The sequence below is a fragment of the Phodopus roborovskii genome, unplaced genomic scaffold, assembly GCF_943737965.1.
Source record: "Phodopus roborovskii unplaced genomic scaffold, PHOROB, whole genome shotgun sequence".
NCBI classification, from domain to species: domain Eukaryota; kingdom Metazoa; phylum Chordata; class Mammalia; order Rodentia; family Cricetidae; genus Phodopus; species Phodopus roborovskii.
The window spans coordinates 49,335,156-49,577,982 of NW_026126407.1; the positions used below are offsets into that span (position 1 = coordinate 49,335,156).

General features: G+C 44.7%; 7 protein-coding genes across 15 annotated transcripts; 5 read left to right on the plus strand and 2 right to left on the minus strand.

The window, feature by feature from the left end:
* Positions 1 to 392: 392 nt before the first annotated feature.
* On the minus strand, positions 393 to 10,006 carry Rnps1 (RNA binding protein with serine rich domain 1). 4 transcript variants are annotated; one of them, XM_051181235.1, is made up of 8 exons: positions 9,848 to 10,006; positions 6,398 to 6,585; positions 6,017 to 6,172; positions 4,601 to 4,792; positions 3,466 to 3,568; positions 3,093 to 3,246; positions 1,117 to 1,258; positions 393 to 605 (listed from the first exon to the last, which is right to left on the minus strand). In XM_051181235.1, the coding sequence occupies exons 2-8, from the start codon at positions 6,466 to 6,468 to the stop codon at positions 506 to 508; spliced, it is 918 nt and encodes a 305-aa protein (XP_051037192.1). In that variant the 5' UTR covers positions 6,469 to 6,585; positions 9,848 to 10,006; the 3' UTR covers positions 393 to 505. The 4 variants fall into 4 exon arrangements, with proteins under 4 accessions (XP_051037192.1, XP_051037193.1, XP_051037194.1 ...); XM_051181236.1 differs by lacking the exon at positions 9,848 to 10,006 and adding an exon at positions 9,595 to 9,744; XM_051181237.1 differs by lacking the exon at positions 9,848 to 10,006 and adding an exon at positions 9,495 to 9,644.
* Positions 10,007 to 17,330: 7,324 nt separating this feature from the next.
* Positions 17,331 to 67,728, minus strand: Abca3 (ATP binding cassette subfamily A member 3). 2 transcript variants are annotated; one of them, XM_051181241.1, is made up of 33 exons: positions 67,577 to 67,728; positions 59,473 to 59,678; positions 56,933 to 57,080; positions 55,527 to 55,637; positions 55,154 to 55,418; positions 53,853 to 53,980; positions 52,477 to 52,642; positions 49,236 to 49,495; positions 47,413 to 47,529; positions 47,025 to 47,145; positions 45,780 to 45,953; positions 42,009 to 42,190; positions 39,849 to 39,992; positions 39,292 to 39,421; positions 38,350 to 38,504; positions 37,961 to 38,116; positions 37,563 to 37,773; positions 36,365 to 36,515; positions 32,581 to 32,679; positions 30,254 to 30,440; positions 28,956 to 29,259; positions 27,764 to 28,037; positions 26,232 to 26,436; positions 25,658 to 25,877; positions 25,247 to 25,405; positions 23,533 to 23,705; positions 21,526 to 21,654; positions 21,221 to 21,415; positions 19,894 to 20,081; positions 19,372 to 19,542; positions 18,926 to 19,116; positions 18,713 to 18,786; positions 17,331 to 18,279 (listed from the first exon to the last, which is right to left on the minus strand). In XM_051181241.1, exons 4-33 carry the CDS (start codon positions 55,578 to 55,580, stop codon positions 18,148 to 18,150), a joined length of 5,115 nt encoding a protein of 1,704 aa, XP_051037198.1. In that variant the 5' UTR covers positions 55,581 to 55,637; positions 56,933 to 57,080; positions 59,473 to 59,678; positions 67,577 to 67,728; the 3' UTR covers positions 17,331 to 18,147. The 2 variants fall into 2 exon arrangements, with proteins under 2 accessions (XP_051037198.1, XP_051037197.1); XM_051181240.1 differs by lacking the exon at positions 67,577 to 67,728 and adding an exon at positions 67,415 to 67,570.
* Positions 67,729 to 67,953: 225 nt separating this feature from the next.
* LOC127219568 (ATP-binding cassette sub-family A member 17) lies at positions 67,954 to 155,184 on the plus strand. Its single transcript, XM_051181242.1, has 31 exons — positions 67,954 to 68,747; positions 71,898 to 71,977; positions 72,902 to 73,163; positions 79,499 to 79,626; positions 80,919 to 81,084; positions 87,241 to 87,500; positions 89,325 to 89,441; positions 90,406 to 90,523; positions 95,296 to 95,469; positions 99,492 to 99,664; positions 100,559 to 100,702; positions 102,681 to 102,810; positions 109,700 to 109,854; positions 115,910 to 116,065; positions 116,252 to 116,462; positions 117,145 to 117,295; positions 118,985 to 119,083; positions 122,737 to 122,899; positions 125,604 to 125,910; positions 128,494 to 128,767; positions 128,937 to 129,141; positions 129,845 to 130,064; positions 132,019 to 132,177; positions 136,270 to 136,448; positions 137,290 to 137,406; positions 138,851 to 139,045; positions 148,670 to 148,857; positions 150,735 to 150,905; positions 154,056 to 154,246; positions 154,382 to 154,455; positions 154,880 to 155,184. Exons 2-31 carry the CDS (start codon positions 71,924 to 71,926, stop codon positions 155,141 to 155,143), a joined length of 5,205 nt encoding a protein of 1,734 aa, XP_051037199.1. The 5' UTR covers positions 67,954 to 68,747; positions 71,898 to 71,923; the 3' UTR covers positions 155,144 to 155,184.
* Positions 155,185 to 162,101: 6,917 nt separating this feature from the next.
* On the plus strand, positions 162,102 to 191,193 carry Ccnf (cyclin F). Its single transcript, XM_051181243.1, has 17 exons — positions 162,102 to 162,252; positions 163,952 to 164,106; positions 167,502 to 167,608; positions 168,963 to 169,030; positions 170,193 to 170,386; positions 170,802 to 170,855; positions 171,813 to 171,917; positions 172,204 to 172,281; positions 175,741 to 175,892; positions 178,078 to 178,242; positions 181,148 to 181,271; positions 181,501 to 181,681; positions 182,234 to 182,321; positions 188,352 to 188,451; positions 188,532 to 188,659; positions 189,969 to 190,138; positions 190,621 to 191,193. Exons 1-17 carry the CDS (start codon positions 162,237 to 162,239, stop codon positions 191,076 to 191,078), a joined length of 2,343 nt encoding a protein of 780 aa, XP_051037200.1. The 5' UTR covers positions 162,102 to 162,236; the 3' UTR covers positions 191,079 to 191,193.
* A 3,081-nt stretch (positions 191,194 to 194,274) lies between these two features.
* Tedc2 (tubulin epsilon and delta complex 2) lies at positions 194,275 to 198,758 on the plus strand. Its single transcript, XM_051181244.1, has 10 exons — positions 194,275 to 194,471; positions 194,547 to 194,645; positions 194,846 to 194,904; positions 195,022 to 195,418; positions 195,768 to 195,821; positions 196,423 to 196,516; positions 196,674 to 196,785; positions 196,888 to 196,989; positions 197,603 to 197,793; positions 198,103 to 198,758. Exons 1-10 carry the CDS (start codon positions 194,422 to 194,424, stop codon positions 198,247 to 198,249), a joined length of 1,305 nt encoding a protein of 434 aa, XP_051037201.1. The 5' UTR covers positions 194,275 to 194,421; the 3' UTR covers positions 198,250 to 198,758.
* A 6,815-nt stretch (positions 198,759 to 205,573) lies between these two features.
* Positions 205,574 to 208,414, plus strand: Ntn3 (netrin 3). Of its 2 annotated transcripts, none has more exons than XM_051181245.1 (6): positions 205,574 to 206,906; positions 206,978 to 207,166; positions 207,254 to 207,403; positions 207,529 to 207,606; positions 207,697 to 207,771; positions 208,038 to 208,414. In XM_051181245.1, exons 1-6 carry the CDS (start codon positions 205,979 to 205,981, stop codon positions 208,385 to 208,387), a joined length of 1,770 nt encoding a protein of 589 aa, XP_051037202.1. In that variant the 5' UTR covers positions 205,574 to 205,978; the 3' UTR covers positions 208,388 to 208,414. The 2 variants fall into 2 exon arrangements, with proteins under 2 accessions (XP_051037202.1, XP_051037203.1); XM_051181246.1 differs by having other exon boundaries at positions 207,529 to 207,579.
* A 19,078-nt stretch (positions 208,415 to 227,492) lies between these two features.
* Tbc1d24 (TBC1 domain family member 24) lies at positions 227,493 to 238,546 on the plus strand. Of its 4 annotated transcripts, XM_051181248.1 has the most exons (8): positions 227,493 to 228,572; positions 229,243 to 229,260; positions 229,770 to 229,928; positions 230,934 to 230,997; positions 231,284 to 231,379; positions 231,781 to 232,012; positions 232,373 to 232,530; positions 238,297 to 238,546. In XM_051181248.1, exons 1-7 carry the CDS (start codon positions 227,608 to 227,610, stop codon positions 232,525 to 232,527), a joined length of 1,689 nt encoding a protein of 562 aa, XP_051037205.1. In that variant the 5' UTR covers positions 227,493 to 227,607; the 3' UTR covers positions 232,528 to 232,530; positions 238,297 to 238,546. The 4 variants fall into 4 exon arrangements, with proteins under 4 accessions (XP_051037205.1, XP_051037204.1, XP_051037207.1 ...); XM_051181247.1 differs by lacking the exon at positions 238,297 to 238,546 and having other exon boundaries at positions 232,373 to 233,018; XM_051181250.1 differs by lacking the exons at positions 231,284 to 231,379; positions 238,297 to 238,546 and having other exon boundaries at positions 232,373 to 233,019.
* Positions 238,547 to 242,827: the final 4,281 nt, after the last annotated feature.

Sequence of the window (242,827 nt, forward strand, 5' to 3'; positions counted from 1 at the left end):
ATGAATGGCAGGTGATAATGGGGGTGGTGGCAGATTCCATGAGGACCCTGTAGTAGAACTGGCTCACCAACTTCTGAGAATAACAGAGACATGGGGACAGGGAAAGGGAACATGGTCAGACCTACAGCCCAGCCGCTTGGTCCCCTGTCTGCAGACATGGCACAGCAACAGTAAGGACATGACCAGGTGGTGTGACAGGTTCTCGGTCACCCGTGGAAAATGGTGTAATGCATTATGGAGGTTTGCTTGTGCCAGCTATCTCTGCTACCAGCTGGATGGGGTGAACTTTCTAGCCAGCAAACGACAGGGTACCTCTATGGGGACAGTCCTGAATCAACAGTACTACCTCTGCAGCCAGAATCCTCCTGAAGAGGAGATATCTCAATGGCTGTCTTCAAAGACCACCCTGTACGGGATCCTTCCCTACAGATCCGAATTTGGCTAACGAAAGGACAAACTGAGTTGGGGGAACATAAGTTACAGAGGTACGAATCAATGTCCCTGCTTATCGGGAGGAGTTGGAGCTGGAGCGGCTCCTATGGCGGCGGCGGCCAGGAGATCGAGACCTCCTACGCACAGGAGACCTGCGCCTTGGGGATCGAGACCTGCAAGAAGAGAAATCAGGTCAGCCAAAAGCAAAAGTTCTAAACAGCATAGCTATGGAGGCACACTGGCCTTTTCTAAGACAGTCATAACTTTGTTTACAACCATATGAACTGTGGCTTCTGCTATGTCAGACCCTGAAGCTTCTCTCCCCCCCCCCCAACAGGGTTTCTTCTCTGTGTAACCCTGGCTGTCCTTGACCTCAGAGATCCAACTGCCTCTACCTCCTGTGTGCTGGGATTAAGGCATGTGCCACCATGCCAAAAAGGCCACCCAGGAAAGGCTTGCACCTCGTTTGGTGGGGCCTGTGCTAGCTCAGACATTACAGAGACAGTTCTTTGGAAGGGCCTCATTTGCCTGCCAATAACATATTTTGACTGTCCTTTCTCTGACCAGTTCCCAAGCACTATATGTTGGATCTGCTTTCTGCATTCAACCTTAAAAGAATGAACAGCCATGAAGAACCTCAAAATCATCACAGCCATTTAGGTGTACAATTCCAAATTAACTCACCTCCTCCTCATCCGTGGGGGTGACCTACGCCACATGGGAGGTGGTGGAAGCATTCTCCTAGGTGGACTGAATCGCCGTGGGGGTGGCCGAGGCCAGGGTGCCAACACAGCAGTAGCAGTGATCTCTTGGCCATCAATTTGTCCTGTAGAGAAAAGGGACACTTAACATATTCATACCTGTGACGGTGTGGTGACACACGCCCAAAATCTCAGCACTCAGGAGGTGGAGTACCCTTAATTAGCTTTGTCAAATGAAACAGGGAGGTAGATGGCCACACCTTTAATTCCAGCATTTGGAAGCAGAGACAGAACAGGTGGATCTCTTGAGAATTTGTAGCCAGCCTGGTCTACACTGTAAGGTCCAGATAAGGCCAGATAGGGGTACATAGGGAGACCCTGTCTCAAATACAAAACAAAACCCCACCTACCCCGATAAGCACCAAGCCAGGTGCTCAGCAAACCAAGGTAAATAATCATTAAAGAACCCCAGATATCTGGGCAGCGGTGGTGCACACCTTTAATCCAGCACTTGAAAGGAAGAGGCAGGTGAGGTGGATCTTTGTTGTGAGTTTAGAGATCAGCCTGGTCTACAGAGGGAGTTCCAGGATAGCCAGGGTTGTTAAAAACACAAACCAGGAACAGGACATGAGAGCTCAGAGATACTAACTGAAACAGGAACAACTTCCCAGAAGACAGGCAACCAACCACACAAAACTCTGAAGAATGTGAACCCTCTGAACCCTGCTCTGTAGAAGACACTTTTGTCTTCTACAGAAGAAGGACCAACAGTGGAACAAATGACAAGCTAGCACAAAGCTTGAGGGCAGGACGGAAGGTGACACCAGTAGCCGAGCTTCCTTTTTTGAGACAGGGTCCTCCTACATACCCTGGCTGTCCTGGATTTCACTAGGTAGACCAGACCAAACTTGAACTCACAAACCCACCCACCTCTGCCTCCCAAGTGCTGGATTAAAGGTGTGAGCCACCATATCTTGCTCTGAATTTCCCCCGTTTTTAAAGGACAACAGGAAGCTCAGTTGCAGACTGTCTCCACATCTAGGGTCCCCAGAACTCCAACCTAGATCCTCAGTGTCAACAATGGGCACAACTCTTCTGACCTTGCAGTACCCAGAGACTAATTCGGGCATATCCATTTAACTCCAGAGGTTAAATATAACTAAACCCAGCCTAAGCTAGATGCTGGCTCACAGCCAAACAACTCCAGTAAATGAATTAAAAGAAGTAGCTAAGTATCAAAGTAAATCCACACACAAAGGCAGTCATTGAAAAATAACAACAAAACTCCAACTAAAATGTTTAAGATATTTGTAAAGCTTAACAGGCATCGAGCTGCCAGTTCTTTCCCAGCTACCTACATTCTAGAGCTAGACATAAACTGTATTCTCTAAAACGATGATTTGAAGACAAATGGAAACTGACCACCAAAAACCATTACCTAGCCAGACAATGGTGGCACACACCTCTAATCCCATCACTAAGAAGGCAGAGGCAGGAAGGAGGATCTCTGTGAGTTCAAGACCAGCCTGCTCTATACAGCTAGTTTCAGGACAGCTGGAGTGGTTACAGAGATACCCTGTTTCAAATCCTCCTGCACCAAACAAAATTAAACAAACACAAAACAACTCACTCCACCAATATAGTTACATTAAAAAAACATAGTCTTAAGAGACTTGTATGGTGCAGCAGAGCAATCCCAAAAATGCTGAGATGTTGGCAAAATAGAAAAGCTCAAAATGATAAAAGAAAATATCCCCATGCAAAAGCCAAAAGAAAGGCTTCATTTGATCCACAAGTTTTATATTCATATTTGCTGACTTTCTTTTCAGGAATAGCAAGTACTTCAGAAAAACATGTTCTTAGTAAATACACCCCACTGAATAAGAACCAGAATTTACAAAGGGCTGTGCTGAGACCCAGAAGCACCTGGGTTGGAATCTACTCCCAAGGGCCACTCACCTCCATCCATGTGTCTCAGCGCCTTCTCTGCCTCATCTGGGTTCTCAAACTCCACATATGCATAGCCTTTGGATAGATGAGGATGCATCCTTTCTACAGGCATGTCAATCATTTTAATTTTCCCATAAGTAGAAAATATTTCCATGATATGATCCTAGAGAAAGAAGATCACATTTATTACTTAATTGTCAAAGGGAATTCACTAAATGCTGAGTAAATCCCCAGTAGTCCATTAAAAAGGTTTAAGCATTGTTCCAATCAAGCCATGGACTGCTTCTTTGAAGGACTATACTCTAGGTGCAGCAGTTGCCAGATACCAGCTTGTCCAGCCACACACCCCATCCAACCCTCATGGATCTGTGATTCTTCTTACCTTGGTCACATTCCTGGTAAGCCTCCCAATGTGCACTTTGGTGGGTTTAGGTGAAGGGCTCCGCCTTTTCCTCTCCTTTTCATCTCTTTTAGGTGGTTTGGACCTGAAAATAAAACACCCAGAAAATTTCAATTCCCATCAACTATATATAGTGGGTGTAGGGTGGGGTTCAGAAAAAGGTCCCAGATTTGGCCCCCAGCACTGAAAAAAGAAAAATATCAGCTGGGCATGATGAATATGCCTAAAATCCCAGCACCCAGGAGGCCACATGGGAATGAGGGCTAAACCTCTCAAACTGTAAGCCAGCTCCAACTAAATGCTTTCCTTTAGTGGTGTAGGCTTTTAATTCCAGTACTTGGGAGGTAGAGACAGGTGGATCTCTGTGAATTGGAGGCCAGTCTGATCTACAGAACTAGTTTCAGAATAGCTAAAGCCATATACAAAGAAACCCTGCCCTGAAAACCCAAATAAATAAATAAATAAATAAATGGGGGGGGGGGGAGGCTTTCCTTTATAAGAACTGCCTTGGTCATACCTTTTAACAACAGAATACTAACACATTATTCCTGATTTAGAAACCCTTCAAATTAAAACACACCCACCCATCTGCTTTTATTCTGTATGGGCATGTACCAGGGTAACATGTGTAGAGGTTAGAGGATAACTTTTATGAGCTGGTCTCTCAGCTTCTTCCATGTGAGTTCCAGGGACAGGCACTGTGGTGGTCAGGCTTGGCAGGAAGTACATTTACTGAGACAACCTACTAACACTCTTAACTCCTTTGATGACTTTTTTTTTTCTTTTGAGATAGGCTCACATGCAACCCACGATGGCCTCAAACTTCTGACCATCCTACTAGAAATACGGAGTACTGGGATTATAAGAATGCACACTTCCTTTTGATATACTTTAAAAAAAAATCACATTTACTATATTTATGTGCTACAGTGTATATGTGGAGGTCAGAGGATAACTTGTGGAAGTCATCACACATCACCATGTGGACCCTAGAAACTGAACTCAGGTTGTCATAAGCTTGGCAGCAAAAACCTTTACCCACTGAGTCATCTTGTCAGCCCCTTATCTACTGTTCTAATAACTATGGTAACAAGCAGGTTAACCATCCTGGACTCACTTGGAGCGGGAACGCCGCCTGTTGTCATGCCTGCGCCGAGAAGGGCTTGGGGAGCCAGAAGAGCTGCTAGAACTGGAGCTTCGGGATGTGCTGGAGCTTCCTGAGCGGCTAGATGCAGAGGAGGAGCTGGAGCCACTGCTTGAGCCTGTGCTAGTGCTGGAGCCCGAGCTGGAGGTTGAGCTGGATCGAGACCTAAGGAAAAGGTGCCGGCATTACAGAGTCAATGAGCAAGAGTCACATTTCTATTCAGAAGACTGCCCAGTAGAGGAAATAGCCTCATTGTTTTCGTCAGCAATGACATCTGACAGGCCCCAGCACCATGTAGTAACAGAAAAGTAAAGACAGGTTGTTGTTTCACCTATACAGAACCCTTAACTTTACCAATGGAGAAAAGGCAGGAGTCTATCTAGCAAAAGTCAGATCAATACCTCAGCTTGCAACAGGGCTGTAGATAGACCTAGGCAGGATTTCAATTTCCAAAAAATAAGCTCTAGGGGCTGAAAATACCACTCAGCAGGTAAGAACACCCAGGTTTGGTTCCCAACACACACCCACACGGCAGCTCACAATTGCCTGTGACTAGTTTCAGGGGACCAAATGCCCTCTTCTGGCTTCTGTGAAAACTAGGCACACACATGGTATGCATACATACACACAGGCAAAACTCATATACTTTAAAAAATTCAGAATGAATACCTACTTGCAAGAAAAACAATTCATGTCATCTAAACATCACATTTCTCAAGTAGTATCACAGAAGAGTTCACATCCATAAACATACATATCAAGACTATATATCATATATAACAAGATGAAACTCAAAACCACATGCCATAACTTAGGGTATTGGCAACAATCCAAGGGTCTGGTTGCTTTCAAGCACCAATGAAACCCTGTCTCAAAAAACAAGATGGACAGCTCCTGGGGAATAACACTGTTCTACAGGACTATTATCCTCCCAGCCAAACTGTTGTCACTCAGTTCAATTGGACCAAAGATCATCATCACTACAGCTGGGCTAGTCTCTCTTGGAAGGAAGAGACAGGGAGTAGTATCCAGGCATCCCTCTCAACCAGCTCTACCATGTAATTCTTCCCTAATTGTACATGGCCTCAGGCAGATGCTTTAAGTAGGGGATTATGAGGGATGAGAACTTCATCTACACAACCACAGGAGAGTTATCAACAATGCTCCTATCAATAACCGGGCACCCACTGCAGTGTAAGTAATCCCAATAAACACAACAGTGAAGTGCACGTTGGTTTGTTCGTGGGGACATAGGAAGAACAAATGTTCTTTACATTGATCTCTGGTCTCCACAACACACAAATGTATCACCCTTCTAAAAAAGAGGTAGTCCCTGGTGGGCTTCACCGCGAAGGAAGACAGGGCTGCAGCAGTGCCCCTCTGCCCCACCTGGTGCTGCTGCTTCCACTTGAAGCACTGCGTCTCTTCCGAGTCTTATCCCTGCCACGATCCTTCTCACTTGACTCTTTAGTGGCCCCTTTATCTTTAGAGCGATCCTTGGACTTCTCGTCAGAGCGGTCCTTGCGCTTGGTAGGAGAAGGAGCCCTGCATGGTGAGGAAGAATGTAAGGTTGCAAGCTCCCTTGACCAAACCCTGAAATACAACCCAATAGTGGGGTCTAAAGGGAATCCTAAGACCCCAGGTGATCACAGAGCAAAACAATAATTGGAATAGGACACTCACTATAGAACACAAAATCTCCCCTCTCTGAGGGTCCCTAAACAGCAAGCACCCCAAAATAGCACTAGAAAAATCTTACAGAAGGATTACCTAGTGCTGGACTTTTTATTATTTTCTTTGACTCCTAGCAAGCTCTTCTTTTTCACTCCTGATAAATCCATTCTCCCCTTCTGAGGTGTTCAAAGCAGCAATGTCGGCCTCACTTATCTGAACTCTCACTTCTAACTTGAGTCTGAGAAACGATCCCTAATCGATTGCAATTTACGCCAAAGAGCAGCCTAGTAACAAGATAAAAGGATTGAAATAGAGTAAACGAATTGACAACGCAACAAATCCACTTTGCAAGTTGAGTACACAAGAAGAAGGCAAGGGAACATAGCCAACAGAGATTGTGCACAGCTTGTATACTCAGAGGATAGCCCTTATTTCCTCATGGATGCTTTTCCTACCCCCATAAGAGGCACAAATGGAATGGCCACCTTAGTTTTTTTTTTTTTTTAATAGGAAAAATTTTTTTACACGTCTTGTCTTAAGGTATAGACTTATTAAGATTCTTCATTGTTTTAATTAATGGGATGGGGATGGTAACTGTACCTGTCATAGTTATTTTAGAGCCTGCACAACAATAGAGTTCACTGGTTAAGTTTGATGATAAACCACCTGTAGATGGCTTCAGAACTGACAGGTTCAAATTTGTCTTATTGCCACAATTCCCTTTGTGGATACACTGAATGATGACTAGGTCATTTTGAGTCACAAGCACCAAAACATTAAATATTCACACAAATGGACAAAACATCACAGAAGAACATAAAAAAGGGTCCTAAGCTGTGCAGTGGTGGCACAGACCTTTAATCCCAGCACTCTGGAGACAGAGAAGGCAAAGAGATTGAGGACAGCCTCTCTACAGAGCTAGTTCCAGGACAGCCAAGAAACCCTGTTGGAGTAGGGCCAAAAGCAAGAAAAAGTAAGACCGTCAAGTGGGTAAACTATAAAGCAAATATGGGGAAAATTACTTGTTAGATCTAGGCAGCAGTCAGGTAGGCACAAACCTTGAAACTTGGAATGGGGTGGGGTAAGGTCTTACAGGCTGTGTGAAGGTTTATTAGCAATACACTAGTAACAGTAACAATAACTGAAATACAAAGTGCTTCCTGTGCTCTCTTCTTAGGGAGAAAAGTATAAGCCAAGGCCTCAGGATGTATCTTAAGTCTCTCACCTCCTCAACTGTAACCACGAGAGAAAGAATACACCATTAAAGTTTGATTTCAGAGACAGGGCATTTCTAGATGCTGCTGAATAAACATTCTAGCCCCAAAGAGAAGAGCCCTTGGCTTTGGGCAAATAAATGGAAGATGGTAAATGGTTACTTATACAGCTCCTTTCCAGGGTCATAACATCTTTTCAAGCTGTTTACCCTACAACATATTATACACACCCACCGGGGAAAAAAACTGATTCATGATCTGGAGTAAGCAAGCATGCCTGTGTTTGATTTCGTGCTTCACTATCATCTTGGTCACGCCTTCATTCTTATTTTATTTTATTTACTGAGATAGGACCTCTCTATTACATAGATCTGGCTTGTCTGGGAACTCACTCTGTAGACCAGGCTTGTCTTGATCTCAGAGATCCTCTTGTTCTACTTCCAAAGTTCTGGGATTAAAGGCATGTGCCACTAAGTCTTGCTGGCACTCATTGTTATTCTAACATTTATTTATTTTTTTGGCAATAGAATCTCTTTATTATGTAGCACTGACTGTTTTGGAACTCTCTATGTAGCTCAGGCTAACCCCTGCCTCCTGAGTACAAGGATTAAAAGGCTTATATTTTGTTAAAGATAAGGTCTCCTACCCAGGCTGGCTTCAAATGTTCTCTCTATGCAGGAAAGTTTGACTGTTGCTTCTCTTGCCTCCACTGGGCTTGTAGGCTACCAACTGATCTACTGAACTACTGAAAGGCTTCACCTTTCCTGACAATTGTCCAAAGGCTTTAGCTAAATTATTCTGTGAATCTGATATGGCACCCAGCTTGAAGCTGTTTGTGCTCGTCTGGAATCTACATCCACACTCTTACCTCATTACACATGATTTCTGAATGCTTAATAAAGCTTGTAACAGCTCACCTTAAGATCACATAGAACACTGTCCAATAACCGTGTGAGCCATGAACACAACCTAAAATTTCCTTACAGCCACATCAAGACTGGTGGAAAGAAGTTTTTTTTTTCCCCCTTGTACTGCTGGAGAGTAAAACCCAAGGGCTGGTTGGGCAATGGTAGCACACGCCTTTAATCCCAACACCTGGAAAGCCAAAGGAGGGGATCTCTGAGTTTGAGGCCAACCTGGTCTACAGAGCTTGCTAAACTCCCTCACTTAACAAGGACTCTACTGATACAGACTGACAGTACAAAATTAATACTTTTTCTTTCTTGAGAGTGCTGGGATCAAAGGTGGTGTGTGGGTTCCAAAACTAGTTTTTAATAAGATATTACTTTTATAACATATACCCAATATAAAAATGCTAGATATTTGTAGTTTTTCCATACTAAATTATTTAAATTTTGCTCTTTAACATTTCAGTTTGGGTTGCTACCCAAGCGCTCCATAGCTATCAGTGTCAAAGAATAGCAATTTCGCTTGTGCATCCCACCCCAACAGGTTATGAAACAATCAGAATCCGTTATTTTTAAGCAGTCCACAAATATGAACTATAGAGTAAGTGAACACTTTGCTGGGTTGGTCGAGTGCTAGAAGCAAAGGTGAGGTTCTCTGTTAACACAAGTTCAGGTAACGTTGCTCAGGACTTTGGTCACCTCCCCATCCTCCGGAAAGGTGTACGTACAACAGCCAGAGAGGAGAAAACAATTAGTTAAATCTAGAACAGAGACCGTTTCGGCAACCTTCAAATCACTCTCTACATATAAAAGCACATTTGAGGCGCCGTGCCTACGCAATAACACAAGGTAGAGAAAGAAAGCCTACTTCACGTCTCTCAGCCATCAACCATAACCTTCCAATAGTCTCTTTGAGCTCGGGAACCGTGCTCAGTCCACCCTGAGCCGGATCCTCAAGGCCCAGAGCAACACTCATGGAAAGAGATCTGAAAGAAAGCCAACCTTTTAGGCCGGTTCACAATCGGCACCGTCCGCATATATCGACCTCGCCTCCCACCCTTTCCCACTCACAACTCAGGTAGGGCCTGGCGTGGTGAGCCTAGGTCTCCAGCTACACAAGAAAACAAGAGAAGAGGCGGCCTCGCGGCAGCTGGGAATCCTGCAAGCTAACCTGGGCGCCGCCAAGCTAACGATGCGGGATCGCCCTTCCGTCTGCGACCGCCTCGACCACTTCCGGGCCGCGGCCTCGACGCCTCCCACTCCGCCCGACCTGAACCACTCTTTCTCTTCGGATTCTGCGCGTCGCCGGCAGGCCTCTACCACACTGTGGGGCTGCGGGACGCAACCGGCTCCACGATGCGCCCCACCGAGCCTGGCAGAAGGTCCCTGAAGTTCGGATGCGGCCGGATTCCTTCCCAACTTACATCTTCCCGAGGCCGCCACCTCCTCCCGCTCTTCTCAGACCCGGAGGCCGGCGCAACTCTGTCGTCAGAGTTGAGAAGCGGGAAGACACTGCGTCGTCGCGCAGCGATGACGTCAAGTTTCTCAGCCAATGTACGCGAGCGGTGGAGAATTAAAGGCGCGACTGTTTATAGGAGGAGCGTCGCAGCGCTTAGTTTTTTTTTTCCTGAGGGGAGGCAATTCTGGGATTGCCGGGACTCGTTTTGCGCAGCTTGGAGCGCGCGGGTGATTGGCTGCACCCTTTGGTGTCTATTGGATCTGTGCGGAAGGAGATACTCTGGTTGCCTCTATTATTGCCTCTTATTATTATTGACTCACTTATTGTGTACGTGGCCCACGGTATCCGTAGGACCTAAGGTTATGCGCCCTGCAGGGAGTGATGCTCCTTACAGCCGATAAGGCCGAGGGTCAAAGCAAAGCCGCGCTATTCTAAAGGGTCAGGCTGGTACAGATGGTGGGTTCATGCCGTCAAAACTCTAGTTTTGTAGTGGGTGATCGCGTAGATGCTGTCTCTGTGCTGGTGAGATTCGGCCTGCTGGGTGCGGCAGGAGACCAGTGAGGCCAGAAAGAAAGGAGTTTGAGGAAATGTCTAAGACAGGCAGTAGGGGAGGCGTCTCAGAGGTGACATTTCTGAAAAGGATATGTGGGGCAGAGGGAACAACAGGTGCAAAGAAAGGCTTTCAGGTTCGCTGGGAGAAGAAAAGGAACGCCAGTCTGTGTGAGGGTCAATGTTAGGACACAGAGGTCCAGGCACTAGGCTATAGAGTACCGCCCGCTGTGGTGCCCCGCCTCCCAACTCTGCTTGGCATATTCCTTGCTCTGTGATTATTTGCTGAAGGAATGGATATGCACAATCCCTGCGGTTATCTAAACAGGTTTGAGGCAGCAAGGAAGAGAGAGGGACGGATCTAAGGTGAGCTTTAGGAGGAACAAAGGTGACTTGGATTTGGATTACATATCGCACTGAAAAATAGGAAAGAGGCTAACGTGCAGGTTGGTGACCTATGGAGAATGGAGGGAGGAGAGAGAATGCAAGGAGCTGGGGCACAGGCCAGGAAAAGGAGCTTGCCTCTGGAGTCTCTCCCTTGAGGCACCAGTTCATTTTTGGGAGGGGGTTACCAGATCCAGTCAGTCTAGCCTGGCACCCCGTTGGACTTAGAGTTGATGTGTGGGATATTTAACATAAGCTGATTTTCCTGAATTATTGTCATATCTGCTGTGGTCAGGCATGAGTGGAAAGTGGATGTTTTAGCTCTTCTCTAGAGGAACAGAACTGATAGAATAAAAATAAATAAGAAAATAAAAATATATCGTTGACTTACACAATTCAGTCTTGGTCATCCAACTGTGGCTGTCTGCACCCTGAAAAAAAAAGGTGGAGAACCAGTAGCTTCAAAATCTAAGAAACTGGATACCTTTGTAGTCTTAATCTAGTGCTGGAAGCATGGAGGATTCCTGTCCTTCGTCACAAGTTGGAAGGCTGAAGAACTTTGAGTTCTGATGTAAGAGAAAAATAGCAGCAAAAAGGTAGACAAACTTGCCAGAGAGAAGCAGCAAAACCATGTCTTGGACCTCCTTATATCTAAGCAGCCACTGGAAAGTGCTGCACACATTTAGGGTGGGTCTTCTCACTTAACAATCACAATTCCTCACAGGTGTGCCAGGAGGTGTGCCCCTTAGTTAATTCTAAATTCAATCAAGTTGACAACCAGGATTATAAGTTTTAGAAGAGCAGTATCCCAGGGGCTTTCAGCCTGTTCCTGTCTAGAAAGGGCTCTTAAGGCTCTGAGGTCGGGTGGTGATGGTCAAGCAGGCAGCATGTGCAGTTCTCTGAAGGTTTAGTGGAGTCTGTGATTAGAGAGGCTTCTGGAGAGTGAAAACTCAGAGCTGTGGGTCTGAAGCAGCACTTAAACCCTAGAAGCAGGAGGCAGCTAAGGGACCCTAGCATGGCTGGTAGGGTGAGGCCAGAACAAGTTGGACTAACACCCTCTCCCATGCTTTTCCCCCTGATGTTCGAAGTAGTTTAATTTGGTGTTCATGTAGGCTTTAACACATTTTATATTAAATCTAAAAGCATGATTAACTCAGATGCTTTGATAAAATTTGTTGCTAAATATTATGGATCTTTATGATCAAGTATACCACCAGCTGTTGAGCTCTAAAGGCTAAGAATCCGGCTCTTACCATTTTGAGGTATGCAGAAACATTCAGAAGGGTCTTAAGAACAGAATTTCTAGCCAGGTGGTAGTGGCAGCTTGGCATCAACAGCACATGCCATTAACCCCAGCATTCAAGAGGCAGATGCAGGCAGATTTCTGTGAGTTCAAGGCCAGTGTGGTCTACAGAGCTAGTTCCAGGACAGCCAGGAAAACCCTGTCTTAAAAAACAAACAGGCCAGGCAGTGGTGGTGCATGCCTTTGATCCCAGCACTCAGGAGGCAGAGGTGACTCTGAGTTTAAGGCCAGCCTGGTCTACAGAGCAAGTGCCAGGACAGGCTCCAAAGCTATCTCAAAAAAATCAGAAAAAGAAAAACAAAAAAGAACCACACTAAAAACAAACAAAAGAATTGAATCTTTGAACTTTTTTCTTTCTTTTTCCTTCCTTCCTCCCTCCCTCCTTCTCCTCCCTTCCTTTCTCCCTGTCTCTTTCTTTCTTGAGTCCTAGAATCCCATATTCTAGTCTGTTGCTAACCTTCTGAGGCCAAGGTGGTGAAAGGCCATGAGCTGGGGTTTCCAGGGACCCAGGGCTTCCTTGGTCCTCCCTGCTTTGCTGGAGGAAACATGAGTAGCTGGCCACAGTCAGGAGTGATGTAAGCCCTGATCAGTATTCTGAGCTCTCTTTCTTCCCTTCTCAAGGTTTAAAGTCACCCCCTGGTGATATCAAGGCCATTTTAACTTTGAGAGTGTTCTCATATTAAGACAGAGCACTTTCCCAGTCCTGATGACCTCTGAGATGACCAACCTTTGAAGGCAGCTTCAGACTGCTAAGGTCAGGGCCAACCAGGGCCCTGATGGTAATCTTGATCATGTCTGCCACTAAGATGTGGATGGATGGAGCCTTGCCCAAGATCCTGAAGGTGACACTGCCTTCTTCATATTTCATGAATGGCTAAAAATAAACTTCTGTTTTAAATCAGTGGTCTGTAATTTCTGATACTTGTAACCATGATGTTTAGGATGGAGACAGTTCCTCCTGTTCATGATCTATTATTTTAGACAGGGTCTCCCTATGTAGCCCTGGCTGTCATGAAATTCAGAATGTAGCCAAGGATGGATTCAAATGAATGGGGATCATCCTGCCTCTGCTTTCCAAGTGGTGTAATTACAGACATGTGTTACTATACATGACAGCCTTTTCCCTTCAAACCCTGGAAAGCACTGAGGGGCTTGGTTACAGTCTTGCACACATTAGAGCTTCATCTACTCATTTCCTAACCAACAACACATGCAGTGACACAGTGTTGCAGTTGAGCCACTTTGTTGGGCATAGGATGAAATGAGGAAACAGTGGCTGTCCCACAGGACTTGCTTTTGGACCAGGGACACTGGGTCATGCCATGGGGAGCAGAGGAAATAGCCTTGTCTCCAGGGTTCCTAGGAAGAGCTAGGCAGACAGGTACAGCAGCCACCTGAGAACCTTACTGGTCTGGAAGGGAATGAAGATGAAAGAGACAGTCAGTTTATACTACTGTCTCAGAAGTCCACAGCTCCTTCCTTTACTAGTCCTAAAGGAAAAAAAAAGCCAGTGGGAGATGGGTTTCTGAGTCCTGCTCTTGGCTTTGCTGTTGATATTTCAGTATTGAGTACCCAGCCTTGTACCCAGTGGGATCATGCAAACCTTTCCTGCTGTTTTTAGGGTCTTTGTTTTGTTTTGTTTTGTTTTTGCAAGACAGGGTTTCTCTGTGTAGCCCTGCCTGTCCTGAAAGTCACTGTGTAGACCAGGCTGGCCCTGAACTCACAGAGATTTATTTGCATTTGCCTTCAGAATTCTGGAATTAAAGATGTGTGATGCTACATGGCTCACCTATGTTTTTATTTTGCTTGTTTTTTGTTTTGTTTTTTTTTTTTTAAGTTTTTTGAGACAGGGTTTCTCTGTGAAACAGCTCTAGCTGTCCTGGAACTAGCTCTGTAGATCAGGCTGGCCTCGAACTCTCAGAGATCCACCTGCCTCTGCCTCCCAAGTGCTGGGATCAAAGGACTGCACCACCACCAGGCTACTGGCTGTTTCACTTTTGTTGTTGTTGTTTTTGTATTTTGTTTTGTACTATGTAGCTTTGGCTGTCCTGGAACTCAATAGAGTTTCACCTGCCTCTGCCTCCTGACTGCTGGAGATTAAAGTGTGCACCACTGTGATGGCTATTCTTGGTTGTCAACTTGACCACATCTGGGAATGAATACAGAAATAAGAGTGCACACCTGTTAGATTTTCTGCTTGGTTTGAAGTGGGTGAATCCACTTCTAGCCTGGACCTTTGAGGTGGGAAGACACACCTCTGATATGGATCTTGAGGCAGGAAGACACAGGCTTTTAAAAATATTTATGTATTCATTTTCTTTTATTTTCAGAAACAGGGTTTTGTTGTGTAATGGCCCTGGTTGTCCTGGAACTTTCTTTGTAGACCAGGCTGGCCTCCAACTCACATAGATCTGAATGCCTCCAACTGGGATTAAGAATCAAGGGCATGAGCTCACAGGCTTCTGATCTGGATCTTGAAGTGGAAAGACACACACCTCTTATCTTGGCTATACCTTCTTTTGGAAACATATCTAACCACACGGAGGAAGAACACACACACACACACACAGAGTGGGGGGGGGAAGAGAGTCAGAGAGAGAGGAGATTCATTCCATAAATTCAGAGAACCCTGACTAATACAACCAACATGCCCGGCTGCCCTGCTTTGAAGACTTTTTAAAGGGATGAGTGCTATGGAAACTATTTGAAGTTTCTAAATGTTCAGAGACTGGTTAAAATCATTGTTGCTTAGTTTGGTAGCTTGAACCTTTAATCCCAATATTTGGGAGACAGAAGCAGGGGGATCTCTGAGTTTGAAGGCAGCCTAGTTTTTAGAGAGTACCGGGCTAGTCAGGGCTACATAGTGAAATCTTGTTTCAAAACAATAGAGGGTGCCAGGTATTGGTGGCACATGCCTTTTATCCCACACTTGGGAGGCAGAGGCAGGCAGATCTCTGCGAGTTTGAGTCCAGCCTGGTCTACAGAGCTAGTTCCAGGACAGTCTCCAAAGCTACACAGAGAAACCCTGTCTCGAAAAACCAAACCAAACCAACCAACCAATCAAACAAAAACACAACAATAGGGGGACTGGAGAGGTGGCTGAGAGGCTAAGAGCACTTATTCTTTTGGAGAATCTTGTTTGGTTTTCAGTACCCACAAGGTGGTTAACAGTAATCCATAACTCCAGTTCTAGGGGATGCAATGCCTCTTCTGACCTCTGAGTGAATCATGCACACAAGGAGGGGCATAGTCATTCATGTGGGCAAACCCATGCACATAAATTAAAACAACAACCAACCAACCAAATTGTCTCAAATTAATGAGATGGCATGGTTAATCTCTGAGGTGGCTTGAATAGGAACAGCCCCACAGACTCATGTGTTTGAATGCTTGGCCCATAGGGAGTGGCACTATTAGGAGATGTGGCCTTGTGGGAGTAAATGTGTTACTGTGGAGGTGGGTTTCAAAGTCTTTTATGCTCAAGCTACACCCAGTGTGGTACACAGCCTCCTTGGGCTGCTCATGGATGACGATGTAAAACTCTCAGCTCCTTCTCCAGCATCATGTCTGCCTGCATGCTGCCACGTTTCCTGCCACAATGATAATGGACTAAAGCTCTGAAACTATAAGCCAGTACCAATTAAATGTTTTTCTTTGTAAGACTTGCCTTAGGCCGAGCTCTGTGAGGTAGAGTCCAGCCTGGTCTACATAGCTAGTTCCAGGACAGTCTCCAAAGCTACACAGAGAAGCCCTGTCTTGAAAAACAAAAACAAAACAAAACAGAAAAGGATTTGCCTTGGTCTAGCTGGGAGGTGATGGTGGTACTTTTAATTCCAGCACCTGAGAGGCAGAAGCAGGCAGATCTCTGTGAGCTGCAGGCCAGCCTGGTATACAAAGCAAGTTCTAGGACAGTTAAGGATACACAAAGAAACCCTGTCTTGAAAACCAAAAAGAAAAAAAAAAAAAGATTCGTCATGGTGTCTCTTTATAGCAATAGAAACCCTAATTATGACAATCTCAGTTGTCAACTTGATGAACCTAGAATCACCAGGAGATGAACTTCTGGGCATGACTATGAAGGGTTATCTTAATTAGGTTAACTGAGGTGGGTAGGCCTACCCAGGTGGGTGGCACCATTACCTGGATTAATTTTTAAAACTAATACAGAGTTGAGCCGAGCACAAGCAGCTGTTGCCCTCTGAGTTTACTTCCTGGCTGCAGATGCAACATGACTAGCTCCTTCTAGCTCTTGGGCTGTGACCTCCACTTGATGGATTGGAATCTGGAACAGTCAGCTGATATGAACTCCTTTCAGTAACTTTTGTCAGAGTAGTTTATCACAGCAATAAGGAAGGTAACTAAGACAGAGAGTGATCAAGCCCTATTTCCCTATGGTTCTGAGTCTGTGACACTCAGACTACTCATGTCCCCTCAGTCTTTTTCTGGATAGTCATGATCTTTATTGTATACTCAATGTTTTAGAAAACCTTAAGAAGCAATAGCAAATAAATGAAAAGGGACTCTTGTTGAAGACGACTCTGGAATTTTTCTTTTTGATGTTGAACCAGATGTGCCTTGCATCAGCCCATATGATGTAGACAGGACCCATTTTTCATTTGCCTTTGGGCCTTGTTTGGCTGATGATTATCAACTTGATGGGATTTAAAAGGAGCACAGTAGCAAGTGTTTGCGCACGTGTGGGAGTTTCTAGATGTGTTAACTGACATGGAAGGCTGACCTCACCTGCTGTTTACCTTTCTCATCTAGGCCTGTTGCCTACCACCTTCTTGGTAGACTGAACTACAAGAAACATGGGTGGTGGCATCCCATGTGCCAGGGTCCTGGACTGGAAAGAAGGAAGCAAAGGGACAAGCACCAGCATTCCTGCCTGGAGATACGGCATGACTGATCATCGCTCGAAGCTCCCAACACTATGACTTCTTCTCCCTGATACTGTATCTTGAACCAGGAGACGCAACACACCCTCCCCCTTTAAGTTGCTTTTCTCAGGTATTTTATCCCATAGAAAGTAACTAATACAAAGCTATTCCTTCTCACAGCAGTGAGTCTTGTAAGCTTCCTCTCTGTTAGGAAAAGCCAATTCCTGCTTTATTGGAAACCTGATATGAGAGCCATATTTGAAAATGGGTTGTGGTGTAGTCAGCTAGTCCTCTGACCCCTCTTTATATCATATTTATGACTCAAAGACTAATCATGTCCCCTTAGCCTTTATTTTCTATAGAATCACAATTGTGTAAGTGTATCCTCAGGAGATGATACCACTCAGTCCTGTAGTTTCCCTGACTGTCCTGTGACCAGTAACTTCTTGAAGGCACAGAGCTGGGAATAGAGGACTCTGCTTTGAGTCTAACCACATTTCTTATGCTGTCGATACTCTGTGGGGTGACACCTGGCTCAGGATCAGTTCAGTTTGGTGCAGTGCCCATACCTGAAAGAGCACTGACACCCAAGGATGCCTTCACAACTGCACTGGAAGCCAAGGTCTCAGCACCTACTTACAGCCAATATCTTCCCTTCATGGAGTTATTGTCAATTTTCCTGCTCATTCATGGTAGCTGGGAAGTCCTTGTTGATGCTCAAGCCTGTTGGCTTTATTTTTCCTCCCTAGGGAGCTTATTATCATATGTAAACATGGAGGGTCCCTGGGGGGGCTCTCTGGACAAGCACTGGGAAGAAGTTCAGCCCCCCCCCCCAGGTTAGCTGCAGCAACACCTGGGATGGTTCTCCATGCAAAGACCACGGCCTATCTGTGTGCACTGTGGAATGGGCTCTGGGTCTGGGATGTGGTTTCAGAGTCTGTCTTCAAGAGTGGAAATCTGCAGCTGATTCCTGCCTGCAGCTCCTGATAGACACACTTGGTCCATTTTGTGCATATCACCTTGATTTCTTTTTTATGTCCATCATAGAAAAGAGTGATTAAAAATTAAAGGAAAGAGAAACTAGAAGGGAGAGCTGAGCACTGCCTAGCCCCTCCCATGCCTGGTGCTCTGAAGGCTGCCGCAAGCTCCTCATCGCCCATCCTCAGTGGTGGGGGGCTGCAGGTGGGCAAAGCTCAGAAACACTTGCTCCAGTGAGATCTGGCTCACAGAGTAATCATCCACTCCATACTTCTCCTTGGCTTTCTCCAGGATTCCAAATACCTGTTGAAACAGAAAAGCTACTAGTAAGAGAGCCCAGAACCCAGATAGCGAGTCTTCTGATAAGGGGAAGTTGTATCTCATCCTACCATTCCCCAGTGTGTCCTAGAGCCCCTGGATAAGTTAGTCCCATGAGGTCAGCAATGCTTGGGAAGAGGACACTGGTGAGCAGGGGCAGCAAGGTGGAAGCCAAAGCTTTGCTTTCACCTCAAAGCATGACCTTGAGCAACTGTGTCCCATCTCTGGGACCAGTTTCCCTTCATGCAAACATTCCTTTCTTCCACCTCAAATATTTTACATATAAGAACTCAAACCCATCAGCTATGAAGGTGATTCTACCTGGAAGAGAGTCCGGGATTACCATAGAGTGAAGAGTTCTAAAAGGCCCTTCTTTGTCATTACTAGCACCCTGTGGGATTCTGGGGCCTGCACTCACCTTGGCCCAGCTGAGGTCACAGCCAGGCAGATGATAATGGACCATGCCTTGGTGTTCATCTTCCAGGATGCTGCCTGTACAGAAGAGAGCATATTCTCATGTGGGTCAGGCTGGAGAGTTTGGCTTCTGTGTTGAGGGGTTAGGCATGAGGAATAAAATCTGTGCAGCAGATAACATGCCCAGACAGGGGCCCAGGCCCCATCCAGCACACACCTGGGAAGGTCAGGTCTACAAATGCCTTGAACTCCTCTAGTACTTCTTGCTTCCCTTCGCTCCGAACCTTGGCCTGCAGGGAGTAGCCGCTGCCAAATTTGCTCTTGAGGTGTTGTGGACTGCCCAGGCACTTGAACTGGCCCTGAACCATGATGGCTAGCCGGGTACATAAGGCTTCACACTCCTCCATACTGGGGGAAAGGAGAAAGTCTGAAAGAGTGCTGGAGGAGGCTGATGCCCACCCTGACTGTCAAAGGCTTGTGCAGATAGGAGGGTATCTATGCCCAGATCAGACCATTTCTGATTCCCCATTCTGAATGTATCCATATGCTGAGCCTTGGGAATATCCTTGCAGACCATGCTAGCTGCTGCCATATCTTCTGTTCACCTGTTTCCACCCCCACCATTCTGACTCTGCCCCTGACCCACAGATGCCCAAGCACTACCTGTGGGAGGTGATGACAATGGCCTTGCCAGATTCACGGGCCCTGGCCACAGTGTCCCAGAGCAGGCGCCGGGCCACAGGGTCCATGCCAGTGGACGGCTCATCCAGGAAGATGACTGCGGGCTCTCCAATGAGGGCAATGGCGGTGCTCAGTTTGCGTTTGTTACCGCCACTGGAGGTGGATCAGGATTAGTAATTAACATGAATACCCTGGATTCCAGCCGAGGCCCACCCACACCCAGTGACTCTAGAACATCCCAGGTCAGAGGATTTAGAAAGCCCACTGCACAGGGCTGGAGGCCATGGTGGGAGCTGTGCCCAGGGGTCCGTGAGATGACCAGTCAGCTTGCCTTGGCAGGAAATGACAGGAAAGTCCTCTCATATGGTAGGGTCTAAGTCATGCTATCAAGTCCAGTCTGATTCTGGAACCACTGACCTTGAGCTCTATAATAAGGAGACCCTAAACTACTTTGAGAGAACTAGGGCTTATCTCATAGGAACAGAGGCTAAGTGTAGGTCGCACCTGTAAGTTTTGACTAGTTTGTTGGCGTGTGGCTCCAGTAGCAGACCCCGAAGAGTATTCTCCACACAGACACTGATGAGGCGCTCTGGGATGCCTCGGAGTCGTGCATACATGACCAGCATCTCCCTGCCAGTCATGTGATCTAGCAGTGCATCAAACTGAGGGCAATAACCCATCCGCTGCCGAACCTAGATTGGAACATGGTATGGGAGGGAATGGGTTATAGAGGTCATTTCCTCTCAGAGGATCACAGTGATCCCCTTGTCCTGGTGCCTGTTTCTACGCCTGTCCTTAATTCACATCCCAATGAGTCTGTCCCTGGAGTCTGACTATCTCTCTATGTAGCTCTGACTGTCTTGAAACTCATTATGTAGACCATGCTGGTCTCCAACTCATAGAGGTCTTCCTGCCTCTGCCTCCCAAGTGCTGGGATTAAAGGAGTGCACTACCATGCCCAGCCATTTTTAATCCTTAGACATATTAAGTTATTTTTATAATTTTGGTCAGATAACTGAAGATCTTAAATTTGAGTTTGGGGACTGGAGAGATAGCATTTGTTGCCTGCCCTTCTAGAGGAGTTGGTTTGGTTCCCAGCACCCACACGATAGTTCTTATCATCTGTTACTTCAGTTCCTGGGGTCCAATGCCCTCTTCTGACTTCCATGGGACCAGGCATGCACATAGTATACACACATACAGGCAAACCACTCACACACATAAAATAAATAAATCTAGAAAAAATATCTGAATCTCTTGAGTGCTGTGCCTGTACACTCTGGTCATGCCTGGTTGCTTGCTCTGCTCATACTTGTGGACATAATATTGGCTTTCAGAAGTCTGGGATGAGCCCTTCTTTCAGTCCAGCACTCCCTGCTCTCAGCTCAGGATAGAAGTTCACTGACGGGCTTATATTCATGCCCTTTCCCTTTTTTTCAGCTCTGGCACATAGGGGCCTTCTATACTGTCCCCAGGTATTAGGGAACATATGGGATGTACCTGGTCCCTCCTCACTTTGGTTTCACCTTAATGAGTGAGAATCTGGATGGGCCCTGGACCTTCCTGTCTTCCTCTTATCTTTCTAGGCCTTTAAACCATATTTGTGTGTCCTAGACACAGAACAGTGTTGGGTGGACACAGACAGCTGAGTTGTTTCTTTGACCATTATTTCCTTCCCTCTACCTGTTTAAGCCTGGTCCTGTCATGGCCTTGCCCAGATGTCCACAAATATTACTATACCTATTGTGAGCCAAAGACAAGTCTATTTGGTCTCTCAGGTAGCCCTTGTCTTGCCTGGTCCAGATCAGTATGGTATTTCTGCTGCACCCACCTTTCCGATATCAGAACTGATGCTGTAACCCCCAACAAAGGCATCCCCTGAGGTGATGGTCTCCTCCCCAGTCAGCATTTTGAATGTTGTGGTTTTTCCAGCTCCATTGAAACCCAAAAGGCCAAAGCACTCCCCTTTCTGGACTGCAAGAGAGATCCTGTCCACAGCAAGGAGTGGTGCTCGATGATCATACACCTGTAAGATGCCAGTGAGAAAGCCCCAGGTGAGGAGGTCTGAAGATAATTCAGGCCCTCTGGCTGTTAGCCCCTGCTAACCTCTGGGGTACTAGGGCCAGCTGGTGTTACCTTGGAGAGCTCATTGATGATGAGAGGTGTGTCAAGCATGGAGTCCAAGCTGGGGACCAGGACTCGGCTCCTCTCGTCAGCTACATCTTGGTCCTCAGGAAGCACTGATGTCCGGTTCTGCAATTCTGCCTGATGATTTAAGATGGAGACTACACATGTGAATTCCAGCCCCATGGAAGGAAGGATAAGAACCAATGTCCACATGGGAAATGATGCCTATCACATATACACTCTTTCACAAGAGGTAGGATGTCTTAGAGACTGAACTCAGCATCTAGGAAAGGCCTAGCACAATAATTGAGTGTGGAACTCAAGGAGAAAACAATAGCCAGAGTGATGTGAATGAAGAGGTTTTTTTGTTTATTTTTATTATGTTTATAGTTGGATGTTTTCATGTGTGTCTATGCACCATGTATTTGTTTGTTTGCACGTGTCTTTGCAAGCCAGAAGAGGGTACCAAAATCCAATGGAACTGGAGTCAAAGGTATCTTTTAAACAATTTTAAAAATGTATTTTATATGTATGAGTTTTGTTTTGACTGCATGTATATCCATGCACCACCTGAGCCACATGAGAGCAGTGCCTGCAAAGGCCAAAAGAGAGCAATAGATCCCTTGTAAGTTGTGAGCCGCCATAAGGGTGCTGGTAATTGAAGCTGGGTCCTCTGGAAGAGCAGCAAGTGCTCATCATCCTGAACCATCTCCCCAGCCATTTTTTTTCATTTTTAAAGTTAAAAATTTAATTGTGTGTGTGTGTGTGTGTGTGTGTGTGTGTGTGTGTGGTGTGTGTGTGTGTACGAGTGAACAGCCCACAGAGGTGTGAAGTGTCAGGTAGTCCTGGAGCTAGAGTTGTGGGTAGTTGGTTGTTAGACATCTAATGTGAGTATCAGAAATGAACTGGGGTTAGTTGCAAGAGCAGTATGTGTTCTTAACTGCCAAGTCATTTTTTCCAGACCAAAGAACTTGGTTCTCTCTTCCAGCATCAGTTCCAGGGATCAAATTCAAGCTGTCAGGCTTATGTGACAAGCACTTTTACCCTCTGAAACTCTTGCCAGCTCACTCATTCATTTTCTTTAAAGAGATGTGTATTGCTATTTTGTTCAGGCTGGCTTCAACTAATGAGCTCAAGTGATCCCTGCTCTGTCTTCCTGAGTAGCCGAGACTATAGGTATGTACCATCGTGTCTGTCTGGGAAGACTTAATGTGGGAAGAACTCATTTGGGAGAAGTTGTAATGTTTTTTGAGAAGTCAGTTCAACTCAGGTGAATCTGGATACCCAGTGTGATTCTAACAGAGCTTGCTGTTTGTGTATATGAAGGAAGTAATGAAAAACTGAATGTGTGGGGTCAGTGAGATGGCTCAGTGGGTAAAGACACCTGCTGACAAAGCAGACAGCCAAGTTCCATGCCTGCGAGCCACATGGCAGGACAGAATCAATTCCCACAAGTTGTCTTCTGACCTCCACACTCACACATCTACACACCGATTAATTAATTAAAAACAAATATATGGCCAGATGGGTGGTGTACACCTTTAATCCCAGCACTCAGGAGGCAGAGGCAGGTGGATCTCTGAGTCAGGCCAGCTTAGTCTATATAGTGAGTTTCAGGACAGCCAAGGCTACATAGAGAAACCCTGTCTTAAAATAGTAAAAAGGAATATATGTGTTTATGTGATAACAAGTGGAGCAGACTTCTGTCTAGCTGGGCACCTCAAGTGGCTCAGGTGCTGCCTCTGCTAGGCTGCCACAGCTCAGGATCTCAGGCTTTATGGCAGATCTTGAAAATAACAAGTGCCAAGACCCCTTCCTGTGCTGTGACAGTGTACTTAGATCTGGCCATGCTGGCAGCTAACAGTATGTTCTGGCCATGAGGCAGTGTGACAAATGGGAGAGATGCTCAAAGTATACGAGCTTCAAGGTTGGGCTCATAGGGAGGCAGTCCTTCCCTGTCCCTGGTGGGTGTAGGGAGCATCTGTTAGCATTCCTGAATTTCCAGGAGACACTCACCAGAGTCCACCTCCTCTGGAAGGCACAGATGAAGGTCCTCAGTCTCCACAGCAGGTTGGTCTCGATGAGGAAGAGCAGGGCGAGGTAGATGCACCCTGAGGCAGCCATGGAGGTCACAAACTTGCCAACCCCTGGGCTGCTCCAAGCATAAAAGTTCTCTTGGTACTGGATGTCTGTGTAGGGCAAGGAGCAAGGCTGGGCCACATGCCGGTTACCCTTTCCCTTCCTGGACCACAGTGCTGTCCTTAGCTCCCCAGGTCACATTAATGTCCAGAACTTCCACCAAGGCTATATGCTCCAGTTCTTGAGGGCATGCCTTATGTTTGTCAATGTCAAACAAGAGCCTAGGTTCTTTCCAGCTCTGTAAGAATTCTACCATGTGAGGTGTACCTTGCACACCTGTGACAAAGGACTGATCACAAATTACAACCTCCTCTGCTATTCACACTACCTTGACTTGAGACTGGACAGCAATATGAAGATGCCCTAATCACAGCCCTCTCCAGCCATTCAAGTTTAGAGACTGGACAGGCATTCATAAGCTCTGTCTTAGGGAAGAAACTGCACTTTTGCCTTAGGGTATGCAGGGCTCTGTAGATGTGACTGCTGATCTCCCTGCTGATGTAAAAAGGAGACCATTCCAGGTATAAAAAGCCCCCATCCCCAAATAGGTCTAACTCTTAATCTGTGAACGTGACTTTGTTAAGAAATGAGACAGTTGGAGATGTCACTAAAGACCTAAGGGGGAGATCCTGGATTTAGGGTTAGCCCCACATCCAGTAACATGTCCTTGTAAGAGAAAGGCAGGAAATATGAGACTCAGAGACACAGGGGAGGAGGCTGTGCATAGACAGAGATGAAAGCCATAGCCAAGGAACCTGTGGATCACAGAATGCTGACAGAGGCATGATGGATCATCCCCTGAGCCTCTGGAGGGTGATGGCATTGCTCACACCTTAACTATGGACTATGTATCTGTTGATTATACCACAGGCTGTGGTATTCTGTTCTAGAAGTTGCAGGGCACCAGGACATGTGGAAAAATCAGATGCCCAGAAGCAGGCCTAGAACATGTAAGCAGTAGTAAGGGGCCGGTGATGAGGATAAAGTGTCTGATGACTCAGACTATGGAGCAATCCCTATTGTGAGGTGTTAAAAAGGAGGAAATCTGGGGCTGGGTGTAGCAGAGGAGGATTCGATTCCAAGCTCAATTCTTAGTAACACCATGGTGGCTCACAACCAACTTTTCTGGTCTCTGGGTACCAAGCATGAAAGTGGTACACAGGCAATATAGGCAAAACACCCATACGTATAATATTTTTAAAGGTGGAAATTTAATTTAATTATGACATTTAAAGGGAGGGGGCCTCTGAGAGGTGACAGCATTAAATACATTCTATGAGGCAAAGCTTCATAAGTGAACTCTGGTGGCTTTCTAAGAGGCCAGAGGATACAAGTCAACTCATCTCAGGTCACATGAAGCCTTGTGTATCCTTGGGATTCTGTGAGCAAGATAGTCATTGCCAGAAGTGGGACTTCGTCCTTGGAGGGCTACAGGACAGTAAGAACTTTTGATCTATAACTTACTCAGCCTCTGATACTGTGTTACAGGGAGCAGAAAAAGGATTACTATAAGCCCCTTAGGTGGGCAAGTCCTGGGGGAGCTCTGGCTGCAAAGGGAGAGAGTGGTAAGAGGGCCCATCTGGACACTCACTGTACTTCTTGCAGTAGCGGGTAGCAACCGGTGAGGAGGTGCAGTACCGTCGAGTCTCATAGTTCTCATAGAAGCTACTGACTGCCATGCCCAGGCAGTGGTTTGGCAGCACCAAGAACACATGATCCAAGGTTCTGGAAAGTTCTTCTAATTTCACAGCTGTGAAGAGGTACAGACATATACACTGGGGACAGATCCAGGAAAGGAAGGTCAAGTCTTAGGTATGCCTGCACCAGGCACTGGCAGACAGGATCTAGCTTAGGCTGGGCCAAGGAAAGTGGTCCCTCCTTGTGTGGCCCCTGGGAGAATGCTGCAGACACCCTCCCACCATTGTGACTGGCTAAGCAGGGTCTCCTTGTACAAAATGGTTAAGTGGGTGGCCCGTGGCTCAGGGTGTTATTCAGTTCCCACCTGGGATGCGCATGATAGTGACTATGATGAAGGTGGCAATGCCCGACAGGATGTTGAATATGGTCAGCCTGGTATAAGCTGTGGATGCAGCCGAGAAGAGGAAGCTCATGAGGTACATGAGGGGGATGATGGCCCAGCCGTACAGCATGAGCAGCAGCAGCAAGTCGGCCAGGTGGCCATCCCTCGTGAAGGCTTGCACATCAAAGGCTTGGAACACCACCTGCAGCAGCACACATGAGGCTGGTCAGTGCACAGGAAGCTCCCCAGGGTCAGGGGAAGGGAATGTTGGGAGCATTCAATGTTTTTTAGGCGCTGATTGGCTGTCAGACCTAATGGCTCCATGGTGGCTGTTACCCTGGGACCTCTCTAAGATAGTTTCGAGGTTACTAAACCAGGACAGCTAGCCCTAGTCTTGCCTATCAAAGGGCAAGGAAGAAAACACCCATTGTTTTCAACAGTCCCCTGGATCAGAACTCAGCTGCTAGATGGACTTCCCTGCTGGTTCTGGTTTTGTAAGGGACCCCATATGTGTTCCTGGATGTGGAGGGCAGGGTCCAGCACACCCAGCACTCACCAGAAGTAGTAGACTAGGAATGAGGAAGGAGATGAGGTCCCACAGCAGAGCAGAAAGCCAGAAGGTAGCCACATGGACACCGCTCACAAATTGAATATGCTTGGCCTGGACAGCTCTCTCAGTGACTGCCAGGATAGAAAACGTGCTGGCCAGAAATGCCATGGCGATGAGCAAATTGAGGGCGATGTCAAATCCCTTCCGGCCCCTGGGGAGGGCAGAGCACAGTGCGTCTGGGTAGTGGGAAAGATTGAGCCCTTGGTCATTACCATCCAAATCCATGGACAGTAGCCAAACTGCTCAAGGGGGGTAAGGAAGGACCTTAAAGATGGTAAAATCCCACTCCCTAAGGATGGCTCCTCTCAGTGTCATGAATGAGCAAGGGCAGCATTCTCCCCTAGGCTGCTTCTATAGGTTTCTAAACCATTGTCCCTGTGCACTCAGGGACACTTGTACTTCTGTATGTCACTATGTTTGCTGGGAATTCCTGCCCTGCTCTCTGATCACCTCCTCTAGACCTCACTGTTAACTTTCCTAGGCCTCTGTGGTAGATAGATTCCCCTTCCTATAACATCATGTGTTCTACAGCTAGTTGACAACAATACCTTCTAGAAATGGGCTCAGAAAGCTTTACTTCAGAGCTTAAAAACTTTAGATATTTTTAACAAATGATATTGGGATAAAGAGTTGCATTAAGCTGGGTGTGGTGGCACACCAGCATTTGGGAGGCAGAGGCAGGTGGATCTCTGTGACTTCAAGGCCAGCCTGGTCTACAGAGGGAGTTCCAGGACAGCCAGGGCCAATACATAGAGAAATCCTGTCTTGACAAAACAAAACAAAACACCCTCTCCAAAAAAACACCCCAAACCAAAAAGTGTTTGACAAGAAAAAGAAAGGGATAGCAGGGGAAGGAGGCCAGAACATGGACAAACCCTAGACACACCATGCTGACAGGTCATGTGCTATACAATTCGATTTCTATGAAATAACCACATCAGGAAGCCCTACAGAAACAACAGATAAGCAGTTTTGAGGGCTGAGAGTTGGGAGGATGAGTGATTGTTAGAAAGTTCAGGACTGTTGGGAGACAATTAGAGTTAACAGAAAGACACTGAGGTGAAGCGGCCACCTCTGCTACATGAAAAAGCACCTGACTGTATGCTGTGGGTAACATTTTCATGAACAACTGGTATCCTCATAATAGTCTGCCCCTTAGCCTGCTTGTTGGATCTCCCAGTCTACAGCCGAATAGGTGAGACTACTTTTCTTCATCTCTAAGCACAGCCCCTACCCTACTGCCAAGGACTCTGCCAGAAAGAGAAGGCAAAGATATCCTCAGACCACAGCCCCTGTGGAATGGGTGTTTAGGTTCTGATTTGCTGAGATAGGAAAGTCTGAGGGGCTGAAGTGACCTTGGCCAAGGAGCAGCAGCATCTAAGGGTAAATACACCATCATTCTTCCATCTACAAAGACTTGTTTCTGGCACAGTCACAATGGCAATCCACCTGAATGGGTGTGTGGGCTGTACACGTACTCATTGAACTGGTCCTTGGCAACTTGCAGGGTGCTCCGGGGCTGGGGATAGTTGGAAATCTCAATGGAGGCCTGAGGGCCACACAGCAGCTTGAATAGAAGATTGTCCACAATGGCCAGGGCAGTAGCTGGGGAGTGGTATGCCTGGTTGTTGAACAAGGCAGTGACCTCTGTCTGTTCTCCTGTATCTCTGAAGGATGTTGCTACCAGGCACCGTTCATTAAAGCCGCCCCCTTCCACTGAGGCCCTGAAAACCAGGAACTCCTCTAGGTCACCTGTGGAGTAATACAGTGTCAGGGTACCAGGTGGGACAAATAGGAGCACCATCATTGATCCAATGACTCTCAGGGATTCAACACAGGCACAGGTGAGTTGGGACCCTGGGCTCCTGGGACTGCCACTGGGCCAGCAGGGCCCACATGGTGCTGACAATTTCTCAACTGCTGATATAATCACCCATTTACCAAGAAGGAACTCTTGTCATTTTGTCATCAATCTGTCCAGAGAACCTCAGGGTTGCTGGTAACAATGTGGGAGGGAGTGGTGAAAGAAGAAAACCTTCCAGGACACTCCAGAACATGGCAGTTTAAGCCTGGGACAATACGATCAATGACTACCAGAAAGTCAAGGCAGCTGTAAATTTCAAGGTGTTGGAGGAAAGCTCTATGTCACATGGCAGCATACTATCAGCAGCCTAGTCTATAAACAAAGGCAAGTTATACAGTAATCACTGAACTTCTTGCCTTTTCTTCTGCCTGCATATATGTCTGTGTGAGGGTGTCAGATCCCCTGGGATTAGAGTTACAGACAGGTGTGAGCTCTCATTGTGAGTGCTGGGAATTAAATCCAGGTCCTCTGGAAGTATAGTCAGTGCTCTTAACTGCTGAGCCATCTCTCCAACCTCTGCATTTTGTTCATAAAGGGTCCCAAAGAATGATTATGTCCATGTCATAGGAGTGTGCCTGTGCCTCTGGTATCCCAAGAATATTTCCTGACTTAGTATCATGAGCTTTAGCCTAAGGGACATGTGATAATGTATAAAGGCAAATTTGATTGCCATGATATGAGGTAGGCCATACCAGGGATGCTGCTAAATGTGCTATAAAGGCAAAGGTCAGTAAAGGATGATCCAACCCAGACACAACAACAACACTGTCAGTACCCCTGGGCCCCACGCCCCAGCTACTCCTCACCCAACACTTCACGGGGCTCCTGCCTCTCAGCCTGCAGCATGTCTTTCAGATGCTCAGACAACTGCTGATCCAGTTGAGAGGCGCCTGAGACCGTGAAGGGCACAACTGTTCTACCATACTCGTCCAGGCTTAGCTTCAGAGGAGGGTCATCAAGGATCTCTGAGGTGTAGTTGATAGCCAGGAGGGCTAGGGTGATGCAGGTCAGGGGCACCAGGACCTGAGCCGCTACCATCTTCCATTCCCGCCAGCTGTATGTAGCCTTCTTCAGGAACATGGCCCAGAACTGCTGGCAGTGGAGGGCAAGCTGCAGCAGAGGTGAAGCAGAGGACATGCTGTACACGGGGACTGGCAGCAGACCAAGTGCTGACCCAAGTGACACACACTATGGGACTTTGGTTGACATTCTCCTGGGCAGCTACACCAAGAACAATTGGTGGTGATGTGGAGCCATGTGTGGAACTCAAAAACTTGGAAAGTACATGTGCCAGCAGATCCCTACATGGGTTTGTGAGGTCTCACTATTAGCCACAAAGGCTTGGCAGATGCTTTTATCAGAGTACTGAAGGTCTGGCTGGGGCTCCCTGCCTTTATTTTGCCCTTCAATGGAGGTGAAGTGAAGGCTCTAGCCTGGCTTATACATAGCAGACAGACAACTCCCCTCACCTGCCTCCTGGGACTCCCTGCACTACATCTCTCCTTCTTGATCTTACCTCAGGAACTAAGAGCCAAGCTTCTAGGCTGAGGCTCTGCACATGTTGGGTATGTGAATTTTGGTTAGATCTTGGTATTCTGGCTCTAAAATGGGAGAGTGTCCTCCCTGCTGCCCTCTTACCTCATTAGGTGGCTGTCAAGGCATGTTAGCACAGAGCTTGGCATAAGGCAGGCCCCTCCAACAAGGAAATTTCATTGTTAAAAGAAAATGTACAGTTTTCTGTGCATGCCCAAGTTAGACAAGAATATATTTCAGGCGGGTGTGGCAGAGCACACCTGTAATCCCAGCATTTGGAAGCAGAGCCAGGATGATCACCACAAGTTTGAGGCCATCCTGGATTACATAGTGAGTTTTAGGCCAACTTGGACAACAGAGTGAGCTCTTTTCCCAAAAAGTATCAAATAAAAAAGCCATCTGAATGTTTTCTCTCCCTGCTGAACCACGCAGCACAAGCTGTAATCTGCCCTCCATTCTCTACTGAAGCTGCTGTTATGTGGACTGCCCCCTGCCTCCATTTATATGAAGAGTTGGGAGGATGGCAACCTTCCCATGCCAGCCTTGTGTGGTCCCAGGTTGAGATGCTCACCCCGGTGTTGAGCTTGAGCATGGCTTCTTCTTCCTCTACTATGGCTCCAATGCCGTTCGTTGGGTCCATTACCCCACACAAGTTACTATCTAAAGCCCAGTCACTTGCCCGCCTCTCATGCTGGTACTGAAGAGCAGGAAGCTGGATGGCTTGAATGTCCATGCTGGTGTCCACCAGCTTACCAACCCTGCACCAGAACACAGCCATCAGTCATAATGAAGAGATTGTTCCACCAAGTCATCAACACAGAAAGAGGACTTTTTAAAGAGGCTCTGAAGCAGCAGAACGAGGCAGCAGCTTGTTCTCTCTCTCACTCACTCATCCACCCATTCATCCATCAGTGCATATCTCCAGAACATCACCTCTGCGTAGCCAGATGCAGGGAAAGAGACAACCAGTTGGGGTTCTAGTGCATAGGGCCCTGTTCCCAAAGGTAACTACCCAGTGTCAGTATTTATAGTCAGGGTGTTCAAGGGGGGTTAAGAAGAGATGTCTAGCACTGTGGCTTCACCATGTGTCAAGAGGGCTCATCACACAACCTGTGCTGGGTCCCAAGAAGACAAAGGTTAGGGGGTCTGCCTGCCTAAGCTAAGCCTGGGAGGCAGACAACTATGCTGCAGAAGAGCACGACAGGGATAGACACAGTAGAGGGAGGGCAGGTGGTGGGGTCCTGCAGCAGGTGCTTGGGGTCAGGATGTGCCACGGTTGCATTTTAACCTGCTCAAGGCTGTCACAATTGTCGGAGTTAATATGTTCTCAGGCACCACTCTCTTCAGGTTATGGTTAGGAATATGAACTTCAGTCAGTCTCCCTGCACACATGCAAAGTTCTCAGAGGCAGTGCCCCCTCTGGTTTTCTCTTCTGGCATTTGCTTGGCTGTGCCCATGGTGTTCCTAGCTAGTCACTGAGTAGAGAGATGAGCGAATGTGAACAAATGGACAAACATACTAGCAATGAAGCCGATGGCATTTTCTATTTTAGTGCTTCTGACAGAAGCTTCTGAATGACAGAACTGCATCACTAATGGAGTGACAGAAATTATTGTATAATCCACTCCCAGGCATTTATCCAAGAGAAATGTGTGCATGCAACCACACAAAACCACACAAAATGTTTACAACAACATGATCCATGAAAGTAAAAAAAAAAAAAAAAAGATCTGGGTGGTAGTGGCACATGCCTTTAATTCCAGCACACGGGAGGCAGAGGCAGAGGCAGAGGCAGGAGGATCTCTGTGAGTTCAAGACCAGCCTGGTCTACAGAGTGAATTCCAGGACAGGCTCCAAAGCTACACAGAGAAACTCTGTCTTGAAAAAAAAATATGCCACCCGCCATCTGAGTTTCTGCTGTGCTGCCTGCCCTTATTGCTAGCAGGATCCTTGGCAGGCTGGCAGAGACTCGGGATATTTTTCTACTGAGGTAAGTTACTCAGATAAACCACTGACCTGGAGCTGAGGTAAAATGACAGTCAGATGTTGGCTGGGGCCATGTGCTGAATGTAAATGGGATGACCAAGTGGACTTGGGACTAACAGGCATTGAATTCCAGGAAACACAAAGATACAGAGGCCTATAGCTTTGGAGAGAAACCTAGACCTGAGTCCTCAGATACAGCTGACAGCAGGTTGGCATGTAGCTTTTTTATTCAACTAAGATGCACCAAAAGTTGCTGATTTTCCTTCCCTCCCTCCCTTGTCTGTTGTGTTTCAAGGTGCACGAACTCTTTCTGTGCCAGACTGTATGTACCCACTGGTCTCCCTACTGTAATGCTGGCCTTCCTGTTGGTCTCCACAGCCCCTGAGGTAGATGTCTTTGAGAACATAGCATAAAATCTTATAACTTATAGTCAGTTATTATGCTGCTTCTTCTGACCATGGCTTCCTCAAGAAGAAAAAAATATTTCACAAATATATATTTTACTTCCAGCTATTAGCACTGTATCAGCCAGACCAGCATTCAAGAAACTCACCAGAAATACAGCATTGGTCTGGCACTCTAAAGACCTGAGAGCTAACCTTCAGCCTTTCAGTACAGAAGTATAAATCCTGTGTGGTGACCCAAGCCTCAGAGGACCTTTTAACTTCACGCTGACCTGTGTTGGGTGGTTGTCTCAGGAGGGATCCTGGGTAGCACAGGCACATTCCTGGCACAGAGGCCATGGCTTTGTAAGTATTCAGGTGTCTGGGAAACTTACATCTGAACTCTGGCTCTGAGTCCCTGCGCTGCTGTGTTCACATCTCCATCTCTGACAGTACCCCAAGGCATAACACTTTAACAAAATCATCCCCAATGAAGGTCTGGGGCAGATAGAAGCCCACACCTACTGACCGAAGGAAGACTTCCTCCATGGTGGTGACAGAGGCTCCAAAGCTGGCAATTCCTAATTCCTTCTGCTTCTTTTCCAGTTTAGCAAACAGACTTTCAAACCTGAAAAGAGTGATAAGGCTTTTTCAGACACTTTCTAAATACTTTGTTTTTAAGTAAATGCCTTTGTATACAATGTGGAAAACTGAGGGTAGAATTGTGTCCTGCAATGCCATTTTTTCTTCCTTAAAAATGAATTAAAAACTTTTTACAGGTGGTAGTGTTGCATACCTTTAATCCCAGCACCCAGGAGGCAGAGGCAAGTGTATCTCTGTAAGTTTGAGGTCAGACTTGTCTACAAGAGCTAGTTCCAGGACAGCTAGGGCTACATAGAAAAATCCTGTCTCAAAAACATAAAAGGAAAAAAAAAAGATATGCCTTCTTTTTTTGATAAAAACTGAAAATTTATCTTTATTTATTTATTTTTTATTTTAAAAGATATGCCTTCTTACAGGGCTGGAGAGCTGGCTCAGCAGTTGAGAGCACTGACTGTTCTTCTAGAGGTCCCGAGTTCAATTCCCAGTACCCACATGATGGCTCACAATCATCTATAGTGGAATCTGAAGCCTTCTTCTGGCATAGTCATACATGCAGATAGAGGATTCACATACATTAAATAAATAAATCTTAAAAAACCTTTTTGGTGGTCAAACCTGAGTCCTTGCTTGTGCTTTTACTACTGAGATATAGCTACACTTCCCAGTCCAAGTTCTTATTTTTCTTAGAGAGGTTTTAGGTTCATGGAAAAATTTAGAGGAGGGGGTAGAGATTTATTATGTCATCCTACTCATATTTTTCACTCTAAGCACTTGGACTTGGGCTCTAAGACCACAAAGGGTAAAATATTCTGGGAAGTGTTTCCTCAAAGTCAGCACATAGAACCTGTGGTCCAGAGGTGGCAGCCAAACTTGGTCACATGTAAAAGTTCCTAGGTGGCACCAGTACTAAAGGCATAAGGAGTTTGGAGAGCAGCTGAAGCTCGACACTGTGTGGCAGGGCTGGAGGAGACTCGAGCATCTTGGAGATGCCAGGACCATCGGCAGCCACCAAGGACAGTGGCAGCAGTGGTGTGGAGCCATCCTGTCTCTAGGAGACAATCTGTGTGGGCTGCAGGGGGTGGAGCGAGGGAAGTGGCCCAAGTCCTTTTGAGGAGGCCAGAAGATTATGAGTGAATCCCAGACTGGATATTGCCTTATTTTGGTTTTGGTATGATTGTGACTCTGAAATAAGAAAGCCCAAAGTTGAGAGACTTAAAGTTTTACAAGAGATTTTAGAGTTTTATAGAGACTTGTATTTTTTGCTTGCTTGTTCTTGTTTGTTTATTCTGAGACAGGTTTTTCTGTGTAACAGCTCTGGATGTCCTGGAACTCACTTCATAGACCAGGCTGGCCTTGAACTTATAGATCCACCTGTCTCTTCTTCTCAAGTGCTGGGATTAAAGGCATGTGCCACCACCACTGGCACTGTATATACAGTGTTCTGACTGAATATACTCCTGTATACCAGAAGAAGGCACCAGATCTCATTATACATGGTTGTGAGCCATCATGTGGTTGCTGGGAATTGAACTCAGGACTTCTGGAAGATCTGCTGGTGCTCTTAACTGCAGAGCCATCTCTTCAGCCAGAGACTGGATTTTTAAAGCATTAGAATTTTAAGACTCTGGGATCTAAGTTTGTAAAATGTTTTGTATTTTTGAATAAAAAAAAAAAAGAAAAAGAAAAAAGAAGGAATATGACTGGTCTCAGTCCAAATATGATGGGGAATGTTCTTCTGTATATATGCTTTTCTTATTGGTTAATGAATAAAATACTGATTGGGCAGAATCAGGATATAAGCAGGGACAAATAGGAAATCACTTTCTGTGGAGATGCTTAGCAGACACCATGTGAGACCGCAAAGGGGTAAGAGGTCCAGACCCTTCTCCAGTAAAATAAGACCACATGGAAATAGTTAGATTAATAGAAATGGGTTAACAAGACAGAGCTAGGTAATAAGAAGCCCTAGTCATTGGCCAATAGTCTCATAATTATTACAGTGTCTGTGTGTTTATTTGGTGCTAAGAAAGGCAGCAGGACCAGCTGGGACAAAGAACTTCATGTTACACAAATGAATGGAAAAAGAAATAAAAGGAAAAGAACATGACTGCTCCTAGGTATGGTGGAGGAGAAAGTTTATTGTAGATATGTGGGAGAGCATCGGTAGAGGCAGACACATCTGGGAGAGTTCAGAGTAGATATGACTAAACTGAGTGAGGAGTGGGGAGGGATGATCAGGTGTAGTGCCCAGGAGAGGTCCAAAGGTACAAAGAGAGCAGGTAATCAAAATGGCTGGATTATATAGGGAAGAACAGCCCAGCTCCCTGAGCTGGAGAGTTCAGGGTAGTGGGCAGGGTATGCCAGCCAGGAGGGCCCTGTAACAGATAGGATTGCTACCCCTGGACTAGTGGTCCTGGGTTCAATAAGAATGGCAGTTGAGAAAGCCAGTAAGCAGCACCCTTCCATGGCCTCTGCATCAGCTCCTGCCTCCAGGTTCCTGCCCTGTTTGAGTTCCTGTTCTGACTTCCTTCAATGGTAGACTATGATGTGGAAGTGTAAGCCAAATAAACCCCTTCCTCCCTAACTTGTTTGGTCATGGTGTTTCATCACAGCAATGATAACCCTAAGACATGTGAGTGACTAAATGTATTATAATTGTTTATTTCATTTATCTGTTCATGTATATGCATGTATGGATCATTTGTGACATTCAGAGAACAACTGTGGGAGATGGTTCTCTATCACATAGGTCTTAGGGATCAAACTCAGGTGATCAAGAAGGGCAGCTAATGTTCTTAACCATCTTTCCATCCCATCAATAGCCTATACTTTGGTATAAACTGCAGGCAGGATAGATGGCTCAGTAGCTGAGAGCATGTAGTACTCTTGTAGAGGGCCAAACTTCAGTTCTTAGTACCCACGTCAGGTGGCTCACAACCTGCCTGTAACTCCATCTGTAGGGTGATCTGACATCCTGAGCCTCCACCTGCACTCAGTGCATACACCCAGACAGACAGACAGACAGACACACACACACACACACACACACACACACACACACACACGCATACACATGCTACAGTTTCCAAACAATCAGGATCTGAGCTTCTTGTGCTGTCTAGTATAGGTAGCTCAGTGATGTGAATAACTGAATTGACATTACTCTAGTTCTCACAAGTTATGAACACTCATAATTTGTCTGCAAATGCATGGTAGCTCCACAAATAACTATGTGTGAACCTATGTGTGTTTATTTACTTATTTTTGGAGGGAGGTTGAGATAGGGCCTCATATAGCCTACACTGGCTTTGAACTCACTATATAGTTGAGGATAATCGTGAAATGATCCTCTTACCTCTATCTCCAAAGTATTTGGGTTACAGGTATGCACCACCACACTTGGCAATGGCTTTTATATGTTTAAGCTAGTGTTAGAAGTGTCCTGTGTGGGTGTGCATGCAGACAAGAAGTGAACCACTTTTTAACCTGTCTGGTGTGTGTCTGTCCTACTCAGGTAAAAGCATTATTTCTTTCTGTAGTAATGAGTAATAAGCAGTAAGTAGTAAGTAAGAAATATGAGTTCAGCAGATGCTTTAGGACCCCCATCCCTGGCACAAAGGATGAGAAATGCCCAAATAGTCATAACAGAGAAGGCCCTCACAGCCATGGGACTTTCCTGGATCTGCACCTGTGTACAGAGGGACACGTACCTGTGTGTGCTTTCCTTGGGAAGAATAAAGGACAGCTCAGCCCCAGCATGGCTCTCCAGCATGGCATTGGGGACATGGTGATATACTAGCTGAGAGACGCCTTCAGGACTGCAGTGTGGCTCTTTCACAAGTGTCATGTGGTAGCCAGCTCCTGGAACACATGGACCAAGTGTTAGGCCCTTTGGTGGTCCCACTTCTGCCATGCCACATCACTGTGGCTCAAATCAGGCAGGATCATGGGGCAGCATCTGCACACTGGGTACAACTGAGCCACAAGAGGTGCATCTCAGGCTCTGCCATGCAGTGTAGAGTGTCACCTATTTGGGGGAAAGTGCTGGGGAAGCTGGGTCCCTGGACGTAGCCAAGTGCACCTACTGGAAACCAGAGGCTTCCTGAGGATAAAAACCACCAGCAATAATCTAAGCATGTGAGTGTGTCTGTATAGTAGGATTCATGCTAATGATTGTTGCAAGGAAGAGACACGGCAGGAGCTATGGGGCTATACTACACACACTGAGCTCTGTCTGGCTTCCTGACCAATACTATGCAGGAAATGTCCCTTTCTCGTACCGTTCAGAGACAAGGGTGTTGGACCAGGACAATCAATGGCTTGGCTAACTGGGCAGACAGGTAAGAACAAGCAAAACTCTGGAGGCCCTAGTGTAGGTGGAGAGAAGACATTCCTTCTTGGTAAAGGAACCCCATTATCTTCACTAGGAGAAGGCCACTTACGATGACAGGGCCCTTCTCTAGCCTACTCTGGCTATACCGAGGAATCTCTAGAGGTATGTGCTTGGCACATGAGAGGTAAGATGAGAATCATGGGGCATTTTGTGGGGAGGAGTACTCTTGTATGAGGGAGGAGTCAGGCATCTGTTAAGCCAGGAGGTGAAAGGCATGCGGTCCACATAGCAAGGTGGCTGAATCCTGGCTTATGACTCCACCTGCTGGATTGGGTTGTACAGTAAGATCAACATGTAGGAAAGCCCTGGTGACCACTCAGGGACCCCTGTCTATTCACAGACCTCTGCTCTGGGCACTTCTGTTGTGGTTTAACGAGAGCCCCACTTCTGTGTGGACAAGAGAAGAGAAAGTTTAAAGATGGCTTTGCCCAGCTACTATCTGGATCCTTCATGGGGTAGAGGCACTGGCCCTATCATGAGATGGAGGCTGACTTGGACTCCTTCACACTTCTTACCATATTTCTGCTTGAGGAACAGTGATGACCCACAGCACTGTAGCTCCCCCTTGGCCAAGATGGCGATGCGGTCTCCTAGCAGGTCAGCTTCATCCATGAAGTGAGTAGTCAGCAGGATGGTGCGGTCATTCTTCTGCTGCTGAAGAAGGTCCCAAATGGCCCTCCTGGACACTGCATCCATGCCTGAGGTGGGCTCATCTAACATCAATACCTGGAGGGTAGAGGTGAAGCCTTGTTACAATGGCAGAGTCATGTCTCAGGCTCAGAATGGCTGTGCTGTGTGGCTTTCTTTGCAGTTGATTTGGGGTTTTATAAGATGTCTTCACCACCCCTGGGTTTGTCCTTGTGTAGAAGCCTGTCTTGGCTGCATCAAGAGGCCAAGACCCCCTGCCCTATACCTTGGAACCAGCTATGAGGGCGATGCCAATGGAGAGTTTGCGCTTCATCCCCCCACTCAGGAATTTGGACTGCAAGTCCCGCTTGTCCTCCAGACTAAGGATGTGCAGCATCTGCTTGACTTCTTCAGGACACTTCTGGAGAGACATGCCTTTCAGCTGAAAGGTAGGGGATAAGACAAGAGGCAAGCAGTGTTGATAGGAGCTAAACCATCCAGCAAGTTCTCTGGCCCAAGACTCTGCTCACCCTTTCATGATTACCCTTGCTTTTATGGAATAGCTCCTCAGAACAGACTACTGTGAGGCTAATGGAATGCTGGGACAGTTGCAGAATCCTTGGTATATTAGCAAGGAGCAGTTACCATCCACATGTCCCTGTCACCCAAACTCACCTGTGCATAGAAGTACAGATGTTCTGCAACTGTCAGGTTGTCAAATAGGACATCATGCTGGGGACACAGGCCCAAACTTTTTCGGATTTGAATCATGTCTTGGGAAATTTCATACCCATGAATGTATGCATGTCCACTGGTAGGGGGAAACAGACCTGCAACCAAATAAAGGACCCCCAAATTCATCACGAAAATCCTGTTCACTTGTGCAAGAGACAATGACCTTCACTCACTTAACCCATTGTTCTCACTTTACTGAGGATTCTATCCGTAAGAGAGTACCTGAACCCCTGCATTCTTACACATTAGATTCTGTCCAGCAGAGCAGAAGGATGGAACCTCAGCTCTGTTACAAGGCACACCACTTTGTCAACAAAAAACTCATTCTCTCTGTCTCTCTTTTACACAAGTGTGTGTAGATATCGAACCCATCACCATCACAAGCCCTGCTCTCAACATCAAGGTGTGTGCCACTGACAAGGAATACTTTCAAATGGGTGAAGCACAGTAAGGACAGAGTCCCCTCCTCTCCTCCTTTTATCCCTTAACTCTTTCCCATGGGCACTGGGACTGAATATAGGGCTCAATGAATCCCAATCACTCCACCAATCACTGACTCACATTCCTAGGCCAGCACAACTCTCTACAGTGGGACCGGGGTGGGGCTGTTCCTCTGTGGCTGGAGAATTAGCCTTATTTGTCTTTATTGGTCCCATCAGCTTTGGGCATTCATAGACAGCGGCTGAGAGTAGGGTGGGAACCATGCAAAGGCTCCCCATATGTTGCCCTGGGCCATGGAGCTAAAATTCTACTGGGTATAAACATCTCACTTCTCACAGGGAAGGACTGAAAGCCATATGAGAAAACAAATCTATGGTGGATGTAAGGCAGCAAGAGGGGAAGGACCTGTCAATCATAGATGGGCACGGAGCTACCTCTTACCTGTCAGCATGGACATAGTAGTGGTCTTGCCAGCACCGTTGTGGCCCAGTAGGACTGTTATCTGTCCTTCATACAGGTTCAGGTTCAGGTCTCTGATGCCCACCTTGTCCTTGTTACCCACTTGGAACACCTGTGGGTAAGTCAGAGGTTGCCTTGACTTCTTGTGGCCCTCAGGGCCCTCCTTTCCTTTTGGAACATGACCCTAACATCCCAAGACACTAAAGCAGGCCCCATGAATCAACACCTAGAATAGAATTGTGGGGCAGAGGCTACATCCCTCTGTTAGCCCCTACATGACCTTCTTGTTGTTACTGTGCATCCAGTGTAGCATGTACTGAGAAGCTAGTGAGAGGCACACCCAGGACCATATGGTCACAATGCTATAACACCACAATTCTAGCCAAGGGCAGATGTGCAGGGATGGTCTGTGCCCTGGAGAGTGGGTCCAGAGCAGCTCTGGGGATCCTATCCTCCTCCCTCAGGTGCTTAGGATAGCTGGAGGGAGCCAGGCCTGGAGAGAGCACCTGTAGTTGACTGGCCTGTCTTCAAGGCCTCACCTTGGACAGATGCTTGATTTTGATCCCAGCTACCAGGTCCTCTGGTTCAGCTTCAAAGTACTCTGTTCTGAGAGCTTTTTCTGGGTCACTGTCTTCTTCCTCTTTCCCTATGACAGTTCTTGGGTTCCCACACCAGTAGGAGGGCTGGGATGGAGGCACATGGGTATCAGAGTCATTAATGTCAGTCCATTTTATTTGTGATCAGCAAAGTAACTACCACTGGCACATTAAACATACATAACAATATGACCTGCACCTTAACCACAGGGTGTATGACTGAGAAGACAATACCATCTTAGACTGAGTTCCAGCATGTTTCCTGATTGATTATACCTGAGAAAGCTCTATTTCTTGCCTTCCTAATCTGGTAAATGGGCACCCAGAGTGGACTGTTGTGAAATTCAGAGAGAAAAGTGTTATGTCAGTGTTATGAAGAGACATCACTGAGCACCCCTCATCAAGACCACTATCACAGCCTAAGAGGAAAGGGTGTATCTCTGCCCTCTCTCTCAAGTCACTACAGTGACAGGCTTCCTGTGGAAGGGCCAGGGGACACTAGAGAGTGAGCTGCCTGCTGAGGACCTGTTAGTTCTGTCCTCAGTACTGAGGGGCACACTGCACTGGTATCATTGGACACATCTCACATTTAAGTGACTGTGAAGTCAGAGCGGATTTCATATAACAAAAGGCTATAGTTAAATGGTGGCATTTCCTTCTATAGCTGTAGACAAGAGTAATGTCTGTCTTCTCTAACAATAGGTGTCACCTTGCATTTGATGAAACATAATAGCTGACACTTGACAAATACTTGATGAATTAAAAAATAAAAAAAGAACTGGACCTAATTATCAATTGGAAATTGCAAGTGTATGATGGGGATAATGATGACATGGGAATACTATGTCATCATTACAAATGAAGTTCACTTATAAAAAAAGCTATATATTTAAGTAGAAATACATTTCTAAATTAACAATCCATTTATAAATATGGCTAGATAAAACTCTAAAAAACTATAAATAGATGCACAGGTATATGTACTTAAAATAACAGAAACACTGTTAGAACAATAAAGTTTCAGGTCTGTTTTATAATTTGGTCCACTTTTATCAAGCAAATTGTCTGCAGGGGCCTGGCAGGAAGTGCACAGGACAAATGTGAAAAGGCTAGAAAAATTAGTATTGTCAACCGGACAGCATCTATGAGAAACTTCTGGGTGTGCCTGTGAGTGAGTTTCTAGACTGGGTACTGGGGTGGGAAGACCCACATTAAATATAGGTTGTGTCATTCATTTCAGGACTGAAGAAACAGGAGAAAATGAGCTGAGCACCAGCATTCAGGACATCTGCATCCTGAACAGAGCTGCTATGTGACATTATATTCCTGTTGCCATGCCTTCCCTGCCCTAATAGAACTGTAAGTCAGAATAAAACCATCTCTTCTCTAGGCGGTGGAGCACATGGCTTTAATATCAGCACTCAGGAGACAGAGGCAGGCAGATCTCTGTGAGTTCAAGGCCATCCTAGTCTACAGAGTGAGTTCCAGGACAGGCTCCAAAGCAACAGAAAAACCCTGTCTGGAAAAACAAAACAAAACAAAACAAAAACATCTTAACTTAAGATGCTTTTGATAGGTGTCAATGAGAAAAGTACTACAAAGGCACAACCACGGTCGTCAACAGTGCTCCTTTCTAGCAGTGGGAAATGCTATCTATTTCAAAAGTGTGTTTCCCACCCACACAAAAAAGCTTTATTGTTTTGTAGGCAGAAAACCCAGTAAGAAATTTGTTTTTATACTGGGTATACAGATCAGTGTTAGAGTGCTTGCCTACTATATGAAAGGCCCTCGGCTTAAATCTTGCTATTATGGTTAAAAATTAAAAGATTTTTCATGAACAAAGAAATGAGTTCAGGAGCAGCAGAGGCTACATGCATCGTTCTCTATGTCCCTTCCTCTCAAATTCTGAGGGTGAGGCAGGTCTTTATCCTATAAACAAATCTTAAGGGCCTTCAGGACTCACATGCACAGGTTAGTGTTTCCTAAGCCAGGCCTACACAGGTGTCATTCACTGGGATTTGAAGGGGTCCCACGTGAGTGCTGGGGACACCTCTGTCACCCAAAGAAGTGGCCTGCTTGAAGAACAGGGGCATTAGCACTCACCATAAGGAAGAAGTACCAGGGCTGGGGCACGCCAAACTGGCCTGGGAAGACAGCCTCCACATACCAGGTCACAAGGCCATAGAGAACTGAGTCCAGCAGCATCATCCCCAGCACTTGTCCAAAGCAGAAATCATCATCCACATTGACAGGGTTCAGGAGGTCACGCCATTGGATGCCAGTGCCTGGAGGATGTATCAGGAAAATGGTTCGGAACTGTCTGGGGTAGACGAGAGGGACAAAACCCTGAAGCCCTAGATGGCACATGTAGTCATGCTTGTATTTACCCCTGTGCTGTCACCATAAAGTTAGCATGACTGTTTCTGGGCTTTGTAGCAAATCTGATAACTTCTAAGTCTTTTTTTTTTTTTTTTTTTGAAATAGGATTGCATATATTCTATGCTGATCTCAAACTTCCTGTGTTGCTTAGAAGGATCTTGAATTTCTAACCTTTTGGAACCACCTCCCATGTGCTGGTATTACAAGTGTGTACCATCACACTTGGCTTATGATGAGTTAGGGATTGAACCCTAGGTAAACACTACAAGTTGAGTGACATCCCACCTCCTAGAAAACTTTCTTCCATTCATTTTTTAAAAATTTATTTACTCATTTTTATTACATATACAGTGAGTGCTCTGTCTGCATATTTGTCTGCAGCCAGAAGAGAGCACAAGATCTCATTATAGATGGTTGTGAGCCACCATGTGGTTGCTAGGAATTGAACTCAGGACCTCTGGAAGAGCAGTCAATGCTCTTAACCTCTAAGCTATCTCTCCATCCCAACTTTCTTCAATTCTTGAAGACAAAAGTAAGTTAAAAAAAAAAAAAAAGAAAAGGAAACTGCAGTATTATCAAAAGCTTATGAACTGGAGCTGAGGAAATGGCTCAGAGGTTAAGTTAAGCAATGACACTTCTTCCATAGGACCTGGGTTTGATGCCTGGCTGGTACCATCTTGGTGACTATCAACCCTCTGTAACTCTAGTTCTAGGGAATCCAACTCCCTCTTCTGGCCTCTGCAGGTAATGCATGCATGTGGTGCATAGAAACAAATGCAGGCAACCTCCCTGCACCCACTCTCTCTCTCAATACATCTTTAATTTTTAAAATTTATTTTTACTTTATTATTTTAGATTTTCAAGACAGGGTTTCTCTGTGTAGTCCTGGCTGTCCTGAAATTCCCTCTGTAGACCAGGCTGGCCTTGAATTCAGAGATTTGCCTATTTCTGCCTCCTGAATGCTGGGATTAAAGGCCTGCATTGCCATTGCCCAGCTATCTTCAATTTTTTTTTAAAGCTCATAAAATGACTAGATGGGTTTGCATTTCATTGGTTATATGTATACATACTCATACATATATGCACATGTATATACATATGTACACAAATGCACATACACATGAGATTTGGTGTTAGGTCAATGTGAATCAATAAAACTGAGAGAACTCAAAACTAATATGAAGTTCTACAAAGGTCATCGATGATGAGCTACAAAAGCACATCAATGTTACAGCCCATGAAAGCCTGGATCAAAGTGTCCAAATGTCTTCTGTTGGTAGGAGGACCCTGGATGAAATGTCTGCTCTAAAGCCTTGATGAGTACTTACTTAACTTTAAACAACCAGAGATTTGTCTATTGTAAGAAAAGTCACCTGCATATATGTGACAGTGTGTAGCTTGGTCTTCTTGTGGGACTCTTAATAGAAGGAACAGGGGCTGTCTTTGACTCTTTTACTGGCTTTTGAGACCCTTTTCCTTATACTGGGATGCCTTGCTCAGCCTTAATAGAAGGGAGGTGCTTAGTCTTATTGCAACTTAATAGACCATGCTTTGTTGACACCCATGAGAGGCCTGCCCTTTTCTGAAAAGAAACAGAGGAGGAAAGGATGGTGGGGGCAGCAGGAAGGAGGTTGGGGGAAGGAACTGGGAAGAGAGGAGGGAGAGGAAATTGCAGTCAGCATGTAATATAAATAAAATGAATTTGAAAAAGAAAAGTCATTATACAACTTTGGGGAAAAAAAGGTGTCATATATTAAGGTTCCTCTTTGGAAATAGCCTTTTAGTTTTTAAAAAGATATTTAAAAATTATTTTTAAATTACATGTAGGTAGATATGTGGGTATGTATATGTGAATTCTGGTGCCTGAGGAGGCCAGAGGTTTCAAATCTCCTGTAGCTGGAGTTACAGACAATTGTAAGCTCCCTGGAACAGCTGTGGGTGATGGGAACAGGTCCTCTGAAAGAGCAGCAGTAGGTGCTCTTAAATAATGAGCCATCTCTCCAACCCTGCAAAACGCCTTTTAAAAAGTACTAGAGGCCTTGGAAGTTTCTGCTAGTTTACAGAGTCTACACTCTATTGAAGGGCTACTAATGCTATAAACACACAAATGTCCTATCTTGACCTCTTGATCTTCCTGCCCCCACCTCCTTGGTGCTGGGATCACTGACATAATTGCACCACCATGTCTGGTTTTATGCAGTGCTAGGCAACAAACCCAGGCCTTCATAAATGTCAGCTGTTTTGTTGATGCTTGTTTGCTTGGTGTTGTTTTGTTTTATAAGAGAGTTTCACTCTAGCCCAGGTATAGAACTCACTATGTGTCTCAAACTCACAATAATCCTGCTGTGACTTCCTTAGTGCTAGGATTACCTTGTCAGTGGTATGCTTGACTGCATGGCTTTAAATTCATTTGTTCCCAGTTAATAGTGTGGGAGATATCCCTTACAAATGTACCAAAGCTGCTGGGCTGTAGGGCACATGTTTTTAATCCCAGCACTCAGGAGGCAGAGGCAGACAGATTTCTATGAGTTCAAGGCCTGCCTGGTCTACAGAGTGAGTTCCAGGACAACCAGGACTATACAGAGAAACTCAGTCTTGAAAAGCGAAGCCAAACAAAGGACTAAAGGTGCCATAAAAAAGTCCTTCCTACAGGAATGGTTTTTCTCTTTCAGTCTCCAGCTCTGTGATGCCATCTTGGAAGCAGCCACTGGGCTCTTACCAGGTATCACATCTTAGTACTTTCTAACTTCCAGAACTGAGAGAAATAATTCGTTTTCTTACCCAGTCTCAGGTACTCTGTGACAGCAATACAGACAGATAAAGACATCTGACTGGAAGAAGAAAGTGACATAGTGAAAGGAGAGAATGACCACGACAGTTGTCTGCTGACCACCACACATGCTGTGGCACATGTATGCTCTTGTGTGCATACGCATGTTCACAATAAAAAAATGTAATAAAAAAGTTTTTAAAGGACAAGGTGAGATGGCTTGAGAGCATTTGCTGCTCTCCCCAGAGGACTGAATTCTCAGTGCCCACATCAAGTGATTCACGATCCCTTGTAACTCTAGCTCCAGGGATCTTCTTCTTCTTGACTCTGTGGCACCTTCACTCACAAGTACACCCCCTACAAACCCCCACACACAGTTGAAAATAAAAATACACTTAGAAAACTTTAAAACATAAGTAGCAATAGATTCAAGCCAATTGGTAAAATCTAGTCATTGGACAGAGCAGGTGGGGTGACCAACTTCTCTGGGCATTTTAGCCCTTAGTTGTGTTTGGCTCCTAGTGGCCTTATCTGAGCTACTTCCCCATCAGTCTGGAGCAAAGACTCAGTACCTATCTGCTAAGGAAGTCCTCGCTCAGGTGTTCCAATCAGCTTGTGTTCACCTGTGGTGAGTCTAACTGCTGGAAACACTTTTGGCAAGATGTTTCCTAAACTGTAAGAATCAGCAAGTCATGATTTGAGGACTTACTGAGGACAAGACTCACCTTTGGCTTCAAATTTTCCTATGAGTTGGGCTCCCATTGCCATGGCAACATTAGATAGGAGACAGGATAAGAGCTTTTGGCTTAGGGTCATCCAGTTGTACCGAGGAGCCACAAAAAAGTAGGGACTGAAGGTGAAGTAGTACAGGAAACCACCCACGGCTGCTGCTATGTTGGCTGTGGGGACAAAGAGTGTAATGAACTTGTCAGGAGACTTGCAGCAGTGACAGTGGTCAGACAGAGCCCCACCTCACCCAAATCCCAGCACTGGGGGACTACAGCTTCTTCTGGTATTATTAGGCCCCTCATGCAGATCTTCTGCCCACCTGAAGCAGCACACACATAAAAATGTATATACATAAACAGGCTGCAACTGCTTGAATGTAAAATAGCAACTAAGCTACTATTTTCCATACTTTTTTGTTTCTGTTTTCAAGACAAGGTTTCTTTGTGTAGCTTTGGAGCCTGTCCTTCAACTCACTTGCCTGCCTCTGCCTCCCAAGTGCTGGATTAAAGGTGTGGGCTACCACCACCACCATCGCCACCACCACCCCTTGCTCATACTTTTTTAAAAACAATAAAATTACTTAGTAGGGAGCTTGAGAATTCACAGTGTGGTATGGATTGACTTGAGACACTCATTTTTAGGAAAAATTTAAAAGCATTTAAGTTTAAAACTAAAGATAGTTACTAAAAGAAATATTGTTTGTACATTCCAAGCCATCAGAGGTTTAAAAACTATTGTAAATTTTCTCTGTCCAACAGAAGGCAGCAAGGAAGAAATCATAAGCACAAAATGACAATAAGCTGAATACAACATTCAGGGAGCAGAAACATCCTTGAATGTATCAGCAATCACAGCAGGGCAGGCAGTTAAAGCTTTTATTTCTAGTATTTTTAGCAATACACATAGTTATACTTGCCTTCTGCCAATTCCCTTTTCTCCTAAAACACCCTGCCTCTCCTCCTTGGCCTACAGCATGTGCTCTCTGCCCCGTACTCATTATCTAGCTCCTTCCTGGGAAATTCTTAGAGGCTCTGCTGTGGGCTTTACTGTATCCTTTTCTGTCTTCCCCCTCGAACAGTTACGTTAAGCCTCAGCATTGCAGAACTCCTCCCTTCTAACAACTCAGCCTCTGGGTCATCAAAATGCACACACTTTGACCCTGTAACCATGTGCAAATCCCTTTTGTTTCCATAGACTTGTGTCACCCCAGCCCTCTAGCCTAGGGGAACAACAGGACTCACCTTTACTGAAGAAGGTGCTGACCATGAAGCTGAAGGAGATGGAGGAGATTGCAAAACACAGCAGGAAGGCCAGCACCAGGGAGGGGTCACTGTTCGACAGCACTGCTATGTCCTTCTTCACCTGCAGGACAGGCCGTCCCAAGCCAGAGTGGCAGGGTGAGGCAGGGAAGGCAGAAATGCACTAGGAGGGGCCTAAAGGTCCAGGTCACAGGGACACTGCTGGATGGAAAGGGAGCCTTCCCATCTCAGCCAGTGGGAAGCCCTGCTCATGTTCTCCAGCAGGGGGAAAGACTTGCCCTGAGGTCAGTGGCCATAAATGTTCTTTGGCCTAAGTGCTGGGATCTCTGTAGCCTCTTTGTGCTAGAGCCTTCACAGAAGCCACACTTACTTTGACACAGAACAGCAGGGTCATGAAGGAGACCATGGTGAGGAAGAACAGGAAGAACATGAGGAACCAAGCACTCCAGTGCAGCCAGCTACTGAGCCCCATCATGCGCATGTACTCCTGTGAATGGGAGAAAGCGTCAGTCGGGCTGCTGACCTTCTGCATGCTAGTAGCTTTCCCCCATAGCCTCATGTGTGCCAGCCTGCTTACAAAAATACAGTGCCACCTACAGAGCAGGAGGGTACACCAGAATACCTGTGCTGTAGAGCACATGTATACCCAGCATACATGAGGGGAAAGACAAGGCTGGTCTGTCATGCTAGTTCTTGTCCAACAGCTCTTATCCCCATGATGCAAGAATCTAGCCCTTTTCTACCTTTCATTAGTGTCACATGCTACCTTATCTGGGAGATTACTCCTGATAGTCAAATCAACATTAATTGCCCTTTTTTCCTAAGTCATGATGGTCTGACTCACTCCCCAGCCCACTACTCTGCCTGGCCTAGTCTGCTCTGCATCATTGGAGCTAAGTCCATTGGGTCCAGGAAACCCCCTTCTCTGCTTGTGGCTCATTCAGGCCTGACACAGGTACCCAGATGAAGGACTCTCTGAGTCCTTCAGGGAGGCCTTGTATGCTGTGGAGCAACCCCAAACTCCCAAGCTATGCTCCCAAGTCTCCAGATTACTTGAGCTGATTCTGAGAAGCCAGGGGTGTCAGCTGGCATTAAGGTCCAGAGTCACCCAACCTGGCCCCCTCCTAAGGTTGGCAAAAGACTCTGCAGGCCACTGACCACATTGACAGCAACCTCCTGGGCAGTGAGCCTTGACCAGTTGGTGGCTGAGGACACGTATTAAGAGACCTGGGCATCCTTTCGTTCACCTTCTCATTTTGAAGGAGAAGCCCAAAACCCTTTTAGAGTAAGGTGCATCCTGTCTCTGTAGGATAGGGTAAGGTAATCTGGAGCAGCTCTGACCACACCTTCCTGTCTTGCCTGTTTATCAAGTGGTTGGGACCAGCTCCTCTACTGACCAATGCTGCCAGTGTGTTCTGGGAATATAAGACTTCACAGCCAATGGCAGAGGGAAGTGAAAATTTAGCTCTTTGTTGGTAGTGAGGCTCAGTGGTAGAGTGCTTACATTCTTAAGACCCTGAGTTCCATTTCCAACAATGAAAACAAAAACAAAAACAAACAAAACAAAAACACCAGGAGGATCTTGGAGAAGTCATGGGAGGGGGAAAACATGATCAATATATATTATTTGAAAAGAATTTTTTGAAAGAAACAACAAAAAGTTACAAAGACAACATAAAACAAAACAAAACCAAAAACAAAACAAAAACCCAAAGCTAGTGGTAGCACATGCCTTTAGTCCCAACCCTTAGGAGGCAGAGGCAGGTGGATCTCTGAGTTCAAGGCCAGCCTGGTCTATAGAATGAACTCCAGGACAGCTAGGGATGCACAGAGAAATCCTATCTCAAAAAACAAAAACCAAAAAACCCAACCAAACAAAAAACCCCAAATAAATAAAAACAAAACACAATTCAGCTTCTCGAGTGCTGCATGGAGACTGCAGGTAGAGTGCATGCCCACTGTCAGATCTAGGCACAGCAGTCTGATTTCAAAGAACTTGTGCCACAGTGGGTGTCTGTCTATACTGCACCCTAGCCCCAGTGGTTCCATCATACAAGAAGGAGCCTTGGCTGTTCGCAGCAACCTCAAGACAGGCCAATCCTTTTGAGGGAGTCCTAGGACCCCCCCCACTGCGATTGTGCCATTCTCAAACTCTCTTGCCAATATATTGCCAAGCCACACACAGAAGTTTACCTTAAGTTTCTTCTCCTTCTCCTGCACCACAGCCCGGATGATGCTGAGGGAGGTGTAGGTGAAGCTTAGCATGAGCAGCAGAGGAAGCTGGTACTGGATGGCAATGAGGAATGGATCTGAGATGTATGGTGGGAACGGGAACCTCTTGGTGATCACTGTGAGATTCTGGAACAGCTGGTGTGCAGAGGCGTTGGCATGGTAATGCATGATGGCTTTGTCTACAGCATGTTGCACTGCCAGGAAGCCTTCATGGATGTACCCTGAGTCCAAAAACAGAGGACAGCTATGTCATGGTGCTGCTCACTAGAGAGGGATGAGCTTTGAACAGACAGGACTTTCCTGGGTCCACAGAGGTAGGGTCAGAGGAGGCAGAGGGTAACTTCATCTGATACCCCACTCTGTGAACCACTAATAGCATCTGACACCATTCATTGATCCCACAGAAAAAGAGAATGCTTGCCACATATTTCCAGGTGACACTTCTACTTCATGATTAAGACAACCCACACAAAATCATTAACATGATCATAATTTAAAATAGCTTGATATAGGACTGGAGAGACAGTTTAGTGGGTGAAAGCACATAAGCATGAGAACCTTCATAAAAGCCTACTATGTACATGCCTGTGTATCCCAGCATTTCAGGGTTGAATGAGGTAGATCCTGGGAGCTTACTGGCTAGCCAGCTTGGCCAAAATGGTGAGCTACAGGTTCAATGAGAGATGTTGTATCAAAGTGACATTCAACACTGGCCTACCTTTGAGCATGGCTGTATATACACCCACATACGCGCGTGCGCACGCGCACACACACACACACACACACACACACACACAAACACACACACAGGTGCACAACACACCCCATATACTATATACATGTACACACTGAAGACATCAATACAATAGACACATACACATGCATGCACTAAACACAACACATACACTATACACACACACCCCACACTATATACATACATACACTAAACACATCACATATACTACATACACATATACCCAATACACTGAACACATACAACTTGATATAAGCTTAATGGGAGAGAGACCCTGTATGCCTCAAATGGGTCAACTGAAAAGATAAAACTTAGGCTAAATAGACACCAGGAAAGAAAACACTAAGAGTGAAGACAGAGAAACAACGATAACTATAAAGGTGTGAAGAACAGGAAAGCACTTTCTGTATTTGTTGAGAGGGCCAGGCCTTGAGTGTTCTCCCAGTAGCCTAAGAGCCAAAAGAAAGAAGCTAATAGCCCTGGTACATAATTGTGACTCTAGGTAGAAAGTGGCTGAATTCAGACAGAAGCTGAGACCTTTGCCCAAGTGGAATGGAGAGGATTTGGTGAGAGGCAGCTTGGAACAGCAGCAGTTATTTTTGTTTGTTTGTGTTTTTAGTAGCTCTGATGGTTGGGAATCCTACACAGGCCTAACTAACTGAGAACTAGTGTCTACTGGGCTGTGTTCCCTCTGAGGAGGGTCACAGAAAATCTGCTCCTTCTCTTTTCCAGTTTGTAGTGATCAGTGACCACCTACATTCCTTGGCTCATGGTTCCTTCCTCCACCTTCAAGACCAGCAAGTTGATTCCTCAAGTTAATCTTTGGTTGACACTTTCTTCTGCAGCCTTTGTCTACTTTTAAGGACCCTGCAATTACACTGCAAAAATAATTTTGCTATTTTTTTCTTTGAGACAGGGTTTCTCTGTGTAAAAGCCCTGGCTGTCCTGTAACTCACTTTGTAGACCTGGCTGGCCTCAAATTCACAGAGATCTGCCTGCCTCTGCCTCCCAAGTGCTGGGATTGAAGGCAAGTACCACTACACCTGGCTTAATTTTGCTACCTTGAATCAGCTGATTAGTAGTATGTTTGTGCACCACATGGCTGCTCAGTATCTGCAGAGGCCAGAGGACATTGGATCCCCTGGAACTGGAGCTACCGATAGTTATCAGACACCATGTAGGTGCTGGGTATTCACCCCAGTCCCCTGGAAGAGTAGCCAGTGTTCTTCACCTCTCCCCAGCCCCAGGCTTTTTGTTGTTTGTTTGTTTGTTTTTTGAGACAGGATCTCTTAGCTGTCCTGAAACTTATTAGGCTGACCCCTGACTCATAGAGATCTGCCTGTCTCTGCCTCCTGAGTACTGGGATTCAAGGCATTCACCACCATTCCTGGCTTAAGAGATATTTTTCTAAAGCTTTCAAGAAACAAGACAGGTTCGAAGAACTACATCTCAGCATCTGTCAGCCAGAATGTGCAGCTGGTTGACGTGGGCAACTGGTGCTGGCTGCAGCTTCTCCTGAGCTCCAGGTCTACTGACTAGTGTAGAGCCTCTCCCATCCCATACCTCTCCTTGTTCATTTTAGCTCATTTTCCAGATTTAAAACCCCAACTTAGTTCTAGAACCAGTAACAAGCATCTCTAAATGCTGCTAGTCAGATGCCTCCTGCCTGCCAGGCATACATTCTGAGTATTGCTCCACAGATGGACTTGTAGAAGACAGTGTTCTCCAGAACTTCGGCCAGACATGGTTGGACTGGGCAATATCTCACTCCGGATCATCAGTCCTAGCCATCCCTCCTGTCTCTAGCTTGGGTCCAAGATGTGTCCATGCTTCAGAACAGACAAACTTTTGGACTGCAGATGAAAGCTTCACCGCACAGACCACAGTATGCAGAGGCAGGGAAATGCACTAGCTAACTCAAACTTCTGTGTAAGTTACTGAGTTAAATCAATAATCTGCAGACTTTCAAAATGCTATAAAGCCAAACACAGAGAAGGCCAGGAAAGGGAAGCATGGAAACAAGCCTGAAAGGGCTGATCAAAATGAGGCTTTTAAAAACCTGAGTGATGAATGTTCCTTTCAAGGGCACATGTCTTCTAAGTGGGGGGTAGGATTCTAATCTTCCTCAGCTTACACTTACCCTTTAGGAGCCAGCTTTATTGGGTGTTTGTTTTTTTTTTTTTTCTTTCACAATTGAGAAGTTTATAAAAAGAATTTCTTGGCTTAGCAGTGATGTCACACACCTTTAATCCCAGCACTCAGGAGGCAGAGTAAAGCAGATCTCTGTGAGTTGAGACCAGCCTGGTCTACAGAGTGAGCTTCAGGACAGAGAAACTCTGTCTGAACACCCCTCCCCCATTTTTTTTTCAATAGAGAAAGCAGAGTGGTTTTAACTCCTTACAGTTATCAGAAGTTAGCAATCTTTGGTTAGCTAAAAGTGTTTCTCACCTGGTTCACCACCATCAGGTGATGAAGGTTCCCTTGGCCCTGGGCTTGGGAAAAGTGGAAAAAGAGAGTTGGTGTGCCAGCCTTCAGTCTCTCTTAGAAAAATACTTTCTGTTTGGGTCCACATATAGTTTCTTCGTGTGTAACTGAAGCGTAGGTGGTATTTCACCTGTGGAAACGGAAGAGAAAACCAACCACTCTGAAAGATTCAGAATGAAGAGTATAGCCTGAGTGCTATAAGGGTGTTTCCTCACTAGGATGTGTCACTAGGAGCTCACCATGCCCTGCCCTGAAATTACCCCAGTTGCCTCAAAGCTTCAGAGGGACACAATTTTTTAAAATGATTCATTTATTTTTATTTTATATGCATTGGTGTTTTGCCTGCATGTATGTCTGTGTGAGGGTGTTGGGTCCCCTGGAACTGTAATTACAGACAGCTGTGAGCAGCCATGTGGGTGCTGGGAATTAAACCTGTGTCCTTCAGAAGAGCAGCCAGTGCTCTTAATTGCTAAACCAACTTTTCAGCCCCTGAAGGAGTTATTCCTCCCAGAGGGACAGAGGGACACACAAGGGTACTTTTGGGATGTTGAAGCTACTTTTCTTTTGTTACCTAGCAACACGAGTACTTAGAGAGGGTCTCACTGTGTATCTATGGCTAGCCTAGAACTTGTTATGTAGACTCACAGAGATCTATCTGCTTTTGTCTCTCATGTGCTGGGATTAAAGGCCTGTACCACCATGCCCAGCAATATCATATTTTCAGTGCAGATATGCAGGATCACTGGAGAGGCCACCACCATTGTGTGAGACAGTTGCACAATTCCTGGCCCCACCCCCAGAGGCAGGGTTTCCTATATAACACTGGCTGTCCTAGAACCTGGTTTGTAGACCAGGCTGGCATGGAATTCACAGAGATCCATCTGCCTCTGCCTTCCAAGTGCTGGGATTAAAGGCATGCACCACCACTGCCCCACCAGTTGCTCAGTTTTAAAAGGAAGCAAAGAGCTTCCTTTATTTATTTTTTAGACATATTTAAATCCCAAATACTTGCTATTTTCTTCCCTATCCTAGATGGTCTTATCTAAAGAGGCTCAGAGGTCTAGTGGTTGTCCATGGATTGATAGATTTTCAAAAAAGGTCTTCTGCACTGAAAGGTTAACATCACAAAGCTCCTTCAGTAGGGTCTGAATATCATACTGGTCCCAAGGGACAATTTAATATCTACTTTTAGACAGGTGGAAGCTAAGGGAAAAAATCCATATTTACATGAATAGCAAGTTGTGAGGGGACACAAGGCTCAGCACAGTGTGTGTGTGTGTGTGTGTGTGTGTGTGTGTGTGTGTGTGTGTGTGTTGGGGGTGGTAGTGTCAAACTCTCACCGCCAGTGGCAAGGGGTCCTTGCTGTGGTTGAAGGTGTGCTCAAACACCACCGCTGCCAGCACATTGGACGAGCGGTTGTCATAACGAATGTAGTCCTCGAAGTCCTTCTCTGAGGAAAAGCCATGCACTGTGGAAAAAGCAGCAAATCACACATTGCCCAATCATCCCTGCTCTTTGAAAAGCCTGGGAATGTCAGGATACTTTAGATAAGAGACAGCATACTGACAAGCTCTGGAAACCCTCAAGACTGGAGTGGGCTTTCGCCTTGGCAGAGATCTCAGCTGCTGTGGACAGCAGAACTGCTCAGTCAGAGCTAAACCTTGGATGGCACTTAGTCCTGCTGCTGCATTGTGAATCAGGCCAGACGCCATGCCAAGCAGCAGGGCCAAATCACAGAAAACTGTAGCAGAGCAGGGCCAGGGGCTGCAGTCTACAGGAGCACCCTTATGTCCTCCCCAACCCCACTCTCTCCACTGATCATGACAAGTCTTATTTTTCTTCCGTTTAATTATTTAATTTAGTTATCTTTTAGACAGGGTTTCTTTGTGTAACCCTGTCTGTGCTGGAACTCACTGTAGACCAGGCTGGTCTGGAACTCACTGAGATCCACCCACCTCTGCTTTTCAAGTTCTGGTATTAAAGGTGTGCATCACCATGTCCAGCATGGCAAGCTGGAGTTTAAACATTGGAGTTTCTCAAATGACCTCGGTCCCCTAGCCTCCTTTTATGTACAGGGTTTTGCTGAAATCATTTGGTGGGTTAAAACAAGCTACAGGAAGTCTGTGCCAACAGGAAGAGGGAAAGGGACGATAGTTTTATCTTGAAAGCAAAGATGTAAAAAAGAAGGCTAGCACACATTACCTGGGTGGCTCTCTCCACAGGCCTCCTGTGTCTTTATTCAGAGCTTTATTCAGTGAAAACCCCTCCCAGGAAGCTTGTTTGTATTACATACTCAAACTGTGCTCTGCTCTCAGAATTAAATGGCTTTCCTGGACTGAACCCCCAGCTGCCACTTTTATCAATAGGTGTTGACTCTGGAGCCTGATATGACCAACACTGTCACACATTTCTTCACTGGTCCCCTCAGCATTGGATAGATAGGAGGTCAGAATCTTGAGCCTCATTTGTAATGAGATAAAGTAGCCCAGGGACTAATAAAGGTGTACCGCCAACATGATGAGTTGCTGAGTGTGGACTCAGCTGCTCCTGCGTCCTGGAGTCTGAATTCTGTACACAACTAGAGGCAATACTGTCACAAAGAACCAAACCACAATAACCCTGCTAAGCTCCCTGGTCTCACCTCTCATGCTGATCACTAGTTCCCTTCTCACTGTCTCTGTGATGGTCCTGGCAGCATCACTGTGGGAAGGGATGAAGGCGAGCTCCCAGCTGTCCCCAGGTGGAGGGAATGAAAAGAACAGGGGCAGCTGCTGGATGGGCTGGCTGGGGTAAACTGTGGCATTGGGCACGTTCTCTGACTGGATCTTCAAGCGAAGCCAAATCAGGATCCCAGAAAACAGCAGGGGCAGGAAGAGTTCCAAGACTGTCACTAGAACTTTCCGCTTCTACAAAAGAAATGATCGCCCTGTTGACAGTGACAAGTGTGCCATCCTTGAGGGCTTCCCCTGGGCATCAGCTGGGTGATGGCCACCCTTCCTTGGGCTTGGACTCACCTTCAGAGTATAGTTCTTCCAGAGTAGGAGTGCCAGCTGCCGCAGCACTGCCATCTTCCTGCAGGCACAGTGCCAACACCAAGCAGAGACCAAAGGCTTAAAGATGGAAAACTAAAGCGCCATGAAAACACAGACCATGGTTACCTAGGAATTGCTACAAGCTCTCTCCCTCTGTATTTTCTTACCTTCATTTCTGCCACCTTAATCCTAAATACTTTCCTAGAGGAAAGCATGCCATCCTGACGCTCCAAACACACTGTGTCCAGAGAGAATGCACATGCTTTGGGGCAACTGCCATGTTTTTCAGCAACACAATCTATTAATTCTATTTATTTATTTTTATGTGTATGCATGCATGCATATACAAGTACCATGGAGTACACGTGGAGGTCAGAGGACAACTTGTCAAAGTTTGTTCTCTCCTTTTCTATCATTCGGGTTTGGAGGATCAAACTCAGGTCACCAGGCTTGGAGGCCAACACCTTTACCCACTGAGCTCTCTCACCCACCCCTCAAATTTTCTTTTATATGCTCTACAAATGCTGTTGTGATATTTATTATTATTATTCAGATTCTTTAGTTACTATGCATGCCCCATTTAATCACAAAAGTATTATTTTTTACTTAACCTATATAGAACCAGTAAGAGAAAATTCAAGGCTAATTTAGCCTTGAGGTGGTTTAGCAGGTGAAAGTGCTTGCAGCCAAGCTTGACACCGGAATTTGGTTCCTGAGACACAGGTAAAGTCAAAGGAGAGAACTGACACCTAAAATTATTCTCTGACTCCCACATATGTACCATGACATGTGTGTACACATACACTAAATTCACCAACTAAAGAGAAAACTCAATGTCCTGGCTAAAGATAGTTTTTAAGACTTGAGAGGACCGTGAGGAGGAAGAGAAAAGCAGAGGTATAAGACTGGGGCTCATAGTGGCCTTGCTGACCTAGGAGCCCAATGGGTCAGTAGTTGTGTAAGTGATCAATCACTCTCTCTTGAATCTAAAGGCCACTTTTTTCCTATTGCTATTACAAACACTGAAAACCAAGTTTTCACTACACATGGCCAGTCCTTCTCTCTCTCACACCACCCCCTTATTGAGGTAGGGTCTTGCTATGTAGCTCAGGCTGGTCTCAAACTCACTAGTTAGCCCGAGGCTGCTCTTGACTCATAGCGATCCTCTGCCTCAGCCTCCTGACAGAATTATAGGTGCATGCCATCATACTGGGCATAAGAAAATGAATCCTGAAAGTATATTACACATAAATGTAACATTTCATTCTGGCATCTACAACCAGAGGGAAAATCTGGAAGAGTTTATCAAACATAAGCAATAGCAAAAACAATTTAGATAAATTTTACTGAATTTCAACTATCAGAAGCAGAGACATTTAATTGCAAACCTGGAGAAGTAGATGGTCTAAATAAGCTCAGGTAAAGCCAGCAACACCCACAGTCAGGAGGATTCCATTCAGCAAACTGAAGGCATAGAGGTCCAGATGTGAAGACCAGAGAAGGTGGGCAGGAAGGGAGCAGCAAGGCTCCTGAGAGCTACAAGAAGAGAGAAGCACTTCCCAGCTCAGAGTCTCCAAGTGGGGAAAAGCCTTGGCGACTCACAGTGGGGAGTTTAGTTCAGTTAATCAGCTCTAAGATCACAGCCAATATTAACAAAACACCAACTCTTAGTCAGACAAAGGCAAAACAGGGCATATAGATAATTCATGAACCACTCATTAATGAATAAAAGCTAACATTATTCTACATGAATAGCTGGAGATTATAGAGTATATGGGTTAAAGATGTTTTTTGTTTGTTGTTTGTTTTAAAGAAACCCTAGCTGGGCAAGCAGTTTCATATGCTTTTAATCCCAGCACCCAGGAGGCAGAGGCAGGTGGGATTTCCATGAGTTCCAGGCCGGCTTGCTCTACAAAGTGAGTTCCAGAACAGCCAAGGCTACACAGAGAAACCTTGTCTTGAAACAAATAAACAACCCTCCAAACAAACAAACAAAAAACCTAACCCTGTTTTTACAGTTAAAAATAATTTCCATAAAGAATATTTTTAGGGCTGGAGAGATGGCTTGGAGGTTAAGACTGCATACTGCTCTTGGAGAAGACCAAGTTCAATCCCCAGCATGTATAACAGGCAGCTTACAACTGCCTAGACTTCAGGTACAGGGGATCCAATACCTGGGGCCACCATGAAAACTTGCACTCAAGCATGCAGACCCTCACACAGATACATACACAGAATTTAGAAGAGAGAGTTCTAAAAGAAACTTTATTTTAAAAACTAAATACCTTGCCATTTTTTGAGACTGACGTGCTGACGCGCTACCTACTAACTACACTAACCAGGCACCTTTACCTTGCCATTTTAAAACAGTTATTAAACAGCACTAAATATCTTGCCTTCTTACAACATAAACTCAAAATTTATGCATTGAAGGTGGTAGAGAAATTTCACAAATGAATTTAAAATATGGATTGTTTTTGAAGGGGAGTCTTGCATTAGCTCAGGTTGGCCTCAAAATTATGGGATCAGCCTCCTGAGTGAGGATGAGCCACCACACCCATTTTTAAAATATAACTTTTAATGACAAGGAAGGACTATCAAGTGAAAAAAGCTATGACAATATAAGTGTCATTAATTGGCAACTTAATAAATTAATAAATCTGAATAAATCTCAAAGCTTTTATAATTTTAATTTACAAAGGTTGCAGATAACAGTTGTGTGGCATGTATGGGTTGGGGGCTCTATCCACAACAATAAATGGATGAATATATATTTTTACAATAAATTTATTTAGAATATTTAGTATATTCTTAAAACACCAAAGCCAGGCATGGTGACACATACCTTTAATCCCAGCACTTGGGAGGCAGAGGCAGATGGATCTCTGAGTCTGAGACTACCCTGGTTTACAGAGTGAGTTCTGGGTCAGCCAGGGCTACATAGAGAAACCCTGTCTCAAAAAAAAAAAAAAAAAAAAAAAAAAAAAAAAAAAAAACCCAGCAGGTCATGATTAGTGATGCATGTCTTGTCTTTAATTTCAGCACTTAAGAGGTAGAGACAGACGCATGTAGATCTCTGAATTTCAAATCATGTCTAAAAAAATAAAAACAACCTACAACCACCAATTACCAAAATCAAACAACAGCAAATAAAAACTCCTTCCAATAATGTCTTAAATACATTTATAGATGATTGATAAAGGTGCAGTGATTTAGTGATATATATTAAGGCCTGTGACTATTTTTTAATGTTAATATATTTTTAGTTATTTATTCTATGTGTGTGTTGTTTGTGGGTGTCAATTCTTTCCTTCTATTTGAGCTCTAGAGATCAAATCCAGGTTATCAGTTTAATAGCAGTGCCTCCACCCACTGAGTGATTTCACCCTCCCAGATTTGAGTTTACCAAAGGGTTCCATAAACAGTGCAGCTGAAAGGGGGACCAGGTGGCTCTGCTCAAAACCAATCTAGACTGGCAGCTAGTAGACTATATGAACTTTCTTCCTCCACCAGAAAAGGATATAAAAACGTTAGGGTTCAGAAAGGCTCTGCGGCTCAAGATGTAGCTTGGCTACTTGCCTACCAAGCATACAGAGCACTTTAGGTTTAATCCCAAGTACTATATAAACTGAGCATGATGGCAAATGCCTGGAATCTTAACACCTAGTAGGCAGGACGATCAAATCCTCAAGTTCAACTTCCTTCACCACACAGTAAGTTCAAGGACAGTCTGAGCTACAGGAGACCACCATCTCAAAAAGGAAATAAAATAACTTTCTGGTTAAAGAAGTATATGGTTTCATCTTTTTGGCTATTATTCAAGACTATAAACACTCTGTTGCTTATTCTCTTTCCTTTCAGGCCCAGAGCAGCAAAGGACACAATTTATACACCTAGACAGACTGCAGAGGCAGCACCAGAAACTGACCTTCGTCTCAGGCAAGGTTGGCTGAAGGTGTTCCTCCAAGGTTACAGGTGGAGAGGCCTGTTGGCAGTAGCGCTTGCTACACAGACAGCTCTAGGGAAGAGCCAGCAGGCCCCTGAAGAGAAGCAGTGGCCCTGGGGAGCAGGAATGTTGAGATCTTGAGGGACATCTGGAGGGACCTGGGGCTCACAGGCATGGCTTTCTGGCACCTTTGGGTAGATGAAGGATGCTTAAGCATAACTTGAAGAATAACCATAAACACCTTTTACCAAATAAGAACGTAAGAGAGCAAAACGTGTTCCAAGGATGTTTCTTAGGGACCAGGGAATGTAGATCAGTGGTAGAGCATTTGTCTAACACCCAAGAGAGCTTGGTTTAATTGCCCCAGTAACACACAAAAAAGGATGCTACATATCACTTCTAGAGTGCAGCATTACAGTCAGCCCCACCACCTTTTTGGTGCTTTAATTTGTTCCCATCCTCTTCCTCCCGATACCCTGCTTACTGCTTTGTCCTTGCTAAGCCTTATCTGAAGTCTCAGTGAAGGCTACATTCGCACTTGTGCCTGTTCTGTTTGAGCAAAGGCATTTAAAGGAGGAGATCCTGGAATTACAAAATCTGGAACACTTTCTGGTTACGAAAGCCAATGTACGCAAGGGAAGGAAGTTAAAGTTCCTTAACACAACACTTCAGTGGCACTGAAGAGTACTCAGAAATGGTGATGGCTGAGATCTGAGACTAACCTCAGGGGAGGTATCAACTGCCACCTACTCTAAGGCAAACACCAAGACTTGGTCACTTTAGCCTCCCTACCCCCTGCAAGAATCCTCTGAGCATGTCCCACTGAAGAGGGCTTACTTGCTCCTGAGGAAACAATCAGAAAGAGGAGGCAGCCCCCACACTCCCAAAGGCGTATTTGCTTCCAGTTAAATTATCAAACATTGCACAAGGCAATGAGTATTTCAGTGTTTGTATTTGAAGTGAACAAGCAAATGGCTATGTGTAAAGCAAGTGCTGATTTCTGAGAACTCTGTTGGCAGGTTGTAGAATCCTGTCAAATGGTCTTTCTCACAATTGCTCTTAGCTTAGGGACTATGGGTTGTACCAGTCCACAAGCACTATGGTGCCTCTGCTTAGCAGCAAGCTAGATGAGTCTCAGCCAGTGCCAGGATTGAAATTAGTGCCTCATTCACCCCAGGCAAGAACTCCACAAAGCCACCATGGTAGCTACACTGAGCTCAGCTATCTGATTTCTTTGTGCAATATAAATATCGGCAAGCATGGAGCAGAACAGTGTGAGTGCTTCGGGGCCTTCAAAACCAGCAGAACTGGACAGGCACCTGGTGTCAAGCAGAAAACTCTTTGTGCCATATATTTGTCATGTCCCCAGCACCGGTATATCTCCCTCCATGGAGTCACAGGCCTTGAGAAGAAAGGAATCTAAATAAAGTCATAAATAAGCCTGTTGGAGTTGCTCAAAGGGAGCAGATGACCATGGTGTTTCACATCTTATATCAGTGTGTGACACAAAGGTATCCTGGTGGGCAGACCTGGCCACACTTAGTGCTCCTCCTTCAGAGAAGAACTGCTTTGCCTTACCTGAGATGCTTTTAGGAAAGCTTTTTATTACCAATCTGGAGACTTCCCAAAGCTCTCTGTGTGTGCATACTGCATATACTTAATACTTGCTTACAGAATCTGTGGCTTTTTAGGGTACACAAAACAGAAAGCATTTATTCATTCAACAAACGTTTGTCAAATGCTTACTGTGATGGGTATTTGTACAACACGCTAAGGATTTACTAATGAACACAATAATGCTCTTACAGCTAACAGTCTGTAAATGCTTGTCTCTCTTGTAACTGTTGGAAATTAAGGTAAGACTGTTAGTTAGAGTTTCCAGTACTGTGAAGAGACACCATGACCATGGCAATTCTTATAAAGGAAAACATTTAACGGGGGCTGGTTTATAGTTTCAGAGGATTGGTCCATTATCATTATGGAGGAGAACATGGTGGCACGCAGACATACATAGTGCTGGAAAAGGAGCCAAGAAGAGTTCTACATCTGGATCAGCCGGCAGTAGAAGGGAGAGTGACTCACTGAAACCTCAAAGCCATCCACTTCCTCCAACAAGGCCATACCTGTTCCATTAAGGTCACATGTCCTAATCCTTTCAAATAATGCCACTCTCTATGAGCCTATGGGGGCCATTTTCATTCAAACGACGACAGATAGTATCACAAAATTTGGAGTAGACAGGAATTAACTGTAGACAGCAACTAAGACAGACAGAGGGCTGGGAGACCATGGTGCTCTAGTTGCTTCATCCCTGAGGCGTTACTGGAGGATCACAGAGAAATAAAAGGATATTTGTGGAAAACAGTTACCCTGAAATCTGAACATGGGCATGAGTCTGACAGAAGCAAACAATGAGATGGGAATGAAAGCAGACCCCAAGGCTTCCCCCCCCACAAAGACAGGGTCTGTCTAGTATGTAGCCCTGGCTGTTAGAACTTTCTGTATAGACTAGGCTAGCCTCAGAGATCCACCTGCCTCTGCCTCCTGAATGCCAGCATTAAATGCCACCATGCCCAGCAAACACAAAGTTTTGGATTCTGTCCCAAGAAAGAGTTAAAGGGTACATTCTAGCTGCTAACACATGTGTGGCTTACTTCCACTCTGACTTGGTTCATGATCTTTTTCTGAGACTATTTAAACATTGGAAAATGTCAATGCAATGGATTCTACAGATGGAATACACATTACAAAATAAAATGGAGAATAACAGGCATATTTTTAGGGTATGGCCCTCATCTGTGAACTTCACAAGTTGTTTTCAAGTGGGGTGAACAAGACATGACAGTGGAAAAATAGTGACCAATTTTCTTGTATTCAGAAAATAAGAAAAAGGCAGCTGGGTGGTAGTAGCACACGCCTTTAGTCCCAGCATTCGGGAGGCAGAGGCAGGCAATCTCTGTGAGTTCGAGGCCAGGCTGGTTTACAGAGCAATTCCAGGTCAGCTTCCAAAGTTACACAAAGAAACCCTGATTTGAAACAAAATAAACAAAACAAAAACAAAAGACCAAAAATTTACCATCTATACCAAGTTCTACCTGCATATATGCTTACAGGCTAGAAAAGGGTACCATTTCTCATTATCAATGGTTATAAGCCAACATGTGGTTGCTGGGAATTGAACTCAGGTCCTCTGGAAGAGCAGTCAGTGCTCTTAAACTCTGAGCCATCTCTCCAGCCCTCAAGATATCATTTTTTGGGGTTTTTTTCTTTTGTTTTTGTTTTTTAAATATTTATTTATTTTTAAAAAAACGGTATCATAGATGTGATTTTAAAAAAGAGACAGGGCCAGTGAGATGGCACAGTATATAATGGCACTTGCTGCCACCCTCCCTCCTCTCCCCAGTGACCTTCTCAATCCCTAGAAACCACAAGATAGACAGAGAGAACGGACTCTCATTAAGTTGTCCTTTGATCTCCCCATACATTCGCTGGAGTGCATGCCTGTGTGCTGGCACACAAGCTCGTGCACACACACACTAAACAAACAAATGTAATAAAAAGCTTAATAGAGACTATCCAGAGCTTTACAAAGCTTTGCATTTATCTGGGAAGTGACGACAAGCACCTTCAGAGTTCACTAGTTAGTGCAGGACTTACTGGGTGATTTAAAGAAGGGGGTATGGATTTCTTTCATGAAATTTCTAATCCTTGATACCTTTAAAAATTTAAATAACACATAACTGCAACAGTGTGTAAAGCAGCCTAAAAGTGTGGGGAGGAGCTGAGAGGTGGTTCAGCAGTTAAGGGTACTGACTGCTCTTGCAGAGGACCAGGTTTGGTTCCTAGCACCCATGTGGCAGCTCACAATGTTCTGTAACTCTAGTTCTAGGGAGTCTGATGCCTGTTGCTGGCTTACATGGGCACCAGGTCTACGCATTGTGCACATACATACATATGTATAGATAAACATTCATACTTATTAAATATTAAATATTAATATTAAATATTAAAAACTAGTTTTTTAAAAAAAGAAATGAACACATTCAGGCTGAGATGTTATTGGGTAAATTGCCTGTTATGTAAACAGAAGGACCTGAGTTCAGATCCCAAGCAACTATGTAAAAAGCAGGGCATGAGAATGTGTGTCTGCAACCCTAGTGCGGAGTGGGAGCCAGTGCAGGAGAGGGGGTGCAGAGACAGGAAACTGCTGGAGCTTGCTGGACAGCCAATCCATCCAAATTAATGCACTCCAGGTTCAGTCAAAGAGCCTGCCTCAAAAAATAAGGTGGAGAGCAACAGAGGACAGCAATGTTGACCTCTAGCCTACACCACACACACACACACACACACACACACACACACACACACACACACACACCTATAGATATAATCCCCTTTAAAAAAAAAACCTTCTCCCATAAGAAAACCACACATGCAAACCTGTCCCTTCAAGGAAAAGGTAACAAGCTATGAGAATAACAACTTTCAAACAACCCATGCCAAGAATAGAATCATAGTGAACGTAAATGTCTGAACACAGATGTGTTGTGGTTTGGATCTTGTGTGTCACCTGAAGGCCCATATGTCAAAAGCAGAGTCCCTAGTTTGATACTATTGGTAGAAACTTTAATAGGTGGGGCCTGGTAGGAGGTCAGGCCTCACACCATTAGCACCTTTGAGAACTCTTTTTGGACCAAACCATGAAGTCTGCAGCATTCAAGTTCCCCACCACAGTGTACTACCTTACTATAGGCCTCAAAGCCATGGGCCAAGTGACCATGGGCTGAAATAAGCCTTTTTGTAGAGTTACCTCAAGTATTTGTCAGAGCAATAAAAAGCTGATAAACATAACACAGTTAATAATTACATTACACTGCCACAGGTATATGCCAAAAAACACTCAAAAAACACTCAAGACCAGAATTTGCATCTTTTCTTTTTACCTGTAAACACACACCAGCCCAAATACATCCAGAGCATTTGCATGGCAGATAAATGAGCTCAGACCTAGGAGCACAGCACCTGTGCCTACACAAGGTATGTCATATTTATCTGTAAGTTCAACAAGAGCTGGTTCCTGAAATAAACAGACTGAGAACCAGCATAGGAGCCTGATCTAATGGCTTTTGTTTTTCAAGGCATGTTTATACTGTAATTTTTGTTCTATTAATATATCAGAAATTTTTCATGTTAATTTTACCTCTTATCTCTTTTTGTTTGTTTGTCTGTTTGTTTGTTTGAGAACAGAGTTTCTCAGCATAGTCGTGGCTGTCCTGAAACTCACTCTGTAGATCAGGCCGGCCTCAAACTCAGAGATCAACCTGCCTCTGCCTCCCAAGTGCTGAGATTAAAGATGTGCACCACCACTGCCCAGCCTCAACTTGTATCTCTTTAAAAGGTCCATATTCATCTATATCTCTGGTGTCATTTGTTGGGATTTATTATTTGACTATATATGGACACTCTCAAATTCTTTTCTATATAGCATATACTAGGAAAGTGTATGGGGATGACTTGCTTACACAGTGGCCCTGATATGGATGAGGGGTCATGGCCTGCAAGCCAGAGCCTGTTTCAGAGTTCTAGGAAGCCAGGTCTGGGATGGAGTGATTTGTAGACAAAGAACTGCAACTTCTTGAAACATACACTCATCATTACCTGCTCTGTCCAGAGCTGGTGGCAATGGTCTCCCTAGAATAGGATGCTCTTGGTGAGAATCAGCAGGGTATATTTTAGGCCAAATATGTGGCACAAAGAAGGTTCTATGAAGAGAATTCCAAAAAATTTCTGCTGCTGCTATTTGCTTTCCTGCCTAATCCCCAGGCTGCAGTCTTTGTCTCATTCCCAGGATAGCTGGTTTCCCTGCCTTCTTAGGCATGGGAAATGAGGTAATGAAGCAACAGGAGTCTCCAGGGAGGTAACCATGGATCTTCTGTAACAAGCAAAGCATCAAGAAACACATTATGGATTCTGTAAAGGTGACCACTGACCTGTTAACTCCTGGCCTTGTGCCATTCAACGGGAATGGGCATCAATGCAGGGATAGGCCCACAGGCCATTCTCTCCACACATGGTATGGACCTTCAGCACTTCAGTCTGCTTAGAATATCACACAACGTACTGCTCTACCTGGTGAAACCCTACCGTTTCTTGGCCTACTTTGATGCCAGGCCCCCTGTAAGGCTGTCTCTGGTAAATAGGCGTTCTTTATTTTAGCTGCAAAGCAGACTCTTCTAGGGGTGTTTCTGACAGAAACTGATGTTGTGGCCTACCCATGAAGATTGTGGGCTCTGGTCTGACAGGGACATTTCTCTGTGCAATTCTAAAATGCACCCTTAGTTCAGATCTCCTGCCCCTAATTGAAACTACTCCTTTGGACACCCGTGGCACCTATTCTGGATGTGTCATGTGCTACTTACCTCATTCTTTAGTAAAAAAAATACAGCGTTTGTTTATTTATTTTGCTGTGGTGGGGAGCATGCTTACACCATGATGTCTATATGAAGGTCAAGGACACCCTGAAGGAGGTGGTTCTCTCCTAACACATGGGTTACCACATGGGTCAGGTGTGATTGCCAAACATCTTTACCACTGACCCATTCTGCCAGTCCTTATTCTGTTCCCCCCCCCCCAGTTTATTGTGAGTAAATTAGTGCCATTCTAAGACCTCTAAGATCAGGGACAATGTCCAGTGACTCAGAATCCTGCCTGGAGCCTTGCTCATTAGAAGAGTGATAGGCATACCTACGAGTTCTAGAATGTAGCTCCAGATAAACTCAATAGCAAAGAAGCCGCCTGCCAACTGCCAGAAACAGGGCTGGAGGAGAAACCATAAACTCCATAAAAGCCAAACTAAGCCTTCTCAGTTAAGACTATGTTTCCATGAGACTTGTACAGCACCTTAGAGGAAGGTGTTATCTGTTTGCAAGGGCTCAGTTCAAACCAATGTGGGTGAAGGAGATTCCCATGGCATCCATTTTTATCAACTTTTCCTCTTCCCACCCCCCCCCTCCCCGACTTCCCATGAGGCAAGCTTTCTAAAATGGTTTCAGTCTTTTCAATCTTAACAACGGCACCACAAAAACTTTCTGAACGAAATAAGGCTGCTTAAGAGACAAGGGTGGAACTCCTTAAACTTCGATTGGGCTTCCACACTGTTACTACAGAGCCTCCGTCGATCATTCTGGGAGCATTTCCCGAGTGCTCCCGACATCGAGTCCTATCCCTTCCCGGCCCGAAGGCACAGGGCAAACAGAAATACCCTCTAAGACAAGGCCCGGATGGGACACACACAGGGAAAGCAGGTTCTCTCAAGCATGCAGCACCAGGAACACCTGGTCTGGACCCAGGCTCAGAAGGCGACCAGGGGCTGGTTTAAGTTCGGAGCACCAACACCGTGACACCTGACCTGCAGGACCCACACTGGCAGTTCACCCCTTGCGTCTAGTCCTTCACACTGGGGTCTTCACCAACTTCAACCCCGACCAAAGCAGCCCCTTGAACCCTGAGCCCGAAGTTCGTGAAAATGAGAGGGTGGAGCTTGAAGGACTCTGATGCTGGCCGGGCGCGCCGGGTGCGCCAGGAGCACTCAGCCGGCCTGCTACCCGGCAGCCAGGAACGCGCCAGAGGGCGGCGGCTGTCTGTCCATCTCCTGGGCCCGCACAATGGACCCCATAACGACCCTGGCTGTCTGAACTGGTTCCTGAGCGCCCAGCAGTCCCGCTATAGCGGGACACACCCAGTCTCGAGGACGCCACCAAAGCAACACCTGCGGCAACACGCGCCAACAGTGCCGGCGCGAGGCAGGGACCCGGAGGCCCCAGGCTGGGGCGCTGCCCGCTGGCAGAGTGGAGACACGGGCAAGGACCGGGCAACCTCAGAACCCGGAGCTAACGCGCGAGTGGCGGGTCCTAGTGGCACTCACCGACCCTCAGCGCCAGGGTGGCGGCGGTCGGCGTAGCTCTCTCGCCAGGTTCCCTCCCTTAGATTCCCGGTTCCGCTCCAGCCTCGCAGGGGCGGCTGCAGCCGGCGCTGACAGCCCTGCGGGGAGGAAGCACCAGAGGCAGACGCCGGTGGAAGAACGCACCAGGAAGCTCCGGATCCTACAGGGGGCGCGTCGGATCGCGCGTGCGCAGTGGGCCAACCCTGCAGGTGCCGGGTCTTTGCTCCCGGCCCCTTAGCCTCGCCTAAGCTTTGGGTTCAGCGTCTGCGCAGTGCCTCGCACATGTTGCCCACCTCCGACAGAGGGCGCTCCACGTCGCGCGTACACTCCCTCCTAGTTCAACATTCCAGATCCTGCGTCTGCGCAGTACTCCACGCAGGTCGCACCTCCAGTAGGGACGCGCGTGCGGGTGGGGTGGGGTGGGGCTGTATTGCGCGTGCGTGATGGGTTGCCCCTGCGGGTTTTCACACGTCCACGACTGAGCATGCAGCGCGCCCTGGTCTGTGTCCAGCAGGGGGCGTTAGTCTAGGGGTTGTGCTCCCGAGACTGAGCGTGCGTCACGGGGGTATGGAGCCCCGGGGCGGTGGGCCTAAGGCTAATCTCTGGAGTTTCAAAGCAGTTAAAGCTGGAACATTAAGTATTTCACTTTCGCGGCGGTTTTAATATTTCAAGTTCCTCTTTCTCCTCAGGGCCCTCGCCCCACCTTACTCCTGTCACCAAGGGCAGGTGCTATTTTCTGCTCCTGCCTGAGCAGAGGAACCCAAGCCTAGTGAGGCTAGGTTGAAGACTATTCCAGAAGCAAGTAAAGCAGCAAGTAAAGCCAGTGTCATGACCCAGCCCAGCAGAACCTCTGGGAGAACAGAGTCTGAGTAGCGGGAGGTGGGGTGGTGCTGGGAGGAGGGTTTTAGTGTTCTGGGTCCCCTCAGACAGGAGACGATTGGGCCGTTGGGATCTCTTCAGGCAGTAGACTGAGGCGCGGAGGCACTCTCAGGGGACAGGGTTGGAGGTCGTGGTTCTTCAGACAGGGTGCGAGCGTCCGCGTGCCCTCAAGCAGTTCTGGTTGCCTCAGGCCAGAAAGAATGGCGGTGAAATCACGGGTTCCTGGACTCAGGTCTATGCAGCCGCGCGGCCGGCCCGTGAAAAAGTGGGTCACCGGGTGGAGCGTGGGCGATTGCATCGCGGGGCCAACAGTCGTCGCGGGCGGTCCAGCGGGTCCCTGAGTGCCCGCGGCCACTGGTTAGGTGCGGGCGGTGAGTGAGGCACAGCTTTCCCTGGCTTCCGGGCTGCGAGTGCGGACCACGGCAGGTGCCCTAAGGTAACTCTAAGGTAATCGTGACTTCCAAGACAAAAGATGACAGTTTTACTGTGGTCATAACCTCTTGCTGTCTGGGGTCCAATATGGTTAATCCAGAAGGTGGGCTCCTCGAGGAAAGAGCCCTTGCCTGGCACATGGTCCGTTTCCCTGGCCAAGTTTGCTGAATAAAGAAGCACAAAGATCTGGCTTCAGGTCTGGAATCCTTCACTAGAGTATTCAAACCATTTTACTTTTCCTATTCCTAAAACTGAAATGGTAACAATAGCAAATTCAAAGGTTGTTGTTCCCTCCCACTCACTGCTTTTTTAAAAGTGAAGTGAGAGAAACGCATGTTTAAGTGATAATTAAATGGTAGTAAGATGCATGCTGATGATGAGGGGGAGGGGCGCAATTAAAGCACGGTGGGGATTTGATTATTAATATACTGCAGACATCTCCAAAACACTTTCTCTCTATCATTCCTCCAAATAAAATGTCTTTCCCATTTTTTCCTTCATGCCAGAATATTGTGTGAGCCTGGCTAACTAAAACTTTAGCCTGCGTCTTCAAATGCTTTTCTTTCAAACCAGTGCTTGCCATTTCCAGCTTTAAATTGATTAAAGCTTGCAACCCTTTATTACTTTCCAAACCCAATCCTAGTTCTGCAGAACTAAATTTAGGAACAAAGCTGGATGACTTGGTACATTCCCAAATTTAAAATTCAACAGCTAGTATATAGCTATATATTCTTGTTAAAAAATTAAAACACCCTATTGATGTGGGTGTAGATAAACCAGTGAGAGGATGAGAGCTTGGGAGATGTATGTTGTCTCCCAAAGGGTAAGTAGTGATGTAGAGGTAATAGGACCTTCGAAAGGTAGGACCTATTGATAAGTCCTTAGGTTATTGGGAGACCCTTGGAAAAGAGTAACCTCAGTTAGTTCAGTCACGCTTTGACATCTGCCTCATGATGCAATTTTTCATATATGTGTGTTTCTTACCAATGTGGTACAATCTGCCCTGAGTTGGTGAAGCCACAAAAACCACTGTCAGAGCTTGGTACTATGTTGGACTTTCAACCTCTAAAGCTGTAAATCTCTTATTTCATAAGTACTTATTCTCATGTATTTCATTATAGTAAGAGAAAAACAATATAATGATTTGATGTGTGTGTGTGTTTTAATGTGGGGGGTAGCTGGTTATGGTGGCACAGTCTAGGTAATGCATCATATTTTTTAGTATTTTATTATTTATTTGTATTTGTGTGTCTGTTTCTCTCCTGCCTCCCCACCACTGTGTGTGTGTGTGTGTGTGTGTGTGTGTGTGCCCCTATAGAAGCCAGAAGAACCCATCAGAACACATTCTGAAGCTGGAATTACAGGCAGTTGTCAGTGGCCCCATATGGATGCTAGGAACTGAACTTGTGTCCTCTGGAAAGCAGGATGGACTCTTAAATGCTAAGCCAGATCTCTAGCCTGTGCGTCTTATTTTTTTTTTTTAAGGCTGAATTTAAAGTTCAATGTTTCAGCTAAACTACCTGGTCAGTGAGCCCCCAAGATCTGCCTGCCCCTGCTCAGCTATGCCTGCCATGCCTAACTTTTACATGGATGTTGGGGACTGAATTCAGGTCCTGCAAGCATTTTGTACAACAAATATTTTACCTACTGAGCCATTTTTTTTTTAGCCATCTCCCCAGTCCTGAAATAAAGAGTGTTTCTTTGTTTTAATAATGCTAAGAAGAAAAATAAGCATGAAAAGTAGATATAGATGTTTTAAGAGATTGAAATTTTATTTATATTGGTCAATGAAAACCTTATTGAGAAATTAACTTCTGAATAAATATCCAAAAGAAATTGTAGATTTCTCCATATAAAGACATGAAGGAATTGTGTACTTGGCAAAATAAATCCAAATGTTGGTGCAGTAATGTGTTTATTGTGTTTTGGACAATATCTAGGGCTGTGGTGTAGTAGCAAGAACAGAAAATTAGATGGGTGAAGGGTAAAATAACAGAAACTATATACTGTAGAACTTTGTAGGTCATTGTAAGGCAAGGCCTTTGCATGGAGAGAGATGAGAGCCATTAGAGTTTGTGGTGGAAGAGTAGAGGTGACCTGACTTGAACTTGGTTGCTTTTGTCATTGCACAGAAAATTAGTTACAAGATGACAAGACCAGATGCAGTGACTGCACTGCAGTAGCTGGGACCACTGCAAACTTCAGGCAAGGCGAGGGATGATAAGAATTAGGGTGGTGAAAGGTGCCAAATTCTGGGAATATATTTCAAAGGCTAGACCAAGGGGTTAGTGATAATCTGCATTTAGGCTTCAGAAGAGAAGGCAGTAACAACTCTCAACTTGAAGAATGGGACTGATATGAAGAAGAATGGGTGAAGAAGACCATAAGATGACTTGTTTTTGGTGGACCATGAATAGATCAAGTCAGTTTTGAGATAAAACAAAGTGGAGCAGGGATAGATATCATACAGTTGAATATCTGTGAAAAGAGCTTGAGGCAAAGTCCAGGCTAGAGAAATCAAAGTAGACATTGTCTGGAGGTATGTGGATCCTACATGGCTATCTGAGGTCACATGTTGGTATGAAAAGGAGTTCAGAGACTGAGCCCTGTAGCTCCTTAATGTTTATAGGCTGCTGAGAGGAGGAAGAATCAGCTAAAAAAGATGGAAAAGGATTAATAATAGAAAAGAAGAAAAGTAAACTTTTTTTTTTTTCGAGATAAGGTTTCTCTGTATTGCTTTGGAGCCTGTCCTGGAACTAGCTCTGTAAACCAGGCTGGTCTCAAACTCACAGATCCGCCTGCCTCTGCCTCCGGGTACTGGAACTAAAAGCATGTGCCACCAATGCCTGGCTTGAAGAAAAGTAATTTGACAGTGTTCTGAGAATCCTCAAGAACAAAGTTATTCAAGGATGAAAAGAATACTTCTATTTTTGTCCCCCTGCCCCAGGACAGGGTCTCACTATGTAGCCCTGGTTGTCCTGGAACTTACTTTGTAGGTCAGGCTGGCCTTGAACTCAGAGATCGGTTTGCCTCTGTCCCCCCCCCCCCCCCGAGTGCTGGAATCAAAGATGTGGACCACTACATGTGGCTAAAAGAATACTTCTTAACATTTTTGTGTTATACATAATATTTTCTCAATTTTTTTCCTGACTAGTGGTGAACATCTTCAACTGGGGGAAAATGACAGTGTTCAAGAAGTTAAAACTTCTTCTCTGGAAGAATTTCATCTTAAAGGTATGGGCATGCTTCTCTGTGGGGAGGACAGGTCCTGGGGAGCAGCTTCATGCTTAAGTTAAATAAGTTACAGTCATAGTGTCTCTCCCTGTGACTGTGATAAAACACCCTAACAATGGCAACCTAAGGGAGAGGGTTTGTTCTGACTTACAGCTTAAAGCCATAATTATCACAGTGGCGAAGTTGTGTCAGCTTGAGGCATGTGGTCAAATCACATCCACAGCCAGGGAGCAGAGGACAGTGAATGCATATTGTTGCTCTGTTCCCTTTTTCCACAGTCTGAGATCCTAACTACAGAATGGCTAAGCAACGCCTCACCTCAGTTAATAAAAGTTAATCCCCACAGACATGCCCATAGGCTTGTCTCCCAAGTGATTTTAGATTCTGTCACTAATAAAGAGTTGAAGAACAATTAAGAACTTCATTTCTAAAGATTCACAGTCCCACTGTAGTTCTGTTAACTTTCATTGTTAAAAAACAACCCATGTCATTTATTTCTAGCCATTGGTGGTTTTGAAGTGGAGATGCCTAGCTAATTCTCATCCTGTCTGTTCCCTTTTTGTGTGTTTTTTGTGTATGGAGACTAGAAGAAATGAAAGAAGCTTTCCTTTTCTTTTTTTTATTTTTGTTTGTTTTGTGTCAAGGTCTCAAAGTTATTTCAAAGGATGGGCTCAAACTTCCTAAGTAGCCAAGGATGACCTTGAATTTTTGATTTTTGTGCCTTTAAACCTCTTGAGTGCTAGGATTACAGAAGTAATTACATTTGGTTTATTCAATACTGGGGATCTTGCTTCATGTATGTTAAGAAAGTACTTAGAAGGTATCTCCAGTCTCAGGGTTTTAAATAGAAGAATACTTGGCCATGTAGAAATTTACACTTGAGTTTTTTCTGGGAGTAACACACAGCTGTTGTTTCTGTTTTAGAAGCGGAAGACTCTGATAACACTTCTGGAAATCTTGATGCCGTTAATATTTTCTGCAATTGTATTGTATCTTCGTTTCAATCATATGCCAAAATATGTATTGTCTACTAACTACAAAGCAATTGATATCAGTTTACTGCCAGTGTATTTCCATAATTATCCTCTGAAAAGTAAATTTCAGTTGGTTTATATCCCTTCCAAAAGCGAGACTTTGAAAGCTGTTACTGAAATGGTGGAACAGACCTTTGCTGTTGACTTTGAAGGTCAGATATAAGATGGGATAGGGAGGGCATTTCACTTTTTCATTGTACTAACATGTTTTATTACAGTTATTGTGGGTGTGGGTATAGGTGTGTGTATGTGTACATGCCATGCCACAAAAGTGGAAGTCAGAGGATAACTTACCAGAGTCATTTTTCTCCTTCTATCTGTGGGTCCCAGGGACTGAACTCAGACTGTCAGGTTTGCTGGAGTTATCTTGCCATCCTGGGAGGGCATTTTTATAGTGTAGCTTGAAGCTTTTTTTTTTTTTCCTGAGAGTTCTTACAAAAGTGATCCAAAATCTGGAATCTCCAAATTGTAGAGTTTGAGGTGGTAGTTTAAGGAAAGCTGTCCTTGATGCATTTTTATTATTTTACAGACCACACTGGAGGCCTGTATACTTGTATCTCAAGGTTTAAATGTTTTTTTTGTTTTGTTTTTAGGCAGGGTTTATGTATATAGATCAGGTTGGTCTTGAATTCACAGAGATCTGCCTGCCTCTATCTCCCAAGTACTGGGTTTTAAAGATGTGCACCACTACCACCTATCCTAACTACCTTTAAAAAAAAACTCACTATCATGACACTTATTTCCTATTAGTCAGTAGCTTCTATTTGCTAATTCTTATTCATCTCTGACTAATCAAGAATTGAAAGCACACCTGGAGGTAGACTTTTTGCTTGACAAGCCAGCTCACAAAAAATGACACAGAGACTTATGAATGCTCAGCTTTAGCTTAGGCTCTTATAACTTTTAAATTAACCTACATTTTAAAATCTACATTTCCCCCACATGCTTGTTACATCATTTCTGTTATGCCCATCCTGGTTATTCCATGGAGACTCTGCATTTCCTCTTCTCAGTATCCTCTCTTCCCCCAAATCCTACCTAGCTATTGGCCATTCAGATTTTTATTAAACCAATCAGAATGACACATCTTCATAGTGTACAAAAATATTATTTCAGCTGGGTGGTGGTGGTGCACACTTTTAATCCCAGCACTCAGGAGGCAGAGGCAGGTGGATCTTTGTAACTTCAAGGCCAACTTGGTCTATCAAGTGATTTCCAGAACAGCCAGGGCTACACAGAGAAACCCTGTCTTAAAAAAAAAAAAAAAAAAAAAAAAAAAAGAAAAGAAAAGCAAAATATTATCCCACAACACATTTATTAGTCCACAACATATTTACAGAGTCTAACAGGTTTTTCTGCTTCACTTTTCTTATTGTTACTTGATATCCAAGCAGAGGCAGAAAGATACTCAGCCACTAGGATTTTGTCCATTCCCTGCTTACACCCTCCTATGGCTTCCAGATAGACAGAGACTCTTTAGGTTTTGCCCCTGCTCTTCTATCTAGCTTCCTCTGCTACTACATTTCTCTGTGCTTTCTTCAGTATCTTCTTTATGTAGGTCACTTTTCACCAGCCATTCCTATGCCAGTCTCCCTTAGTTTTAGGAAGGCAACTAAATAAATATGTAGCATGAATTCTCTTTGGTCTTAATAATAAAAACTCAGAGTCAGCTATGAAGTGGGTGAAAGCTGAAAGATCAGAGAAGCATGGCGGCCAGATATTAGAGAGTTGTTACCTCTACCAAGGCTCAAACCAAAGGGGCCATCCTGTCCTCAGACTACTTCCTCAGACTGCCTGCTTCAGACTGCTGCCTCAGACTGCCCTGAGCTCCTGTTTCCTCCTGCCTTATTTATTTATATTCCTCTCTCTCTACCCAGCCACATCCCTTCCTGTCTCCACCTCCTTAGTGCTGGGATTAAAGGCATGAACCTCCAAGTGCTAGGATCACCTTTGGGTGAGCTCTGTTTCTCTTTTAGACTGGATCAATTTCATGTAGCTCAGGGTGGCCTTGAACTCACAGAGATCTGTCTGCTTCTGTCTCCTGAGTGCTAGGATTAAAGATGTGTACCACAATTGCCTGACCTCTACAGCTAACTAGTGTGGCTAGCTTTGCACTCTGATCTCTAGGCAAGCTTTATTTGTTAGATCATAAACAAAATATCACCACATAAATAGGTTATATTTTTCTCAACCCTTTATTCTCCTTTACAAAGTCTTGTTTGACATTTTATTAGTATTTTCATAAAGGTCTTAATTACATATATACTAGTTTTCTGTGTATTGTCCATCTTTTCCCACTGTACTCTTATCTTCACAAGGGCAGAGGACCATGTCTAGTTCGGTCATCACTGTGTCCTGGAATATAGTAGATGACCCACTAAATAGTTATTGAACATGACAGTTTGACTAAATGAATAAAAAATTTCTAAATGTAAGTGTTGTAATTTCAAAAAATGCCATGAAGAGAAGTCATCCCATATAACAGGACTCCCTTAGGAGGTTTATTGGAAGAGGAGAGAGAAGGGGCAGAAAGGGAGGCAGAGACCAGTCACTGGGGACAAGATTGGTGAAAGAGAAAGAGGGAGAGAGAGAGAAAGAAAGAGTGAAAGTTGGGAGGTGGACAGGGCCTTTTTAAAAGGGAATGAAGTGAATGTACACAGGACTCGTAGTGGCTGCAGCTGAGGGTGTGTCCTTGCAGAACCCCAAGAGCAGGCCAATAGAGATGCCTGAATACTAATATTGAGTTCATACAAGAAGGTTCTTCAACATTATGTGATTATTATACATGCTATTATATGATTTTGGAGAGGAGAGCATGTGGGACTAGGAAGATTGAGTCAGGGGAGGAATAGAGAGAGAGAGAGAGAGAGAGAGAGAGAGAGAGAGAGAGAGAGAGAGAGAGAGAGAGAGAGAGAAAGAGAGAGAGAGATACCATAAAAGAGGGAGCCATTATAGGTTTGAAGAGAAAATTGACTATAGAGAAATGTCCAGAGACCTACAAGGATGACTCCAACTAACAATCTGAGCAACATTGGAGAGGCTACCTTAAATGCCCTTCCCTGATAATGAGATTGATAACTAACTTATACACCATCATAGAACCCTCATCTAGTAGCTGATGGAAACAGAAGCAGCCACCCACAGCTAAATACTGAGCCGAACTGGAATCCAGATGCAGAGAGGGAGGAGTGATAAGAAAATGGGGACAAGACCAGGCTAAAGAAGCCCACAGAGACAGCTGACCTGAACAAGGGGGAGCTAATGGACGCCCCCAGACTGATAGCTGGGAAACCAGCATTGAACCAACTCAGACCCCCTGAACATGGTCTCAGTTAGAAGGCCTGGGCAGTCTAAAGGACCTCTGACAGTGGAACCAGGATGTATCCCTGGTGCATGAAAGGACTTTGGGAGCACATTCCCCATGGAGGGATACTCTCCTAACCTAGAGGCAGAATGGAGGGCCTAATTCCTACTCCAAATGACATGACAGATTTTGTTGATCCTTCCTGGAAGGCATCACCCTCCCTGTGGAGTGGGGGGGGGGTGGTGAGTGGGATGGAAGGATGGGAGAGTATGGGAGGGAGGGAGAGGGAACTGGGATCGATATGTAAAATAAGAAAAAAAATAATAATAAAAGAATTTTTTGGGGGGTGGTCCAGACAGGGTTTCTCTCTGTGTGAGTTCCAGGACAGTCCTGGCTATCCTGGAACTCACTCTAAAGATAAGGCTAGTCTTGAACTCAGAGATCTGACTGCTTCTGCCTCCTGAGTGCTGGGATCAAAGGTGTGTACCACCATACCTAGCTTTAAGAATTTTCCAATAAGACAGACAAAACAAATTTATGGGAAAGGTTGCTTTATCCCCAGCTTCATTGCCATTCATTGTGGACAGTTCTTTTTTCCCCTTCATTGAAAGTAGATTTTCACATAATATATGCTGATTATGGTTTCTCCTTTTTCTACTCCTTCCAGTTCCTCCCCACCTCCTCTTACATCTAGACCCACCCTCCTCCTTTCTGTCTTTCATTGGAACAATCAGGCAGTGGTGGTGCACGCCTTTAGTCCCAGCACTTGAGAGACAGAGGCAAGTGGATCTATGTAAGTTTGAGACTTCGAGACCATCCTAGTCTACAGAGTGAGCAGAGTGAGTCTAGGACAGCCAAGGATACAAAGAAAAACCCTATCTAAAATAACAATAATAATAATAATAATAACAAACTATAATATAATACAATAAAACAAAAACAAATACATTGAAATAGGACAAAACAAACAGAAAGAAAAGAATCCAATAAACAGATATAGATAGATGCAGAGACCCACTCTTTCACACAATCTGGAATACCACAAAAACATTAAACTGGAATCCATAAATATATATATGTATATGTGTATATGCAAAGACCTAAAAGATAAAAAGAAAAAATAAACTATATGTAAATAAAATAAAAGTAAGATACATTTTTCCTAAAAGATTTATTATACAAATATTGTGAAATGAATCAACAGTATAGCAGGCAAATGATACAGGTGATACATTTTTTTTTAAAGCCACAGTACAACATTACAAGATAAGTAACCTACAAAGGTGTCACTGGTTTTCTGTTGTCCACTGAGTGCTGAGCATACATCCTACCATTAAGAGTAGTTTGTTTCAGTCCAGGCAGTGGTGGCACACACTTTTAATTCCAGCACTTGGGAGGCAGAGTCACGTGGATCTCTATGAGTTCAAAGCCAACCTGGTCTACAGAGTGAGTCCCAGGACAGCCAAAACACAGAGAAGCCCTGACTTGAGAAACAAAACAAAACAAAAACCAAACAACAACAAAAAAGAGTGGCTTGTTTCCCCAGTGAGACTCCCTTAAAGAAAACTAAATTTGTATTTGCAAGTGTTTATCAATTAGAAATAGCTTCTGGGTTAGGGTTAGGGATGGGGGCATGTGTCTACTCCTTACAGCTCTAGAACCCCATCTGGTGCAGATTGGTGCAGGTCTTGTACATGCTGTCTCAGTCTGTGAATTCATACTGTTGATTTATAGGACTTTATTTCTGTAGTATCCTCTATTGCCTCTGACTCTTACACTCTTTATGCCTCCTCTTCCTCAGAGCTTTCTGAACCTTGAGAGAAGGGATTCTCTCTATATTTTATCTGGCTGTGGGTGATAGTTGAGCAAGGCACTGATCTATAAGTATAGCAGAATGACTTTAGGAATAATTTTATTGCTACACTCCTTTAGTAGAACAGTATTTGGTTTTACCCTAGGTTTCTGGGCCATCTAGTCTCAGGTTCTTGATCACCCAAGAAGTGTTGGGTATATGTTCCATCTCGTGGAGTGTACCTTAAGTCAAATCAGATATTAGTTAGTGTATTAGGGTGCTCTAGAGTCACAGAACTTATGGAATTAATATATATGGAATATATATATATATATATGAGTTTATTGGAATGATTTATAGGTTTCAGTCCAACAATTGTGAATGGAAAATCCAAGAATCTAATAGTTGCTCAGTCCCACAAAGCTTGGTGTCTCAGCTGGTCTTCCATACATGCTGGAATTCTGAAGGAGTAGGCTCCAGTGCCAGTGAAGGAGTGGATGTACCGACAAGATGAGGGCAAGCAGGCAAGGAATGAGCACACACCCCAACACACCCCAGTCATTCTTCCCTTGTCCTTATATAGGCTTCCAGCAGAAGGTGGGACCCAGATTAAAGGCTGCCTTCCAGCCTCAAGATCCAGATCAAAGGCATGCTTGATCTTGCCTCAAGATCAGGATCACAGTGTGCCCTCCATTTCTGTATTGTAGTTCATCCCAGATAGCATCAGGTTGACAAGCAAGAATAGTCATCACAGTTGATCACTCCCACAAAGTTTTGTGGCACAATTGCACTAGCATATCTTGCAGTCAGGACTCTATTGTAAAGGAAAGGGTTTGTGACTGGGTTGGTGTTTACATTTCTCCTTTGGTAGCATGCAAAGTACTATCCTGTACCTAAGATGCTAACATGTAGGGGTAAAGTCTCTGTGTAGGCACCAGCTCAACTTCTGCATGTTCAATGAGTTGTATAGGTATTGTCTTCAGCAATAGGGTCTTGATGTAAGTCTGTAGGAAGCAACCTATAGTCTTGGCAACAGCCTAGGTTTGGGGATTCCCATGGGATTCCTTTGGCCAATAACTCCATGAGATGTAGCCCGTTCCCAGTAGTGGGATCAGTCTGGCTTCAAATTCGGAGATCCCACCTGCCTCTGCCTCCTAAGTGCTGGAATTAAAGGTGAGCACCACTACTGCCTGGCTAAAAATCATGCCTTTTAACTAATCTTATTGTTTGTGTTTCTCTCTTTCTCTCTCTGTTAGTTCATATGTTTGCAGAATGAATGAGTGAGTGAAAGGAGAAGTAAGCTGGAATCTTAAATCTCCTTAGGTAGATGGTTGGTAGCATCACTTGTTTTCTTGCCCAGCTATTCACTGACTTAATTTTTCTCTTTGTAGTTCTAGGCTTTCCTTCAGTGCCTTTATTTGAAAACTATATAATAAAGGATCCCAAGTCTTTCTACATATTGGTGGGAATTGTTTTTGACCATAGCTTCAATAGCAGCAATGAACCTTTGCCACTTGTGGTAAGAAAATCTTTGTTTAACAATCTATGACTGCACCCTGAGTGTAAGTCAATCAGGATCTCTACCACTCAGCTTTCTTCTGTGGCAGCTTTGTCGTCTTATCTCCAAAGGAAATGAGTGGATATTCCAAATTCATATCTTACAGCCCACTCCATACTTTCAACTTGTTTAAAAGAGATCTGTTCTGAGCAAGTCTCTATCCTTAGTACAGAGTGGAGTGTGTTCAGCTGTTTAGGTACAGAGTCTGACTTGACCACTTGACCGAAGAAACTTGAATCCCAGCTCTAAAATTTAGCAGTTGTATATCCTTGGGAATGTTATTAACATTTCTAAATCAAATCTCTGTTTTGTTACCTGTGTAGTTGAGTTTAAATTAGTGCCTGGATTATGAGTTGGTTTTCAAGTTTATACAAGTAAAGTGCTTAGAGCAGTTGGTTAGGTGGGGAGCAATAATTTTCTGGTTGGATTAGTTAATTGTCATTACTACTAATCACATAGATTTAGATATGATAGCTCTACATGTGTATTTAAAGAAAAAACAGTATGTTGAACAAGAATATTTATGTTTAGCAAGGGTAAAACGTTTACAAGTAGCTTTTTGCTATATAGGCTGTCTAATGACTTTTAGAACTTGCTCTGTGAGGCCAGGCAGTGGTGGCACACACCTTTAATCCCAGCACTCAGTAGGTAGAGGCAGGTGGATCTCTGTGAGTTTGAGGCCAGCCTAGTCCACAAATAGAGTTCCAGGACAGCCTCCAAAGCTACAGAGAAACCCTGTTTCAAAACCAAAATAAATAAATAAAACAAAACAAACAAACAAACAAACAAACAAAAAACAAAAAGAAGAACCTGCATTGTGATTAATAAAAACCAACAATATTTTACAAGCATATGTTAATGTTACCTACATGTCAGATACCACATTGTATAATCTTCCAGGCAGTTAATCAGTCAGAGGATGTTATCATCCCCCTTTCACTGTGAGGGAGCCGAGGCATAATGATTAAGTGAGACTAAGTAATTTGCCAAGGGTGGCAGCATTTCAATAAGAAATTTGGGGCTAAGGTCTAGGTGATGTCATTCCAGAGTATTCTACAGTCCATTGCTCTTTTCCCAAGTTGGCCACAGGGATAACTTGCAGAGAAATACAGGGAAGATCATTGTGTGGTTCCAGGAGGGACCCCTGCCTGTGTGGGCCTTAAAGAATTAAAGTCAAATAGTTTTGCTCTGTCCTGTACCATTGCTGAGTTCCAGGATCTCATGGCCACATGTTTTCTCCTTGTTTTTCATAGGTTAAGTATGACTTGCGCTTCAGTTATGTTCAGAGGAACTTTGCACCATCATTGAAGCATTTATTTTTTCCAGAGGAGATAGAAGGCTGGTGCACAGCCTTTCTTTATCCTCCTAACCTAAGCCAAGAACCCCGGGAATTTGCATATGCTGATGGGGGAAACCCTGGTGAGGAAACTCTAAAGCCTGTAACATTACCATGAGCACAGCCACATTTGCCCTCTACCACATATTTGTGTTATTATTTGTGATACTGTTTTGCTAACTAAATGCTTGCCTAAGAACAGCATTTCAGTAGAGGTCCAAGGAGCTGCTTTTGGAAAATGTGGCACTTAATAAAATGATTATATTCCAGTGTAAGTTAAAACAGCAGGTATGTATTTTGATTGTTTATAATGACTTTGAATTGCTTGAAAGAATGAAAGCATTTTACAAGAACAAGGGTGATGGGAGATGTCATTCTGTATATGTTTCTCATACTGGTTAATAATAAAGCACTGTTGGCCAATAGGAAAGGAAGATAGGAGGGACTAGGAGACAAGGAGGAAATAGGAAGTAGGAAGGAGGAGCCAAGATGGAGAGTCTGGAGAAAGCTGTATGCCGCTGGCTCCCTGGTAAGAGAAATACATAGATCAGCAAAAATGGGTTAATAATTAAGGCAGAGCTAGCCGATAAGAAACAAGTAACGGGCCAACAGCATTGTATCAAATACAGAGTCTCTGTGTGTTATTTGGGGCTGGTGCGGCAGTGGGACAAGACCAGCTGTGGCAGGCAGAAAAACCGTACTCGTTACAAATGGCACCCACGTGGTATAGATATGGATACTTTGTATTGGAATGGATTTTCATTTATTGATACAATTTAAGGTCAATTTTGTGATGTGTATATTCTCCTTTTGTTTAGGTATTGTGTTTATATAACTCATTTAGAAATGTAATGTATAATGTAGTACAGATAATAGATAATTATCTATGATAGTCAAAGTTTAGAGTTAAGTTAGTTAGGTTTTTCAAGATACACAGAGATGTAGTTGAGATAGATAGGCATTCTTCAAACCTTTCAAAGACTTACAGAATATGGCATTTAAAATGATTTAGGGTTTTACTTGACAATGAGACATAAATGCTCCTGGTAACACCACCTGCGTCAAAAAGGAAGATGGACATTAAAGAAACACGTTATGGAGTTTACTTCCAATATGGCAAGACTAGCCATTTGGACAAGATACTGTCTTGTTTGGACTGTTTGACTTTATGCTGTATAAACTGGACATGCAGGACCCACAGAAAAGTGACTGCTGATTCAAGATGGACATTGCTACAGAGTTCCTGCTTCATGGAAGAGTCTGCGAGACAGTATGCAGGACACAGAGAAAAGTGACGGTCAAACTGCCAATACAAAAAGACAGTTTAAAGTTTCCTGCTTTGCTGAAGAGTCAGCTAGACACACTATGGCCTATGGGCTGAAGATGGAAGATTACAAAAGAACTTTGGGTGACCAGGCAGTGAGTTGTCTCTGTCATTTCTAGAGTTTATACTATCCTTCTGTGGTCTTTGAGGGACTTGAAGACAGAGAGTTATGGTTACAGTTTTCCTTAGTATTAAAGATAAGTTACTTAGACAAAGATATGATAGATGATGGAATATTTTCTTCAAATCTTGCTAAATGTTAATGGACTAAATAGTGTTAACTGTGATTCTTATTTGATAACTGTTATGTGATATATTTTGCTATGTTAAGGTTAAAACCCTTCTTTTTATTTAGACAGAAAAGAGGAGATGATGGGAGATGTCATTCTGTATATGTTTCTCATACTGGTTAATAATAAAGCACTGTTGGCCAATAGGAAAGGAAGGTAGGAGGGACTAGGAGACAAGGAGGAAATAGGAAGTAGGAAGGAGGAGTCAAGATGGAGAGTCTGAAGAAAGCAGTATGCCGCCGGCTCCCCGGTAAGAGAAATACATAGATCAGCAGAAATGGGTTAATAATTAAGGCAGAGCTAGCCGATAAGAAAGTAGTACCTGGCCAATAGCATAATATCAAATACAGAGTCTCTGTGTGTTATTTGGGGCTGGCGCAGCGGCAGGACAAGACCAAGCGGCAGGCAGAAAAATCATACTCGTTACACAAGGGTTGTGAGCTTCTATATTTGTAACATTTGCTTTTTAAATTATGTTTGATACTATTCTCTACAAACTATAACTTAAGTGGCTTTCTTTAATTTGTTGAAATCCTATAAAATAATGACCCCTCTACCTTTCCCTTTTCATTTTAGGAAAGCTACTACCAGGCTGGGGGTGTACCTCAGTGACACTTGCCTAGCATGCAGAAAACCTCATGCTCAGTCTCTAGTAATACCAAAACAAGCATGAACTGCTGACTGTTAGGAATGCTGTGTGGGAATTCATCTGTGTAATGGTAGCCTCCAAGGATACCGACAGGAAAGGCCTCCCAGAGGCTAGAGAACACAGCATTCATGGACTCTGGGCTTTCTGCCATACTAGCCTATGCCTGATGGTGTGGGTGGGGACCAGAACTCAGCCAGAGAACTGGGGAGACACCAGTGTATTTACCTTGAGCACAGCCACCTGGTCCTTGTTGTTCTCAAGTAGCCTGTTGAGAACCCATGGGCATTATCTATGTTTCTTGGGCAGCACACATACAGGACCAGAGTGGAACCATAATAACGCAAATGGCCAGTTACTTAGTAAAGGCATATCCTTCATCATGAAAGAAACATGACTGACATTTTGTGACTACGTAATATTTATGTGACCTCCCTTTTCTATCTGTAAGTAACACTCTCGTTTTCTTCACCTTCCCCAAATCCTATAATTTGGGGGATCAAACCCAGGACTTTCCACATAATAGGCCACCACTCTACTACTGAGCTATACCTCTAGCTCTGTTCTGTTGTTTCTTTACTTTTACAGCACTGGGGACAGAACTTAGCATTTCACATATACTAGTTAAGTATATTTCTTATTTTACATATTGATCCCAATTCCCTCTCCCTCCCATCCTCCATCCACTCCCTAGAGAGGGTGAGGCCTTCCAGGAGGGATTATCAAAATCTGTCAAGTCATCTGGGGTAGGGCCTAGGCCCTCCCTCTTATCTCCAGGCTAAGGGAGTATCCCTCAATGGGGAATGGGCTTCCGAAGTCTGTTCATGCACTAGCCAACTATTCTGTCAATAAGCTGTCTCCCAAGACTTGTACTGTTTTAGCTACCCTCCTTCCCTCCTTCCATCCCTCCCTCCTTTCTCTCTCTCGCTCTTTCTTCCCTCTTCCTGTCTATCTGTCTCTTTCTTTCTTTCTTTCTTTCTTTCTTCCTTTCTTCCTTTCTTCCTTCCTTTCTTTTCTTTCTAGCCAGGGTCTCATGGAACCTAAGCTGACCTCAAACTCACTTCAGAGTCAAGGATGTTCCTGCCACCACCTTTCAAGTACTGAGATTACAAGATTGTGTCATCACACTCAGTCTTGTTATGTTGTTTTGAACACCCATCCTGTTCAACATGTATGTTCCTTTTATTCATGTTTAGTATGTCTCATTCACTCTTCACTAAAACTACTTCTTGTATCATCTATTTTCCTTTTAATTTGATGAAGAAGGGACAGACACCTGTCTACACTGCTGTAGGGCTCCCTGCCTGACTGCCTGTGTTGTTGTAAAGATTCTGCTCCTGAATTGAAGGACATCTCTAGGCTCTGCCTCCAGAATTCCTGGAATTTGAGACTAGGGAAATAGTTTAGTTTGTAGAGTGTTACTACACAAGCTGAGAACCTGAGTCCAATCTCCAAGATTTATGTAAAGAACTGGGTGTGATATCACATGTTTATAATTTCAGTGCTGGATGGCAAAGATAGTCTGATTCCTAGGACTCACTGGGCAGCCTACCCTAATTAGCAAACCCCAGGTCCCAGTGAGAGACCCTGTCTCAAAAAATAAGGTTGATAGTGTTGTGAGTTGTTTTTTCCCCCCACCAGTCAGGTTCCACAGCCACACCAGCCCCAAATAACACAAAGAGATGCTGTATTAGATATAATTTTGTTGGCCTGTTACTAGCATCTCTTATTAGCTAGCTCTGTCTTAAATATTAACCTATTTCTATTAATCTAAGTATTTCCACGTGGTCTCATCTTACCAGAAAGAAGGCCTGGACCTCTGTTCTCTCCAGTGTCTACATCTTGACTGCTCCCTACTACTTCCTCAAATCCTCCTTGTCTCCTAGTCCCGCCTACTTGCTTTCCTATTGGTCACCAGTGCTTTATTCATTAACCAATACAAGAAACATATTTACAGAATGACATCTCCCATCATGATGGCTCTTCAGGAACAACACCCAAGGTTGTCCTTTATCCTCTACACACAGCTCATGTGTACACATGGGGGTGTTGGGGACAGTGGTGGGGCAGAAATGGGGCAGGTTCTGAACACATGACCTCTGCATTGGCTATTATTTCATTTGAATTTACTTGCTCTTTCTGAACATTAAAATCAGAAGACAAGGCATTCCTAGGAGCTCCTATGCCCTAAGGCATAACATGTGGCTGTGAAGCTGGATTGTAGCTTCCAGACACCGTAATCTTTCTCTGCAGGAAGCACTGCTGACTTTCTTCTTTGGAACTTTCCAGTAAGAACACAGGAGAGTTTTTCTTAGTGATTGCTTTCTGACATCTTGTTCTCTGCTATGGAAAGGGACATAATTGTATCTAACAGTGCAAACATCCCTACTTAGTACCCAGTTTCCCTGGACCTGCCCATTCCATGACAGTTCCCAGTTTCCACTCTAGCAATTCCAGACTTAAGGAGAAGTGTTGGCACATAACTGCGATGCTCTTTCCTTCACATGAAGCAATGTATTCCTGAGTGAGGCCCAGAGCCACTTTTCATGTGAGGGATACATATTCTCTAGTTCATTTTAGGTTTCTTACTTTCCTTGTTTGAAAGAAGTTGGACATGAACACCAATTATGCAACTGTTCCTCCAAAATTGATCATCAACTGGGTAGTGGTAACAAATGCCTTTAATCCCAGCACTTGGGAGGCAGAGGCAGGCAGATCTCTGTGACTTCAAGGCCAGCCTGGTCTACAAAGTGAGTTCCAGCACAGGGCTACACAGAGAAACCCTGTCTTGAAAAAAAAAAAAAGATCAAAAATTGATCATCAACCACTCATAGGATGACCACATAATTGTCTTTCAGTCTTGGGCCTATATGCCTACCAACTCGAATTTAGTCTGAGTCTAGAAAATATCCTATAATTGTTTAGTGAAAACACTCCTACAAAACAAACAAGAATGCATAACAATATCCAGGACATGTCTAGACAGTGGGACACAGTGGTCACCTCTACTGCAGGGCTCTATAGTACACCTCTACTACCCCTCCATCGAGGCTGGTTACCCTTGCTTAGAACTAGATACCATTCAGGGGATCCTTACCTTGCAACCTATTTTTATTGAAAGTTAATCCTGACACACCAGCTAAACTGCTGGAATGAAGGTTGCTTATGATAAGGACAGTGTTTGTGCCTTACCAGCAAAATACAGAAAGTTAACCCTTGGGCTATGCAGCAGTCACAGCACAATCAGGAAGTCTGTGTATTTGAGTTTAACTATCCTGTATTTATTGTGTAATCAAAACTACAGAACAAGTGCTCTGTCAAAAAACGCAGAGAATGAAGACCCTTATATAGAACATGCCATATTTTTCTACCAGAACTCATTTTCTTTCTTTCTTTCTATCTTTCTTTCTTTCTTTCTTTCTTTCTTTCTTTCTTTCTTTCTTTCTTTCTTTCTTTCCCTCTCTCTTTCTTTCTTTTTTAGATTTATTTATAATGTATACAGTATTCTTTTTTTACATTTATTAAAAATTTATTAAACAATTCATAATGTGCCTTCAGGAAGAATATATTTACTGCATATAAAGAATATGTTCTTTAACCTTTGCCAAATCATATAAATAAAAAACAACCATAACAAAAAAATGTATACAGTATCCTATCTGCATGTATCCTGCAGGCTGAAAGAGGGCAGCAAATCTCATTACAGATGGTTGTGAGCTACCATGTGGTTGCTGGGAATTGAACTCAGGTCCTCAGGAAGAGAAGCCAGTGCTCTTAACCTCTGAGCCATCACTCCAGCCCCCAGAACTCATTTTCTGATCAATACTTCCATGGCTCTCCAAAGTGACTCCCCTCTGTCCTCTAAGAATCCATTCTGGCTGTTGTCTGTTTTAATGACTAGCCAGGATCCACCTGAATTTTCAGTCCTTTTGATCTTCAGGCTTTACTTTCTTATGCTTGATATTCTGGTTTCTTGTAGGCTACAACAAAGAAGGCTTCCTGTCAATACAGCATGCAGTAGACAAAGCCATTATGTGGCACCATGCTCCCAATGCAACATCCAACATGTTCAAGAATCTCAATGTACTGCTGCAAAGATTCCCATTTGGGCCCCATGTCCGGGACCCATTCTTAGTGATCCTCCAGAACGAATTCCCTCTATTCCTCATGCTCAGCTTCATTTGTGTTGAGCTCATAGTCATCAATTCCATTTTGCTGGAGAAGGAGAAGAAACTGAAGGTAACTCTATCTACTCAGATGGGAAGTGCAGGGCTATGGGGTGGCTGCTAATAAATGTCTAAAGTGGGACTGAGGCCCAAGCAGGTGGGAGGATTCATCAGCCTCTTAGGTGAATTGGAAATCAGACGTACTTTCATATTTTTATCCTGTTTGCAGTTTAGGGAGCCGCATCTCTTGTTAGCACACATATTCCAACCTAGTAGGTCCACTAGGTTATCACACTGCCACTAACAGGGCAGGTGTTCAGACAATGTCCACACTGAGGGGATTTTTATCCACAATAAACTCATTCCCATTTTGTGGAAAGATGATTGAGAAGTATCTTCTAGAAAAATACAACCTAAGACAGGGCCTTTTCCCTCTGATTTGGTTCCAAAACTGGTTTCACTATTCACTTTTTGTGCTCTTCTACTTACATAACCTCTATTACTTCTTTTCTCACTTTCTCCCTTTAAAAAATACATTGTTTTGCTTAGGATTTTATTTCTCAGACATGGTCACATTCTGTAGCCAATAGTGACCTAGAACCCACTGTGTTATCCATATCCAGGCTGACCATGAATTTATGATCCATTTGCATCAGCCTCCCCACTGAGAGGTACATCTGGCTAAAATCTTTTCACTTTAATTTTTTTCCTCTTTTTAAAATTTATGAATTTATGTTTTCATCTGCATGTACATCAGCATACCAGGAGAGGGCACTGGATCCCATGGGTTAGTTAGAGATGGTTGTGAGTCACAATATAGGTGCTGGGAATTGACAGAGATGATGTGACCCACCATGTGGTGCTGGGAATTGAACTCAGGAAGTCTGGAAGAGCAGCCAGTGCTTTTACCACTGAGCCATCTCTCCAGCCCCAATTTTCTTCTCTTTTTTTCTTGATTCTTATGATTGTATTAAAATCTTTTGAGGTTTTTCTTGGCCTCATTGATGACATCTGTGGCTAGAGAGCTGTTTTCCCTGAACTGCTTTGTCTTGTGCAGTCAGTTGGAAAAGGCAGACTGACTGGGGTACTTCTTGAGGCTGCCTATGTGATGGATGACAGTGGGACAATGGCTGACAGGTAGATGCTCTATCCAACTTTATACTCACTGGAAAAACCCCAGGAAACTAGGAGCTTCTGGAATGTGGCTAGGATACCCATTTAGTTTCCACTTGTGTGATGAAATTGGACCTTCCCTATTTTTTACTTCAACAACCAATGTATAGACACTGGTAGGCATAAAAAATGTCTACACTTTGGTCTTGTTTTATTCTTTATACTCGAATCTTCTTTTCAGATGAACTTAACACTGTAGAAGTTAGGCTTGAAGACACATGATAAATATGCTGTTGGTTTATTCATTTACTGAATGTCTCCTGTAAGTAAATGGCTCTGAGAATAAAGTCCAAACTTTTCTTTTTTGAGACAAGGTCTCAATATATAACCCCCTAACTGGCCTGGCACATGCTCTGTAAACAAGACTGGCATTGTGTTTCTGACAGATTTTGTTGCCTCTGTCTCCCAAATGCTGGAATTATAGTCATAGACTACTATACTCTGCTTTAAAGTCTAAACTCCTTATGTGTCCTACTTTTAAACTCACCTAGCAGTTGTTTTTAATGTCAGTTTATACAGTGCCTACTCCACCATAGTTAAACCACATACCACTCCCTGTTTAATTCTCTTGCCTTCTAGCTGCATCAGTCTCCATCAGCCCTAGTAGCTGCCTCTCCACGGTCCACATAACCTGTCATCCTAACCTGCTGAGTTTCAGTAACAGCCTCTCAGATTCTACCTAAGACAAATAGACTCTAACACTTGGTTCTTTCCCTTTTTCTAGGAATATATGTGTATGATGGGATTGGAGAGCTGGCTGCATTGGGTTGCTTGGTTCATTACGTTCTTCATTTCTGTGTTAATTGCTGTTTCTGTTATGACCATTCTTTTTTGTACCAAGGTATGCTCTGTTCTTTAAAATATGGTGAGCTATGAATAGATAGGAAAGAACCTGGTATAGGTGATACAGTTATTGATAACCATTTGGGAAAACTCTGATGAATATCCAGTGGTATTTGTTGAAATTCTGGGGAATTGAGCATTCTTCCTCCTCCCTCCTCATTTTTTTCTGTTTCTTTTTGAGGCAGAGGCTCGTTATGGAGCCCTGGCTGGCCTAGAATTCCCTATGTAGACCAGTCTGACCTTGAATTTGTGTTAATTCTCAACCTTACCCCTAAAGTAATGGGATTCCACTCTTGTACTATTATACATAATGTAGTATTTAGGAACTTAAGGATCACAAAATGCATTTTTATAAACTTTAAAAGATAAATTTCATACTGTAAAATAGTTGAAAATAGTTACTATAATACATTATTTTATTTCCTTGTTATCATGTATTTCTTTTATGCTGCCAATGGAGTTTGATACTAACATTTGCCTCCTTTCATTTAATAACCCACTATTTGGATAAATAATAACTTACCTTCTAAATTGTTAATGTTATGTCAGTGTGGTGAAAGGAAGGAAGAAAATCCAGACTAAATAGGAAAATATTTCAAACAAAGGAAATAACCAGAAAGCATTAAAACAGAAGATACAAGGTAACAAAAGGAATACCAAATACATGTCATAGTGACCAATGTATTGAACTTATGCTGGGGATGTAGCTCAATGGTAGAACACGTACTATTCTCCCAGAGGACCTGGGTTCAATTCCCAGCACCCACATGGTAGCTCATAACTCCAGTTCCAAGGGATCTGACACCCTCACACTAATACAAATGTAGGCAAAACCTGACTGCACATGAAATAAAAATAAAAAGAAATTATAAAAAATATATGTGTAATTCTAAATTAAGAATATTTTCTATAGTGTTTTATGGGTACTTAATACTTTCTTCACATCTGTGGTTGTTTTCTAGGTAAACAATGTGGCTGTGTTCAGGAACAGTAACCCTAGCTTGATATTTATTTTTCTAATGTGTTTTGCCACTGCCACAATTTTCTTTGCATTCATGATGAGCACATTCTTTCAAAGAGGTGAGTACTGATGTCATTTTCTGTTGGGGATGTTAATGATTATTTTCTGAAAGCATTGTCATTCCTGTTACTTGGAGCATTTACTATTATTCCTCCACAGCTAAGTTTTCAGTTTCGTAGTTACTTCAGCAATGGGAGAATTCTACTCTCTAGTAAAGCCTTGTTAAAATACATGAAATACATACATTTTTGTTACATTTAATTTCTTAAAATAATTCCAAGTCAAGGTAGATAATAAGTGTCAGTTTATTTATTTTTACTTTTACCTGTGTGTCTCTCAGTTGGTATGTCATGCATGTGCTAGTGCTCCAGCCAGAAGAGACCCTTGGATCTTCTGAAGCTGAAGTTACAGGCAATTGTGAGCCATGTGACTTGGGTGCTGGGAACCAAACTCAGGTCTTCTGGAAGAACAGCATGCACTCTTGACTCCTGGGCCCTCTCTCCAGCCCCAATAAGTCTCAGTTTAGAAGAAAACAGAAGGGTAAGGCATTTCAGGCAGAAAATCCTCCAGATCATGAGTGTGAAGTTGGGGCACAATAATAAAATGGCTTCTATGATACCACAAAGGACTTCCTGAGAATTTGGTCCTGTTGGAGGTCTTACATCTAAAATATTTATACATTAATTGATGAATCATAGAGGATAGAAATGATAGGAGCTAGAGTCAAATCTAAGTGCAGGAGAATTGGAGTTACCCTATAAAAGTAAAAACATTAAGAGAAAACAAGCTCAGCAGTTGCCCCAAAAAGACAGTATTTACAAGAACCAGGAGAGAGAAATGTATTATATCAAATAACATGCTCTAATATGTGATTCCTGGAAAACTGCTGACTTTGCCAAGACAGAGAAGGACTCAAATTTAGAATTCCGCCTCCCCTCCATAGTTTTATAGAAAACACAGAGTGGTACTAGTCAAATCAGGGAGCTTAGAAAGAATATGAGCATGGAAGGGTGCCTGCAATTAAGGTTTAAGAGCGCTCAAGGTTGCCAGGTGGTGATTGTTCACACCTTTAACCCAGCACTCAGGATGCAGAGGCAGGTGAATCTCTGTGATTTCGAGGCCAGCCTGATCTATAGAGCTAATTCCAGGACAGCCAGGGCTAACACAGAAACCTCTCAAAAAATAAAAAATAAAAAAGAGTGCTCAAGGGTAAGACCTCAAAAGTTAAACTTTGGTCAAGTACAATAAATAAGCAGACATTTAGAAATAAAAGATGAACAATGAATTTGGAAATACAAATCGTAACCAGAAGGAAGCAATACCAGGGGCAAGGGACAAATGAAAGCAAAAATAAATCATGTACTGAATCAAGTGCTTTTGATAAGTGCTTTTTAACAAACGATGCTGGAACAACTGGAAATCTATCTTCAAAAGAATTCACATGGAGATCTTCATCACATCATATCCAAAAATCGACTCAAATTGGACTATAAATCTGGATGTAAGTGATATGCCATATTAGAAGAAAATACAGGGGGCTGGGGAAATAGTTCAGTGAAGTGCTTGCCATGCAAGCATAAGGATTGAGTTCAACTCCTCAGGACCTACATGACAGATGTTGGGTACAATACAATCCTATCCTGACTCTGAGGAAGTGGAGACAGAGGGGTCACTGTACTTTAGGTTCACTGAGAGACCCTTAGCAAAGAAAACCAAAAAAGAATGATTACCTTAGATACCCAGTGTCAACTCTGATCTCCACGTGCATATGCATATAAATCCACATGCACACATACATGCACGAAAAAATAAAAAAGAGGACATGAAGCCAGCCAAGAGGGGCATGTGCTGATGGTTTCCCAGTGGGAACTGAGTGGATGAAGTCAGTGGTGGATATAATCAAAATACATTAAATATAAGTATGGAATTTTCAAAGATTAAATAGAATTTTTTTGGGGGGGTTGGTTTTTCGAGACAGGGTCTCTCTGTGTATGTAGCTTTGGAATCTGTCCTGGAACTTGCTCTGTAGACCAGGCTGGCCTCAAACTCACAGAGCTCTGCCTGCCTCTGCCTCTCGAGTGCTGGGTGCACCATCACCACTCGGCTTTTTTTAAAAAAAATATTTATTTATGTTATGTGTATTGATTTGCCTATATGTATGCATGTGCACTATCTGCATGCCTATTTCCTGTGGAGGTCAAACGAGAATGTTAGATCTCCTGGAACTGGAGTTACAGATGGTTGTGAGCCACCATATGAGTGACTGGAATTGAACCCAGGTCCTTTGGAAGAGCAGTCAATGTTCCTAACCACTGAGCCATCTCTCCAGCCCAAATAAAAATATTTCTTTAAAAAATAAGAGAAAATCTATATGGTTTTACATTACATGATAACTTCTTAGGATACCAAAAGTATAACTGGTAAAACAGACAATTCATAGTTGAATTTCAGAAAAATTTAAAACTTTTGTACATTAAAGTTTCCATCAAGAAATTGGTAGTGGCTGGGCAGTCATGGCACATGCCTTTAATCCCATCACTTGGGAGGCAGAGGCAGGACGATCTTTGTGAGTTCAAGGCCATCCTGGTCTACACCATAGCAAGATCCAGAACAGCCAGAGCTACATAATAGATAAACCATGCATCATCAACAATGATAAAAAGAAGTGGTGGCACATGCCTATAATTCCAGTACTTGTGTTGCCGAGACTGTGAGAGCAAGGTAAATTGGAGAGGATGAGTTATCCATCCTCAGAAAAAGCCACCTTGAGAAATTCCCCTAGTCCCCATGTCAATGAATCCAAAGGTCACTTATGCTTAGTCAATCCTGAACAGCCAAGGCATGTACCACCCTGCTTGCGGTTTTTCCTTTATAACCCCCTTGCAATTGAGGCCAGCCACCCTTTTCCTGCAGCTGCTGTGCCAGTTTGCTGGACAGGGTCCCTGCTGAGGCTTGTAACTTAACAATAAACCTTGTGCGTTTGCATCAGTGAGTTGGCTCCTTGGTGATCTTTTGGGGTTTCACGAACTTGGCATTACAGAGACAAGACCATTGCTCTGAATTCAAGGTCAATCTTTGTTACAGAGAACCAGACTAGTGAGTGCAGCATAGCAAACATGTACAGAAAAATAAAGTAAAAATATAATCTGTGTCTTTGGGGAAACATTCTTAAAATTATGAATACTACAAGAAACTTGTATCCAGAATAAATAAAATAACTCATGCAACTCAAAAATAAAAAAAATAATCCTATCTCACACCAAACTCAAAAAAAGGCATCACAATTAAGACTATAGACCAGGAGGCTGGAGAGATGGCTCAGTGAGTTAAGAGCACTCAGTGTTCTTTCAAAAGACCCAGGTTTAATTCTAGTTCCCAGGAATCTGATGCCCTCTTCCATGTTCTGTAGACAGCTATATGTATGTGGTACATACAAGCACACAGAGATACACATACATTTTAAAAATCTTTTTTTTTAAAAGGGGGAGTGCCTGAAGAGATGGTTCAGCAGTTAAGAGCACTTCCTCTTTTTTCTGAAATTATAATCATAACATCATTTTTCCTTTCCTCTCTCTTTATGTATGGCCCCCCTTTTAATTATTGTTACATATATACATATTTCTAAATATATAAAGAAAACCTGATCAATCTGTACAATGTTACTTGTATGTGTATGATTTCAGGGCTAATAATTTGGTATTGAATAAATAACTGGAGAGCTCTTCCCTGGGGAAGAATATTTCTCCCACTCTCAGTATTCCTTACTTGCATGTAATTTATTTTTTCGGGTTGGGATCCCATAAGATTTCCTGCTTCCACGCTAATATGTTTATTGGGTCATCTATGTTTGGATTTTGTTTAGGCAGAGATGTTGGTGAGACTTCCTGGGTACAGCTTTTCTGATATTTTCAGAAGATGCAATATCACAGAAAACTTCCTTATCTTTTTGATCTTAAAGTTTTTCCACCCCCTCCTCCACTGATTCTTGAGTTTTGGTGTTGTAGATGTATCATTTGGGGCCGGCATTACAAGATCACTTGTTCTCTTCTGTAATGGTCTCCATTTTGTTGTTTCCTTTGATGGAGGATGAGACATGTACACATGGATTTAAATATGGGTAGGATGAGACATATACACATGGATTTAAATATGGGTAGGATGAGACATATACACATGGATATATAAATATGGGTAAAAACTTACAATGAAATTAGGGATTATGCTAGTTTAGCAAAATGACAGTTCTTTTCCAAGATCTGTGACTTCACTTGCCCTGGGTTGTTTGTTGCTTTCTGGTACCAGGCATAGTTTCCCTCTTGTTGAATGGGTCTTAAATCCAATGAGAGAGATGTTGGTTATTGCCAAGGTATGTGTGCCATCATTGCACCCTTAGGACTATTGTGTTGTGGTAGGCATTGTTGTAGCTCATAGGCATCATAGCTGTGTAGCTGTGTAGCTGTGTAGCTGTGTAGCAATATGGGTTGCTTTCCTAATTTGGTGTCATCATGTGGCCCTGGCTGATCTGGAACTCACTTTGTAGACCAGAATGGCCTCAACTTTAGAGATCCATTTGCCTCTACCACTGCCTCCCAAGTACTGGAATTAAAGGAGTGTGCCACCACATACAGCTACTTTCATTTTTATTAAAGTGCTGCAAATGTTTTCATCTTTTACTAGTAAGAGTGCAAATATGAAAGGAGGTTGTTTCCCTTCAGAAATGCTGGAACAGTCACAAAGACACTTCCTTTCATGGCAGGGAAACAAGGTTTATATCATAGTAACTTGCATGTTACTGATGAAATGCTTCATCTTTTCCTCTCTGAATCTGCAGCGCATGTAGGAACTGTAATAGGTGGCATCGTCTTCTTCTTGACTTACCTCCCCTACCTGTACATCACTTTCAGCTACCACCAGAGGACCTATATCCAAAAGATAGCCTTTTGCCTCTTCTCAAACGTTGCCATGGCAATAGGAGTCCGATTCATCTCTCTGTTTGAAGCAAAAGGTAAGATTTATCTTTCTCTATTAGGCTACCTACATGCTTTGAACTGAGTAAGGCTGTCCTCCATTTCCAAATACACATAAGTGACATATTTGTTTCATTTAGTGTTTGAGCATTTACATTATAATAGGTACTCTGCGGGATGCTAAAGAGATATATATAATATGCTTCACAAACCTTACAGCATAAGCTGGGTGATGGTGTCATATGTCTTTAATCCCAACACTTGGGAGACAGATCTCTTTGAGGCCGAGTTCCAGGGCAGTCAGGTTTACACAGAAAGCCTGCCTCAAAACCAAAACCAAAACCAAACAAACAAAAAGCCTCCCAGCATAGATATGGATATGGGAAGGGAAACTAAAGCATAGTAAAGAAAGGAAATTGGAGCCAAACAGTTTGGCATGGGCCTGTAGTCCTAGCTACTTGAAAGGCTGAGGCAAGATTACTGGAGCCCAGGAATCCCATCCAGACATCTGGGCAACAGAGTAACTCTGTTTGAAAAAAATGACTAGAAATTATATGTTTACATAGTTCTATAGATATGAAATATATATAACTTTATGATTAGAAGCTCAGAAAACAGTGAATATTACTGTAATGTGTTTTCACATATTTTAGTCTCATTGATTTTAGTGTCTACTCTTTTACAGGTTTGTCTAGAAATAATTAACATTTTGATTTACATATCTGTAAATTCTAGTTGAAGATTAGGTAGCCTCCTTATGTTGGACCCCTGGGTGTCCAGCCCTTCATGAGAGATGTAGACAGCAAAGCAAACTACCAGGGAATGAACAAGAAAACAAAGGGATCCAAGTCTCATATTCTCTTAAAATACTCCCCCAATAACATAAAGACCTTCTGCTAAGCCCACCTCCCCCTAAGCCCCACCTCCCCCTAAGCCCCACCTCCCCTAAGCCCACCTCCCCCTAAGCCCCACCTCCCCTAAGCCCCACCTCCCCCTAAGCCCCACCTCCCTTTAAGCCCCACCTCCCCTAAGCCCCACCTCCCCCTAAGCCCCACCTCCCCCTAAGCCCCACCTCCCCCTAAGCCCCACCTCCCCCTAAGCCCACCTCCCCCTAAGCCCCACCTCCCCCTAAGCCCACCTCCCCCTAAGTCCCACCTCCCCATAAGCCCACCTCCCCCTAAGCCCACCTCCCCCTAAGCCCACCTCCCCCTAAGCCCACCTCCCCCTAAGCCCACCTCCCCCTAAGCCCCACCTCCCCCTAAGCCCACCTCCCCCTAAGCCCCACCTCCCCCTAAGCCCCACCTCCCCCTAAGCCCACCTCCCCATAAGCCCACCTCCCCCTAAGCCCCACCTCCCCCTAAGCCCCACCTCCCCCAAGCCCCACCTCCCCGTAAGCCCCACCTCCCGTAAGCCCCACCTCCCCTAAGCCCCACCTCCCCTAAGCCCCACCTCCCCCTAAGCCCCACCTCCCCCTAAGCCCCACCTCCCCGTAAGCCCCACCTCCCCGTAAGCCCCACCTCCCCGTAAGCCCCACCTCCCCCTAAGCCCCACCTCCCCCTAAGCCCCACCTCCCCCTAAGCCCCACCTCCCCCTAAGCCACATCTTTTGGTTTCTTCCAACTCCTACTAGCATCACCCTTGTGATCAAAACTTTTTAAAATGTTTTTAAAATTTTTTTTTTAATTTAAATATATTTTTAATATTCTTACATATTGATTCCAGTTTCCTCTCCCTCCCACCCTCCCATGCCCCACAACACCCCCTAGTCCCATTTCCCCACCCACTCCACAGGGAGGTGATGCCTTCCAGGCGGGATCAACAAAATCTGTCAAATCATTTGGAGCAGGGACTAATCTGTCAAATCATTTGGAGCAGGGACAGGGCCCTCCCTTCTGTCTCTAGGTTAAGGGGGTATCCCTCCATGGGGAATGTGCTCCCAAAGTCCATTCATGCCCCAGGGATACATCCTGGTGCCATTGTCAGAGGTCACTTAGACTGCCCAGGCCTCCTAAATGAGACCCATGTTCAGGAGATCTGAGTCGGTTCAATGCTGGTTTCCCAGCTATCAGTCTGGGGATTCATGAGCTCCTCCTTGTTCAGGTCAGCTGTCTCTGTGGGTTTCTGTAGCCTTTTCTTTTTTTTTTTTTTCTTTTTTAAAATTTATTTATTTATTTATTTGATATAACCAAGTCCATTTAAATGAAAACAAACATTTATAGACAATATTTGGGAATTTGGGCGTCATTCTTTCCAAACTACTTCCTGCTGGTAAGTAGCGCTGTCATGGGGGATTCTAAGAAGATGCAGAAATCCTGGCTGTAGTCTGTAAGGCTGCTTTGTCCGGCTGTTTGAATGTAGGATCACCTGGTACTCTGTTTCAGGTGGTCTGGCTTGATCAAACCACATTAGTCTGGAAGGAAAACACAGCTTTTCATTTTCTGGAAACAAAAATAGAAATCCTTTTCCCTGACCCCTTTTCTTATCACTCCTCTCTCTCTGCAACTGGATACCAGGAGTTCAGCTCATTGTTTAGCTGTGGGTGTCTGTTTCTGTTTCCAACAGCTACTAGATGAGGGCTCTAGGATGGTGGATAAGTTAGTTATCAATCTCATTATCAGGGAAGGGCATTTAAGGTAGCCTCTCCACTGTTATTCAAATTGTTAGTTGGGGTAATCCTTGCAGGTCTCTGGACATTTCTTTAGAGTCAGTTTTCTCTTCAAACCTACAATGGCTCCGTCTATTATTGTATCTCTTTTAACATATTCTGTTAGTCAGCTTCCCATCACTGTAGCAGATACCTGAGAAGATCAGCATTGAAAGATCCCAGCTGTAATTTGTTTTAAAAGTTTTTAAGGTTTCAGTCTATGGTGTGTTAATCCAGTGTGTGTGTGGGGGGGGCAGATAACAAAATATCAACATTAAATTAAGATATATGAGAAAAGGAAAAGACATGTTGAATAAGAGAAGACACACATGATACTAGCAAGTGGTTTATGTTCAGAATATTTAAAGGACTCACATCATTAGAAATTTGCTCTTGTAATTTAAAACAATGAAACAAAAACACTTGTCACTTTATGGGGAAAGTGATATTCAGAAGGCTAACAAACATGTAAGTGGTGGGAATCAAACCTGGGGCCTCTGGAAAAGCAACCAGTGTTCTTAACTGCTGAGCCATCTCTCCAGCCCCACTACATTTCTTTTTAAATAATACATCAAAAGTGGAGATAAAATGAAACCATAAAAGGGCTGTGAGATGGCTTAGTGGTTAAAGCTGCATACCTTCATGCCTGATGACCAGAGTCTAGTCCTCAGAAACTGTGTTAGAAGAAGAGAGCTGACCTCTTCCACATTGTCTTCTGACCTACACACATGTTCTATGGTACACATGCACATACACACCACATACATACAAATGAATAAATGAATTAAAAACAGAAATAAAAAATTCTCCACTAACTGAGTATTGTGGCATATTCCAATAATTCTAGCCACTAGAGAGGCTAAGGCAGGAGGAATGAGAGCTCATGGTCAGCCTGGAAAACTTAGAGACCTTGTCTATTAAACAGAAAAATTAAAGGACTGGGAATACAGTTTGGTGGCACAGTACCTGCTAATAGTATCAGGTCCAGTCCCTAGTACTATTACAATACATACTTTAAAAATCTGTGATGGTTAGTATTGGTTACAAACTTAATTGGAGCTGGCATCAACTAAGCAATATGTCTTTGGCTATATTTGTGAGGGTGTTTTCTCTGAGGATTAGCTGCAGGAGGTAGGACCTCTAATCCAGGGTGGGAAGCACACTCTAGCAGTGGCCCAAGTTTAAAGATATTTGAGGGACAATTGGTGCCTTCCCACCTGTTAGTAAGTGAATTGTTGCTGCTGCTGCCATCCTTTACTAACACAAGAACCCAACTTCATTGCTTTTCCATTGTGGTAATGAAGACCAGCACTCCAGGAATCCCCCAGGTCCTTATCTCTAGATAGGACTGCTGAGTGTTGTGGAACGAGCAGACTTCCCAACATGCAGACAGCACTGTCCTCCTCCCTTGTCACAGGCACAGGCATCCAATGGAGGAACATAGGCAGTGTCCGAGGAGACTTTAGCTTTGTTCAGGTGCTGGTGCTGCTCCTGTTGGACTCACTCATGTACTGTCTGATAGGCTTTTCGGTGGACTCTATCTTCTCAGGAAAGTTTGGAATACCTAAGTTTTGGTACTTCCTTGCCAAGGTAAGTTCTGATTCTGTTTTAGAGACAGATATTAAAATTTTTATATTTGTCATCTGTGTTCCTCTGTCTCCCAATGATGTACTAATTGAGATCCCAAACACCAGTAAGTCTTAACCGTGGATTCACCTGCTAACTATCAGCCTGACGCTGCCTGTGGAGTCTTAGCTTCTCTGTACTTGCCGCACAGCTGATGCAGTGGACTTGAACATGAGACAGGGAGGATAGCTTCATGCAGTGTACCTGGCAGTGTCTTCAGATTTGAATATATGCCTGTTGAATACCAGGCTCTGCATTATCCCACAGAACTCCCTCCCCAACATGCTAGAGTTCTCAACACCCTTTCTCAGTTGAGCTGCATTGGTAGAGGGTCCTTTGAGATCTCTATGACCACAGGAGGATGCCAATAGTTGTGTCACAATTCCAGAAATTCACAGATGAAATTTTCCTTACAAATATGAGCCTTTTTGTGCTTAACTAAACTCTCACAGTGGTCTGTGGTGGTCTGCCCAGGGGCTGGGACATCTGCCTTCCTTCTTGGGTTATGAAGAAACAAATACATTGTAACACCAGCATCCCCATCCAGGTCTCACCACCTCTGTCCCTCCACCCCACCCCCAGGGATCATGGCTGATGGTAAGGCAGCTTTCCAAGGACAGTCAGAACCTGGTCATAAGGCCACTTCCTTAGATCCTCTTTTAGTGCTGGGGATTATAGGCTGAAATGCCACTGACCTGTAATGCATCCATCAGTGAGCTGATAACTTCTCCAGGTGCCATTAAATAATTGATTCAACAACTAACTCTCTGTGGGGCAGATGTCTAATTTGCCAAAATTTATCTTCCATAAGAGAAAAACCACATAAGTGGTTAGTGTATAAGTTGACTTTTCCTGCAGTGCCTGCCTTGTCTCAAGAAGCCTGTTCCAGTAGTACTGCCACTTCTAGACATTGGGGATCCTGAGAAACCTTCAAGAAGAGAGTTCATGCAGGATGGGCCAACTGATCAAATGAAAGCAATCGAAATCCAACATTTGTATAAGGTATTAGCTTCAAACCTCCTTAGAGGGACTTGAGAAGCAACTCTTTTAAGTTTGTGTTTTATTCTAACAGTGCTTACAGGAATCTTTGGCATCAAGAGTTGTAATTCCCTATGTGATCCTACTCTCAAACATTAGAAACATGGTTTAAAATGCCCTGTTTGCCATCATGAAGTTAAATGGGAAGAGTGTTGATCTGTTTGTTTGTTTGTTTGTTTTTGAAACAGTGTCCTCTCAACCTCCGTTGGAGATAAGCCAGAATGCAGCCATTTGATGGATAACATATCCACCAAATCAAAATGTAAACCAGATCTCACTGTTTGCTTCTAGAAATAGAAACAGGCAGTGGTTCTTCTATAGGTGCTTGCAGAGACTTGCTCCAAACAGGGCCCTGTTTACTAAGGGTTTCTGCAACATGGAATAATCTCAGTGTGTACAATACCTACAAAATGTGGTTGTCTGTTTGAACTCTCTGGTCTTCAACTATAAAAGAAAGCAGTGGGACCTTCTCTACTTCCTTGGTATTGTCACCTTAAAACTCTAACTCAGCTGAGTGTGGTGGTACAAGATTTTAATCCAAGCACATAGTAGGCAGAGACACGTAGATCTCTCTACTTTTGGGGTCAGCCTGGTCTACAGAGAGAGTTCTAGGCCAGTCAGAGTTATTTAGTTAAAACTGTCTCAAAATGAAAACAAACAAACCACTCAGCCTTGTGTTGCCTTCTACTGGGGTGGGGGAGCATGTGGATTATATCCCAGACCAGGACACTTGTGACTCCTGTCCAGGTTCTCTGTGATAGTAATTAGGTGTCTCCCTAACTTTCTATGGGAATTCGATCTTGTTCTCTCACTCTCTTCAACTAGCGCTCTAGCTCTCTCTTCTAGTAAGGGCTGGAGAGATGGCCCATCAGTTAAGAGCACTGGCTGCACTTCCAGAGGTCCTGAGTTCAATTCCCTGTATCCACATGGCAGCTCACAACTGTCTGTAGCTCCAGTTTCAGGGGATCTGACACCTTCACACAGACAGGCATGCCCAGCAAAACAGCAATGCATGTAAAATAAAGGTAAATAAATCATTAAAAAAGAAAAGTGATCTCTTTATAATATGCAGTCTTGGGGCAGATGGTTCTGTGTGGTTTCAGCTGGTCTACAGAGCCAGCTTACAGCCCTTTCTGACTGAGTATCATATAATAATTGCTTTTCCATATCACGAGATTTTCTGACTGCAAGATGGCTGGAGTAAGTAGCTCATTTGTGGTGAAAGAGCAGGTTAGAATGCTTCCTTTGCCGTTTCTTCTCCTTCTTTTCTCCCTTACTTCCCTTGACTTCCTCTTAGCAGACTACTTGTTATCCTTGTCCAGAACTTGGTCACATGGGCACCTCTACAGAAAAGGAGACAGAAGTTAAAGAACAATATTGTCACACTTGCTTCAAAACATAGAGATCAAACAGGACCGGGGAGTAGGGGGTGTGTGCCAATCTTTCTATAATTCCTCTTCCAGGCACCATTAGGTGACTTGTGAAAACTGACATCTAAGTCGCAGCCAGCCAATAGGGTCTGCATTTCATACCCAAAGTACAACCCAAATACCATTAGATGGGATAGAAATATTCTAAATATGACACTAAAATGTGATTGCTGTCTCTGGTGTGGCATTATAGGGTATTTTTGCTTTCTTCCTTATTCTTTTTGAGGGGGGTGGGGAGGTTTATTTATTTATTTATTTAATGTTTATGAGTTCTTGCTGCAGTCCAGAAGGCAGCATTATAGATGGCTGTAAGCCACCATGCCACCAAAAGGTTGTTGGGAGTAGAACTTGGGACAGCTAAAAAAAAACAGCCAGTGCTCTTTCTTTCCAGTCCTCTCCCTGCTTGATGAGCTTTCAAAGGAAGTTGATATGGATATGAAGCTTGCCATACTCCTTAGAAACTCCTCTGTGTGTGGTGTCACCCTGCCAGTCACACCCTAACTTTCCCACAGGTTTTTTATAGGGGAAGGAGTAAACGCATAGCAGTCAAAGATCTGAGCATGAACCTGTATAAGGGACAGATCACTGTTCTCCTGGGACACAATGGAGCAGGGAAAACCACGATCTGCTCCATTCTTACAGGTACCTGTGTGGGTCATTTGTACAGAGGAAGCCCTTAATAAATCGTTTCACAGATCTAGATTTTGGACTTTCTGTTAAATTTCATTGACATTTCACTATTAAACATGGTTTGTTATTAATTGTACCATCTTGATAGTATCTGGTTGTATATAGTTAGAGTTCAATAACTGTACTAAGAAAAGGAAATCTTTGCCTCTTTCAGTCAGTCTGCAGAACTCAATTTCATTCACCATGACAAGACATGAACACTCCTTTCTAGATAGAACTTTCCTGTTCAATGTGAGACACTGTTAATTTCTGAACATCTCAAATCTCTCAACAAAAGTATCTTTGGATTTTGATTGCCACTCGTACTTTTAGAATGATACCCATGAGTTATTCTAAAATAACCATCCAGAATAATTTTCATGTTTAAATAATTATTTTACATCCTGTCAATTAAATGATATTCTATGAAATTGGAAGCCTCCCCCAAGAAACATTTATTGGAGTTTTAACACGTATAAAGCTCTGGACAAAATCAAAGGCTTCACACCCAGCTTTGGAGGAGCTCCAAAACCAACACATTCTTACATACAGAATACCACAGAGCTGGGAGCCATGAGCATCTTGGTCAGCCCGCTCTAAGTCTGTCTTCACATGTGAGCATCTTTCGCTTGCTGTTAAAGACACTTGAAGAACAGCACAATTTAGTGACATTTGGTGGAAGGTGCTCTTGGCCATACCAAAAGCTGCTATCAGGATTTTGAAAGCCAAATACATACACATATATAGAGATAGAGATAGAGATAGAGAGATACAGTGTTGTTCCAGACTGGGGACTGAACCCCACAATTTCCTGTACAGAGGTACAGTAGTATTACTAGGGTAGTTAGGGGGTAGTAGACCTCAACATGTTAGGTTGAGGAAGCCATCTCCCCCAGTCGTAGTGTGTGAAATTCTCACTGCTGGAAAAGAAGCTCTCTGTACCCCTGGGCTAAGTGTCAAGGAGGCAAGTCAGATACTGGATTGTCAAGGAAGGCCATGAGTCTTTTACTTTACTCATTGTTCCCTGTTATAATCCCTTGTTTGTGACCAGGATTCCTCCACGTCCATATTTTGTTTGCCTATATGTTTATGTATATGATATTTCTCATTCCCTAAGAAACTGCCCTGTTTACATCTGGACACACAATGCCACAACAATGTATTTGCATAGAATACACACTCAGTTTCATTAACTAAAAGGCTGAATTGCAAATACTGTCAAAATGGCAGCTATGCATGTAGTATCACTGAAGCTCTCTCACAGAAATCGAACAAAATGACACAACACACAAAAAATTTAACTCTGGCCTGGTGAAAGGGATACCACTAGGTGACATATAATAGTATTCACGAGCTCTGGAGATATTCAGTGTAGAAGCAAAGTCTGGCTGCTTCCCCAAGACATTGGCTAGCAAAGGATTTCCACCATAATTTTTATTTTCAGATGTGATCTATTGTGTAGCTCAGTCTGGCCTCAAGTGCCAAGTGCTAGGATTATAGGTATGTGCCAACTCCATACTATATTTTTTGGCAGAAAAAGACCCCAAACTTTATGTATTATAGACTTTGTTTTCCTACTTTGTGAAGTTTTGTGTTTCATCTGAAATTATTTAATTCTTCAATTATTATAAATCGACATAAACACTTTCTTCCTTTTTTTTTTTTTTTTTTTTTTTTTTTTTGGTGTTTTTGGAGACAGGATTTCTGTGTATGGCCTTGGCTGTCACTCTGTAGACCAGGTTGGCCTCAAACTCAGATATCCTCCTGCCTCTGCCTCCTGAGTGCTTGGATTAAAGGCATGTGCCAACCACTGCCCAGCATAAAGACTTTTTATAATTATTCTAGAGTAATGACACCTTTTACCCTTGGGATGTGAATGTGAGTGCCTGTGGCTGTGGGTGTGTGGATGTGTGTATATGGAAACCAGAGGTCAACTTCAAGTGTCATTCCTCAGAGCTGTGCACCTTGTTTTGTGGACAGGTTCATTCACAGGGGCCTGAGGCTCACTGACTAGCCTGACTCTGCCTCCCCAGCAGTGGAATTATGTGGGCGCTGAGGATTGGACTCAGTCCTCATGCTTGTGTGCAAGCACTTTATCAGCTATCTCCCCAGATTCTCTACCTTCTACCTTTAAAAATGATTGATTTTTAGTTATATGTATGCATGGATGCCTGTGCATAGGTATTTGCATGTGAGTTCAGTTGCCTGCAGAGGCTAGATCTAGATTGTCTAGAGCTAGAGTTATAGTTGGTTGTGAGCTCAAAACTGAATTTGGGTGCTCTATAAAAACAGTATGCAGCCAGGCAGTGGTGGTGCACACCTTTAATCCCAGCACTCAGAAGGGTGAGACAGGTCTGGTCTACAAAGTGAGTTCCAGGACTGACCCCAAAGATATACAGGGAAATCCTGTCTCGAAAAACCAAAAAATAAAAATAAAAATAAAAGAAGAATAATATGCGTTCTTAATATCTGAGCCATCTCTCTGGTCCCTGGGTTCTGTCTCAATATTTCTATTCTACCGTATAGTTTTCCTTTGATGAGGAAGCCTATGGGAAGGCAGCAGCGGTTGCTCTCCTAATATACCTGCCTCATCCTGGTCTTCCACACTGAGCCTGTTTTTGCGGAATTTGCTGTAATGAGGAGAAGTTTGTTCCAGTTTGTTCTTTCTGGGGAGCAAAGGGCTCAATGCCTGGGATGCAGCTTTCCCACATGTAGAGGACCATAGAAGGATCTCTGAGCCATCGGTGCACACGTGTGTGCTGCACCTGTTGCAGCAACTAGGGCTCCATGGTGCCAGGCTCCTGAGGACACACTAACGTTTAAAGGCAGCTTGACATTTTGAGTTTGGGATCTTTTCTCTTGTTAGCTCAAGTGTTGAGCTGCACAGCTGTAGAAGGCACTTATTTTAGTCTCAATTCCATGGGTTGGGGAGCTCAGTGTACTCTGATTTGGTCTTCACAGTTGGAGCTGGGTCACCTGATACAGTAGGTGTTTGAAGCAGTTTTACTTGTAAATTAATTAATAGTATCTTTTGGCCTTGAGATGAGTTCTTAGGAGTGGAGGAGATAGCTCCATTGTAAAGTAAGCAAGTACCGTGCAAGTATGACTTAATTCAATCCCTAGCATCCATTGCAATCCCAGTGCTGGGGAGGGAGAGACAGGAGAATCCCTGGGGCTCACTGGCCAGCAGCTTAACCTAATCAGCAAGACTCAAGTCCCTGTTAAATGAGCTTGTCTCACAAAACAAAGTAGACAGTTCCTGAGGAATGACACTTGAGGTTGACCTCTGGTTTCAGCATACATGTACTCACATACACATTAACAATCGCCACAGAGGCCAAGGAAGGTGTTGGATCTCTTGGTGCTGAAGTTATAGCGAGTTGTGAACTACCTTATGTGGGTACATAAGTGTAACAGCTCTGAAGGGAAAATGCAAGTGTTAAAGGTCTGAGGGAAAAGGCATTCTGGTAGTCAGGAACTAAGAAATACCACAAAGTCACACCACACAACAAACCTTACACAAGAGATTTATTGGGAAAGACAAGAAGGTGGCTGCCTCTTCTCTATTGAGAATCAACAAGGAACTGAGGAAGAGACAGGCTTTATAGGGTTTGGGGGGAGGGCAGAGCTTTCCAGGGTGGGAATTGGTGGGATTTCAAGCCCTGAAATTTATGTTGTAGAACAGAGCTTGGTCGCCTGCATCTTGAGGGACTGAGTCAGGTCATTGTGGCCTTTAGAGTGTTTTGTGGGCAGAGCCTGGTGGTTGAAGGTTCCCAAGAGTGGGGCTTGGCCACTGTCCTGATTCAAGGGGCTTATAGGTAATAGGAACTGAATTTAGGTCCTCTGCAAAAGCAGTATGTGATCTTAAATGCTGAACTATTGCTTCAGTCGTCCTTTACCTTTCATTCCCCAGATAATTTTGTATACTTTATTAGTAACAGCCAAAGTGGAAGATCTAGTTTGGAAGAGAGTATCAAAACCTTTTAAAATGTTGTCCCCCAGGAGTGGAGGTTGGAAAAATGGCCTAGTGCTTAGGAGCACTTGTTGCTCCTCCAGAGGACACAGATTCAATACCCACCACCAAGGAGGCTGGCTGTCTGTAACTACAATTCCAAAGAATCTGTGCCCTCTTCTGGTTTCCATGTGTATTGCATGCATGTGATGCACAGACACTCAGGCAAGACAGCAGTATCAAACAAAACAAAACAAAACAAAAACCACCTTTTTAAAAAATAAAATAGCCAGACTTGATGGCACACCCCTTTAATTCCAGATCAGGGACAGAAGCAGGTCAATCTCTGTGAGTTCAAGGTCAGCCTGGTCTACAGAGTGAGTTCCAGGACAGCTAGGGCTATTACACAGAGAAACTGTCTCAAAAATCCAAGACAAACAAACAAATAAAAATCTTACCTTTCTTATAGGACCTAACCAAATCCAGCTATATTGTCTTAGAATAAAAAATATGGCATGAGTTTAATCTTTGCTACGTTTTATGTTTATACTTACAGAAAATCACAAATACTTTGTGACAATGAAATATTTTTAGCTCTTAAAAATGCTGCAGATCTGGTCTGGTAAAAGCAATTGCCATCAAGACTGAAGAGCTAGGTTCAATCCCCAGAACTTTTGTGGTAGAGGGAAAGAACTGACCCAAGTCTTTCTCTGCCTTTACATGTAGTAGGCACCCCCTACAGCAGATACACACACACACACACACACACACACACACACACACACACACACACACACACATATGAATGAATGTGTTTCTACAAACAATGCATTTCTAGCTATGAGTAATGCTACATGCCTATAAAGCTGGCAGTCAAGAGTTTGGCCAACATAATCAAACTTTGTCTCAAAAGAAAAGGTTACATTTTTTGTAGAAAAATTGCCTGAATAAATTGTTATACTAAAAACAGACAACAAAAACAACAAACACAAAACAGTTAAGCAGAGCTTCTTAATACATGCCTTGAGGGCCAGACTGGTCTGTAAGAGATAGTTTAAGCCAGTTTGTGTTGTACAGCAAAGCAAAGGTCTACCTAGCATGCATAGAGACTCTGTCTCAAACAACTAGAAACCCACAAAACAGAAAAGGTTATTTAAAAAAACAAAATAAAACAAAATAAAAAATGGAATGGGGCTGGAAAGATGGCTCAGATGTTAAGAGCACTGGCTTTTCTTCTAGAGGTCATCTATAATGAGACCTGCAGGCATACACGTAGGTAGAACACTGTATACATAATAAATAAATCTTTAAAAGAATTTTAAAAAACAGAATAGGACAACCAGTGTGGAAAGCAGAAGGCAGGCAGATCCCTGTGAGTTCCATGTCAGACTGGTCTATAGATTGAGATCCAAGACAGCCAGAGCTACACAAAGAAACTCTGTCTTCAAAAACCAAAATCCAAAACCAAAAAACCCCATAATTTATATTTTCCTAATTTATTATAAAAATAATGCATGTGGTTGGGAATTTAGCTCATTGGTAAAACTCTTACCTAATACCACAACAAATATAAATAAACAAAATGTGTATAAAATTATGTAAGGCAATATATCAAAATGGTAACTGTAGTTATCTTTTCATGGTGGAACTTATTAAGCAACATTTGTTTCTTTTCTTTTTCTTTTTGTTTTCTTTTTTATTGTTATTGTTTTTCAAGATAGGGTTTCTCTGTGTAACAGCCTTAACTGTCCTGGAACTAGCTCTGTAGACCAGGCTGGCCTTGAACTCACAGAGATCCACTGCTTCTGCTCCCCGAGGGCTGGGATCAAAGGTGTGCGCCACCACTGTCTAGCCTGTTTGTTCCTTCCTTCCTTCCTTCCTTCCTTCCTTCCTTCCTTCCTTCCTTCCTTTCTTTTTTAAAGTAAATTTTGTTGTTGCTAATTGCTTGTTTGTTTGTTTGTTTGAGATAGGATTCCTTGCGTAGCCCTGGCTGTCCTGTAACTAGATCTGTAGACCTGGCTGGCCTAGAGAGATCTGCCTGCTTCTGCTTCCCAGTGCTGGAATTAAAAGGATACACCACTAACAACAGCACCACCACTTAGTTTAAGATATTTTTTCTATGTATGTAGTGTTTCGCCTGCATGCATGTACGTATGTATGTGCCTGGTGTCTGCAAAGGCCAGAAGAGGGTGCTAAATCTCTTGGAACTGGAGTTATTGACAGTGTAACCCACCATGTGAGTTCTAGAGACTGAACCCCAGTTCTCCAGTGACAAGTGATCTTAACCACTGAACCAGTCCTCCAGCCTCTTTCTTTGGTGATAATTTTTACTCCTTTTTCTGAAACTTTTGTGATTATCATTCCTGTCATTCTAACAAGAATAAAGATAAAGATAGTATGTAGGAAGTCAGGCTGCCAAGTTGCATACTGGCTTACATTTGTCAGTAACTTCACTCACTCATTCATTCATTCATTCATTCATTCATTCATGGAACAAATATTTATGGGCAATAAGTCATACCTTGTCTTTGTGAGGATCATATTTCAAAACTATTAGATTCCCAAAGTTCTTTTTTTTCCACAATATTTACTAAGCATACAAATTTACTATGATCCCTGCAGTAATGTGATTTACTTTGCAAATGCCTATATTATTAAATTCATTTAGCCAGATTGGAATTGCTCAAAAGCAGGAAGGGTTTTTCCTGTCTCTGATCTTTCCTGCATGTCCTCAAGTGCTATCACACATAGAACATACATTCCTGGGCTGCTGCTGATTGGCTGATGGCGGCAAAGGAGAATAAGGGCAGTCTATGGGAGAACAAACAGCAAGAGTGATTGTTCTGCCTTCATACTCTTGCAGCCTCTGCCTGAAAATGACTTTAAGGTGTCTTTTCTGTTTGGTTCTAGGTCTTATTTCTCCTTCAAAGGGAGAGGCATATGTCAATGGGTATGAAGTTTCAAAAGACATGGTTCAAATTAGGAAGAGCCTGGGCTGGTGCCCACAACATGACATTTTATTTGATAACTTTACAGTAACCGACCATCTTTTTTTCTATGGGCAGGTGAGTTGGTGGATGATGTGTCTGTGTCCATTCATAGGAATGGTGAGAAAGACTACAGCTCTCTGATTCATTTTGAGGAGTCCTTTTAAGAGAACACATATAAGTTTCTCAATATTCTGATACCAAATATGGGAAGGCAGTTTCCCATCTAGTCCAATTCTCTACACACTGGGTGTCCTATGATTCATTTCCAATGCTACCTGGAGTTAGAATAACTCTCCCTTCCAGTTCAAGCACCCACACAAGACTTTACCCCACTTCAGATGTCACTGTAAATCCCAAGTTGTTTCCATAGCACACTCCTCAGGTTCGATGTTTTCTGTGTCTGCTCAAAAAACTCAGGAAAACATTTACTTAGTGACCATTTCATTGCACCAAAAAGTATGGACACAATGAAGCAAACAGAGCAAGGTCTTTGGGAAGGCACCTCCATGCTTCTTAGAGCACAAACCCTTCTAGCTTTTCAGTGCCTTTATCATCCCAAAACCTCAAACTTAGAAGCTTAGGATTTTTTATCCAAGATTTATTATGTAGATATGGTGAGTTATTTATCCAGTTTCTCTGAAGGATGGGGAAGAGAGCTTCAGACCATGGCTTAGTCTTTCTGTTGACCAGCCCCAACTCCAAAAGCTATCTGGTGGCATTCTTAGAGTCACCTCTAAGAATTAGAACAAGAGGCCATCCTTTCATTCAGATAATTCTAGGGAATTAAGGTACTCTGTGTAGAAAGGAAAATCAAGTGCAAAATTAAAAATCAAATATTAGGATAAAGGACACTTCTAGAATCCTTATCAATTTTTATATTTAAGTCTTTAATTTTTATTGAGATAAAATTCACATCACATAAAATTTGTTGTTTCATTATTTTTTATTTGTTTTGAGACAGAGTCTCACTATGTAGAATTTGGCTAGCCTGGAACTTGCTGGTAGACTAGGCTGGACTCAATTCACAGGGATCTGCCTCCTAAGTGCCAAGATTAATGATGTTCGCTACAGTGCCCAAAAATATTTCTATTAAGCCTTTGAGAATTTCATGCAATGAATTTGTTCATATTCACAAGAGTTGCATGTATAAACTCATAGCAATTATGACAGCATGTACAAGACGGGTGCAAGCTCAAGCCAGACAAAATCCCGGCACAGAGGTGGGGAGGCAGGCATGAAATCCCACTACTTGGTTTTTTTGTTTTTGTTTTTGGTTTTTTTTTTTTTTTTTTTTTTTTTTTTTTTGACATCCTGACTATGTTGCATCATGGAGACATTCTTCTCAGGGTATGTCTATTTGAAGTTCTATGTACCTCTTGTGTTTGGATATCTACTTCTGTTTGGAAAGTTTTCTGCTATAATTTCATTAAATAATCTCTGTTCATTCTTCTATACCATGAATTATTGTGATTAACTTTTTAAAAAATGTATCCCAGAATGCTTGGAAATTTTATTCATGCTCTTTAGTTTCCACCCCTTTATCTGTCCGGTAGTATTTTTATCTCTACTTGGTCCTCCATCACTGAAATGTATCCTTATATTTGGTCTTGTTTGTTAATGATGTTATTCAAGTATCTCTGTTTAGTTCTTTTTTACTGTTTCAATATCTTTACTCAGATTTTCTCCATATTTTGCACTTTTCCTCCAGTTTACTATCTTATTCACTTTGAAGACTGTGTTGTTAAGATCTTGGATAGATTTCTGAGTTCATGCATCTGTTTGAGTCTTTTGTATGGTCATTAATTCTTTTAAAAAGTAAGGCTCTAAATTCTTTCTCAGACATTTTACCTATGTCTGTAGTTGTGGATTCCCTTATAAATAGGAGCTGTCTGATTGGGAGTGAGTTATGCTGGCAGTTGGATTATATTCTTTGTTTTGTTTTATGTATCTATTACAGTGGGATTGTCTCTAAGTTTTGACTTCCCCTTCTGCTGAGTTTATCTGGATGTTTTATTTTCTGTGACTCTTCCTAGAGGGATATGTACATGGGACTTGCAGCTGATTGTTGGATGGTGTTATTGAGGCAATTTCATCTTGGCTGTCTGCCAACAGGACCAATGGTAGCCACAAGACAACCAGATGTAGTCAAAACCAGTGAACCCACTGGATATCAAACATCAAACTCACTGAAACCTATGTACTCCCTGGAGGCTGAGGTTAGAGCCACAGACCTGAAATAACTTTTAGAACCACAGCAATAAGATTTCCTCCAGTCTTGCAAGGAGTCTTGGAGCCTCAGAAGTCAAAACCACATACTCACACTGACCATAGGGACCACTGGAACCAAAGCCCCAATATCTCAGGGAACTCTGAGCACTCTGGAGCTGAAGCTCATACCCTGTACTGGCATATAAGGCCACGGGGACCGGAGGCCTGTTCCTATATTGCTTCCAGATCCCCCTGCTAGAGCTGGGCATCTAGGTGCTCTCAGGACTTCTGGAGAAGGCCTGTTCCTTCAATGCCCTTGAGCCCACTGAAGCCAGAGGCCTGATCCCTTAAAGTGTAGAGGCTATTTGTATACGTCTTTGAAGAAATCTTTCTCCATATCCTTTTTAAATTTTTCAGTTGAGCTGTTTATCCTTTAGTAATTTAGTTGTGAGACATTTTTATTAGGTGCCATATTCTAAACCTCTGTCAAATATAAATGATCTGCAGAAACTTTCTCTATACATGCACACGTAAAATATATAAATCTAACAAAGAAAAGACTCTTTTTTATTGTTTTGTTTTTTAAGACAGGGTTTCTCTGTATTGCTTTGGAGCCTGTCCTGGAACAATCTCTGTAGACCAGGCTGGCTTTGAACTCACAGAGATCCCATCCCCTTGCCCATGCCTCCTGAGTGCTAGGATTAAAGGCGTATGCCACCAATGCCCAGCAAGACTCTTTTCGTAGCAGAACATAGTGGCACATTCTTGTAATCCCAGCACTAAGAAGGCAGAAGGATTACTGCAAGCTTGAGACTACCTAGTAAATCTACAGAGCAAACACCAGGCTACCAGGGATGGATAGGCTTAGTGAGATATTCACTTTGTCTCCTTCTGTGGCACTGACCACGCCCATTGGGGGGTGGAGCCAGTGGCGGAAGGGACCAGTGGAACGAAGTCTGAGGAGGAGCCAGGAACACTCTGGCTGGCTGGACTGAGAGGAGAGCATCAGGTGGAACTTGCTGGTGTTCATCTGTCTAGGTTGTAAGTTATTTCTCCCTGAATAAACATCTATTCAGCCTATTTGTTTATCCTGATCCTTATTAAACCGTAATAGATAGGAAGAGTTTATCGTTTAAAAACACTTTAATCTCCTTTTGTCCTGGAAAGGGCATCACTGTTCTCAAATCAAAGTTTATTCCACTTTTCTGTATGTCTTTGTAAAATTATCTTAATATCATATTCCTGTAGCTTTACAAGAAGTGCTGAATCAGAAATTGTGGTTTCAAAAAGTCTTCCAACTTGATTCTTGTCTTCAAGACTGTTTTGATTATTTTGACTTCATTGAATTTCCATATGTGTTTAGGAACATGAGTTTTACCCATTTCTACAAAAAAAAAAAAAATCAGTATTTTAAGGGCTATCAGAATTTTGATAGGAATTGAATTTGTACTGTTCTTGGAATAGTAATGACATTTTAACATTACTAATAATACTAAAGTTTCCAGTCCTTGAATATGAATGTTTCTATTTATTTGGTCTTCTGTAACTTCTTTCAATAATGTTTTTATTGTTTTCTGTGTACAATTTTGATTTTACATGGTTAAATTTAGTCTTAAATATTTTTGTGATGCTAATGTAAACAGACTGTTTTTAGATTGTTTATTGCTAGTATAAAAAGACACAAACTGTGGGTGAGGGATGAAGCTTAGTTGATAAGAGTGCTTGCCTAGCATGTCTGAGGCCGGGGGTTCAATGCCCAGCACCATGGAAAATCAAGTGTGGTGGTAGAGACAGGAAGATCAGTAATTCAAGGTCATGCATAACATGGTGTACCCAATATCAGCCTGAATCACATGCCTCAAAAACAAAACAAAACAAAACATGGGCTGGGAGATAGCTTAGTTGGTAAAGTATTGGAAAAGCCACCCATAAAAGTTGAACATAATCTGTTATCCAGGTCTGAAGTGAGGTGGGGAAGGCTGGGGGTGGTTTTGTAAGTGAAATGGAATAGGTGGATCCCTGGTGCTCACTGGTTTGCCAATCTAGCCAATGGGTGAACTCTAGATTTAGTGAGAGACCTTGTCTCAAAAGGTAAGATGGAAAAACAAAGCAGAAAGAGAACAAAATGCACACAAAAATGGTAAGGTGGAAGGCAACAGTGGAAGACACCAGCATCAACCTCTAGCCTACATATATACATGCACATGTGTACATGCATACACTCGCATACGTGCTCACATGAGCATGTACATGCACATGTACTAACCTCTAGCCTGCATGCACATGTGTACATGCATGCATTCACATACATATGCATATGTTAAACACATGTGCAAGTACAAGCACACACAGGAACAGGCATACAGATACATAGATATACACACAGATGAATAGACAGACAGGCAGACACAAACACACAATTGCAGAAATACAAACTTGTACAAAGCTGGCTTTTCAGAGCGGAACATCTCCTTCGTGTGACCTCTAGTATGACCTTAGGATCTAGTGGTAACAAAGATGCTCCTGTCACTTGGGAAGTTCCAAAACTCAGAGAGTCCTTGCCAGGAACCAGGGACAAAGGCTATATAAATTAATTACTATAAAACAATGACTTTTTAAAGCAATGTGGTGATTGCATGTGCCTTTAATCCCAACACTCAGGAGGTAGAGGCTGGCAGATATCTGAGTTCAAGGCCAGCCTGATCTACAAGATGAGTTCCAGAGTACACAGGGAAGCCCTGTCTTGAAAAACCCAACCAACCAAACAAACAAACAAAACCAGCGATTTTTTAAAACATATGTTGAAAAATCCCACTTAATTATAATGTGGGTTTTTTTTAAGAGTTCTGTTCGTTTGTTTGTTTAACACAGAGTTTTTCTGTGTGGCCCTGGCTGTCCTAGAACTCAGATACTCCAGCCTGTGCCTCCCAAGTGCTGGAATTAAAGATGTGCACCACCACCGACTGGCTCATTATGCGTTTTTATTTTAACATGTTAATGTACTTAATTTTTAAGTCATTTACTGTTAGAAATGGATCTGAGGGCTGGGTGGTGGTGGTTGCCTCTAATCCCAGCACTCAGGAGGCAGAGGCAGGTGGATCTCTATGAGTTTGAGACAAGCCTGGTCTACAGAGTGAGTTCCAGGATAGATAAGACTATACAGAGAAACCCTGTCTTGAAAAGAAGAAGAAGAAGAAGAAGAAGAAGAAGAAGAAGAAGAAGAAGAAGAAGAAGAAGAAGAAGAAGAAGAAGAAGAAGAAGAAATGGATCTGAGTGCCCAAGGTCCCCAAGGCCATGACCACACAACCCAAAGTATTTCCACAAGCAAGTAAATGTACACAGTGGAGGTGCTCTGCCTCAGCTTGAGTGGCCAGAAGCTGGCCTCACATTCTTCCATAGATGACTAATTCAAAACAACACCACTGATAAGCAAAGTGCAATTTTTGAGAACACGGTGCAATTTTGAGCCAGGAAAGTGTTGATTTGATAGGCATGGTACCACACGCCTTTCATTTCAGCACTCGGGAGGCAGAGCCAGGCAGAGCTCTGTGAGTTTGAGGCCAGCCTGGTCTACATAGTGAGCTCCTGGACAACCAGACCCACATAGTGAGATCCTGTCTGAAAATATGGGAGTGGAGGGGAAGTGAGGTGATTCTGCAGAGGTATTTTTGCAAGATGGTATCTTCATAGATTTCTTTAAAGATGGGATTTCCTTTGACTCATTTAACCCTTTGATAGAAAAGTGCATTTCATTTACATTTCCCACATTTATTTATTCACTTACATAGTTCAAATCATCCTTTGTTCCTTTCCCTGAAAATAATGTTTGTTTTTCTTGTCCATATTTTTTGTGTATGAATGAGATGTTAATTAGACATCTAAGCTCCCATCAGTATCACTTGTTTCATTTCCTGCCTTTTAGTTGAAAGGCCTGTCTCACCAGAACTGTCGTGAAGAAGTAGAGGAGATGCTGCACCTCCTCAGTCTGAAGGACAAATGGAACTTGAGGTCCAAGTTCCTGAGTTGTGGGATGAAACGCAAGCTCTCACTTGGCATCGCCCTCATAGCCGGTTCTAAGGTATAGAGCAGGGGTCTGGCTTCTTGATGCAGCCAAGTCAGGCCCCCACACAAGGACAAAGACAAGGTGGTGAGGACATCTTGTCAAATCCCCAGCTGCAGCTGCACAGGGTCCCACAGCATGGCCAGCCAGAACCTGGGATGTGGCTCTGTCCATGTTAAAAAAGCTTCACCTCTGTCCTTGTAGGTGCTGATTCTGGATGAGCCTACCTCAGGCATGGACTCCACCTCTAGGAGGGCCATTTGGGACATTCTTCAGCAGAAGAAGAGTGATCACACTATCCTACTGACGACCCATTTCATGGATGAAGCTGACCTGCTGGGGGACTGCATTGCCATCATGGCCAAGGGGGAGCTACAGTGTTGTGGGTCGCCACCATTCCTCAAACAAAAATATGGTGAGTACTGGGCAGCAGGAGTCCAGGTCAGCATCCATCCTGTGACTGGGTCAGTTCCACTCTCCACTGCCCTTGTGAAGGACTCTGACCCTTGCCGGGCACAGCCTTCCCTAGACTTCCTGTTCTTCCAGTCCAGTGGAAAATCTGTCTCTCTGTCTGTCTGTCTGTCTGTCTATCTGTCTGTCTATCTTATCTATCTATCTATCTATCTATCTATCTATCTTTCTATATTGGTCCTATCTATTTCTCACATTTCTGGCTACATTCTAGCATTCTGGGTCACCCTTTCCTCCTACCTAGGTTATTACAAATGCCTCCCAGCCTATCTCTCTGTCTCTAATCTTACATTTTCTCACTCTGTTGTCAAATTAGTTGTCCAAGTAAGTATGTTCTTATGTTCATAATCCCATGGATCACCCTACTGCCACCCTTACTGCAGTCCTTTATCACTGCTGAGCACTTTGATTTGCCACCATTCATCTCCTAATTATGAAACAGAAGGGAAGACTCTAGAATAGCATTGAAGAGCTTCTGAAGCCAGGTCATTATGGTTTAAATGAACCTTGCAAGATTTCTTTCTCTTTGTCCTAAATCTGTCATTCTGAGATACAGAAAACTAAATATGACCCAAGAATAGTATAAAGAATAAATTGATTTCATAGTCTTTTACATGGTATTTCAGGTGCAGGGTATTATATGACTTTGATAAAAACACCTCTCTGTGACACAGTGAAACTTTCTAGTGTGGTTTATCATCACATACCAAATGCAGTTTTGGAGTCCAGCATTGGAGAAGAAATGATATTCATACTTCCTAAGAAGAATGTGTCCAGGTATGGATCAAGATGCTAACACAGTCCACCGTGGCTACAAAAATCCACATCCTTAACACATGCCCACATAGGCTCAGCATAGGATTCAGGACCCCCTTATCTGAATTATGTCTAGCATAGAATTTGGGTTTAACTCATTGGGATTGGCCCTTCTTGAAGAATTGTGAAATAGAGAGAGATGTTATCTGATCCACATACACTCAAGTGGGCTGAGCATGTAATGGCAATCACAAGAGACATCATTCAGAAACGAAAATAAAGGCAAATAACACATATCAGTCTTCAGCAATTCTATATTCTGGGTGGACATGAGTCTCTATTTTCTGCTTTCTCTGTAACAGAGAATGAACATTGATGATTTTGCGTGGGTTTTGGGGGGTTTTGTTTTGTTTGTTTTTAGAGACAGGGTTTCTCTGTTTAGTTTTGGAGCCTGTCCTGGAACTTACTCTGTAGACCAGCCTGGCCTCAAACTCACAGAGATCCTTCTGCCTCTGCCTCTTGAGTGCTGGGTTTAAAGGTATGCACCACTACCACCCAGCTTCATAAGAGTAATTTTAATCAGCCTTTGACTTCATCCACTGGCTGTCTACTCTGTCTTTTGAATAATTATTTCTGCCTACAAATTTACTGATACAGATGAATAGCTAGCTTCATTTGCTAGATCCTTGACTGTAGAAGAGTACCTAAGCTGGGCTATTGTAAGTACTTTGTAGGTGTCTTCTGTATCAAGTTATGAAACACACCCTTTTAGACTAAAGCCATACTCACAGCATTTAAAACATGTCCTGCCATATCACTTATTCCCAAATACAGTTTTAGTCTTTCCTGTTACTACAGCTGAAAGTGTTGCCAAACCTTCTGCTACTAAATAACAATCTTCTCACTATTCTTTCAGTCCCTGTCTAGACTTCTCTTGAAGCTCCTCTTGCTTGTATCTCACTATCTTGTACCAAAAACATGACTCATATTCTAGAAGTTAGAGGGTTTTTAAAAGTGTCATAATGCTTCTAGTTTCAGGTTCTGGATCAGTTGTATATTATTGAATAACAACTTATCTCAAAAAATTCTGACTTAAAGTGGCAACTATTTTCATTTTTTTTCTTTTTCCTACTACCAGAGATCCAGTCCATGGCCTTGCACATAAAAAGCTAGGGCTATAACTCTGCCCCCAGCAGTTTCTGTCTGTTGGATGTGCTGCACTGAGCTGGATAGTTTTTATGCTCCACATTAATTTTTTTCTGGGTCCAGAATGATCTGGAATATCCAGGATGGCTTATTCTCACATCTGGGAAATCAGTGCTGGGTGCTTACTGGAACTGCTAAGTGTAGCATCCTGTGCTCCTCTAAGTGACTCTCAAATGACCTGGGCTTCTCATAACATGGAAGGTAGAATCCAAGAAAAGGCATCCCAAGAGAGGCTGAAATGGGGACAGTCACTTGTCTTTAGGCCTGGGCTCAGAAATATCAAAATTTCACTTTTGTATTAGATATATTTTACATTTAGTCCCATAGGAACCTTCCAAAGTAAATATTACATGTTAACAAGCTATAGTTGTGAAACTAAGTGATTAATTTGAGATTTGAACACATATCTGCATAGCAAACTCCATGTCTTCTCCACTACAAAGAGCTCAGGATGGTAAAGGATTCCTCTTCCATCTTTCAGAAACAATATTCTTTCTCTTTTAGCTTTGAAGCTTTATTTACTGACTTGGAACAGAGACAGACAGAGCTGGGAATCTCCACTTTGGGAGCCTCTGTCACTGCTATGGAGGAAGTATTCCTACGGTGAGCAAAACTAAGATAACTGGAAGGCTGGGGAGGTGGCTCAAGTGGGTAAGAACACTTGCTGTGCAGGCATGAAGATGGGCTTGCTGGGCAAAAGCCCAGTGATCATCAGGTTCAGTGAGAGAGACTTGTCTCACAGTGCAAGATGGAAAGCAATAGAGGAAGACACTAGACATCTCTCTGTGTTATCAAAAGTATCTACACACACACACACACACACACACACACACACACACACACACACACACACATGACAGCTCCAAAGATCTTAGGGTTGGAAGGAGTCTTACACACCATCCATCTAAACATTACCCAATGCTTTACATTTTTTCCTAATTGTCTTACTGAATGGGCATCTAGCCTCTGAAAGTACTTTTGATCTAATAGGATATTAGATAATAAGAGATTGTGTTAAATGTATTATCATCCAACAGAGATATTTTGGGGAGGGGTGAAACAGAGTCTCTATGTATGACTATCCAAGACCTCTCTATTTAGACCAGGCTGGCTTAGAGCATACAAAGATGTGCCTGCCTCTGCCTTCTGAGTGCTGGGAGTAAAGTATGTACCACCACACCTGTCCTAACAAATTTATTTGTTTATTTTCTTTTCTTTTTTTTTTTCTTTTTTTTTTTTTGTTCTACTTTTGACAAGTACATAGTAAATGTGATTTTTTTTTCTCTCCCATTTTTGTGTGTGTGTGGGGGGGGGACACATATGAATTAATGGTTGGCCCTGGTATTTTCCAAGAGCAGGCTAAAGATTCCAATTTCTTTGAGCCATTGACAAAGATACTGTATTTCAATATCTAGACTGATCATTAAAATAAAACAATTGTAGTACGTAATTTCCAACAAGTATGTATGTAACAGGCTAGAACTTGGTAAGGAGTGCAAGGGTGATTTTATCCAGTCTGACAATTGTCTGTCTTTTGATGTGAATGTGTAGATGTTTATGATTATGCATAAAATATTCAATATTTTTGTTTGTTTTTCTAGACAGGGTTTCTCTGTGGCGTTGGATGCTGACCTGGAACTAGCTCTTGTAGACCAGGCTGGTTTCAAACTCAGAGATCCGCCTGTCTGCCTCCCAAGTGCAGGGACTAAAGGCGTGTGCCACCACCATCCGGCCAAAATATTCAAATTTATAACTGTTATTTTGCTTAGTATGTTCTTCTATTAACAAGTATATATTGGATATGATTTTTCTTTCCCATTTTTTGTTTTTTCCCTATTCTGTTTTCAAACATCCATACATACTTGTTGGATATTATGACTACAATTGTGTATTTTAGTGATCAGCCTAGATGTGGAGATACATACACTATCTTTGTCAAAGGCTCAAAGAAATTGAAATCTTTAGTCTGCTCTTGGAAAAATACCAGGACCTTTAATTCACATGTGTTCACCATTGTCAACTTATATATTATTGTGCATTTTAATTTTGTATGATTTTAGCCTTCATAAAACATTGTTATTGTTGTCTGAGATACAAAATAATTTAGCTTCTCATATTTATCAGTGTTGTTCCTCTGCCTCATGTCTGCTCCATCACTGATCTACATCCCCAGCATTCCTGTAGTAGTTTTATTCTGGTGCCAAGCAGTAGGTGTTTTGTTCTTGTTTTTCAAGATTGGTAACGTTTTTTTGAGACAGGGTCTCACTATGCTGCCCTATGAAGTTCATGTATGTAGACCAGAATGGCCTTAAATTCACAGCTATAACCTGCCTCTGCCTCTGGAGTGTTGAGATGAAAGCTCTCTCTGTGTGTGTGTGTGTGTGTGTGTGTGTGTGTGTGTGTGTGTGTGTGTGTGTGTGTTTATTGGGGGACTGAATTTAGGATGTCATGCATACTAGACAAGCATTGTACCATTAAGCTATATTGTCAGCCCTCTCTCTATTTTAATGTGAAGTAGAGTTTCATTAAGTTGAGTAGGCTGGGTTTAAAGACATGTACCCACTACCTGGCATCACCATCATAATTTTTTCTTATTTTACATATCGATCCAAGTTCCCTCCCTCCCTTCCTCCCATGCCCCCTGATACCCCCTCCCATCCCATCCCCCCCCACTCCACAGAGATAGTGATGCCTTCCATGAGGGATCATCAATATCTGTCAAGTCATTTGGAGTAGGGTCTAGGCCCTCCCTCCTGCCTCTAGGTTAAGGGAGTATCCCTCCATGGGGAATGTGCACCCAAAGTTTTTACATGAACCAGGGATTCATCCTGGTTCCACTGTCAGAGGTCCCTTAGACTGCCCAGGCCTTCTGAGACCCTCTTTCAGGGGGTCTGAGTCAGTACAATGCTGGTTTCCCAGCTATCAGTCAGGGGGGTTCATGAGCTCCCCCTTGTTCAGGTCAGCTGTCTCTGTAGTTTTCTGTAGCTTGGTCTTAACCCCCCCCCCTTTTTTTTATTACTCCTCTCTCTCTGCAACTGGATTCCAGGAGTTTGGCTCAGTGTTTAGCTGTGGGTGTCTGCTTCTGTTTCCATCAGCTACTAGATGAAGGCTCTATGATGGCACATAAGTTATCAGAGACAAGCAAGGCTTCTTCGTAGCAGCATTTTTCATGGTTGGGCTCTTGCTAGAGACAAGCAGAGACTCCTGTGGCTTCTTTAAGGGATGTTTCCTGACTCAGCATAAACAGCAAACCCTGATAACAACTTAATGGTGTGTACGAGAGCTGGCAATGGCAGTGACCACATCTCCAAGCTGGCAGCATGCTGCTTGATGGCAGCATAGACCTAGGCAATGAGCACAGCCAGATAGCATTTTATACTATGTAAGCTTAGAAAATCAGCATATTATATAGGTACTTATGTAAGTACCCAACATGTAACCATTTCAAAATGCAAAACCATTCTAAGTTCAGTACCAGGAAATATGTAGGCCCTGGCTGCTTTTTTAGGCAGGGTTTCTCTGTGTAGCTTTGGAGCCTATCCTGGAACTAGCTTTTATAGACCAGGCTGGGGTCTAACTCACAGAGATCTGCCTACCTCTGCCTCCCAAGCGCTGGGATCAAAGGTGTGTGCTGCCACCATCCAACTAACCAGCACTTATTAAAATCTTGGTCTGTAATCTTTTGTTTGTTTGTTTGTTTGTTTGTTTTTGCTTTTTAATCTGGCTTGGTTTTTGGAAGCAGGTTTTCTCTGCTTTTTTATTTTTTGATACAGGTTCTCTCTAAGGCTGTCCTGGAACTCACTCTATAGAGAGAGAACTCTGGCTGTTCTGGAACTTGCTCTGTAGACCAGGCTGGCCTCAGACTTAGAGATCTGTCTGCCTCTGCCTCCTGAGTGCTGGGATTAAAGGCATGCACCACCAATGCCTGGCCCATTTTCTGTAATCTTAATGGTGCAAGTTTTTTTATTTTTATTTTATTGCTTGTAAGATTAACTAATACATCATTTGGTTTAATTTTCATATAGTACTTTTCAAAACAAAATAACATAATCAAATCATGAAAAGACAATGGCGTTTTAATGAAATGCTCAGTGCTTATGAAAGATCATGCTATCCATTATACAACTTAGACATAGCCTCTTTTGCCGTCATTATTTTTATTCTAGCTTATCTTTCCAAACATTATATGAATTTCATTGTTTAAACACAAATGAAATGTATTTTGATTTTGAGACTTTGTATTTGCTTTGGTTTAGAGTTTGTAAGTTGGCTGATTCTACCACAAATATCTTAACTGAGAAGCGACCCTCTATCCATCCTCATCCCCGAATTCACAGAGTTCCTGTTGACAGAATTAAATATCTTCACTCAAGGATCTTCTCAATGAAGACTGGCCTGCCAATCAAACTAAATACTGGAGTAAGCAGCATATTTTAAATATGTGTGGAAAATGTGATTTAATAAATGAAATCATGCTATCATTCTACCAAGAGCTGGGTTTAGGCTGGGTGTGGTGGCGCACACCTTTTCTCCCAGCACTCAGGAGACAAAGGCAGACAAATCTCTGTGAGTTTGAGGCTAACCTGGTCTAAAGAGTGAGTTCCAGGACAGCCCTAGAGAGAACCTGTATCAAAAAATAAAAAAGGGGCTTGAGAGGCTGAAGCAAGAAGATGGGCTCATGGCCAGCCTTGGCTACCTGTAGAGAGCCTTCACCAATAAACTAAGATAAAGAGTGGGTCTATCAGGCTTCAGCAGTATTACACAGCCTGCTCTAGTTCAAAGGCAGAAAGGTCGTAAGGTTACTATTGTTGTGATGAAACACCATGACCAAGGCAGCTCAAAAAGAAAGCATTTAACTCATAGGAAACCTGCCCTTTTCTGGATGGAGACAGAAGGGGGTGGGGGTGGGAGGGAGAGAGACTGGGAGGGGAGGATGAGAGGGGAGGCTGAATCTGGAATATAAAATAAATAGAAGAATTTTTAAAAAGCATTCAGTTGGGGCTTTCATACAGTTTCAGAGGGTTAGTTCATCTCTATCATAGCTGAGAGCATGGCAGCAGGCAGACAGGTATGGCCCTGAAGTAGTAGCTGACCGCTTACATCCCAATGTGTAGACAGGGGCAGAGAGAGAGAGAGAAAGAGAGAGAGAGAGAAAGAGAGAGAGAGAACACCTCAGTGGCACACACTCCCTGACAAGGCCACACCTCCTAGTCCTTCCTAAGCAGCCACCATCTAGGAACCAAACATTCAGAAATACATTGAGCCTATGGAAGCCATTTTCATTCAATCCACCACAAGAGGTAATTAACCAATAAAAGAACAATATCCAAAAACATCCCAGCAGAGGTCTGGCCATTTTTCATCTGGTAAGAGATTGAAAGAACTACTTGTACTGGCCAGAACCCATAGCTTTTGCATTGTGCAGTAAGTTATGTGTTACAGCATCTAGAATTTAAGTTTTAAAAAGTGTATTTATAATCCCAGCTTGTGTGAGGATGACAGAGGAGGACCCTAAGTTTGAGACTAGCTTGGACTTTCTAGGGAGACCTTTTGTAAAACAAAAAAAAAAAATTTACTTGTATATATACATATGTCTATGAAATGAGATATCTATGATGTTTTCTTAATATTGGAAAATAATATTGATATATAGTTTGTTAAGTATTTTTCACTTAGTATTAATCACATAGTAATGGGAAAATCATAATCCAAAAAGCCAGTTTCTGGGGTTGGGGGTCAACCATCTGCCTCTTAAAATCCTTAGCAAAGCATTATCTGTTGCCATGTGGCCATGGTATGCTTTTGAAGGCAACTTCCCTAGGCTTCTTACAAAGTACTTCTATGTCTGTCCTCAGTGTAGTTGTAGTTGTAACAGATCTTTGGAGAACTTTGAAGGTGAGTGTCCATCACATCAAGGACAGTGACTTGTTGGTATTTTTGGTCAGGAATCTGGAATGCCTGATTAAATGAGGCCTTTCCACAGGGGCTTCTAGGCAAAGGTTGTATGTGTAAACACTGGAACCTGTTTTTGAAGGCCCTTTCACATGTGCTCTGTCATGCTGCTCCCCAGAGAAGCCAAGTGAGCACATGCAGCACTAACCCAGGAGGCTTCCCACTCCAGGCTCAGTGTCAGCTCCTTGGACTTTGGAGCATATAACTGTATATTTTGATTTTGACTCTCATTGCTTATAGCTCCTCCCTATTTATACACATTATCTAACTAGAAATGGAACATAAAAGTTAAAGATTACTTCAAAATTAGGTTGTATTCATTTAGAGACTTTTTGTTGTTGTTTTTGTTTTGCTTTTTGTTTTTTGAGACAGAGTTTCTCTGTGGCTTTGGAGCCTGTCCTGGAACTAGCTCTGTAGACCAGGCTGAGATTTTTTTTTTTTTTTTTTTTTGAGATAAGATTCCACTACATAGCCCTGGCTGGCCTAGAATTCATTGTGCAAACCAGGATGGCCTTGAACTCATAGAGATAACTCCTGCCTATCCCTCCTGAATGCTGGAATTAAAAGTGTGTGTTACCTTGCAAGATTTTTTAAAAAAAAAAAGAGTTATTAATTTCTTTTTATGTGCATGATATTTTGCCTGCATGAATGTCTGTGCACCACATGTGTGCCTGGTGTTCATGGAGATCGGAAGAGAGTATTAGATTCCCTGGAACTAGAGTTACAGATGGTTGTGAGCCACCATGTGGGTATTGGGAATTGAACCTGGATCCCCTGGAAGAACTACCAGTGCTGTTAAGTAATAAGCCATCTCTCTCCAGCCCCCAATGATTTCTTTTAAGTTGTAACAAATGAAACATCCACCAATGAACTATAACATAAAAATCCATCATATTCTCATCAAACTTGAATTTTTACAAGTCAGGGGGAAATGCTACCATTTATATCTGAAGTACCTTAGGTTCTACCTCCAGAGCTGTTCCAGTCTCCACTTCTTGCTGCTAGTTAGAAGGATGAAATCATCAAGCATCTTAACCTGAAGCAAATTCTGAACACAACTGAAAAGTGGGCTGTACAGTGAAGGGCTGTAGGTGGGCAAGCAGAAGCCTCTTCAGTGCTTCAGCTTCTGCCCCTGTGCTGAGGCAGCACCTACCTTCTCTTTTAACTGCAGCTCTGCCTTCTCTGCCAACAATTCTATGCCATGTTCCTGAAAAAGGTCACATATTCTTGGCGCAACTGGATGCTGATGTTGTTTGTGCAGATTCTGCTGCCTCTGGTGATCATTATGTTAAGCCTCACTTTTTTTGACTTCAAATTAAAGATAATGGAAAATGTACCCTTGGAGCTGACTTTAAAAACACATGGTCAGACTATTGTTCCATTTTTTGTTTCTAAGAATTCCCACTTGGATCCTCAACTTTCAGATTATTTTATAGAGATGCTTGTGGCTGCAGGACAGATTCCTTTGCATATTCAAGGTAAGCACCAGGATGAGGGAGCTGAGCCAGAAGTAGGCCTGCTTTTCTTTTCAGGGAAGCTGCATCTTTCTGGACCACATAGTGCTCTTTGAAGTCAGACTGAATATCTGAAAGCTCATTTAGAAACGTCATTTAGACTTTGGATAACAGGAAGTAGATAACTTCTAGAGATGAGACCATTGTCTCTCTCCTGAGGTTATGGAGTCTTTGTTTGTTTGCTTGCTTTGTTTTTTTCAAGACAGTTTCTCTGTCTGTCCTGGAACTCATTCTGTAGACCGGGCTAAACTGAAACTCAGGGATCCACCTGCCTCTGCCTCCTGAGGGCTGGGATTAAAGGTGTGAGCTATTGCTGCCTGATCAACGTTGTGGAGTCTTTAAGAAACTGATCATGGTGGAAGGTCTTCAAGTTATTGGCAGCATATCCCTGAAGGGAATGGAGATATCCCAGACCCTTCCTCATCCCTTTACACTTCTCATCCATTAGGAGAGGAGTTTTCACTTACATACACTCTTTCATGATATTCCACCACAGGCCTCAATGCAGCAGGGCCAACAGACCATGAATTGAACTATTAACCGAAACAAACCTTTTCTCTCAGATATTTGTTACAGTGACAGAAAGCTGGCCTAACACGCTGTGCGTCTCAAAGCTTCAGTTTCTCCATACATCAAATTGGGAGAACCCTGTTTTGAAGTATTGCTGGGACAATTTTATAATGAACATTTTGTACAGCTGGTGTCCAATGTAATAATGTCATCATTTTTGTTTTTTAAGATCACTAAAGACCTTTTTTTCAGCTTTAAAAGTTCTAGAAAACACCCACAAGTAAACACTGAGCTGAACTAGGATCCAGATGCAGAGAAAGAGGACAAGACCAGGTTGCAGAAACATAGAGATAGCTGACCTGAACAAGGAGGAGCTAATGGGCCCCCCAGACTGATAGCTGGGAATCCAGCATGGGTCTGATTCAGAACCCCTGAACATGGATCTCAGCCAGAAGGACTGAGCAGTCTAAGGGATCTCAGACAGTGGGACCAGGATATATTCCTGGTGCACAAAAGGACCTTGCGGACACATCCTCCATGGAGGGACACTCCCTTAACCTAGAGACAGGAGAGAAGTCCTAGTCTCTACTTCAAATGACTTGGCAGATTTAGATGACCCCACCTGGATGGCATTGCCCTACATGTGGAGTGGGGAGGTCATGGGAGGGGAGGGTGGTCGGGGTGCATGTGAGGGGGGAAGAGAGGGAAAGAAGGAGGGAGGGAGAGGGAACTGGGATCAATATGTAAAATAAAAATAATTTTAAAAAGTTCTAAAAGTATAGGTAGGTTGTATATGAGATGAGGCACTATGCACTAAAAGTACAGTAGTGAACAGAATTAATACCGGCCTACAAGGAACTTCTAAGCAAGAGGTGTATTGATAACTGATATATAATTACAGAACTAGTAGCAGTGATTACAATGGATACATTTCAGCTCAGAAGGATCAGAGGAAACCCCACAGTTAGTCTGCCAGCTGAATGGATTGGCTAGTGGGAAGGGAAAATAACCAAAATACATTCTAAACATGAAGATCTGAAAGCTTGAAGAACTCATAGGTATAGAAGAATCTAAAGACATGAGGCAAGAGCCTGGAAAGTGATGAAATTCTGTTAGAATGCAACATCAAAGAAAAAAGGTTTATTTTGGCACATGGTGCTAAGAGTTAGAAGTTCAAGAGTAAGGTATCATCTGTCCAGCTTCTGAGGAGAGCTTCATGTTGTGTGCTGGAACATGATGGATAGGAGGAAGGAATTTCATTGTAGAAAGAGGAAGTTAAGTAAATAGCCCACTGTTGCCATAACTAACCACTCCAAAGAGAAGTAACCCACTCCTACTAGAGCAGCAACAACCCCTAAGGGTGAAGCATCAAACCCACACAGTCATTCACATCAAAGTTTTTACCCCCCCTTTCTGTGCCATTACATGGCACAGAAACGACACACAAATGACATCCAAAACACAACATAGAAAATGGGTTCTAAGCCAGGCATGGTGGTACATGCTTTTAATATCAGTACTTAGGAGGCAGAGGCAGGCCAGTCTCTGTGAATTTCAGGCCAGCCTGAGACCTTGTCTCAAAAACAAAACAAACAAGAACTCCAGAAAGTTCATTTTATAATATGTGGATATGTGGCTTTGCCTAGAGGTCAGAGTCACTACAAGTTGGTAGGTCTGAATATACTATTATTAGGTATGTCCTTTTTCACCAAGTATGGAGATTTTTTTATATAGAAGATTTTGTTTGGAACCACATGGTCCAAGAAGACATTATGGGACTAGACCTGACTGAGGTGATAGTGAGGGAAAAAGTAGCTGGAATTCAAAAGGACTTAAAAGATGGAAATTTGAAGGTCACGTGGAAGGGCAGGAAGAGGCCAGCTGTTGGACGTATGTGAGGTTGGTGGTGGGGTACCCAGAAGGAACAGAAGAATGGGGTTGAGGTGGCTTGTGATGAATGCATTGTGTGCTACGGGGCCTGATGTGATATTTTCTCAGCAATTCTTATTGCCCAATGTTCCTTTGGCTCCCTTCTAGGTCCTGTAGAGGACTTCCTACTGAAAAAAGCAAGAGAGGCTCCTGAGGACTTTGATAAGCTCTATGTGGTGGCAGCTTCTTTTGAAGACATGAATAACCGCACCATAGTGAAGGCACTGTTCAACAACCAGGCATACCATTCCCCGGGCATGGCTCTGGCTCTGGTGGACAATTTTCTCTTCAAGTTGCTTTCTGGTGCCAATGCTTCCATTACCACAACCAACTACCCTCAACCTCAGACAGCCGAAGAGCTCTCAGAGAGTATCTTGTACCAGTATGTATGACTTCCTTTCTCCCGGCTTCAAGCTTACACATCTGTAGGGACTCTCACTTTCCCACCTACTTCTTTCTTTGTCTCATTTTAATTCCAAATGATTGTTTTGGAAGAAGGCTGCTAGTCACAGTTTTACTTAAACTGCTGCCTCGTGTTCTAACTTTTACAGGGGCCCTAAAGGACATTACCTTGTTATCAACTTTCTTTTTGGAATAGCTTTCCTGTCAAGCTCTTTCTGCATCTTGACAGTCACAGAGAAGAACATTAAGTCTAAGCACATCCAGTTTGTAAGCGGCGTCAGTGCAGTTGCTTTCTGGCTCTCTGCTCTGCTATGGGATCTCATTTCTTTCCTTGTTCCCACTCTCCTGCTAGTGGTGAGTACTGGGTGGTGCTGGACTCATTCCCTGTGGACCAGGAGCTCCTCTTAAAGTCTCATATGCAGTACCAGAACCAGCTGGGAAGTTCACTTGGGAGCCGTCCCTGTGGATACAAAAGCTCTTTCATCACTAACCCTGGTATCTTGAGGAAGGGGGTTCCTTGCTCCCTGGTGTTTATGTAGCACCCATAGAGCTGCTGCCTCCAGTCAATGAGAAACAGTATTTTGGAGACATGTATATATTATTCAGAAGTAGATAACCAGAGAACTGGGGTTGGAGTATTTGATTGTGATTGAATCAAGTAGTCCAAGAGTTCCCTGGTTATTCTGTGCAGTGTGTCCTCACCTGCTTTGTTCTGTGTGTTTTGTGAACATCTCTCCATCTTTTATTGTACTTCACTGTGTACTCAGGGCGGCTCCCTGAGAGCATATCTCAGAGTTTGTGGGCCTGTGAGATGGCTCAGTCAGTAAAAGTATTTGCTCACAGGCCTTATGATGTGAGTTTAATCTCCAGATCATACAAGATGGCAGAAAGAACCACCTCTAGAGAGTTGTCCTCTGTCTTCCACACACACGTCCCTGGCACACAGCAGTAACTCCACCCCACCCCCCACAAATAATAAATTAATTAAAGCTGAAATTACTGTATTCTTGGCACTTGGAATGAACGCTCACTGAATTTTCCCTCTCCCCTTCCTAAGTTGGTGTTTTTGTGGTATAAGGAAGAAGCTTTTGCACATCATGAGAACACCCCAGCAGTGATCTTGATAATGGTACTGTATGGCTGGGCTGTCATCCCCTTCATCTACACAGTCAGCTTCTCTTTCAAAACTCCTGGGAATGCCTGTGTTAAGCTCGTGGTAATACTCACCTTCTTGAGCATCAGTCCCCTCATGCTTGTCACGGTCACAAGTGAAAAAGGTAAGATCACATCTATGTTTTGCATAAAGCACTAATCTCTCCTCTTGCAGCCCCAGTAGTTACACCCTCAAAAATGTGCATGTACCAAAGACCTGTGAGACAATGTTCACAGCTGCCATGGGCTGGAGATCCCCAACTGGAGTGTACCAAATGCATCTCCATGGTGGATGGAGAAACAGTTCAGTCGTACTCAGTAGATTATAGCTCAGTTTTTAAAAAGGACTATGTTGAGCAAAGAGTCTACCATGTCTTGTGTGAAGTCCATAAACAGACAAAGTGAATTCTGGAAACACAATCAGAAAGGGGGTTGCCTCTGGCTTGTGGGGAAAGGGATGACTAAAGGAACAACACACTAGGGAACTTTGGGAATGAAGAGATGGTCTTGATCTTGAATTGGGTACTACTGTACATGGACTTACATATTCACTAATCACTGTTTACCTTCGATCCATGCATTTCACTAAAATGTAGTGGTCTTTACTTTAAAAAAGATGAGTAAATTAATAAGTCAACATTGGAGAAAGGGTTTCTGGTAAGTAAAAGAAACTAAGATTGAGTCATTATTTATAACACACACCTGAGACTGACATCTTCATATTTATGCAGTCATCTCTGGGTCAGGGTTGGACAAAATGACTGATGTTACTTCCACAATGCTCTTCTCACTAAGGATTTATTTTATTACCATGTGTATGGGTCCATGTTTTTCTGTGTGAATGTGCACGTGTGGGGATTCACATGGAGGTCAGAAGAGGGCATCGAATCTTCTGGAACTATAGAGACAAGTGATTGGGAGCTGTCAACATAGTTGCCTGGAACCAAACTCCAGTCCATTGTAAGAGCAGCAGGTTCTTAACTGCTGACCATCTCTCCAGCCCCTACAATACTCATTTTCATTTGCATTTATGCCCCACAACTTCTTCGGGTTGACTTTTCTTCACTTCCTCTTTTTTCTTTGGGGGCTTGGTGAGATGAGTCAGCAGTTAAGAACACTGGCTGCTCTTCTAGAGAACCCAGGTTTTATTCACAGTACCCACATGATGGCTCACAAATGTCTGTAGGTCCAGCCCCAGAAGGTCAAGGGTACTGCACACATGGTGCAGGCAAAACACACATGTAAAAGTTAAGAAAAATTATTTTATATGCATAAGTGTTTGGCTGAATGTCAGTATGTACATCTCTTGCATGCCTGTTACTCACAAAGGCCAGAAAGAAATGTCAGATCCCTTGGAACTGGAGTTAGAATGCTTGAGCTGTCATATGGGTACTGGGAACCAAATCCAGATCCCCTGTAAGAGCAGAAAGTGCTCTTAATCACTGAGCTATATCTCCAGCTCTCATCTTTATTTTTTTTTCTTAACTTGCAATCTGGCTTACAATTTCCCTTTGCTTTTATTTGGGGACTTTTTCTCTCTCCCAAGGGAACTTATGGCAGTTTAGTCTCCATAAACTATGGAGGAAGGGACCATATACTCCTTGACTGACTGCAAGATGACACTCCAGAGCTAGGGATGTGGTAGAGTGTTTGCCTGTCATGAGTGAGGCCCTCAGTTCAATTCTCAGTATAGGGGAAAATAAAACACTGAGCAACTCTGGAGCTGGCTCCTATGCCCTGTTCTGTCTGTCTCAGCTCACCACCAACCCGTACCCTTCTGCCTTTCCATCTCTGTTCACACATGCCTGCTGGATTTTCTCAGACACAATGTGTCTTCAAGTTCACCTACAAGAACAAGGGTATGGAAGTAAAGGGATAGATTCAAGGAGCTAAGCAAGGAAAAGTACTCATGTCTTATGGGTTGAATGAATAGATGGAGAGTCAACACCAGGAGTGAGGGAAGCCAGGTTTCTGGTGGACACCTGAAAGTATGATGATCTGGACTAAAGAAATGAGTTAGGAGGGAAAGTGACATGTGCACTTTGACTCATGCAAGTAAAATCTGCTCGTTCTTTGTAGACCTTGGCTATGCAGAATTCTCAAATTCCTTGGATCACATGTTCTTAATACTTCCTGGACATTGCCTGGGAATGGCTTTTTCCAACTTGTACTATAACTTTGAACTTAAAAAGTTTTGCAATGCTAAGAACTTGAGTGATATTGACTGCAATGATGTTTGTAAGTATTGTAAACAAAACTTGCTGATAACAGTTTTGTTAATTTTTATTTCATGTGCATAGGTAAGTGTTTCTCAAATATGTCTGTATAAGGGTGTTGGATGCCCTGGAACTAGAAATATAGACAGTTGTAAGCTGCCTTGTGGGTGCTGGGAATTTGAACCCAGGTCCTCTGGAAGAGCAGCCAGTGCTCTTAACCACTGAGCCATCTCTTCAGCCCCCATGCTAATAACATTTTTATCCTGATATGATTTACATAATATGATTTGATTTTTCTTTGTGAGACAGGGTTCTTCTGTGTAGCTCTGACTGTCCTGGAACTCACTCTGAAGACCAGGTGGGTCTCTAACTCACAGAGCTCCATCTGCCTCTATCTCCTCAGTGCTGGAATTTAAAGGCATATGCCACCACTACCCAGATGATTTGTCTTTTTTGAAACAAAGTTTCTATGTATTCCTGGCTGTAACTTGACTTTTCTCTCCCACAAGCCGGTTCCCAAATAACCAGTCAGAGACTTAGTATTTTTTTTGGAAATGCTTGGTTGATAGCTCAGACTTATTACTAGCTAGCTCTTACACTTAAATTAACTGCCACATGGCAGTGCCTTTGTTATCATGGTATGTTCATCTTCTGAGTCCTCTAAGTTTGTCTGGCGACTCTCTAATTCCCTTCTTCCTCCCAGAATTCTCTCTGTGTCAGACTGTCTCGCCCAATCTCTTCCTGCCCTGCTATGGGATAATCAGCTTTTTTATTAACCAATGAGAGTAATACATAGACACAGTATACAGAAGGATTATTCCATAGCACCTGGCTGTCCAGGAACTCACTATTTAAACCAGGCTAGCCTTGAACTTGCAAAGCTTCACCTAATTACAGGTATGTGCCATCCCACCAAGGTATAATTTATTGCAACATTCACCTTTTATATGAAATAAAATGGTATTTGCATATAAGCTATGCATATCTGCACATTGTCCCTATGCCGTGTGTGTGTGTGTGTGTGTGTGTGTGTGTGTGTGTGTGTGTTGCCTGGAATCTGACACAGAGCCTTGTGCATACTAGGCAAATGTTTTACCACTAAGATATACCCTAGTCTGCTCCCACATAGTTTAAATTATCTTTAAATTTCTTAAAACAGTTACTATAGTGTAAATGTTATATAAATAGTAGTTACACTATATTTAAGAATAATGACAAGAAGAAAACTATAGATATTTAGTACAGATACAGTTTTCATTTTCTGAAATGTTTTGACACCCCCAATTTCTCATTGGTTGAACCCATGTATATAGAACCTAGGAATACAGAGAGAAGACTGTGCTATGCCATTTTATATGGAACTCAAGAATCTGTAGATTTTTTGTGTTGATGTGAACCACTGCCATGCTAAGGGAAGACAGTAACCTACATCTATACCAAAAGGAGACTGTTAACAAATTGTGGTACAACTATACGGTAGAAAATGATACAAGTATCAAAAGTGTTTTATCTGCATATTTTTATGCAGTAAATGTCCATTATATATTAAGTGAAGCAAGTACATTGGAGAAGATAATGCATAGAATTGTTACATTTTCATTTAAAAGATAATATTTAGGCCAGTGAGATGGCTCAGTGCTTGCTGACAAGTCTGATGACCTAAGGATGATCCCTAGGTCTCACATTGTGGAAGGAGATGATAGACTGCCACATGTTGTCTAACCTCCAAACATGCTGTAGCATATGTGCCCACTGCCCTATGCATACATAATACACACACAAATAAGTAAATAAATAAACAAATGCAATTTTACAAATTAAGGTCTATAGAGGTGGCTCAGCTGTGAAGAGCACTGGCTGCTCTTCCAGAAGCCCTGGGTTTAATGACCAGGACCTGCATAGTGACTAATAACTATTTGTAATTGCAATTCTAGAGGATCCACTGTTTTCTTTAGACCTCTGTGGTCATGATAATATACAGACACACATGCAGGCAAAACACCTATGCACATAATAAAAAAGTAACAAGATAATATCTGTGGGTTGAAGCTTAGTAATAATTTGACTAACATGCATGATGCAATAAGTATAAGTATAAAAGAATATGCACAAAAAACTGTGCAATCATTACAATAATTAAAGAAATGAAAAGTAGTTTCATTGCCTAATTCATTCTTTTTTATTTTCCCCAGTCAGAGTATGTTCACTGCATAATTTTTAAATATACATATTTATAAAAATTTAAGGCAGTTCAGATTTTAAAAAGAGAATAGAGACCTTCAGAGCTGGTTTGGTTTGGTTTGGTTTGGTTTGGCAGTGATGGATGAAACTCCTAGGGTCTCCTGCATGCTGAACAAGTATTTTCCACTGATCTAACCCCCAAGTCTCTCCTGAGATTTTTCTATGTGAGTGGTCAGTTCACTTGCAGGGGGATTGATGGTTGAAAGGACAATCAAACAGTAAGTATTTTGTGTTTTAGATAAATGTCTCTAAACAAGAAAAGTCTTTTATTATTATTAATTTTTGTCTCAAATATGATAAGCATGCTTTACTGCTGGGCTACTTTTCCAAGCCCTTTTATTTCTTTTTTAATACTTGTTTCATTTGGTTTTTAAATTTTATTTTTATGTACATTGGTGTTTTACCTGTATGCATGCCTGTGTAAGGGGATCAGATCCCTGGAACTAGAGTTAGAGACAGTTGTGAGCTGCTATATGGGTGCTGAGACTTGAACTCAGGTCAGTACTTTTAACTGCTGAGCCTTCGCTCCAGCCCCCTTTTATTTCTTAATTGACAAAAATTATATAAATTTATATAATACAGCATTAGAAAAGTATTTTATTGCATTCTTTTAAATAATGTTTGTATTTGCTTTTTGAGAATTTCGTGAAATATTTGACTTTTCTTTCCCTTCCCCCAACTCCTTCCAGATCTTCCCCTATCTCCTATCCACCCAACTTCAAGTGCTTGCCAAAAAAAAGGGGGGGCTGGAGAGATGGCTCAGCCATTAAAGGCTAGGCTCACAGCCAAAAACCAAGCATAGAGCCCAGTTTGTGTAGCAGATTACTTCTAAGCATGGAGCCTGACCTGAAGTGTGGTTGATGTACTCAGTGTCACTCCATTGAAAAAAAACCCATGTTCTTTCTCCCAACAACTATCTACTGCAAACAGCTTCCAGGTTAGGGGTGCAACTTCATGCCCATGTGTCCTCCTCTGTGTTGGGATTTTTGTCTGGCTTGAACTTGTGACGATCTTATGCATGCTGTTACAGCATCTTTCCCATTGTGTTACCACCTCTAGGTCTTACTATCTTTCTGCTCCTTATTTTGCATAGATCATGAGCCTTGAGAAGGGTGTAATATAGCCATCCCAGTTAGGGCTGAGCCTTCTAATGTCTCTTATTTTCTGCAGTAGGTTTCTTTGCTAATTACCATCTATTATAAAAAGAAAATTTCTCTGATGAGGGCTGAGCAATGCATTTATCAATGGGTATAGAATATGTCCTTAGAAATCATTTGATTGCTACATTCTAGGGCTCATGACCCTAGTTAGTTGCAAGTTCTTGGATGTTTTGTTTGTTTATTGTTTTGTTGTTTTGTTTTGTTTTTTGATACAGGGTTGCTCTGTATCTTTGGAGCCTGTCCTGGAACTCACTCTGTAAACCAGGTTGATCTCAAACTCACAGAGGTCTGCCTGCCTTTGCCTCCCAAGTGCTGGGTTTAAAGACATGTGCTGCCACCACCACCTGGCTTGTTTGCTGTTGTTTTTAAGACAGTCTCGCACATATATCACAGAAATCCCTAGAAATGCTAAATAGTCCAGACCAGTCTCATGTTTATGGCAATTTTCCCACCTTAGCCTCCTGAGTACTGTGATTACAGGTGTGAACCACCATGCTCAACTAATTGCATTGTTTTTAGATAGCATTTGGTTACAGCAAGGAAAAGATATTCTTACTTACCATGTACTAGGATGTGGTGATAGCATTGATAGCAATGATGCTTCTTTTAGTAATATTTGTTACTATGGGAATTTACTTGCTATATATAAAGATGAGGAATAACTTTGAAAAATCTCCAAAAAGGTATGCTAAAATGTGTTTATTTAATATTAGCAGAAGGATATGTGGTCCAAAAGAACATCTATGCCTGGGAATCTCTGGGGATAGGGAAATACCTGACAGCTTTGGCTATCTTGGGACCTGTGTACATCACCCTGCTTTTCCTCATTGAAGCCAATACATTCTGCATACTGAAATCCAAGCTATCTGGCTTTTCTAGGAAGGAAAAAATGGTGAGTAAATAGAGGTGAAAGTCGTGTAAAAACAGGTCAAGGCCTGATTCTAGAGCAGTGGTTCTCAACCTTCCTAATGCTGCGACCCTTTAATATACTTCCTCATGCTGTGGTGACCCCCAACCATAAAATTATTTTTGTTGCTACTTCATAATTTTGCTTCATTAATTTTGCTACTGTTATGCATTGTAATGTAATATGATATGCAACCCCTATGAAAGGATTGTTAAACCCACAAAGGGTTACAACCAACAGGTTGACAATCACTGCTCTAGAGCTTCCTTCCTGTGTTTGTTAGCTTCCTTGATTCTCCCTGTCAGAGGGATCCCAGAGGGCCACTTATTTAATCACAGGGCAGAGAGGCAACAGCCTATGCACAGGGAGAAAAACCTGATTCAGCCTTTGAGACCCTGATCCACATATGGGATGTTTTAAGGGCCAGCTCCTCAGCTGAACAGGAACAGGACCCCAGCTTGCTAGAACAACTCACTTTGTGAAACACTACTTCTGCAGTCAGCTACAAGCAGAAGAAAGGGCTGCTCTATTAGCTCGTGAGACCAACACCCTTTAGAGGAAACTGAAGAAAATGGGCTTTTCTTACATCTTCACTTTCCTGGGCTTTAAACTTGCTTTCTTCAAATGCTGATGCTTTGTGATTTGCATGTTTACCTCATCATGGTCACGAGAATGGAGTGGTAGTGTGTACATGGCACTGTGTTCAGACACAGTACCTCCAGGGTATACCAGAGAGGCTTGATCCCTTCCAACTCTAGTCAAGCTCTACCTTCTACCCTTGTAAATGTAAACCAGTTACATGTCTACCCTTGTCTTGGGAATGTAGGGAATGTTCCTTGATGAGATGGAAGATGAAGATGTATTAGAAGAGGCAAAAACCATCAAGTTTTATTTTGAAACATTAATAAAGAAAAATCCAGTTATTGTTAAAGAAGTCTCAAAGGTAAAGTTAAATTCATCATTGCTCCTTTATCTGTTTGCCTGTTTGATTTGGGACAGGATCCTGCGGTGTGGTTTACATAGACCTTGAAGTCATGATCCTCCTACCTCTGCCTCCTGAATACTCTGATTACAAGTAAATGTCATGCCTGGATCTCATGGCTTGTGAAAATGTTCTTGTGAACATTTTACACACAGAATCAGCCTTCTGCTGGGCTTGTGGCCTATGCACAGCAGCGATGGGCTTCCAGGGAAGACAGACTTAGTCAGGAGGTTTCTCTCCTGAGAATGAAGCACATCTAAACTCGTGTTTATGCCCAGAGACAGAAACTGTTGTACCTTTGTTGCCTCCTCTGTGGTCATCTGGATAAAGGGAGGGCCTGAGATAGTAGGGAATGGGAGCCATGCTTGCTAAATCCCCGAGAAGAACAGAAGGAGAGATGTAACTTGCTTGACCTCTCCTGTGTCCAAATAACAAATGTGGAGGTGCCATGTGGAATAAGGGCTCTAGAAACTAAATGGAGCCTCCCAAGTTTCTCTAAGATTCTTAGGAGGAATTTCAAAAGATCTTTCAAACATCCAGCTATTTTATAGCATTTCCCCAAGGTTTGTCAGTCATATTATTTTCCTTCGGTATCTAGTGGTTAAAAAACTGAAAACAGTCCAGCAATGGTGGTGCATGCCTTTGATTCCAGTACTGGGGATGTGCTGTGGAACAATTTTGTACACTGTAAATATGTATTGCTCTCATTGTTATTAAAAAGCTTATTGGTTGATGGCTAGACAGGATTTTCAGGGCAGAGGGAATACTGGGAAGAAGGGTGGAATCCGAGAAGTTCCCAGCCAGATGGAAAGGAAAAAGGACATGCAGGAGAGGTAAAAGCCTATGTGCAGCACATAAATTAATAGAAATGTGTTAATTTAAGTTGTAAGAGCCTGTTAATAACAAACCTAAGCTCTTGGCTGAGCATTTATAAATATGAAGTCTCTGAGTGGTTATTTGGGAAGCAGCTGGCAGAACAGAGCTGATACCATCCCAAACAACAAATACTCTGCCTACATTGAGGATACAGAGGCAGGTGGATCTCTGAATTTGAAGCCAGCCTGTTCTATAGAGTGAGTTCCAGGACAGCCAGGGTTATATAGAGAAACCCTATCTTGAAAAACAAAATAAAAACAAACAAAAGAGCCAAACCAAGAAAGAAAACCCCGTCAGCAACATCCAAGAGTTTTATTTGCTCAGGGACAAAGAAAAGCAGATTACATCCAAGAACTAAGTTCACAGTGTGTAGGGGTTGGAGGAAGAAGGGAAACACAGTGGCTGGGGGAAATAGCTTGTCTGAGCTTGGGTCCTAAGAGGTAACTCAGACCTGCTAGATTGAAAGTGTAGTGGCTGCTGGCTGCTGGCTTCCTGCCTCCTCTCTGCATCTCTGCCTTGTGTCTCTCAGGTCTATAACAAGAAGGTACCTCTGCTGGCTGTAAACAAGGTGTCCTTCACCGTTGAAGAAAAAGAATGCTTTGGCCTTCTTGGCCTCAATGGAGCTGGGAAGACTTCCATTTTCAACATGCTGACTGGGGAGCAGCCCATCACTTCAGGGGATGTCTTTGTCAAGGGTTTCAACATCAAGTCTGACCTTGTGAAGGTGGGTGTGTCTGCAACAAATCTTGGGGATTGATACAAGATTCAGGGTCATGAAGCTTGGAGCTTGATCTCAAAAGGTCCATATGTCTATTTCATTTGTAACCCCTCCAAATCTAAGTGATTCCTAGATGCTTCTCTGAACTCTAGGTCAGATATCTAACTGCTTATATAACACTCTCTCTCAAGTGCCTACAGGAACCATAGTGAGCACCATAGTGCCTCTACTACCTTGTCTTCCCCCCTCCTGTCCTTCCATAGCAATGAGACAGCACACATCCACTTGTCATTCAGGGTACCATCCAAGTTATCCAGTTGGCATTTGTGATCCATGTAGGCTCCTACCAAAAACTCCTCAGATCTGCTCACTTGAACCCATTTCTACCATAGTCACCCTGGCCTGTATCTTCCCTATTTCTCTGTAGAACTTGGCTTTTTCCCACTTCAAGCCTGAGCCTTCTTTTGCTTACTCAACAGCTTTCTTCTCTCTTTGTTCATTTCTATCACTAACAATTATTTTTCAGACTCTTAATAGATATTTTGTTTTGCTCTGAGAAAGGGTCTCAGGATGTAATCTAGACTGATCTCAAGTGTGTGGTTCCAAGAGTTGGTATTATAGGCATGTGCCACCATACCTGCCTCCTTTGATAGATTATTATCTGTTCCTGAAGGTTATAGTGTTCCTAGATGCTATACGCACATCCCACTGTCCTCACACTCTCCTTGCTTGGCCCTTTGGTTTCTCTAGCTCCCATTACCATCCACTTGATGATGCTTCCCAAGTAGCCATGTATCTACCCAACTCTAGTCCTGTGTCAAACTGTAGAACCCAGCTTCCATACAAGCCAATCCCCCATGGCCTTCTTTTTATATATGTATACATACATTATACATAAAAACATACATTGAGAAGATTTTTGTTTTGCTTCTTTGTTTTTTTTTTGTTTGTTTGTTTTTGTTTTTGTTTTTTGAGACAGGATTTCTCTGTGCAGCTCTGGCTGTCCTGGAACTCACTCTGTAGACCAAGATGTCCTGGAACTCACAACAATCTGCCTGCCTCTGCCTCCTGAATGCTGGACTTAAAAGTATGTGCCAATTGTTTGTTTGTTTGGGGGACAGTGTCTCCTGTAGCTTTGGCTGGCATGGAACAGAAGTCCTCCTGCCTCTGCCTTCTGGTTCAGGGATTAAAGGTGTGCTACAACACTTGGCAGGGCAATTGCCTAATGTGTTTGTGTTTGAAGCCTACAAGAAGGAAAACAAAACAATATTTGAAGTTCATAGCTAATATTTATCCAACATTATAAAAGAAATAGATTATAAATGAATTAAGCCCTGCTGACCATAAGCAGGATAAATAAAAAAAGGATTAGCTCCAAGGAATATTGATATAGTAAAACTTCTGTAAACCAAATATGATAGAGAAAATCTAAGGTAACCCAACAATAAAAGTTGGGGGCTGGGCATGGTAGCACACACCTTTAATTCCTGCACTTGGGAGACAGAGGCAGGTAGATCTCTGAGTTCCAGGCCAGCCTGGTCTACAAAGTGAGTTCCAGAACTTCCTCATTGCTTACACAGTGAGACCCTGTCTCAAAAAAACCAAAATAAATACTAAATAAATAAATAAAAAGGTGGATTACCTTGAGAACAGCATTTAGGTTGTCATCGGACTTCTGAACAGAAACAAGCGCCCAGAAAACAGGATAGCAATATGCTATATGAAGCTGTACTTTAAGAAAAAGCCACTTTGGAGGTTGGTGGTTCCACCTCCAGCACCACACATACAGAATTTGATTTTTATTGCCATCAGGTGTATTTAATTTTTATTAATCATATGAATAATTTTCTATAACATCCTAGGGCAAACTAGTGAAATATGACAGTCTGACTGGTGGGGTTTCCCTTTCAGAGACCCCCATTGGTTGCATTGGTACAGAGTGCCCAGACTTGTGGCACTATAGTTTGTGGCTGGGGTCTATCTTGTAGGTGGATCTTCCTCCGTATCATGAGGGAGTCTTAGAGATGACAGGATGGTGTTGGGGATTCCTCCATTGAAGGTTTTTAGGAAAAGTGGTCTCTTTAGTAGACAAGGTAATACCTCTTGCATTGTCCATTGTCAATTATGGCCTAATTGAAGCTGTTACTTTTAGTCAAAAAACTGGCATGTCTGCCTCTTTTTTTTTTTTTTTAATACTTCTGGAGCTCCCACTTGAGCTGCTGCAGCAAAAGACCACACAGAAATTTTTCTTTCTGTTGTTTTGTTTTTGCTGTTGTTCTTGTTTTGAGACAGGTTCTTTACATGTAGCCCTGACTGTCCTAGAACTCTCTCTGTAGACCAGGCTGGCCTCAAACTCAGAGATCCACCTGCCTCTTCCTCCTGAATTCTGTGATTAAAGGTGTGCACCACCACCCCCTGGCCAGAGAGTTCCTTTTTTGGTGTATTTGGTGTTCTGTGTACCTCTTGTAGCTTGATAGGTATTTCTTTACTTAAGATTTGGGAAATTTCCTCCTATGATATTGTTGAATTCTTTTCTGTGCCCATTGATCATTTTTATCTGAAAACCTTTAAAATCTTCAGGCATTTTACCTATTTTTGTGTCTGTGGTTGTTTGAGTAAGAAATTAACCCACCACAGATACAGAAATAGACTTAGGTCTTTGAGCACTTGATTAGTGTTCAAAGTTAGTGGCACTGTTTTTGGAGATTATAGAACCTTTAGAAGGTACATTCTTGCAGGGGAGCAGACTTTGAGAGTTTATAGCCTTCCTCGCTTTGAGTTCACTCTTTTTGCCTGTGTTTGTGGTTGATATGATCTCTCTTATTCCTGCTCTTTCTGTCTGATGCCAGGCCTCCATTATCATTAAGGGCATTCCCTCTGGAACCATAAGTTGAAATATACTCTTTCTTCCATAAATCACTTTTGGTCTTGGTATTTGTGGTGGGTTGAATAGGAATGGACCCCATAGAATATGTGTTTGAATGCTTGTCCCATAGGAAGTGGCACTATTAGGAGGTGTGGCCTTTTTGGAGTAGATGTTACAGTGGTGGTATCTTGACACTGGTGGTGGGCTTTGAGGTCCTGTCTGCTCAAACCACACCCAATGTGGCACACAGTCTCCCTCTTCTGCCTGCAGATCAAAATGTGTAACACTTGACTCCTTCTCAAGCACCAAGTCTACCTGCAGGCTGCCATGTCCCACCATGAAGATAATGGTTTAAACCTCTGAAACTATAAACCAGCCCCCATTAAATGTTTTCCTTTATAAGAGTTGCAGTGGCTGAGCAATGGTGGCACACACCTTTAATCCTAGTACTTGGAAGGCAGAGACAGGCGGATCTCTGTGAGTTCCAAACCAGCCTGGTCTACTGAGAAAGTTCCAGGACAGGCCCCAAAGCTACACAGAGAAACCCTGCCTCGAAAAACTTGGAAAAAAAAAAAAAAGAAAGAAATTGTATTGTGGTGGTCATGATGTCTCTTCACCCTAAGACAGTATTCTATCACAATAACAAAATGTATCTTTAAGTTCATAATCTTTTTAAAAGTTGAGTTATACTCTTTTTTAAAATTTCTTTTTTATTTTTATGCATGGGTGTGTTTTGTTGGACTTTCTTTAGACCAGTAGCTCCCAGATAATGACATGGAGAATTACTATTAATTATGAAAGCTTGGCCTTCAGCTTAAGCTTATTACCAATTAGCTCTTTTAACATATTAACCTGTTTCTATTAATCTACATTCTACCACATGGCTCTTTACCTCTCCTCCATTCTTCATGTCCATCTCCATCCATGTCTGGCTGGTGAAATCTGTGCACCTCAGATTCTTCCCCAGTTCCTCCCTCTCCCTGAAGTCCTACCTATTCCTGCATTACAAATTGCTCATCTGTTGCTTTGGATGTCTCGTTTGGATTTGCAGGGAAGGGAGATCTTATTGAAAAGCCTACACTTGAAGGCTCAGTCCCTAGTAACAGTAGGAATGTAAGACCCTAATTCTGGGGTCCTGATGGGCCGATGGGAGAGCCCCACGACACAAACACCAAAACCAGGAGATGCAACAAGCAAGAGGTGTTTATTGAATGAGAGCACTCGGGTGTCAGCAATCTCAGGGAAAGCTGCACACCCCTCAAAGGGTTCAGGCTCTTTTTATAGAGACAAACCACAAATCAGCACACATGCATGAGGTACAAGGTGATTGATTACAAAGTATAATCTCATGTTTGAGAGATCACCCAGGTGTGACCTGTTTTTCTTCAAAGGAAAAAGGAAAAACCATAGAATGTACCTTGGAAAGTCTCCAGATTGTCCATTGGCCAGGTATGATCCAGACGGGTCCATTCATCTGGAACCATTTGTTCCAGGGTTGGGGGCCTATTTCCTTGTGGTGGGCCAAGACCTGTGAGAAACTTCTTATCCTTTGTTTCTTTGCAAACTGGAGTCTTTCATATTCTGGCTTTCTCTTGGCTGTACACTTAGAGCCTTCAGTTATTCCACAAAGGTTTGATGATTCAGTAACTAGCCCTATTTAACAAGATCAGCCTAGCATATAACCACTAGCCCCATCACCATAGTAACCTTTCTTGTTCTCATAATTCCTGATCTTTCCACCCATGTCAATGTCCATTCTTTATGATTTTCTATATTCTGCTTGCAAGAACTATTCTCCTGCCCCTTTCCTGCATCCTTGCTCTGCAAACTAAAACCTTTCAGAAAAAAGGAAACGAAAATTTGGAAGCAGCTTCTGAGTCCCCTGCGCTGACTAGGAAACTGCTGCTGAGGCTGAGTTAGTTCCGTTTGCTCGTTTCCTCTGTGTCAACACAATGTCTCCAGTACCCTTAGTTGCTTTCAGGGCTTGCTGAGGGTAAAGTCTGTTTATTCTGATGCTCACTCAGACTCTCCAAAGTAGAAATCTCCATGGGAATCGATGCTTCTGGTAGGAAAATGTACTCTATAGTTCATAAATTGTTCAGTGTTCTGCATGGACAACTCCAAAAGACAAAGGCCTGTGCTCTGTGAACTCTACTTCTAGAAGCTCTGTCTAGCTCTCATAGCAAGTAGAGCAAACCTCTTTGTTCTCCCCATAGAGAAAAGGAAAGAAACCATTTTGAAACATAGGAGGACATTCTCTATTTATTTGTTTGAGACTCTTCTGCCTCCACCTCGCAAATGCCAGTATTACAGCTCTGTGCCACCATGCCCAGCTCAAGTTTTGTTATTATTTTTAGTTGGCACACAAAGTAATTGCTTTAACTATGACATTTCACACATATATATTATTATACTTTGTTTTTATTTCTTTCCTGCCCTCTCCCATCTCCTTCCTCCCTCTAAACAGTCCTTCTTCATGCTTTTGCCATGTGTATTCCTTTGTTTGTTTGTTTCTTCTCCTTTTAGCCCCCTTTCTACCCACTCTTAGTGCCCATTCCACTTTCATGTCATTCATTCATAGAGGATGGATAGGTCAATGCCACTGAATAAGATGGTAGACTTAAATCCACATGTATTAAAAGTTACATTAAATAAAAATGGACTCCAGTTGAGTGTGATGGCATATACATATAATACTAACAAGAGAAAGTAGAACCTTAAGATCTCCACAACTTCCAACCAGTCTGGTCAACATAACAAGTTACAGACACTATAACATAGACCTAGTCTCAAAAATACGTTAATTAATTAATTACTATTTAGAAACAGCTAAGAACACTTAGTGCTCTTGCAGAGGATCCAATTTTGGTTCCCAGCAACCACATGGAAGCCCACAACAACCTGTAACTCCCAGTTCCATGTAATCCAATACCTTTTCTGGTCTTCATAGGCACATACATGAATGTGGTACACATACATACACCCAGACATACACATAAGATAAAAAAAAAATCTAAGTGTAGGTCTGAAGAGATGGCTTGCAGTGAACAGCCCTGGCTGCTCTCCCAGAGGATCCAGGTTCAGTTCCCAGCACCTACAAAAGATTAATTAATCCATTCAATTAAATGTCTTACATGATCATAGAGGATAACAAAATGTTAAGCATATAATGATTGACTCCAAACAACTGAAAAAAATATCTACAAGAGTATTCACAGAAACATTATTCTGTAGCCAAAATGGAAACAAATCAAATGCCCATCAATGACAAACAAACATGAGATTTGAGAAATCAGTGAGGTATTTATCAGACATAAAAAGAAATGAAGCAAGTCGGGAGGTGGTGGCGCACACCTTTAGTCCCAGCACTCGGGAGGCAGAGGCAGGTGGAGCTTTGTGAGTTGAGGTCAGCCAGCCTGGTCTACAGAGCTAATTCTAGGACAGGCTCCAAAGAAATACAGAGAAACCCTGTCTCGATAAACCAAAAAGAAGAAGGAGAAGTAGAGAAGGAGGAGAAGAAGTAAAAAAAAGAAGCTGTTCTAGTTTTTTCTCTTGCAATGATAAATACCCTGACAAATCAATTCCAGATTTGCTGGCTTACCCTCTTTTATATAGGTCAGGAACCCATGCCTAGAGAATGGTGCCCCAAAGTGCATCAATTAACAATCACCACACACAAATTAACAATCACCACACACACCCAGATATACCTAAAAGCCAACCTGATCTAAATTGTTCCTCATAAAATTTCTTTCCAGGTGATTCTAGGTTGTGTCAAGTTGACAGAAGCTACAGTGGGGTGGGCTAGAGAGGTGGCTCAGGGGTTAAGAGCACATGCTGTTCTTGCAGAAGCCCTGGTTTTGATTCCCAGCCCTCACATTGTGGTTCACAGCCATCCATAATTTCAGTTCCTGGAGAAATTATGCTCTCTTCTGACCTCTGTGTTCACCAAGCACATACATGGTACATAAATACATGCAGGAAAGACACACATAAAATGAAATGAAAAAGAAGAAAACGCTTAAGATGGATGACCCTAAAATGCACTCAGTGGAGCTAAGCATTACGTGTACACCTGTAACCCCAATACTTGTGAGGTAGAGGTTGGAGAATCTCGAATTCTAGATAAGCCTGGGCTAAATAGCAAGACCCTGCCTGAAAAACAGAAATAGTGCTCCTTGGCAATCCCAGATTAGCTACCCTATGTGATAGGTGTAGGTTCTACTCTGGACTCAGGAGTGTGGGAAATGTAAGAAATAACACACCTGTGATACCAGCTGAGGCAAAAGGATGAAGTTTGAAGCCAGTCCTGTGAGACATTCAAAACAAAACAAATGTCTCATTCCTTTGTTTTCTTTAAATTAACTTACCACATTTCTAAGCCTTCTAGCCCCAAATTGCTTCAAGAAATGGAAACCGTGTACAGACTAAAATGGGATGTAAAATCTAAATGATAGCCAAAATCTACTTTTTGACTGAAAGGGACCAGTAGATAAACCCACCAATGTTCACAAAACAGATCATTTCCCTCTTGCAAAGTATGGGAGAAGCTGGGATACATCCAACTCATGGATGACCCCCCAGGAGGAATCCAGGGTAGCTTCACTCAGGAACCCAATATCCCAAATGTTAACAGACAAATGTAGCAGGTATTAAAAGGATAAAACAGATAATCAAGTCAGGTTTAACCCATAAATATAATTAAGGCCCAACGGTTCCACCGACACAGATTATTTGTTAATAAATAAAAGACAGTGCTTATCCAAAGTTATTTAAACAGTACTTATCAAAAACTTAGCACTCATGATTTGAAAACTTGTCAGCATGGGGTTGGCCTGATACTGTGTGCCTGTAATCAATACTCAGAACATGGAAATGGGAGATTCATGAGTTCAAGGCTAAATAAGTTCCAGGTCAACCTGAAATACATAGTGAGTGGTCTCAAAAAAACCCCCAAAACTTAGCCATTTTCTTGGAAATCAGAGATAGACCTGGTGAGAGAGTTCATCAACCTGGCCAGTATTGAATCAGACCTTGCTTCAAATTAGACTTTAAAAAAACAAAAACATGCTGGGAGTTGGTGGCCCATGCCTTTAGTTCCAGCACTCAGGAGGCAGAGGCAGGCAGATCTCTGTGAGTTTGAGGCCAGCCTGGTCTACAGAGCAAGTTCCAGGATAGGCTCCAAAGCAATACATAGAAATCCTGTCTCAAAAAACAAAACAAAACAAAACAAACTCAAAACATCTGTATTGCCTTAATTTAGTGTCTGCTACAGGAGTGCTTGAACATGATACAAAGCAGAGTGGTAAGCTCTACGTTTATAATAACAAAAAACAGAAGTAACTCAAATATATCTAAAAATCCCAAGTTAGTTATTTTCTAAATTAAACCTAAGAAACTTCCCTGGCCTTACCCATTCCTGTTGAACTACTTATTACTGACACATTCTGGGAGAGGGGAAGGCATTTTCTTCAGTTGTATAGGTATCAGTGAACCCACCAAGCGCCATGGGTAGTTTTAAATCCGAGTTTACACAGGCAGCCCTGGTTAAACCCAGTGTGTCACAAAACAAAACAGAAGGCATGCATGTGGGAAAGGTATTTGTAGGAAGGGGACGAGAGAAGCTACAGGTGAGAGTAATTAGAATGCATTATATACCATATGGAATTATCAAAGAACAAATTTAATTAATTTTAAAAGAATATTTTAAAAACCTCTAGGTGTATAGTGGCTAAACTGACTTGGGAGTAGGGCTGTATTCAGCAACATAAGAAGATCTATAGAGATCCAAATGATGTGACAGACTTTGAAGACTCCCCACGAAAGGCCTCACCCTCCCTGGGGAGTAGAAAGGGGATGGGGGGGACAGGGGAGGACGGGAGGGTGTGGGAACTGGGATTGACATGTAAAACAAGCTTGTTTCATATTTAAATTTTAAAAATTACATATTAAAAAAAAGATCTATAGAACATGATATCCAGTTAGAAAAACACATTAAGCTATGGTAAATATGGGACGATGTCATTTGACAAACTTCATACACAAAGTCTTGTTCAGGAGAACATGTGTGTAGGATCCTGCATTAGCACAGAAGTCTGGAGGATACATACCAACCAGATCACAGGCCCTGGTGGAGACTCCAGTGGTCTTCATGTAATTGTTTCATGAAGAAAATCTACTAATAGATTGCATGTCTGATAGAAAATATTTCTAAAGAGGAAATGTAAGGGCCAATGAGATGGTTTTGTGGGTAAAGGCATGCTGCAAAAGCCTGAGTTCCATCTCTGAAACCCATCTAAAGGAATAAGGAGAGAACCAATTCCACAAAGTTGTCCTCTGGTCTCCAGTTATGAACCCTGGCATTCTTGAACAAATTCCTCCCTCTACACATACACACATCATAAAACAATAATAGTAATAATAAGAGGAAAAGTGAAAGCCAAGATGCTTCTCCTGACTTCTGAAATAGGGGGCACTTAAGTGCTTCTGTTTTTAGGACTTGTGGGCAGGAGGAGCCAACCGAGCCACACCCCACCTCCTCCATCCTTTAGAAGCCTGTTCACCAACACTGCCAGCAAAGGCTACAAACTGAGACTGCCCAGCATTGCCATCTTCCCACTCATGGCTCCCTCATACTGTATGTCTTTTCCTGTTGTAGACATGGATATTAACAAGGCCAAGGGAGCATCCTGGAACTGCTGGGGTGACAGAATGGGGAAACTAGCCAGAAGAGGCTTCACTCTTATGTGTCTCCCTCCCCCCAGGTGCAGCAGTGGATTGGTTACTGTCCTGAATTTGATGCCCTGCTAAACTTCATGACAGGAAGAGAGATTATGGTCATGTATGCCCGTATCCGGGGCATTCCTGAGTGCCACATTAAAACCTGTATAGACCAGATCCTTGAGGATTTACTCATGCGTGTGTATGCAGACAAGCTGGTAAAGACCTACAGGTAAGATCTGGGGGTTCCCTCACTCTCCCCACCTCCATTTTCAAGATAATCCCAGTTCTCAGTCCTGGAGTACAGGGTACAGTCCAGCAGCTCAGGCATGGTGGAGGAGCTGTGCAATCCATGCCACTGTAGATGTGAGTGGGGGCAAGCTGACCTCTACTCCAAGCCAGAGGCAGTTTTTATGCTGAGAACAGGTATATTTTACCATGTGTGAATATAACAACAGGGTAGGCAGATCTTTGTGTCTGCTACTTCACCTCAAGCTTCCTATTTTTGGTAGATTTTCATATTAGACTCATAGTTGCCTCATCCTGATGTTTCCCAAGAAGTCTGAGGTAGTTTATCAGTGTTGCCAGTAAGAGTCCTTACTCAGATTAGCTTATTCAAAGCAAGGCACTGAGTGTCCAAATTCACAGGCTCTTCTCCCCTAAAACTGTAGACTGTGTTCTTATAGGCAGGTGTCTGGCTGTACTCCATGTTTGGAACTGGGAAGTGGAAAGATGCCTTTGACTGGCCAAATGGATCCAGGTGTCAGATAAAGAGTCCCTGTCCCTTTCCCAATCTGTTGGTCTGAGTACCAGAAGCTTTTCATATCTCCTTGCATATTTTGAGGATCAAACAAATTTACATTTTAAAAGTTTAGAAGCCAGGCAGTGGTGATACATACCTTTAATTCTAGCACTCAGGAGGCAGAGACAGGGGGATCACTGTGAGTTCAAGGCCAGCCTGGTCTACAAAGAGAGTTCCAGGCTATACAGTAAAATCCTGTCTTGAAAAACCAAAAAAAAAAAAAAAAAAAAAAAGTTTAGACTGGAGCTTTACTCACAGTAAATGCTATGTGAGTTTAATGTGAGGGGCCTGGAAAGATGGCTCAGTAGGTAAGAATTCTTACTTCTCTTGCAGAGGACCCTGGTTTAGTTCCCAGCACCCACAAAGCAACTCAGAACCACTTGTTAACCCAGGCTGTCATGAGCACCTGCATGCAGGCACACACACATATACATATTTTGTTTTGTTCTGTGTAGTGAGATAGTCCTTCTGTGGCACTGACCACGCCCATTGGGGGGTGAAGCCATGGGCGGAAGGGACCTGTGGAAGGAGGTTGGAGGGGGCCAGGAAGGCACTCTCTTTGTGACTCGGACAGGAGAGGATTGGGTTGAATTTCCTGGTGTTCATCTGTCTAGGTTGTAAGTTATTTCTCCCTGAATAAACATCTATTCGGCCTATTTGTTTATCCTGATCCTTATTTACCGCAATAGTTCTGTTCTGTTTTGTTTTTTGAGACAGGGTTTGTCTGTATTACTTTGGTTTCTCTGTATTGCTTTGGAGCCTGTCCTGGAACTTGCTCTGTAGACCAGGCTGGATTCCAACTCACAGAGATCTGCCTGCCTCCCTCCTGAGTGCTAGAACTAAAGGTGTGCACCACCAGTGCCCTATACACAAATTTTAAAAATTAAAAAAAAGAAATAAAGCCAGCATGGTAGTTAGTGTGCACCTGTAGTCCCAGTGCCTCTTAAGAGGCTGGGTCAATAGGACAGAGACGTAGAGGCCAACTGGGACTACGTAGTGAGCATCTTAAGAACAGTTAACTAAAATGGCCCTTACTCTCGGATGGGCAGTGCCCTACCCCCAGCACTCATAGAGACACTTGAGGTGTCTCATGACCACATCCTCAGCCTGGACATCTAGATCCATTTAGACCCTCAGTGAACAAAGTCACAATTCAACCTCAGTGAAGGTGATGGGGCAGTCTTTGAAGGCCCCACCAGAGTAGGGATCACCTCAGAGAAAGGAGGAGTCAGGTACTGAACCAGTGGGCTTCAACACTGGAGACTACACCACTCTCCATGTCCCACCTTTATCCCATCCACCTCCAGTGGCGGTAACAAGCGCATGCTGAGCACTGCCATTGCCCTCATTGGAGAGCCCGCAGTCATCTTCCTGGATGAGCCATCCACTGGCATGGACCCTGTGGCCCGGCGCCTGCTCTGGGACACTGTGGCCAGAGCCCGTGAGTCTGGCAAGGCCATTGTCATCACCTCCCACAGGTAGAGCTTGGGCATCTGTGGGTCAGGGGCAGAGCCAGAATGGTGGGGGTGGAAACAGGTGAACAGAAGATATGGCAGCAGCTAGCATGGTCTGTAAAGACATTCCCCAGGCTCTGCATGTGGGTACATTCAGCATGAGTTAGGTTTTACCTCCCGGCCGCTGGTCTTGTCCCGCTGCCGAACCAGCCCTAAATAACAGAGAGACTTTGTATTAGATATAATGCTGTTGGCCAGTTACTTGTTTCTTATCGGCTAGCTCTGTCTTAAGTATTAACCCATTTCTGTTAATCTATGTATTTCCACGTGGTCTCTCCATCTTCCATCTTGACTCCTCCTTACTACTTCCTCTCTCCTCCTTGTCTCCTAGTCCCCCCTATCTTGCTTTCCTATTGGCCAACAGTGCTTTATTCATTAGCCAGTATGAGAAACATATTTATAGAATGGCAGCTCCCATCATCTCTTTTCTGTCTAAAATAAAAAGAAGGGTTTTAACCTTAACATAGCAAAATATATAACATAATACTTATCAAGTAAGAATCACAGTTAACAATATTTAGTCCATTAACATTTAGCAAGATTTGAAGAAAATATTCCATCATCTATCCTATCTTTGTGTGTCTAAAGTCTACATGTAACTTATCTTCAATCCTAACTAAGGAAAACTATAACCATAACTATTTGTCTTCAAAGACCACAGAAGGATAGTATATAAACTCTAGAAATGACAGAGACAACTCACTGCCTGGTCAGTCACCCAAAGTTCTTCTGTAATCTTCCATCTTCAGCCCATAGGCCATAGTGTGTCTGGCAGACTCTTCAGCAAAGCAGGAAACTTTAAACTGCCTTCTTGTATTGGCAGTTTGTCAGTCATTTTTCTCTGTGTCCTGCAGAATGTCTGGCAGACTCTTCCATGAAGCAGGAACCCTGTAGCAGTGTCCATCTTGAATCAGCAGTCACTTTCCTGTGGGTTCTTCATGTCCAGTTTATACAGCATAAAGTCAAACAGTCCAGACAAGAGCAGTATCTTGTCCAAATGGCCAGTCTTGCCATATTGGAAGTAAACTCCATAACGAGTTTCTTCAATGTCCATCTTCCTTTTTTGACACAGGTGGTATTGCCAGGAGCAATTGTGCCTCACTGTTAAGAAAAACCCCATTTTAAATGCCATATTCTGTAGGTCTTTGAAAGGTTTGAAGAATGCCTATTCTTCTCAAATACATCTCTACATATCTAGAAATACTAACTCACCTAACTATAAGTTTTGACTATTATAGGTAACTATAATTGTACTAAATGCACTAAATTAGTATAAATGCACTAAATTGTACATTACATTTCTAACTGAGCTATACAAATACAACACCTAAATAAAAGGAGAATATACACATCACAAAATTGACCTTAAATTGTATCAATAAATGAAAATCCATTCCAACACAAAGTATTCATATCTCTACCATAATTCCCTTTTTACCTTTAAAAAGCGATTGGTTGTTGTCATTAACCATTTATAATCAACCCCATTTAAATGAAAACAAACATTTATAAACAATATTTGGGAATTTGGGCGTCATTCTTTCCAAACTACTTCCTGCTGGTAGGGGGCGCTGTTATTGGGGAATCCTAAGAAGATGAAGAAATCCTGGTTGTAGTCTGCAAGGCTGCTATGTCCCAACTGTTTTGAATGTTGGATCACCTGCGACTCTGTTTCAGGGTGTCTGGCTTGATCAAACCACATTAGTCTGGAAGGAATCCACAGCTTTTCATTTTCTGTGGAAACAAAAATAGAAATCCTTTTCCCAAGTAACTTGTCCTTAGACTTAAATTTGGAAGTCAAAGCATTTTTAAAATATATAAATTGGATTTTGTTTTAACAGTTCTTGTTATTTCCTCAGCAGTCAAACGATACAAATATAATGCCGTACAGTATGCAGATTCTTTCCATCTTTATTTGGCTTTTTTTTATTACTCTATTTTACTTTTTATTTTTCGAGACAGGGTTTCTCTGTGTAACTCTTATCTGTTCTGGAATTCACTCTGCATGCCAGGTTTACTTTAAAATCACTAAGATCTGCTTGCCTCCATCTCCTGAGTGCCACCACACCCAGCTCCTTGCTGTCTTTCTAAAATTATTTTATTCCTTTTCTCTCCCAAGCCTACATATATTTTAAAACACACTATAAACCTTTAGCGCTTTTTCTTAATGTGAATCTGTCTTTACTGTAAGTCTTTTTCTGGCCACAAGTCTTTTATCTGGTAAACAACAACATTGCTAAAATGAAAGTCATAGTTGTTTCTGCTGCGGTTTATCAAAGATGGCGGCTGGTACCTTTACCGCCAGCAGTGAGAGCTGTGCTCACCGCCTTGGTCTATGCTGCACCCAGCAGCATGTTGCCGGCTTGGAGATGTGGTCACTGCCATTGCCAGCTCTCATACACACCAATAAATTGTTAGCAGTGCTTCTTAAAAAGCCGTACGGTTTTATGTTGCTTATGCTGAATCAGGAAATTGCCCTTAAAGGAGTCGCGCAAATATCTGCTTGTCTCTCACAAAGCAGAGTCCAACCGAGAAAAATGCTGCTACCAAGAAACCTTGCTTGTCTCTGTTCTTTTGTTTCTAAAACCCTTTTTTAAGCTTTTGTTAAATTTTAAGTGGAAGTTTTTATTAGCCACGTGGGCGCCATATGGGTTTTCCGCCTGTCGCTGGTCTTGTCCCGCCGCCGCGCCAGCCCCAATTAACCACAGAGACTCTGTATTAGATATAATGCTGTTGGCCAGTTACTTGTTTCTTATCAGCTAGCTCTGTCTTAAGTATTAACCCATTTCTGTTAATCTATGTATTTCCACATGGTCTTATTTTACCAGAGAGGCCGCCAGCTTTCTGCTCTCTCCGTCTCCCATCTTGACTCCTCCTTACTACTTCCTCTTTCCTTCTTGTCTCTTAGTCCTTCCTATCTTCCTTTCCTATTGGCCAACAGTGCTTTATTCATTAGCCACTATGAGAAACATATTTACAGAATGACATCTCCCATCAATGGGGAATCAAAAATGGCCTGATCTGGGCATAGATACCCTCCTGTCTGCACAAGCCTTTGACAGGGTGGGCATCAGCCTCCTCCAGCACTGTCTCAGACTTTCTCCTTTTCCCCAGTATGGAGGAGTGTGAAGCCTTATGTACCCGGCTGGCCATCATGGTTCAGGGCCAGTTCAAGTGCCTGGGCAGCCCACAACACCTCAAGAGCAAGTTTGGCAGCGGCTACTCCCTGCAGGCCAAAGTCCAGAGGGAATGGCAACATGAGGTGCTAAAGAAGTTTAAGGCATTTGTGGAAATGACCTTCCAAGGTGTGTGATGGTGCTGGATGTCCTGCCTGGACCTGTTAGCTGTCACACAGTCTGTCCCTAGGGATTCCTGCACTAGGGCTGCCCTTTCTAGCCCTCCAGGTCAGCCTTCACAGAAACAATTTCTGTTTTGTACAGACAGCAATCTGGAAGATGAGCACCAAGGCATGGTTCAGTACTACCTGCCTGGCCACAACCTCAGTTGGGCAAAGGTGAGTGCAACTCTTATTTCACCTACTATCTATAAGTGGCATTCATGTGTCCTCTGCCAACACCATGGGAATGTTTGTGTGGACGTCATAGAGCATAAGTATGAGCTAGAAGAAGCCTTAGAAGCCAGTTCTTCCCACCCCCAGAATTCAGAGAGCAGGGAGCAGGCCTAGAGAGGAGCCACATGCCCAGTGTCACATAGCAGGCCAGAAACCCCCTTCCTGCCACCATTCCCACCAGGAGAACAGACAGATTTAACTCCTCTGAAGGTACTCTTTGGCAGATGAGCAAAACCATCATTCTGTGCCTTGTCAGAAGTTCTCAGAAGGTGGCTCTCTCTGCCCTTTCCCGAATCACCTGTCCCTATGTCTGACACATCACCTACAGGTGGACTTATATGCAGCAATTGGCTTCTCTCTTCTACAGGTGTTTGGCATTATGGAACAAGCCAAGAAGGATTACATGTTGGAAGACTACTCCATCAACCAGGTGTCTCTGGAGGACATCTTCCTGAGCTTTACCAGCCCTATGTCCTCCCCTAAAGGAAAATTCCAACAAGAGCAAGCTGTCCTAGCCAGCCCCTTAACCCCCTCTCACTCTAAGCCTATCTCACTTCCTCCCTCACAGTCCTCTTCTCAGCCTCCCAAACCACATCCATCTCCACCCCCCTCAGAGCCTGTACTACTGTAATAAAGATCCTAGCAAAGAGTAGCCTTTATGAGGACAGCCTGCTGTGTTAGTCACTCTGTCTGCCACTGTGACCAATTCCCTAACAAAAGCAACTTCCAGCAAAGGGGTTTATTTCAGCCTGTAGTTCAGTGATACAATCTATCATGGCAGGGAAGTCAAGGTACAGGAGCTTGAAGCAGCTGGTCACATGACGTCCACAGTCAGGAAACAGAGCAATGAATGCCTGTGCTTGGCTCACTTTCCCCTTTTTGTACAATCCCAGGACCCCACTCAGGAAATGATAGCACCCACAGTGGTCGAGTCTTCCCTCCTCAACCTCCCCACAGGCATATGCAGAGGCCTGTCTGTCAAGTGATGCTAAATCTCATCAGGCTGACAATTGCAATCGACACCAAAGCACATCATTTAAATAAATTACATGCTCATCTCATAGTACAAGATAGAAAACTTCAAAAGTCCTCATAGTCTTTAACAATTTCAACAGCTGAAAAGTCTAAAGCTCACATCTCATCTGAGGTTCAAGGCAACTGCTTAACTGTTAAATTCTATAAAGTCAAAACAAGTTATATACTTACAACATACAATGGCACAGAATAAACATTCTCTTTCCAAACAAGAAATCCCAGAAGTAAGAGCATATGAGGAATGACCACACTAAAGCAACACTAAAATCCACGGTTTAAACACCAAACCTTATAGCTAGCTCCATGCCTGGCATCTGGAGCTCATGATGTGATTTTCTGGGCACCAAAGGATTTAGGTAGCCCCACCTCTCCAGCTCTGCTGCCTGTAACACATATAACCTGTTCTGGGGTTTGTTGTTGTTGTTGTTTGTGTTTGTTTGTTTGTTTATTTGAGTCAGGGTTTCTCTGTGTAACTCAGGCTGTCCACTTGCCTCTCCTTGCATGAGACTAAAAAAACCAGTACTATCTGGACAATGCTGCCAATTTCTGCTGTGGGCTCAAGCTGCAGCCAAGCCTCCTTGGATCAAAGCAGTGTCATCTTCTGTATGCTGACCCTGGGGCACTGACCTAGGGAGTTTCTTTTGAAGAGTCAGGAACCGCTTTAGTTCATTCACCTTCAAATAAATTTGGATCCTGACAAGATAGGTGGGGGATTACCCGGAGACAACTTTCTTACTGCCTCAGTACAGTGCAGGAGGCTTCTCTTCAGTGGTGCTGACCTCCTTAACAGTTGTATTTGTTTTCTCTGAACCACCTTGAATGCTGTGTTGGAATTCCCTCTTCCTAAAAACTTAGTCCATTATCTTAAATTCTCCCTCACTCTAATTCTCGTGGTGTGGGGAGGTTCTTAGTGGAAATATTACACGAAGGACCCCTAATCCTGTGCCTGATAGAGTCCTTGTTCACCTCTGAAATCCATGACCTGAGCTTCCACAGCCCAAAGATGCCAGAATGGTTTGTTAAGCTCTGCCTACAGCGTTGAAAAGCTTTTCTGGCCCAAAGTTTCAAACTCTTCTCCACTTCCTCCACTTGCAAAGGTCCAGTTTATTACAGCACAGCAGTGCTTCTTGACTGTATGAATTCTTTGTCGTTATTTTCTTTCTGCTGTGATATAATATCTTGACAAAAGCAACTTCAGAATTGACTTCGGCTCAGTTTCAGGTCCCTGTCTGCTATGGTGGAAAAAGTCAAAGTGGCAAGAGTTTGAAGCAGCTGGTGTCATCAACCCACAATCAGGAAACAGATCATGAATGCCCTTCTCACCTCACTTTCTTCTTTTTAAACATTTCCAAGACTCCCATGGAATGGTGCCTCCCATGGTCGGTGGGTCTTCCCATCTCAGCCATGATAAACAAGCATGTTCCTCCACAAGCATGCTCATCAAGCTGACAAGTAAGATTAGCCATCACACCTGCATGGTTTCAAGGCTAGCTCACAGCCCAGTAAACCAATATCATCCTGGTGCAGAACTGGGGCGCGTTTCAGTGGAAATGAATGGCCCCAGAGTTATCTGATGGCCTGTGGTCTCAACAAGACCTGGATGTAGGAACTCATTAAGCTAGGGAGATCACTACAGGAAAGCAGGTGTGAGAACTGAGAATTAGACCCCACATTTGAGTCCTCTGCAACTGACATTGCATTCAAGTCAAGCTACCTGAAAGAAAGTGGTAGAAACTGTGGGATTGGTGGATATGTATTTATTTTCTAATTAGATCCCATCTCCTAAATGATTTTAGAGCTACCTCTTTAAGGGGGAGAAATGTACAGTTACATTAAAGGCCCATTAAGGGAAAGCTATTACCTCCCAGCCAAATGATTGGAATCTTTCTGTGTGGAGACATGCCATTAAGAGTTCTAGCCAGCGTGATGGTGCATACCTTTAATCCCAGCTCTTGGGAGGCAGAGACAAGCTGATCTCTAAGTTCAAGGCCAGCATGGACTACAGAGTGAGTTCCAGGGCACCCAGGGCTACACATTTAAACCTTGTCTCAAAATAAAATAAAACAAAACAAAAAGTTAATTCAGTTGTGAAGGTCAGTCACCTGACCAAGGCACAACCACTCAGGAAGGCAGGTTCACCTAAAGCCATGCTGAAGAGATGGGAGATGTCTTAGTTACTTTTCTATTGCCATGAAACCATATGAACAAGGCAACTTATAAAAGAAAGCATTTAACTGCAGTCTTACTTAAAATTTCAGAGGGTGAGTCCATGACCCACATGGTGAGGAACAAGGCAGTAAGCAGGAAGGCACGGGGTTAGAACAGCAGCTGAAAGCTCACATCAGACCACAAGGCAGAGAGAGCTAAGTGGAATGGTGTTGCTTTTGAAACCTCAAAGTCCACCCCCAGTGACACACCTCTTCCAACAAATCCTTACCAAGCAGTTCCACCAACTGGAGAGCAGGCATTCAAACATAAGAGACCATGAGGTCTATTCTCATTCAAACCACCACAGGAGGAACCATTGTCCCTTTACTGAAGTAATGTACTTTTCTTTCTCAGAATATTAGACATCTTCCACGTGCTTACATGTCTCAGTAGTAGCGATGTGGGTGTGGGTTCACTTGGATCTGTTAAAAGAAGATTCAGAGACATTTTTAAGAATGAATTTAGCCTTTCTCAGCTGCAGGCAGGGGTCCCCAGCCTCAAAGGACTGAAGCTCTTTCCATACACCCAGGGCATTTTTACTTTTCTTAATATTTAATATTTACACTTTAGCCAGTTGATTACCATATGTTCAGAACAACTTGAATGAGGCCTCAAAAGCAAAACAAAACAAAAGCAACGCCAAGTGCAGAGTCTGGATTCATCAGGTACCACAGTTTTCTGGGTTTCCTGGGTTTTGCATAGGCTTTTGTATCCTTGGGGAACTCTCAGAAAAGGTTCACACAGGGAAACAAAAAGTATCTGCTCAACAAAGGTGCCAGCTAGCGTTCTGTAGCTAGGCCAGGTGTGGCCTAGGGTTGAGGGGTTGGGGAATTGGGGGATTGGGGAGTTGGAGGGGCTAGTGCTAGTTAATAACTCTCTTAATGCCAGGCCAGCAGGGTTCTACTACACTTACATACCACAGCCATGCAGTTTTGTGGCCTGCCTGGTGTTCTCAGTCACTCAGAGAGGCATTAACCACTTTTTCTACCTCTTTTCTAAGCAAGCATGCTTTCCCCAATACTTTGAATGTCCTCAATTTGGCTCTAAAGCCCCAACAACCCCACTTTTGCCCTGTGGCTGCTTCCTGTGATGTTGCTGCCTGCTTGCCTAACTTCCATGCCTAACTCAAAAGGTCATAGCTTTCTGTCTTTGTCCTCTCCATCTTTCTCCTCTGGGCAGCTTCAGATATTTATGGTCTGCCTGTACTGAGGTTTTTCTTTCAAATGCTAATAAAATTGTTTGGAGCTTTGAAAAGAAAAATAAAAACTTAAAGTGAAGTGTTCTGCTCACATACTGTGGATCTGCAGGAACAGAACAGACCTCAAGAGGAGCCTGGAGGGGTCAAGGGAACTGCTGAACACAGGGGCTGCTCAGCCCTCCCATACACAACACCAAATGGAATCTACAAGAACCAGAGGAATCTGAGAAGTACATCTCTTGACTCAGTGCTAATGTGCCAGCACCTCATTTCCTAAGTATGCTTTTTATTGCTTACTGTCCAATATTTAATCTTCACTCTTGCATATATATATATGTCATGTTGGTTTCCCTTTTTTCTTTTCTTTTCTTTTTCTTTTTTTCTTTTTTCTTTTTTTTTTGGTTTTCGTTTGATTGTTTTGTTTTTTGAGACAGGGTTTCTCTGTGTAGCTTTGGAGGCTGTCATGGAACTCAGGATGGCCTTGAATTCACAGAGATCTGACTGCCTCTGCCTCCAAATTAAAGGCGTGAGCCACCAACGCCCGGATATAATGTTTTTTCTTTAGTTTGTATGTTGCTCAGTTAGATTTTAAGATTGTTCTGTATGTTTCTCCATCTGGTCTTCTAAGGCATTCTTTACTAAAACTTTTTCCCCTGACAGGGTCTCTTCACATAGCCCTGGCTGTCCTGGAACTTGCTATGTTGACCAGGTTGGCCTCAAACTCAAACCATCTGCCTGCCTCTGCCTCCTGAGTGCTTTTTACTATACTTTTCATCCATATCTCATATACTTTTTTATTTCTATGTCTTTCACCTTCCAGGCTTTTCCTTTCATTGTTTTTACTTTTTAGTTGTAATTTTCTATAGGCTTAACAGTTCTTAGAATCTGTGGACTCTAACAGTATCCCAACACCCCCCCCATACCTTACTTCCTCAATTTTTTTTCTTTTTCAAAAATCTATACTCCATTTTTAAATTGGATTATTTGGTATTTTGATATTTAGTTTCTTTTTGTTCCGTTTTCTGGGATTAAAGGAGTGTGCCACCACCACCACGACTCCTGTCTAGTTTCTTGTGTTCTTTATGTACTTTGGAGATCAGCCCTCTGTCAGATGTAGGGTTGATGAAGTTTTTTTCCCATTCTGTTGGCTGCTATTTTGTCTTGTTGACCTGACCGTATCCTTTTCTTTTCAAAAGTTTTTCAGTTTCAGGAGATCCCATTTATTGTCGATGTCAGTGTCTGTCTGCTACTGGTGTTATATTCAGGTAATGGTCTCCTATACCAACTCATTCAGTAATATTTCCCACTTTCTCTTCTAGCAAGTTCAATGCAACTGGATTTATGTTGAGGTCTTTGATCCACTCAGCCTAGAGTTTTGTACAGGGTAATAGATATGGATCTATTTGCATTCTTCTACATGCAAACATCCAGTTATGCCAGCACCATTTGTTGAAGGTATTTTCTTTTTTCCATTGTATAACATTGGCTTCTTTTTAAAAAAGATCAGGTGTTCACAAGTATGTGGGTTTATGTCAAGGTCTTCAATTTGATTCCATTGATCCACCTGTCTATTTTTATGCCAATACCAAGTTGTTTTTGTTACTATAGCTCTAGATTTATCTATTATGTATAGTATCTTGTCTGCTTGTTTGCCTACAGGCCAGAAGAGGGCACCAAACCTCACTACAGATGGTTGTGAACTATGTTGTTTCTGGGAATTGAACTCCAGATCCCTGTAGAAGCAGCCCCTGCTCCCAACCTCTGAGCCATCTCTCTAGCCCCCCACTTGCTAGCTTTCTTATACAGCTTATCGATGTATTGTGCTACTCACAGTGGGACGAACCCTCTCAATCATCAATCACAACAATCCCTCACAGACATGGCCACAGACCACAATTGAGTCTCCCTTGTGATTCTAAGCAATGTTAGGTTGATAGCTGAAGCTAATTAAGACTGGGAAGGCCCTTTATCAAAACCAACAAAACTGGCCTCAGAGTAAATAAGAGAAACTGAGTAGGATACAGAGAACAAGGTAGAGTCACCAAGTTAATTGATGACTTTGTAATTTAGAGTAACCAGGGGACCAGAGATAGTTAGGGATCCTGAGATGTGACTGACAACTGACTTGCTCTTTGTTGGATTTAGTTTGGTGTGTGTGTGTGTGTGTGTGTGTGTGTGTGTGTGTGTGTTTTGGTTTTGTTTTTTGTTTTTGTTTGTTTTTGTTTTTTCTCATTCTGTTACTACCAAAAGTAAATTCAGAAAGCAGAGCTTCTGCGCTGTGACAGGTAACAAAATAACAAAGTTCAAAGGGGTTAAGACAAAAAAGTAACAAAGTGGGAAACAGTAATCTCTCCAGGAAAAGGGATGGGAATCTGCAGTAATGGGGAGCAGACCCCGTCTTGCTTTAAGGTTCTCTAATATTCTGTGCTGTGAACAGCCATTCCCTATTTACTACCTCAGACCTACAAGAGGTCTTGACATTCAGCTGTCAGCATAGGCCAGGTACCCCAAAGGGTCCAGTATGCATGCTGGCTGGGGGGGAGGGGATGAAGGCTAAGTATAAGCTGTGTGGAGAAGAGAAGCCTGGGCCAATACCTTGCTCTGTCTGGTCTTCCCACCCTCAATAGACTTCATTTCTTTTCTTGGCAGGTCATTTCATGAAAAGGTGGGACATGATGCTGTCTCTACCCGATACACGAGTGAATAAAACGTCAACAGAATGTGACTGTCGCTGCTGAGCACAATGCAATGTAGGGTAGAATATTTTGAGGGAGATCAGAGCCCGGCTTCAGCAATCTCCACATCAGGGTTGGAGTTGGCGTCCCCAAACCCAGTCTCCTTGGCCGGGAGTGGGAGGGACAGGTAATACCCCTGGGTGTACGCACGCATGACAGCTCCCAGAGGGCCGGACAAGTCTCCGAGGTAGAAGAGCTCTCTGCGTCCAGGCGGGCGGGCTTTTTGGGATAGCCCGCCGGCGCCAGCTGCGCTTCTCTCTGGCCCCCGCCCAGCGGAGAAGGCGGGTTAGCCAAGAGCGATAAGCCAATAGACAACCAGCGTTTGAATTTGCGTCCTGGTGAAGCCAATCACAAGTGCCCAGAGCCTGCGGGGCGGGAGAGGCTGGCGATCTGAGGGGCGTAACCCCGTGGTCCTACCAGTAAGAGCTCCGGGCGCGTTTGAAAACGGGGCGGGTGGGGTCCGCGCCTGCGTGCGGCGCTCGGCACACTTGCTCCAGGCGCGGGCGCGCTCGCGAGCGGTCTAGGAAGGCAGTGGCGTGAGCTCGGCGATGGGGAGCGGCGGTGGTGAGTGCAGGCGGGAGCCGGGCAGGCAATGGGTCCTGGCTCGGGCCCCTATGACCTGGGAGGGCGCGTCGCATCACCCAAAGCACGGGGGTAAACACGGATGCCCCTCTGTGAACTCGCCCGCGCGGTTTAAATGTCCGCCCAGCGCCTACGCCTCCTGTTACCCGCGGCGATTTAGGTTCTTTGCCCAGCAAACTTTGATTTCACTTTTCTGTGAAGTTGAGAATGATCCCCACACTATATATAGATCAACTTCACGACCTGTCCGGGATCTTGTTGGGGGGGGCTCGATCACCTGAGTGTCAGGTCCGCAACTAAGGTCGGCGGGGGCAACAGGATTTGCCCTGTGAAAACACAACCTGGAGGTGCGATTTCACTTGTTACAGTGATTAAACACTTCAGATGTATATTCCATATCAGGTAAATCAGGAAACTGTTATAATATTCTCAGAATATTTGGAAATTAGCTCTGGGTATGTATTTGGCACTTGGAGTACATTTAGTTCTGATAAAACTCAGGTCAAGAGTATGGGAGTGGGGAGTCTCTAGAGACCTCCTAGTGGAGATCTTTATCAAGGCCCGGGAACAGCCACCTTACTTCAATGTGAGGAGAAAAAAGTGGGTAGGAAGGGACGAATTTACAGATAGTCAGGAGGTGGGGTGGAGCAGCTTGTGAAATAAAGGGGAAAGGCATCATCCGGTGGATGAAGAATGGATTGCTGAAGTAAACCTTGGGATAACCCACTGTGGAATTGGGAAGATAGTTCCTCTGAAAGAGCATGGCGACCCAGTGGCTGTGTGTATTTAGATCAGGGTTCTCAACATTTTCGCCCTTTGGGGGCATCCTTTCACATTGGCTGCATTATCAGGTATTTACCTTGTGATTCGCAACAGCAAAATTATAGTTACGAAGTAGCGATTAAATAATTTTATGGTGGGGGGGTCAGCACAACATGAAGTGTGTAAGGGTCTCAGCGTTAGGAAGGTGGAGAACCACTGAGCTATCTTAATGTTGCAATTTTCACTATATGCTGAGTGTAGCAGACCACTGGGTTCAGGGACTGGGCAACATTGACATCTGCCAAGCTGGGACCTGCTCTAGGACTGACTGGCTTCTATGTTCTGCAGAGCTGCCCTATTAATTTGAGTTCCTGATCTATGCAATTGAATTTTAGTCACATACAAATATAAGCAAAGTAAGTTAACACTTTTAATTTAGTACTTGGGAGGTAGAGGCAGGGAGGATCAGGAGTTCAAGGGCAGCCTCGGCTACACGAGTGAATTTGAGGTCAGCCTAGGCTATAGAGGGACCCCATCTCAAGAAACAAAGCAAGAAGCAAAAATCCAAGCAATCTTATTGACTGGTTTGAGCCTCAAGTTAACTGCTGAGCCGTTTCTCAGGCCCCAAAGTACTTTCTTGAATGAAATTGAAGGAAAACATTTATCAGTATTGGCACTTCCCCCCTTTCTGTTTGTAATGTGTATCCTGAATCATAAGTTTCCAGCATCCAATTACATGTTTTCAGATATTCACCATAAATATTTATTGGATATTAAAGGAATGGTGTTATCTTAAGTAGTTTATATAGTACTTTAATATTAAGATATGTTCCTTATGGGAACAGAGAACAGTAACTATTAAATAATCTTTATGTACAACTTTTCATCTCACCAAGGCTTGTGGGTTTTTTCCCTTAAGTGATCCATTGTAGGTGTGCCAAGTGTTTCTGTTATCCTACCAAGCGAAGAATCAAAAGAAGACCCCGAAACTTAACCATCTTGAGTCTTCCAGAAGATGTACTCTTTCATATCCTGAAGTGGCTTTCTGTTGGGGACATCCTTGCTGTCCGAGCTGTAAGTCACCCTATGGAAAGTCTGAGTATTGTTGGCTAAACTGTAGAGATCTCAAATTCTTAAATGTACAAAACTTCAAGTCAAAAGGAAAGCAAAAGAAGTGTGTGGTTTTATTTTATTTGTTTGTTTATTTTGTTTTTTGAGACAGGCTTTTTCTATAGCTTTGAAGGCTGTCTTGGAACTCCATCAGTAGACCAAGCTGGTCTCGAACTCACAGAGATCTACTTGCCTCTCTCTGCCTCTCAAGTGCTGGGATTAAAGGCCCTTGAGGTTTATTTTTTAATTTTATGTATATTGGTGTTTGAAACAGAGACTCAAATAGTCAAGGCTTGAATTCTCCTGATCCCCCAGCCTGTACCTCTGCAGTATTGGGATTACCAGCAAGTATCGTTTTCCCCAGCTCTTCCTAGTGACAGTGTCTCACTTAGCTTGGGGTAGTCATAAAGCACTTGTATAGCGAAGGATGACCTTGAACTCCTGATCCTCCTGCTTCTACCTCATGTGGTAGGATTACAGGCCTTTAGCATTGTACCTGTCTAAAGGAGTGGTGTTATTAATAGGTGCTTGAAGATGTTTCAGTTATAGGAACTACATACTGAGATTTGATATGACTCATGTGCAATGTTTATTTCAAGAGAAAAAAGACCCTTTTATGGGAGTAAAATTTGCATCTCAAGAAAAGAAGACAGTGAGCTGGAAAAATGACCCAGCAGTTAAGAACACTGACTATTCTTTCAGAAGACCAGGGTTTAGTTTCAGAACCCACACAGAGGCTCGTAGCCATCTATAACTCCAGTTCTAGGGGATCCAGTATCTCTGCTGATCTCCTCAGGCACTAGGCATACATATGGTATACATACATACATGCAGGTAAAATACCCATATACATAAAATAAAAACAAAAACTTTAAAAAGGAAAAAAGATCATGAACTGGATGGACATGGTAATTCATACCTGTAACCCCAACAACAGAATGAACCAAATCCTGAAAGCTGTCCTGAGATTTCCACAAACATGCATGGCATATGTATGTCCATAATGCTTATACATATAGACCATGTACATAATAAATAAAACTAATAGGAGTAAGCTAGTGTTCATAAGAATTTTTAAATGGTGGAAATATAACTGGGCATGATGGTGTACACCTTTAATCCCAGCATTTAGAGACAGAGGCAGGAGGATCTCTTGTTTGTTTGAGGCCAGCCCAGTCTACACAGTGAGTTCTAGGACAGCCAGGAATAGGTAGGGAAAACTATAACAAAATGGGGTGGGGCAAAAATACGTTTAGGGCTCTTTCAGGCGTTTGTTTTGTTTAGGAATTATGTCTTAAGACAAAATATCAATTTAAATACCAATTAAAAATATATATAAAATTTTATTTTATGCATCTGTTTTGCCTGCATGTCCATGTATATACCACATGCATACCTCCTTCCAGAGGAGGTATCATTGGCTCCTCTGGAACTTGAATTAGGAATGATTTTGAACCACCATATAGGTGCTGAGAACTGAACCCAGGTCCTTTGCAAGAGCAGCAAATGCCCTTAACCACTGAGCCATCTCTATTGTCCCTTCATTTAGGGATTTTTGTTTTGTAAAAACCTGAGTCAGCAACTTGAAGAACATTTTTTTGGTTAATTTTGTTTTGTTTTGTTTTTTTCTGAGATAGGGTTTCTCTGTGTAGCTCTGGCCGTCCTGGAACTTATTCTGTAGATCAGGCTGGCCTTGAACTCAAAGAGATCCATCTACCTCTTCCTCCTGAGTACTGGAATTAAAGCATGTGCCACCACTGCCCAGCTTCAAGAACAGTTTCCTTCCTTCCTTCCTTCCTTCCTTCCTTCCTTCCTTCCTTCCTTCCTTCCTTCCTTTCTTGTTTTTTGGTTTTTCGAGACAGGGTTTCTTTGTGCAGCTTTGTAGACCAGGTTGCCTTGAACTCACAGAGATCTGCCTGCCTCTGCCTCCTGAATGCTGGGATTAAAGGTGTGCGCCATCACCACCTGGCCCCAAGAACAATTTTAAAAACCAAATATTCCAAGGCTACAATCCAAAGAGATACTCGTTTGATAATTATATGCTGAGGAAATGTTGTTAGGAAAATAAGAAGTCTTTGTGTATCAGCACTCAATGATTATGTTTCTATTAGAGCAGAAGACTACACAAGTCATTTTAGGTAGCATGTATTGGCAACAGCATACATGGCACACAGATGTTTTGTGTGTTTAGAACCAGTTCTATAGTGAAGTCGTGTGGTACAACATATCAGGAACACCTCAGTTCAGTTAAATTTTGGTCTTTGCATGTTCAGAAATCTTTTAATATTGCAAGTTTTTTGTAGTCCTATGTTCAGCTATGTGACCCGCAATTTAAGTTGTGCTGTAGGTCACATAGTGAAACTATCTTAAAAAAGAAGAAGGCAGAATGAAACAAACAAAAATCTCTTTTAAGACAAATCCCATTTAACTTACAATGCGGGAATGGACTTGAGTTATTTTACAGCCATACTTCACTTTAAATGATTCATCCTAGATGTACAGTAAATTGACTGAAAACACCAGCCAGGAATCCATTGTATGACTCCTACAGTCATGTTCATTGTTATCACAACACACCCTTGGTGGCATAGGATGCTAAATTTCCAACTACAGTGGAAACATTAGGACTTAAAATGCTCACCTGTGCTCTTGACTTTGGTTTTATCTGGCTGAGATAGAGGATCAGTGGGGCAGTCTTTTCCCCTTGAGATCCTGTAACTTCCATGCCCCAGATCGCTCACCAGGGTTCCAGACAGAGAAATGCCAGACAAATTCCTTGTTTTGATTTTTGGTTTGGTTTGATTTGGGTTTTGGTTTTTCTGATACAGAATTTCTCTTTGTAGCCCTAGCTCTCCTGGAACTCACTCTATAGACTAGGATGATCTTGAACTCAAGAGATCTGCCTGTCTCTGCCTCCTGAGTGCTGGAACTAAATGTGTGTGCCACAATTGCCCATCACAATATAAATTTCTGTCCTGCCTGGCACCATCCCATTTTTCTAGTTCTTTCCTTCCCTTTCTTTTCTTTTTTCTTTCCCTCTATCCCTCCCTTTGACAGAGTCACTACACTGTCCTTTGAGTTCTGGGATTAAAGCTGTGCACTGCCATACCAAGTTCATCTCTTTCTTAACCTGGTGCTTGTTCTTTCCTCTGGTGCCGTCATTCCTCCCCCTCAGAATGTCAGAGAAACTCATTTCTAGCTTCTGTTTGCTATCAAAACATGTTATTTTCATAGAACCTGGGTTCTTTACCTTTCTGAGCCTGGTATGTCTATGTATGTCTCCCATCTTCAGAAGACTCCAGGAGCAAAGATTGGCGAAGTCCCTTGGTAATTCATACATGGCTCTCATTGCTCTGCAGGTACACTCACACCTGAAGTACCTGGTGGACAACCATGCCAGTGTGTGGGCATCTGCCAGCTTCCAAGAGCTGTGGCCTTCTCCAAAGAACCTGAAGCTCTTTGAAAGGTATCCCTGCTCTGAGAAAAGTGCCTCAAGTCCTTTCTGCCTTCGGTGCTATGGGTGTGCTGGTGTCTGGCTTATGTCCCAGTGCCTGACTCAGGACCTGTTTTCCTGTTGCTCTCATCCCCGGAAAGACACCCAAAACTGAAGAGCTCATCTATTGAGTCACACTACCTCCAGCAAGTCATGTCATTGCCTGTCCCCTGTGCCTGCCCTCCTTCCAGAGGGTCCCACTTGGGTTGTGACTATTCCTGATTGACTTGGATATGAGTCACCTGCCCATGGAAGCTTTATTCAGCTTTATTTTGGTCCTGTTATATTTCAGTCACTGGGTGACTCATCCCCTCGCCGTAGTCGTGACTGAGAGACATGACTGGAGGTGGGGGGTGTGCAGCAGACCTATAATCTGTGAACCTGGGAGCCAGTGACCTGGCCCACCGGCTAAGGCCAATAGTGGTGGTTAAAGACAGAGCCTGTTCTTGGGACAGGGGACTAAGGTTGAGCCTTTTCACAGTTGAAAAACTAACTCAGTACAGGTTTTATCTCCCAGGCTTGAGCTGCCAGAGAAGTACAGGTAGATAATTCTAGTTGCAGGATGCCATGCTTGAGTTGCTTCTAGATAAGATTTGTGTATTTCTTTTTTCTTTTAAAAATGTATTTATTTGGGGCTGGAGAGATAGCTCAGCAGTTAAGAGCACTACCTATTTGTACAGAGGAGGACCCAGATTCAATTCCCAACACCCACATGAGAGCTCAGAACTACCTGATCCCTCATACAGGTATACATGCAGGCAAAACACCAATGCACATAAATGAAAAAATGTAAAGGTTTATTTTTATGCATGTGAGTGAGTGCCTGCATGTGTTATTTGCACCACCTGTGTGCAGTGCCCACAGATGCCAGAAGAGGGGGTGGGGTCCCCTGTAACTGGAGTTACAGGTAGCATTTGTTGGGTTCTAATGTATTTATGTTCTACAAGCAATGCTATTCAACTTAGATCATTTTTGTCATCCTAAAAAGAAATTATGTACTCTTCAGGCATTGTGCCCAACCCCACCCAATGCCACCCTCCTCCCACCCAATCCCCAACCCCAGAAACCCTAGGCAATCCATTACTGTTCTGTCTCTGGGTTTGCCAATTGTAGACCTCTCATGTAAGCAGAATCATGAGATACTTGATCTTTTGTGACTGGCATAGGGTTATCAATGTTCACCAACATTGTAGCATGCAATCAGTTAACAGTATTTGATTTCATGAAAAAAAATCAATTAGGAAACAAGTATCAGCGTCAAGGGCTGTGGTGGTACATAACCTTTGTGGCCTACAACAATGTGGCATCTGTGCTCTTGCTGCTTTAGGGCTGCTGAAAAGGGAAATTTCGAAGCTGCTGTGAAGTTGGGAATTGCCTACCTCTACAATGAAGGCTGTAAGTCCCTGGGCTCTGACACGTGGTGGTCTTTGAGATGAGCACAAACCATATAGCCTTTTCGAGATTTATCAGCTTAGTTACTTTTTGCTGACAGTTGGCCCTGTTTCTGCTCTTGACATTTTGAGATTGGTTCTGAGAAAGTCACCTCTTTTCCTCATTTGGGTCATCAAGGGATGGCTGATCAGAATCTCAGAATGGGGACTGTTTAAACAAATCAGCCTGTGTCCAGGAGCCCTGCCTTCAGGCCGGTAACACCAAGGCCTATGGATGGATGTAGATACCTTCTTTCTTTGGAGTTTAGAAAGAAATTAGCATGCCTCATTCTGCTAGGGATTAGTGACATGGGCAGCCATGGTCCCATGAGATAAACAACAGAGTTTGTCTAGAGCCTGAATCCTTTTGCACAAGGCCAGCTGCTCCTTAAAAGGCTTTTCTGCTTGCTTCTCTGCTCAGCACCAGAGGAACAAGCCCCAGCTGTGTGCTGCCCTAATCTCCAAAATGTATAGTGCTTAAGAGTGTAGAATACCGCTTTCCTGCATTCTAAAGGTCTGGTATCTTCCTGGATAGTCCTTTCCTTGGCCAGCTAACAGGACTGTTAGGACTAAGAGGCTGTGAGTAACCTGCTCTCCACACTGAACTCCTATCCCTACCCTTTCGTCAGTTAGCCACTCCCAGAGGTTGTTTGTGTACTTATCATGGTTGTTGGTGGTTTTTTTCCTTTGTTTTGTTTGTTTCTATATTTTCCTAGGGTTGTGTAACTATTTTTTTCACTTTAGACCAGCTTCATCCTTAAGAAAATCTTTTCCCAGCCTGGTCCACATAATGAGTTCTAGAGAAATCAGAGAAAGAGAGAGGGAGAAGCAGAGAGGGAACCAGAGCCTTCCTTCCAGCCATGTACAGGGTCATTCCCCTGGAGGAGGAAGGTTGAGGCTATGGGAGCACTATCCCCTGAGGGTCACAATCCAGGCTTCCTGAAGGACTCCAGAAGGGGCCTGTCTGTCAAAGATTAGCTGAACAAAACAGGGAGAATTTGGAACTCCATCCCACAGGGTTCTTGTGTCCACAGCTTTGCACCATGTCAGGCTTTGTCAAAAGACTAGAGATCTTTGCTCATTCCATCTCCCAGAAACATCGTGAGTTTGTCCTGTTTCTCCCACAGTATCTGTGTCAGATGAGGCCTGTGCAGAAGTGAATGGCCTGAAGGCCTCTCGCTTCTTCAGTATGGCTGAGAAATTGAATATGGGTTCTGAGCCCTTCATCTGGCTCTTCATCCGCCCACCATGGTCAGCATCTGGAAGCTGTTGCAAGGCTGTGGTCCACGACAGCCTCAGGGCAGAGTGGCAGTTACAAAGGGTAAGTCCTGTCAATGCCCACAGGGCATAGCTTGCGTGAGTCCAGCTAGAGTCTCAGAATGAAGGGAAATCTGAAGTGGGTTCCATGGACCATGTAGAGTCAAGAACTGGACGTACACAGAATTGAGTGTAGGGCTGGGATTTAGCTCAGTGGTAGAGCTTTTGCCTACCATGCTAGGAGTACTCCTGAAAAGCAAAGAGAGTACATATGTAGGAGAAACATCTTGAATGGATGTGGTAGATGGTCTTAGGGTCTGGGATGAGGACAGAGATCTTGGTGAACATGTTGGTTGATGGAAACTGAGGATTTAGGCTGAATAAAATAGCCATAGATGAAAACTGAAATCAAGGCGTGGTAGGTTAGAGATCTGGACAGCCAGACTCTACTTATCTTCTTTTTCTTTCTTTTTTTTAAGACTCATAAAGCTTCCATACTACATTGCTTGGGAAGAGTGCTAAATCTTTTTGAGGTAAGTAAATTTTTCTCTGTACTTAGATTTTGCCTTGTTTGGCCTATCAGCAGTCTAGATCCACAAAGTACTTGAAAAGTGACAAAAAGGGTGTCTAAGATCAGTAAATATTCCCAAGTCCTGCCCTGAGTTGGTCCTTGGCATAGAGCTCCAGGCTGCACCCACACTACTTTTGAGGGAGGTGAATGGGACAGAGTAAATCCGAGCCCAGTGGGATGAATGTGCTGGGAACTGGGCAGGCAGTGCTGCTGTGTGCAGTGAGAGATCCACCCCGCCCACACTTGTTGCACTGACCACATCCACTTGGGCATAAGCACAGAAGTGACAGGGAAGGCTGGGTCTGGGGTCCTGGACTCCAGCTCACTCTCTTGCTTCCTGATCGGGTTGCGGAGATCATCTAGGTGGCATCCGTGAAGCGGCAACCCATGTTGGTCATGTGTTTCATGTGTAAGTGAATTCTCCCTGAATAAACTTCACTCAAGCTATACTGAGTCCCGGTGAATCTTATTTCCTATGCATTATCTGTGATCCTCTCATGGTTCTCCTCGTGGTGGGCCTTGCAGAATTCTCTTGAGATTTTAACAGGCTTTGTGATCTGTGGATCCCTTTGGCAGATTTAGATCAGGTAGTAGCTTCCAGTGAACACAACAAAAGGGTTTGGAAGATAAATGAGGCAGATTAAAAACTAAGCCACCAATACCACCGTGATTCCATGATATTTAAGGGTGAATCCTAGAGCTGCCCCCACACTAGTAGGAAAGCAGAGGCTGAGGCCACATGCCCTGTTGGTTAATTGTTGAGCACTGTATGTTTAATGGTGTCCTATCTTGCTCTGATGTATTTAGTCCATTTGTTACCGCTCTGAGGGTGATAGAGTATAGAAATGGAAGAGGGTGGCTGATAGAATGACGTGGCATTGTGTAGGAGAAAGACCCTTCTGTACTTGGTCTACTTTAGGATGAAGAGAAAAGGCAGCAGGCTCGTGCCCTTTTTGAAGAGTCTGCTCATCAGGGATGCTTGGCCAGCTCATACCTCCTTTGGGAAAGTGACAGAAAGATGGACGTAAGTGGAGCCTTGCCTGGTGGGGTGGATCACACCACATAGGAACAGTTTTGTGTGGCCCAGGGATGAAGTTTGGTCAACAAAAGGGAAGATGCTTCCTCAGGTCCTGGGCTCATCTGAGCAGGAGGCTGCTATCCATCATCCCCCAAAAGACTACCATTATTTGGGGGTAAATGTTGGGGAAGCCATGGAAGTTGAAGAATGAGGGAGAAGACATTTAGAAATCTGGGGCAGTTCTGAATCCCTCACAGGACACAGCCATGTAAGGTAACTCTCTTTTTGGCAGATGTCTGATCCTGGACGATGCCTCCACAACTTCCGGAAACTCAGGGACTATGCTGCCAAAGGCTGCTGGGAAGCACAGGTGATGTGGGGATCAGGATTCTTTCCTTTCAGGGTTGGGGCAGAACTGCCTAGGCTTTCAGGAAAGCAATAAGAAAGATTGGTTCGTGACTAGAGCTGAGTTTTTTTGCTTTGATTGATGATTGATTGATTGGTTGGTTGGTTGGTTGGTTGGTTGGTTGATATATGTGTGTGTGATTATCTGTATTTGTCCCACATGTATGCAGTGCCTGTGGATACCAGAAAAGGGCATTGGCTCTCTTGGAATTGAAGGTACAGGCAGTTGTGAGCCACCTGAAGTGGGTGCTGGGAATTGAACCTGGGTCCTCTGTAAGTGCCCCTTGAGCTGGAGTCTTAAAGGAGTTGAGCTCTTGAGTGCATAAGAAGACCCCAGTAATGCTTAGTTTACTGTTATCCATCTCGACCCTTACCTGTTTACCAGTGAGCCTCTTAATTCTAAATGCTGCTGTCACAAAGTGACTTTGGAAGGTTAGGGTTATTGCGAGAACAAATATTAGGCTGCCTGAGAGTAGAGAGCGTGGAGTTCCTGTTAATACCAGGTCTCACTAATCCAGGTAAGAAATGAAGATTTGATAACTACCTTTCAGCAGACCCTCCCCTGCCAGCTATAGAGAACTTGCAGGCTAGGCCCATGGTTCATCCTCAACAGTGATGGAGGAGGGGCGCTTTCAGAACAAATCAAAGAACTCTGTAGTTTGCCATGAAGGGAAAGCTTGTTCTTAGTGCCCCAACAGCTCAAATACTAGGAAAGAGATTACAAGTCAACAGGCTGAACTTTGTCATAAAGAATATTGTGTTCGTGTCTCAAACGACTGTCAAAGATTTACAAAAAAGTTCTCATAGTAAAATGGCTCATCATTTGCCACCAAACCTGAGGACTAGAGTTTGAGCTGTTCCAAAAGTCATCCTCTGATTGCTACATGCACACCATGGCACATGTGTGTGCTTGTGCAAACACACATACACACACACACACCTGTCTTAGGGTAACCACTGCTGCTTTGAAACACCATTACCAAAAGCAAGTTGAGAAGGAAAGGGTTTATTTGGCTTACATTTCCATGTTGTAGTCCATCATTAAAGGAAGTCAAGACAGGAACACAAGCAGGACCAGAACCTAGGAGCAGGAGCTGATGCTGAGGCCATGGAAGAGTGCTGCTTACTGGCCTGTTCATCATGGATTGCTCATCCTGCCTTCTTATAGAACCCAGGACCACCAGCCCAGGGATGGCATCATCCAGGGTGGGCTGGGCCCTCCCCCATAAATCACTAATTAAGAAAATGTCCCAGAGTAATGGTTCTCAACCTGTGAATTGACCCCTCTCAGCAAATCTCTATCTCCAAAAATATTTACATTACGATTCATAACAGTATCAAAATTATAGTTATGAAGTAGCAACAAAAATATTTTTATGTCTGGGGGGGTCACCACAGCATAAAGAACTATATTAAAGGGTCACAGCATCAGGAAGGTTGAGAACCACTGTCCTAGTGGCTTGTTTACAGCCTGATCTTATGGAGGCTTTTTTTTTTTCTTTTTTCTTTTTTTGATGGAGGCATTTTCTTAATTGAGGTCCTTTTTTCAAATGACTTTAGCTTGTGTCAAGCTGACATAAACCTGTCCAGCACATATACATATATACAACAAATAATAATTGTAATAAGTAAATTTTAAGAGTAGTAAAATCCTGCGGGATGTTCAAATGGCTTCAGATTCTCAGAAAAGATGCAACAGGTTAAAAAGGGTAATGTTTGCCAAGCATGGGGGCTTAATGCTAGTCCTCAAGAGACTGAGTCAGGAGGATTATAAATTTGGAGCTGTAGTTTTAAATGAGCTTTTTTTTGGGCTCGTCTCATTAATTTGTTATATTTAATTTTCTCTCAGTTTTTGAGTCAACAGCTAGTAATGCTTACAAGGCTTGTGTGTTTGTTTTTTATGATTTATATGTGTGTTTTGCCTTCATGCATATCCTTGTACCTTCCTGGTGTCTGGAAAGGCCAGAAGAGTAGCCACTGCTCTTACCCACTAAGCCATTTCTCTAACCTAAGATATTTTTAGTGGTGATGGTTTCTGCCAATGAAAGTAACATAAATGAGATGATGATATGAGTGATATGAAGTCAGTAGTCAGCATGGACTTTTGAGAGGGTACTTGAATAGGGAATTGGATGATCCATAAAAAGAGTCAACAGAAGCACTTTAAATGGAAGACTAGGTACAGGATGCCTATGTTGGATGACTTGGAAAAATTAATAGTATTGCTAGTGAAAAAAGTGCATATAAACTGCTTGTAAATACATATATATGCCAAGCTATAAGCACCTGGGAAAACAGATGGAAGTGTGTAGAAGTTGCTGACAGTGGCCATCTGACATCTTGGTGTGTGCTGGGCAGTATATCCTAAGTTCTGACACAACTCAGTCCAGCCTCATCTGTTGGCTCCAGGGCCATCAATGTACCATTTCATACAAGAGGAAACTGTTGGGGTTGGAGAGATGCTCAGTGGTTAAAACTACATCTGCTCTCCATGACGACCTTGGTTTGTTTCCCAGCAGCCACTTAAAATCACGTGTAACTCCAATTCAAGGGGATCAGACCCCTTCTTCAGGCCTCCTTGGGCACCAGGCCTGCACATGGTGTAGACATACATGGAGAAAAAACACACAACACACCTTTTAATTTATGTATTTATTAATTTAGTTTAAAAAAATAAAAATAACTCATTGGTGCCCACCCCAACTGTCATCAGAAAGTCTTCATCAGTAACTGATGGACACAGATGCAGAGAACCACAGCCAAATGTTAGGCTGAGCTTGGGGAATCCTGCTGAAGAGAGGGAGGAAGGATTGTACAAGGCAGAGGGATCAAGGACATCATAAGAAAACCCACAGAATCACCTAACCTGGGCTCATAGGTGCTCCCAGAGTCTGAACTAACAATCAGGGAACCTGTATGGGACTGACCTAAGCCCTCTACATACATGTGACAATTGTGCAGCTTGATCTACTTACATGACTCCTAACAAACAGAGGGAGCTAGGGCAGTCCCTAGTGCTTTGGCTGGCCTTTGGGAAGCTATTCCTCATACTAGGTTGCCTTTCCCAGCCTTAATACAAGGGGTGATGTTTAGATTTACTATAACTTGATATGCCATGCTTTGTTGATATCTGTGAGAGGCCTGCCCCTTTCTGTACAGAAACAGAGGAGGAGTGGATTGGGGGTGGGGGTGTGGTGGGAGGGAATGGGAGAAGAGGGAGGAGAAACCAAGGTCGGGATGTATTAATTAAAATACATTTCAATTAATAAAATAGAAAGGGAGACTGATCCCCGTTCTAGAGATCTTAGCATGCTGCTGTAGCAGCTGAGAGACTTGGGCAGACATGTGTGCCCTGTGTTGTCTGCCTGCTGAGGCCTTCTGAGTGGAGAAGGCGGTGCTCACGCTACACTTCTGTGTCCCGCAGCTGGCTTTGGCCAAAGCCTGTGCAGGTGGAAGCCAGCTTGGACTAGAAGGGAAAGCCTGCAGTGAAACGGTCTGCCAGCTGTTCCAGGCCTCCCAGGCTATCAACAAGCAGCAGATCTTCTCCGTGCAGAAGGGGCTCAGTGACACAATGAGGTGAGGCCTCCAGAGCCCATGTTTGATCTGGTGGCAAAGCTTTCTCCTTTCCCCTTTTCATGTGTGAGTGTGTTTCTGTGTTTAGTAGTACACGTGTGCACATTCACATGAGACCCAAAGTTGATGTGATCTTCCATTGCTCATCTGCCTTGTCAGTAAGGCAGGGTCTCCCAGGCAAAGCAGAGCTCTCCAATCATTCTAGCTAACTGGATTATTGAGGGTCCCATCTCAGCTTCCAAAGCTGGAGTTAACATTTGGTCTCCCCACACACTTGGCATTTTCATGGGTTCTGGGAATCCAAATGCTACTGTTCACACTTGCTTGTCAAGCACTGAACCATCTCCCTAGCCCTGCTGTAGCTCAGGGTAACCTTGAACTTCTGGTTATCCTGCTTTGGCCTCCCGAGTACTGGGAGTAGAAGTGTGAGCCACTAAAATCTTTTTAAAAGACAAAAAAGTATGTTATTAAAAACTAAACATCTTTCTAAAATGATAAGACTCATACCTCCAGTGTCTAAAGCCAAAATACAACCTTTATTTTTCATTTTCTTTTTTCTTTTTTTTTTTTCTTTTTTTTCTTTCTTTTTTTTTTTTTATGGAAGAGGGCCTATACTTTGAACTCAGCATCTTATTCAGGATGAATTACCACTAACCCCCAACCCTATAAGCTTTTCTTTACAGCTCTCTTTGTAATCATCAGTGTATTTTGTATTCTGTGCCACGCCACTCAGTGACTAGTGATCAGACCCAAGGAGCTTTGTCCTCCCGCCCCAACCCCTATGCTGGACATCCCTTCCCTGGGGCAGGTCCTGTGACACCCGACACAATTGTCTTTCTTCCAAGCTCCAAACATTAGAGATAACACAGAACTGCAGAATATTAGGGAGTAAAATAGAAAATGTGAATGAGTTTTTAAGCTTTTGTCTGAAATTTCAAATAAAATTTGAATTTGTGATAGGAAACCTCTGGTTCCTTATAGGTACTGCTTAGAACATGATATATGGTCAATAATTTTTTTTTTCTTTAAATGATTGTCCTGGGGGCAGGACATTGAATAATTTACTTGCTGCCCAAGAATGAAGACTTGAGTTTGATACCCCGTACTTGGAGGGGAGTAGGGAATGAAAATAATGGCATGTGCTTATAGTCCTAGCACTGAGGAAGTGGAGATGGGTGGCTCCTTGAGATTCTGTGACCAGCCAACCTAGTCTAATTTGGAAGCCAAGCCCTGGGTACCAGTAAAAAACCCTATCTCGTGTTAATACATATCTTTAATCTCAGCACTCTGTGTAGTATTAGCTGTCCTGGAACTGCCCTGTAAACCAGGCTGGCCTCGAACTCAACAGTATACACCTGACTCTGCCTCCTGAGTGCTGGGATGAAAGGCATCTGCCACTACCACTTGGCCCCAGCACTCTTGATAGTCCAAAAATTTGATTTCTAAAAACTGATCAGTGGGGCCAGCAAGATGGCTCTTCAGGCAGATGCTTGCTGCCAACCTGAAAACCCAAGTTCAGTTCCTAGGACCCACATAGTGGAAGAAGAGAACCAATTCCCAAACGTTGCCTTCTGTCTTCCAAATACTTCCTGTGATTATTTATTGTCTTGGTCCCCAGGTTTAACTCCCTGGTAGAGAGGGATACTTCTGTCAGCTTCTCGTGTCTGGGCATCCATCTAGGGTGCTGGATGAAGGAACTAGGAAGACTTGGGTGTGGGGACTGAGGGGCTCTTGCTTTAAGTGGCATTTTTGGCTCTATGACCCTCTGCAGAGCGTTGTTATAAGAGCCCAGACAGGAGAGCCTGATGGCACAGAGTAACCAACACTATTTCTAGTCCCCAGATCAGTCATCCATCCCCAACCCTGCTGTGCAGCCCATTTTGTGCCCACCGTTTGGTTGCACTGAGAATTGAGCCCAGCCAGTTCTTTGCTGGCTGAGGGCTGACTTAGATTTGTGAACATGGGGATTCACATGCTGGTGGGGAGGGAGGCTGGGTGGAGAGGTGGAGGCCCACCAGCTTTCCAGGAGTAGCTTTGGGCCTCCCCAACTCCCTGGGACATGGAGTCTCTAGGTTGGTAAGCTGGTGATTCCAAAGTGATCATTTATTTGCTTAAGCTGGACAGACTTGGGCAGAAATTGAAAATGTGACACTTGTCCTGGTTTTCACTGGTGGCCCTCTCTTCACAGATACATTTTAATTGACTGGTTGGTAGAAGTTGCCACAATGAAGGACTTCACGAGCCTATGTCTCCACCTGACAGTGGAGTGTGTAGACCGGTACTTGCGGAGGAGGCTGGTGCCCCGATACAAGCTCCAGCTTCTGGGCATCGCCTGCATGGTCATCTGTACTCGGTGAGAAGCCCTTTGGCCAAACTGACAGGGCTGTATGCATATGTGCTGGTTCCTAGGTGCAGGGGCCACCATCTTTCCCATTTTGGTAGCTGATTTTTAAGGAAAATAAATCTTAAGGGGCACACCAAAGAACACTGCCCAGGCCCAGTATCCTTTGCAAGGGAGGGGTAGCAGAAGACCCTTTGTAGGTTGACTACCTCTGCTGGGGACCTATTTCCCCACAGTCTCAGGATCCAGGCCTGGGAGGGCCTAAGCTAGACCACACTTATCCAGGAACCAAAGGGTGACTGACAGTTGCCAAGAAGGATGATAGTGGTCACCTTCCTCAGTCCTCAGAGTTTACAGAACTACCACTGAGATTGAATTCTCACGTCTCTATCACTGGTTTCCCATAGTCCTGGGCAGGAGTGTCTCCAGTTTGACACTAAAGCCCATCAGAGCTCTTCCTCCTCAAGGATGTCACTCTGTATTTTATCCCAAACTGTCCTCAGTTAGTGCTTTATCTACCCTGGTTTTGCCTTTGGAAGTGATGTGGAAAGCATTTTTCAAAATGTGGTTTGTATTTTCTTATTCTCCTAAACCAAATGTCCCTAGCATTGTCTACCATTTCCCCTAGGACATGCAATCCAGACCTCCTCCTTGTCTATTGGGCCTGCTAAGTAAAGAGGAGCATTGCTGCTAACTACTGCCTATGCTCTCTTGAACTCCCTTATTTAGGTTTCTATTGCTCTGATGAAACACATGACCAAAAGCAACTTAGTGGGGATAGGGTTATTTCAACTTATACTTCTGGGTCTTAGTTCATCACTGAGGGAATTCAGGCCAGGAACCTGGAGGTAAGAACTGATGCAGAGAAGCCGAGCATGGCCTTTAATCCCAGCACTCTGAGGGCATAGCCAGACAGATCTCTGAGTTCAAGGCTAACCTGGTCTACAAGTCAAGTTCCAGGAGAAAGGGGGCGCACACACACACACACGCGCACACACACACACACGCGCACACACACACACACACACACACACACACACACACACACACACGTCCTGATTCAGAGGCCATGGAGGAGTGCTGCTTACTGGCTTGCTCAGCTTGTACCCAGGACCATCAGCCTAGAGGCTTCACCACTACAGTGAGCTGGGCCTTCCCATATCAATCATCAATCAAGAAAATGCCCTACAGACTTGCCTGTAAACTGATCTCCAAACGATTCTTCCTTCCCAGATGGCCCTATCTTGTGTCAAGTTGACACATAACTAAACCTGCATGCAGCAGGTAGAGCGCCCAAAGCTACTGGGATGGGTTTTTGTTCTATGAAGACATGAAGCAGCCCTAACTCACATCTCGCTCTCTCCATGAGTTGTCCTTGTTTCTGTAGTCATAGCTAACCACAGTGATTGGGTGTTCATATGCCAAAGAAACATGGTCATATTACCACCAAAGGAGGACTCATAGACTTAAGGGATAGCAAGCTGACCCTACCAAACCCCAAGTCTTTTTCAAATAGGCTCTTTGAACTAAGTCTTACACCCCAGCTGGAGAGGTGGCTCAACTGCTCTTCCAAATGTCCTGAATTCAATTCCCAGCAACCACATGGTGGCTCACAACCATCTTTAATGAGATTCAGTTCCCTCCTCTGGCCTGCAGGCGTGTACATGCAGGCAGAACACTGTATACATAATAAATAAATAAATCTTTAAAGAAAATGTTTTAAGCTTGGAACTGGGCATAGTGGTACACACCTCTAACCCCAGCACTGGAACACTGAAGCCTTGGTCTAACCCCCACCTCCATCCCCACCCCCACCCCCACCCCCAGCAGGCTGGAGTGTCCTGGCTTTGATCTCAGAACCTCTGTTGCCTCTGCTCCTCACTGGTCACCTCAGGGCCCAGGGCAGGGCTCTCATCAGTTAATTTACATCCCTCTTTTTAGTGTCTGTGGCTTTCTTCTTCCTGATCCCTCTGTTAGGCCAAATGGCAGTAATTCATACTGCAGAGTGCCCAGATTGAGCAACAGTCCACATTTGCTGGGGAGGTACTTGTGGGACCACTGGAGCAGAGTGTTCCTGTTAGTTAGCACCTGTGGCCAGTAGAGAACAGGGTGCCCATTGCCTCAGGGACAGTCAGAATTTCTGTGTGTAGACTATCAAATAACCTCTAGGCCCTTTGCTTCCAATTCCTACTCCCAGTAAGTAGCTCACCTACTTTTGTATTTGCATTGTTTATACTCAGATACTGTCAGAAAGATAAAACAGACGCTGAAGATGTCAGAACTCAAGTGTTCATTTAGTGTCTGGATTTGAACCACAGCATGACCAAACAAAAACAAAAAAGCTCTCATCCATAGGTTGTAAAGAGAATTAGGAAACTGGATCGTATTATCACTCATAGGTCCTTTTTGAATGAAAATGGGAATATAATACTCCTGAGTATGGTTGAGGAGAAGGGCTTTATTGTAGATACTAGGGAGAAAACAGCCAGAGGCATCTGGAAGAGTCCAGATTGAACTTGGCCAGCAGAACAATGAGACCATGAGAGCTGAGAGAAAAGGCGAGATGGAGAGTAGTCTGGGTATAGAATAGAAAGAGAGGACACCAAGAGGGTGTGTAACTAAAGTGTCTTGAGTTATGTGATCAGAAGCTGGAGAGAGGGGGTGGGGTAAGAAGTGCTGGGAGGAACCATAGGTATTCAGGGAGACTTGTGACAGGTTTCTTTGGGACCTGACCCTTTCGTGGATGTTTGTATCTGCTCTGCAGTCATGCCTTTCCTGCTAAGTTTGTATATCTTTTTAGCACCTCTGGTGCTTCTTAGTCAGAGGCAACTGAAGCCATGTGCAGCCACAATTTGTCTCACAGAGGCTTCCTGAACTGTAGCCCCTCAGAGCTGAGAACCCCATCTCTACATTCCAGGTTCATCAGCAAAGAGATTCTGACCATTAGAGAGGCTGTGTGGCTCACAGACAACACATACAAGTATGAGGATTTGGTTCGCATGATGGGAGAAATCATCTCTGCCCTGGAAGGGAAGATTCGAGTAAGTAGGGCTTTGGCTTTTCCTTTGAACAAAATTAACTTCCTGTTTGAGGTCACAGGGAGTGGGGTGGGAGAGCTGCTGCCATTAGCTCTGGAGAGAACACTTAGAAGCCATGTGCACTGAATCCCTGAGCTCGGGCATCAGCATGAACATCCAGACCAGACCGTTGGCTGTGCCTCGATGTAACACTAAGGATGAGACAGGATATTTACCTCCCTCTCCTGTCTAGGTCCCTACGGTGGTTGATTATAAAGAGGTGCTGCTGACACTGGTCCCTGTTGCATCCAGAACCCAACACCTGTGCAGCTTTCTCTGTGAACTCTCCCTGCTGCATACCAGCTTGTCCATCTACGCTCCAGCCCGCCTGGCCTCTGCAGCCCTGCTCCTGGCCAGACTGATGCATGGACAGAGTAAGGAGAAGCCCTCCTGGGGCGTTGAGGGAGAGGTTCATGGTGTCTGGGAAAGTTTTCAGATAGGAAAGGTTGGAAGGGCAGAAATAAATACTTCCTCGTCCATCCTGGAGAAGAAAGAGCAGCAGAATGGCCCCAAAACAGTTGTGGGGAGGGGGGGGGATGAGATGGTTTCTGCTGAAGCAGTGTATAGTTTTTCAACAGTGTGTGGACCTTGTAAGAAGGTTTTCAAGGATGTTTTGGTTTAGTTGTTTTGTTTTTCACATTTATATTTAACTTCTATGTGCACATGTGTGCACACACAATGCCATGGTGTGAGTGTGGCTGTCAAGAGTATGAATGAGTTGGTTTTCTGCTTCTACCATGTGCCTGGCTTCTAAGAATCTATTCCAGGTCATTAGGCTTGGTGACAAGTGCCTTTGCCCACTGAGCCATCTTACTTAAAGGTATTTTGAAGGAACTAAAAGCCTGAATCTGGGAATATACTGTAACACTAACAGAGTTGTGGGAACCGTGGGCGCTGTCACATTTCTGGCCTGCTTTCTTCCCCAGTACAGCCCTGGACCACTCATCTGTGGGACCTCACTGGGTTCTCTTACAATGACCTCACACCCTGTGTCTTGAGCCTTCATAAAAAGTGGTAAGTCCAAGTCTACACTAGAAGTCTCTCTGCACTGGAGAGAACTAATTTGCCGGTTTGTGAGTTGTGGTCAACCGGAGCTTCTTGTCAGAGTTCCAACTATTGCTGTTATTATATAGGATGGATGTGTGGTCACATGTACTACCATGTGCATGTGGAAGTCGTGGAACAACTTTGTACTATCATTTCCTTTTTTTCTTTTTAAAGATTTATTTATTGTATATACTGTGTTCTGCGTGCATATAACCCTGCAGGCCAGAAGAAGGCACCAGATCTCATTACAGATGGTTGTGAGCCACCATGTGGTTGCTGGGAATTGAACTCAGGTCCTTTGGAGGAAGCCATCTCTCCAGCCCCTGCAGTTAGTTTTTTCTTTCCACCATTTGCCGGTGAACTGGACTGGCTCGTTGGGCTTGTGTAGCTTACCCACTGAGCTGGCTTGTTGGGGTTTAGAAACCCTGGGCCTAGACTTATTTCTATATTCACATAGAACCTGTCTTCTTGAGAAAGAAGCCCTTGCCTGTGCCTGCATCCACTCATCTCAGCAACCTTTCACCTTCACCTTCACCCTGTATGGGCAGTTTGCTCACCTCACGGGACCTTTTCTGGGTAGTTAGGAAAAAAGAGCTTACTGTGAAGGAATCTCACAGTGTATGCAAACCACATTAAGCTTAGGCCCCGTGCCCAGCAGTAGATGCCAACACAAAATGAGCTTTTTGTCTGGGATTGATTGGGGATTTTTTTTCTTTTTTTTTTTTTTTGGTCTTACTGGTCTTTTGCTTTTATAGTATGATTCTTAATTTTGTGCTTTTATGGGTTCTGTGTGTGTGTATGTTTTTTTGTTTTGTTTGGTTCTTTTGTTCTGGTTTATTGCGGTAAATAAGGGTCAGGATAAACAAATAGGCCGAATAGATGTTTATTCAGGGAGAAATAACTTACAACCTAGACAGATGAACACCAGGAAATTCAACCCGATCCTCTCCTGTCCGAGTCACGCCAGAAAGAGAGCGCCTTCCTGGCCCCCTCCGACCTCCTTCCTCAGGTCACCTCCGCCCATCGCTCCACCCCCCCAATGGGCGTGGTCAGTGCTACAGAAGGACTACCTCACTACAATTCCCCTTTTAGTCTAAAGAAAAGATTTAGGCTTAATACAAAACTATATACAAAACAGTGAATAACAAGTGTGCTCTAAGAAAAGGAAAATCGAGAACAAAATGACCTACATATCTAGTCCTAGGGTGAGGGCATAATGGAGTTTACAATAGAGTTGTCCTAAGCTGGAAAACGTAAGTCTAGTACCTAATATATCTAACTAGGAAGAGAGAATAATAGTTGTGATAGTTTAATCTTCAACCTCATCAAGACCTGAGAAGGAAAATAACAATACTAGAGTAGACAGGAAATGCGGATGGACAACTTCCAAAACGGTGCAGCAAGGACAGAAACAGCAAGCCACCTGAACAGTCACCCTAGGTCTCACAGCGACGTTGGTACACCCAGATTTGGCTAATGCCAAGAGAACTTGACAGACCACAACAACAGCAGGGAAATAGAATGGCTGTCTTACCCTGACTTGGCAAGGTCAAGCAGTCTTCTATATTTGTCTCCTGCAAGCACATAGGACTGCATGTCCAAATCAGTGGTCAAGGTGGGGGCAATTCTATGCCCAACAGGCCATTAGCTGAGGCGAGATTGAACTCCAGCAGGAGCAACAACAGTGTCCAACATATTTTCGGGAAAATGCACGGTGCTGTCAGGAGCAACAGTGTCTCATGTCAATGGAGTACTAATATTAAAACATTTAAATGCCATGTTCTGCATGTCTATGAAGGATTGAAGATTAAGCATCTATATCTGACTAATCTCATAGGTACAGGAAATGTGAGTGAAGATAATCTATAATACTCGGGAACTTAGCTAAAAAGACTGATTAAAACTTTCCTGAGTAAAGCAGGAACAAATACTTAAACAATATAACTATTTACATATACCTACATGTAAATCCCTAAAATAGAGGTAGAGTATAAGTGTCAAGACAAGAGGTAGAACTATAAAGGGCAGCAAGATAAATATCCCAAATTGTATCAATATACAAAATGTCTTGAACACAAGAAAAGTATACATACATAGAATATGGTAAAAAATAATGTGCATAAATATTATAAGTGGAAACATTTAACACAATATAACAAAATATAAACTTAATTTTACATAGCTTACCACATAGGAATGCATAACAATGTAAGCTGTAAAATACTATCTCATTCAAACTCAAATTCTCAAGGAAACAGGCTAATCTACTTATATCCCCTCTAAACCATACCTTTACCCACCATTCCCTATTCCTGTCTAAAAGATAAACCCGAGTGTAAGCATCACCCAATCCCAAATAACTAAAACCAACCCAAAGACGATGACTATTATCCCAAAATTCCAAGGGTAGGGAAAGGGGGCGTAGTCATATTAAGATTACTTCCTGCTGAAATGGGACGATGATTGCTCCAATGGATCCTGTAGGAAGAAAATTTTTAGCAACCAAATTTCTCAACAGAACTGGCTGTGACATATGTAGTTAGGCACTGTGTGGCAGAAAATTCTTGACTATAGTTCTATTTGAAACTGGCCAGGGTGTAATAAAAAGGTGCACCATTACAGCTAGCTAGTCATGAGTTGTCTCGAGCAAAACAGTCTCAAACCGGTTTTAGGGTGATGTTTGTAGTTCCGATGCATCAGGTTGAGTCAAGTGGAAATGATGATGTGGGGCCCCATCTTCTTTCCGGAAAGTTCAAAGACTGCTGTTAGGAATCGTTATTATTCCTTGTGGAAAAGTTACACATCAATATTAAAGTAAAATTTTCAAGTTTTAAGGTATGCATTAGGGAAAGACAACAATAAGCATTAAAAGTATGTGAGAAAATTAGGATTTCAGAGAGAAAATTGCATAAGATATGAGTCCCCAGATTTTGTTTCTTCTGCCTTACACCAATTGGCTTCTTGATTTAAGGCAGAAACCATGAATTAAATCTTAACAACATGCTTGAATTTAGAGAAGGAAAGCCAAATCCAACTCCAAAGCCAGCATTGGTTTACAAAATTTGGGACTTCAGGAATACTAGATAATAGAGAGAAATAGATTTCTATATAGAAATAGTTTACTACAATTAAATTTTTTTTTTTTTTTTTTTACCATATATCAGATTCTGCTTCCTTAAGTGATTGTTTCTGAAGAGCTGTCTTCTCTTCTGTAGGCACCTACATGTTCAGTGTCTTTTGGCTGTTTGATGATAGGTTTTCTCTGTTTTCCTGTAAAAACAAGAACAGAACACTTCCCCTACCTTTGAAAGGCCTCCGCACACCTCATAGGACCTAGTTTGTTGGATGACTTGTCATTTCTCTTCATTAAGATGCTTCTCTTGTTCAACTCGGATCTTGATTAACTTAGATGGTATCCATAGTTTTTCTTCTCCTGTAGATACAAATGCAAAACCCCTACCCCAACGTAACACATATCCTGCTTTCCATTCTGAGGTCAGTACATCCTTGAAATACACTGGCTGATTTAGTTCAGAAGTTTTTTCTATTGTCCAGTGTCTTTCTGCAGCTGTTTTTCCTTTTTTTTGGTCTTACTGGTCTTTTGCTTTTATAGTATGATTCTTAATTTTGTGCTTTTATGGGTTCTGTGTGTGTGTATGTTTTTTTGTTTTGTTTGGTTCTTTTGTTCTGGTTTGCTTGTTTTTGGTTATTTATTTATTTATTTATTTATTTATTTATTTATTTATTTTTACATGCCTGTTTGTTTTCTAAAGAGAGAGAGAGAAAGAAGGCTTGGAATTGAATAGCTAGTGAGGTGAGGAGAAGATGGGGGAGGGGAAACCATGACCATAATATATTGTGTGACTTTAAAAAAAGAAAGAAGGAAAAAGATCAGACTAGAATAACACAGTCTGTACAGGATTTTCAGGTAGTGACAGAGAGCATGGTGGATGGAGCTGGAGAGATGGCTCAGTGGTTAAGAGCACTTGATGCTCTTCCAAAGGACCTGGGTTCAGTTCCTAGCACCCACTTGGAGGCTCAAGAACGATCTGTAACTCATTTGTACAGGTTCCCATGCTGTCTCCTGGCCTCCATGGGCACCAATTATGCATGTGGTACATAGACATACATGCAGGCAAAACACCCATACATATAAGAATAAATAAATCATTTTAAAGAAACAGGGTGGGGAGAATGGGTGGGGATATAGAACTGGTGCCTGGGTGAGGCCAGGGTCCATGTTTCAGGTTGGGGGCATCTGTGCAAGGGCAGGTGCAGTGGCATTGGGTATGGGGCTGGGTTTACATCGGTCTGTGGCTGCCTTTCTGTCTTTCCTCGGCTTCACTTGCAGACTTACTCTTTCTTCCTCCGGGTCCTTTCTCTGGGCTGCAGTGCTCTCTCCCTCTCTTTACTCTCATCACGTCCACCATGAGCAGCCAGGTGGTTCTGGCTTTCTTTCACTGCTTACAATCTCTCCCTCTGAGAATTAACCACTTCCAGTATTCACAGCAGAGCGAGCACTCCTAATTCCAGCCCAGACTATCTTGTTATATGTCTGAGCTGCTGCCCTCTGCTGTGACCGAGTGTCCCCTCTGTTGGTATGTTGACTGCTTCTCTGTCATCTATACAACCTAGTGGTCTCTGGGTCCACTGCCTGCCCTTTCCTTACATATATTCACATGCCTTGAGATCTGGCCTTCATAGCTTGGACTGCTTCCATATATATATCATGTTCTTCCTGTTTACCTCAGCCCAGAACATCACGATTGGCTTCCAGGGAAAAGTCAGAGCCCTCTGGAGTAACCCACAATGCCTCTGACCAGCACATTCTCTGCCCTCCTGCCTCCCCACTGGTCTCCACTGATTGGGACTTGTCAGTATTGTGCTTTTGCCTACCCTATTTTTTCCTGTGGTGCCCAGACCATGTAGTTGATGACTGAGAAAGCAAGGTAACTGTTACAGACAGTCAGTGTCTCTGCCCTCCACATTTTCTTATACTGGTTGTTATCTAATGCTGGCAACCAGAAGTTGTTGCTAAGGACTGTTCCTTTGCAAAAAAAAAAAAAAAGTGTTTGTTATGCTAAACATGTCTCCAGTTATTTTGCTGTCATTTTAAACCAATTAAGTTGGAAGCATTTATTTATAAACTAAGTTTTTTGTTGGTTGGTTGGTTGGTTGGTTGGTTAGTTTTTCTAGACAGGGTTTCTCTGTACAGCTTTGGCTATCCTGGAACTAGCTTTGTAGACCAGACTGGCCTCGAACTCATGGAGATCCATCTGCTTCTGTAACTTAAAAGGCTTTTAGAATATTCAGAATTGCACAACCCATTTTAGAACATTTTTACTAACTCTCAAAAGAAACCCCATTCAGCCAGGTGGCAGTGGTGCATGTCTTTAATCCCAGCATTAGGGCGGCAGAAGCGGTTATATCTCTGAATTCAAGGCCAGCCTGCTCTACAGAGTGAGTTCCTGGAAAGCCAAGGCTACACAGAGAAACCCTGTCTGAAAAGACAAAAGAAAAGGAAAAGAAAGAAGAGAAAAGAAAAGGAACCCCACTCTTTAGCCGTCACTTACTATTTCCCAACTTCTTTGATCCCAGCATCCATTCATTGTTTATGGTCTGTGGCTTTGCCCACTGCAGACACTATATATGAGATAGTCACATAACTGCTACTTTCTGAGTCTGGCTTCTTCCACTGAGCATCCTATTTCAGGTCCATACTGCGATTTGTATCAGTGCTTGTGTGAGTTTCACTGTTTGAATGGACCTTTGTCTGTCTGACCATGTGGGTTGGTTCTACCTCTGACAGCAATAAACATTCTTATGTAGGTTCTTTGGGTATTTGTTTCTCTTTCTCTTGGGAAACTAACTAACAGAGGCGCTGCCAGTCTTCACTGTGTGCCCCTGTCAATGGGACTGGTCCTGAAAGCTTGCTGTCCTCTTAGGTGATAGACTTAGACTAGTGAGACTCATATGTCAGCCTTTGTCTGTTTCCAGTTTCCATGACGATGCACCCAAGGACTACAGACAAGTCTCTCTGACTGCTGTGAAGCAGCGCTTTGAGGATAAGTGCTATGAAGAGATCAGCCAGGAAGAGGTATGTCCTCCTTTGCCCCTTAGGCTCCTGGTGGAAGTGCCTGAATGGGTTTGGGGTTCTTCACTCTGGCCTCCCTGTAGGTACTGAGCTATGCAGAATTGTGCACTGCACTCGGAGTGAAACAGGAGAGCCCAGAGCCCTCATCTTTCCCGAGCACAGGGGAGATCCACACCTTCCTCAGCTCGCCATCTGGGAGGAGAAACAAACGGTAAGTCTGTGCTGTCCGTCTGCAACCATGCCATGGCTCTCTCGTATGTCAGGTTTGCATTTCCTCCTTGACCTTAGTTACTTGTGTAAGCATCCTCAGGTTTGTGCCAAGGAACAGCAGATCCCAAGTTTAACACAGGGCTTTCAGAAGTCACTGTCTTTGAGGGAAAAGGTTCCTGCACACGGTAGATCCTGTTCAGGTTCTTTCCTCGTCTACGCCATCATTCCTCCACCTGGTCTCCGCTGCTCCATGACTTGTGTTTAGTCTGAGTAATGTCTTTGCTGCCACCCACTTGTCTCCTCTCTTTGCTATGTAAACTACTATTTACCCCATCTCACATACCAGCAAATGGCTATACCTCCTAGAATAACTCTACCTCACCCACTGAACTATTAATCCTGAAAAGCTCAGGGGACAGATTCCCTCTGCCAGGCCTGTCTTGTGACTCCTCAGCACCCTGTGTGCTCCTGGGTGACTGGATGGTATCGTCTGGTATCATCTGAGCCATGAGTGTTCTGTGGTGTGGAGGGACCCTGGCTTCAGACTCTGGTCTTTTGGGACCTGAGGAGGCAGCAATGTCAGGGGTTAACCTCCTTTTATACTTGCTACATAAGAAACACCACAGCATCTCCCACCATGTGGAATGAGGGAAACCTGGATCCTCCTGAGAGGGCCACTGTGTACATTTTATTCTACATTAGGGACTCTATCCAGGGACAGTTACCCTTGGGGAAATCTTAGGTAGACACCTATACCTGCCAGGGGTGGGTCACTGGCTCCTCTAAAGGTCTCCTCCCTAAAAAATCCTTTCATAGCCCTTCAGACTTCCAGAAGAGACCTCCAGAGTAACATGGAGACAGCCACACTTACCCTAAAGTCAGCAGCAGAAAGGCCTTGTGAGGGTGGCATCTTTGCCCACAGACAGACCTTCCTGTAGTTCTCTAGCCCTAACCCCAGGTGGACAGGTTTGCTGGTCTTGCCCAAGACAGACTGCTCTGTGCAGTCAGACCCAGCACAGACCCAATTTGGTGCATACCCTATAGAGTGGTAGAGTCTTCTGGCCAGTTATCAGACTGACCAAAATAAGCCAGGACTCACTCTTAGACTGGGGCCTAGTTCTTACCTAGTTCTTCCTTCAATTAATTCCCCGCTCTTGAGGGCTCAGATCTACTCTAGCTTCGTGGGTGTTTTCTAGAACACACAGTGAGAGCAAGGGTCATACAGGTATTGAGGCAGATGTAAAGGACCAGGGTGGCTCCCTAGACGCTGCCACTTGTGACCAGGTCTCCCTGGACTCCCTACTTTGCAGGAAGCGGGAGAACAGCCTTCAAGAGGACAGGGGCAGCTTTGTCACTACACCCACAGCAGAGCTGTCTAGCCAGGAGGAGACACTGCTGGGCAGCCTTCTGGACTGGAGCCTGGACTGCTGCTCTGGCTATGAGGGAGACCAGGAGAGCGAAGGAGAGAAGGAGGGAGACGGTGAGTGGTGGAGGGGTGGGTCATGCAGATGGCATGTGATCTGAGGGCCACCTGGCACTGTGCTGAGGAGAGAAGCAAATGGACCTGACACCCTGGGGTTAAGGGTTTTCAGCACCCCACAGAGGGAGAGGATGAAGGGCCTCACTTAAACAGACCTGTGTCTGGAGTTCTGCTGTATAGAACGCTGAATGTGCCACATGTGTGTAAACTGCAGGAGATCCTGTCCCTCGTCTTCTGGCCAGGACTTAGACAAATTTCAGCTGCTTTTCCAATTGCTTGCTTTTATGCCCACTCAGATAAGCGAGGTAGGTGACCTTTGCTGCCCTTAAAGTGGTTGGGGCAATCCTTCCCAGCTTGAGAGAAGCAAGGTCACTCATGGCTCTCACCTAAGTAATATCTGGGCCACCCAGTTCTGGGCAGGTGTAGGGTCACTTCTGATAACCTGAGCTGTATCATAAACACCCTCCCCCCAAAATTTCCAGTCACAGCTCCCAGTGGACTCCTTGATGTCACTGTGGTCTACATGAACCCAGAACAGCATTGCTGCCAAGAGTCCAGTGATGAGGAGGCCTGGCCAGAGGACAAGGGCCACCAAGCCCCAGGCACCCAGGCACCTCCAACCCCAGCTCTCAGGCCCCTTCTCTGCAACAGGGGAGACCTGGGCAAGGACATCACGACCTCTGGATACTCTTCCGTCAGCAGCTCAAGTCCCATAAGCTCCCTGGATGGTGGCATGAGGAGCTCTCCCCGATCTACCTCAGTGCTGTCTGTGGGCAGCTACTCAATCACAAAGCCTTGCCACCATCAGGCCAAGAAGTCATGTTTACAGTGTCGCCCCCCAAATTCCCCAGAAAGCGGTGTTCACCAACAACGGGTAAAGCGCCAAAACCTATCAGTGCGCAATGACGAGGACACGAACTTAGGCTTCCTGAAGCTCTGACTGTGTTAGTGTTTGCCATGATAAAATGTTTACTGTTTACTGGGGAGGGCTGCTGTTTCTCTAGGACATTGCTGGCAGGTGCTATGTAGACTCCAGAAGGGGAGTTCAGTATGAGCCCACAGAAGATCTGTGAAAGGCTCAGCCTCTTCTCGGACAACAGCCTCAAAGCAGTCATGCCTCACCTGTGGAGCCTGTCTATCTCTGTCCTGCTGGCTCTGGGAGCACGAGCCTCTGTTGGCATTCACAGTCACACACAGGCCAGGTGCTGCATGTCAGTAGGGAAGTCTCATCTGAACACATCACTGCCCCTTTCAACCTAGGGAGCATGTGTCCCTGCATATCAGTGTTGCCTATAGCCTAAAGGTCAGGTGTGAGAACTTGAAGTTGAGGCTAAAGGCCCCTCTCTCTCTGGCACTTTGAGCTCATTTTCAAAATCTGTCCTCAGAGTGGTTTGTCTGTGTTCCATTGTATCCATGTGGCCATCTTTCTGCACTGAATTTCTAGACCATTATTTCCCCATCTTTATTTCTAGGTTTCTTCTAATGAAATAAAAAGGGGGGGAGGGAAATTTGAAATAGAGGGTATCAAATAAAAAGATAACAGATTTCCAATATTGCTGAGCTTCAAATGAAAAAAGATCTAGGTGCCCTTGGTGGCTCATCATGGCAATGTCAGCTGCCAGAAGATTGTAGGGACAAGCCAGAAGCCCCAGGTCAGGCTGGGCTGGGCTGTCTTACCTCAGAAAAAGGAAACTGATAGCAGCCTCTTGGTTCTATTCTTGTGCTCGTTCCTTATGAAAAATGAACTTTCTAGAGGATAGCCACAAACAATCACTTGTAATAATGAAATTTACAAAAATTCTGGATTCCACGGGAAGGAAGCCGGTAACCAGACTGGCTGAGTTCATGGCAGGAGTCCTCTAGAAGAAAGCAGGCCACTGGACTCACTGGGTTTGTGGCCAGATCCCACTGGAAGAAAGCGGATTACCAGTCCTTTTGTGCTGGCCAGACACTTGGAGAGTCTGCTTCATGTGGAAGGCCTTGGGTCTGAGGCAGTAGGCCCTGCTCACCTGTGGAGTCTGCTGAAGGCAGAACAGATAAGCTGACCATATGTGTATAACTCCTATTTCCTCTTGAAAAAGTACCAGGAATGCCGCCCAAATTCCCTTGAACCAAAAGTACAGTATTCATTTTCTGTGCTGTGCCCAGTGGCAGCTCCTTCTGCTACTGTTAACAGAATTCTGACCACTCTGGCTACTACATACTGGTGTAAGGAGAGTGCAAGCATTTGGATTGTAGTCCTACCCCATTGTGTTCACCTGGGCATGTGTGAGATGTTTCCACGGCTGTAAAAAGAGACAGTAATACCTACCTCACAGCGATGTTGTGAGGATTAAATGTGAAGAGACTCATGACATGAGTAATATGCATTCCCATAACTGCTTCCCACCTAGTCCGTGGTGTCCCTGGTCAAAATCCCAGCTCACTGGGGCTGTAGAGTTGGTTCTCTCTAAGCACCTGTTCTTGTGGAGAGGACCTGGCTTTGGTTCCTAGCACCCACACGGTGGTTTACAACCAACCTAAATTCTAGACCTCTGCCGCACCGCTTGTACATGTGACATGTGGTACACATACATACTGGCCACACACACAATAAAACTAAGAAGTTTTAAAATCTCCTCTCACTACCAGCCTGAACCTGTAGGAGAAGCTTGCAGACACACTCCTGGCCCCTCTGGTTTCTATGAGTTCTTGATCTTGCCAAGTTCCCTGGGCTGCTGGAGTCCAGTGGGAAGCAGTTGTACCTGTACCTAGTCTCTTAATCCTTTGCTTGCCACAGGGACTCACAACTTCATTTTGTTCCCTGAATCTTCATATCCTTCATATCTAAGCAACTCGGGTTACCTTACCTGTTGGATTAGTAATTTTATTAGCTCCAATTCTACTGGGCACTGTTCCTGACCTCACTTCTTCCAGCAACCAACCACATTTTAAACTTTAGAAACAAATCTAAAAGCTATGTCTAGTGGCGTGCTTCTATAATTTTAGCACTAGAAGATAGAAGAATGGGGCTGGCCATATGGCTCATTCATTAGGAGCATTTGCTGGTCTTCTAGAAGGACCTAGATTCAAATTGCCACACCCACACGGTGGCTCTCAGTTATCCACAACTCCAGTTCCAGAGGATCCAATTCCCTCTAATGGCCTCCATGGGCACTAGGCTTGCAGGCTGTACACAGACATAATTGTAAAATGTTTTTCAAAACAGGCTTTCTCTGTGTAACAGCTTTGGCTGACCTGAAACTCAGAGACTCACCTGCCTCTGCCTCCCAAGTGCTGGGATTAAAGGCATGCACCACCACTGCCTGGCTAGCTGATAAAGTTTTTTAGTTAAAGAAAAAAAGAAAAATGAGATGAAGACAGGAAGATGGTGAGTTCAAGGTCATCCTCAGCTAGTGAACTTAAGGCCAGTTTAGGCTGCATGAAATCCTGCTTCACACACTCTTGACTTGAGAATACAGAAATATATACATACATACATATATATATATGCCAGGCATTGGTGACCCACTCTTTTAGTCCCAGCACTCAGGAGGCAGACAGTTCTCTGAGTTCAAGGCCTGTCCCCTGGTCTACAGAGCAAGTTCCAGGGCAGCCTCCAAAGCAATACAAAGAAACCCTGTCTTGAAAAACTGGAAAAGAAAAAGAAACACGAGCTGGAAGTTGACCTGACTGGGCAAAGACCATTGCTGCGCCTTAGCTACAGTGCATGTATGTGTTCTGAGCCTGCTGTTCTTAACTGCTTCCGCCATTATCTGGGCCTGAGCCACTCCTCCTAGCATCCATCACTCATCTGTCCCTTTCACAGCCTACCATGACTTAGGCCACATGCTGCTCATTTCCGGGGCTTCCTTGCTATCTGTTCTAGCACCTGACATTCCCATGCTTCCTGTGCCCTGAGCCGTTTCTAAAACATCATCTTTCTTCCATATGCTTGGCTGCTAAGTGACCCTGGAGTCAGCAAGACAGTTTGATCTTTGCTTTCAAAGTATGTTCCACAAAAACTGGTTAAGACAGAAAACCAAACATTAGAGAGTCATGGATACCCTGACAAGAGCTTTATCTGGTTACCCAAACCGGAAGCGAGCAAGTCTTATCTACCCTGGCCTGGTTATCGAGAGTCCAACAAAGCCTCGGGGGGCGGGGTTAGGGCGGAGCCTGATTAATGAGGTGGATTCGCACTATGGAGGAGGTCTTGATCGCTGCGGTCAAGATTGGGTAGCCTAGCCGGAAGTGGGCGGACTTCTACCCGGAAGGTGCAGGACTCCGTGGTGGCGGCAAAAATGCTTGGAGCTAAAGCAGACTACCTACTACCTATGGACTGCACGCGCCGGTGGGTCTCGTGCGACAGGAGGGAATGGGGCGGGTGGGCGCGAGGTTCGGAGGCTCACATGGTGCTTGTACTCAGGCTAGTGGCGGAGGTGCAGGGCGCCCTGGACTCCTGCGCTGAGCGGCAGCGGCAGTTGGAGCGGAGCCTGCGCGTTTCCAGGCGGCTGCTGCAGGTCTGGTACGCGGACCTTGGGACCTCCTGGCCAGGCCCTCCTCAGACCATTTATGCAGAGCCCCGGGGGCTGGAAGACCAAGTGCAACTGCCCACTTTGGAGGCTGTTTGCCGTTGCTATCCCTTCCCCCTTATCCTGTAGGCTGAAAATCTGTTTAGGGGGTAAGGTCTGTTTGAGCCATGCCATGGCTGCCCTGTGTTTGCAGGGAACCAGCCAGGACCCTAGCTCCGGAGCCAGAAACCAAGGAAGAGGCCGCAACTTCAGGTAAATCTCAACTGCTTTTTCGGCGTGCTGCCCTTGGCCTTTCTCTGGCATGTTGTCGTGGTGGATCCATCCTGGGACAGTGTAAAGGAACTCTTGCATGGTACTTAACATTCACAGCATGCACACCGAATGCTCAAGACCTCAAAGAGCTGGAGCTTCTGACCCAGGCACTGGAAAAGGCTGTGCGAGTGAGGAAAGTCGTGTCTAAGGCTGGACAGAGAGACAGAACTCCCAGCCTGACATCTGCATCTAATGCAGTCACTTCTGGTGCTACTGCCCCTGCCCGTTCCCAGGCCCCCAGCCAGCTTGGCAGCCATGCATCAGGTGCAAGATCCACCAAGGCTGTACAAGGGGCCACGGTCCCTGACCAGAGTGCAGATCCAGAGCGCAGACTTCGGTCAAGGGGAGATAGGACCCAAATGAAAACAGGAGCGCAAGCACCGGGCCTCGGGGACCAACAAACGGCCCCAGCAGCTGTTCCTCGTGCCACAGAATTCACACTAAAAGAGAAAGGGTAAGCTTCCCAGACCTCACTGGAGAAACTGTCTTCTCTAACTGTTGAGATCTTAGCAGGGCATTGAGCTGGATGAGGAAACCCTGGGTACCGCCCTTAAGGGTCCTGCAGTGAAGCAGGCAAAGTAGAGCATCTGATTAGGAGGGGATGAGCTCTTGATACGTCTTCTCTCTGGACTGGGCCAGCACCCATGCTACTCCAGAAGCCATTTTCAAGGTGTTTGTCTGACAATTAGACTGTTAAGGAGAGGCGCTTAGGTGGTTCATCCTAATGGGTTCTGAGCCATGAGGAAGAATGACAGCCCTAGAATGGGAAGAGGATTCTCTGAACATTGGCTTCTCTCTGACAGGACCCTCCTGCAACTACCTGTGGCCTTCAGGAAGGCAGCTTCCCTGAATTCTCGGTAAGGCAGAATGGGCACTGAAAGACCCGAAAACCTGACTAGCGTTGGGACTTGCAAACAAAACCCACCAACAGATCTCTCTGCTTTTCTTGTATCGGGTCCGTGTGTGTGTGTGTGTGTGTGTGTGTTTCTGTTTCTGTGAGTACACCACCAGGAAAGGGTGTTAGACCTGAAGTTACAGACAATTATGAGCTGCCTGAGGTGAGTGCCAGGAGTCAAACTCTTTTCCTCTGTAAGAGAGAACCAAGTGCTCTTAACCACTGAGTCATTCATCTCTCCAGCCCACGACCATTCAAATTTTAGAGCTGAGTATGACACCTGGTCTCTAAGTTCTTCTGGCCTATCTTCCTTCTGGAAGGACAGTAATAGGCCCTGATTCATATTGGTGCTGTTAGGGTCAGGTGTTTGCACTGTGCCTGCACAGATCCTTCCTGCCCACTTGTCTTGGTCAGTATCTCTAGGTTCCCTGAGGCTTCTGTTACCCTTACTGCCATATAATAAAGTCATACTCTCAGGGATATTTGCCCCTGCCCGCCACTTCCCCTACCTCTTAGGGTCTACTCTTGTCTCTCCTCCGGGGCTGCCTTTGTGCCTGTTCCAGTCTGTGGGCACAGCTCAGCTCTATACAAGCCAGTGACTCTGCAGGCATCACCAGAGCCACCAAAACTGAGTTCCTCCACAAACTCCAGGCGGCCGTATCCTTACTAGCTAGGAAAAATTGGGGTTTTCTGGCTCTAAACCTGGCAGGCTTGGGAAAGGGCCACTGTGGCATGGCAATAGTATCTCTCCAAACTCATTTTTGGTGGGAGGATAGGATCTGACCACAGGACAGTTTCCCTGAATAGTGTGCAGTCAGGTTTACCCAGCCACAGGCCCAGTGCTGCCGAGGTGGGAGCGCAAGCCCAGAGCCTGAGGAAGGCCTGCTCACTGCTGAGACTTCACATGCAGAAGGAGCTTTCAACAGGTTGGTTGCCCTGATTGGTACTTGGGTGGAGGGTGGAAGGCAAGGGTGGCAGGGGGAGTTTGGGGACCACGCACCCCCACTTGCCCTCCTTAACTCCTATAGCCCCCACTGACTGGATGCAGGAATACCGATGCCTACTCGTCCTAGAAGGACTGCAGACCATTGTTGGACACTGTCTCCATAGGGTACAGGTGCTGCAAGCATGTAAGGTTCTACCCCACCACTACCTGTGCTAAGGTCTAAACTAGTGTCAAGGCACTTTGACCTTCCTTGCCTGTGAGTGAAAGAGTCACCAGCCAGGGTCCAGAGGCAGGCAAACCCATCAAACCAAACATACCACAACCTGCCACACACTAGGTTGTTTTGTTGTTGATGATGTTTGTTTTTGTTGTTTGGTTTTTGGTTTGTTTTTTTTTTTTTAATATATTTATTAGTTTTTCTTATTATCGATCCCAGTTCCCCCTCCCTCCTGTTTTTCTTTTTTCTTTTTTTTTTTTTTTTTTTTTTTTTTTTTTTTTTTTTTTTGAGACAGGGTTTCTCATGTTCCACGCTGCCATGGAACTCACTTTGTAGACCAGGCTGGCCTCCTAGAACTCAAGAGATCCGCTGCCTCTGCCTCCCAAGTGCTGGGATTAAAGGTGTGTACCACCACTGAAGCTTACAGGTTGTTTCCAAAGCTTGGCTTTGTATCCCTTAAAGCCAAGGCCAACTGAAAGTAGGGAAGATGTGCCTGGAAAGCTAAGTACTGGCCTGTAAGAAAAGAGAACCCTTAGTAACAGCTGCCACCCCATGAGATTACAAAGGGCTGTTTTTGTAGCCATGACAGAACAGCTGCCAGGACTATGCCCTGTGGAGAAGCCCACTCAGTCCTCATCACATTGTGGAGGAGAGACGGACTCTGCCTGGAGCCCCCAGCTCCTTCTGTACTCCAGCACCAAGGAGCTGCAGACCTTGGCAACGTTGAAGCTTCGAGTGGCCATGCTAGACCAGCAGATCCATCTAGAAAAGGTACTTGCAGACCAGGAGGTGGTGATATGTACCTGGGTTCCGTGGAGCCAGTGACCTCACTGAGGCTGGCACTTGAGCCGCTGAGGACCAGACTCAAGAGGTGAAGGACCTAGGATAGGCTGTGACTCTGAGTCTAGGCCTCATGTGATCTGGAACATTCTCCAGTACGTTGCCTGCTCAGGATGCATAGAATCTCAGAAAGGAAGGCTGGAGAATGGAAACTTGTCCCAGAATTGCCTATATGAGGAGCCCTGGCATAGCTCTCTGGGATAGGATCCACTGAGGCCTTGGCCCTGTACTGTTCCCCAGGTTCTGATGGCTGAACTCTTCCCTCTGATAAACACCCAGGAGGCAGGAGGGCCACCTCGGCTGGCACTGTGTCGGGCTGCATATAGTCTGCTCTGTGAAGGAGGTGAGCACTTCCTCACAGTCCTTCGAGATGACCCTATCGACTAAGCAGACTGGACAAGCTTCTCTGGGAGAGTCCCCTTCTCTCAGTGGGAGTGTAATGAACAGGGATTGAAGGGAAATTTCCTGTTTGGAGGTGCTCAGAGCAGAGATACCTGTAACTTTACTGGGAAAGCTAGGTGGTCAAAATGAGGTGGTCAGGGTACTCCCTTAGCTCTGCGTAGCCACTGCACTTCCTGATCAGGGCTCAGCTTTCTGCCTCCCTGGGGAGCCTTTCTTGGCTCCCTCTACTTTCTCTCACTGTAGGTCCACAAACTACTTGTATAATACTAGAGCTGCTTTAGAAAGTGTGTATATTTATATTATGTCAAAGTAGAGCTTGGTAAGGAGCTTTTCATATTCTTGTTTCTTTGTAATTTTAAGGATTTTTATCTGTTGAGGGGCTTGGGATACACCTGTCACCCCATTACTGGGGAGGCTGAAGCAAGAGATCCTAAGTCTAAGGCCAGCCTAAAACCCTGCCTAAAATAAAATAAATAAAGGGAAGAATATATCAAGTAGAATTTTCAAAAAAATGTCTGTCTCTTCTGCATAAGGGGTTTGGGGATTATTAGCATGTGCTCCCTGGGACCCTGAAGTCTCTTCCCCATGTGGCCAAGTGCTGCACTGAGCATATTAAAAACAGCCATAAGCCACATCAGAACAGACCTGACTCCAGCTGCACGCCTACTGTCACCTGGTACCAGACTTTCAGCCTCGGTCCCCCAGAATTTTAAAAGGTATTTTATTTGGGGTGCTGGAGAGGTAGCTCAGTGGTTAAGAATACCCTTATTGCTCATAGCTGCCTGTAACCCCAGTTCCAAGGGATCCAGTGGTCTCCAATGGCCACAGTAAATACTGTACATATGTGATGCACATTCATACATGTAGGCAGACACCCATATGTATATGTAAAATATAAATTTAAATATATTTTATGTCTATGTGGATGCCTGTATGTATAAATGTGCACCTTTTGTGTATCTGATGCATGCAGAAGCCAGAAGGCTTCAGATCCCTTGGGCTCTAGTTATAATTGGTTTTGAGCTGCCACATCGATGTTGGGCACCAAACCTGGGTCTCTTGGTACAAGGGTACCAAGTGCGTTTAACTCCTGGGACCTTGTTCCAGCCCCTAGACTTTTTTTTTTTTTTTTTTTTTTTTTTGTTTGTTTGTTTGTTTTGTTTTTTAGCATAATTTCTTTATTGAATCTGGGATTTTCACATCATGCACCCTAATTCTACTCACTTCCCAATCCCTCTCTTCCCTGCAATGTCCCCCCAAACAAATTTTTTTTAAAAAAAATCAAAACAAACAAAAAAAAACAAGCCAAAAGGAAACCCATTTGTTCCCTCTTTAACACCATCCCGGTGGCCTTGAGGGCTGAGTTGTGTTACATAGTATATATACCCTTCTGTCCAGTCAGCTCTACTTGGGCATGTTTTTTGCAACTAATCACTGGTCCTGTTCAAGGCCTCTAGTTTCTGCTACACCATCATCTGGTACACTCATCCCACTCATTCTTACCGGAACTCCTCTCAGATATCCTGAAGCTTCCATGAGTCATGGAGATCCTCCAGTTACTGTTTCTTAGGACCAGGCCCTTCACTAGCTCCAGCAGGACATAGATGGGGTAGATGTTAGCATGGGCCAACCCTAAGCCTGGATGTGGGTCTGAGTGGGAGTTGAGCTGATTAGTCTTGGCCACTGGGTCTGTACCTGTCAGGCAAGGGACTGAGTCAGCTCCCCTATACCCTTGCCAGCAGGATCAGCTCTCATCTCCCTCCTCCTGCCCATGGTAAGGGGTGGGGCCATCATTTCTCCTGAGTCAGGGAGCAACTCTATTGCTATAGCAACCAGTGAAGGGCAGGGCTGGTTCAGCATGGCCCTCTGATTCTATCACATGGTTCATATGGCCCCCTGAGGTAACATGGGCCACAGACATCAACACAGAACCCAGCTGCAGCAGGATGACTGACCCAGACATGGCCTTTGGCAGCAGCTTGGGCTTGGCTCAAGGTGGAGGTGTGGGTTACTCAGATCAGGATGGCTCTGGTGGCAGCATGCACCTGGGACACCAAAGCCACAGGTTGCTGTCCAAGCCTCCTGTTACCATTGAAGGCCACATGGATACCCAAGCAGAGGCATTGTAAGTGCCTGAGGGCCATGCTGTCATTGGGGCCAGACAATCTAAGTGGCCTGAACTGCTACATGGACAATGGTGACATCCAGACCAGCTACTGCCCAGGACCATGTCTGGGTTCATGGTCCCACCACAGCCAGGGTCTGTGCTGTCACCAAAGGTTACAAACAAGTCTGGGGTCGGGCCAAAACCTGTGGGGTTTTTTTTGTTTTGTTTTGTTTTTAAAGACTACTTTTAGGTGGCCATTGTGGTTTATACACTTAACCCCAGCACTCAGGAAGCTGAGGCAGGTATATCTCTGAATTTAAGGCTGGCCTGGTCTATATATTAAGATCCTGATTTTTTTTAAAAAAAAATTGTATTTAATTATATGTGTATAACACCCGTGTATGGTTCTCTGACATGAAAAGAAGGCATCAGATACCCTGGAGCTAGAGTTAAAAGCTGTTGTGAGCTGTCAGGAATGTATGCTGGGAGCTGGTCTTCTGGAAGATCAGCACATGCATTTTGTTTTCTTAGACAGGGTCTTTCTATATAACCTTTACTGGCCTAGAACCCAACATGTAGTCCAGATTGGACTTAGATCCACCTGTCTCTCCCTATGGAGCACTGGGATTAAAGGGATTTTTCCAGAAAGTTTCTCTGTGTAGCTTTGTAGACCAGGCTGGCCTCAAACTCACATAGATCCACCTTCCTTTGCCTGAGTGCTGGGACTAAAAAAGGTGTGGGCCACCACCTCCTGGCTGATCTTAAGTATATTTTAAGAGCACTTAACAGGTCCCAAGAGTTTCTTTGAGCTGGCCACTAGCCTCACCAAACTAGGGAGAGGACAGAGATCTTCCACAAGGGAAAACATTCTCTATCACAGGGGTCACTGTTCCTACAGGGAACCTGACAGGAAGTGTGCAGAGGTAAAACCAGGTCTGTGGAAAGCCAGGGAAAGTCTGTAGGTGACAAGGATGGGCTGGGTAATGGTTAAGCAGCTTGCTCTGGTTACCAGGAGGAGGTCCTCCTTATAAAAAAGTTTTTACAAAGGTCAGTCCAGCCAACCAAAATTAGTCAAGACAGCCTGGTTTGAGGGTTTTGAGGGAATGAGAAACAGTAGAATATGAAAAACTATGGCCTTCATTGAACTGAGAAGTGTCTCCTGGATCAGAACCCAGGAATCTTTGAGCCAAGAGAGGAGGCTGCCCTACCCTATGAGACTAGCACCCAACCCCAGGAGAATGCCCCTGACTTGAACCATGCATTTAACTAACCAAACCCTTTCTGGTCACTCCACTGCTACCTGGAAAGCTTATGCCTAAGTGCTGTGATCCAGAGGAGGCCTTAACCCTGCCAGTCGGTCGTTTACCACCGCAGGACCTCTTTTCATAACAAGCTATCCAGAATTATTCCACTGATTGATTCACTTGATTTATTATTGTTCCTACTGTCTCAATGTCCTGTCCTGGGGCTGGGTATAAATCCTGTCCAACTCTACCGTTGGCCAACCTCTGGGGAGCTGAGTCATCCCTTGACTTTATGACCATCCTACCTTGCTGCCAATTCGGGCCCTGGTAGTATCCAACCCTGTTCTAGGTGCTCAAACTCTGAGGTACAGTGGGTGGAATCAGAGTATTTGTGAAGGGCTCCATGAAGATAAGGGAAGCATTTTAGATGTGACACACCCACACGCACCCAATTCCTTGCCAACACCAGGAGGAGGCAGTGGAACTCCCAGGCGTCCTGATGTCGTCACCACGTCAGGGACCAATTGGCTTTGACGTGGCAGACCAGGATGTAACCTATGGCTGTGGTGGGCATTCTTACCATCGCCAACCCCATTCCCACCCCGGATCACGACCACTCAGTTGGAAACATGAGAACACCAGAGCCCTTGCCTGAGCCCACCCTGCCAGGCCTGGCGTCCCCAGAGCCCCCTGGAGCTCTGCACACTCTTTTCTTGGCCACCGGCGGTGCAGGGGGCTCCTGGCCGCGCTGCGTCCTGCCCTTCGGAGCCCTGGCGGTGCTGGCTGGTGCAGCTGGCACGGGCATCACCTTCTCGCTGTGCGGGCCCTGTCTGGATCTAGCTCAGAGCATGTCGCTGGCTGCTCTTGGCGCGGGCCTTGGACTCCTGACCGCCACCTTTCTGTGCTGGCACACTCGGCGACGGCGGCGTGGAAGGGCTGGGCTTCTGGAGCAGCGAGAGCCCAGGCACTCAGCCCGTGTGCGGGGCCACCTCCCAGCGAGGTCTGGGCGAGGAAGGTGCATTGCAGTGTAGGCGGGACACAGCAGACCCTTCCCTAAACTGTGTTTCCAAACCCTCATGAGGTGGGAAGCGTTTGCCCTTCCTCCTCCCTCTCTGCCCTTCCCCCTCACACCCAGAGCTGATTGTTGCCACAGAGCTGGGTTGACACTGTGGAAGGGGAGGGGGTTCGCAAACCGTCTGCGAAGGGAGCGTAGGGTGCAGAGTGTGAAGCTGCCTGCCTTCCTCACCATGTCTGGGCACATGGTGGCAAAATAGGCATGCAATAAATGTACAAGACGAGAGCAAGTGGAAGCAAGTGTCTGAAGGGGACAGTAGGTTCTGGGCTGGGCAGGGGGTTATTTGAGAGGTCAGCAGCTCCCTGCGGCCTGAAACTGTCAAACTCTATCATTCCCTATCCCCTCAAAGCCAGCTGCTGTGACTGGATTGGGGTGAGTGTGCAGAGTTGAGCATTTGCAGGTGTTAGACAGAGACGTGGACCCTCTTTGTTACAGAAAGTATTTGGAGGGGGTAGGGACCAGTGAGATGAGAGGCCTAAGAGGCCTCAGTCAGGGGCTGGACAGGTGGTCGAGTCCACAGAGAGTTAATAAGCCTCTCTTGGAGACTGGAGAAAGCTATCCCAATGCCCAGCACACCATCTGCAAGAGTAGCCCTGGGGCCAGAGAGTATGTGCAGAGGGCAATTCTACAGAAGATATCTGAAGCCCACAGCCTCCTCCCTGAAGAGCTGTGATGTAATAAGCCATTTGAGCCCCTGTCCTGTCCCTCCCCATCCCCCAGGACCTGATCAAAGCAGAACCCAACACCAGCTTCCACTGGCATCAGAATCCATCACATGTTCTGCAGACCCCAGCAGCCATAACTCACAGGGAATCTGGGCTGGAGACAAAGCTTACTTCACTGTTAGGGTGAAAGGCTGTTCCCCCTGTCCTACCTCCACAGTTGGCTGACAGTCTGGGGACTCTAGCAGGGGTCTTGAAGTTCAGAAGACAGCCTGGGTTTCCCCTTAGCCTTTCCTCAAACATAAGCCACTCTCCATCACTCCCATCTCCACCAGGGCTCCTCCCGTCCCTATGAGGTGGCAAGGGCATAGAAGAACCTAGAACAGTGGTTCTCAACTCATGGGTCTTGACCCATTTCAAGAGGCCACCTAAGACCATCAGAAAATACAGATTATTTGCATTGAAATTCATAACAGTAGCAAAATTGCAGTTATTAAATAGTAATGAAAATAATTTTATATTGGGAGCAATCACTACAACATCAACATGAGGAACTGTATTAAAGGGCCACAGCATTTGGAAGTCTGAGAACCACTGGTCTAAAAGGTGGTAGGTAGGACAGGGCTAATTCTGAACTTGATCTTCTGAAGAGCATAGCTTCAGCCTATGACTCCTTGTTTAAAGGACACATTCTGGTCCACTTTAAGAAGCTAAAAGGTAGGGCTCCGAGGCTGTCCAGATGAAGAGAGAGGCCAATAGCCCCTCTCGGAAGTCTATTCCTCCAGTACCCATTCCTAAATGTACAGACACCAGGCCTAGGAAAGTGCTATGTTCAGAGCCAGTTGTTCTACAGGTCAAACCAAGTGTCCATCAACCTGTCATCCTGCTTCTTCAAGTGTCTGCCTTGGCTGCAACCTTGGTTTGTCCTGCAAGGGTTCCAGCGTCCTTGCTCTATTCCTATCCTGAAAAGCAGAGTGCTTCTTTTCCTTTTTTAATTTCAGGAACTCTCAGTCCATGATGGTAGCTCCGAGTACACAAGCATCTCCATATAGCCTCTTCTGCTGGTTACAGACTGGCCCATGGTTAGCCTCCCTTCTGAACTTAGATCTTTGGGCCTCAGGACTGCTCCCGATATTCTAGCCTGCCAAGAACAAGGACAGCAAGAAAAGAATCTTTGGTTCCTCTTGTCAAGAATCTTGCAGCTATAGCTGCTCATCTCCAGCTTGGGCCCTGGCAACTCATCTGGGGCACAGGCCTGTTTCCCTATCCACATCTACTAGGATGGAGTCTGCCAGATTCAGGCATTCTGGCTCTGATTTTTCTAGGACCAGTCCTTCTCTGTGTCAAATCCCACTCTTTACCTTCCCACAGTGGCCCTCAACAGGTTGCCAGACCAGGAACCTCAAGAGGCCATCAAATGGACTGTACTCCCTATCCAGTTTCCAAACTTGCAAGTCCTTCTGGACAACGTAGCCATCACTGACTATTCACTGAGACCCAGGAATGCTTTAGGTTAAGAGATTGGGCTGATTCCAATGAAAAACAGTGATCTCAGTACTTAACAGAACCTAGGTGCTCCCTAGCTGAACTAGTTTAGGATGATGCCTATGTTGGCTCAACAAATCCTCTGAGCAACTCCACAAAGTAGGCATTTTGGTTGATGGGGAAACTAAGAAACTCAGTCCACACAGCCAGAAATCCAAACAGCTTGAATTTGAAATCAGACCTGCGTTCTTTCTGCTAGAACAGACTACTGCCTTGGGGATACCCTACAAGTACGCCAGCCCCAACTGTGTTCCCCTATTCTGGGTAGCTTCCAAGACTTCAAGCTTCAGACCTAAGGTTATGCTTGAATGATGGGCCCCTGGGACGAGTGGCCCGGACCCCAGCCCAGCACGTGGCACCACCCCAGGAGCAGCCAAAGCCTGGCTGCAGGCCGAGGTCCCTGCTGGGTGGTCCCTTACGGGCTGCAAGACTGAGCTGCCCCCCCTCCCATCAGCGCATTCCTGACTCTCCAGCCCCTCCCCCGGCTCGCGGGCCTCCCAGCCCCCTCCCGCGCTGGCCCAGCCTGTGTCTGAATCTGCTTCTGATTCTGGCTGTCGGGACAAGGCCCCCTCCCCTCCTTCCTTCCCGGCCAGAGCAGCTCCGCCCCCCCCCCCCCCCCGCTAGGACCAGGCTCACGCCTGCTGAGCCCCCCACCCACTTCTGGCACAATTCCTCCGCCCTTGCGGCTGCCAGAAGGAGACTGCAGCCCCGGAGCCCCAGGCCCCGCCCGCCCAGGGCCCTTCCCGGGAGGCCGGGAGACCTGCTCCTCCTGGCCCTCCGTGGGTGAGTGCTGGCGGCCGGCGGCGGGTGGGGCCTCCGCGGGCGGAGGCACAGGGAGCGGGGGCGACGCCTGTCAACGCTCCAGGCCTAGCAGGAGGACTAGCCAACATCCCTGCTGCTGTGTTCGGCCCGGGGCGTGCCGGTGGCTGCTCCCACTTCTGGGCCTGTGCTGGGGCAGCCCGGGGGCTCTACTACTTTGGCATTGCAGACCCGGCAGCCAGAGTCTCGGACTAGGCTCTCTCTCCTCGAGGGCACAATCGTTGGGCGGAAACTGGCCGGTTGACCCACAGCGGCCACGGCCATGCCCACCTGGCCCTGGGGGCTGCTGCTGACCGCGGGCACGCTCACCGCTGCACTGAGCCCAGGGCTGCCGGCCACCGCCGACCCCTGCTATGATGAGGCAGGTGAGCCCCGCTGTTGTATTCCGGGCCTAGTGAACGCTGCTCTGGGCAGAGAGGTGCTGGCGTCCAGCACGTGCGGGAGGCCGGCCAATCGCATCTGCGATTCTTCGGACCCGCAGCGGGCACACTCTGCAGATCTCCTGACCTCTGTTCCGGGCACTGCAAGTCCTCTCTGTTGGCGCTCCGATTTGCTGCAACGGGCACCCTTCAATGTTACCCTCACGGTGGCTCTGGGGAAGGCTTTTGAACTGGTCTTCGTGAGCCTGCGCTTCTGTTCAGCTCCCCCAACCTCCGTGGCCCTGCTTAAGTCGCAGGACCATGGCCGCAGCTGGGTTCCCCTGGGCTTCTTCTCCTCCAGCTGTAGCCTGGACTATGGCCGTCCGCCTGCTCCTGCTGGTGGCCCTGCTGGTCCAGGGCCAGAAGCCCTCTGCTTCCCAGCCCCCCAGGCCCAGCCTGATGGTGGAGGACTTCTGGCCTTCAGTGTGCAGGACGGCAGCCCACAGGGCCTGGATCTGGACAACAGTCCCGTGCTCCAAGACTGGGTGACTGCCACAGATATTCGCATATTACTCACAAGGCCTGCCATCCTGGGGGACACCAGGGACCCGGTGGTCACAGTCCCTTACTCCTACTCAGCCACCGAACTCCAGGTGGGAGGACGATGCAAGTGCAATGGGCATGCCTCACGGTGTCTGTTGGACAGCCATGGCCATCTGATCTGCGACTGCCAGCATGGTACAGAGGGCCCTGATTGTAGCCGCTGCAAGCCCTTCTTCTGCGACAGGCCATGGCAGCGAGCTACAGGGCAGGAAGCCCATGCTTGCCTTGGTGAGGCCTTGGAGGGTAGCCTGGGGACTTCTGACCAGGCAGGGCTGCTCCTGACTGATCCCTCCCTGCAGCTTGCTCCTGCAATGGCCATGCCCGAAGATGCCGCTTCAACATGGAGCTGTACCGACTGTCTGGCCGTCGCAGTGGGGGTGTGTGCCTCAATTGTCGACACAATACTGCTGGTCGACACTGCCACTACTGCCGGGAGGGCTTCTATCGTGACCCAGGCCGTGTCCTGAGTGACCGTCGTGCTTGCAGAGGTGAGCCTACCACCTGCATGCCTTCATGCTTTAATTCCCCAGAACCCTGATGCACTTCTGAACAAGCCCCTTTGTTTCTGTCCTCAGCTTGTGACTGCCATCCAGTTGGTGCTGCTGGCAAAACCTGTAACCAAACCACAGGCCAGTGTCCCTGTAAGGATGGTGTTACTGGCCTCACCTGTAACCGATGTGCCCCAGGCTTCCAACAGAGCCGTTCTCCTGTGGCGCCCTGTGTTAGTAAGTGATCCTGCCCTGTCTCAATCACCTCAGCCAACGTCATTAGCTACTGTTGTCTGTGTGTCCCCTGAGACCCTCAGATACCCCTGCCACCCCATCATTGACTATTCTCCCACACTCTTTAGAGACCCCTGTCTCTGGACCCACTGAAGAAAGCAGTCCTGTGGAGCCGCAGGGTGAGTGGACACCGGACTCCCAGACTGGTATGACCTTGGAGAAGGGGGCTATAGCTAAAGTAGACCAGTGTGGGAGAGAGGCATGGGACTCTGTTAGCTTCCGCTCTTTCCCCCTAGACTGTGAGTCGCATTGCAGACCTGCGCGTGGCAGTTACCGGATCAGCCTGAAGAAGTTCTGCAGGAAGGACTATGGTAGGCTGTCTCACCCCAGCCCTTGCATTATGCCCCCAAGTCCTTTGAAAACCTTGACCCTTGACTGAAATTCAAGCCTCATCCTCTCCTCGTGTCTCCCACTGATGCTGGCTCCGCCTATTCAGCAGCTATATCTTCAATGTACCTCCCTCTAGTGGGTGGCCTCTTTATGTCCTTCCTTAGCCGGGTGGGCACTGTGCTTCTCCACACAGTCCCTTCCGGCACTGCTGTGTCTGACGCGATCGCTTTCTCATTCTCCTTCCCAGCCGTGCAGGTGTCAGTGGGTGCGCGCGGCGAGGCCCGCGGCGTGTGGACACGCTTTCCGATAGCAGTGCTTGCTGTGTTCCGCAGCGGCGAGGAGCGCGCTCGGCGCGGGAGCAACGCGCTGTGGGTACCAACCCTAGACGCGGCCTGCGGTTGCCCGCGCCTCCTACCCGGCCGGCGTTACTTGCTGCTGGGGGGCGGGCCTGGGGCTGCAGTTGGAAGCACAGCGGGCCGGGGACCCGGACTTAGCGCTGCCCGAGGAAGCCTCGTGCTGCCTTGGAGAGATGCTTGGACTAGGCGCCTGCGGAGGCTACAGAGGCGCGAGCGGCGGGGGCGCTGCGGGACCGCCTGAACCTGCAAACCGGGCGTGGACTGGGCGGGTACTCTCTTATCTCTGGGCGTGTTCATCAGTGCATTTGCCTGCTGGACTTGTCACGTGCTTCGCCACCTAATTTCCCCCTTTCTCCCCATCCCTGCTTTTAACTTCTTTGGCGATATGCCACCTCCAACACAGAAGTGTGAAGCCCCTAAGAGCTACCTGGAGACTCCTAGGACAGTCACCCTCAGAAGACCCTGACCTCATCACCCTGGCAGCCTACTACAAGGGGTTTCCTGATAGCCGACATCTTTTAAAGGTTGTAAACCGCCCACTCCCAGGGGATGTCAGGATCCTTCTGGGGTTTAAGCACATCCCACGGGTCGCTGTGATTCATCAGCTCTCCGATGTGATACACTAGAGTCCTCAGAACTCCCCAAAGCCACTGTTGCCACCATAGACGTCTGTACACCGTTGTGGGAGGTCGTGGTCCAACTACACAGGCAGGACAGTGACTTCGCCTCCAATCGGGATCTGCAAATACTGCTCCTCCTGTATAAGGATGGCTGCCTCTATCCAACACCGTGGTTCTTGTCCCCATGTCCATTCTGGCCTGCCAGTCGCGTATTTGTGTCCCCATCCGCACCTCTTTTTTGTCCTGTTGTCCCCATCTCTGGGATCTGTCCAGTTGTCACTCCCAGAAGCATCTCCTAGTAGTCTTGGCCTCCAAGCTTATTGGCACAGGTCCCGCCCCTAGCTAGGAGCCCTACAGTCTACCGCTCAAGACTGGACGTCACGAACGGGTAGTTTGGGTCCACAAGTAACCGGGTCACACGGCGACTTCCACGGGCAGCCATCGGGGTTCCAGATGCCCAAGACTTTGCCTTACACCAGGCGTTAGCGCACCACCTCTTTTGACGAGCCCCTACCCCGGAGAGCGGGAACCGCTGTTTGGCTAGCGCATGCTCCGGACTTGGCCGCCGCCAGGGCGCAAGCGCGCATGCCCAGAGCTATCCGCGCTGAGACGCGGGGCGCTCGGGGTGGGCAGCCCGCAAGCGCGTGCTTGTGGGGCGGGGCCGCCTACGCGCGTGCGCAGAAAGGCCCGCGCGGTCCAGCGGAGAGCTGAAGGGAGCGGTGCGGTGCGGTGCGGTGCGCCGAGGTGGGTGCGCGGCGGGGGCGTGGCGGCTGGACGCGGGGTGTGAGGGTATCATTGTCACCTTGCGCTGATCGGCGGCATGGACGTACTGAGAGAGGAGACACGGGCGGTGCTTAGTGTCTTGGTCGCAGCAGGTTGGGGGCTCCGGAGGCTGGTGCTCCGGAGCCTGGTGCGTGACACGGGCCCGGGTGTCAAATCCCTTTGGGCAGGCCGGGCCTTCTTCAGTCGTCGCTGCCTCTTCTTGGTTTTGTGTCGTGGGAAAGACCTACCTCTGTGTCAACCTTCCCTTGGGACACTTTCTGTCCCTGTGGAATAGGAAGGACACCCTCTTTTTGTATTTGTTCGGAATTGCAGCAGTGTTTATATACCTTTGCCCTCGAAGACCTGCAACAGTTCGGGCCCTTCACTTGCCAAAGATGACACAGCTGCCCACCTGACACTTAGGAACTTTCCTAGCCTGAGAGCCCTATCAAGCTAGTGTCCCTGACTTGTTTGTGTCGCCTGTGTCGCCTGTGCCTTAGCTTGGCCCTGTGCTTCTGGAGTCTTGAATAACATTGCTGGAGGGCAGAGATGGCACCTTATGGGGGTGGGCTTCACCTGACAGAAGTCAGTCCATCAGAGATGCTGGCAGCCTGGCCACAGTTTTTCCTTGTCAAACCTGGCCCAGTTCAGAAGCAGTTGTGCTCTGGCCTTCTTGGATTAAGGCTCAAAGGATAACTAAACCAACTGGGCCATATGCAGGTACAAGTTGGCTCTTATGGCAGTGGTGTTCCCATCTTTACAAAGTGGATAGAGGCTCAAAATGATTTTCCTCATTTCACCGTGTTCTGCTGGAAGACCAGCAGGTGACTTCCAGGCAGTATGTACAACTGTCCCATAATTTGGCACATGTTGCCATTTCATCCACTTGGGGTCAAGGACTCCATTCTCATTTTCTATCTCCCTCCCCTCAATAGGCACCTGTGAATGTTCACTGAGTTGTATTGGAGATAAGTGTGTTTATGCTCTTTTATGCTCTCGATCCAGCTGGTGTCCATTTTGTGTAGCCTCCGTTGGTGTCAAGACCAACCCAAATGACAAATGATCAAGACGTTTCAAATACTTGATAGTGACCATTCATATTGAGTGGTATGATCCCTTTGTGTGCTTCCTTTATTCTGAGGATTAACCCTCACCTAATCTCCTCAGCACTCACTCAGATAAAGACTTTGTGGGACATTCTCGGTAATGACAGCTGTATTTAGAACCTGGTGTTTGTGTGAATAGGCTTAGAGCCACTGGCTCCACTCATGACAACCCCATGCCTGGCATTCAGTGGACCAGGCACCCTCTTAAATGGTTATTAGAGGGAATAAAGATGCTGTTTTCTAAGTGATAGATATCAATTAGTGAATTAGCAATGTAGTGGCTTTCAGCTGGATTAAGGGTGACCTTTTGGGTTGCAGAAGTAATCTAATAATCTAGGCAGGGTTTTCATAACAACAATCAAATTCACCTCCCTGGGACTGCAAGTTCACCTGCATGTATACCTTACTAGCTCTAACTAACCACACTTGCCAGGACTGTCCAGCAAGTCTCAGTGACCTTGGGCACACAGTGTTGCTTGTAATCCTTATTAGTGACTGAACCAACCTCAGAAGACATAGTAAAGTGTTAGACTTTGCATGGTTTCTAGTTTAAAGTACTCAGGACAAGGAAGTGGGTTGTAAAAAACAGTTAGCATTTACCCTGTTCAATGTTCTACCTGTTTGAGCATACCTTTTCTGTTTTGACAACTCTAAATAGAAGAAAGAAAGCCTTTACAAAAGCTGTTTCAGTGGCAGTTTGCAGCCATCACCTTCTAAATGGAGATATTTAAAAAAACAAAAAAGCCCTCAGGCCTTTTACTGAGAACAAACCTGAATTTCATTATCTGGGAATTTGCACTATCCTTTCAATATGTGTTTATTGAATTCATACTTCAACAGTGCTTACTTAGTATATGCAAGGCCCTGTGATCAATGCCCAGTACCTGAGGGGGAAGGAAAAATGAGCTCGGTGTGGTGACACCAAGTTATAACCCCAGTGGGGAGTCAGAGACAGAAGGACCAAATTTTAGGCTGGCCTGGGCTACAAAGCAAGACTCTTGTTTCAAAACAACTACAGAAAGGGCTGGGGAACACAGCTTAGTAATCAAATTCTTATCTAGCATGCACAAGGCCCTAGGCACAATCCCAGTACTAAAGGAAAAAAAAAAAAAAAAAAAAGGAAGGAAATGAATTTATATGAGAAGGTGCTGTGTGAGCTGTGAACACACTGTTGAGTGAGATTTGGAAGCTTCTGGAAGAGAGTGGCTTGTGAGGGACTTGATCAGATGAGTATGTCCTAAAACCACATGGGCTGCTGCTCTGAATGTGGGGACAGCTGAGGTACTTCAGACAATCATAAAACAGAATGGCAAGACTGAAGACAAGCAGCTGCCAGGATGGCAAGAGCCAGGGCAGAAGGAGGATGCTGGGTGACTGACTGGCAGTCCTTGGCCACAAAGCATAGAATACAGAAAGAGACAGACCCAGGGAGGAATAAGGCTTTGTGTTTGGGAAGGAGCCATTCAGACAGTGTTAAGTGTCTCCTGGTCTGGAGCCAAAGAGTGTACATGGGGTTCAAGAGTGGGGAACATTCCTGTGTGTCATTTAAGCCGGGGAGTGACTTGGACTGTACATATAGCCTCCTGATACTATGTCCTTAGGACACTAAAAAAAAAAAAAAAAAAAAAAAAAAAAAAAAAAAGACAGGGCTGGTTTGTAGCATCTTGCTTTGAAGGTAGAGTAGAGTAAGGTTTTTGTATTTCTGTCAGAGACCAAGGGGGATGCTGAGTGCTGAAGGTAAAACCTTCCCTGGCCCCACTGCTTTCTAGGGGCTTTTCCTGTCTGTCTTTTGGGGAACCTCTAGATTGGATGCTACTTAACTAAAAGATCCCACTTTCCTCCAAATCATGGGTTGAACCTCTCGGTGTATTCTCACAGTTAGAATTCGGAGCTTGCCTTGCCTTGCCTTCCTTCCAGACCTCCAGCTTCTGTTTAGTTAGCTTTAGAGACAGGCAGGACATGTGGTATCCACATGGATAAGGGAAAACGGATACTACCACAGTCTCAGAGCACTTGTCTGTGGGCTCTGTAAGCTGTACTGTTCCCTCCAGCCTGGCATGCTTTCCTTTGTAAGTGATAGACCACCAAACTGTCCTGCCTGATTTTTCATCTATTTGTTTGTTTGTGGTACTGGGAATTGAACCTGGGACCATCTGCCTAGTGCTAGGCAAGTATTCTAACCACTGAACTCTATCTCCAAACTTGATTTTGACTTTTTTGAAGCAGGCTCTAACTGTGTAGCCTAGGCTGACTTCAAACTCATGAACCTCCTGAGTGCTGAGTGACTCAGCTCCTAGCTTGTTACACACTCTGAGACTGATTGTTTACTGATAGGTGAGTTTATTCTGAATAAAAACTGGTTTACTGTTCTAAGTGTAACTCATTGTCTGGGTCTCACCCAAGGCTGCTCTTCCCTCATCCCATCAGCCTTGCTTTGAATCACTTTGTTCCTGTTTTCTAGTTAGTTACCTTCTATCCTTCCCAGCAAGGCCCTTCTAGCATCCCTATCTTGGAAGCTTGTGGACCCTTAGAAGAATTGAGTTATGGGACATAATCCTGCCCCAGAGTTTTTTTTTTTTTTTTTTTTTTTTTTTTTTTTTTTTTGTCTTCATGCGCTCCATAAGCCTAGCCTCCAGCACAGCACGTGAGGGACACTGTCCTTTGTCAACAGCTCAGTATATCCCAGGCTTTTAAGCTTCTTGAAGCCTTCGAACTGGACTATGTCTTTGTTTTTCCCCTTTGTGGGTATGTATATGTGTATGTGAATTCCTGTGTGTGGAGGCCAGAGGTCGACATTTGATATCTTACTCAATTGCTCTCCACCTTATCTTTTGAGATAGTCTCTCTCACAGGATCTGGGGCTTGCCAATTCAGCTAAACTGACCAGTGAGCCCCATTGATCATCCTGTCTCTACCTCCGCAGTGTTGGTATTATAGGTATTATTATAGGTATGTAAAACTTGCCACATCCAGCCTTTTATGTGGATTCTGGGGGATTGAACACTGACATCCTCATGCCTTAATAACAAGTGCTTACCAACTGAGTCATTTCTCCACCCTTAGACTGTCTTTTGATCTGAACCATAAAGATACTGGCCTGTGCCCTCATTCCAAACAGTACCTAGACTCAGAAGGATCTCTGTGCTTGGTGGCTTTGTCCTTTGCTCATGCTTTCTGTGCCACTGCCTGGGGCTAGTGCTTCCTCACCCTTCAAAGCCAGCTGAGGCAGACACAGACGATAGGAAGACTTTCTGAGCCCTGTTTCCTTGTGGGGCAGAGAGGGTTCTGATGCCCTGTGCTTTCCAGTCATAGTGCCTGTACCTTCAAGGTCTTGGTCACACTTCTGTCCTCATCATGGTTCCCTGAGAGCTGAGGCAATGCCTCACATCTTTGTCCTCCAGCACTTGGCACCTTGGCATGCAGGAAGCATGTCTTGAATGCCTATTAACATGATTAAGCCTTCATGACTCCCAGACAGCTGTCTTACTTGGACTGATGGTGTTTGCTGAGAACCTGCCATGTGCCTAGCCTTGCAAGTCACACCTATCTCAGACACCTAACTCGGAACTCAGGTCTTTCGAAATTGCAGTGCTGCTGACATTTTGGCTGGATTCTTTTCCTCAGATTCTCATTCTGTATGTGTTGAGGGGCTGTTTTCCTGACTTGCCGTGGCAAGAAAAGCGCCCCATGGAATTCTAGCCCCTGCCTGTGTCTAGAGTGGCTAGGCAAGCTTGAGTCTCAATCCCATATGTGATTGTAGGCTCCTCTGCATTTGAACTTCCAGCCAGCAAGCAGTCCAGCTGGCCCATGGTGCTATGACTCAAGCCTCATTACTGGTTACATCCCTTTTGTACCTGGCACGTGCCTACCATTGTGTGCCACCAGCAAAAGGCCCACTATCAAGTTCCGTGTAACTAGCTTCTCAGGAAGTGAGTGCAGTCACCATTGACACTTGAGAAATTCCTATGCTGTGCTTCAGGGCTGAGGCAGCATACAGCCCGCCTTCTGGGGTCACTGCATAGGACAAGTTTGTTAAAGCTTCCTATTGTTATTCAGCCTTCAAAATTAACCTGTTTCCTTCTCTGGTTTCTTCCTTTGCAGGCACACAGAGTGTAATGTGACATTTGGGCATGGACACTACAATCTAGTACAAGAGTGAGACATATAAGCAGATCACTATAATATCTCAGTTTGTCCAAGGGGGTGCAAACACACTTAGATAAGGGGGCACTGGCCTGCAAGGTCACTGGAGGGACCCTGAAGGAGATTTGATTGGAATGAACTAAGAAAGGAAGAGGGGACAAATATGTTCTGCCTCTCCTCCTTCATGTTTCTTTAGCAGTTCCTACTGTGTGACCAGTGCTCGTCAAAGGGTGGGGGACAGGAAGGATCTCAGGTAAGAGGTTGTGACAAGTCCAGGCAGGGCATGGCAAAAGTGCTAGGATTTGAGCTGAGTTGCAATGGAGCATGAAGGTCATGAGATGTGCATGATCACTAGGAAACAGCTGGAGGTAATGGACTAGAGCTCACCTGCGTAGGTTGAGAAGAAGCTAGACATCTACAGCAGTGACATTGAGAAACCAGAGAAGGGGGAGAGCTAGAGCAGTGAACAGAAATCCAGAAGAGATCAGCCCAGGGAGTGACAGCAGCCATGAGTGCTTTAGGATGATAAGGGCCTGAGGTATCTGTTATGTGTATATAGCAGCTGGTTAGTAATGTCCAGAAGTCAGATGCAACCTTCTGTTGCCAGCTTTTTACTCTGAATTTAAAGAAGAGACAGGGCTAGGACCTCAGTGAGGGTCCAGGGAAGTGAGATCAGAACCTTGGAGGGGGCTTGTAATTGGGCCATGACACCAAATGTGGATAAAGATAAAAGAGGTTCCTGCCTGATAGCCTGCCCTTCTCAAAGGGGCAGGGCGAGGCTATGAGCCAATGCCTGGAAACAGGAGAGGTGCTAGAGGGGAGCTGAGAAGGCCTGCCAGGCAGCGCCCAGAGCCCAGCGTGCTCAAGTCCCACAAACAGATGGTTTGGATGTTGTCCCCTCTTCAGCTCTGATGTAGGTGTAGAGAAGTGTACTTCAGCTTCACTGCCTTCTGTCTAGCAGCTGAGACAAGGGAACAAGACAAGTGGGAGCTGAGGTTTGATGTAGCCAGTCTAGACTTAGCTGCATAGGAGCAAAGTGAGGGGGCTGGCAAATGGGGACTGGTGCTCCAGGGTAGAAGGAACACTGTGTATGCTAAGGCATTAAGAAATAGGTGCTAGATAGGCCAGGCATGGTGGCACACACTTTTAATCCCAGAACTAGAGAGAGAGACTAGCAGATCTCTAAAAGTCTGAGGCTAGCTGGCCTACATGTAAGTTGCAGCCCTACATGATGAGAACCTATCTGGGGGCAGGGAGAGGAGAGAGACACAGGCATACAGGCAGACACTGTTTATGAATATTTGCCCTCTGGGTAGAATGGGGTTGGGTGACCTGGGTATATATAATGAAGTAGAAACATAAAGATTTTTAATGTGGTGTATGTGTATGGGGGTATTGGCATCAGGAAGCCCAAGGCAGAGCTGCCCAGCCCACCCTTCTAGTAATAGCAGCAGAGAACAAGGCCATGGGCTGGAAGCAGGTGGCTGGAGACCTAATGAAGGGAGGTGGTAGGGACTCTCCAGAGAGTAGAGGTGTGGGTGATGGTGATGGGGTGCCATAGGCTAGTTCAGGAACAAGGAGACAGAGAAAGCGGCTCCTGGGGGGGGGTTGAACAGCCTGAAGACCAGAGTTACTCTCATCACTGGTTATTGGTGCCATCTTACCCTTGAGGTTCTCTTAGTGGAGCTCCAAGGGAATGGGACCTCTCTCACTGTGACACTCTGCATGGGAAGGCCCAGGATGGCTCGCACCCTAAATGCAGCACACCCCAGGTGACCAGCCTGCCTTTAGTCACTTCTAACAGTGACTCTGATGGCTGCTGCTTCTCTGTATACTTTCCTGCAAACAGACAGATCTCTCCAGAATGAAGCCCATACTTGCTCATCATGATGCCCTGGTGGCTTTTGCTTCTAACAGAATGGACAAGGGCCTTTGTGATGTGCCTCCCACTCCCAGGGGAAGTTATTTTTTTGAACTCTTCTGAACACAACAAGCCTTCCCTACTGCTATGTGTGCTGGTCCTTTCCATGGAATGGCACCTTACCATCTCTGCTCTCTCATTGGAGTCCCCTTCAAGAAGGGTTCACAACACTAAGTGTGCCCTAATGCTCAGTGTGTCTACAAATCCACCTTCTGTGGGTGCTGTCAGGTATCTTGTTTCTGTGTCTGCTATACCCAACTAGGTACAAGAGACCTGAGGGGCATTTGAAAGAAATTTCTGGAAAGACTAGATGTGGGATGGGTGGATTAGGCTAGTGGCCCCTTGTTTTCAAGGTTTCTTCTGTGCTGTCTGGTGCCAGGGCTTAGTTCTAAGGAGAAGATGAGTATCCAATACCACCAGTGCCCAGGGTTCCTGATAATGTCCTGAGGTTATGTATGTCTCTGGAATGTTTAGCAGGTTCTTAGAAGATGGGCACATCCTTGGAGCTATGTCCCTGGTGGGTCTGAGGAAAGTTCATGTACCAAGAGGATGTAATTATCATTTACTCGATTGCTAGTCGTTACCTCTGTTCTTGTCTCTGCCTTCTTGCCCTGGTCCGAGTCTGCTATTAGACCCAGCACCCCTGCCCTGGCCCTTCCAGCTGACTAATGTGTCCCTTTAGTCTTCCCCTCCTACCTGTCTCAGTAGTATACCTTTGGATTACCCATACTCACACCTGTCCCAGAAACTGCCCCCTGCTTGCCATCTTAGATGCTCTTTCAGGTTCCCTACCTGCTGGCCTCTCTATTCTCAGCCACTAAATAACCCTCCCACACATTCACCATGAGGCCAGCTGCTCAGGGCGCGTTGGCACTCTGAGTATCTTATCAGACAGCAAAGTGTCACTGTCATCATAGTTATGGCCATGCCTTCACTGCCCCAGGCAGCGTAGCTTATGGTCCTTCCCTGGCCATATAGGCATGGTCAGTGCCAAGAAGATGTCAAAGTTTGCTATATTCTCTAGTGCTCTGCATATTGCACCTCCCTGAACTGGTGGGCTCTTCTTTTTTTTTTTTTTTTTTTTAATTTTTCATGGCCCTATTGTTAAGCAAGATTGAAGGGCAAGCATGGGCATGCCCTGAATTATACGAAGGTGACCTTTATGAGAGTTATGTATGCTTGTCTGTTACATAGAAATGTCCACAGTAGCTGGGCAGTGGCGGTGCACGCCTTTGATCCCAGCACTTTGTGGGGAGGAGCAGTGGCACTCGGATCTCTATGAGTTCGAGGCCAGCCTGGTCTGCAAAGCTACACAGAGAAACCCTGTCTCGAAAAAACAGAGGAAAAAGAGAGAGAGAGAGAGAGAGAGAGACAGAGAGAGAGAGACAGAGACAGAGAGAGAGAGAGAGAGAGAGAAAAGAAATGCCCACAACAGTTCCTCACTGTCTTTTTGTGTTGTTCAAGATTATCTATGATGACTGCTAGACATCAGATTTCCCATATCCTGAGGCTGGGGGCCCAGTCTCAGTTCCTCTCCATTCTTTATTCCTATCTGATGTCCCATTCCTGGTCTCCAGGAAAGCATGTGGGGATTGCTAAGACGAGAAAGGAAAAGCTGAGTCCCGCCTAGCATGCGGCAGGGTGACTAAGGTTCAGTCAGACAGAGCCCTGGGTCATAGTTTGTTCCTGTGGCTGGAGAAGCATTGTCAGGCTAAGGCTGCACGGGGGGGGGGGGTGTAGGACTCCCTTAGTCTTTGTTTGGTGGCTATGTGTGGGTGCCTTCACTGTACCACCAGCATTATAGAAAGTGCATGGGTCTGCTAGACTCTGCCCCTAAGCTGTTTGTGGGGACCACTATATCTGGACCTTCCGTGGCCTACCCACCAGCCCTTCTCTCCACTTTCTCAGCTTTCCCCCTGACTGTCCACCACAGACCTCAGGGTGGTTTGCTGATTGTAGCTCTGGGGTGTCACATGTTTACTCTCCTGCTTCTCGGCACAGCAGTTCCTCTGCACTGTCCACCAAAGGCCCAAATATAGTGGTGTCTCTCCCACTTTCTTCATGCAATGCTATCCCTCAGTACTCAGTCTTCACCAACCCCAACCAGCTCCCCATCTTTACAGACTTGAGGTAGCATCACTGTGTGCATTTATGGTTGTGGGTCTCTTCTGGGGTCCCTGCACTATTTTACCCCCAGGGTCCAGCCTGACACAAGCAGGGAGAAACTAACTCAAAAGTTTGTGGAATGAATAAATGTTTGGAGCAAAGGGGAGCTGTGATTGTTGTTGGATTCTCCAGTCTCTGTGACAAAGACAAGTAGCTAGAAAGGGAGGCCCAGTGTCCAGGTGTTACCATGCAATCCTCAAGGCACAGTCTGTATGTCACATGCTAAGGAGTTTGTTTTCAAATCCGCCTGTTTGGAAAAAGAGGTGAGAAACGCAGTCTCATGACTAAAGCAGTGTTTTGGGACAGCTCACAGTATTGAAAAAGGAGTCCTGACCTTGCTGAGGAAGGAGCTAGGGCAGATCTGATTATGAAGAGGCCTGTGCCTCAAGGAGGCCTTAGAATTCAGCAGCCTGGGTATCCCTCCTGTGTAGGGGACTCTGCAGTACCTCTCCTCTCCCATTGCCTTCATCTCTAGAGTAAGGTAAATTGCTGCACCACCAGGCTATCCTTGGGATTGACTAGAGTGAACTGTGAAGCCACATCTTTGGCAGCCAGCCTCTGTAGCTGAAGATGACCTACTGGGGGCCAAGTATCCAAACGTGAATTTATGGGGCCTGTTCTTATTCAAACCACAAGCCCTATCTCCTGGCCAGAGAGCTGCCTGAAAGGAAGATGGAACAGTCAAGCCAGTCTCGATGAGGTAGTGTCCTTTCAGCCCAGTCCTGGCACCTTCCTCTGTGGAGAAAGGCCAAAACAGGCTTTACTATAGATGGAAGGAAGGTCTTGAGTTTTGAATTCCCATGGGGCATTTGTGGTTTAAAAACAAACAAACAAACAAAAACAAAAAACAAAAAACAAAAACAAAAAAGAATGACTCTACTCAGAGAAGACTGGCCTGGCCATCTATGTCTCCCTTGATCCTTTGGTCTTATCCTTGGCAGACCCAGGTCAGCACTGTGGGCAGAGGACACATTCATAGAAACAGGTTGCAGGCATCTGGAACATGTCATCCAATCCAGCAATATAACATTTAGGGGGACTAGAAAGCATTTCTTTCCACTTGTTTTTTGTTTTCTTTAAAAGAAATACTTTCTTCCCGTCTCCAGGCACCTTGAACTTTTAAATAATCACCATACTGGTAGAAAAGGCTGTAAAAGTTAGGGGAAGCAACACAGGGCAGGAAGGGGAAGTGGGCTGTTGACAGAGGCAGCTGGGGGTGCTACCACCAGAACCCAAGCTCTGGCCTCATGGTCTATGGGAGAACTGTGCCTCTTCAGGTGTGGCCACTGAGATATTCCTCCCAGAGGCTCCTAAATATCGAGTATCTGGCCCAAGACTCTGAATGCAGCCCCAAAGGAAAAAACTGAGGCATCTGACCTGTCCTGGTATGTCATGCTGATGGAGTAACTTTCTATAAACAGTCTCCATTTAACCCTCACACCGAAGTCTATTAGTCCATGCCCTTCCCCGTTTCCCACTGTTTTTAGTGCTTCCTTGTGCCCTGCTGATCTCACTGCTCCTGGTGTTGACTGTACACTATGGCCATACATCTTCTCCTTGGAGGTGGCTCTTCTGAGGGTTTTTGTTCCCTTCTCATGTTGTTTCCAACACTGCTGAGCTCCTCTTCCCGCTGCGACAACTTCATTACTCTGGTTCACATGTTATCTCTTGGGAGATGTTCGCCCCATGGACCTTCAGGAAAGTATCCATCAGAGTCCCTTCTGCCTGAAAACCATCATCAGCTGCTGCTCCGTGAGTTCAACCCGTGTCAAGTAGCATTTTCCCTGCTTTCTTGGAATTACTGGTGAGGCTATAGAGTGCTTCCCTTTCCAGACACATGAGACTGTAGGAGAGGGGCCAGCTCAAGATGCTGCTGGGAGAGCCAGCACTTCTCTTGAAAACTTGAGGGTGCAGAGAGGAACTTTGGGGCAATGCAGTGTATGTGATGACAAATCACAACCCCTAGTCCTCAGGCTGAGGGAAAGTGGCTTCTGGAGTGCTGCTCAAAGTGGCAGCAACTGTGCAGAATCTGTGCTCCTGTGTGACCCATCCACATTGCCCAGGCAGGAGATCAGATGTCCTGTGTGTGCTGTGTCACCTGCATAGTGAGTCAGGCCTACCAGGGCTACATATAGAGGTCCTGCCTCAAAATTACTTTTTTTTTTTTTTTTTTTTTAAAGAATGACTTTAAGTCCAGCACTCAGGAGGCAGAAGTGGGTGGATTTCTCAGTTCAAGGCCACCCTGGTCTACAGTGTGAGTTCCAGGATAGCAAGGGCTACACACAGAAATGTTGTCTTAGAGAAAAACAACCAACCAACAAATCAAAGAAACAAAACACCAAAAAGAGTGAATGAATAAACAAGTTTAATTCTCCAAAGTGTGAGTATAAAAAAGCCTGGTTTGTGTTTTTTAATGAATTTCCTGCCTTCCTTACTTTCCCATCTCAATGACCGGTCTATAGAAGAAATGACTCAGTTGTATTATATGTGTAAATGTAATAAAAAGTTTTGAGGGCTATACATTGAAGCAATAGTGATAGAAATCTTTCAGCTGAAGAGAGCTAGAACTAAAGTGATGATTTGAACAGTACTCACAAGTTTTGCTCTGTAATTTGGTCTTAGCTGATCTTTTGTGATTATACATTCTTTTTTTAATTGGTATAATTTTTATTTTATGTGTATGAGTATTTTGCCTGCATGTATATCTGTGAACCACCCATGGCTTCAGATGCCCTGGAGGAATTGGAATCAAAGCCCAGTCCTCTAGAAGAACAGCCAGTGCTCCCAACCTTTGAGCCAACTCTCCAGCCTGATTATGTATTTGTTTATCATATGATAAAAGCATCCTGAGCCTATCTTTTAAAAGATTTTTAAATTTTGCTTTATTTTATAATTATGAGTTTCGTCTGCATATATGTATATATATACGTGTGTGTGTGTGTGTGTGTGTGTGTGTGTGCACCATCTGCATGCCTATTGGCCTTAGAAGTCAAAAGAAGACATCAGGCTCTCTGGAATTACAAGGCAGCTGAGCCCATTTTATAGATGCCCAGAGAGAGACTCATGTGCCTAGCCCCAGCAACATATGGCTCACCTTGAGTGGGATATGAGGAGGAGAGATCCCTCTGGTTCTGGCACATTCCCTGGACCTCTTGCTATAGCTTCAGCCCTCTGTATCTCTTCCTCCTGAAGGAGTTCCTTGAACAGTACCTCCATCATTTTTGGAGTTTTCTGTTTAATGTCCAACCTGGAGCAGGTTGGTGTTCTATTTATAAATATTTTTATTTCACTCAAGGGAAACAGGTCCTTGTCACCCAGAGAGAATGGGCCTGTGGTGGCTCTTTAGGGTTTTGAACTCAGAACCGAAGTCTAAAAATAGCTCAGATGTGGGAAATTGTGTGGTGTGGCCCTGGCATGGCTGAGAGAGGCAGGCAGGTGGGCCTGCTGTGTTCAGAGAAGTGCAAGAGAAGTCCCCACACCTGCCAGTCAGGAGCAGGACTGGCCCTGCTATAAGCCAGGTTTTCCCACTGGGACACATTAAAATCAGTTTAATACTGTTATAATTGCTTGCAGCAATTTTGGGTTTTGTTTGTGGTGCCAGACATTAAAATCAAGGCCTTGGTCATGGTTAAGTATTGTACCACTTAGCTACACCCTCAGCCCCAGAAACCCTTGTTTTAATTAATGATTAATATGAGGAATCTTCTGTAAAGACTTGTCAATGGGTGCTGAAGAAATAGCTTATCGATTAAGAGCACTTGCTGGTCTTTCAGAGGACATAGTTTCAGTCCCAGTACCTGTGTGGTGGCTCAAGGCTGGCTGTAATTTTAGTTCCAGGGGATCCAATGCCTTTTTCTGGCATGGAGGTGAACACTCATAAACAAAATAAAAGGAATCCTCTTCCTGTCCCTCCTCTGTCCTTCTCTTCCCTCCCCCTTCCCCTCCCTCTCTCTTCCCCTCTCCCCCTCTCTCCTTCTCCCTCTCTCCCTGTCCTGAAATTCCCTATGTAGACCAGGTTGGCCTTGAACTCACAGAGATCAGAAATCTGCCTGCTTCTACCTCCCAAATGGTGGGATTGAAGGTATGCACTGCCACACCAGGCCCTTTTTCTTTTAAGTGGAAGGCAATCCTGGACCAGGCTATGGTGATCCACAGCTGTAATTTCACAACTCAGGAGGCTGTGGCAGGATGATCACAGCTTCAAGGTCAGTGTGTGTTACATAGTAAGATGGTAAATTTAAGGAGGAAAAAATGTGCTGGGCAATGGTGGTGACGTACACCTTTAATTCCATCACTTTGGGGGCAGAAGCAGGCCAATCTCTTAATTTCAAGGCCAGCCTGATCTGCAGCATGAGTTCCTGCATGGCCAGGGCTATTAAACAGAGAAACCCTGTCTCTACAGAAAGGAGATGTGGTGAGGTCACCTCTAGGGCTAGGGGAAGATAGGGGAGAGTAATGTGGAAGATGGGACAGTTCTGGGGATGGTGGCAACAGTACAGCAGCATGAAGACACTGGACACCCCTGAAGTATCTTTCTTCTTTAGATTTTATGTGTATCTTTCGCCTGCATGTATGTCTGTATGACACATATGTGCCTGATATGTGTGGAGATCAGATTCCCTGGGGCCACCAGGTTGGCGCTGGGCATTGAGCATGGGTACTCTGGAAAGAACAGCCAGTGCTCTTCCAGCTGCAATTCCAGCCTCAATACAGCAGCCAGGGGCATTGGATCCCCTGGAACTAAAATTACCTTAAGCTCATAGCTGCTAGCCTGGTGTGTGCAGTAGTGAACAAGAGACCCTGTCTCAAATGAGGTGGAAGTCAAGGACCGACACCCAAGGTTGTCTTCTAATCTCCAACAAGTGTGCTGTCCAATGCACCCACACACAAATATTTTTTAAATGGTTAAAATGGTGTTTTGCATATATTTACCACAGAGAGGAGAACATAAAATCAAAGTGTTTTCTAGTCCCACACATTAGAATTACATTATAATGTTCCTGCCTGGCATGTTGGCCCACCAAATTTATATAAAAGGAGGGCAGGAGCTGGGGAGATGCCTCAGGTTAAGAGTACTGGCTGCTTTTCCAGAGGACCTAGGTTCAATTCCCAGCACCCACATGGCTGCTCACAACTGTCTGTAATCCCAGTTCCAGATTTAACACCTTCACACCAATGCACATAAAGTAAATTTTAAAAAAACAAAACAAAATAGGGGGCTGGACAGATGGCTTAGAGGCTAAGAGCACCAACTGCTCTTCCAGAGGACCTGACTCACAACCATCTGTAGTGAGATCTGGTGCCCTCTTCCTCACCTGCAGGGATACATGCAGACAGAACACTGTAAATAAATAAATCTCTAAAAAATAAAATAAAAGGAGGCCAGGGGACAGAGATCATTTGGGCAACTCCAGTTGTTAAAGCTTGCCTTGCTGGGTATGGTGGTGCATGAGGCAGAGGCAGGCATATCTCTGTGCGTGCATTCAGAGCCAGCCTGATCTACAGAGCGTTCCAGGACAGCCAAAGCTACACAAAGAAACCCTTTCTAGAAAAAAACAAAAACAAATAAAGTTCTTTTAACTCAATAGCATTGTCTTTTTCTGTTTATTTTCTAGTTGAATTTTCTAGATGCAAGAGAAATCGGAGCGGTGTGGATATTTACCTAAACTCACGGAAGCCAACCCGTGTGATGTTGGACAGTCCTACCATCCAGATCAGAAAGATCCGTGTTGTAGTGTTGTGATTAAGAAAAGTGGCTGGAGAGAGAATGACACCATTTGACAGGGTTCAAGCAGGGGAATTTTTTTTTTTTTTAATTAGGGAAAGGTCATCCCTGGACCTCCAGGGATGGAGCAGCAGGAGAGAGGAAAGTGGGACAAAGACAGAAAGAGAAAGGGGGGCAATGAGAGGGGGGAGGGAGGAGGTGGGCAGGGCCCTTTGAAAAGTGAACATAGTGAATATGCACAGGTGGTGAGTGCTCTTAGAGACTGCAGCTGAGAGCATATCGTGTCAGAACCCCAAGCACAGGCCAGTACAGATGTCTGAATGCTAACAGTCAGCCCAGTGTGCATGAATGAATGGGGGCGGGTTTGCTCCAGACAGCAGGCTTTGGGGGAAACTTGAGAACCTAAATCAGTGGGCTGTTAGTGGTCTCAGTATATTTTACCCTTCACCTTTCCCTTCCACTACCCTCTCTTCTCCCTTGTGTTTTTTCCTCCCCTCCCCTCCCTTGCTCTCCCCTCCCATCCTCCCCCACCCACTGCCCTCTCCCCTTCTCTTCCTTCCTCTGTCTTTTGTTTTCTGGGCTAGAGGCCAAACCTTAGGCCTCATGCATACTAGGCAGGTGCTCACAACTGAGCTCCAGCCTAGCCCTTGCTTAACTGCTGATCTCTCCAAACCCTGTTCGTTTGTTTGTTTAAGGTAGGGCCTCACTCACTATATAACTCATTCTTGAATTTCCTGAGTAGACCAGGCAGGCCTTGAACTCATGATCCTCCTGCCTACCCTTGCTCCAAAGTTCTGATATTTCAGATATGTGCACTGCACCCTGTTCTGCTCATCCACTTCTTTTATGTGTGCTTGAATCATGACAGCTGTCATGTAATGAGATAACATCATCTCTCCTAAGACTTGGAGCCAGAAATGTCTAGTTTTAAAATTGTGGCATCTTCCACTTATTCCTCAACTCTCACACTATAGAATTACACCCCAGGCTCTGTTTCTTACCCTACTAGTGGCTTCCCCTGAAATTACCTGTCTAGAACTTAGCTCTTAAACTGGCAGTTAAAGGAAGGTAAGAGCTGCCCGTAGATCTCCATTGGCCAATGCAGCTCAGGGGTGCAGTGCTGGCCTGGTATTCCATCCAGTATGGTGAGGCAGCGCGTGCATATGTCCCCAGCACAGCTGGTTGGAGCCTGACTGACACCTCAGGGCTGAAACGAAGCACTGTCCAGCAGGCCACTCTTGACCGTTGTTCCTTTTCTGATAGCCCCTAGGCTGCAGTGACCTAACTGGACCTCCCCAAGTGGGAAGCTGTTTCTAGTAAGATCAGGGTTTTATTTTAAACTTTAAAAAGATTTATTGTATTTTTAAAAATAATTTATTATTATTATTATTTTTTTTTTTACTCATTGGTATTTTGCCTGTATATACTCTGTGAGGGTATCTGTCGGATCCCCTAGACTGGAGTTACAGACAGTCATGAGCCGCCAGTGCTCTTAACTGCTGATCCATATCTCCAGCCCCTGTATTTTTATATTTTAAAGATGGTGGGAGGATGAAAAGATGGCTCAGTGCTTAAGAGCAGTGGTTGCTTTTCCAGAGGACTTGGGTTCCATTCTCAGCCCATATAGTATGTAGACAGACTTTTCTCTTTGGGCCACTAGCTCACAAAACATGACATGGAAACTTATTGCAGCTTTAGTTTGGACTTGTTTCTAACTAGCTGTTATAGCTTAAATCCATATTTTTTAATTTACGTTCTTTAAATGTTTGTTGCCTAATCTCCATTATGCCAGGCCTGATTATTATAGACCAGGCTGCCTTAAACTCCTAGAGATCCTCCTGCCTCTGCCTCCTGAGTGTTGGGGTTAAAGGTGTGTCTATCACTTGGCTTAAATTTTAAATATTTGTTTGGTTTGGTTTGTTTTTTTGAGTTGTTCTGTATTGATTTGGAGCCTCTCCTGGAACTAGCTCTGTAGATCAGGCTAGACTCAAACTCACAGAGATCCACCTGTCTCTGCCTCTTGAGTGCTGGGATTAAAGGCAGGCACCACCACCATCCAGCTTAAATTTTAAGTGTTTTATAAAAAGAAGATTTATTCAGGTCAGTGGTGGCCCATACCTTTAATTCCAGCACTCTGTAGACAGAGGTAGGCAGATATCTGTGAGGCCAGCTTGGTCTACAGAGCAAGTTCCAGGGCTACATAGAGAAACCCTGTCTTGAAAAACCAGAATAGGAGGAGGAGGAAGAAAAGGAGGGGGGAGGGGAAGGAGGAGGAGGAAGATTTATTTTGTTATTTTATATGTGAGTGTTTCTCTGCACTTGTTTATATGCCCCACATGTGTGCTGTGCCTGCAGAGGCCAGAAGAAACTGCTGAACTGTTGCTGGGAAATGCACTCAGTTCCTCTGGAAGGGGAGTAAGAACTCTTAACCATCCAGCCATCTCTCTGGCCCACAGAGTCAGGCTTTCAAAGCATTTCTGGGAACCTGTCCCTAGCTTTTCATTACTTGGAACCCATGACCTGTTCTGGTAACACATGAACCCTGTGAAAAGAAGTTGTTCTCCAAAGTCAGTGATGACTTCTCAGACTTCCTACTCCTTTTTAGAAAAATAAAAACAAAATGAAGCCTTTAAAATGTGAACTTACTTTCTTTCCTTTTTTTAGGGTTTTTTCTTTTTTCTTTTCTTTTTTTTTTTTTTTTTTTGGTTTTTTGAGAAAGGTTTCTCTGTGGCTCTGGAGGCTGTCCTGGAACAGAAAAGTAGATCAGGCTGGTCTCAAACTCACAAATGTCCACCTGCTTCTACCTCTGGAGTGCTGGGATTAAAGGCATGTGCCACCACCACTCAACTTAAAATGTGAACTTTGAATGCATGTACTAAAATTGTTTTCAATCCTCCAGGGTGTGTGGAATGACTGACTGGTTGACAGAAAGCCCACAAGGACAGGGCTACAAGATTTAGCTGCTATTAGTTCACTTCCTGGCAGCCTGGGACCTGCCTCCCAGGCATCTCAGGCACCATGGACTCCCCAGGGTACAACTGCTTTGTGGACAGGGACAAGATGGACGCATCCATCCAGGACCTGGGGCCAAAGGAACTGAACTGTACCGAGCTACAGGAATTGAAGCAACTGGCACGTCAGGGCTACTGGGCTCAGAGCCACGCCCTGCGGGGGAAAGTGTACCAGCGCCTGATCCGGGACATCCCCTGCCGCACGGTCACACCTGATGCCAGTGTGTACAGCGATATTGTGGGCAAGATTGTAGGCAAGCACAGCAGCAGTAGCTTGCCCTTGCCTGAGTTTGTGGACAACACTCAGGTGCCCACCTACTGCCTGAACACACGGGGTGAGGGGGCTGTGCGCAAGATCCTTCTGTGCATCGCCAATCAGTTCCCCGACATCTCCTTCTGCCCTGCCCTGCCTGCTGTGGTGGCCCTGCTGCTGCACTACAGCATTGATGAGGCTGAGTGTTTTGAAAAGACCTGCCGCATCCTAGCCTGCAATGACCCCAGCAAGAAACTCATTGACCAGAGCTTCTTGGCCTTCGAGTCCTCCTGCATGACATTTGGGGACCTGGTGAACAAGTATTGCCAGGCAGCCCACAAACTGATGGTGGCTGTGTCAGAGGATGTCCTGCAGGTCTACTCTGACTGGCAGCGATGGCTGTTTGGGGAGCTGCCCCTCAACTACTTTGCCCGAGTTTTTGATGTCTTCCTTGTAGAAGGCTACAAGGTACTGTACCGAGTTGCTCTGGCCATCCTCAAGTTCTTCCACAAGGTGAGAGCAGGACAGCCCCTTGAGTCTGACAATGTAAAGCAAGACATCCGCATATTTGTCAAGGACATTGCCAAGACAGTGTCCCCTGAGAAACTACTAGAGAAGGCCTTTGCTATCCGCCTATTTTCCCGAAAGGAGATCCAGCTCTTGCAAATGGCCAATGAGAAAGCACTAAAGCAGAAGGGCATTACTGTCAAGCAGAAAAGGTAGGTGGGCCCCAGGATCGTGTGCATGTGTTCTCATGCCTCTGGTTGTAAGTGTGTGTGTGTGTGTGTGTGAGAGAGAGAGAGAGAGAGAGAGAGAGAGAGAGAGAGAGAGAGAGAGAGAGAGAGAGAGCCTGTGCCATAAGCATATTGCATCTGTGAAGTGGGGCGCTTTAGTGGAATGTACCCTTGAGGTCTGAGCATGAGCTTATCCTGCCAGCCATTGGTCTGATTCTAGCCTTCTGTCTGTCTACCTACTCACATGTGAATAGGACACTAGAAAGCAGGAAAGGCTTTGTAGTTATGGCCTTAACAAGACAAGGAAGCTGGATGCTATTGGGGTTAGAATGTCCGGCAGTTGCTAGGCTGGCTCCTAGGGGGCCACATTGGAACAGCTAGCTCCTACTCTGCCCTTCTAGCTCCAAGCTTCATGGCTGACATTCTTTGGAAATGCTGATTGTGGGCTCCTTGTCCCTGGGGAACAGGGTTGGGAAGAGTCAGGGTGTTTGATACCTGACACTGTACACTGCTATAGGCATGGCTTCTGGCATGGAGTTCACTTTGTCCTGGGCCCAAAGGAAGGCATACCTGGGGATCGGTACCCACCACTAACCTCGCCTTGTCTGTTTTATTTTTCTTCTTCTCCGTGTTGTTGCTTCCTCCTGTTTCTCAGTGTCTCACTTTCTAAAAGGTAGGTCTGAAACCACACCTTGATGCTTGGCCTCTCTGCTCTGCCTTTCTTCCAGCCAGCTCTGGCTTGGCTACTCGCTGACTCCCAAGGCCCACTTGGCTCTCCTGGGCTGGCTTCTGCTTGCTGCTTTAGCCTGATTGATATAGGCACTGTCTGTCTGTCCATCCGTCTTTCTGCCTCACTTGTGTGATCTGCTGGTGCTTGGCTGGCTCTGCAGCCTTGCCTTGCTGGAGGCTTACTTCATTTGTCCTGGTTTCTTAAGAAAATGGCTTTTGTTCCCCATACTGCAAGGCTGGGCACTCTCCCATGTATCAGATGGGAGGTGGGGCTTCTAGGAATAATTTTCACCCCATTTCCAACTGGCACTTAAAGCCAGGCTGCAAATCCGGCTGAGTAGGTGAGATGACCTTTCCAGGCTAAGTACCAAAATGAAACTGTGGTGCCTCAGGGTAGGGGTGCAGTCAGGACTGTGGTCACTATGGGTTCTCACCCCTCCCCACTTTTCCCAGGCAGTTTGTGCACTTGGCTGTCCATGCAGAAAACTTCCGCTCAGAGATTGTCAGTGTGAAGGAGATGAGAGACATTTGGTCCTGGATCCCTGAGCGTTTTGCCCTCTGCCAACCCCTCCTTCTCTTCTCCTCGCTGCAGCATGGGTACAGCTTAACCAGGTGAGGTGCCCCCAAGACTTTGAGAGTCATCATATCCTGCACTCCACTTCAGGAAGTTATGGGCTGGTGGAAATGAGTTTTTGAACCTGGGGCCCTGATAAGGTCTTGCTTCATCCTGTGAGGCCTGAGAATCAGGAGGCTCTCTTCCTGACCTTCTGTCATTCCCAGGCTCCGTAGACTTTGAAGTCTTTGCTGTGTACACCATACAGCAAAGATCCTATGAGGGTGTCATAAAATACAAAACTCAAAATTCCTATCATAGGAGCTCAGAATTATTGGAGAGTTGTCACCTGAACAGCTGGCCCTGGTTTCCCTGCTACCTTCACCCACTGTGTCTATCACAAGCCTGGACCAGGTACCCCTCTTGGGGTCTCTATCTGTGTAAATACCTGGTATTTTAGCAAGGTCACACTGCCCTCCGAGCTACATTGGTTGGGTTAAGTTAGTCTCAAATGACAGTTCACAAAATCTGGAACACCCTCCCACAACCCCAAGTCCCCTGTCTGCAACCACACAAGCATTTTGGCTTAATTAATAGTCACTTCTCCCCAGGCATCGATGGTACACACTTTTAATCCCAGCACCCGGAGGCAGAGGCAGACCCATCTACAAAGTGAGTGCCAGGATAGCCAAGGCTACAAAGAGAAACCCTGTCTTCTCCTAGCCCCCAGGAATGTCTGAGCACCACAGTGGCAAGCCTCACCTTCCTCACATGTCCAGGGCTGAGCTTTTCCTGTTTCTCTGGTTCCTGCTTCCCTGTAGCTTCCGGCTCTCAGCTTTGCCTGAGGGGGAATACACCATGAATCTTCTCCTTTGTCATACCAGGACAGTCTGGCCTGGCCAAAATGACATTGCAAGATCCTTAGCCACTGTGGATAGAGGTGGTGGGAAAGGAGCATAGTCCTCAGGCCTCTCTACCCTAGACTTAGGGACTTACAGTTGTCAGTGCTGACAGGAGATGCCAGGGAGGGCATGCAGGGTAGCACATGTGGTCTCTGCCCCCAGGTTCTATTTCCAGTGTGAAGGACACGAGCCCACCCTCCTGCTCATCAAGACCACGCAAAAGGAGGTGAGAAGCCTGGTTTACTGGGCTGATGCCAAGACTTGAGTGTGGATATGGTCCCAGCATGGAACTTGTTATCATGCTTGAGAGCCACAGGGGAAGACAAAACAACCCAGAGGGTACACTCCCTAAACTCAGTCCTCTCCCACAGCCTTTTGCCCTCAGTGGTGGGAGAATGCAATATACAACACCCTAAGCTGGGACTTGTCTCACTCAGCATACCTGAATGAGGGGACCCTCCTGAGGACAGAACGCCACCCCCAGAAAGTCTCACCCCAGCCTTCCTCCCTAGGTTTGTGGTGCTTACCTGTCAACCGACTGGAGCGAGAGAAATAAGTTTGGAGGCAAATTGGGCTTCTTTGGAACTGGAGAATGCTTTGTTTTTAGGGTGAGTTGGGTTGAGTGTGGGGTCCCTCTGCCTATTCCCTTCTTCCTCGGCTGTTCCTGTCTCTTCAGACGTTCTGAGCACTTAATCGGCCCTCCAAGACTGAGTGTTGGCCCAGCTCTGTCCTGGGCCAGGATATTGTCTGACCCCTGACTGTCCCAGAGGCTGGCTGGAGGGGTTCAGGAGTCATCAGGCCATGTACTTGGGCACCCCGGCACAAGAGCCTTGTTTCATTTTCATTTCTGGGTCTCCTCTGCTAATGTGGTATGCCATTGCCACAGTACCTCACTTAGGGACTCACCACAGCAGATTCATGGGATGGAGATGGGCTGTGGCTTTGGAGCAGGAAGGCCCAATGAGGTGCGACATTCCACTAACTCTGATTACCACCTATTCCTCCCCAGCTGCAGCCCGAGGTACAGCGTTATGAGTGGGTGGTCATCAAGCACCCAGAGTTGACCAGGCCCACATCCTTGAAGTCCTCAGAAGCTGCAGCTGCTCCTTCCTTCCTCAGCCACTCTGTCTCTTCAGAACCTGCTGATCGGCTCTCACCTTTCCTGGCTGCCCGGCACTTCAACCTGCCTTCTAAGACTGAGTCCATGTTCATGGCTGGGGGCAATGACTGCCTCATCATTGGTGAGCACCTGTTCCCTTCACTTCAGTCTGGGAGGAGAACACGTGGGATTGAGGGTAGCTAAAGCCCCTGTGCGCAGTCCTTGTTGACTGGTTGTAGTAGACATGTCAGTTAAGCAAAGGAAAAGGACCTAGGTTGTTGGGGGTAGATTAGGCATGAAAGATGGGAGATAAGGGCTAGCAAACAAGCATTAGCCAGGACAGACAGGCCCAGGTAAACTTGTGGTTTTAGAGCCTCTGTTGCTCATAGGTTTCCTTACTGAGATTGTCATTTAGCAGATCTTTCAATGACAGAGATGGGGTATCTAGGGATGGGGTGATTGTTAGAGCAGAAAGACATCTGTTCCCTTGCATATCCCACAGGGGGAGGAGGTGGCCAAGCACTCTACATTGACGGGGATCTGAACCGCGGCCGCACTGGACACTGCGATACTTTCAACAACCAGCCCCTTTGTTCTGAGAACTTCCTCATCTCAGCTGTGGAGGCTTGGGGCTTCCAAGACCCCGATACCCAGTGATGGGTCTGTGTTGGTGGTGACTGAGCCAGCCACATTGTGGGGTGATGGGGTGGAAGCCAAGCTGCCTCTTGAGCAAGCAGGGAGTGAGCACGATACCACCTCATGAAGCAGGCATGCTTGGTGTGCAGTGGGGACGGCAGTGTCACAAGCCAAGTCTGACCTCTCCTTAAACTGGCTGCCCCTCTGCTTGGACTGGCTAGGACCCCTGAACTCTCATGCTTCTGAGCTCAAGGGGCTATTTTGCCCCGTCCCTGTCCAGTTTCTGTCCTCACCCAGGGTCCTGTACCCAAGATTGCCCAGGGCTACATTGCTCTGCCCCTGGCCTCAGTCCCTTGGAGGGAAAGGGCAAATGATTCTTGCCAAATGTGAGTCTGTGGTGCCCCCTGCTGGTACTTTGGCCCTGCAGGCTCTGAGGCACCCCTGAGCTACATTGGCTGCTGCAGGACAGGATAGGAGAGGGCAGGATTTGTGCAGAGCATTGCAGCTCCTTCTGTCCTAGAAGGGATGAAGGCTGGAGAGCTGTCTTTTGTCTTCGTGTTTCTGCAGAGCCTGAAGCTCTTGCCACGCCTCACTGCAAGTCCACACCTGAAGGGGGCCTCTGGAGAGATTTGCTTTGACCAAGCTGGCCATTTCAGCTCTATTCCCCAGGCTGTCCTCAGAGATGACTGGACTCAGTGAGGCTGCCTGCCCTCCTGCCCATACCTGTAGCCTCCTTGAACTTCGGTAGTCTTGGTGACTTCTGTGTTGCCTTTCCCTGTCACTGTAGTGACTGAGGCCCAGGTCACCCGAACCCCAGCATGGCATGCTTGTCTCAATTCGTCTTCTGCCTTCTCCTCAGGCCTATGGTTCCCTAGACCTGTTCACACAGCATCTGATAAACCAGTGTGACTTTCTGATCCCTCTGCTGTCACTATGGCTAGCCACGTGCCATGTTTTCTGTACGCTACCCCTTCTCTCATCATGGCCTTCCATCTCTGGATGTCTGTGCTTCTTGAGCCCCGTGCTGGCCAGGAACACAGCAGATGCCAAGGGAAGAGCTGCTCTGAGGACTGCAGCAAGCTCATTTCCCTGTGACCGCCCTCCTCCCCTGTGACCTCCCTCAGCTGGTCCTGAAGGTCGAGGCACCACAGAGGAAGAGAGAAGAAGCAGTGGCCCAAATGGCTGTTCTGGGGCCATGAAAGTCTGGATCTTAAGAACAGTTGCCTGTTTCCCCCATGACTGTGTGTGGCGTGCCTCAGTCAGCATGTTTCACACCTGTGCTGGTCTCCACACTGATACTCTTGCTGTGGAAGGTTCGTTCTTCCCTGTCCCATCTAGTCATACCAGTTCTCAGCAAGGCCACTGTGGCACAAGAGGCAGGGCAGAGAGGAGCCCCCTGAAACTTTGGGCTACCTGCTAAACATACGCAGAGCTTTGGACCCTGCACAGTAGACCAGGTCTCCCACCGTGCTGGCTTCTAGGCCAGGTCGACGTGACTCTCTAGAGGGAAGAGGTACTGGGAGGAACTGTTGTTACTCACCTCCAGAACGTTGTAGCCCTTGCCACCCGTTCCTCTGAACCCACTGTCCTAGGCCTGTACCTCCAACTTTGGTGTTCATTTAAAACCATCTTGATTTTTGTTATTGTTCTTTCTGGCAAAAATTTACCAGGTAGCCTATTTGGTCTGGAACTCCCTAGGTAGCCCAGGCTAGCCTGAAAATTGCTCTGTAGCCTTGGTTGGCCTCAAAATCATGATCTGCCTCAGCCTCCTAGATGCTGGGTTCATAGGCATTAAGCTCAGCACTTTCCCATTGCATTAACTCGGGGACTCTTGAGTTTGGTCTCCAGCCTGAAGGCCCCCAGGATTTTTCCAGGCTGTGCCATCATGATGCTTACCCATGCATTGCCACTGGGACTCAAGCCTTTCCGAAGCAGATTAAGTTAACTGGGAAGTGTGTGTGCAGGACCCTGTAAGGCTCCTGACTGGGTAATAGATTTCTTGTTTTGTGTAGCCCCCGCTAGCCTTCCTGGAGGTCCAGTACATGAAGACTGGTTGATGCTTAGTCACAATTACATCATAAGCAAAGTTCTTTGCTTTTACCCACAACACACTCAGTTCTTTAAACTTACTATCTTCTTTTTTTTTCTGACTTTTCTACCAAAAGGTGTCATTTTCTTTATATTTTTATTCTTATCACTCTTCTTATCTGATACTAAGTGTTCCCACTTAGTACTTATTAATGTTTTCTATTATTTATTAGCTTTTGATGTTAAAAACAAGCCAAAAGTTGATGGCATTGTATAAGAACTTATATTTTATCAGCACTTGTTTTTAAAACAAATATTGAACTTAATATAAGCCAGTTCATTAAACTGAATAACTTTGTTAATATAAACCATATGCCTTTGGGACCTCGGAGAATCAGTTTGTGCTTTGGTTTTGTTTATGACAAGAATCAGTGTCATATAGCTCTGTTTAGTCTTGAACAAACTGTAGATGCAGCTTTCCTTCAACTCATCTTTGTGCTTGCACACCCCACACATCACAGGGGGTCACAATTTGGATCACAGAGGTATGCTGCTTTGCTTGGTGATAATCAGCTCATTTTCAAAGTAATTTAGGATACAACATTTACATTTTAAGAATCTTTCTATTTTAATTATTGAACTAAATTTACTGTTTTTTTAATTTTTCTTATTTTTGTGAGCCATCATGTGGGTGCTGGGAATTCAACCTGGGTCCTCTGTAGGAGCAGCCTGTGCTCCTAACAGTTGAGCCATCTCTCCAGCCCCTTAGTTTTTCCTAATTTTGTAACCTGCTTGCTTCTGTTTTTCCAGGTTTTCAGAGTAGTTTGTTTTAGAGCATTCTGAATTTCAGATTTTTCAAGTTTTTCTTACTCATTTCCTGAGTCCAACAGCTTTTCTGATCTCCTTAAGTATTTTATATTTATTGATTTAGGTTTTGTACCCATTTTTTAAGGTGGTGAAGATTGAACCTAGGACCCTATACATACTAGGCATATTCTCCACACTGAACTATGTCCTTCCTCAGCCCTACATTTGTATGTTGAACTGGTTTTCACTTTACATCAGAAATTGCTGAGATGGAAGTTTTTATAAACCCTCATCCACTTGATATCAAAACAATTGACCTAGTGACATGCCTTCAACCCCAGCACTCAGAAGGTAGAGGCAGGTGGATCTCTGTGAGTTTGAGGCCACCCTGTTATATGCAGCAAGTCCCAGACTAGCCAAGGCTAAATAATGAGACCTTGTCTTTAAAAAATATAGGGGGAGGGGTGATTTAGAGAGAACAGTGGTTAGACCATTGGCTGCTCTTCCAGAGGACCTGGGTTCAATTCCCAGTAACCACATGGAAGCTCACAATCATCTACAACTCTAGTTCCCAGGAATTCAGGCCCTTTCCTGGCCTCTACGGGCAGTGTACCCGTATGTAGACATATTTGGAGACAAAACACTCATATACATAAAATAAAAATCAAGGAAAAACGAAACAAATTAGCATAGGTGCAGCCCCTGACAAAACCACAAGCATTGTTTTTCCACTGGACAGGAATACAGTTTTTACAGATACTTGCCTTCGCACACTTCCACTAAATCTAGAAAGTTGTCAAACTCAAAAGACTAGGTTTTTGGGTGTTTTGTTTTGTTAGTTTGTGGTTTTGGTTTTTTTTTTTTTTTTTTTTTTTGAGACAGGGTTTTTCTATGGCTTTGGAGCCTGTCCTGGAACTAGCTCCTTTAGACCAGGCTGGCCTCAAACTCACAAGATCTGCCTGCTTCTGCCTCCCAAGTGCTGGGACTAAAGGCGTGTGCCACCAACCACTAACACCTGGCAGTTTGGAGGTTGTTTTTGTTTGGTTTGTTTTTGTTTTTTAAAGCCACATTTAGGTTGTAGTTCTCATAGCAACTACCTCCAATGTAGCTAGCTCCTCAGTAGCTCTCTTCAGGTTTATGTGGCAAAGTGCCAAGCAGGCCCTACAGTTCTTTCCCCACAGCATTTACATCAGTCCAGAAAGCATGTGAAGTGTAAAGGAGAACTTTGGTATTAAGATTCTTACACGGGCTTGATGTTTGTCTAAAACACCAGCACATGTAAGGTAAAGGCAGAAAGATCAGGTCTTTTGCTACATACAGAGTTCATGGCTAGCTAGGGCTACAATAGGTCCTGTTTAAAAAAAAAATTAAAAAACAAAATGGAACTTTTTATGGCTTCCCCCATTATCTCAGTTTCTGGTTGTGCTGTTGGTACCAGGCACAGTGTAACATGGTACATTACCACAGACAGAATGATGTTGTTTGCAGGCTCAGTCATTCTCTTGAACTGCATGGAATTTGTCAACATTGTATTTAGGACTAAGGAAGCAGTCAGTGGACACATGGACACATTGACCTGTGACATGGCAGGAACCAAACAAACAAAATATTTCCATGTAGACTGGCATCCACTGGTGTGCCACCTGGCTGCTCTGCAGTTATTGCCTCTCCCTGTTTTCCTATATGAAGAGATTTGAGCACCTGCTGGGCATTATACCACAGCATTTGACTTATGGTTGGAAGCTTGTGAGCTGGAGTGCAAATATAACTCATCCATTAAGAGCTGGACTCATCCATTAAGCTGCCAGCTGGGCATGGTGGCACACATCTTTAGTTCCAGCACTCAGGAGGCAGAAGCAGGTGGATATCTGAGTTCAAGGCTAGCCAGACTACACAGAGAAACCCTTTCTTGGGGTAGGGGAAGCACTGATGCTCTTCCAGAGAATCCAGGTTCGATTTTCTTTTTCTTTTGTTTTCGGGGGGGGGGGTTTGGTTTTGTGTGGGTTTTTTGTTTGTTTTTGTTTTGAAACAGGATTTCTCTATGTAGCTTTAAAGGTTGTCCTGGAACTAGCTCTGTAGACCAGGCTGGCCTCAAACTCAGAGATCCGCCTGCCTCTGTCTCCCGAGTGCAGGAGTTCGCCACCAACGCCCGGCTCAGGTTTGATTTTCAACACCCAAATTGCAGTTCACCACTGTCCATTTCTCCAGTTCAGCCTCGGCACTTCATGCAAGTGATGCACAGACATACATGCAGGCCATAACAACCAAACACATAAAATAAAGTTAAAAAGTTTGTAGGCTGAAGATTGAAGAGGAAGAAGTTCCAAGCATAACTTCACTTTTTAGATCTTGTCATTATGGGCTTTGACAAGTGGTCGCCAATTAGGAGTCAGAGTACACACCTGTAATCTTAGCACTAAGGAGGCAGAGGCAGGAAGATTGCAAGCAAATAGTCTGACTTAACAGTGAGTTTCAGGCCAGCCTAGCTTACATATTGAGACTTTATCTTAAAAACCCAGAAACAACAAAAAGCATGGTCCCTGGCTAACCTTGTGGAGCATCTGAATGAGTGTACTAAACATACTCATGCTTGCAAAGCAAAAGTGTGGATTTTCAGCAAAATACAATTTTGTGTGTGAAAATAATTGGTTTGGTGTTGTTGTTTGGTTAGTGTTAATGTAAGTCCTAAATAAAATTAATAACTGATGAAGAGGTGTCTTTGTGTGTGTGCCATGTGAGTACTGGATGGGAAGTCCCTAGCACCGTTCTTCCATGATATACTTACTGTCCATCTCTTGAGGAGAAGGCATAGACTTCAGGTAGAGCTGAAGCCGGCACCAGCCCCCCAGCCATGGCAAGGAGACCCCACAGACACAGGTACATATTCTGCTTCATTTGCGTGTGTCAGCCATGGTAACCTGCTTCCTGACCTTGCTTCTGTCCTTTGGCCTTCAGGATTTGTCATTTGGAGGAAATGAAGAATGGAGAAGAACCACTGTGAGGAATCATCAGATGTCTCCAGTCATCCTGGTTCCTGTGAAATGTAAAACTCACTGTCAAAAGCAAACTCACGGGCTAGAGAGATGGCTCAGCAGTTAAGAGCACTGGCTGCTCTTCCAGAAGACCTGGCTTCAATTCCCAGCACTCACATGGCAGCTCACAACTCTCTGTAACTCCAGTTCCAGGGGATCTGACACCCTTACACCAGTGCATAAATAAATCATTAAAAAGAAAAGGCAGCTGGGGTGGTGTCTCACGCCTTTAGTCCCAGGCGCAGGCAGGCAGATCTCTGTGAGTTTGAGGCCAGGGTGGTCTACAGAGTGAGTTCCAAGACAGCCAGGACTACACAGAGAAACCCCTGACTCAAAAAAAAAAAATCAAACTCAAAATTTCTCATTCAAAATGAGACTGTTACTTAGATGTTTGCATAAGTTAATATTGACATCTTTCCACTTTTGTTTTCTTTCTTTCTTTCTTCTTTTTTTTTTTTTTTTTTTTTTTTTTTTTTTTTTACTTTTTTTGCTTTCCAGATACTCAGTGTGTTCCCATTACCAAGTGGGGAAACATAGGCTCAAGGGCAAGTGGGGCCAAGAACACTGAGGGTTTACTCAACACCTGACAGGCTGCTTCCATAGCCAAGCTTACAGTAAACTAGCTTTATTCTGAGAGCTTCACACTGCCCCCTGGCGTCAGGGCTGACTCTCTGCCTGCCTGTTTGTCTTCTGAGAAGAAGATAACTTGCACCAACTCTTGAAGTTTGGAATTTTTGCTAGAAGTGAGAGGTTGCTTTGTCTTTGGGAGCATTCTAGCTGTCTGCCTTGTAAATACATATGTATTGTCTCTCTTGTGATCTGATATGGACAAGGAGTGAAGACTGCACACCACCCTTGCTACTGAACTGTGTCCAGGAGCCAAGCCAAAGGGCTTTATTTGTTGGGTATTTATTTATTTAATTTATTTTACTAACAAGACAGGCTTTCTCTGTAGCTTTGGAGCCTGTATTGGCACTGGCTCTATAGACTAGGCTGGCCTCGAACTCAGAGAATTCTTTTTCTTTTTAGACAGGGTCTCTATATGCAGCTTTACCTGTCCTGGAACTGGCTGTGTAGACCAGGCTGCCCTTGATCTCATAGAGATACTCTTTCCTCTGCTTCCCAAGTGCTGGGGTTAAAAGACTATACCACCAAGAGCAGCAGGGATTTTATTTTGCTGGGTTTTTGTTTTGTTTTTTAATTTATGTGGATGTTTTGCCTGCATGTATGCATGTGCACCACAAGGCCAGAAGATGTCATCAGATTCCCTAGAACTGAAATTACAGACAGCTTCAAGGTGTCCTGTGGGATACTGCGTATGGAACCAAGCCCTCTGCAAAGGGCAGCAAGTGCTCTTAACCATTGAGCCATCTCTCCAGCCCCTGTTTTTATTTCTTTGATTCTTATTCCATAGGTATTTATTTCTAGTGCTCAGGATTAAGTCCAGGACCCCATGAATGCTAAACATGCACTCTACCATCAAGCAACACTCACCCTCAGTGGCCAGCCTTATTTAATACTTTTAGATAAGATCTGCCTCAAGACCTCCACCTTCCTGTTCAACCCCTTAAATGCTGGGGTTACAAATGTGCACTACCATGCATGGCTCAACTATTTTTGAGTTAAAAAAAAAAAACTAGCTGCCTTTAATAATGTTCCATTCCCCAAAGCAGTGCAATTATCTGTGCTCTTGTTTGTTTGTTTCCACCAGGGTAAGAGAGCATGGTGCCATCCCTATACAGTCTTTGTGTCCCATATGTCCTTTGTTCCTCTCCCCCACCCCATGCCTCCATGGTGGCTTGGAAGGAGGCTGTTGGCAAAGTTCCTCCTGGGACACACAGTTCTTGATGTTCCTGAGAGACTGCTGCTTCTTTCTCCCTTCCCCTCCTCCCTCCCCTCACCCTGCTCCCCTTCCTCTTCCTCCCTCTCCTCCTCCTCCTCTCCCTTCCCCTCTCTTTCCTCTCCCTCCCCTCCCCTCCTCCCCCTCCTCTTCCCCCTCCTATTTTCTCTCTCCTCTTTTCCCCACCTTTTTTTTTTTTTTATTTTTGAGACAGCTCTGTGCAATCCAGGCTGGCCTTGAATTTACACTCTTCTGCCTTGGCATTCAAAGTGCTGAGTTGACAGCTGTGTACTACCAAACCTGGTCTTTGCTTCCTTGGAATAGCCTCCCGTGGAGCAAGTTCATTTTTCCAGGTTAAGGTTGTTTGGGATGTTATTTATGGTCTTAACTTTCTCTGTCCCCTTTTCTAGGATTTCTGAAAAGTGTCATTGGCTATCTAACAGTCCCACCTTCCATCTCTGTTCCACTCCTCATGGGACTCTGACATGCATTTACAAATCCCCTCCCTCTTGGTGTCTGGAAATCCCCACCGACAGTGACAGGCCAGAACTCATGATCTGTGATTTCATGCCAAGGGGGAAGTAACATCGAGGGAGAAGGCAGAGGTGCCCCTACAGTTTCTTTCCTAGAGTCCCTTCAAAGTAGAGGCCCTGCACAGTGCCTAAGGTCCAGACGGGAGGTGAGATGGAATGAAATGAAAGATGGTGGCTGAACTGGCAGTGTCCTAGACCCTAGATCAAAGTTCTAATTCCATCACTAGTTGGTGGCCAGAAGAAGGCTCTTAATGTTCCTAGGTTTGTTTCACTATCCACTAAGAATAGGTGTGGAAATGGCCTCAGAAGCCTCAGCACAGGGCCTGGCAAATAGGTGCTATCAGCTGGACACCCTGCTGGCAATCGGGAATACAAAACAAAACACAAATAAACAAAAAACCTTCAATGAGGGCATTTAGGGGAGGGGGAAGGAGAAACATGGAGGATGGCAGGAGGGCTCCCTGGAGGAACATGAGTCCTGAGTAATAAGTAAGGAGAAGAGGGAAGTGGAGCTGGAGGACAAGAGGCAGCAAGCAGGAACACACCAAAAAGGGTCTAGTATGTGATCATGCACCAAAGAATTGTAGGATAATAAGTGATGATTAGAAAAAACCAAAACAACAACCTATGAGGGCTAGAGCAGTGGCTCCGCAGTTAAGAGCAATGACTGCTCTTGCAGAGGACCTGGGTTCAGTTCCAGCACCTATATGATATCTCACAACCATATGTAACTCTAGTGTCAGGAGATCTGACATCTTCTCTGACTTCCTCAGGTACTGGGTACTAGGCACACAGGAGAAGGAGCGAGGAGAGGAAAGAAGCATTGGAAACAGCTGCTACAGAGGCCCAGTCAGCATGATGAGCGAACAAGCGAGTGAGCGAGCATCTCGGCTTAGAAGAGAAATAAGTCAGTGCGCCTTTGGCAAGGGCAAGGAGCTGGAGAGGGAGGAGTGAGGAGGTGGAGAAAACAGTGAAGGCTCCTCTTCAGAAATCAGATTAGGCCAAAACCACAGGTGGAGGGAGCCCTAGTTACTGCTCTCTGTAACCTCCTCTCTGAAACAAAACAGACCTGGGCTCTCCACGGGCAAGTTTAAAGAGTGGAAGACCCAGTTTGGATAAGTGGCAGAAGAGCACAGGGAGATTTTTGTAGTGAAAAGTGAGGCTAGGAGGGTCAGGATGGGAAGGTGTCGCCATTGCCTCCATGGAGAAGTTGAGGTACTAGCACACAAGCCACTTGGAGAGGCCCTGGTCTTGGGATGTGAGTTTGAGCCTCAGGGAGTCATAAAGGAAAAGAAGCAGCCAGAGATGATAGCTGGAGGGAAGGCAGGTAGCTGGGGTAGCCTCAATCACTCCATTGCTAGGGAAACCAGTCCTCCATCACCAGTCCAGAAAGGAAGCCCTGCAGGTAGGGGCCTTGCATGGGTGCTAGAAGGACAAGCAGGCCTTTCTGAGACTTTCAGAAATCTGGGTTAACTTTCACAGGTGTCAATGCTGACATGCCCATAAAAAAAAAAAAAGTTATGACGAGTAGGGTGAGTAGGGAGTAGGGTGGTGCCATACCTTTAATCCCAGCACTCAGTCCTGGTCTACATGGCAAGTCCAAGTTAGCCAGAGCTACGCAGTGAGATCCTGTCTCAAAAATAAAACAGAGGGGCTGGACATATGGTTCTGTGGTTAATAGAGCACTGGCTGCTCTTCCAGAGGTCCTGGGTGTTCAATTCCCAGCAACCACCTGGTGGCTCACAACTATCTCTAATAGAATCTGATACCCTCTTCAGTCAAGTAGGCATTCATGCAAATAGAGTGCTCATATACATAAAATAAATAAATAAATCTATTTAAAAATAATATAATAGCTGGGTGATGATGGCATATGCCTTTAATCCCATAACACAGGAGGCAGAGGCAGGTTTACAGAAAGAGTTCCAGGTCAGCCAGGCTATGTAAAAATAACCCTTTCTCGAAAAACAAAAATAACAAACAAATAAATAAGTAAATAAATAAAGTCATACCTACATCTTAATGAGCAAACTCCCCTTAATTGATGTCAGGGTCCCTGATGCAAGAGGGACCAGATGAGG

Excerpts from the sequence above, each read along its gene's own strand:
- Rnps1 (XM_051181235.1), bottom strand. The coding sequence starts at position 6,468 with ATGGATTTATCAGGAGTGAAAAAGAAGAGCTTGCTAGGAGTCAAAGAA. Across the intron at positions 3,569-4,600 it reads AGGCGGCGTTCCCGCTCCAA|GTCCAAACCACCTAAAAGAG; the intron begins GTGAGTCCAGGA and ends TTTTATTTTCAG. Across the intron at positions 606-1,116 it reads CCCCCACGGATGAGGAGGAG|GTCTCGATCCCCAAGGCGCA; the intron begins GTGAGTTAATTT and ends CTCTTCTTGCAG.
- Abca3 (XM_051181241.1), bottom strand. The coding sequence starts at position 55,580 with ATGGCAGTGCTGCGGCAGCTGGCACTCCTACTCTGGAAGAACTATACT. Across the intron at positions 53,981-55,153 it reads ACTAGTGATCAGCATGAGAG|TGCATGGCTTTTCCTCAGAG; the intron begins GTGAGACCAGGG and ends CTTTTTCCACAG. Across the intron at positions 47,146-47,412 it reads CCCTGCTGTTCTGTGTCAAA|GTGAAGAAGGACATAGCAGT; the intron begins GTAAGTGTGGCT and ends CCTGTCCTGCAG.
- LOC127219568 (XM_051181242.1), top strand. The coding sequence starts at position 71,924 with ATGACAGTGTTCAAGAAGTTAAAACTTCTTCTCTGGAAGAATTTCATC. Across the intron at positions 100,703-102,680 it reads AAATCCAACATTTGTATAAG|GTTTTTTATAGGGGAAGGAG; the intron begins GTATTAGCTTCA and ends ACTTTCCCACAG. Across the intron at positions 139,046-148,669 it reads TCAAGTCTGACCTTGTGAAG|GTGCAGCAGTGGATTGGTTA; the intron begins GTGGGTGTGTCT and ends CCCTCCCCCCAG.
- Ccnf (XM_051181243.1), top strand. Across the intron at positions 181,272-181,500 it reads CCCTGGAAGGGAAGATTCGA|GTCCCTACGGTGGTTGATTA; the intron begins GTAAGTAGGGCT and ends TCTCCTGTCTAG. Across the intron at positions 190,139-190,620 it reads AGGAGAGAAGGAGGGAGACG|TCACAGCTCCCAGTGGACTC; the intron begins GTGAGTGGTGGA and ends CAAAATTTCCAG.
- Tedc2 (XM_051181244.1), top strand. The coding sequence starts at position 194,422 with ATGCTTGGAGCTAAAGCAGACTACCTACTACCTATGGACTGCACGCGC. Across the intron at positions 196,786-196,887 it reads GCAGAAGGAGCTTTCAACAG|CCCCCACTGACTGGATGCAG; the intron begins GTTGGTTGCCCT and ends TAACTCCTATAG. Across the intron at positions 196,990-197,602 it reads GGTACAGGTGCTGCAAGCAT|CCATGACAGAACAGCTGCCA; the intron begins GTAAGGTTCTAC and ends CTGTTTTTGTAG.
- Ntn3 (XM_051181245.1), top strand. The coding sequence starts at position 205,979 with ATGCCCACCTGGCCCTGGGGGCTGCTGCTGACCGCGGGCACGCTCACC. Across the intron at positions 207,404-207,528 it reads TCCTGTGGCGCCCTGTGTTA|AGACCCCTGTCTCTGGACCC; the intron begins GTAAGTGATCCT and ends CACACTCTTTAG. Across the intron at positions 207,772-208,037 it reads GTTCTGCAGGAAGGACTATG|CCGTGCAGGTGTCAGTGGGT; the intron begins GTAGGCTGTCTC and ends TCTCCTTCCCAG.
- Tbc1d24 (XM_051181248.1), top strand. The coding sequence starts at position 227,608 with ATGGACTCCCCAGGGTACAACTGCTTTGTGGACAGGGACAAGATGGAC. Across the intron at positions 229,929-230,933 it reads CATGGGTACAGCTTAACCAG|GTTCTATTTCCAGTGTGAAG; the intron begins GTGAGGTGCCCC and ends CTCTGCCCCCAG. Across the intron at positions 231,380-231,780 it reads GAGAATGCTTTGTTTTTAGG|CTGCAGCCCGAGGTACAGCG; the intron begins GTGAGTTGGGTT and ends ATTCCTCCCCAG.